The sequence below is a fragment of the Hemitrygon akajei genome, chromosome 13, assembly GCF_048418815.1.
Source record: "Hemitrygon akajei chromosome 13, sHemAka1.3, whole genome shotgun sequence".
Classification (NCBI taxonomy): domain Eukaryota; kingdom Metazoa; phylum Chordata; class Chondrichthyes; order Myliobatiformes; family Dasyatidae; genus Hemitrygon; species Hemitrygon akajei.
The window spans coordinates 74,542,226-74,830,583 of NC_133136.1; the positions used below are offsets into that span (position 1 = coordinate 74,542,226).

Here is a 288,358-nt window from a genome sequence, read left to right on the forward strand (position 1 = left end):
GCTGCAGAGAATCCTTCAGGATTAGCAGATATAACAGTCAATGCCGGTCTTGAAAAAAACCCGTGTTTCTGACATCGACGACCTCTGTCTTCAGGTATGATCAAATCAGTGGTACAAAAATGTTGAATACATGACTAGCTGCGTGTGGTGGTAACAGCTGCTGTTTTTGTAGACTTGTCAGCAGCTTACAATACAGTGAACCATAGACATCTCCTCTGCAAGATCCTAGAGATGACAAAAGATATTCACTTAACAGAGCTGTTAGAAAGCCTGCTTCAGAATCGCCGGTTCTATGTTGAACTAGGTGGGAAGCACAGCAGGTGGCGTTTTCAGAAGAATGGTCTTCCTCAGGGAAGTGTGCTTGTACCGCTGCTGTACAACATCTACACGGATGACCAACCTATAGATGATGTCACATGCCATTTTATATATGCTGATGACTTATGCATCATTGCCCAAAGCACTGATTTTAACACCGTGGAGAAAACACTTTCTGAGGCCTTGGAGGGACTAACATACTACTTGGAAGAAAACCACCTCCGCGTAAACCCATCAAAGGCGCAAGTTTGTGCATTCCACCTCAGGAACCGTGAAGCCAAACGACAGCTTAAAGTGACCTGGTGTGGAGCCACACTGACGCATTGCGAGCACCCTGTCTACTTAGGAGCCACCCTTGACGGATGCCTCACTTTCAAGAACCACATCAGTAAGACAAAGGCAAAAGTGAGCACACGAAACAACGTCCTGAATAAGCTCACTAACACAAAATGGGGAGCAAGCTGGAAAACATTGCGAGCCAGTGCACTTGCTCCTTGCTATTCCACTGCCGAATATGCCTGCCCTGCATGGGAAAGATCTACTCATGCTAAGAAGATGGATGCCGTTCTGAATGCAAGCTGCCGACTTATCACAGGTTGTTTAAAACTAACAAACACCAACAGCCTATATATCCTGGTGCGTATCGCTCCCCCGATATAAGAATGGTAGCTGGCGAGAAAGAACGACTCCGTCAAACATCAGATGAGAGGTACCCTCTACATGGTCATACACCCACACCCAGCCGCCTAAAGTCAAGGAAGAGCTTCATGAACAGTGTTGTTCCATTCCAACTAACCCCATCTGAAGCCCACATCGCCTTGTGGAAAGACCGGCTTGCCAGTCTCAAACAACCCCCAACGATGGAAATTCCACTGGATGAAAGCCTTTCTCCAGGAGCTAATTGCAACTGGGCAACCAGGAAGTGCCTTAACAGACTTAGGACTGGTGTAGGTCATTCAAAAGTGTCACTAAGCAAATGGGGATATGCAACCAGCCTGACAACTTGTAAATGTGGAACTGAGCCACAAACTATGCAACATCTCCTGCAATGCCCATTGCTAGAGGAACCCTGTACTGTTGCAGATCTTGCTGAATTCAACAACGAGGCCCAAAAATGTGTTCAGCTCTGGCTGGGCCATGTATAGACGGCCCATGGACACCCATAAGAAGATGACCTTGACCTCAATACCTCCTAGAGCAATTGGATTCTTGATTTCCTTACTTGCAGACCCCAGTCAGTTCGGATTGGCAGTAACATCTCCTCTACAATCTCCATCAGCACAGGTGCACCACAAATCTGTGTGCTTGGCCCCCTGCTCCACTCACTTTATACTTACGACTGTGTGGCTAAACATAGCTCCAATGGCATATTTAAGTCAGCTAATGAATTCACTGTCAAAGATCATGTGAAAGGTGGTGAAGAATCAGCATATTAGGAGGGAGACTGAAAATCTGGCTGAGTGATGCCACAACACCAACCTCGCACTCAATGTCAGCAAGACCAAGGAGCTAATTATTGAATTCAAGAGGAGGACACCAGGGATCCATGAGCTAGTCCTCATCAGAAGCGATGAGGGTCAGCAACTTTAAATTCCTCTGTGTTATCATTTTAGACGACCTCTCCTGGGCCCAGTATGTAAGTGCAATTACAAAGGAAGCTCAGCAGGGCAACAAAATTCTTGGAGTTTGTGAAGATGTGACGTTTAAAACTTTGACAAAGTTCTATAGATGTGTAGTAGAGAGTATATTGACTGGCTGCATCATAGCCTGGCATGGAAACACCAATGCTGTTGTTCAGAAATTCCTACAAAATGTAGTAGATTTGACCCTCCCACTCTATGTAGAGTGTTGTCATAGGAAAGCAGCATCCATCATCAGGGACCTTCACTTCCCAGGTCATGCCCTTTTCTCACTGTTGCCATCAGGAAGGTGGTACAGGAACCCCAGGACTCTCACCACCAGGATCAGAAATAGTTATTACCCCTTAATCATCAGGCTCTTGAACCAGAGATGATAACTTCACTCACCCATCACTGAGCTGTTCCCACAACCTATTGGACTCATCATCTCATGTTCTCGATACTTACTGTTTTTTAAAATTATTATTTATTTTTGTATTTCTTTTGCATCCTAAGCGTCCGTTGGTGTGGCCCTTCATTGATTCTATTATGGTTATTATCCTATAATGGATTCATTGAATATGTCTAATAGAAAATGAATCTCAAGGTAGTATATAGTGACATACATGCTCAAGGTTCAAAGTACATTTATTATCAAAGTAAATATTACATTATACAACCTTGAGATTCATATACTTTGATTATAAATTTACTTTGAACTTTATGGCACAAAGAATGAATTAAATTTTTAGTCCACCAAATACATCTGAGCTGGCAATCCCTAAAATGTATAATTCCAGTGTTCCAAAGGCAAGAATAATTTTTTTTAATTCACATCATGCTGTTTCTAAGAACATAACTGTCTACAAGTGCCTACATAATCAAAGCACCCTCCAACCTTGGTCACTCTTTCTTCTTCTCCCTCTGATTTGGCCAAGTATACAAAGGCTTGAGAACATATTCCACCAGGCTCCTGCTATAATCAGACCCTTGAATAGACATCTTACATGCTAAAGATGAACTTCTGGTCTCTCAATCTACCTCATAAAAGCCTTTGTACTTTATTTGTCTACCTGCACTGCATTTCCTCTGTGACGGTAACATGATTTTCCTTTCTGTACTTCTAGAATTGAATGATCTGTCTGAATGACATGCAACAAGTGTTTTTCACTGTATCACAGTACATGTGATAATAAACTAATTACCAACGTCAATGAAAATGTAATTAAGCAATAATGTATTAATTTCATTGCAAAGAATTGTAGTCAGATGAGCAAAACTATTCTTTATTTAATATTTTTTCCACAGTTTACAGTGATTAGGCCAAAGTAAAATACATTAATTAGTAGTATGCTATCTTAGTGAATGACACTGGTTATCCTTGCTAGTTTAAGATTTATTATCTTATAAACAACTTGAGAGTTTTCCTCCAGTGAAATAGGTACACACTTTGTAAATTTACTGCACAATTATTGCTCTATAACATTCAAATCCTATTATAATAGTCACATAATTTATTTCAGACCAAGGTAAGCAAGTATTTAAACAAATCTCTATATCAACTCTTGAGTTGTTGCTTCTAAGATATTGGCACGAGTCATTTATATAACCAAACAAAAATTTATATATCTTGTGACTATCCCTAAAATATATTGAATAATTTCAAAGTCTCATTACATGAAATTTGTGCCTTTATTGGGGTTAATGACAGCTCATTACTTGGGTTTATATCTATTTTTAAGCAATCCTATATTTCCAGTAAACTATAATTAGTTTATAAACATCATATAACTTAACAAATCTGTGAACTTGGATGTTAGTCTTTTATTTTTTTTCTTTAATTGGGTCTTTTGGGTTTCTTGCATTGTGACTACATGTGAGTAAACAAATCTCAAAACTGTATAATTTATACATTCTTTGATAATAAATGTACTTTGAAACTTGAATTACAAACTGCAGACAACAGATTCTAGCCAACAAATGACTGTGCAATCTGCAATGTGATATAGGGAACATAGCAGACAAAATGTGCACAATAAATTTCCTTTGATACCTGCCATAAAACCTGCATAATTAATTTTACTGACATTGACTGAAGGTTCAATTACAGCTTGGAAATTAAAGATTTTCTCATCCACTCGCCACCACCCCCCCCCCCCCCCACCATGCTCGTTATCAAAGTCCTGTTGTGAGATACCTCCATCTATTAGAGATGTATCTAGTATATCTCTCTATATATCTCTCTCTCTCTCTTTCTCTCTATATATGGAGAAAGTTTAAATGTAAAAATCCACTTCAATATAAATCCTGCCATTACCTAATGAATAGATTAACATTATAGTAATCATTATAGTATTTCCTCATAACAATGTCAAGGTACTAAAGGGCCATTGAAGCATTTCTTCATTGTAACTTAACAGTTTGATCACTTTCGATTGAAGGGGTCAGTCCAGACTTTCATTCCTTAAAGAGAGATTAAAATTTAGTTGACATAGGATTTGTGACAAGAAGATTATATTTCAGAGATTGCCACATTTAAAATATAAAGCTGAACAGTGAAAAAATTAAGTTACACACCTGCTGTCATATGATATTCAATTTCAATGACAAAACTAGGTTATACAGTAACTGATTGTTCTACCAGCCCCACAAAACACAATGCCATCATTAAACATACAATATCAATCATATTACAAATATGTATATTATAAAGTACGAATAAAATCAATTATACATTGCATTTTATGATGGAGCTTCCCCTCCTTTTGATACAGTGTCTGTTGTGTCAGACTGCCCAATTGGTGGGAGTATCAAAGTAATAAATGTTGTATCTTACTAAAAAAATAATACAATTTGCTATTCCTCTGTGATTAACAAACTATTTGTAAACACAAACAACTACAATCCAGAAATGAAAGTAGATTAGTGTACAAACTAATAGATCAAGTAGGATTCACAACAAGATCAAGATGAAAGTGGGCTGAAAACTTGGCCATAGACAAGGCAGTAAGCTCCTTGCAATTGGGAGACATCATCAGCAACCCATGCCTGGGATGGCAAGGCCTCTGCTCTGCACACTTCCAAGGATGGGGGAGTGCGAAGGCAAGGGATAGATGTGACATGGTCCAGACAGAGGTACAGAAGCACAAGAACAGTTATCAAAGGCAGTGGAGATGGGTCACAGGGTGTCTAGACAAAATGGGATCTTCCTAAGTGCAAGATCATTCGAGCAGAGTTTTGGAGGCTGGAGCTCTTCTGCATTTCTTTCCTTCTCAGGTCTGTGTATGACACTCTCCCTACACCATGACAGCTGCATACATGGGGTCTGAGAGAGGACCCTAACTGCAAGCTTTGTGATCAGCGGGGTTCACCGGCACACATACTATCAGGATGCAAAACAGCTTTAATACAAGAATAGTATAGGTGGCACCACGACAAGGTCCTGCTGTCTCTTGCTGACACATTGGAGCAGGAGAGGTGTAAAAAGAGACCAGCTGGCAGAGGGGCGAACAGGGCAGTCAGTTCCCTCGAGGAGAAGGCCACGCCAGTCATGTCAGAGGCCTAAATCCAATCTGCTGCAAACTACTAAATCATGGGAGATGTGGGCAGGAGGCTGCGGTTCCCGGAGGTGGTGCAAATCACACTTCGACTACACATCGTACTATGGTCCAACAAAGACAAGAAAATCATGAGAGGACACTCACGAGAGGAAAGGCCCAACATACCAGTCCATAGTGTAGGAGTGCAGGGACAAAAGATGACAGGTGTGGCTATTCCCCGTGGAGATTGGCTGTACAGGGTTCCTAACAGGGTCAGCGTGGAGGTTGCTGTCTGCACTAGGCTTTGATGAAAAGAGCAAGAACCAAGCAACTTGCAGTACGGATGGGGGGGGGGGGGGGGGGGTGGGGGCAGGAGCAGAAAGAGCCTCTTGCTGGATATGGAGCAGATAAAAGGAGTTGAGATGTAAGTCAGGAGCAGATGGGCAGTGACTTGGCCACTACTGCTGACCCGCCAACTGGAGAGTGCAGTGGTTAAAAGTTGAAACACTCTATGCAGGTTGGGCACCACCTGACAACATCTGCCTCTGGCCAAAGGCTACGGTTACCTCATCAGGTCACTGAAGAGAGCACCCTGGTGTATGATGGAGGGAAGGATATTGCTGCCCCACAACAAAACTGTAGCCAAATGTGATCAAGAATGAACCAAATACATGTGATTTACCGAATACTTAAAGTTTTTGCACTTTTACTTTTGCTTATAACTTTTACAGGGGATTGTATCCAAAGCAGAGTAAATGTAAGAAATATAATGTTCCAACAAAACAAACAAAAAATTAAACTCTAAGAACAGATACTATTAATTTAGGGATATAACGTAAAACAAATTTGTAGTTATTTTCAGATTTTTGCAATTTTACTTGACACAATAAATGATAATTTAAAATATAATGTTAAAAATAGTTTCTGCAGTCCATGGCGAAGCGCCTAAAAGCTCACCTCCAGGCTGAATTTCCTCCTGACTTATTCCAGTTCGATTCACCTTTTGTTCCTGCTCTGTTTAAAAGGAGTTGTGCAATTAACAACCCAGTCAATACTGTGCTGTTGAAATATTCAGAATAGTTAGGTAAAACAATTTGATTAAGTAAGATAAACAGTAACTCCACAAAATAGCTTAAACAGCACAGTCCCAATTTTAACTTGGAATAAAAATGTCTGGTTTTGTTTGAGAGCAGAAAATACAGGAGAGGTCCAATGATTCATTATAAGGTTTCGAAAAGAGGTAAATGGAGGAAATAGCACACAATGGAAATAAGATCAACAATGAGATGAAACAGTCAAACTCTGGACTTAAAAGCATGGATAAGGGCTGGGGTTGAAAATACTGAGTTAACAGGAAAATAACCTTCTTACAAGCTCATCTCACATTCCTTTCAGAGACCTCGAAGTATTTTTTCTTACTTGGTAACAGGAACCAGGCAACACAAGCAAAGCTAGAGTTTATTGTCTAGTCCAAATTGCCCATAAGAAGTTGGCTATAGGCCATCTTGAATTGCTGCAGTCCTTCTGGTAAAGAAAGAGACATATGCAGGTGTTCCTGGTGGAAATAGTCTGTTTGTCTTCTTTGATGGTAGAGGACACATATCTGAAGTGCACTTATTTGAATGCTGCACTTGAATTCTGTTTGTACTGTTGCTCGACAATGCATTCCTGGGCCTAACCAAACTGCATAGGTTGATCCTCCTGTCATTTCTATACCTTTTGCTAATCAGCTTCATTCTTCATCTCTTACTTCTCGATCTACAAAGAGAAATTTCCCTCCATTTACCATAGCCTCAACCATTGCAATTCTAAATACCACTATTAAATCACAGTATAAACTCCTCAAGGAAAACAACACTGCCTTTTCATCCTTGGCATCATTTTGATAAACCTCCTCTGAACCCTCACTATAACTTTCAGATCTTCCTATCTATTGCCTATTATTTTCTAAAGTTCTCTATATTCTGGAATTATTCTTGTGGATCAGAGGGTTGCAAATCTGACTTCTTTATTAAGGAAAAAGAAAATAAGCCTTAACCTTCTTAATGTCCTTAATATCCTGATAACAATACAGAAAATGCAAGAAATTATTATGAAGTAATAACTGAACACCTAGAAGAGTACAAAGATTGTCGCAACGTGAAAGGAAAATCTCAATTCATTTTCTGCTGAAACTCTTTGAGGATGTAACTAGCAAAACAAAAGGGAACCAATGGATGTGACGTATTGGAATTTTCAGAAGTTTGATAAACAGCAAAGGAATAGGTCAGTGAGATTAGGGAACATAGAATTGGGGTAAGTATGCCCCCCAATTCCATGTTCTGAGGGGGCATGGCTAGAAAGGGCTAGACATTAAAATATGTGTAGAAACATTTTCTTTCAGAGCTACGAATATCTGGAATGTTCTGCCCCAGAGGATGGTGGAAGTTAGAACATCACAGAATTCCAGGATCATTAAGGAATTCAGAGGACTAAAGACTACAAGTCTACCCTGCACACCAGTGACCAGGATGCCTCACTCCCTGAGAGGTTGAATGCCTTCTGTGCCTGATTTGAAGTGCAGAACAAAGCACTGGTGAGGAAGCAACCCCTCCCCCAGGGAAGCAGACACTCTGTCTGGCTAAAGCTGAGGTGAAGACTCTGACCAGAGTCAACCCACACAAGGCCCAATAATATGCCAGGTCAGGTTCTGAAAAACTATGCAGCTTAGCTAATGGAGGCGCTGATGGATATATTCAACATCTCGCTGGAAGTCCATTGACCCCCTCAGTTTCCAAGGTGGCAACCATCATTCCAATGCACAAGGCAACAGTAACCTGCCTAATGACTATCGTCTGGTTGTATTAACTTCAATCATTTTGAAATACTTTGAACGGCTGGTCATAGAGTACATTAAAGCCTCACTCCCAGCTACACTGGACACTTCCCAGTTCGCTTAACGCTCAAATTGATCCACTGACGACATAATAGCCTCTGACCTCCACTCTGTCCTATCCCACCTGGAAAATGGGGTCTTATTTGCCAGAATGCTGCTTATAGACTTCAATTCATCATCATACCCTAAAATGGGTGGGGAAACTGTCCTCACTGGGTCTCACCATCTCCGTCTGCAACTGGATACTGGACTTCTTAACAGAAGGACCTGTCAGTCTATGTGGGCAGCAGTCTCTAGTCCCATTATGCTGAGCACTGACGCTCCACAAGGCTGTGTGCTTAGCTTGTTCCTTTTCACACTGCTGACGCACGACTGTATCGCAGGGTTTGGCTCAAACCATGTCATCAGGTTTGCAGATGACACAACAGTGGCTGGCCTTATCAACATAGAATAGAGAGAGGAAGTGGAACGGCTGGTGGATTGGTGTGAGAAGAACAACCTAAGCCTGAATATGGAGAAGACCAAGAAATCATTGCGAACTTGAGGATGGTGCAGATGAACCACCTCCCCCCATGCCAGAAAATATACCACTTCTCCATAGAGAGTTAAGTGCACCAAGTTCTTGAGAGATCACAGCACTGATTACCTCACCTGGTCCCTTAATATCACCTCCCTGGACATGAAGGCACAGCAGCACCTCCACTTCCTAATAAGATTGAGGCAAGCCAGGTTCCCCACCTTCATCTTAACTGTGTTTTACAGGAGCACCATTGAGAGCATCTTGACAAGTTGCATCTCCATCGGGTATGGGAGCAGCCGAGCATCAGACTGTAAGTCCCTACAAAGGACTGAGAGTGAGAATGGATTAACTGGGCAAAAAGCAGAGTGTGAATAAAAGGGATAGTTCTTATGATGGCAGGCTGTGACTCATGGGGTACTGTAGGGACTGGGACTTAGGAACCAGCTTTTCAAAATATCCATCTACAATTATGCTCAGGAGAACAATTAAGTTTCAGTTTGCTGAATAAACTAAGCTAGGTGGGATTATAAGTACAGAGAATGATGTAAAGAGGCTTGAAGGGGATATCAATGAGTGAGTAAGTGACAGAACATAAAGTGGAAAATATGAGATCATCCATTGGCGCACTTAATAGAAAAGCAGGGTATTAGGTAATGGTGAAATTTCCAAAAAAAAAAACTGGATGTGCTCTTCTACAAATCCTGAAGATCAACATGCAGGTACATTAGGTTAAGAGCATGCTAGCCTTCATTAGAGGAATATAAGTCTTTTGGCAATTGTATAGGGCCTTGTCGCGACCAGAACTAGAGTACTGTGTAGTTTTGGCCTCCTTACCCAAGAAATTATTATTCCTGTCAAAGGTGGAATGTAATAAAGATTAAAGTTCAAGATACAGCAGATCAGCCATACAAGATGAGTGAGGGACTACAGCTTGATCTTCTGGAGTTTTGAAAAATAAAAGATCTCATTAAAAGGGTGCCATGGTAGCATAGCAGTAAGCATGATGCTATTACAGCTCATGGTGTTGGAGTTCGGAGATCAGTTCCAACATCATCTGAACGCCTGGATTGTTTCGGGTGCACTGGTTTCCTCCCACAGTCCAAAGGTGCACTGGTCAGTACATTAACAGGTCATTGTAAATTGTCCTGTGATTAAGCTAAGGTTAGTTGGAGTTTGCTGAGTGGCATGGCTCAAAGGGCCAGAAGGGCCTATTCCACACTGTATCTCAATAAATAATAAGAACTTGTATAATATAAAAAGCACGACAGGCTAGATGCAAGGATCTTTTTTCCTAGCTGAAGAATCCAGGACTAGGGAACAAGATTTCAGAATAAGTAGCCTACTTAGAACTAACATCAGGGAATTTCTTCACTCAGAAGGTACTGAACCTCTGGAATCCTTTACTCCACTGGGCTGAAGGCATTGCATTGTTCATTTAAAGCAGAGACTGATGTATTTCTGGACATTAAGGATATCAAAGGATATGATCAGAGCTGGAAATTGGCACTGAAATAGATCATCATAGTAATAATGATCTCAAAGGGTCCGATAGCCTGCTCCTGCTCATCATTTAAAACCATCAAGACCCCAACTGCAGCTAAGGCAGTATATATGAAGGGTTCAATGGAACTACTTTGCTCTTGTATTCCATGCCTCTATTTCTCAACCTGCCCAGGAATTTATATGAACACTATTTTTCCTCTACACTTCTATCCGTTATAGGGATCCGTAGTATGGAAACCAATGGAGAGGATTCTTAAAGATAGTATTTATGAACATTTGAAGTACATCTACTTAGGGACAGTTAGCATGACTTTGAGGGCAGGTTATGTCTGACTAATCTGTTTTGAGTTTTCCAGGAGGTGACAAAGGGGAAGGATGAAGGTAGAGCAGTGGATGTTATTTATGTGGATTTTACCAAGGCATTTGACAAGGTCCTGAATGATAAGCTATTCCAGAAAATTAAGGTACATAGGATCCATATTTACTTTTCTGACTGTATCTAAAATTAGCTTGCTCGTAAAAGACAGAGGTCAGTGATGAATGGGCCTCATTTTGGATGCAGGTGTGTGACTAGAGTTCTGCAAGGATCTGTACTCAGACTTCTATTGTTAATACTGGATGAATTGTGGTGGTATTGTGGTAGAGTGGGTAAGTTGCAAACAACACAGATTGGTAACATTGTAGATTGCATAGAAAATTGCCAAAAGATATAGCAGGATCAGTTACAGACATTGGTGGAGAAGTGACAGACGGAGTTTAATCCATACAAGTGTTAGGTGCTACACTTTGGGAGATCTAAAATAAAGGGTCAGCACACAGTTAATGGCTGAATCCTTAACAGCACTGACAAACAGAGGGATCCTGGTGTCCAGGTACATGGAAGTGGCAAGGGTTGTTAGAGGGGAAATAAAGGTTCACAGCATGTTTACCTTCATTAGTCGAGATATTAAATTCAAGAGACAGGAAGCAATGTTAGAGCTTCTTAAAACTCTGGCTTGGTCACACGTATTGTGTTCAATTCTCCTTACAGGAAGGCTTTGGAGAAGGTGCAGAGTGTACCACGATGCTGCTTGGTTTGGAGAGTGAAGACATTGCACAAGTTGGGGTTGTTTTCTCTAGATGAGCAGAGACTGAATAAAGATTTGATAGTTTATAAAATTATACTAGTCAGCCACAATCTTTTTGTCAGGATGCCTAGAGGCTGTGTATTATTGATGAGGGAGGAAAGTAGAAAGGAGATACAGAAGGCAAGTTTTTTTTAAAAACAGATGGTTGGGGCCCTGGAATGCATTGTCAAAGGTGGTGGTGGAAGAGGTAGTGCATTCCAGACTTTAGTATTTAAGCAACTCTTAGGATAGGCACATAAATATGCAGGGAAGGGTGAATAATTAATGAGTTATTAGTTTAATCTGTTTGGCACAACATAATGGCGTAAAGGGCTTGTCCTGTGCTGCACTGTTCTACTGGAGAAAGGCTGTGGGGAGTTGTAGACTTAGCCAGTCTCATCACAGGCACAACCCACCCCTGCCATCGAGGACACCTGTAAGAGGTGGTGCCTCAAGAAGGTGATATCCATCATGAAAAGACCCTCACTATCTGAGACATGCTGTCTTCTCATTGCTGTACTATCATTAGGGAGGAGGTACAGGAGCCTGAAGACCCACACTCAACATTTCAGGTACAGCTTCTTCACTTCTGCCATAAGATTTTTGAATGGTCCATGGACACTACTATTCTATTCCTCTTTTGTACTATTTACTGTAATCTTTGTCTTGCACTATTCCACTGCTGCAAAACAACACATTTCACAACATACGACAACGATAATAAATCTGACTCTGCCTTTTCTCGTCCTCTGTACTCAACTGTGTGACTCTTCACCTTCCTCATCATTCGCTCGTTTCACGGCTCCACTCCACCCACCCATCTTTAGTAGTCCAGAGGTGCCAGGGGTGTGACACTACGACATCTCGGGACAGGTTACTGTCGATGCAATGCTCCTCAGACAGGATGAAGAGGTCAATACTCCCCAATGCCATTAGGCTTTACAATTCAACTGCCAGGACTTAAGAACTTTTTTAAAGCTATTATTAATGCTTTTTGAGTTAGTGATTTAGATGCATATCATATTATTACTGAGTTAAGTATTGTATGTAATGAGTTTTTGCTACAACAAGTGTATGGGACATTGGAAAAAAAATGTTGAATTTCCCCATGGGGATGAATAAAGTATCTATCTATCTATCATTCCCACATTTTTGTAAGGAGTCTGTATGTCTTCCTAGTGGAATGCGGTTGGTTTCTACCTGGTTATGAGAGTGTGGAATGAGTTGCCAATAGTACGTGGTGCATGCGAGGTTGATTTTAACGTTTAAGAAGTTTGCATAGGCACATAGGAGGGTATGAAGGACCAGGATCCCGGTGCAGGTCGATGGGAGTAGGCAGTTTAAATGGTTCGCATGGACTAGATGGGCTTAAGGGGGTGTTTCTGTACTGTGCTTTTCCATGAATAAAATATATAAACAAGGCCAATCATCTCAGATTTGAAGCTGCCGCGGTGGACCGACGGCAGAACGACGACCGGCCAAGTGGCGCCACCCCGGCCGGCGCTCAAATTTCAAACCCAACCGCCACCGGCTCCCCGGACGCTGACGTCAGAGATGCCGACCCTTCACCCCGTATTAATAGGACCTTGCTCGGGCATCAGGGGGGCGGATGGGGGCACAGCGACTCACGGTATTCCTTAGTGTAAAACAGCGGCCGGAAGTAGATGGGATAAAACGCAGCTCCGACTGCAGCTGCAAAACCGCCGAACAGCAGCACCACGCGCAAATTCTTGGCCATGACGGACGAGACTCGGGATTGAACCGGCAGACCACGGAACCTCACTCTTCCTCTTCACTGAGCGTGCGCTGTCACGGCGGAGCGGTGATCGGGGTCAAATCCCTTTGCAAAGCGCGTGCGCTGTCACGGCGGAGCGGTGATCGGGGTCAGATCCCTTTGGCAAAGCGCGTGCGCTGTCACGTCACGGCGGAGCGGTGATCGGGGTCAGATCCCGTTGGCCAATGCGCGTGCGCTGTCACGTCACGGCGGAGCGGTGATCGGGGTCAGATCCCGTTGGCCAATGCGCGTGCGTTTACCTTTTTTTCCTTGTCAAAATACATAAGCACTTTTGTGTTTCGTAACTTTTTACCTCAGGGAATGTATGTCTCAGTTAATGAAAATTAATAGATCAGACCCTTCCGAGACTTATATATAGTAGAGATGGGGCCCTGCACAGTCATTCCCATCCACAGAAAGTAGGGAGAGACCTGAACTTCTTGGGCTACCCCTCGGGATCAGAAATGACTTGATACCACTCGGATTCTGTTGGTCTGAGGTGACCTTGACGTTAAAGCGGTCAATGCAGTCAATAGCACAGACGACAGGAGGTGCTTGACGGGATGGGCAGGCGTATAGTCTGTGAGGTAGTGTATTTCCTTTGTCATTCACAATAGCCTTCTGTGTGCGCCCAAAACACGGAATTCAAGGTTGTTTATGCTCCTCTAATTTGAACATTCATGAGCACAAGTTAACATAAGTGTGTGGTACCTTGGGAACATTATTGATTCTTTCCGTCTGTTCTCCTGGTAGTCCCACTCTGTGAGTCCATTTGGCTTTGGATACAACCAGTAAAACCATCTAAGTTAATTAAGAGCTTGATGCTGGCCTGGTCAAGGGTGCAGACATTTTTCTTTGCCATATTTGTGCAGTGGATTTGGAGGGATTCAAAGAGACAACATCTCTGAATAACATTGTCTCCCATGCATTGAGGTACTTGTACAGTTTATCTGAGTTTCAAGAGCTTATAGGAGGGCAGAATTCATTACTGCTCCTTAGCCAATGGGTTTTAAGCCACGTTTGAAGTCTTGAACTCCAAACAACTTTTTCTTCATTTATTCAAAGGCAGTGTTAGTGCATTGAATAGAGTGGTGAATTCTTAGCTCTCAAGATATAAGAAACAACATGTGTTTTCAGGGCATTCTGTGAACCTCTATTGTAAAAGTATGGTGACAGTTTTGTATGTGTTGAACGTGAGGCCTGCTTTCTTTTATGTTTCAGTGAGTTGATTTGGAGTTTAGCCTCAAACACACACAAACAAGTATTTATAATTTGCAGCTCAACTGCTTAGGTTGAAGTGACTTGGTTCTGGAGAGAAGGCATTGTGGGTTGTCTGGTTTCCTAAATCCTATAGATTTATTTAAACACCAACAGAGAAGTTATTGGTTGTAAAGTACAACATTGCAATATAAAAATTATACCATCCTGCACTGAGATTGGCAGAGTGTGGACTCATTGGTTAGGATCATAGTTTATGTGTCACCATGAAGCAAAGCTAAGAACCAAATGCTACCTGGCCTCATCCCCCGGGTGCTAAGAATGGAGGTTAACTCACCATCACTAAAGCCAAAATGGCAATGTATACCAAGTGACAAAGACACTTCAAAGGCCTGGAGACACAAGAGACTGCAGATGATGGAATCTGGAACAACAAACAATCTACTGCAGAAACTGAGTGGGTTGAGAAGTGTCTGTGGGAGGAGAGAACTGTTACTGTTTCGGGCTGAAACCACACATTACGACCCAGGTTTTGACTCAAACCATCAACAATTGTTTTCCACCCACAGGTGCTGCTCAGTCTGCTCATTTCTCCTCCAGCAGATTCTTTGTTGCTTTGAAGGCCTCTCACCTGTGAAGCTGTCCCTCATACAAGCTCACTGCAGTCTGTTAGGTTCAGTCTTGCCACTGCTGCTAATCAGCAAGTGAAAAGACCATGGGCAAGGAAAGAGTTAAATTTGATTCCTCTTTGGCGTATGCTAAAATGTGACACAAAATGGAAGTTTGTGAGACAGAATACTGTTGGTCTGGAATGTGAGAGTGTTTTGAGAGAGTACAAGGGAACAAATCCACAGCAGTATTTTGAGAACTTACCAGTCTTCAGCCTTAAGAGCAGATAATGGTGATAAGCTTGTTTGTCTGGAAAGGTACTGGCGTAAAAGTTATGTTAGATTTTTAAAGGGATCTTGAAGGGTATAAAGATGGGCAATTTCTTTGTGCAATGTGTAATCTACTCTTAAGCTGTGTTGTGACTAGTACTCAGAGTTGGTGATAGAGACAAGCAGATCGAGAAATGGAGAGAGTGAGGGATACTGGTAAATCTGTTGGACATCTGCAGTTATTTCTGGCAGTATAATGTGGCTGGTTGATAAATAATATAATAATAATGTGGTCTTATAATTTTTTCTTTCTGTATTCTTTGTATAACTTAATTTCTTACATGTGTACAGTGCCTCTTTTGTTTGTGGATATCTCTCTGCTGATTTGGAAAAGAACAAGGAAAAAATGTTAAAATATTTTCATTACACCATATAAGAAGCAACGTGGCTTGGGGGAATTGATGGTATCCATGCTGAAGTTCTAATATTCAATGGTGAGGAACTTAAGTCACATATCCACAGCCTCACCTAGTCCTGATACAGTATCTTGACCCAAAATGTTGACTATTCCTTTCTCTTCACAGATGCTGCCTGACCCACTGAGTTCCTCCAGGAGTTTGTTTCTCTTTCTCCAGATTCCAGATCCTCACAACCTCCACAACATCACTGGTCACCTGGGAAGATAAGTGCATGCTCGGAGACCTCAGTCACCATAACCATAATGATCTTCAAAAAAGTCTTTTTTTAATTTGATAATTTAATATTTTTTGATTTAACAGATTTGAGTCATTAATTGTAGAAAGGCTTTCTTGCAGAGGTGGGGGGAAAAGGGTCTTTGTCAATCACATTCTTCTACTGAAGAGCTGCTGCCCAAATCACAGACTAGATCCATCTAAGATTACCAGTAGAGAGGCACTAGGCTCTCACAAGGTCAACACTGTCAATAAGCTATACAAAGTTTTACCTGCTATAATAACACAATGGACAGTTGTATAAACAAAACATTGATTTCCCTTTAGTTATTAGCATATTTGAGATTTGTTGCAAGAAAGAAATTGAAGTTTATTCAAAATAAAAGACTATAATAATCCAGAGACAAGTATATTATATTCTGTGACAAAGTCACCAAGAATTCTATGGAAGGATGTAAATACATAAACCTCGTCATGTGATGTTAGCGTGTACTGGAATGGAATTTGTTTAGTGAGTTTGTATATTTCTAAATCTTCTCCCCATTACAGTTTACACAAACCAAACTTGCAATCACACCAGTCACAATAACAGCGTGTAGTCTTTTAAACATCAAATTACTCCATCTTGCTTTGGAGATTTCAGTCCTCAATTTCATGTAATACGAGCATTCTGCTCTTTCTCTGCAAAGCACTGAGGCTGTACTTAATGTGATAATGAAAACACATAATGTATTTTTATGTGTATTCATCAATAGATGCGTGATGGAAAGTGTGCTGACTGGCTGCATTATGGCCTGGTACAGGAACACCAATGCCTTTGAGCAGAAAATCCTACGAAAGGTAGTGGATTCAGCTCAGTACATCACAAGTAAAATCCTCCCAACCATTGAGCACATCTACGTGGAACATTGCTGTAGAAGGGCAGCATCCATCATCAAAGATCATCACCACCTAGGTCATTCTCTTTTTATTTTGCTGCTGCCATCAGGTAGAAAGTACAAGTGCCTTAGGACTTGCAGCACCAGGTTCAAAAACGGTTACTAACCTTCAACCATCAGGCTCCTGAACTAAAGAGGATAACTATACTCATTCTACTTCTCATGTTCCCACAACCAAAGGTCTCACTTTAAGCACTCATTAATTCATGCTCAGTATTTATTGTTATTTATTTACATTTGCATTTGCACAGTTTGTTGTTCATTGATCCTGTTTACAGTTTCTGTTCTATAGATTTGCTAAGTATGCCTGCAGGAAAAAGGATCTCGGGGTTGTATGTGGTGACGTGTATGTACTCTGATAATAAATTTTACTTTGAACTTTGATTATGGTGTATTATATAATACACATCAAACCACCAAATTAGTACTGTGACTCTTAATCTTAAACATTGAACTAAGTGTACTGTTTTGTTCCTGTGACTTATTAGATTTAGATTTATTTATTAATCACACATACATGGAAACATACAGTGAAATGCATTGTTTGAGTTAAACAGAATCTGAGAATATCAGAACAGGTTTATTATCACCGGCACACATCATGAAATTTGTTAACTTAGCAGCAATAGTTCAGTGCAATACATTATAAAATAAAAAGAAAAATAAATAAATAGTTGTAAATATATATGTGTATATTGAATGGATTAAAATAGTGCAAAACAGAAATAATATATTTTTTAAAAAGTGAGGTAGTGTTCATGATGGGGGAAGAAGTTGTTTCTGAATCGCTGAGTGTGTGCGTCTTCAGGCTTCTGTACCTCCTTCCTGACAGTAACAATGAGAAGAGGGCATGCCGTGGGTGATGGGGGTCCTTAATAATGGATGTCACCTTTCTGAGGCAACCCTCCTTGAAGATGTCTTGGATACTACAGAGCTAGTACCCAAGACGGAGCTGACTAATTTTACGACTTTCTGTTGCTCCTTTCAGTCCTGTACAGTAGCCCACCCCCATACCAGACATTGATGTAGCCTGTCAGAATGCTCTCCATGGTACATCTATAGAAGTTTTCAAGTGTTTTACTTGATAAACCAAATCTTGTCAAACTCCCAATGAAATACAGCCACTGTCTTGTCTTCTTTATAGCTGCATCAATATGTTGGAACCAGGTTAGGTCATCAGAGATCTTGACACCCAGAAACTTGAAATTGCTTACACCCTTCACTTCTGAGATTCAGATTCAGATTCAGTTTATTGTCATTTAGAAACCACAAATGCAATGTAGTTAAAAAATGAGACAACGTTCCTCCAGAATGATATCACAAAAGCATATGACAAAACAGACTACACTAGAAAATCCACATAACGTTTGGCAATCCCCAATCCAGAGTCCGGAGAGGCTGCTGCATATTAATATCGCGCTACCGTCTTAGCGCGTTCCCCGGAAAGGAGCTCCAAATCCACCAGACAAACAAGACCAAAAACTAAAGCTACAAGACCTGCACAAAACCACATAGTTACAACATGTAGTTACAACTGCGCAAACAATAGCATAATTGATAAAAAAAAACATATGGGCACAGTAAAAATAGTCCAAAGATGTTAAAGGACTATAAGTTCAAAAGAAATCACCACACAGTTTCCACAAGTCCCCAGGGTCCTGACAGACTCACCATCCCATGCCAGCGGCTGAAGGGAATACCCCCGCTATGGACTTCCACGGCGTCGCCCGACTCAGCCTTGCAGACGCAGCACACAACGAAAGCTCCATCGAATCCAGCCTCGCAGATGCAGCACACACCGAAAGCGACCTGACTGCAGTGGACTCCGAGTCCATCGAACCTCCGAGCCAATGACCATCCCCTCCGGCACAGCTTCTCCGAGCACCATCCTTTGCCAAGCGTATTAAGACGGTCCCGCCAACGGCCATCGGCAACACGACCTCAAGGACTGGGGGCCTGTTCTTCCCAGCAGAGTCCCGGACCTCACAGCAGCAGCAGCAATGAAGAAGGTCTTCCTGGAGATTTCCCGATGTTCCTCCGTGCTCCCACGTCCGTTTTCAATCGGTTATGATTGCGCACGGCACCCTGCTTCACAAATAACAGATAATCAGCTCCAGAGTGGCCGCTGCAAGCTGCGTCGCACCACCATCTTGGTATTCTGGTCCCTCTATAAGGATTGGTTGATGTTCCCTCATCTTTACCCTTCCTGAAGTCCACTGGCATTGAGTGCAAGGTTGTTGTTGCAATACTACAGAACTAGCTGGTATATCTCACTCCTGTTCGCCCTCTCATCTCTTTCTGAGATTCTACCAACAATGGTTGTATCATCAGCAAATTTATAGATGGCATTTGAGCTATACCTAGCCACACAGTCATGGGTATACAGAGAGTGGAACAGTGGGCACACACCCTGAAGTGTGCCAGTGTTGATTGTTGGCAAGGAAGAGATATTATTAACAATCCACACAGATTGTGGTCTTCCAGTTGGGAAGTCGATCCAGTTGCAGAGGGAGGTACAGAGCCTCTGGTTCTGTAACTTATCAATCAGGATTGTGGAAATGATAGTGCAAAATACTGAGCTATAGTCAATGAACAGGATCCTGATAAAGATGCTTGTATTGTCTAGGTGATCTAAGGCTATGTGAAGACCCATTGAGATTGCATCTATCGTAGACCTACTGTGGCAATAGGCAAATTGCAATGGGACCAGGTCCTTACTGAGGCAGGAGTTCATTCTAGCCATGACTAAACTCTCAAAGCATTTCATCGCCATACATGAGAGTGCTACTGGGCGATAGTCATTAAGGCAGCTCACACTACTCTTTTTAACCATTGGTATAATTGTTGCCTTTTTGAAGCAGGTGGGAACTTTTGAACATAGCGCTGAGAGGTTGAAAATGTTCTTGAATACTCCCGCCAGTTGTTGGCATGAGCTTTCAGAGTCTTACCAGGTACTCCATCGGGGCCTGCCAACTTGCAAAGGTTCACCCTTCTTAAAGACAACCTAACATTGACCTCCGAGACAGAGATCACAGGGTCACTGGGTGCAGAAGGGATCTTCAGATCTTCACATCTATAGTTATAGACTCCCTTTCAAAGTGAGCATAGAAGGCATTGAGTTCATCTGGTAGTGAAGCATTGCTGCCATTCATGCTATTGGGTTTCGATTTGTAGGAAATAACGTCTTGCAAACCCTCCCAAAGTTGTCGTGCATTGGAGGTCACCTCCAACTTCGCTCGAAATTGTCTCTTCGCCTTTGAAGTAGCCCTCCACAAGTTATGCCAGGTTTTCTTGTATAGACTTGGGTTACCAGACTTAAATGCCACAGATCTTGCCCTCAACAGATGACGTACTTCCTGGTTCATCCACGGCTTTTGGTTTGGGAATGTACAGCAAGTTTTCGTAGGCCCATACTTATCCATACAGGTTTTAATGAAGTCAGTAACAACTGTGGCATACTCATTCAGATTCGAAGATGAGTCCCTGAATACAGTCCAGTCCACTGATTCAAAGCAGTCCTATAAATACCTATGTGCTTCTCTTGTCCATACCTTCTTGGACCACACTATTGTTGCTGCAGTCTTCAGTCTCTGTCTATGCTCAGGGACTAGAAGTACAGCCAGGTGATCAGACTTTCCAAGGAGTTGGGAGCTGCCCACAAGTGCCGCCACACATTGCTGCACCAAAATAGCATGCCCACAATGTTCGGCTTCAACCTCTGGAATGACCAACCTCAGGGCTTCAACCTCCAGATTCATTGATCACTAGCTTTTGACATCAGGACCTGCCAACTGATCTTGGGCCTCTAATCTCAGGAATTGCTTACATTGGACCGCTGATCCCAAGACTCAATGACCTAGGGGATCATTGGCCCTCATTTCTTTGAGTCCACAGACCTCAGACCTCGAACCTTGGACTTTAGACCTCCGTCTTTGGAGATTGCTATCTTCCAACTTTGGAACACTCTGACTCCAATAGTAGTCCTATTGCTTCATAGTTAATAGGGACAACCTACAAAGCTAAAAGTTCACACTTATGAGACACTTTTCATTTCGTGTAAAGTAATAACAGTTTTGATAGCAGTCCCACCTTTGCAATTTGGTTCTGGAGATGAAAGTAATGATGTCATGTGTCTAAAGTTCCACACTTTCACGAATAACAAAAATTCTACAGATTGAAAATGTCCATTGTCAGTAACTAGCATATCTAGTATTCGACATTCAGTCAAATTTCCAGTTTTGGAAATACTTTCAAACTAATGTTTGTCGAGGTTGAAGTAAGTTCAGTTCAGAAATTACATACAATATGCAGTCTTTGTGGATGTCATAAAATCAGATCTGACATTCTTCCACAGTGCAGCAACAGAATTATGTTCATGTTTCCTTAGTTGACAGATTTTGAGGTGCCAAATAAGTATCACACAGTATTTGAACTCAAAACACAAACTTGGCCATTGGCGACAATCTAAGGCACCACATCCAACCCGGTACTGTTAATGAAACTTGAATTTCTTGTCTGACCAGATATTTACAACTACAGGGGACATGCTGTACAGGATCTACTGTTTCATCAAGCTTAATCTAGTTCTCTTCCTTAAAAGTTGTCTATACTTAACATTAAACACTCAAGAATATTTTTGCATCAAACACTCCTTGGTTATTGGCATTTACTCTTTTAATTCTTGTATGATGAATCAGTGGATGGTATTTTATTAGGAAAATCATTATTATTATGCTTTATAATATACATGCTCAAACATGCCATTCTGCCCAGAATTATGTTTTCATAATTTCTTCTTCTTCTTCTTCTTCTTCTTCTTCTTCTTCTTCTTCTTCTTCTTCTTCTTCTTCTTCTTCTTCTTCACTTACACCTGTATATGCCATAAACAAAATTTTTACTGTCCTCTAATAGGAAAGCTCCACCATGATCACATATCTGTGATTTTGCATTCGCAAATTAAAAAATTTTGATTGTTTTCTTATATTAGAATAAAATTGGGGTTTGTGTCTATTTTGAATGTCAATTTCTTGATTTTATTTTACATGTATCTCCCTCAAGATTATCAAAACCAAAAGTATTGTTCTTATTGACAACAAAATTTTTCCAAATAATTCCTCATCAATTATTCTGGCTGGTTGATCATGTGCAGGCATTTCCTTTCTCAGGGATTTCTTTGAAAAGTAATTGATCATTCTACTTTACCAAAAACAGGACAAAATTCACTCTTTGGAACTCATGGTTTTTTCCAATTCCAAAACGTTTGTGGTTTCTTTAATTTTAGTTTGCAAGTCTTATTCATCACCACTGATCTCACCACCCATGTTCCCCATTGCTTGGGATTTCCTTGCATTTATGTTGCACATTCACATTCTGTCTTGCTCACTCCATGTCAAATTTCCATGTTTTCTGCTACATACAAATCTAATTTACCCAATATCGAACTGATTTCTTAAGGCAGCTTTTGTCACACCCTTGGGGCTGCAATTCCAAACATATCACTGAGTATTCTTTCTAGTTTACCTGCAGGAATCCACAAACAGGGTCTTTTAAGAGACTCTTCGATAGGTACATGGAGCTTAGAAAAATAGAGGGCTATGCAGTAGGGAAATTCTAGGCAACTTCTAGAGTAGGTTGCATGGTCGGCACAACATTGTGGGCTGAAGGGCCTGTGATGTGCTGTAGATTTCTATGTTTCTAATTGATATTTGCATTGCTACTGTATTAATTAGTTAATTCTAACAACATGCCTTCTAGTAAACTTATATCTCAAGGGAATTTATTTTTGATTGTTGTCAGCACTGAGGAAGCATCCTCAATAAAGGTACTGCCTTGTATTTATGTTCTTCTTTGATGCACTCTGGCCAAGGAGAAATAAGCATGCACCTCAACCCCAAAGATTATAAAGAATGTTTATTCTTTTGCTCCAGCTTCATTGCTGTAGCATTATTCTGCCAAGTTAATTCAAGTATCCTCCACTTTCCTGTAACAGTTCCAAAATGCACTTGAAGAGCTTGTGGTGGTGACAGAGGATTTCTCAAAGACACCCAAGAACTCATTGGATAAAACATAAATAAACAGATCTGTTCATGTGACTTCACTGACCACTGCAATAGTTTCTAATTAGTTCACCTATAAACAGGAATAATATCAGAATCAGGTTTAATATCGCTAACATGCCATGAAATTTGTTGTTTTGCAGCAGCGGCACAGTGCAATACATAACAAATCGATAAATTACAATAAGAAATATATATAAAATATTAAGTTAAATAAGTAGTGCAAAAATTGAACAAAATTACAAGATAGTGTTCGTGCGTTGGTTCATTGTCCGTTTAGAAATCTGATAGCGAGGAGAAGCTGTTCCTAAAACGCTGAGTACAATTGACTATACTCTCTTGATCACTGAAAGCTAAAGTCTTAAATATACTGATGAAGTGGGTGCCATCTCCAATGATACTAAGGTGTGGAGATGATCAGAGGGATGCAGCAAGCCAGAGTGACTTCCCAAGGATATCATCCTATGCATAAATGGGGCAACCTAGTTTGAGCACCACTGGGGATCCAAAGGCTCTCTATCCCCTTTCGATACTCTGACTTGTCGTTATTTGAGGTGAGGCACACTACGATGGTGTCATATGCAAACTTGCAGGTGGAGTTACAGTAAAATCTGGCCACACAACCATGAGTGTACGCATATGGATTATAGTAGACGGCTGAGGACACAGCCTTGTAGGGCACCAGTGTTGAGGATGGTCATGGTGGAGATTTTGCTGCTTATCTTTACTGATTGCAGTCTGTTGATCAGGAGGTCAATGATCCAGTTGTAAACAGGGGTGTTGAGCCCCAGGTCTAGGAGTTTGGATATGGGTTTGTTTGGAATTATAGTATTGAAGACACAGCTGTAGTTAATAAATAATAGTCTGATGTAAATGCTTTTGATATCTAGATGCTCCAGAGATGAGTGTAGGGTCAAGGAGATAGAGTCCACCTTAGACCTGTTTTAGCAATGGCAAATTGCAGTGGGTCAAGGTTGACTGGGAGGCTGGAGCTGATGTGTGCCATGACTAGCCTCTCAAAGCACTTCATTTCACTTCGTAGTTATTAGAGCCATGGGATGATAGTCATTAAGGCACGTTACCTTATTTTTATTTAGCACAGGTGTGCTTCTGATCTTAAAGCAAGAGGAACATTAATCCCATTTTTATTCTCCCCATAATTCTCATCGAATTCTCATCAGATTCTACCACTCACCAACACAGTAGAGGCAATGTACAGAGGAAAATTCACCTACTAACCCATACAACTTTGGGATGTGGGGGTAAACCAGAGCAGCAGAAAGAAACTCATGTGGTCTCAGGAGAAACGTACCAAACTCCACACAGACAACACACAAGGTCAGCACTGACCTCCAGTGTCTGCAGTTTGAGGGAATGCTGAAGTTCAAGTTTATTGCCATTTGTCTGTACACATGTATTTAACAAAATGAAACAACGTTTCACTAGGACCAAGGTGCAAAACCCAGTACAAATATCACATACAGCACCTAAAGTACAAACCCCATTTCCAGAAAAGTTGGGATATTTTCCAAAATGCAATAAAAACAATAATCTGTGATATGTTAATTCACGTGAACCTTTATTTAACTGACAAAAGTACAAAGAAAAGATTTTTAATAGTTTTACTGACAAACTTAATTGTATTTTGTAAATATACACAAATTTAGAATTTGATGGCTGCAACACACTCAACAGAAGTTGGGACAGAGTTAAAATAAGATTGAAAAGTGCACAGAATATTCAAGTAACACTGGTTTGGAAGACTCCACATTAAGCAGGCTAATTGGTAGCAGGTGAGGTATCATGACTGGGTATAAAAGTAGCGTCCATCAAAGGGTCAGTCTTTGCAAGCAAGGATGGGTCGTGGCTCACCCCTTTGTGCCAAAATTCGTGAGAGAATTGTTAGTCAGTTGAAAAGGAACATTTCCCAATGCAAGATTGCAGAGAATTTAGGTCTTTCAACATCTACAGTACATAATAGTGTGAAAAGATTCAGAGAATTCAGAGACATCTCAGTGCATAAAGGGCAAGGTCAGAAACCACTGTTGAATGCGCGTGATCTTCGAGCTCTCTGGCGGCACTGCCTAAGAAACCGTCATGCTATTGTGGCAATTATAGCCACCTGGGCTTGGGAGTACTTTGGAAAACCATTGTCCCTTAACACAGTCCGTCGCTGCATCCAGAAATGCAACTTGAAACTGTATTAAGCAAGGAGGAAGCCATTCATCAACTCTATGCAGAAACGCCGACGGGTTCTCTGGGCCCAAGCTCATCTCAGGTGGACCGAAAGACTGTGGAACCGTGTGCTGTGGTCGGATGAGTCCACATTTCAGATAGTTTTCGGAAAAAATGGGTGTCGAGTTCTCCGTGCCAAAGATGAAAATGACCATCCTGATTGTTATCAGCAAAAGGTGCAAAAGTCAGCATCTGTGATGGTATGGGGGTGCATCAGTGCCCACGGCATGGGTGAGTTACATGCATGTGAAGTTACCATTGACTCTGCGGCATATATTAGGATTTTAGAGAGACATATGTTGCCATCAAGGCGACGTCTCTTCCTGGGACGTTCATGCTTATTTCAGCAGGACAATGCCAGACCACATTCTGCACGGGCTACAACAGCGTGGCTTTGTAGACACAGAGTGTGTGTGCTTGACTGGCCTGCTGCCAGTCCAGATCTATCTCCTATTGAAAATGTATGGCGCATCATGAAGAGGAGAATCAGACAATGGAGACCACAGACTGTTGAGCAGCTGAAGTCTTACATCAAGCACGAATGGACAAAATTTCCAATTGCAAATCTACTACAATTAGTATCCTCAGTTCCAAAACGATTAAGAAGTATTATTAAAAGGAAAGGTGATGTAACACAATGGTAAACATGCCTCTGTCCCAACTTTTGTTGAGTGTGTTGCGGCCATCAAATTCTAAATTGGTGTATATTTACAAAATACAATTAAGTTGGTCAGTAAAACTATTGAAAATCTTTTCTTTGTACTTTTGTCAATTAGATAAAGGTTCACATGAATTAACATATCACAGATTTTTGTTTTTATTGCATTTTGGAAAATATCCCAACTTTTCTGGAAATGGGTTGTAATATTAACACAATAATATTAACAGGAAATAATCGAAAAACATTCAGTACACGTACAAATTGAATGTCTCTATGAGCTACGTTGTACCATGTCAAAGGGAGCAAACATTCGGAGTGGCAAAAGTGGTAATATTCCAAAAGGTCCCGATTTCAGCTTTGTAAAGGGTGAAACTACATAGGGAAATCAGGTAATAAGTTATTCAGAATGGAAAACCCAACACTTTGTGTGGCTGGTTGGGTTATATTTTTATGTGGCCGGTTTAGTGATATTTTTGGAATTTGATGACATTGAGATGTTACTGGATTTTGGAAACAATGATATCAGAAAGTTTGAGGAGGGACGTTTAGATCAGGGGTTCCCAACCTCTTTTAGGCCATGGATCAATATCATTAAGCAAGGGGTCTGTGGACCCCAGGTTGGGACCACCTTGTTTAGACATTGCATATGAGACAGTCATTGTTTGGTACTTGTGAGGTGGCAATGTTTCTTGATAATTATCAGCCCACAAGATCTTACCACAGGCAAGTATTTCCAAATAGTGCTGACCAATATCTTTTTAACAATTTCCCCTGCATCAAATGTCTTAAACAGATGACTATTGATGAGACAGCTGAAGAAGGCTGGTCCAAGAAAGACCATAAGGAAAGAGGGGATAAGAGTAGATCATTTGCTCACTTAAATTTGCTATAGGACCTAAAAATTCTCTCTTTCAATATGTTTATTAATGTATACAAGAATATATAACAAATACAGAGTATATATATAAAAAAATTACTAACAGAATACAAACAATAGAAAATTTGAACTGTATAGGACTGAGTAACATACATGTATATAGTACTCCGGTAATGATTATTAATACTACAAATTTATAAAGAGTATACATTAGGAATTTTATATATATATAAAAAATCTAGTCCCTACCAAGAAAGCCAATGGGTAAGAACAAGGAAAAAAATATTTTTTAAAAAGTGTTGCTAATTTGTTAACAAAGAATAACATAATTAATAACATCTACGTAGAAAAAAAACCTTTCACAAGTTAGAGTAGTAGTTCATAAAAGGACCCCATGTCGTATAAAAGTACCGTACTGAATTAGAAATAGAACACCGAATCTTCTCCAAACTAAGATGAGTCATAATGTCTTCTAACCACTGCACGAGTAGGAGAGACTGCTTCTTTCCATTTAAGCAAAATCTGTCTTCTCCCCATAAGTGAGATAAAAACTAGAACATACAAGTCTGAGGGAGTTAAAGTTATATCTTGAGTTCCGAGAATACCAAAGAGAGCAGTAAGAGGATTAGGTTCAAAGTCAGTGTTAAAAAGTTGAGAAAAGTAGAAAATACATCTTTCTAAAATTTTTCTAAGCTGGGACATAACCAAAACATATGAATTAACGAAGCATTGGCTGAATTACATTTGTCACAAGTTGGAGAAATATCAGAATAAAAATGGGATAATTTCTCTTTAGATAAATAGGCTCTATGTACCACTTAAAATTGTACCAAAGAATGGCGAGTGCAAAAGGATGACTTATTCACTAATTTCAAAATGGCATTCCAATCTTCATCAGAGATTTGCATATTCAGATCATGCTCCCAAGCTTGCCTAATATTATGTAAAGAAAGCTGCTTAAACATAAGCAGTTTATTATATATATCAGAGACTGATCCATCAAAAAAAGGTTTCAAATTTAAAATATCATCTAAGAGATTCTTATCTGAACTTGAAGGAAAGGTAGCCAATTGAGAACGCAGGAAATCTCTAATTTGAAGGTAACCATAAAAATGAGTTTGGGGTAAACTAAATTTGATGGACAGCTGCTCAAATGATGCTAAGTTCCCATCAACAAATAAATCCAAAAATTGTCGAATACCCAATCTATTCCATTTTATAAAAACCTTATCAGTAGTAGAGGGTAGAAAAAAAAATTACAAAGAATGGGACTAGAAAGGGAAAAATGAGACAAACCAAAAAACTTCCTAAATTGCGACCAGATTCTCAAAGTATGTTTAAGAACTGGGTTATCAGTAATTTTACTGAAGGGTAAAGGAAGAGAAGATCCAAGAAGAGAAATAATTGAGGCATTTTTAACCGATTGAGCTTCTAGTAAAGACCATGGTGGGCAGTCATCCCTATTGATATAATATGACCAGAATGTGATATTCGTTATATTAGTTGCCCAGTAATAGAATCTGAAATTAGGTAAAGCTAGACCACCATCTTTATTTTTCCTTTGAAGAAAGACTTTGTTCAGCCGGGGTTGTTTATTACTCCATATGTAAAAAGAGAGAATTGAGTCCAAAGAGTCGAAAAAAAAAACTCTTCAGAATAAAAATAGGCAATGCTTGGAAAAGATATAAGAATTTAGGTAACACATTCATTTTATTAGAATTAGTATGGCCTAACAAGGATAAATAGCCTTTTAAGGTAACTCAGTAGTGGAATAGAATTAGCTTTATACAAATGTTTAAAATTTTTGGTAATAGTTATTCCAAGATAAGTAAACTGATTAGTCATAATTTTAAACAGAAGATTGGTGTTTATTGGTATCAGGTTGTTTAAAGGAAATAATTCGCTTTTATATAAATTCAACTTATAACCTGAGAATCGACTAAATTGAGAGAATAAAGAAAGAGTGGAAGCTAAGGAGTCATTCACATTAGAAATAAAAAGTAAAATATCATCTGCATATAAAGAAATTTTATGAATAGTATTACCTCGGGTGATACCTGTAATATCCTTGGAATTACGGAGTGCTATGGCCAGAGGTTCTAGAGCCAAAGCAAACAACAGAGGACTAAGAGGGCAGCCTTGTCTAGTACCTCGATATAGGTTAAATGGTTTAGAGAGTTGAGAATTAGTAAGAACCTGAGCTGTAGGTGAGAGATATAATAGTTTAACCCAATGAATAAAATTAGGTCCAAATTTAAATTTTTCTAAAGTCTTGAATAGATAATTCCATTCCATTCTATTGAAGGCTTTCTCTGTGTCTGAAGATAATATACATTCTGAAACCTTGTTAGAGGGGGAATACATCACATTTAATAAACGCCGAATGTTAAAATATGAACAGCAGTTTTTAATAAATCCAGTCTGATCCTCTCGTATAATGAACGGTAAAATATTTTCAAGCCTGTGGGCTAAAATTTTAGACAGAATTTTAGTATCTACATTAAGTAAGGAGATTGGTCTGTAGGAGGAACATTCAGCAGGATTTTTATCTTTCTTCAAAATAAGCGAAATAGTTGCTTGATAAAAGGATTGCGGAAGTTTACCTAATTTAAAAGATTCAGAAAAAACAGCGGATAATTGAGGTATAAGTAGTTTAGAAAAGATTTTATAAAATCCACAAGGAAAACTGTCTGGTCCTGGAGTTTTACCAGAGTGAAGAGCCGCAATAGCTTTGGCAATTTTGGCACATGAAATGGGTTGATCAAGTTGGGACAAGGTAGGATCAGAAAGTACTGGAATATCAATTTTACTAAAGAAGCTGTGCATTTCTGTGTCATCCGAAAAGGAATCAGAACTATAAAGCTTTGAATAAAATTCTCTAAAAGTATCATTAATTTCAGAGAGATCGGAAGTCTTGAAGCCGTCAATCTTAACAATCTCTGTAATTTGTCTGCTAACTATTGAAGACTTTAATTGATTGGCTAACAATTTACCTGATCTGTCTCCATGTATATAAAATTGGTAAATTCTGTACCTCCTACACAATAGTAGTGAGAAGAGGTGGTAGGGAGAGGGGTGGTATTTGATAATGGATTCTGCTTTCTTGTGGCAGCACTCTATGTTAATGGTGGGGAGGGCTTTGCCTGTGATGGACTGGGATGAATTCATGCCTGCACGGGAGGAAATCAAGGATCCGGTTGGACAGGGAGGTATTGAGGACCAGGTCTTGGAACTTAGTAATGAGTTTAGAGGGGGTGATAGTATTGAATGTTGAACTGTAATCAATGAAGTTGCAGAAGGAAAACTCTGATTTTAAATTTCCGCTGCCTTGCAGGCATACCCACCCATGGGAAAGGCTTCAGGAGTAAACCCCGAGGAAGAAATCCAGAGCCGGGGTCCCTAAGGCAGTTTGATGTTGCTTATAACTTCATCTGACAGCCTCTGCGACAACACTAGTGCCAAGCTGTATTGGCACTTGCCTTTCCCTTGGACTACATTAGTGATGTGGAGAGAGGGAACCCACTGCATGGGCAACAGCCAGTTCTTCAAATCTTCCTGCAGTCCAGTCCCCCCAGAGGCGTTAACACATGATCCCCTGGGATTGAAGGCTGCCTACCAATCAATGAAGAGCATCCTGATGTGTGCATTGTCCTTGTTCAAGTGTTCCAGAGCTGAGTGAAAAGCCAGTGAAATGGCGTCTGCTGTTGACCATTTGACAACAAATTGGAGTGGATCCAGGCCACTCCTCAGGTGGGAGTTGAATGTCTCATGATCAAAATCTTGAAGCAATTCCTCACAATAGATGTAAGTACTGCTGGATGATAGTCCTAATATTCACATTAATTTTACTTTCTTGGAGAATCGCATTAGACATTAACATCCACAGTAACCAGTTCTTGAATTTGCTGAATAACATACTGTTCGAGGTAGCTACCTTAAATGCACTCTGTGAATCAATTCTTATATTACCATTTCCAATGTGAATAACCCAGTCTTCATGAAGATTAAAATCACCTATGATTAGTAGACAATTCTTTTCACTCCCCTTCCTTATTACTTCTTGAAGTACAGGTGTACTATTTCCAACAATGTGGCTATTGCTGGGGTCCCTCAGAGTGTCTTTAACAAGCTCTTTTGCTCAACCGCTCCATGCTGACCAAGAAGCTGGTTCCATTTACCTACATTTGACCCATATCCTTCTAAACGTTTACTATCATGTACCTGTTCAACAGTCTTTTAAAAGTTATTATACCTGCCTTAACTACCTCCTTGTTTTTAATTTCAAAAATAGACTTTATTCATAATAAAATATATATACAAAGGAATTAACAGAGCAAAAGAGTTTTGCATTCATGATCGTTACATTCAGTAGTATAAACATGTAAAGAAACACAAACATATTGCTACTCATTTACTGTAGCTCCCTGAGGTGATATTCCCTTTATTATTCGAGGGGCTTCCCCACAGAATTTCACCTCTCCATGTGTTGTAGTGGAAGGAGCTGTTGTGCCATTCTGCAGCATTGCCTTACAGACATCTCTGTGCTGGAAGACCAACATCTTCCCGGCAGATCCAAGGGCATCCTTCACCGAGCTGATGATCTTCCAGCAGCACTTGATGTCCGTCTTGGTGTGTATCCTCGGGAACAGTTGTAGATCAGAGTTACACAGCTGCTGGGGGTGAACAAGGACATGAACCTTTGTCGCATCTATCGCCCCACCTTCTCAGCAAGCCTGCAGTCTGCAAAGAAGTGTGTGACTATTTCTTCCCCGCCGTAGCCACCTCGAGGGCAGCATATATTGAGAGTGACATGTTGCCTGATATAGGAAGACTTTGACAGTGAGAGCCAACCTCACTATTGGTGAAGTGAGGTCTTGAGCTTGTTTGTGAGATCTGACAAGGAGATTTTCTGCACAGTAGTTTGGACAGTTTGCACAGGAAACCGCCCAGTGTCCCTGTCTCACGGTATCTGTTGGATGCTCCATACTGACCACTGGACAATGAACTTCTGGTCAAGTATTATTCCACAAAGATCAGGTAGTATGGCAAAGTCTGGCTAACTGGGACATCATGAGATAACAGGGCCAGGCCTGCCTTTGCAACACCAGGAACTGTTAGAACTTTTGGATATAGTGACACTTGGTGCCCACATACTTTGAATCCACACACTGCCTGATACAACCATACATGAAGATGATCATCGGAATGAGTGCAATATTGCGTATACTTTTGCCCCCCATTCTCTGGGAATTTGTGCAGCATGACCTGTCGGCCATGTTCCATCTTGTACCTCCAGATAAACTGGAAGGTGTTCCAGGTAATCACTGAGGCAGAGGAATGGGGAACAGGCCACGCCTGTGACAAGTACAGCCGTCCTGAGAGCACATTGTACCTGATAACCAAGTTCTTCCCAATTATTGCCTGAGGCTGTTCCCACATCCCAACTTTTGACTTGCATTCCCAGTCCGCTCCAGCCAACTCAATCACTTCTGCTGGCAACTCATTCTATATACATACGGTCCTCTGTGCAGAATGTTGCCCCTCAAGTTCCCACTTAATCATTCTCCTCTCACTTTAAACTATGCCCCCCGGTTCTTAATTCCCTCAACATGATGAATAGACTGGGTGCAATCACCTTATCTATGCCCCTCATGATTTTATACATCTCTTTTTAATTTTTATTTTTGCACTACTTATTTAATTTAACTTTTATGTATATAAATATTTACTGTAATTCACATTTTTCTATGATTATGTATTGAATTGTACTGCTACTGCAAAGACAACAAATTTCACAACACATGCCAATAATATTAAACCTGATTCTGATCCTGATATGAAAGATCATCTCTTGGTCTCCTACCCTCCAACGCAACACTGCACTGACTGCAACTTCTTTTCCTTGCAATTTGTATCTCCACCTGAATGGATTCTCCTTTACGCCTAAGTTGTATCTCACAATTGTACTTAGTTCATTTGTAATGAGCGGAACTATTCTACCATTTTTTATGTCGAGTGTGAAATATTCTTGAAAATTGACCACCAAGCTCTGATCTTGTTATGACTCTATCTAGTAATGCTTATTAGATTGTTCCTGGTTATCTTTATCTGTGCTGTTATTTCATGGATTTTCTTTTGGATGCGAGCTGATGTATGGAACTTCAGGATTTGTTCTGGGGCTGGCAATAATCAGGCCTAACAACAAGTGCAATTTGCTTTATGCTGATGTGACCTTGTCTTTTTCTGTGATTGATTCAACACACAAATTAACTTAATGTTGGTTTCCTAGATTATTTGTTCTTTTCTTAGGACCCATGTGCACTGAAGTGTTGTCCTCTTAGTGACCAAATTGGTAACTTCATCATTAGTTTTAAACTTTTGGCAATTAGTCAATACTTTATTTCAAACATGTAGTAATTCTAAAGAGAAGTCAAAACACAACCTGTTGGCCAGTATAACCTCTTTTGCTTTATTCAGTTTTTGAGGAATGAACCCATTTACTGCATATTTAGGTGGTTTAATAATTTAAAAATAAGGCATCTAAACACTTACGTCGGAAAAAACAGCCAGAAAGCCTACTTTGGTTAAAATATTTTGCAATTGACATTGTGATCCATCAGTTTAATATTTTGAACTATAATAGTCTATTAGAAAAACTCTGCTGATTAATGGATTTGAAGACAGCAAATGCCATGTCTCTGTTTAAAGATGGATGTAGGCAAAAGGCAGGTAACTATAGCTTAATGTCTGTATTAGGTAAATGTCTGAGGCTATCATTAAGGAAGGAAGAGCGAGACATCTAGACAGTAATTCCATCAGGCAGACACAGAATGGATTCATGAAAGGCAGGTCCTGTTTGTCAAACTTACTGGAGTTGTTTGAGGATATAATGAGCACAGTGGATAGAGGGGAACAGGTGGATGTTGTATACTTGGATTTCCAGAAGGTACCCTATAACGTGTCGCATAAAAGACTTAACCATAAGGTAAAGGTGCATGGAATTGGGGTTAATGTATTAGCATGGATAGAGAATAGTTAACAAATAAAATGCAGAGAATCAGGATAAAGGTGTGTTGGTAGTGGTGAGCAGAGAGTTGAAAAGGTCAGTGCTGGGCTTGCAACTGTTCCTGATAACCATTAACAGTCTGGGAGAGAGGACCAAGTACATTGTTTCTCAGTTCACTACACTAAATCGAGTGGAAAAGTAAATTGTGCAGAGGATGCAGAGAGTCTGCAGAGAGATATATTAAGTGAATAGGCAACGATCTGGAAGATGTAGTACAATGCTGGTAAATGCTATAGTATCCACTTTGGAAAGATAAGTAAATTTAAATGGTGAAAGACTGCACCACGCTGTTATGCAGAGGGACTAAGGAGAGCTTATGCATGGGGTTGGTTTGCAGGTGCAACAGGTTATGACGAAGGCAAATGGAATGTTGACCTTCATTGCTAGAGGGATTGAGTTTAAGAGCAGAGAGGTTATGCTGCAAGTGTACAGGGTACTGGGGAGCCACACCGGGACTACTCTGTGCGGTCTGTTCCCCTTACTTGGGGAAAGAAAGGGTGGCTTTGGAGGCAGTGCAGAGGATGCTCACAGACTGATTTGGGAGATGAGGAATTAACCTATGAGGAGAGATTGAGATGCCTGGTACTATACCTACTGGAACTCATTAAAATGAGAGGGAATCACATAGATATATATATATATAAAATTGTGAAAGGAATCAGTAAGATCAGGATCAGAATCAGGTTTGATATCACTTGCATATGTCATTAAATCTTTTGTCTTTGTGGTAGCAGTACAATGCAATACATAATAATAGAGAAAAACATGAATTACAGTAAGTATATATATATAGTTAAATTAAATAAGTACAAAAATAAAAGTAAAATAGAAGTAGTGAGGTAGTATTCATGAGTTCAATGTCCATTCAGAAATCGGATGGCAGAGGGGATGAAGTTATTTCTGAATTATTGAGTGCATGCCTTCAGTCCCCTGTACCTCCTTCCTGATGGTAGCAATGGGAAGAGGGCATGTGATGGTGGTCTTTAATGATAGATGTCACCTTTCTGAGGCATCACTCCTTGAAGGTGTCCTAGATACTACGGTGGCTCTTGCCCATGATGGAGCTGACTAAGTTTACAAGTCTCTGCAGCTTTCTTCGATCCTGTGCAGTAGCCTTCTCCCCCATATCAGATGTTGATACAGCCTGTTAGAATGGTTCTGCTGTAGAAATCTGTGAGCGTCTTTGGAGACATACCAAATCTCCTCAAACTCCGAATGAAATATTGCGGCACTTGTAGCTGCAGTTGGACCCAGGATTGATCCTCAGATATATCAACTCCCAGGAACTTGAAATTGCTCACTCGTTCTACTTCTGATCCCTCTGTGAGGATTGGTGTGTGTTCCCTTGTCTTACCCTTTCTGAAGTCCACAATCAGTTGCTTTTTCTTACTGACAATGAGTGCAATGTTGTTGCTGTGACACCACTCAACTAGCTTATATATCTCACTCCTGTACATCCTCGCGTCACCATCTTAAATTCTGCCAACAGTAGTTGTGTTATCAACAAATTTATACATGGCATTTGAGCTGTGCCTATCCACACAGTCATGGGTATAGAGAGAGCAGAGCCGTGGGCTAAGCACACACCCAAGGTGCACTTGTGTTGATTGTCAAAGAGGTGGAGATGTTGCTTCCCATCCACACAGATTTGGTCTTCGAAGATGAGGATCCAATTGCAGAGATAGAAGCAGGGAAGTGCTTCCACTGGTAAGTTAGACATAGCCCCAAGTTTCAAGGGAATAGGTTTCAGAAGGAGATAAGGAGAAACTGTTTTTTCCAGAGCACAGTCAATCTGTGGAACTCTCTGCCAAGGGAAGCAGTAGAAACTACCTCTAATATATCTGAGACACAATCAGATGTATTTTTGCATAGCAGAGGAATCAGATGTTCAGGGAAAAGGCAGCTAGGTGGAGCTGACGATTTTATTGAATGGGCGAGCGGGCTCGAAGGGCCGGATGAATGAATCATGCTCCTATTTAACTAATCAACACATACAAAATGCTGGAGAAACTCAGTATTTCCTGCTGAAGGGTTTTGGACTGTACTCTTTTCCATAGATGCTGCTTGTCCTGCTGAGATCCTCCAGCATTTTGCGTGTGTTGCTTGGATTGCCAGCATCTGCAGATTTTCTCTTGTTTGTGATTGGACTCCTGGTTCTATTTATTGTGTTCTTTTGTGGAATTCATTTGGTATAAGTTTCCCGACTAGTGGGCAGGGATAGGGAAAACATGTGGCACAGGTTTCATTCTGGCACAGAATAAAAACCGCATTTGGAGAAAATGACTAGAGATTTTGGCGATTACTATTTGCTTATACCCATCCCTATACTGTACGAACAAATCTACCCGGTTTAAAAAAAATGAAAGGGGGACCTTATCTCAATGAAGAATTCACGGGAACACCCGCACATACTGTAAAAGCTCAGAGCTGGGTATCAGACGGTTTAGTCCCTTCTGTTTCTTTTGCGGGTCACTTGCGCGGTCGGGAGTCGTTCGGATGAATCTTCCTGGATTGCGCCGTGGCGGGCACTCTTATTGGCCGCGCAGCTCCCGGAAGTACCTGCTGCTCTTCCACGTCTGTCAGATCGACCCAGGCTGAGTCAATAGTGGCCGCCAGGTGAGACTGTACCCACCTGTTGGCTAGGTTTCCCCCTTCTTCTAAATGTGGGACCACAAGTAAGTAAGAACGGCTACCAGACTGGCAAAAAAAAATAAAAAAATTGAAGTGTCTTTCCTAGAACTTCTGAAATGATTTGTACATAGTTTAAACACTTAAATCGCCAGGCTATTTTTAAAATAATGACCAATTGGAAGAAGTGAAAAAAATACAAATGGAAAATGCAAAGTAATGGAAGTTGGGATGGTGACCAGATTTTGTGCTATGGCCACTTGCAAGGAAATGAGAATGTCTCACTGGCTGTACTGCCTCGGATGGTTAATCGTGCTGGTAAGTGATATTCAACGTGTACTGTATGTATATAGGGTACGCTGACGCCAAGATCATTATTTGCATAAGTGCTTCGTAGATAAACTGTATCCTGTTCTTTTGCTCTGCTCTTTTGGTGACAATGATATATTTTAAATCATCGTGCTGGAAAAAGTATCTAAGTTTAATTCACCTTTACCAACCCCCCCCCCCCCCTTTTTCTCACTTCTTTCAAAAGTTATTTCCAGAAGTTGTTTTGGAAAGTTATTTTGGGTTCATAGTCCGGTACAGTTTAGGTAGGCCATTCTATCTCATGATAAACTGTTAGAGTAAAAGTAATCTCCCCATTCTCTCATGCTATTATGCTGATTTTGACACTGAGTTAGAAACTCAAACACCATTTTCCATTCATTCACCTGATTGTGAAACATCAGTCTGATCTCCCTTTGGTCTTTTTGTTGTGGAAGAGATTGTAGTTGTGTTGCTTTCTCATTTTCCTGATATGGTTTTTATGAATAGGCAATAGATACATGAATGTGCAAGGTTGGTTAAGTACAGACAGAGGAGATTTAGTTTAAATTAGTACTGTGTCAGGCACACACATTATGGTCTGAAGGGCCTGTTCCTGTGCTTATATGTTCTGAATTCTGTACATGGCTTTCACATTCATTTTGAAGCAAAATGACAGATAAAAATGTTTCTACGCTCCAGAACTCATTGGAAAGTACAGGCAATGTATTTCATTGAGAATTACTTAATGAGAAAAAGGCAATCATGGATTTGTGAATGCCACCCACAATCTGCAGCATAATTTAGAACAGAATAACTTTAATCTCACAAATGTCGGTTTAACTCCCTGTGAGGTAACAAGAATCTTTTTAATTTTCTGTATAAAATTCATAAATCATTGCCATACAGAAAATCAAGGCTTGTATTTGATGTTTGAAAAATATGGTTAATGGCCATGGAATGAAGTCCAGAATGGTTACATTTATTTACCTTTTAGCTCTCTTGGGGTAAGTACCATGATGACTGAGTTCCTGAGATGTGGGAGCAAGCACATTGCAGACTACTAGAGGAGAGGATGGACTTTTAAGTAAATTCCACGTCTGCCAAATTTTGATTCCTTGATTTTACCTTGTTGGAAATGTTTAAGAATAGCAACAGCAAAGGAAGCTATTTAACCTGTTTATGGTCTATATAAGCAAATAATCCTGTCAGAAATTATGAAGAACTGGAATCTAATAAGAATAAAGAACTTAACAATAAATAATAGTAATACTGAAAGACACTGTTGAGCTTAAAGATGATAAATGCCGTAAACCTTGTGGCTTACACCCTAAGCTTTGTTAATGACATAGCTATAGAATGTATGTATAATTTTTATCTACTAAGGTCGCCCAGATTCTAAAACACTTTATAATTTGGAAGGTATTGATCATAATACCATTTTCAATAAAATAGGGTTAAAGAAAATGGAGACCAAAGGTCAGTTAACATGATATTAGAGGGTGGGAGAATCCTAGTAATGTTTTATTAACAACTTGAAAACAGTATAATTGCTTAGGCAGAGCCAACATGGGTTTTTGGAGGTAGAGTAATGGTTAATAATTCAGGGAGTTTCTCAAAGATATAACCAGTAGGGTGAAGGAGAATCAATGATTGAATCTTTAAAAATAGCAAGTCTCAGAAATGGCATCGTGAAACTATCAGGACATCCTAAAATCCATCTTGGTTCCCAAATATCATTGTTAGGAAAATCCACTATCCTGTATTTGATTTCAGACATATGGCAATGTAATTGGTTCTTATCTGCCCTCCAAAATGAAATAGAAAACCCAATTAATTATTATCACAACTGTTACATTGAAACATAATGAAAATATAACCAAATGGATCACCTGACATTGACTAAACATTTAGCCTAGTCAAACTTGCGTAGTCATCTGGGGACCAGTATCTAAATTGGGAGAGCTGACACATTTATACTTATAATGCCCTGGACATTTGGAACCAATCTTGAGTACATTTTATCCTGGTGGTAGAATAGGCCTTCAGAGGCAGTGACAGAATAGAATACTTGCAGGAGGGACTCTTTAACATCAACAATGACTCCAGACCCCGTTATAGTGTCATGGCATCTGCTCAAAAACAAACAAGGAAACCTTCTGGTGCTTATCACTCTCTCAGCCGATACCTAATCTTCTCCACTTTGGAACACACTTGGAAGAAGCCTGAGAGTAGCAAGGTGGCAAGAAGTAGTTTAGGTAGTGAACTTCAATGGCCATCACAAAGAATGTTGTGGTAACAATAACGCTAGCCAATTGACCTAAGGTCTGAAGAACATAGCATCCAAATTGGGTTGACAGAAAATGATGAATGGATTAACACATGTAAACCTGTTTGACCTTGCTTCTCGGGCTGCAGATCTCTTATATTAATAGGCAGGAATGACTACTGTGGAGGAAAAGTCCCAACTTTGAAAACACACTTTATGATGTGGCACGATCATCATGTCAAATGCGATAGTTGCAGAACATATTAGGGAGCTTCATGTTCTGAATATCCCTCATTCTGTCATTATTGTACACTAGTGGATCAATCCTTGTTCAGTGAAGAGTGTACAGGGACTTGCCAGCAGTAGCTTAGGAGTACTTGCATGTTAAACAGCAAAAGTAGTATGCAGCAGACAGAGGTAAGTGATTTTACAGATAATGGATCAGATCTAAATTCTCTAGTTCTGTCATAATCAATTGTGAGTGGGAGCAGCGCAATTAAACAGCTAATGAGAGAAAGAGGCTGCAAGAATATTTACATTCTCACCTTTGGTAGAAGCTAACATGGGAGTGCCACAGAAAAGGCAATGGAAATCAGTTGTGGAAATTTGGCCAAAAATGCCTATCCATAAACAAGCATGGCCAATTCACCTCGGCAAATTACTATCTTACTAATCATATGCAGAGTGAAGGAAGATTTTATCAGCAGTGATAACAAATGACACTTAATCACCTGATGCGAGGTTTGAGCCAAGATGACTCACTCCAGATCTCTTTGTAGCCCTATTCCAAAACTGGATTGAGTAGCATGGAGTACTGACTGTATCAAATAAACAGTTCAGGGTTTTGGTGACTGGGAGAGTTCAGTGAAACAGGGGAAAGGAGTAACATTTCTTTAATATTCACAAGAAGTAGTTCAAAAGAGAGAGAGAGCTAAGATAGCTTAGCTTGATAGCTGAGAGAGGGACTGAAGTAGTTAGATTAAAAAAACATAAGAAACAGAAGGAGGAATTCAAAAGCTGTAATCGAAGGAAGGCAAGGAGATGGCTGATTCAGGTCAGCATAACAGATGGAACTGATTTGTTGGCTCTTGATGATTTTAAGCTCTATTAATATATGATGCACTGAATACAACAGAAATTATGGGATCAGACAGTATCCAAAGACCTGCATTCTGGAACTAGTTCTGCCTCTAGACAAGCTGCTCGAATACAACACTGGCATCTACCCAGAAATGTAGAAAATTGGCAAGTATGTTCACCATGTTCACCCCCTGCAGTTTGCGTACCATCCCAACCGTCCAACAGACGATGCCATTGCCATCACCCTCCACCTGGCCCTAACCCACCTGGACGAAAAAGACACGTACGTTCGAATGCTGTTCATAGACTTCAGTTCAGCATTCAACACAATCATTCCTCAGAAACTGATTGGAAAGCTGAGCCTACTGGGCCTGAACACCTCCCTCTGCAACTGGATCCTAGACTTCCTGACTGGGAGACCTCAGTCAGTCCAGATCGGAAGCAGCATCTCCAACAGCATGACACTGAGCACGGGGGCCCCCAAGGGCTGTGTGCTCAGTCCACTGCTGTTCACTCTGCTGTCCCATGACTGTGCTGCAACACACAGCTCGAACCACGTCATCAAGTTCGCCAATGACACGACCGTGGTGGGTCTCATCAGCAAGAACAATGAGACAGCATACAGAGAGGAGGTGCAGTGGCTAACAGACTGGTGCAGAGTCAACACCTGCCTCTGAATGTGAACAAAACAAAAGAGATGGTTGTTGACTTCAGGAGGGCACGGAGTGACTACTCTCTGCTGAACATCGACGGCTCCTCGGTAGAGATCGTTAAGAGCACCAAATTTCTCGGTGTTCACCTGGCGGAGAATCTCACCTGGTCCCTCAACACCAGTTCCATAGTAAAGAAAGCCCAGCAGTGTCGCTACTTTCTGCGAAGGCTGAAGAAAGTCCATCTCCCACTCCCCATCCTCATCACATTCTACAGGGGTTGTATTGAGAGTATCCTGAGCAGCTGCATCACTGCCTGGTTCGGAAATTGCACATCTCAGATCGCAAGACCCTGCAGCGGATAGTGAGGTCAGCTGAGAAGATCATCGGGGTCTCTCTTCCTGCCATTACAGACATTTACACTACACGCTGCATCCGCAAAGCAAACGGCATTATAAAGGACCCCACACACCCCTCATACAAACTCTTCACCCTTCTGCCGTCTGGGAAAAGGCACCGAAGCATTCAGGCTCTCACAACCAGACTATGTAACAGTTTTTTCTCCCAAGCCATCAGACTCCTCAATACCCAGAGCCTGGACTGACACCAACTTACTGCCCTCTACTGTGCCTATTGTCTTGCTTATTATTTATTGCAATGCCTGCACTGTTTAGTGCACTTTATGCAGTCCTGGGTAGGTCTGTAGTCTAATGTAGTTTTTTTTTTGTCTGTGTTGTTTTTACATAGTTCAGTGTAGTTTTTGTACTGTTTCATGTAGCACCATGGTCCTGAAAAATGTTGTCTCGTTTTTACTGTGTACTGTACCAGCAGTTATGGTCGAAATGACAATAAAAAGTGACTTGACTTGACATGATGAAAAACAGGATAAATTTAAAGCAGCTACTTGCCTCCCAGTCACTAATAATCTACTCACCTGTAGTCAGTTTGGATTTCACAGGACTGCTTATCTCCAAACTTCATCTCAGTATTAGTCCAAACAGGGGCAAAAGAACAGAATTCCAGATATGAGGTAACAATGGCATTAGAGGAGAAAGTTACCACTGGCTGGACTCATAGTTGGCATTCAGATGGTTGTGTTATATGAAGATCAAGAACCTCATAATTGGGGTTCTTTAAACAGTGGCCTCACCCAAAACATCTTTAACGGCTTCATGGCTTCATCAATGGTCTTCCTCCCATCATAATGTCACAGTGTCTGTTCATGATAGTACAATTAGTTCCACTCACAATAAAGCAGAAAAACTAGTCTACATTCAGGTAGGGGCTGATAATTGGCAAGTAACAAACTTGAGAAAATGACTTTGTCCAGCATCTACCATTACTTTCAATGGAGTCCATCAAAATCTGAGTGTGTGTGTTGAGTATTTAATATTTCAGTAATGCTTGCGTAAAATTGTAAATATATTGTTTGATTAAGCATTCCTTGTTGTTCACATAATTCATTACGGGTTATATGTACGAAGTACGTGAATGGCATCCATCGTTACCCCCTGCCAATGGCATAAGAGTGCACCTTAGTAAGGTATATATGGGACTAAGAATTCCCAGCTCCATGTTTTTCTTCCGATTAATTCAATGCTTTGGAGTTACAAAACATAATAGTGGCAACCCGAGACAACTATTTATTGAAGCACCGCGAGATGTTTGAGTTTGAAAAAAAGTGCAGGGAGATATTTGAGATTTTTAAGAAGTGTAGCACACATTTCTTCAGGAAGGGAGAGTGACAATCGAGTTTTTTTTTAAAGGCAGAAACAGACAAAATTCATGGGTACATAAATAGTGAGTACTGTGTGATAATAGTCATTAATTTTTTAAAAAGCAGAAATGCTTGGCTACATCAGAAAGATAGATATATTCAATTACACAAGAGTTAACTGGATATTGTATACTGAGCAAATTGAGCAATATTTTGAAGCAAATAAAATAGCTATTGAAAAGCAAGTATCAGTTTTGCTGAGTGTATTGGATGGAAAGGCAACAGTTTGCTTAGAAGTTTAACAGCTCCAACCAAACCAGTAGAAATGACCCTTGCTGATATCATGAGAGTGATGCAGGAACATTTAGAACTGAAACCATTGTTGACTGCAGAATGCTTTAGGTTTCATAAGTGGGATCAAAAGAATGGGAGGTCCATTTCAGCGTACATGGCTGAATTGAAGAGATTGTCTGAGCAATGTCAATTTGGTAATGGGCTTAATGATGCACTAGGAGATTGTCTAGCATCTTACAAGAAAGCTAAAATTGGATCCGAAATTAAGCACAACTCACATTTAAAAGAGCAATTGAAATCTCCGTATCAAAGGAAACAGCAGCCAGAGACATAATTGAATTGCAGTCAGGAATGAAAGTGAGCATGAAAAAAATTTGAAATGTCCAAACAGAAACCAGCCTGGCTGAATAACTTGTGTTACGGTTGTGGCAGGGGCTCACGTACACCAGACCAATGCAGGTTTAAGTGTGAAACATGCAGAAAGCCTTGAAATCAAATTGGGAGAGAGAGAGAAGACAAGTCATAGGTCCCTAAGTGAGATTTAAAAAGGATCATTTGTGGGCTCTTGGCATTTTCTGGTGGCACCAGATTTATTAACAAGGGCAAATAAAAATAAGGCAGGGACAAGCAGAGTAGCCAATCTGTGAGTGGGCTAGTGTTAGAATGGGGTGGCTTTGGTGAGAGCAGGCTTGGGTGAGGTAAGTATCTGAAAAGTTTCTCCTTCTTAGTTCTTCATTCCATATCTGTTAGTACATAGATAGAGCAGTGACAGCAAACACAAGGAAATCTGCAGGTGCTGGAAATTCAAACAACAACACACAAAATGCTGGTGGAACACAGCAGGCCAGGCAGCATCTATAAGGAGAAGCACTGTCAATGTTTCGGGCTGATAACCTTCGTCAGGACTTCATGTCCCATCGGCAATTAGCAATAAAGAGATCCAGAGCGGGGTGTCCATGAAGAGGAGGAGGGTTGAAGATGGGACAAGGGGTCATCAGTGGGGGTAGGAGAGTCCTTGTCAAAGAAGTAAGCTCAGAGATGGAGCCGGCGGAAGAAGAGTTCAGCGTCATGGCGTACGCAGAACTCACTGAGGTGTGGGCGAAGGGGGACAAAGCTGAGGCCCTTACTGAGGACAGAGCACTCTGCCTCAGAGAGTTGAAGGTCGGAGGGAATGGTAAAGATCTGGCACGGATAAGAGATGGGATCAGAGGGGGGAGGGAGGCTGGTAGTGTCAGTGGAGAGGGAAGCATTGGGGTGAGATGAAGATGGAGCCTCTGAGGGCCCAGGAGCTGACGATGGGATCTGAGGGAGAGGGGATTGCAGAGTGGTGGTGTGGGAAGGTGAGACGGGAGACACAATCGCAGCATGTGAAGAGCCGGCCTGGAGTTCAAGGCTGGAGTTGCAGTCGGTGGTTATGCAATCACTTTGAAGCTGTCCGTGGTCGTTGGAACCCGCGGTGATGGTCCTGGAGTCCGAGTGGAGTCCTGATGAAGGGTCTCAGCCTGAAACGTCGACAGTGCTTCTCCTTATAGATGCTGCCTGGCCTGCTGTGTTCCAGCAGCATTTTGTGTGTGTTGTTAGAGCAGTGAGAATGGCTCCAGCAGCTGTGTTGTATTCTTTGTGTGAGATGTGGGTATTCTGGGAGACCTCCAGCCTCCCAGATAACCACACCTGCATTAAGTGCACTGAGCTGGAGCTGCTCAGAGACCATGTTAAGGAACTGGGGGTGTAGCTCAATGATCTTCAGCTCTTACAGGAAACTGAGGAAGTGATAGACAGGAGCTACAGGGAAATAGTCACCTCTAAGTTGCAGGAGGCATGCACCTGGGTGACTGTCAGCAGAGAGGAAGGGAATGGGTGGCCAGTACAGAGTATTCCTGTGGCCAAATAAGTATACCATTTTGGATACTAATGGTCAGGGGGAATGACCAACCCAGGGGGAGCTCCAATGAATGTGTCTCTGGCACTGAGTCTGGTGCTGTGGCTCAGAAAGGAAGGGGGAAAAGAGGACTGTGGTAGTGATAATGGATTTCATAGTTAGAGCAGTAGACATGAGATTCTGTGGTCATGATAGAGACACCTAGAAGGTATGTTGCCTCCCAGCTGCTAGGGTCAGGATCGGGTCCGTGGCATTCTGAAGGGAGAGGGTGAGCAGCCAGAAGTCTTTGTACATATTAACACCAGTGACATAGGTAGGAAAAGCGAGGAGATCCTGAAGAGAGAATTTAGGGAGCTATGTAAAAAGCCAAAAAGTAGGACCTCCAGGGCAGTAATCTTTGGATTTCTGCCTATGCCATGTGCAAGTGAGGGTTAAAATAAAATAAATTGGCAGATGAATGCATGGCTGAGGGCCAGGGTTTCATATTCCTGGATCATTGGGATCTTTTCTTGGGAAGGTATAACCTGTTCAAAAGGGTCAGGTTACACTTGAACCCAAGGGTGACTAATATTCTTGTGAGAAGGTTCGCTAGAACTGTGGGGAAGGGTTTAAACTAATTTGGCTGGGAAACAGGGGGATGGGGCTGAGGATGTGGCAGTTGGGATAAAAGCAGAGGCAGTATGTAGTGAGACAGGCAGATGATAGGGCAAAATTGCAGTCAATGGATGAGTTACAGTGTAATGGGGGAACTGAATATAGGACTGAATGTGTTATATTTGAATGCACACCATATATGAAATAAGGTAGATGATTCTGAGCCCAGTTAGAGATTGGCAATTATGACATTGTGGGCATCACTGTCATTGCTGAAAGAATATTATAGTTGGGAGCTTAATATTTAAGGGTACGCATTGTATAGAAAGGTCAGGCAGGTAGGCAGAGCAAGTGCTCTGTTGGTAAAAATTGAAATCAAATCCTTATAAAGTGGTGACATAGTGGAAGTGGAAGGTGTAGGATCGTTCTGGGTAGAGTTAAGGGACTGCAAGGTTAAAACAACCCTGATGAGAGTTATACACAGGCCTCCAGTAGCGAGGAAGTGGTCTATAAATTACAACGGGAGATAGAAAATGCATGTCAAAGGGGCAAAATTATGAACGTCACGTGGGATTTCAATGTGCAGGTAGATTGGGGAAATCAGGTGCAGCTGAGTTTAGATCCCAAGAGAGAATTTGTAGAATGCCTGCGAGATGGCATTTTAGAGTGACTTGTGGTTGAGCCCACTAGAGGATCAGCTCTTCAGTATTGAGTGTTGTGTAATGAACAGGATTTGATTGAGGAGCTTAAGGTAAAGGAACACTTCGGAGGTGATGATTGTAGTGTGGCAGAAATCACCCTGAAATTTGAGAGGGAGATGCTCAAGTCAGATGTATCACTATTACAGTAGAGTGAAGGGAATTAAAGAGGCATGAAAGAAGAGCTGGCAAAAATTGATTGGAAGGGGACAGTAGCAGGAATGACAGCACAGCAGCAATGACTGGAGTTTCTGGCAGTATTTTGGAAGGCAGAGGATAGAAACACCCCAAAGAAGAACAATTATTCTAAAGGCAGGATGAAGCAACCGTAGATGACAAGGGAAGTCAAAGCCAACATAAAAGCCAAAGAGAGGGCATGTGTTAGGGCAAAACTATTTGGAAGCTAGTGAATTTGGAAACTCTTAAACCCCGAAGGAAGGCAATTAAAAAGCAATAAGGTGGTAATACATGAAATATGAAGGTAAGCTAGCCAATAATATCAGAGAGGATACCAAAAGATATTTTTCAGATATACAAAGAGTGAAAAAGAGGCAAGAGTAGATATTGAACCGCTGGGAAATGATGTTGGAGAGGTAGTAATGGGGGACAATGAAATGGCAGACAAACTTAACAAGTATTTTGCATCAGTCTTCACTGTGGAAGACACTAGCAGTATGCGGGAAGTTCAAGAGTGTCAGGGGGCAGAAATGAGTGCAGTTGCTAGGGAGAAGATACTTGGGAAGCTGAAAGGTTTTCCAGTGTTTTGAAAGAGGTAGCTGAAGAGACTGTGGAGGCATTAGTAATGATCTTTCAAGAATCATTAGATTCTGGCATGGTGCCAGAGGACTGGAAAATTGCAAATGTCACTCTACTCATCAAGAAGGGAGAGAGGCAGAAGAAAGGAAATCATAGCCAGTTAGTCTGACCTCAGTGGTTGGGAAGATGTTGGAGTCAATTATTAAGAATGAGATTTTAGGGTACTTGGAGGCACATGATAAAACAGGCTAACATCAGCATGGTTTCTTAAATGGACTATCTTGCCTGACAAATCTGTTGGAAATCTTTGAGAAAGTAACAAGCAGGTTAGACAAAACAAAATTAGTGCATTGTAGCGGTGTGCTACACACAGCGCTGGAATAACAACACGCAGACGGTGAGTTGCAGTTGCATAAAAGCTTTATTCAAACTTCGTGGCCTCGCTTTTAAGCCTTTCTGTTTCCGCCCTTCCCGAGCGGGAATGCTGTAGTGGGCGCATATTCACAGTCCCTTCCCGTGCGCGGGCTTTTCCCCTTGCTGGTGAAGAAGGCTTGGCGCCCTTTTTGTGCCATTTTGTGAGCCGGTTCAAGTGCGCTGGAAAGTGGGTCACCACATAACCACCCCTCCCCCAGAACCGGCGACACACCCCCCAATGTCCACAGTCTGAGTCGGCCTCTGTTTGGGAGGTCTGCCTCTGCGCCGCGGTGCCTGAGCTCCGATCGGCTGCGCCAAGTCCACATGGGCCAGTTTGAGTTGGTCCACTGTAAAAACCTCCTCTTTCCTCCCAATGTCCAGCATGAACGTGGACTCGTTGTTCCTGATCACCTTAAACGACCCCTCATAGGGCCGCTGTAGTGGTGCCCAGTGTCCGCACCGTTGTACAAAAACAAACTTAGAGTTCTGCAGGTCTTTGGGTACGCAGGTCGGGCTCTGTCCATGCTGTGAAGTGGGTATGGGAGCCAGGTTACCGTGCCTCTCGCGTAGTCTGTCCAAGACTGCAGCGGGTTCTTCCTCTTGCCCCTTTGGGGCTGGTATGAACTCTCTTGGGACGACCGGGGGTGCGCTGTACACCAACTCGGCCGACGAAGTATGCAGATCCTCTTTGGGTGCTGTGCGGATTCCGAGCAGGACTCAGGGCAGTTCATCCGCCCAGTTAGACCCTTTCAGGCGGGCCGTGAGAGCCAACTTCAGGTGACGGTGGAAACGCTCCACTAGTCCGTTCGATTGTGGGTGGTAGGCAGTTGTGTGGTGCAGCTGTGTTCCCAAAAGGCTGGCCATCGCTGACCACAGGCTGGAGGTGAACTGGGCGCCTCTGTCGGAGGTAATGTGGGCCGGTACACCAAAGCGAGATACCCAGGTTGCAATCAGTGCCCGGGCGCAAGATTCGGAGGTGGTGTCGGTGAGCGGGACCGCCTCTGGCCATCTTGTGAACCGGTCCACGATAGTCAGGAGGTGCCACGCTCCTCGCGACACTGGCAGGGGGCCCACGATATCCACATGAATGTGGTCGAAACGCCGGCAGGTGGGGTGGAACTGCTGCGGCAGAGCTTTGGTGTGCCGCTGCGCCTTGGCCGTCTGGCAGTGCATGCATGTTTTGGCCCGTTCACTGACCTGCTTGCGGAGTCCGTGCCAAACGAACCTGCTGGAGACCATCCAGACAGTTGTCCTGATGGAGGGGTGCACTAAGTTGTGAATGGAGTTGAAAACTCGCTGCCGCCAGGCTGCCGGAACGATGCGGCGAGGTGGGCCGGTAGCTACATCTCACAGTAGGGTCCTCTCACCTGGGCCTACGAGGAAGTCTTGGAGCCGCAAACCGGAGGCTGCAGTTCTGTAACTAGGGATCTCATCGTCTGCCTGCTGCGCCTCCGCCAGTGCTGCATAGTCCACCCCCTGGGACAGGGCCTGGATAGCTGGTCTGGCTAGTGCGTACGCCATGACATTGTCCTTTCCCGAGACATGCCGGATGTCCGTCGTGTATTCGGAGATGTAGGACAGATGTCACTGCTGGCATCCCGGATCAGGAATCGCCCACCAGGGATCGGACACCTTCGTGAACGTAAAGGTAAGCGGTTTGTGGTCCGTGAACGTGGTGAAGGGCCTACCTTCTAAGAAGTACCTGAAATGCCGGATTGCCAGGTATAGCACCAACAGTTCCCGGTCGAAAGCACTGTATTTGGGTTCGGGTGGTCGTAGGTGTTTGCTGAAGAACGCCAGGGGTTGCCAGCGACCCTCGATGAGTTGTTCCAGCACTCCACTGACTGCTGTATTAGATGTGTCCAACAGGCGGTAGGGACGTCTGTTCTGGGGTGCACTAGCATCGCGCCGTTTGCCAAGGCTTCTTTGGTTTTAATGAAAGCGGCTGCAGCCCCTTCGTTCCAGGTAATGTCCTTGCCCTTACCCGACATCAGGGTGAACAGGGGGCGCATGATTCAGGCTGCTGAGGGGAGGAAGCGGTGGTAGAAATTCACCATACCCACGAATTCCTGAAGGCTTTTGAGTGTGTTGGGTCGGGGGAAGTGGCAGACCGTGTCTACCTTGGCGGGCATAGGGGTTGCCCCGTCTTTAGTAATCCTGTGGCCCAAGAAGTCGATGGTGTCGAGTCCGATCTGGCATTTGGCCGGGTTGATTGTAGGCCGTATTCACTCAGTCGGGCGTAGAGTTGACGGAGGTGGGACAGATGCTCCTGACGACTACTGCTGGCTATGAGGATGTCATCCAAATAGATGAATGCAAAGTCCAGGTCACGTCCCACCGCGTCCATGAGCCGCTGGAATGTCTGTGTGGCATTCTTTGGGCCGAACGGCATTCAGAGGAATTCGAAAAGGCCGAACGGAGAGATGAGTGCTGTTTTGGTGATGTCGTCTGGATGCATCGGGATTTGATGGTATCCCTGGACAAGGTCTACCTTGGAGAAGATCCGTGTGCCGTGCAGGTTTGCTGCAAAGTCCTGAATGTGTGGCACAGGGTAGTGGTCCGGTGTGGTAGCCTCGTTCAGCCTGCGGTAGTCGCCGCATGGTCTCCAGCCCCCTGTTGCTTTGGGCACCATGTGCAGGGGGGAGGCCCATGGGCTGTTGGACCGCCGTATGATCCCCAATTCCTCCATCCTCTTGAACTCCTCCTTCACCAGTCGGAGCTTGTCCGGGGGAAGCCTTCGAGCACGGGCGTGGAGGGGTGGTCCCTGGGTCGGGATGTGGTGCTGTACGCCATGTCTGGGCATGGCTGGCATGAACTGCGGTGCCAGAACCGATGGGAAATCCGCCAGGACTCTGGTGAAGTCGTTGCCGGACAGCGTGATGGAGCCGAGGTGTGGGGCTGGCAACTGGGCTTCACCCAGGGAGAACGTTTGAAAAGTCTTGGCATGGACTAGTCTCTTCCCCTGCAGGTCGACCAGCAGGCTGTGAGCTCGCAAAAAATCCGCCCCCAGGAGTGGTTGGGCCACGGCGGCCAGTGTGAAGTCCCACGTGAACCGGCTGGAGCCGAACTGTAGCTGCACCGTACGGGTGCCGTAGGTCTGTATTGTGCTGCCATTTGCGGCCCTCAGGGTGGGTCTCGGTTCTCTGTTGTGGGTGTCGCAACTCGTCGGAGGTAAGACGCTGATCTCAGCTCCGGTGTTGACCAAAAAGTGGCGTCCCGACTGTTTGTCCCAGACATACAGGAGGCTATCCTGATGGCCAGCCGCCGTAACCATCAGCAGCGGCTGGCCCTGGCGTTTCCCGGGAATTTGCAGGGCGGGCTACAGCGGCGGGCTTCTGTGCCCCACTGCTGGTGGTAGAAGCACCATTGTTCGTTGGCCTCCTCACTCCTGCCTCTGGATTTTGTGGGCTCTGCTGTCGGGCCTGGTCTGGTCTGCTGTTGGGCGCGTGGCTTGGTGATCTGTGTGATGGATGCCCCTCTCTCCTTCTTGGCTTTCCACAGCACATCTGCCTGGGCTGCCACCTTCCGGGGGTCGCTGAAATCCGCGTCGGACAGCAGCAGGCGTATGTCATCGGGCAACTGCTCTAGGAACGCCTGCTCAAACATGAGGCAGGGCTTGTGTCCTTCAGCCAGGGGCAGCATCTCGTTCATTAAAGGCGACGGCGGTCTGTCACCCAAACCATCCAGGTGCAGTAAGCGGGCAGCTCGCTCGCGCCGTGAGAGTCCAAAAGTCCTTATGAGCAGGGCTTTGAATTCTGTGTATTTGCTGTCCTCCGGGGGCAACTGTATGAACTCCTCAACCTGGTCGGCTGTCTCCTGGTTGAGGGAGCTCACCACGTAGTAGTAACGTGTGGAATCCGAGGTTATCTGCCGAATGTGGAATTGGGCTTCTGCTTGTTGGAACCATAGGTGAGGTCACAGCATCCAGAAGCTTGGCAGTTTTAACGAAACTACATGAACAGATGCGGTGTCATTTATCTTCGATCCAAATATCGTTTGGGCCATCGGGGTCACCAATTGTAGCGGTGTGCTACACACAGCGCTGGAATAACGACACGCAGACGGTGAGTTGCAGTTGTGAAAAAGATTTATTCAAACTTCGTGGCCTCGCTTTTAAGCCTTCCCGCGCGCGGGCTTTTCCCCTTGCTGGTGAAGAAGGCCTGGCGCACTTTTTGGGGCCGGCCTCTCTGCCGGCGTGCGCCATTTTGTGAGCCGGTTCGAGTGCGCTGGAAAGTGGGTTAGCACAGCACGTTATATACTTGGATTTTCAGAAGGCTTTTGACAAGGTGCTGTACATGAGGCTGGTGAGCAAGATAAGAGCCCATGGTATTACAGGAATGATACTAGCATAAATCGAGCATTGGCTGGTTGGCAAGAGGCAAAGAATGGAAAGAAAGGGAGTCTTTTCTGATTAGCTGCCCGTGACTAGTGGTGTTATGCATGGATCAGTGTTTGATCACTTTGTTTTATGTCAATGATTTGGACGACGGAATTTATGACTTTGATGACAAGTTTGCTGTGTGGAAATTAACAAGAGACGAGCAGTATGACTTACACCAGAAGTGAACGGCAAATTAATTAAAATGGATTTGGGCACTGGCTCAACTGTTTCAGTTATACCACAAAATTAATTTGAATGACATTTCAAAGATACTGAACTGAAACCAGGAGATATCCAACTAAGGACTTATATTGGAGAAAAGATAACTCCCATGGGAGTGGCATTCAAAACAGTGACATACAACAACCAACAAGCTGCGTTGGGCTTGTATTTGGTAAACACAGGAGGACCAGCATTGTGGGGGTGGTGATTGGCTAAGACAACTGCACTTTCACTGGAGTCCCAGCCACCATTTGTATGCCACATCCCCTGCAATAGAATCAACTGAAAGCAAATTAGAGAAGGTACAGGATGATGTCACAGCAGTGTTCAAGGATTGGAAAACTCAGACATGCCAAGGGTGAAATAGTGTGAAATGAAAATACCACACCAAAGTTTTACAAAATCCGTCCAGTTCCTTATACCATCTGTGATAAAGTAGCCAGTGAGCTAGATTGCGTAGAGGCTGAAGGAATTCTTTCTAAGGTTGAGAGGAGCCTATGGGCAATACTAATCGTCCCAGTTGCCAAGAAGAATGGGTCTGCCGTGATCTTAATGTCACCATCAACCAGTACTAAAACTAGATATATGCCCTATGCCCAGGATGGAGGATATATTTGGAAACACTTCAGCAAAATGGACATAGCCGAGGCCTACCTACAGATGGAGATGGAAGAAGAGTCTAAAGAGTTTCCTAACATAAACACAAAGGGCTTTATCGCCATAACAGTCTTATTTTTGAAGTAGCATCTGCACTCTGGCAGAAAGCTATGGATCAAGTACTGCAAAGCTGCTTAGTTACCAATAAGGATGTCGAGGATCATTTCCAAATTCTCAAGACAGTGATAAAAAGATTAGAAGATTATTGGTTCAGAGCACAATGTGACAAGTGTGAACCTAACATCACTTACTGTGGATACACCATTGGTGCACAAGTTTTACACAAGTCTGTTGAGCAAATTCAAGCAGTGGTTGAGTGCCCCAAGGCCAAAGGGTGTGTCACAGTTGCAGTCCTTTCTAGGATTTGTCAATTACAGTAACATATTCCTGCCCAACCTGGCTCCCGTGTTCCACCCCTTGAATTCATTACTATAGATCAGGAAGAAATGGCAATGGACAAAGCAGTGTGAGGTGGCTTTTCAAAATGCAAAGTAAATGGTCAGACACTGTACTCACACATTATGATCCACATCATCCAGTGAAGCTTGTCTGTGACATCTCGCCTTATGATATAGGTGCAGTCAGGTCACATGTTATGAGCAATGAAAGTGAACACCCACAGCCTTTGCATCACATTCCCTTACTGCTGCAGAGCAAAATTATGCACAGATAGGCCTTGAGTAGTTTGGCATGCAGTACTTGAATGGGAGAGAGTTTACTCTCATTACTGGTCATCAACCACTGGTGTCCATTCTCAATGCACAGAAGGGTGCTCAACTAACAGCAGCAGCACAAATGCTCTGTTTCTTGGAGGATACAATTACAAGGTCGAATTCAAGAGGACAACTAAACATGGAAATGCTGATGGATTGTTCCATTTACCCTTGGAAAAGGAAATACTTGAAATATTTACAAAAGAGGACACTCCTTTTGATGTATTCTCCTTAATGCCAATCGAAAGCCCCCCTATTATGGTAGAGATAATCCAAAGGGAAACCAGAACCCCCCCCCCCCCACCCACCACACACACAGTCTCAGGCCTACATGGACACCCATAATGGCTGGATTTTGCAAAAGAAGCTCCAGTTCCCCATTTATACCAGCACTTGGATGAACTTGCCTTGAAGGGGGTTGCTTTATGTGGGGATTGAAAGATGTTTTACTTCCAAGCTGAGAGCTAAAGTATTGGAGGAGCATTTAGGTGTGATCAAAATGAAAACATTGGCTCGAAGCTTTGTCTGGTGACCTGTGATAGATCAGCAGATCGAGCGGTTTTCCATGCACTGTTGAGGATACCACCACAGTTGTTGCTGAATGGTTTCAGTAATTCATTAAAAGTAATGGATTAAAAGTAATGGATTAAGTCATATTACATATGCACTGTACCATTCATCCTCAAATGGCTTGGTGGAAGGGGTGTCCAGAATCTAAAGCATGTATTTTAGCAACGTCAGCAGAACACACTACACCGACGCTGAATCAGAAGCTGAACAATGTCCTCATTGATAACGCAATGTAGCACACTCAACAAACAACAGCTCCCCAGCTATGCTGTTCCTGGGTCGTCCCTTGTGTTCACACTTGGATCTCCTCAAACAAATCTCAGGAGTTTACAGGACTAACAGCCGTAACAAATAGAGGGCTCCTCAAATAAGGAGGTTTGATTTCCCCCTCCTGGACAAGCAGTCCTGTTGAGGGACTAGAAAGATGATCAAAAGTGGGTACTTGGGTGTCCAGAGTCGTCAGAGCCACTTGCTGTAGTCCCAGAGTCAATTCCTATAACCACCGCAATGGAGGACACAAAACCTGAAATAGTTTTATATTCTCACCTGCCAGGTAAAGTGAACCCCCTTGTTTAGAAGGATGTTATCCCACAAGAGTAAGAAATCTTCCACAGCAATTAAGTCTTTAGTCCTGAATGGGACAATTTAAAATTTACTATGCTGTAAATGTCTATAGTTACACGCGTGTGTGCACACACATGCATACTCAATAAATGAATGAATATAAATTGAACATAAATGGATTTGAATTTTAAGAAGTCATTCAAGTTATTCCACTAGGGTTGTTGTTACACAAGATTGGGTGGGGGGGAGGGGTCATGAGATTGGTGGTGATACATTACCATTGCTAGGGAATTGGTTATCAGTTAGGAAACAGAGAATGTGAATAAAAATGTCTTTTTCAGTTTGACTGAGTTTACCTATTGGAGTACAACAAGAATTGCTCCTTGAGCTGGTTATAATGTACATCACTGACTGATTGTCTTGCACTGATGATACAAAATTAATTGGATGCAAACTGATTACATTGACATACAAACTGGTTAGGTGACTAGATGTGCATTGTTCAGTGAAATATGCAAATAGCTACCATGTAAAGAAAATATGAAATGAATATGGTGTAGCAGAATACTTATGGAAGCTGTGAGATTGATAAATGTTGGTACTTGGAGGATACAGACCTGATGCACAGGAATCAGAGGAAGTAAATGTACCTTTGTTAGACTTTGCTGAGGATATACTTACAGTATTGTGAGCTATTTGACGTAAAGAAGTTCATATTTGTCTTAGTTGGTATGTGAATTTGTTGGACTGAATTCTGAAGAACGATGAAGAGAAATGTCCTGTATTCCCCGGGGATTAGAAAAATGGAATACTGTACATATTTCTTTTAGTGGACTTGAAAAGTATATGTGAAAGAATTTCTTCTCTGGCTGAAAAATTCAGAACCAGGAATCATAGTCTCATGAAATCACATATTCTAGCAGAAGTCTCCAGTTTTGACCCAGAATATTTTGTATTTTGGGAAAATTCTGGTGACCTGGAGATGTTTGAACTATTGTATATCTAGGTTAATGTAGAGTACATGAAAAGACTACACACCCAGAGTCACATGTGAATGTGACATTTCATCTAACTGTCCCCTTAACCTGTGGCCTATAGTCTGAAATGTCTGATATTATCAATACACTGTTCTCAGATATGATAAGGAAAATGACCATTTCTGAAATGAGGAAATAGAAAAACTGTGTTATTTATCAGAAGATGTTTTGTCCTGTTTATCAGCCCCATAGTTCTGCTGAGACAATTCATAACTACCACAAGTGAATTTCTTGGAACCTTTTAACTTCAACAGTTCAGTTGAACTTGTGGTCTGCTGCCTGCTCAATCATAATCCACTGAACATATCTTAAGCTATTAAAATGACAAAGAGAATGAACAATTACAATTATTGCATGCATAAACAATTTCTATTTCAGTCTAAGAGTGTGATTATTAAAGTTATATTCTCTGTTTTTATTAATAATATGTGAATTACTCTAATAATTTGAAAGGACAATTTTGGTAATGTTTTATGACGTGCTTAAAAGATCTTAAACTATTAACATTAAAATATTAAATATCATTACAATGATGATGATGATCTAATAGAAATTTGATTTTTGTATATTTCTATAGATACCAGCACCTTCATACTGTGCAGAAACAACATACACTACGTCTATTTTGACATTCTCAGCAGATAAAATGGTCAAAGACTTCATTCGATTCATTAATGCAACTGACATGGTGGTGGCCAATTATAAACTTTCGATTGAATATTTATGTTCTGAACCTAGTACTGTCGGTGTTGAGGTCATTGTTTCAACAGATGTCAAAATTGGAGTCAACATTTACAAGAAAAAATGGAAATGTGAGAAACATCTTGATGCTCCCAGCAATCGGACTCTGTGGGTGAAATTTCCAAGCATCATGTTATACAGACCGGATTATTTCATTAGACAATCTATTGCTGTTAGCAGTGTGTTACTAAGAGCCTGGATTGTAAATAACAATTTGGGTGCTCATGGGAATCATAAGGCAAATTTTTATGAACAAGCTCTGGCTCGAACCTACAAATTGCTGAAGACATTCAGTCCTTTTGAGAGGCCATACAAAGATCATAAACACTGCCTTCAGTGGGACACAGAGAAGATACTAGCAATAAGAGAAAAACATATTCTCCAGTGCTTGCTTGAAAATGGTATGAATACTTTACTTCACTTACTTAACTGAAGGATAGATTTCAACAAAGAAGTAAACCATTTGGTTTATTTGTGACTGTGGTGTTGGTTGCAAATAAAAACTGACCATATTTCTTTTCTCTTATTTTCTTTTACCTATACCTTTTAAAATGATACCCCTCAAGTGTTTGGAGAAATCTTTCTAAAAATATTTCCACATGAAAATTCACTTCTGTTAGAAGTGCTGAATTAACAATAAAACAGTGATTTTAATGACTAGATTAACACAATCAAAATATTACATGATCTTAATATTTCAAAATTCTCAATATTTCATTCTGCCAGATTAATTTCTGAAAAAGCAGAGCTGTAAAAAATCTGTTTTACTCTTACAAATAATTATGCTTACAATTTCCTTTATGGTATTGATATTTTTATTAAAACAATTATTTTGCACCCATAAAATATTGGGGTATTCCATTAGAGGTATCCCAAGGTTTACATTTTCATTGCTTTTAGTGTGGTGAATAAATATTAGTCAATATCTCCCTGCACAATTGTCCTATAAATGTAACGCCTTGCATGCTATGACCATAAGATCATAGGACCATAAGATATAGGAGCAGTCTGAACTGCCATTCCATTAAGGAGCTCCTTCTCTCTAGTAAAAACAACCACAATCACTTCTGCCTCCTAACACTTCAGAAGTTCTGGTAGAGTCCTGGTCTTTTTCGCAGTGAAGACTTATTCAAGATAGTTATTGATTTCATCTGCTATTTACTTGTATCCCATTAATACCTTTCCAGCAGTCTGATAGTTATTCTTGCCTTTCTTATACTCTTTGTATCTCTGAAAAAAATGTATGGTATTCTTTTTTCAATTATTGGCTAGTCTACCTTCATATTTCATATTTTCTCTCTTTGTTGTTTTTGTTAGTTGCCCTCTGTTGGTTCTTAAAAACTTCCCAATCCTCTAGCTTCCCACTAATTTTTGCTGTATTATAAGCCCTCTTTTTTGCTTTTATGCTGTCTCTGACTTTCCTTGCTACTCACAGTTGCTTCATCCTCTCTTTTGAATACTTCTTCTTTGGGAAGAATCTATCCTATGCTTTCTGAACTGCTCACAGAAACTCTAGCCATGTTGTTCTGCCATCATCCCTGCTAGTGACCCCTTCCAATCAGCTTTGGCCAGCTTCTCTCTCATGCCACTGTAGTTCCCTTTACTCCACTGTAACATTGATACATCTGATTTTAGATTCTCCCTCTCAAACTACAGGGTGAATTCTATCATACTATGGTCACACTTCCCTGAGGGTTCCTTTACCTTAAGCTCCCTAATCAAATTTGATTCTCTATATAACGCCCAATCCAGAATTGCTTTTTCCCTAATGGCCTCAGATACAAGCTGCTCTAGAAATCCATCTCATAGGCATTATACAAATTTTCTCTCTTTGGATCCAGTACCAACCTGATTTTCCCAATCCTGCGCATTGAAAGCCTCCATGACTATCATAACATTGTCCATTTACATGCCTTATCTATCCGCCATTGTAATTTGTAGCCCTCATTCTGGCTACTGTTCAGAGGCCTGTATATAACTCCCAACAGGGTCTTTTAAACTTTGAAATTTCTTAACCTTTCCCACAAGGGTTCTACATCTTCCAGTCCTACGTCACCTCTTTCTAAAGATTTATTTCAGTTTTTATCAATGAAGCTACTCCATCTCTCTCCGGATCTGTCTGTCCTTTTAAAACAATGTGTGTCCTTGCATGTTAAGCTACAACTATGATTCTCTTTCAGCCATGACATGGAGTAAAAGGAGCTATAGAATGCCCACAATATCATACCTGCTAGTTTTTAACTGCACCACAGGATCAGCTCCTTATTCTGTATATGGTGTGCATTCAAATATAATGCCTCCAGGCCTGTATTCATCACCCTTTTCAATATTGCCCCTGTATTACCATAAGTTAAAGTCTTATCCCACTATTTAGTTTAAAAACACACTTTAACTCATTCCACTGACTGCAATTTTGCCCTATCATTTGCTGATCCTCCCTCACAGTCTCACTACGTACGGCTTCTACTTGTATACCAGTTGTCCCATGCTCTGCCCAATCACTCTGGTTCCCATCCCCCTGCCAAATTAGTATAAACCCTTCCCAACAGCTCTAGCAAATCTGCCCGCAAGGATATTGGTTGCCCCTCAAGTTCAGATGTAGCCCACCTTATACGGATCATACCTTCCCCAGAAGAGTTCCCAATGATCCAGAAATCTGAAACCCTGCATTCATTGCCAAGTCATCCTAATCTTACCCTCAATGGAGCATGACTCAGGCAGCAATCCAGAGATTACTACACTTGATCTCCTTCTTTTCAGCTTTCTACCTAGCTTCCTATATTCTCTCTTCAGGACCTCTTCCCTTTTCCTACCTATGTGGTTGCCAACTTCTGGCTGTTCAGCATACCCCCTTAGAATACTGTGGACCCGAACTGAGACATCCCTGAGCCTGGCTCCTGACAGGCAATGTACCATCCAGGTGTCTCTTTCACATCTACAAAACCTGTCTGTTCCCCTAACTATTCAATCCCCTATCACTGCTGCACTCTCCTTCTCCCACCTTCCCTTCTGAACACAGTCAGACTCAGTGCCAAGAAAGTCACTGCAGTCTCCCCAGTAGGTCCCTGCCCACCCTGGTAAAAGTATCCAAAGTGGTATACTTATTGAGGGGAATGGCCATAGGGTTATTCCGTACTACTTGCCTTTTCCCTTTCCCTCTCCTGACAGTCACCCAGCTCCCTGTCTCCCTGTGGCTCCTATCTATCACCTTCTCATTCTCCCGTATGAGTAGAAGGTCATCCAGCTGCAGCTCCAGTTCCTTAACACCATCTCAAATGCACTGCAGTTGGATGCACCTCGTGCAGATGCAGTTATGTTTGCCTTACAAATATCTGCTACATATAATTTGATAACCTGTATGGCTGAAAGTTGCACTTTAGCATAGAAATCAAAGCTAACATCTCAATGTAGTTCTGAGTAAATGGGGCAAAGTCAGAGGTACCACATTTTGGATGAGATGATGAATTGGCGGCCCAATCACCTGCTTATCTGGGTCCAATATGGAAGAAGAGGTGGGGATTTGAACACTGCCCTCCACTCTCTCTGCACCAATCCCAACCTTACCATCAAACCCACAGGCAAAAGGGGTGCTGTTGTAGTGTGCTGGACTGAACTCTACTTTGCTGAGGCCAGGTGGCAACTCTCAGACACCTCCTCGTACTTAACCCCTTGAAGAGGACCCCATTCCAGACCATCATAAAACTGTCTCCAACACCATCACTGACCTCATCAACTCTGGAGATCTCCATCCACTGCAACCAAACTCATAATTCCTTTATCCCACACTGCTTGCTTCTACCTCCTACCCAAAATCCAGAAACCTGACTCGCCGGGTCAAGTCCATTGCCTCTACATGCTCCTGCCCCAGTGAACTTGCGTACTCATACCCTAACTCCATACATTCTCCCTTGGTTCAGTCTCTTCTCACCTACATCCACAACACTTCTCATGCTCTCAATCTCCTCACTAACTTTCAACTCTCTGGCTCAGACCGCTTCACTTTCACCATGGATGTCCTGTCTCTGTACACCTCTATCCCCTAACTCTCTGCTTTCCACAGGGATTTCTCCCTTTATTCCCAGCATCTGCAGATGTTCTCGTATTTATACTTTATTCGCCTGATACATCGCAGCCACACCAGATACCTATCATCTGCAAAATAATTTTATGAATATTTATTAGGCATTATTATATTGATATTCATGTGAATCTGCTGTATACAAATTGTTTGTTGCTTCCTAACTTTGCATTTAACATCAAAAAGCACTTCATTGACAGTTAATGTCTTTGGGATGACCTGAGAATGTGAAGTAAGTTAAGGAAATGTGAGTCTTATTTTGAGATAATTGTTCTCTAATGCTGTTTTTATTTTCTTTTTCTTCCATCGTTTGTTCCATCAGATGCTAAAGTTCCTTTGGCCTATCCATCTCTTCACCTCTCCATTTACCTTTAAAATGCTTCTTAGTATGATCTCATTCCCACAATCCCGTAATGTGGCTCACAGGAAAATTCTGTTAGACGATGGGTTCTTCAAAGCCATCTTTTGACTTTCACTACATAAGAGATATATGTTTATTTTTGTTTTTGTTTTAAATGCTACAAATTTAGACATGAGTTTATTTGGTACAGTGATTGATGGTAATGATTGGTTGTCCATTGAGTCTGTCAATGACATTTGTGTAGTTGACTGCACAAAGAAACTTGTGTGAGAGTTTTTACATTGGAAAAGCCGTTGCTCTAGGGCAGTTCCACTCTCTCGACCTTGGAAGTCTGGGCCCAGTGGTACGAGTAGTCATCACAACTGGGGTCTTCCTTGGTTGCAGAGGAAGACCATGGCTTCTTCTGTGCCTTGTCATACCATTTGCTCTCCATGAAGCATTGTAGAACCACCTTCCTGTCCATCAGATCTCACCATTGCTTTCAACTGCCCAGTCCTCTGGAGCTGACTTTGCATGCGAAGACAGGTATATCCCTGTTTCACCGGGATATGAGGCCCACTGGCCAACCTTACCTGGCTGTTTAGCCTGCCTGTTAAAGCGATGTTCTGTGGTGTGGGAGCGGTTGCACGCAGATTCTTGGAGGGCTGAGTGTTTGGTGGGGGCCAAAGGTGAGTGAACTGCCCTGGAATAGACATAATGAATGGACCCCTTCACCAGAACTGCTTTTCCTCTTTGGACACCCGACATCCCATACACCTTAATGGAGGTTGAAGGCCGGAGTCTGTGGTGCAGTGGTTGTTTAGACATTTGAGACAAAAGTACAAATTTCACCATAGCAGGAGGGAATTTTAACTTTTGATTAAAAATGTAGTGTTACAAAGCTATTTATGCAACTAGAAGTCTATTATTAAAGACGACCAGAGAATAAATTATGCTGTGTGAATCCAATCAAACCTGCTAGTTAATTGTGAGGTAATTAACCCATCCTATACTCTGAAAATTTGATGGAGGGGTGGAGATACGTCTCTACCAAAGGAGGTGTAAGGTGCTCCATCCCTCTGCTAGCCTGCAGGTCACCCTTGGGCAAGGTGTAGCACCTGCTTAGCCCCCCTCCCCAATTAGGGCAACAGGAAGCCATGGGAGCAGGTGGTGAATGGTCGTATGAGTAGATGATGCATATCACAAGTCCTGGTTATGCGACCACTGATGCCATACGGACAGTCTCTGAAGAGAATTGATGGTGGCTTGGGCTACCCGTCTTGTAAGGACACTGCCCAGTAGAAGGCAATGGCAAACCACTTCTGTAGAAAAATTTCCCAAGAACAATCACGGTCACAAGACTATGATCACTCATGTCATAGGGCACAATAAATATTGGATGGTGATGATACTCTGAGAAAGCCAGTTAGTTGTAATAAAATGCAGCTACAAAGTAGGATAAGTGCAAAATAGGGGATAAGAGCACCAATAATCTCGTTGAATGGATTTGACTGGCTAACTCCTGTTACCCTTGGTATGATTAACATCTGTGGTTGACATAGACCCTGCATGTGACACAAACAAAGACACATTCAGCGTTGTTAACCCTACAAATTACCATGTGCCTTTTGTGTCTTTGTGAAATCCCTTGGCCTCAGAACTTCGCAAACCTACTGCTGATTACCACTGATTCTTTACCTGGCTGCTGAATCAGTACTTCTCTGTTAAAAATCACAGAAGAGCAAAACAGATGTCCACAAGGAACAGAATGCACCCTGGGTAGAGATCTTAATGTCTTTCATATAGATACCACTACTACTGACCAAACAGACCAAATACCAAAGCATAAACTCAAGAGTTTCTGCAGATGCTGGAAATCCAGAACAAAATGCACAAGATGCTGGAGGAACTCAGCAGGTCAGGCTGCATCTAAGGACGGCTATAAAGAGCCAATGTTTCAAACCGATTGTTGACGAAGGGTCCCGGCCTGAAACATCAGCTCTTTATTTCTGTCTATAGATGCTGCCTGACCTGCTGAGTTCCTCCAGCATTTTATGTGTGCTACTCCAAACACCAAAGGATGCAGCTGTTTTATCAGACTCATAGCAGGCAGCAGCGGAACTAATACGAGAGAAAAATGTACTTGATTTTCCTTAGCTGTACTGGTGGGATTAATGCTTAACATTTTGTGATGACGCTCCATACCTGTTGTGGCGTTATCATAGTGCCCAATGTGGTAGACTCAAATCAATTCAAGTAATTCAAATCTGTGTATTCATGAGGCATTAGGCCATATCAGCAGCAGAATTATACCTCATAAAAATCAAGAGCTCATTCTGCAATGAAGGGAGGTGGAAGATGTCAGTGGCAACAAGAGGTCTATTTAATAATGAATTGCCTGACATGTGAGCTACAGCACAGAATTATAGGTGCTTAAAACTATGGAAGTAACATGTTATAGACCCAAATAAGCAATACCCCAGTAGATCATGTCAAAACTCTGGAGCGATGCTTCAGCCAGTTAGAAAAGTCAATGGACAGTAAAACTACTAAGCAGAAGTAGAGTTTCCTCTCCAGTATGACAGAAGTCAACAAGAAGGGTTGAGGGAATGATCTAGATCATTTTAATTCCAGGGGCATCACCTTCACTGAATCAGTCTTCCACAGATCTGATTTGTTCCAGAATACATAGACCAAGAAGTAATTTGTTTCAAAGAATATCATTATAATTCTTGCTGTTTAGCTATGAGGTGAACAACAATTAAGAACAAAAAACCTTGTCAGCAGCCATCTCTATTGCAAAGCAAGCTCTAATGCAAATACTTTATTTTCTGCAAAGTACCACCAAATCATCACCAGATGCAGTTATAGATTAGTTTTTTTTTATTTCCCTCAGAGTTACTTTCAATAAAATTCCATTAAATCATTGATAATGGGGCCTCAAATAACTCTGCATGGATTTAGTAACTTTTTTTTTCCCTTTTCCTTAGATGTTGTGGAGCTACTTGATTTTCCATTTGCATCAACAGGATCAGGTTATGGAATAATAAAAAGGCTAAAAAAGTTTAATAACCCAGAAATGGAACTGACTGGTAAACAACTTATCAACAATCCAAGGTATGACCAACAACCTCACCTATTCCAATTTACATGGGCAGGCAAATTGACATTGTTGGGAGGAGTTTATAATTGATACCGCAAATATCATGACTGCCTACAGAAGAATCAAATCATTCTAATTCACCCTTTCTAATTTACATTTTGGCAAGGCAGAAAGAGCACACAACAATGAATGCCTTTAAATAAAAAGGTCACATGCCAAACATATGAAAATATACATAGTATGTTGCTTGTGGTGTTATTTTGTAGATTAGGCTATTGTTTACTGTTACTTATAGTATTTACATGTTATATAATCAGATTTTTTTTGCAAAAATGCCCAATAGGTTTACTGTATCAATATGGATTTACGTACTCCATCCTTGCAAACAGCATCTCTGTGGCATCTTCCATCAGATCAATGAAAAGCAGAAGTATGGCACCCCACTGCTGTTCCTTACAACTAATGGTAAGCTTCTGTGAGATTTTGAAGTTGCCAAGTGTATTTAAACATATACTTCGAGACAAGGTATGAGGATATAAGCTTTCCCATCGCTTTCTCATCTTGTCAATGGAGATAAAGGGGATTTGAAGTTTGAGATCACAGACCTGTCACAAGGTTCATGGTCTACAGAACAGCAGTGGCCTCTGCTCTCGTTATGCTTCTAAGACGTGGATTGCCTACTTGCAGGCATCTCAAAGCACAAGGAAAATACCATCAATGACATCTTTACAAATTCCTCATACTTCACTGCTTAGACCTATGAATCACCAGCAGTGTTCTTCCCCTGGTCAACAGACGCAATATTACATCACATAGTTAGCATTCCCAATGTGTGACTCCTGAAACAGACACTCTGATCTGAGCTCTGTTATAGGAAGAGGTTGCCATTTGGACACGGGAGATGTTTTAAGTAGGTGCTCAAACCAGTTTTGACGACCCCCACCAACTTATGGTGATCTCTGGTTCCATTCAAAGTGGGGATGGGAGCATTTGGGCCAGTATTGGGAGCCTTGAGGTCATGCATCACGATTGCATAGAGGTCTTATGGAAGTAGCAGAAGGCGCGCACCTTCTCATCAAATACCACTGCCCATTGTGCCAGTCTCTATCTTGCCCAGACTAAGGACGAGACTAGAGCTCCAACATTGGACTCACTAGCCATTTCAGAACCCCACAAAACTGACGTGGAATGAAGTTACACCGGATCCTAAGGGATTGTCCCAAGAACAAGCTATCACGCTATTTGGTTTGAATAGATAGAAATGGGAAAAATAAAAAGATGTTTTGGTAAAGGTTACAGAGTTGGTGGTCAGTTTTATAAAGAATAGGGAAATTGGATATTTTTTTCTTAACTTAAGTAAATATTTTTTACTACTAATGAAACAGAAAGCCAGGTAGGCAGGGAGCTGGGTGGCAGTGAGGCACTTGTGGGCAGTGTAGGAAAATAAGATCAATGATAGAGTTATTTGAGGGGACGTATGGGTTGCTAATAGTTTTTTTAATATGAATTGTGGTGGTGGTAACAGGTCTCACACATGGAAAGGCAAACCATGAAGAAAGTGAAAGAGTGATGATTTTGTTGAGGAGTACAATGAAGATAGATAATGAATTCAGGAAATGAAACGAGATATTATGGAATAATACACCATAGAAGGAACTCTTTCAGCTTATCATGAATATCTGCTGTTATAGGAGCAGTTCAGTTGTTCCCCTATCCTTGCACTTTCTCCAAAGCCTTCCGAATCTTACCCTTCAAACCTTACTCTTCGTGTATTTATTAAATTCAGTTTTGAAAAATATTGGTGAATTTCTCTCTACTAAGCTTTGAGGCATTCTGTTTCAGATCGTCATAAGTCATTGTTATTGTCAATTTTCATTGCTGTTTCTAGTTTTTTTGGTTACCACAATCTGTGTTGCCTCATTACCAAACTTCTGCAATAGCTGAAACCTTTTGTTCCCTCAAATGATCCCATCATCTATGTCTCCTTCCTACATTACCTACAAGTACTACCAGACTCTGCCTCCAACTTCCTTCCCATGTTGCTCAGTGTTCATCTCTTAAGGTTTGTCACAATAAGCACGGATTAAACAGAAAATACCAGAAACAGAAACAGATTTAACCTTTTGGGGCAAATACTTTACAAACAAGAGAAAATCTACAGATGGTGGAAATCCAAGCAACAGACACAAAATTCTGGAGGAACTCAGCAGGCCAGACAGCATCTATGGAAAAAAGTTCAGTCAACATTTCAGGCCAAAATACTTTTCCTTTATCAGGTAATTTCACTCACAATGAGTAGACTCCTGATCTGAGTAAGTTAGGTGATGTCATAAGACCAGAGAAGGTCAGTACACCACAATCTACATAATGTTTAAGCTCAACCTAAACATGTAGGCTGCAGAAGGATTTAGACAGATTAGGAGAATAGGCAAGACAGTGGCAAATGAAATATAATGTTGGAAAATGCATGATCGTGCACTTTGGTAGTAGAAAAAATATGCAAACTATTTTCTAAATGGGGAGAAAGTCCAAAAATTTGAGATAAGAAGGGACTTGTGAGTCCTTGTGCAGAACATGCTAAAGGTTAACTTACAGGTAGAGTCAGTGGTAAGGAAGGCAAATGTGATGTTAGCATTCATTTCAAGAGGTCTAGAATACAGGAGCAGCAATGTGATGCTGAGGCTTTATAAGGCACTGGTGAAGCCTCATCTTGAGTATTGTGAACAGTTTTGGTCTCCTCATCTAAGAAAAGATGTACTGGCATTGAAGAGGGTTCAGAGGAGGTTTACAAGGATGATTCTGGGAATGAAAGGATCATCATACGAGGAATGTTTGATCGCTCTGGGTCTGTATTCACTGGAATTTAGAAGTATGGAGGGGGATCCCATTGAAACCTTTTGAATGTTGAAAGGCCTAGACAGAGTAGATGTGGAAAGGATGTTTCCCTTGGTGGGGGAGTCTAGGACAAGCGGGCACAGCCTCAGGATAGAGGGGCATCCATTTAAAACAGAGGTGCGGAGAAATTTCTTTAGCCAAAGGGTGGTGAACTTGTGGAATTTGTTACCACAAGCAGCTGTGGAGGTCTGGTCGTTGGGTATATTTAAGGCAAAGCTTGATAGGTTCTTGATTGGACATGCCATCAAAAGTTACAGGGAGTGGGGCTGAGGAGAGGAAAAAAGGATCAGCCATGATTGAATGGTGAAGCAGACTCAATGGACCAAATGGCCTAATTCTGCTCCTATGTCTTAAGACCCTTATGGTCTTAATTGTTAATAACTGTGCTTTTATAATTTTCTCTAGGTAATATTCACTTTCAGGTGATATTGTCCTCTGGAAAATACATTGCAGGACTATCAAACTTCAGATTAGCTTTGAGGCGATGGTGTCGATTGGATTTCACCATACAAGGCAAACATGTAATTAATTTTTTTTTTAATTAAATGATTCCTGCTGTTCTTTAAACATAGTTTTTATCCTTCAGATGAAAAATATCTTTGCTATTTTTTCAACTACAGCAAATAACATTTCATCTGAATAAAACAGCTGATAATACTATTGTAATCAATTACCAACTTAGCAACCCACAACTTTGTAATTGGACTTCTGCTTGTTCAACATCTTTTGTAGATGACTTTGACAGCCAGCTATGGAGCAAAACTACAAGCCAAAAAAGAGGCATTTTATGTGTAAGTTAATTTAAATATATAACTTAATTTAATGTAATTTAAACATATTTATTGTAATATTTAATTACCTAATAATATTTAATTTCCTAATCAAAGTCAAAGTTGGAGTCAAAGTAAAATTCATTATCAAAGTACATATGCTACCTTGAGATTCATTTTGAGAATTGTTATCTTATGATATTTATTTATCATAATAGGTGCTTCATTTTGGTAGGTCAAATATGATGGCAGAATATAGCATTAATGGTAGGACACTTGGCAGTGCGGAGGATCAGAGGGATCTTAGGGTCTGAGTCCATAGGACACTCAAAGCTGCTACGTAGGTTGACTCTGTGGTTAAGAAGGCATACGGTGCATTGGCCTTCATCAATCGTGGGATTTAGTTTAAGAGCTGAGAGGTAATGTTGCAGCTATATAGGACCCTGGTCAGACCCCACTTAGAGTACTAACAGTTCTGGTCACCTCACTACAGGAAGGATGTGGAATCCATAGAAAGGGTGCAGAGGAGATTTACAAGGATGTTGCCTGGATTGGGGAGAATGCCTTATGAAAATAGGTTGAGTGAACTCAGCCTTTTCTCCTTGGAGAACTGGAGGATGAGAGGTGACCTGATAGAGGTATATAAGATTATGAGAGCCATTGATCATGTGGATAGTCAGAGGCTTTTTCCCAGGGCTGAAATGGCTAGCATGAGAGGGCATACTTTTAAGGTGCTTGGAAGTAGGTACAGAGGAGATGTCAGGGGTAAATTTTTTACTCAGAGAGTGCTGAGTGCATGGAATGGGCTGCCAGCAGTGGTGGAGGCGGAAACGATAGGGTCTTTTAAGAGACTCGTGGATGGTTACATGGAGCTTAGAAAAATAGAGGGCTATGGGTAAAGCCTCGGTAGTTCTAAGCTTTGTGGGCCAAAGGCCCTGTATTGTGCTGTATTGTTTCTATGTTTCTATATGATAACATAAGCAATGCAAAGATGTGTATCAACATGTTGTGTACCTGGAACCTATATATTATCAGTTCTTTGGTAATTACCTCATTTTGAATCGGAACTTTGAGAGTTTCCATACAGACACGTAATTTGCTGTTTACATTGCTGCAGTCCTTCTACTGGTGACATTACCACAGTAGTGTTTGATGGGGTTTCAGTGATATTTGACCTTGTGACAACGAACCTGTCCAAATCAGAGTGGTGTAGGATTTGAAGCAAAACCTGGCCATGCAACTTCCATTCATGGTCATCTTATTGTTAGAAGCTAGAAGTATTGAAAATGTTGAAATGGCATCAAAAAGCTGTTTTCAAGTTATTGAGCAGCTTGTTAAAATACATACGCATTACATTGCCAATATTCATGAGCAATTGCTAATGAAGTCAGGGTTCAATAGTTCTGAACATGATGAGGCGAGTGTATGAAGATGGTGATTGTGGACTTATGGTCCCAGTACTTCCCTTGCCTCATGCTTGCCAATGTACTTCTCACCTCATTAATTGTTTAATTAATGTGGTTGATTATTTTAATTAGTTGCATGACTGAGATAAACCAACTGAGTCCTTTTCTTTAACTTATAAATTCTATGACAAAGGAGAGAAAACATGATTAGCAATTCATCTCCATTGTAAATACATGTAAATAGTAATTAACTAAGTGTGTTTAATAGTTTCTATGTATGTAACAGAGTGTCAATTTCAGGAATATTTTAATTCCTTTGTATATGGAATGACGCAAGCGTCATTAGCCTTTAAATGTTATCCTTTCCCAGCTTTCCTGGAGATGTTCATTACAACGTTTCAGCTGGATACTTTATACTTGGAGGCAGCAACAATGTACGGAGTTTTCAGGGATTTCTTGGTCCTGTGAAATTTTACCGGGTCGTAAGTCGAAAAGGAAGAGAGGTAAAGGACGGGTTCTGTGTACATGCAGAGGCTGACAAGAATTGTGTTCTTTTAATTATCTTCACTGTAAAATAACTCTTTCACTATCACTTAATTCTGGGATGAATCGTTAGATGTTGGACAGACTTACAACTAAACTCACTGAAGTTATCAAACAATTTCAGTTGCATTGTTCAAATGCTCTGAAACTGGCCTTCATTTTGATAGTATACCTGTCCAAATTTAACAGTTAATATACTTTATGTATGGATAAATGCATTGAGATATAGGCTCCTGAATCTAAAATCCAAATGCAATTAAGTACATATATATTTCAATGTTTGCACATGTCAGTCTGCCCGCCACTGTTGTAACACGTGGTTATTTGAGTTACTGTTGCCTTTCTGAAAGTTTGAACTAATCTGACCCTTCTCCTCTGACCTCTCTCATTAACAAGTCATTTTCGCTCATAAAACTGCTACTCACTGATTTTTTTTGTAGTTTGTTTTTCAAATCATTCTCTGTAAACTCTAGAGACTGTTATGTGTGGAAAATTACAGGAATAGTGGACACCTAGATGAAGGGAAAATGTCTCATTGTATTAAGGAGTGGGGAGATTAAACTGATGGAATAAATATCCGGAAGGCATTAGGATATTGAAACAACTAAGGCCAAAGGTGTTCAGACAAGGTACTTTACCTGATTGAGGACATGACTAAATTCAGAAGGAACACTTTTATAATTTCAACAAAGTCTTGATATTCTTACAAAGTGTATCAGGAAGAAATTTTCCCTCATTCTTCGATCCCTCCACCTTTACCACTTAACAAAATTATACTATCTTTTCAAGAAACCATATTTGCATGGAATCACTTAGACAAAGCAATTTTGCACCATAGCATACCTAACAATTTCTGTCTCATAATTGCAGATTTCAAATCCTCTTGAAATTGCTCACGATCTCGACAAACATATTGATCAGTACTATCAAAAATGCAAGCATTTCAATGCATTCATCATCAACTATTTCAAGTCATTTGGATTACACAAGAAAATTGAGCAGAAGAGTAAGTAAACTAAAATGGATGAAACGTGCAAGCAAGTGAAATAAGACTGCTTGATATGTGCACACAACAGAAGTACTGTACTGTATGTCATTATTGTAGTTATTGAATCTGAATGCAGAAAAATGATGAGCAAATTAAAAGCTGAGGTGAAAAGGTAATGGTTTAATCACTTACATATTGGTTTGCAAAGTACCAATTATCACTGCATATCATACACAGAAAATACATAAAAAATGATGATGGTATCCATGAAGGTCCTAACTCAAACAAAGATTTTAAGCCCAATATAGATACCTAGCTACAGGTACCCTCACTAAGGGAATGTTGTATAGTAGTCACCTACTCTTCTCTGTTTATCCTCCATGGGAAGTTTAGCTGTCAATACTCACTATTTCTCCCTAACAAAGAGGAGACACTTCCAGCTAGTGAAGCAGCTTAAACGCAGTTCATTTATTTTTACTGATACACATTTAAGTTTAGTCTGTGCTCAAAAGGCAATGCTGTTTGCAAAGCCGTCCCTTTAACTTCAGACTAATTATTGCTTGTAACTTGCATTAAGAACTGAAGAATTGCTCCCCTTTACAACAAGAAGCTGAACAAAGAATATTGGTTGGAAATTTAACTTACTCAAAAACATCTTTTTCACCTCCATAAGTGTCAGCTGCTGTGTTAGAAAGCTGAGCTTGGCAAACCATCGACCCCCCCACCCCCACCCCCGGGCCCTGGAGAGTTAATATCCATCATAAAATGTAATGTTCTTAATCTTCTGATTTGTGGTATTTTTAAGACAATGCCATCCAGATATTTCCCAAGTAGAAACTTATAAAGGTAAGGAGGTAAGGTATTCAAATTTTTCTGAACCAGATGCAAATAGCAAATACTTTCAAAATAATCCTTTCTTGGGGGTGCTGCTTTAGTGGTGGTGCTTTTGTTACTGTCAAAAGAGAAATAGGCATCAATGATTCTAAGAATTCCCCAACTGGACCTGGTAAATGAAAAACTTCCACGTTCTTGACTCGGGAAAACAAGCTTGCTAGAAAAGTGGAAAGCTTACGCTGCAGGTGCACCACAATTACTGTTCACAAATTAAACTGAACATTTTTTGTTTGCATTATAACATAAAATTTAGTTTAATGATTTTAAATAGGGAGTTAATTAAGCAGAGTGGTGTGGCATGTAGTGTAGAGAGACCAGGAACTACAGACGCTGGAGCTACACAGCTGATGAAAGCCTTGACCTGAAACATTGACTGTCACAGTTCAGATGAAGGGACTCAAGCCAAAATGCTGATGATCTCAATCCAGATGAACGGTCTCAACCTGACATGTTCAACTGTTCATTTCCTTCCGCTGATGCTGGTTCCTGCAGCAGCTCAATTTGGCACATAGTGATGCTTCCCCGCAGCTCCAGAGACCTGGGTTTGACCCTGACCATAGGCGCAGTCCGTGTGGAATTTGCATGTTCCGCCTTTTACTGTGCGTGTTTCCCCTTGGTCTCTGGATTTCTCAAGTGGAGGAATGAGATTTCCCTGAGTGTCAGCATAGACTCAGTACATCAAATATTCCCTCTATTGTAAAGTTATATAATGCATAATTATCTGAGGTAAAATATTAATTTAGCAACTAAACAATGAACACTATATTAAGTTGATGTTGCATTTTGGATTTCCATAGATATCTCCAATGGTATCCAAAATTGTCCTGTTTAGGGAATCCACAGCTTTAACAGTCTTGTCAAATGGATTTGAACACATGTGGCCTGGATTTCCTGTCAGCAACAAAACAACTGAAGCCACTACTGACCATGAGGAAAAAATCCCACAAAGATATGCTGAATTTGTGGGATGCATGTCCTGTCTTCTGATTTTCGTTGTTTTCTGACATAATTTCAAAGGGAACCCTAGAGTCTAATAAGTACAATGTCATTAGACTAGCTGAGCAATGCATGCATTAAATAATTGTCACTTGCAGCAAATCAGCAACAAAAAGTACAACTTTTATATTACTTTATCCTCAAGCCAGAAGACACACACTCTCAACATTTTCGGAACAGCTTCTTCCACTCCGACATCAGATTTCTGAACGTACAATAAACCCATGTACATTATTTTGCTCTCTTTTTGCACTACTTAATTAAAAAAAATATATACAATATTCCTTCATGGAAATTATAGTATATTTTATGCATTGCGCTATACTGCTGCCACAAAACAACAAGTTTTACAACATATGGTATTTCAGTGATAATAGGCATGATTCTGATTCTGATATTAATAGAACTCAAAAAGATTAAGGTGAAAACTAAAAGCTGTATAAGCATTTTAAATATTAAAAATTATTATTTTTTTGAAATGCATACTTAAGGAAGTTACAGAGCATATGTATAAAATTATACTTTTTTAGGAACTAAGAGTTTGCGAAATGATAGTTAAGGTTTAGGGGAAGACACTTGATAAAATACTGCATTATAGGCTTATCATTAAGACGTAAGCTTCATGTTGAAGTTTAAGATTTAAAACTGAAGAATAAGGTGGTGTGATTTGGCCCTGAACTTAGCTGCTCTTTTTCAGGAGTTTGCACTTTCATTCCAGGACTAAGCATCTTTCCTCCAGGTACTCTTGTTTCCTCTCACATCCCAAAGATATGCTGGTTGCTCCTATCATAGGTGAATACTGGGAGAATCAGTGGACCTGATGGTCCTATGGGATGAAATAGATAACTGGGAAAAGGAGGGAGAAATGGGACTGTGGGGTTTGTTCTGAGTAGTTGCATGGACTTGATTGGATAACTGGTCTCCTTGGATATTGTGAGAAATGGGTGGAAAACCAGCTATACAACAGAGAATGGTGAGGAGACGTGTTCCTCAGACTGAAGGGGTGAGTAGAGTAGTGTTTCGCAGGGAATGATATGGGCACCCTTAGTTTTCAGAATATGCATTAACTACTTGGACTTGGCTTGGAAATGAGTGTGCAAGACACATTTTGAAAAATTGCAGAGAGTATAATTTGTACATTAATGCACTGGGAAGAGGTTAATAACATATCCAGGAAGATATAGAGAGGCTGGTCAAGTGGGCAAACGCCTGGCAAATGAAATTTATCCCAGAGAAACATAAAATGTTACATTCCTGAAAGAAGAACTGAAGAAAGTAATTTAAACTGGAGGACAAACTTGTAAATTGGGTTTAAGGACAGAGATGTCTTTATGTTTATATACACAAAGCATTGAAAGTGACAGGGCAGATTGAAAAAGTAGTTAAATGTCGTACAGGATCCTTGGTTTTATAAGCAGAGGAGTACAGTGTCAGAACTTGGAAGTGACAATGAACATCTATCAAATGCTGGTTCACCCACATCTGGAGTACACTGTCCAATTCTAGGTGCCGTATTTGGAAAAAATGTGAAGACTCTGGAGAGGGTGCAGAGAAAATTTACTTAAATTATTCTAGGGATGAGGGGTATTTAGTTATGGGGGTAGCATTGAGAAGCCAGAAGAGAAAATGTTAAAAGGGGATCTTATGAAGTAATGAAATCCGTGATGTATTTAGATTGAGAGAAACTATTGTCTTTGGTAGAAGAATTGGGGAGAAAAGCTTGACTGGAAAAACAAATCACTGAGCTCTGAGAAAGGGGTGGGATTTTGTTAAACCATGCACATATGGAAGGAAGATATGATAGAGTTGTAGAGGAATACAGGTTAGAAGTAGGCCCTTCAACCGCGTGTCCTGTTGACCATCAAGCAAAACACAGCAGTCTGTTAACCTATCAACTCTCATGTCTTTAGGAGGTGAGAGGAAACTGGAGTAGCTGGAGAAGACCAAAGTGGTCATGGAAGAACATGCTCCACTCAAAAAGCTCCTGAAGTCAGGATTGAACCCAGGTTGCCAGTCAGCAATTCTACCACTAATCTTGAAGTTTCTGTCAATTTAATGGACTAACATTATCAAACAGTATTAGTTTCCATTTTTAATTTTGACTGCCAAGCTTTGGGTGATTAATTGTTGGTTGCACTGATATGCTAACAGAGGAGAGTTTTAATAGATGTTTGATAAATTCCTTGGGGGACATAACACATCCAACTTTTTGTTTAGTTCTGTTTTGTTTTGTATACTTCGATCCTGCCTCCAATATGATAAAATCAGAGTTTTTTAATACATAGTTATGTCTAGAATTTGTGAAGGCTGAGAAAGTGCTCAGACAAGGCAAACTGAAAGCAATTGTGCTTCGAAAGACCAGGCAGCATTCACACTGCCTCAGTCAAAGGATGCATGACCTTGTGCTACTCCCTGTAAAGAATGCACAACAGTCATGCTGACAAGTCCACAGAGCTCACTTGGCTCAGTTTGGGGGACACAGAAATTAAACTGGAGGATACAGTTTTAAAAAGGAGCTCATTGCTGATTTCAGATGAAACATGGAGCTGACACAGATGAGGTTGCTGAACTCAGCAGATCGCTCACTAGGTGTTCTACACTTATCAACTAGGCACATGTGTTCTGGACACGCAGTAGCATTAGCACTGTGCCTTCTCTGCACTCACTATTGTGAGTACTGCCTATTCTCTACACAGTACTGTGATATTATGTGTTGTCTACGTGGTAGTGTTAACACTGTATACACTTGGTAGTATGAACAGTGTACGTTGTATGCCCTTGGCAGCGTGAAAGCTGTGAGTTCTCTATATTCACAGTACATACTAGGAAGTGTGAGCTCTGAATGTTTTATACATTTTCAGTGTGTATAAATTGTGTTCTCTGTACTTAATAGTGTGATTCCCTTCCATTCTCTATAAACTCACTGTGCATCCTTTATACTCAGTGGTGTGAGCATCATGTGTTGCAATCAGTTAAAGGGCCTGGGGTTGCCCCAGGAATACCCACAAGGATATTGATATCCTTCTGGTTGAAAATTATTAGCTAGTTCCCAGTAATAGTTATCCTCTTGGTTAAAACTTATAGCTACAGTAGTTTTAACTGTAGATTAAATTTCTACAGTTTTAATCTGTAGTCTTACACACTGGGAATGTAAGATCTTACATTCAATAGATTCTTACAGCTGGGATCCAGACAAACAGCTCTCCTAACTTTCACCAAAGCTGACATGATGTTAAATTCAGAACAGAAGTTCTTGAACGTGGGAATACTGCAGTCTAAGACTGTGTCTTTTCTGAACGGTAGAGGATCTTTCCAAATAGAGGCCTGGCAGTGAGATACAGAAGTCAGGGGTGATGGATCAATCCATTGCTGCTGATTGTTTGTCCAGTCTGATCTATAAGAATTACATTTGTTTGGATTGTGTGCCACCTTAGTTTAATAACTGTATTATGCACTTTCATGATAATGAAACAAACTGCTTGTAAAAGATTCCCTAATCTACTTATATTCGCAACCAGTTTAAAAATGTAACAGTGTCATTACATAGGACTGGTTACACTGTTTATGCACAGAGGGTCCAAAGACAATATCGCAGCATTTGAAATTTGTACATTGAGTACAACATACAATTTTCCAATAATAGTATAATATTTGATAGAATTTCTAAGTCAGACATTTATCAGAAACAGCCATAATGCAAATTAGAGCAACACACACAAAATGCTGGTGGAATGCAGCAGGCCAGGCAGCATCTACAGGAAGTACAGTTGACGTTTCGGGCCGAGACCCTGATGAGACACAGAAAAAAATCTATTTTTGGAAACTACTGTAGCTAATAAGTTTTAACCAAGAGGGTATCTATTGCTGGGAACTAGCTAATAATTTTCAACCAGAAGGATATCAATATCCTTGTGGGTATTCCTGGGGCAACCCCAGGCCCTTTAACTAATTGCAACACATGATGCTCACATCACTGAGTATAAAGAATGCACAGTGAGTTTATCGAGAATGGAAGGGAATCACACTATTAAGTACAGAGAACACAATTTATACACACTAAAAATGTATAACACAGTCAGAGCTCACACTTTCTAGTATGTACTGTGAATATAGAGAACTCACAGCTTTCACACTGCCAAGGGCATACAACGTACACTGTTCATACTACCAAGTGTATGCAATGTTCACACTACCATGTAGACAACACATAATCACACTACTGTGTAGAGAACAGGCAGTACTAGATGCTGCCTGGCCTGCTGCGTTCCACCAGCATTTTTTGTGTGTGTTGCTTGAATTTCCAGCATCTGCAGATTTCCTCATGTTTGCGTATGTAAATTAGAGTATATTTTTTGTACCTTAGCAACAATGGTCAATAATTATAATCCTCTTTTTTTACAGGAGGAAACAGTAATTACTACTTATGGTTACTGAATCAATATGGGCCAATAAATAATGATGACAATAAGTGCCCAGTGTGGCCTTGGGGGCAAAGGATGGATAAACACAATGCAGCATTATTTGATCTACTTCAAACAATGGATTCAGAGTCATTTCAAGGTAACCTCAAATACTTTGAATAGCACAAAATATAAAATATATCCGATCATTTTAACTGGTGTTGCTACTTTTGTTTTACTTTATGTTCTGTTGTCCTCCTTGTCCACTTCTGCTCCTACCCCTACCACACCCATCTGCTTCAGCTTTGATTCAAGTGCACAGGAGTTGCCAGGAGTTGGGTCACTGTTGTTCTATAGCTCACAAGTGTGATAAGACGTTTGTGAACCGAGCCAACTTCTGCCTTCCTTGTGTGGAAAAATATAGTGACCACATAACATCTTGTCTTTATGAGACAACATCTGGAACACATCATTTATTCAGCGACTCAACTTCCACTGAGTATATTGATGCTATCTGTGGTGATGTTGAATGATTACCCTCCCTCTCTTATATCCTCTGAAAGTATGTCTGTTCCTTAGCCTTGACCTACAAATAGAAGTGGCTGAATTAATGGCATGCAGTTATGTTACAAATTGTGGGCAGAAGGCTGCCACATTCCAGTGTTCACTTTGCTGATAGGTCACATTTATCAATTAAGTGTTATCAAAAAGATGCTGGATTTGGGATCATCAACTGACTACAAAATGAATCACTGGCAGATTTCAGTGGACATTCTCTTTCAAGTTAAAATAGAATGTTACAATTCAGAGATTATTTTAAAAGGAAGAGCTGAGGCTTTATAAAGCATTGGTCAGACCACACTTGGAAAGTGTATTGAGCAGTTTTGGGCCTCTTTCTTAAAAAAAGGGTTCAGAGGAGGTTCATGAGAATCATCCTGGGAATGAATAATGCTGGTTTTAGATGGCAGGTCAAGCAATGTCTGTGGTGAGAGAAAGGATTAACATTTCAAAATGATATTCTATTGGCAGAGCTATAAAATAAGTCATTTAAGGATTTCTGATTAGTTTACGGGTAAGCAAGGTAAGAGGTACATTATTGCAGAAAGTGTATTTCATTTTATTTGCTTTTATCTAACAGTTTAATAATTATTATTGTGTTTTTATGCCTAGATTTCACTCATTTACCAAATTTACATTCCATGCTGCTTAAAGTTGGCGAGAAACTTTTTTGGAATACAATGAAGAAACTTGTTGGTGCAATTGGTTTCAAGCACGTTGGCGACCTGATCCCTTCATTAACCGTAGCCAGCTGCTGTGGTTATTATAAAGCAGCCTACTTGCTGGGAGTCATTTTTGAGACAGGTCTGGGTGTGGAAGTACAACTGTCAAAGGTAACACAATTTGGCAGGTTATTGAGGTGAACAGACCTTTCATATACTTCGATTTTATATCCATGATAGGCTTATTTTCCTTCAGTTCTACATTTACTATAACTAGGCAACTATGAGAGCATAGTTTTGAGCAAGTTTTAGACATCTTCAACAAAGGATCAAGATTATCTAAGAAATATTTGATGGCAATGGACAGAACAAATGTTCCTTGATGTTTGTAAAGTTAAGGTGGGATTGATTTGATTTAATCAGGTCTGTACTCCAGCAAAGAAAAGAGATTGGTGGATGAAACAAAGACTGAAGTCCATCTGATTCTTCTTCTACCATCCAATGATAGAACATGAATCAAATGGGTTTTAGTCTTTGATAGAAAGATGATGAAGTTGCTGACTAACCATTACAATCAATTGCTTGCCTTTAGTCTACAAAACACACAGACCTGAATGAGGAAAACTTCAATGGTTGAAAGTCATCTGTTCTTCTCGAGCATATATCATTTATCATGCTCAAGTTACTAATACCACAGTATATCCCAAAATAACTCTTCTAACTTGCATTTAGAAGAATTGATACAATTTGACTTTACTTTTTGCCAGCTGCCTGTTCCATGAATTAGGTATTGATTCGCCAATAACCCTGACGTTGATTTGGCATGGGAAGGAAGTGGTAACAGTTATGAATCTCATGTGGGGAAATAGAACCGTGGGATTTCTGGATGTTAGAGTCATCGAAGACTACAGCACAGAAACAGGCCCTTCTGCCCGTTTGTCTGTGTTGAACCATTAGTATGTCTAGTCCCAACAACCTGCACCCAGACCATACCCTTTAAACTAACCCCCCGTCCATGTGCCTATCTGAATTTATCTTAAATGTCGAAACCAAACCCGCAACCATTGCTTGTGTTGACACCTCGTACCACACTCTCATTACTCTCTGAGTAAAGTTCCCCCTCATGTTCTACTTTTCATCCTTAACCTATGACCTCTAGTTGAGGTCTCACCCAACCTCAGTGGAAAAAACTTGCTTGCATTTACCCTATCTATACTCCTCATAATTTTGTATACCTCTATCAAACCTCCTCTCAATCTTCTACGTTCTAGGGAATAGAGTTCTAACCGATACAATTTATCCAAGTCCCGGCAACATCCTTGTAATTTTTCTCTGCACCCTTTCAAACTTATTCACATTTTTCCTGTAGGTAGGTGACCTAACCTGGACAGAGTGCTCTAAATCAGGCCTCACTAACATCTAATACAACTTCAACATAACAACTCCTGTACTCAATACATTAATTTTTGAAGGCCAGTGTGCCAAAATGCTTTCTTTATGACCCAATATACCTTCACAATGAAGACATAATTTCAATAAATTATGGACCTGTATTCCCAGATCCCTCTGTCCAACCACACTCCTCAGTGCCCTACTGCTTACCATGCAAGACTTACCCTGGTTGGTCCTCCCAAAGTGCAACATCTCATACTTGTCTGAATTAAATTCCATCTGCCATTTTTCCAGCTGGTCCAGGTAGTCTTCCTCACTGTCCACTGCAATCTTGGTGTCATCTGCAAATTTGCTGATCCAGTTCTCCACATTATCGTCCAGATTGTTGGTAACAATGGACCCAGCACTGATTCCTGTAGCGCACCAATAGTCATAGGCCTCCAGTCAGAGTAGCAACCATCTACTACCACTCCCTGGCTTCTCTGACAAAGTCAATCTCTAATCCAACTTACTCCCTCATCTTGAATGCTAAGCGACTGAACCTTCTTCACCAACTTCCCATGCAGGACCTTGTCAAGGGCCTTGCTAACGTCCATGCAGAAAGTATCCACTACCTTGCCTGGTAGCTTCTTCTAAAAACACTATAAGATTGGTTAGACATGACCTGCCATTCACAAGCCACATTGACTGTCCCTAATCAGTCCCTGTCTATTCGAATACTTTATATTCAGTCCCTTACAATACCTTTCAATAACATTTCCACTACTTAGAGTCTTTCTTAAACAACAGAATTGCATTAGCTATCCTCCAATCCTCTGCCACCTCACCTGTGACTGAGATGTTTTATTAAATATCTATGCCAGGGCCCCAGAAATTTCTGCACTGCCCTCCCACAGAGTCCAGGGAACACTTTGTCAGACCCTGGAGATCTTAGGCAGCAAACACCTCCTCTTCTGTAATCTGTATAGGGTCCATGACCTTGCTGCTGCTTTGCCTCATTTCAAAAGACCATTTCCCAAGTAAATACAGATACAAAATATCCATTTCAGATCTTCCCCAGCTCTTTTGGATCCACAAGTAGATTATCTCTCTGATCTTTCTGAGACCAATTTGGTCCCTGCTATCTTTTCACTCTTAATATATCTGTAGAACTCCTTGGGGTTCTCCCTCACCTTGTCTGCTACAGCAACCTCATGTCTTATTTTAGCCCTCCTGATTTTCTTTTTAAGTGTCCTCTTGCATTTCATATGCTCCTCAGGTACCTCATTTGTTCCTACCTGCTATACACCCTCTTCTTTTCTTAACCAGGGCCTTAATATCTCTCAAAAACCAAAGTTCCCTAAACCTGTTCTCCTTGTCTTTTATTCTAACAGGAACATATAAAATTCTGTACTCTCAAAATCGAATTTAGCAAGTACATCTTTGCCAGAAAACAACCTATCCCAATCCACATTTGCCAGATCCTTTCTGATGCCATCAAATTCGGGCCTTTATCCAATTTAGAATCTCAGCCCAAGGACCAGACGTATCCTTTTCCATAATTACCTTGAAACTAATGGTATAATAATCGCTAGATGAAAAGTGTTCCCAACACAAACTTCTGTCACCTGCCCTACCTCATTCCCTAATATGAGATCTAGTATCACACTTTCTCTAGTTGGGAATTCTATGCACTGATGAAGGAAACTTTCTTGAAGACATTTGAGGAACTCTTTCCCATCCAGCCCTTTTACAGTGTGGGAGTCCCACTCAGTATGTGAAAAGTTAAAATCAACTACAAATTGTGTTTCTGGAACAGTCTACAATCTCTACAAATTTGCTCTTCTAAATCATGGAATATTGGGTGGTCTATGATATAGCTCCACTAATGTGGTCATACCCTTCTTATTTCTCAGTTCTACCCATAAAGCATCTCTAGACGAGCTGTCCAGTCTGTCCTGACTAAGCACTGCTGTGATACTTTCCCTGACCAGTAACTCCTCCTCCTTTAATCCCTCCCTCTCTATCACATCTAAAACAATGGAACCCCAGAACACTGAGCTCCTAGTCCTGCCCCTCCTGCAACCAAGTCTCATTAATGGCTACAATGCCAAAATTCCACACACTGATCCATGTCCTAAGCTCATCTGTCTTTCCTACAACACTCCTTACATTGAAATATATGCTGTTCAGAACATTAGTTCTCCCATGATCAACCTTTCATTCCTGACTTGGTATGCAGGCCTGACAACATCTTTCTTTACAACCACTCCACCATTTGTTCTGGTGCTCAGGTTTCCATGCCCTGCAACTCCTGTTTAAACCACCTCTCCCCCAACATATAGCACCAACAAACCTTCCCACTAGAATATTAGTCGCCCTCCAGTTCAGGTGCAAACTGTCCCCTCTGTACGAGTCCCATCTTCCCTGGAAGGAGTGTAGTGATCCAAAAATCTGACGCTCTCCCTCTTGTACCACCTCCTCAGCCACGTGTTAAGCTGTATAACTGTGGCATGGGTAGCAAACCTGACATCACAATCCTGGAGGTCCTGTCCTTTAACTTAGCATCTAACTTCCTGAACTCACTTTGTAGGACCTTGTCACTCCTCCTACCATGACATGAGTAACAACATGGACCATGACCTCTGGCTGCTCACCTCTCCCACTAAAAATCATATAACCATAAAACAATTACAGCATGGAAACAGGCCATCTCGGCCCTTCTAGTCCATGCCGAACGCTTACTCTCACCTAGTCCCACTGACCCGCACTCAGCCCATAACCCTCTATTCCATTCCTGTCCATATACCTATCCAATTTTACTATAAATGACAATACCGAACCTGCTTCTACCACTTCTACTGGAAGTTCGTTCCACACAGCTACCACTCTCTGAGTAAAGAAATTGCCCCTCGTGTTACCCTTAAACTTTTGCCCCCTAGCTCTCAACTCATGTCCTCTTGTTTGAATCTCCCCTACTCTCAATGGAAAAAGCCTATCCACGTCAACTCTATCTATCCCCCTCATAATTTTAAATACCTATGTCAAGTCCCCCCTCAACCTTCTACGCTCCAAAGAATAAAGACCTAACTTGTTCAATCTTTCCCTGTAACTTAGGTGCTGAAACCCAGGTAACATTCTAGTAAATCTTCTCTGTACTCTCTCTCTATTTTGTTGACATCTTTCCTATAATTCGGTGAACAGAACTGTACACAATACTCCAAATTCGGCCTTACCAATGCCTTGTACAATTTTAACATTACATCCCAACTCCTATACTCAATGCTCTGATTTATAAAGGCCAACATACCAAAAGCTTTCTTCACCACCCTATCCACATGAGATTCCACCTTCAGGGAACTATGCACCATTATTCCTAGATCACTCTGTTCTACTGCATTTTTCAATGCCCTACCATTTACCATGTATGTCCTATTTGGATTATTCCTACCAAAATGTAGCACCTCACACTTATCAGCATTAAACTCCATCTGCCATCATTCAGCCCACTCTTCTAACTGGCCTAAATCTCTCTGCAAGCTTTGAAAACCTACTTCATTATCCACAATGCCCCCTACCTTAGTATCATGTGCGTACTTACTAATCCAATTTACCACCCCATCATCCAAATCATTAATGTATATGACAAACAACATTGGACCCAGTACAGATCCCTGAGGCACACCACTAGTCACTGGCCTCCAACCTGACAAGCAGTTATCCACCACTACTCTCTGGCATCTCCCATCCAGCCACTGTTGAATCCATTTTACTACTTTAATATTAATACCTAATGATTGAACTTTCCTAACTAACCTGCAGAACCTTGTCAAAGGCCTTACTGAAGTCCATATAAGGAACATCCACTGCTTTGCCCTCATCAACTTTCCTCGTAACCTCTTCAAAAAATTCAATAAGATTTGTCAAACATGACCTTCCACGTACAAATCCATATTGACTGTTCCTAATCAGACCCTGTCTATCCAGATAATTATATTTACCATCTCTAAGAATACTTCCCACTAATTTACCCACCACTGACGTCAAACTTATAGGCCTATAATTGCTAGGTTTACTCTTAGAATCCTTTTTAAAAAATGGAACCACATGAGCAATATGCCAATCCTCCGGCACCATCCCCGTTTCAAATGACATTTGAAATATTTCTGTCAGAGACCCTGCTATTTCTACACTAACCTCCCTCAAGATCCTAGGGAATATCCTGTCAGGACCCGGAGATTTATCCACTTTTATATTCCTTAAAAGCGCCAGTACTCCCTCCTCTTTAATTGTCAATGTTTCCATAACATCCCTACTTGTTTCCCTTACCTTACACAATTCAATATCCTTCTCCTTAGTGAATACCGAAGAAAATAAATTGTTCAAAATCTCCCCCACCTCTTTTGGCTCCACACATAGTTGTCCACTCTGATTCTCTAAGGAACCAATTTTATCCCTCACTATCCTTTTGCTATTAATATAACTGTAGTAACCCTTTGGATTTATTTTCACCTTACTTGCCAAAGCAACCTCATATCTTCTTTTAGCTTTTCTAATTTCTTTCTTAAGATTCTTCTTACATTCTTTATATTCCTCGAGCACCTCATTTACTCCATGCTGCCTATATTTTATTGTAGATATCTCTCTTTTTCCTAACCAAGTTTCCAATATCCCTTGAAAACCATGGCTTTCTCAAACTTTTAACCTTTCCTTTCAACCTAACAGGAACATAATGATTCTGTACCCTCAAAATTTCACCTTTAAATGACCGCCATTTCTCTATTACATCCTTCCCATAAAACAAATTGTCCCAATCCACTCCTTCTAAATCCTTTCGCATTTCCTCAATGTTAGCCTTTCTCCAATCAAAAATCTCAACCCTGGGTCCAGTCCTATTCTTCTCCATAATTATATTGAAACTAATGGCATTGTGATCACTGGACCCGAAGTGCTCCCCAACACATACCTCCGTCACCTGACCTATTTCATTCCCTAACAGAAGATCCAACACTGCCCCTTCTCTAGTTGGTGCCTCTATGTATTGCTGCAAAAAACTATCCTGCACACAATTCACAAACACCAAACCATCCATCCCTTTTACAATGTGGGCTTCCCAGTCTATGTGTGGAAAATTAAAATCTCCCACAATCACAACCTTGTGGTTACTACAAATATCTACTATCTCCTTGCAAATTTGCTCCTCCAGTTCTTGCTCCCCACTAGGTGGTCTATAATACACCCCTATATGTTTTACTACACCTTTCCCATTCCTCAATTCCACCCAAATAGTCTCCCTAGACGAACCCTCTAATCTATCCTGCCAGAGCACCACTGTAATATTTTCTCTGACAAGCAATGTAACACCTCCCCCTCTTGTCCCTCCGATTCTATCACACCTGAAGCAACGAAATCCAGGAATATTTAGTTGCCAATCACACCCCTCCTGTAACCATGTTTCACTAATAGCTACAACATCATATTTCCAGATATCAATCCATGCTCTAAGCTCATCCACCTTTCTTACAATGCTCCTAGCCTTAAAATAAATGCATTTAAGAAATTCTCCACCTCTTCCTCTCTGTTTATCTCTAACAGTACAAAGAACTTTACCGAGCAAACACAAGGAAATCTGCAGATGCTAGAAATTCAAACCCTCCTGATGAAGGGTCTTGGCCCGAAACGTCGACAGTGTTTCTCCTTATAGATGCTGCCTGGCCTGCTGTGTTCCACCAGCATTTTGTGTGTGTAGTGTAAAGAACTTTACTGTCTTCTTTTTCTTCCTTCTCCCATACATCTGTTCCTACACTCTGGTTCCCCTTCCCCCTTGTATCTAGATTAAATCCATTGCAGCCTCTCTAGCAAACCTACCTGCAAGAATATTTGTCCTCCTCCAGTTCAGATGTAAACCGTCCCACCGGAACAGGCCCCACCTTCCCCGGAAAACTGCCCAATTATCTATAAATCTGAAGCCCTCCCTCCTGTACCATGTCTTCAGTGACGTGTTGATCTGCACTATCTTACTATTTCTAAACCCACCAGCACATGGCATTGGAAGCAATCCTGAGATTGCTATCCTGGAGGTCCTGCCCTTTAACTTGACACCTAGCTCCCTAAACTCACCCTTCAGGACCTCCTCACTCTTCCTACCCATGTCATTGGTCCCTACATGGACCGCAACATCCGGCTGTTCACCCTCCCTCTTGAGAATACTGAGAGGTCGATCCGAGATATCGCGGACCCTGGCACCAGGGAGGCGACAGACCATCCGGGATTCTCGATCTCTTCCACGGAACCTCCTATCTGTCCCCCTAACTATCGAATCCCCTATCACTACTGCTCTCCTCTTTTCCCTCCTTCCCTTCTGAGCTGAGGGTCCAGTCTCGGTGCCAGAGATGCAACCACTGCAACTTGTCCCTGGTAGGTCGTCCCCACCAACAGTATCCAAAACAGTATACTTATTATTGATGGGAACGGCCACAGGGGTGCTCTGCTCTTCCTGTCTATTCCCCTTCCCTCTCCTGACAGTCACCCAACTACCTGTCTCCTGACTCCCAGGGGTGACCATCTCCCTGAAACTCCTGTTTATTTCTGCCTCTGCCTCCTGAATGATCCGAAGTTCATCCAGCTCCAGCTCCAGTTCCCTAACACCGTTTGTCAGGAGCTGCAGCTGGATGCACCTGTAGTCATCAGGGACAGCTGTGCTCACCCTGACTTCCCACATACTGCAAACGGAGCACTCAACTGCCCTAACTGCTGCCTCCATTACCTACTCCTAAGCTAATTAGATTAATTAAAGAAACTTACCCGGCCTTACCTCACCTGGAGTGAAGCTCGTACTCAGCCTCTGCTCGCTATTTAAATTCTCCCGCTGCCTCACGGGCCAACTTTCACGCGCTTGTGCAATTGTGCCCCGTTTAAACCTCGCCTCTGCCTGTTCTCACCGAAGCCTGATTGAGCCAAAGCCGACCCACTCTGCCTCAGTCCTGTCCGTCGATGGTCGCTACGATGATGGCTGCTATGACGGGACTCAATTTGAGATTTCCTGACCCTAGCATGCAGAAAGCATTTGAGAATCTTGTTCTTGTCCACAGAACGTCCTTTCTGCTCCCTTGACCAACAAATCCCCTATCACTATAGCTCGCCTCTTCCCTTCTGAGCCACAGAGCTAGACTGTGCAGAGACCTGACTGCTGTGACTTTCCTCTGCTAGGTCATCCCACCCCACCCCACCAGTGGTCTGTGGAATTGAAGTCCGATATGTCTGTCCATGGCCTCCTCTACCATCACTTCAATTCCACAGACCACTCCCACTCCGATATGTCTGTCCATGGCCTCTTCTACCGTCAAGATGAAGCCACACGCAGGTCGATGAAGCAATACCTTTTCTCCCGCCTAGGTAGCCTCCTACCTGCCGGCATGAACATTCAACTCACAGACCTCTGTTGATACCCCTGCCCCCCCACCCCATCCCTATCTATAATTTTAGTCTGGTTCTCTTTCTCTCTCTTTTCCCCCCCTCACTATAATCTCCCCCCAGCCCTACCTTTCTTTCTCTTTTATTTCCCATAATTCTCCACCTTCCCCCTAGCCCATTTCCTTCCAGCCTATCACTTCCCAGCTCTCTACTTCATCCCTCCCCCCACTTCTTATCCCCCCTTGACCATCCCATGTTACTTCACTCCTGATGAAGGGTTTCGGCCCGAAACGTCGTCACTACCTCCTCCCATAGATGCTGTCTGGCCTGCTGAGTTCTGCCAGCATTTTGTGTTTTTATTTATTTCCAGCATCTGCAGATTCACTCGTGTTGCCTCTGATGGTTTGTAGATGAATTTTGACTGGCAAACATTAGTGAAAGGTTCACTCATTCTTTTCTTCCTCGATAAATACACTGGGCTTTCATTGATAAAGAGTACAATTGTGACAGATAATTGTTGCATGTGGTAATTAAAGTAACAACCCATTGATATTCCATCAGGGCATGCTGTATAGTCTGGTAGCTGCACAAGGAAATGACAGACTTGCATTAATGCACCTTGGATACAAGCATAATCAGGGGATTGATGGTTACTCCTGGGATTATGATGCATCATATGGTTACTACTTAAACATTGCCCAACGTACTGTTAAAGATCGCCATGTATTTGATGGCGAACAGGTGAGTGTTATTTTATGGCATTTTCTAAATAATGAGAATATCTGTTACTGTTTCTGGGTTTTGTTACGAACCCCGTAACTGGGTAACTTACCAGCAAAGATAGAGACGTCCATTGAAGTCTGATGATACTATTTTTAACAGTATTTATTAGTAAAAATACACAAAAATAATATCAATGCAAATATACAGATAATATACGTCGTCAATACTAAACCTAAAAGTGCGGGTATAGTAATGATCAATAAGAAATAAGCTCTATCGTTGTCTAGGGGATAATGTATTGTCCGATGGAAATATAAAGTTCACTGCAGTTCACACAAGCTGCCATCTTTTGGTTGTTGCTGTGTTGCACTTTGTTGGAGAGAGAGAGAGAGAGAAAATGGGAACATTTACCGCTACGGGTTTTTCCAACCTTCCTTTATGATTTCGATCCGTCAGGTGTCTCGTTGTTATGGCCGTTCAATTGTGGCCTCTCCTTTAGCTAAACCGTTCTTCCATGGTGAGCCCGCCACCCAGGCAAGGGAGGATGCACATAAGCCCCCACCGGCTTTCGCTATAAAACGCTGTAACGGGATCTCTAGCGTTTCTCCTGGTGCGTCTAAAGGGGTGTTCCCCCAGACCCCTCTTTTATCCTTACTCAGATGTCAGTCAGGTTGGGATGATGCAATCCCTCAACCAGCCCACTCTGGTTGTCCCCTGAGGGTTTTCAATGAATAGTACAGTACTCAATACACAATTCCGTCTCCAAGAGACAATGGCAGTTATCAGTGGTTCCGTTCCGCTGATGTCAGGACACATTCCAAACCTTGTGTATTCTGGGTGTCTCTCTCTCATTTCCTGGGTCTCAGACCCGAAATAATAGTGATCTTGCGATTCTCAAAAAGGAGGGGGCGACTTTGTACCCTTCGGCCCCTCAGAGTTGTTTCACCTTCGTAACAGTATATTAGTGTATATATTTGCTGGGACCTTTATTCTCTTTTATTTTTTTGGTTCATTAAGGTTGTTATAGCCTGGAGTAGTAGTGGCGACAAGCTCCCACTACCTAGTAAATGCTCCCAATGGCACGCATCTCAAATAGCCTCTGACCACCAAGTTCAGCACCTGGCCTTCACATGTGGTTTAGCTTCTAAGCCTGGCGGAACCATTTCTACTGACTGGAGAAGGGGCAAATGCGCGTTACTGGCACTTTAAAACCAGTTGCTTCAGGCAGATGGGGGTTTTCAGCCATGGTTGGCAGCTCATCTAGCAGAGGAAAATTCTTATCTCAAACCTCCGCTGCCTTGCAGCTTTACCCACTCATGGGGAGGGCTTCGGGAGTAAAGTCCGAGGAAAAATCCGGAGATGGAATCCCTAAGGCAGTTCTCCGTTGAGTTCAATGTTGACTGGCACCTTCTGCAACACTGCTGGTACCAAACTCTATCGGTCTCTGCCGTTCCATCAGCTGTGTGGCATGGGCAACATATCATAGTGCCATGGCTTGCGTATCACATCAACACCTGGGGCGCAACATCCTTGGTCGACCCCGATTAACAGAGGGCCTCAACTTTTTCTTTCTTGCATTATATGGATTGTGCTGTAGGTTTTCTATGCTTCTATCTCATCCCTGCCATTGCGTCTCCCTTCATTTCATCCCTCAAAAACAGTTGGATCCATTGGGCGGGTCATGTCATATACAATCTTTCCTCTGAAAATCTTTCTGACACCTGTCTGTCCTCTCCATATAAAGACTGAGAGCCAGAGGTGAATGGATCTCCTTGTACGTTTCATCTCACTGGTGATTGCAACCTGTGTTATTGAAGTTCTATCATCCATGCATATCTCCAATAAATCATGGAAAGTCTCTCTTCATTTAAATTCCAAACCTAATGGTTCATGGGACATTATTTGCCTTCCAACTGAAAGGCTTTTTCACAGGCAGTTACGAGTCACCACGTTTCTGTGTGAAGCAACATATTGCCCCAAGTGAACTACATTTGGTTTTGCAACAACCTGAAAGTTTCATGGTCACCCATCAGTAATGCTAACTTTATATTTCGATCTCAACTGTCATAATTGATTTTGAGTTCATGGTCCAGACCTCTGGGTTGCTAGTTAGGAACCTAACCGCTATGCTACACTACCCTATTAATTAATTTCAAATAATGAGCCTGAACCACTGGGAGAGTTTTAGCCACAGACGATGTTATCAGCACTTGCAATGACCGCCACCCTTTCACACCCCTCTTCCCCTGAGATCAGGATCATTCTTCCCATATGGTTCAGCTGGTGTGCAAAATTATCCCCCATTGCTCTATATATACTTAGTACTAGGATTATTCATCGATTAGTTGGAGTCACTATGCAATTTTCTTTTAGAATTTCCATATTGTAGTTTTCAACCTGCAATTGGTGCTGTGTTTTTCTGCTTCTCTCAATGATTCTGCTTGTGTCTGGTTGATAGCCACCTTTTCTCTCTGGAACCATGGGCCAGCACATGTATTCCTGTCTTAAGTCTTAACAGTAAGTGTTAACGCTAGGTTTTAATATGCTTTATGACCTGCAGCCCAAGATGCAAGTGAGATCTCATTTAGGACCAACCAACCTGCCTTTCGGAACATGAACAGAAATAGTAAATTTCTGACTTTTCCAGACGTTTCTCAGTGGTAAAAGCAACATGATTTCCTTTCTCAGATAGTGTCCAAAAGGAATGTTATGCAGCGAAAGGTTTCAAACCATGTGCAACTGTCCCAGAAGTCAAGTTTAATGACATGATAATGGTAACACTGTTCAATCTGGGAATGACCAGAGTAGTATTCGCCTCTGGGAACAAGGGCTTTTAGATCTTGAAAGATATTGAAATACATCTTCAATACATGACTGTATTTTTAGGCCTGTATCTTTACAATATCTTTAACATGATTATTTCAAATAATTTTGCAATAATGTTTTGACTTTTCAGGCTTTTGTTGAATCTATAAGGTTAATGGATGATTCAGTTTTGCAGCGTCAAACTAAAGAAAACCATGACCTCTTTATATGGCTCAAATACCAGGCAGAGCGTGGAGATGCATTTGCTCAGGTATATGTTGCACATGTTGGTGAGACTTTAATTAATCTGGTTGCTGTTGAAAGGATGGGCCTTGGGTGGGGAGGAAGAGGAGGAAGTATAAAGGAGTTCTACTTTAGATAAACCCAGCCGATAGCAAATGATGCCTTGTCCCGCAAAAATAATCAGACAATTGGTTAAAGGAATGGTTGTGAGGATTTACTAAAACTATTGTGGTAAGACCTTCATAAAACATAGGAATCCTATTTATATTCATTAAGAATTTATGAATGCAGACTGCAGAGTATTGGCAGCCAGGCGTTTGCTGAACATTTTGAGATTATTTCCTATTAACTGTACTTATAATATAGGTTACTTAGAAAATAGTTTTGGATCTACTAATTGGTAATGTGAGATAACTTATTAATAACTGATATTAATATTTCTCATTATTAAGTCATTAGATCTGGAGCCATGAGTAAATAATAGAATGGAAGTATTTCTCCTTAGCTAACCACAATTTACCAAGTATTCATTTGTGTTCACTAATCTGGACCCAAATTCATTTCTTTTATTTTTTTTTTATCATTTGACTCTTCACACCGTTTCCTTTATACTGCCTATCAGATAATTTACCTCCCCCTTCCCAATCTCTCCCAAAACACTACTCCACAGGCCTTCTTGTGGTCTCAGCATCTTGCAAGCTCATTGTTATAACATTTAATTTACTTGTTGTTCCCAGTTTACAAGTAAATATCTCAACTGTCCATTTCCTCTCCTCTGAATTAACAGTTCCATGCATTGGTAGGGGATACGCTTACCAATATTTGCCCCCTACCACTAATTCCATCTGTTAGAACTGTGAATCCAAAAATCAGTACCTCATTTTGTATTTCCCCGAGTCATTGGGAAACAACACTCGGTCCAGAATCTTATTGTAGTTCATTATATTGAGATTACATTAAACAGTAGCCATGGCAACATAACATATAAGACCAAATCTCTCTGACGTGTAACTAATATCATAAATGGCTGCATTATATGACCAAGTTCTCTTCAGCCAATGACGTGGTGATCACGTCCTCCTTCTGTATTTCTCCCTTATTCAATAGCTGATGGTAATTCATCTTTCTAGTAAGCAAATCTTTCACTTCTATATAATTATCTATGGAACTTCCTCCTTAAAACCTAGTTCATGTCTTTAGAAACCCAACTTTGTCTGAGATTTCGTACATTTCTTAGTAAATCACCACCAAAACTATCGTTTTTTTTTGTATTCTAAAGTCACTGTATAAAGATATTGATGATGAAGATGAGGGAGGAGGAATTATCAGTAATAGTGGAATATTTTCCAAAGTATTGCAAATAACTATATTCAATCCGAATTAAATATTAAAACCATATTAAGTATAGGAATTAAATCTGAGTTTTAAAGATGCCCAACAACAATAATAACATCTTTTTAATCATTGAAAAGAATTGGTGAAATATTAACTATAACTTAATAAACATTGGAAAGTAATTGAATATACAATCTAACTTAGTCAATCAACACAAATAAAATGTTCTTTTACAGCAAAAACTTGCAAGAATGCTTTACTGGGGTCAACAGGGTATAACACGTGATGTGCAAGCTGCGTTAAAGTGGTATTCCAGAAATGCAATGGAGTCAAAAAATCCATTATCATTGTATGAGTATGGACTTTTTCTTATTAAGGTAAGTGGTACGTACTTCTGAATATAATTATTCAGGTACGTTGGATTCAGTTGCTCTTTTATTTACATCAGAGTTAAGCATCATAGACCTCCGCCTGATTAGATAGGCTAATGTATTGGTGTAAATATAGTCCCTATTTGACACTTGATTTTCATATCAGTTCACAAGAAGTATAAACAAGCCAACAACAATGTTCTCTCTTGGGCAAATATCCCCTGTATTGAAGCCCAGTTTGTACTCCGTTGTACTCAGTTTGTTCACTGGGCAGGCCATGCCATTGACATGCCCAATACCAGACTCCCAAAACAGGCACTCTTTTTCCAAGTCTTGTCGAGAGAAGAGATTTTCGGATGGACTAAAGAAAATATTCAAGGATGTAATCAAATCTTCCTCTAAAAACCCTTCATTCTCAGAATCACTGGCACGTGACTACTCAAAGTGGAGAGGGAGCACTCGTCCATACAGGTCACCTTTTCAGAAACCACCCATACACCCCTCCCTCTCTGCCTCAGCTGTGCGAAAGTGGATGGTTCCCACATTGGTCTCATTGGTCAGCTCTGAACTCAGCAAGTCCCCTCAATCCTGAGAGGATGCTTATAAGGATAGTCTCATTCAAAAATATTCCCCAAAGGATTGGGGAAAAGTTGTCAGATATAAATAATTAATATGTGTGCCTTTGCAGCAGAGTGATCACAAAAACATGAATATTTGGACTCTGCTAATTCTATCTTTGCAATTTTTATCCATATGTAATAATGTAATAAGCAGAAAATGCCAGGGATAACCATAAATGATCCCCGGAGTGTTAAATAAACAACTTTTCATTGTATTCCACAATTCTGTTTCAGATCTTAGTCTTGCAGAATTTTAGCCATTTTTTGGAAGAACTGCTCATTTTAATTGCAATAATTCACTACCATCTCAATTTTTGTATCATGCCAATTATGTTTTATCATTATTTTCAGATAAACGTGGTTATAAATTACTAAAAATGATTGATGTTTCAAAATAAACCATTCATAATTACCACTTCTTGATGGAGAGGGGAGAGCAGAAATAGAATTGTGGTTCCTTGTTTACTCATAGATAATCTTCAGTAACTGGAATTGATTTGAAAATGTTCCTCTTTATATAACTGTACCTTTGAAACACTTCACTGGAAAGAGGTGGGATGACAGTGCAATAATTTATATCAAAGAATGGGTGATGGTGTGCAGGGAGTGTGGAATAATGGATTAATCCTGAAGTACATATCTTTACATTAATTCTGCAATGTTTTAACACTCTTTTTAGGGCCAAGGTGTGAAAAAGAATACAAGGTTGGGTTTAAGATTTATGAAAGAAGCAGCCTCCAAGGTAAATATTCATATAAAGTAACTGTGCAAGTGGTTAGTTTTCATTTCTGTTTATTCATGTGAGTTTAATATTGAAAGTGTTGAGAACTAAGCAGTAGTCAAGCCCTGCCAGTGTTCATCCTGCAGATCTTGTACCATAAGCATTGAAAACCATTCTCTGGTATATGACACGAGGCAGCGTAAAAAGCACAGAGAAGTCCACCTGGTCTCTGCCGACATTTACATGTCGTACAAGTTTCTCCAGCCTATTCCTGTATTCCAATTCATTTTTCTTTCATAAATACATCATCTTCCTCCATATGTGGTTGTTTTATCCACATCTACCAACACAATAGCATATCTGCATGGATTATACATTTCCTGAGAAACATACCCATGTGCACCATACTGAGGCGCATTACTCCTCACCCAACACAGGTCTGCTGCGAGTCTGCCCCACTGCACCTCACCTGTATGCATGCACCCTTACGCGCTGACCATTCTTCTTTCCAGCACACCTGGTCCTCCTAACCTTATCCCATTTCTCTTGGGTGTTATACAGTATTTATGTCTCCTTGTTATTTCTTTGCAACTGGTCCTTTTTATGTTCTTGGAGATTCTTATCAAACCTTCCCTTAGACTTCTCTTTTCCAGCTACGTGCTGTTTACTGATTTTATACTGCCTGTTTCCATGATCTGTTAAAGTAAGCAAACCAATTATATCTTTCTCGTGTTTATATCTTTAATTCTGATAAATTGCCCCGGGACTAGCTAATTTAGTTTAATTTCATTTTCTTCGTGGGCATGGAAAAGCAAGGACTTTCATCTAAGCTGTTGAAGCTGTGCTTTGATCAGTAACGGAATGCGTTCCAAACCCATTCGTATGGAAACTATCAGAAAATACAGCTTTTATAACTTCAAGTATTAAGTTAATTTATTTTTAAAACAGGGATCCCATGAAGCACTTAATGGTTTGGGATGGTATTACGAAACCTTTGAAAAGGATTTTGTGAAAGCTGCAGCTTATTGGGAAGAAGCAAAAGAAATGGGCAATCTCGATTCAATTCATAATCTTGGAGTACTTTATGAAACTGGAAAATATCCCGGCAAACCCATCAAAAATGTGGTAAATATATACAGAATTCTGAACACTGATCCTTTATTTATCATCAGAAATTATATTAGGTTTCGTTTTTGTAAACTTGCATTCTTTATTAACTTTTCATCGAAATAGAATTAACATCTTGATCTCTCTTGCATATACCTCACATTTCTGTACAAAGTGAAGCAAGCTATTCACTGCAGGAAACTCAGTGTGTATTAGCAGAACATTTTTTAACTTTGCCAGTCATGCTCTGCTGTTCTATGATTCCTGTTTTTAAGTCGATTTTCAATCCACTTTGCAATTTTGTCTTGATATTAAATTTTGTGCTCAACAGCACCTCTACTGGCCACTCAGTGTAATGAACCCTCACACCTAATCCTAATTTTGTGCGGACTGTGTCTCCTCCGTCAGTGAGGGGTATTGGGAATGATCAGATATACCCGAACAAATCCAAAAAAAAAAATACAAGTAAGGAGTAGGAATAGTCTAGTTGGTCCCTGAAGCTTGCTCTGCTTTTCAATAAAATTATGACTGGTCTGATTGTAACCTTAACTTCTCATACCTGTCTATCCACAGGTAAGCCTTCACCAATTTCACCCCTTAGTTATCAAAAACCCACAGTATATTCCTTTATTTAAGAATAATGAAAGACTCTTTGGGGAAGAGAGCTCCAGAGAATTTCAACTCAGACAGAAAACATTTTGCCTCAATGTTAGTAGTAATATACAACAGATTACTAACAGATCCTCAAAGGCCCATATTCTAGGGAATAATTTCTTCTATGCCTTGATGTACTCGCTCAGACATAGAAGAAATGTTCATGTTAGGCTAAAAATCCAGCATGTCAGGACCCTGCTGAACTTATTGCCGTTCCATTGTCATCAATGGAAATCTGATGAATTGCATTGATTTTCAGCTGGTTTACAGTCATAATAAATATCACACTGAAACAGACCCTTCTGCTCACCAAGTCAATGGTTACACCAATCCTACGTTAATCCCATTTTTTATTTTCCCTCTATTTTCAGTGCAGGGGGATGGGAACCAGAGTGCCAGGGCAGTTAGTGACGTGGTTGTGGGAGAAGATGAGAACGACAGGGAACGAAAGCTGAGCATGATGGGAATACTGTTGTGAGTTGCAACTGTCTCAGTACAAGGAGTATTGTGGATGAGCTTAGAGCACGGATCTGCACGTGGAATTACCACATTAATGAGACTTGGTGCAGGAGGAACAGGGCTGGCAGCTCAAAGTTCCAGGTTTCAGTTGTTTTAGACATGATTGGGGGATTATTAAAGGGGTGAGGTGGTGTTTCTAATCAGAGAAAATGTCACAGCAGTGCTCAGACATGACTGACTGGAGACGAGATGAGTGGAATCGAGGAATAACAAAGGGATGACCATGTTACTGGAATTATCTCCAATAGTCAGAGGGATTTAGAGGAGAAAGGTAGCAGAGAGATAGCAGACAGTTGCAAGAAAAATTATGTTATAATAGTAGGTGATTTTAACTTTCACATATGACTCCCATACTTTAAAAAAGACTAGATGTGATAGTGTTTGTCAAATGTGTTCAAGAAAGTTTCCTTAATCAATATATAGAGGTCCAACTGGAGAAAGTGTGATACTCAATCTCCTATTAGGAAACAAGCACAGAGCAGGCAACAGAAGTACGTGCTGAGGAACATTCTGGATCTAGTGATCATAATCCCATTAGTTTCACGATAATTATGGAGAAGGATAAATCTGGGCCTTGGATTCAGATCTTAAATTAAGGAAGAACAATTCTGATGGCATGAGAAAATATCTGTCATGTGTGGATTGGGATAGGTTGTCTGACAAAGGGATGATTTGTAAATGGCAAGACTGCGAAGGTGAAATTTTGAGAGTACAGAGTTTGTATGTTCCTGTTGGAATAAAAGGAGAAGCTGTTTGGTTCAGGGAGCCTTGGTTTTCAAGAAATATTAAGGACCTGACTAAGAAGAAGAAGAAGGAGGAGGTGTATAGTAGGTATAGGCATCAAAGAACAATGAGGTGCTTATAGAATATAAGAAATGCAGGAGAACAATTAAAAAAGAAATCAAGAAGGCTAAAAGAAGATGAAAGAGAATCATAAGGGCTTAAGAACAAAGAGATAACAAGGGGAAAAATTGGTTGACTTGAGAATCAGCGTGGTCATATATGTGTGGAGTCGAAAGAGATAAGGGAGATCTAAAATGGATTTTTTGAATCTGTATTCACTAGGAAGATGGACACAGAATCTATGTAGAACTGAGGCAAAACAGAAGTGAGGTCATAAAGTATATACAGATTACAGAAGAGAAGGTTCTTAACATCTTGAGGCAAATTAGGGTCAATAAATCCCCAGGATCTGACAAGGTGTCCCCTTGGATTGTATGGGAGACTAGTTCAGAAATAGCAGGAGCCCTGGCAGAAGTATATTTAAAACGTGCTTAGCCACAAGTGAGGTGCCAGAGGACCGGAGGATAGCCGATGTCAAACACATGAGATTCTGTAGATGATGGAAATCCAGAGCAACACACACAAAAAGCTGAAGGGACTCAGCAGGATAGGAAGCATCTATAGAAATGAATAAACAGTCTATATTTCAGGCCAAGGCCCTTCATCAGGACTGGCAAGGAAGGAAGAAGAAGTCAGCTGGGAAAACGGACTGAAAAGTGAAAAGAATTTAGTGCAGACAAATGTGAGATGCTGCTCTTTGGGAGAACAAACCAGTGAATGGTAGATCACCGAGGAATATGGTAGAAGAGAGGGATCTGGCAATATCTTGAAAATGATGTCACAGGTAGATAAGGGTCATAAAGAAAGCATTTAGCCATTGTTCTTCATAAATCAAAGTATTGAGTACAGGAGTTAGGATATTATATTGAAGTTGTATAAGGGAGGCCTAATTTAGAGTATTGTGTGCAGCTATGGTCACCTACCTACAGGAAAGATATCAATAAGATTGAAAAAAAATTTACAAGGATATTGCTGGGACTTGAGGACTCGAGTTATAGGGAAAGGTTTAATAGGACTTTATTCCCTGGATCATAGGAGGGTGGGGGGAGGGCTGATAGAGGTATACAAAGTTATCGGGGTATAGATAGGGTAAATGCAAACAGATTTTTTTCCACTGAGGTTCGGCGAAACTAGAACTGGAGGTCAAGGGTTAGGGGTGAAAGGTGAAATATTTAAGGGAAACCTGAGGAGAAACCTGTTCGTTCAGAGGGTGGTGCAAGTATGGAACAATTGGCTAGCAGAAGTGGTGGATGCAGTTTGGCTTTCAACATTTAAGAGAATTTTGGATAAGTACATGGAATGGAGGGGTATGCATGGATATGGTCCAGGTGCAGGTTATTGGGACGAGGCAGAAGGCAAATTTGCCACAGACTAGACAGGACAAAGGGTCTGTTTCTGTGTTGTAGGGCTCTATGACTCTACCAACTCTCACCTAGATTCCACCATTCACCTACGCGGCAGGAGCAATTTACAAAGACCAATTCACCTGCAAAACTGTGTGACCTGGGGACCTGGCAGGAGACTAGGGCACCCAGATGAAATCCACGTGGTCCAACAGAGACTGCAAATCCCACACTGACAGCAGCTGAGGTTAGGATCGAACCTGGATTTCTGGCATCGTGAGGCAGCAGCTTTCCTTGCTGTTCCACCCAAACTTTAGCAGCAATGATGGCACTATCTATAGTATGTTACGTACCCCGTAACTGGGTTAACAGACCGGCAGAAATGGAATGATATTTTGGAGTCTGGTGGTACTGAAACTAAAGGTGTTTATTAGTAAACTAAACAATACAGTATCAAAAATGCCAATATACATATAAAACAGATTAGCAATAATAAAAACAGAAGTGTAGGAATAATAATCAATAGTAAAAAACAAGCTCTATCAAAGTCTAGGGGTAAAGTAATTGTCATAAGAGAATATAGAGTTCAGTTCAGTTCGTGCTGAGGTAGCTGTTGTGTTGCAAGGTTGGGGAGAGAGAGAGAGAGCGAGCGAGATGTGAGCAGCTGCAGCAGGCAAACCTTCCATTGTCTTCTTGTTCCGTTGTACTGATGTGGTCATTCAGTTATGACCCCCTCCGTTCTCGGCTAGACCGTTCTTCTATGGTGGGCTCGTCACTCTGGCATGAGTGGACACACACAAGTCCCCACCAGCCCTGCCGTAACACTGTGAGCTTTATTGACCGATCCTCCAGGCCCCCACCTTCCTGTGGGTGCACAACACTCTTTCAGTGTCCACCTGTGTGTCTGAGGGTGTCTCCCCAGAGCCGTCTTTTATCCCCATTGACGGAGTATCAGCTATGCATTAACTCACTATGTCCATCAAACGAGTCCACTCCCTGCTGTCTCAGCAAGAATGTTAACGAGTAAAGAAGCATCCTTGTAGCAAAAGGTAAACAATCAGTGAAGAAGCCATAATACATAAATCAGTCGTCTCTCTCTCTCTTTCTTATCTGTAGCAGATGCCTTTACCTCTGTTCTTCATCTATCTCTCTCATTAGCAGCATAGTTCCCGGGGGGGGGGGGGGGGGGGTGGGTGGTAGCTCTGGACCCCATTTCCATCTGTTTTGTTCAGCACACATAACAAGTAGAATATGGTAGGATTTGAATCCTAATCCAGAACTATTATGAATGCTTGTCCAATATGTAGTGCTAGATAAGGGAAAATTTCTTCCAACTAAATACGTTGGATTCCAGTTAATTTAATTGGGGCAGCCACTTATTTAGGACACCTCTTAAAGAACAAGAACTAATTAAGAAAATAGCCAGGATTCCTTTTGTTTATTTGGGACACTCTCTCACTTAATTGGGACAGGGGACTGTTGCCGAACAGTTTCTAACTAGTGTCAGTCATGTGGCTATTTGACACTACACGGTACTCAGAGCAAACAGTTTTTAAATAGCACCAGTTGCGTGTATTTATGTTCAAAAAGAGGTGATTTTTTTCACTGATAGTTGGCGAGAAAGAACCTAAAGACCATTCAGAACTGTTTTGCTCACAGCTGTTTCAAGCATTCAAGCTTGGAGATATCAGAAACAGCTGGGAGTGAAACTAAAATGATTTCACTTCTTCAGCACGTTAGGAGCTATGAAGAATTTGAAGGTATCGACAATCATCTTGAATGTTACAATGAAAATGAAGATTTGCAGGATGCATTGTATGAAGGCAATGCAATGAAGGCAGGTGCAGTTTTGGTCACTTAATTACAGGAAGGATATTAGTAAGGTTGAAAGAGTGCAGGGAAGGTTTACAAGGATGTTGCCAGGACTTGAGAAACTGAGTTACAGAGAAAGGTTGAATAGGTTAGTACTTTATTCCCTGGAGAGTAGGAGAATGTGGGGTGATTTGATAAAGGTGTATAAAATTATGATGGGTACAGATAGAGTGAATGCAAGCAGGCTTTTTCCACTGAGGCTAGGGGAGAAAAAAACCAGAGGTCATGGGTTAAGGGTGAAGGGGGAAATGTTTAAAGGGAACATAAGGGGGGGCTTCTTCACACAGAGAGTGGTGGGAGTGTGGAATGAGCTGCCAGATGAAGTGTTAAATGCGGGCTCACTTTTAACACTTAAGAAAAACTTGGACAGGTACATGGATGAGAGGTGTATGGAGGGATATGGTCCAGGTGCAGGTCAGTGGGAGTAGGCAGAAAAATGGTTCAGCACAGCCAAGAAGGGCCAAAAGGCCTGTTTCTGTGCTGTAATGTTCTATGGTTTCTAAGACAGTCTGTTATCTACACTAGGTGCCTGTGCTGATTTTGTTCATTTACAGCCAGTCAAAAGAACACGGCAGCATGTTGTCAATAACTGTTAGGAACTGATACACAGTTTTATAGTATTGTACTGGTATTTGTAGTGTTATAATTTCTTCTGAATTTCATTTAAATACATGATTTGTTGCTCAGTTAAAATTAGTTTGTCTTTTTTATACCTTTTTAACTATTTCCATGAAATTTCGGCTAATTGAGGTAGCCACTATATTGGGCCAAAATGTTTTGATCTCGATGTGTCCTAGTTAACTGGAATCCACTGTACTGAGAATATCAAAACTATTCTTCTGTACAAAACTGTTTCCTAGCCACTGACTCATTCCTATTATGCCAACTGTTTGAGACTGTTTGCAACTTTGATGTTATATTTGAATCTGAAATGAATTTGCAAACATAAACCAACTTTCATATCAAAGTCTTCTATTTCCAATGCTCTCTTTCACCTTCCTCCCGACATAAATCAGAACTACTTTAAAAAAGTGCTGCTGCCCACATTCTAACTTGTAATCACCTCACTGTTTGCCTACTTTCTGGGGTGGCAGTGTCTCTGTTTTTGCATCTTTTTTTTACAAAAGCCTCTATGGGTTTGCCATTTTAACTTCCTGTTACCCATCAACCCTCTGAGATCTCCCAGTCATCCAATGTGCATTCCTGAATTTAATACCTTCACTGTTGTTATCCAAGTGGCTCTCTAAGTCCTTAGATCTGAAATTCCCTCCCTCAGCTGCTTTCCTGCTCTGTGCCCCTTATAATTCTCCATAAAGCCCATCTCTTTTACCAAAGAGTTGGTCAACTATCTCAGTAGTTTGTTGTCAAATCTTGCTTGCTAGCGACCGTAGGATATTTCAGTTCATTTGAAAGTATTGTGCAAATATATATTTTTATGGTAAGTATTCTAGAATATATGAGTTACCTTGATATGTTTAATGTGTATCAATATAATTAGAGTTCTGAAGACTTATTTGGCTTTGGTGTGGTAATAATATGAGAACATCTCCAATGGCAAAATTTAGCCAGAAGTGTGGGGAAACCCCTGTCTATGAGTGAGTTTAGGGTTTCCATTAAAGATTCCAAACATATTACCTGTCGTCATCTCATCAAGTTGTTCCATGTGGATAAGGTTGAACTCAATTATACTTAATTGATGTTCTATTCTTTTATTAGACTGAAGCATTTCGATACTATTATGAAGCTGGATCTGGTGGACATTTTGAAAGTCTAATTCGCTGCTCTTTCTTCTGGAGTACAGGAAATTTTGAATCTATTCCACACAATCCCAGACAGGCGGTCCTGTAAGTTATCTACTTCACTCTCTCTCTTAGGAACTCTTACATTATAAACAAACATTCAGCCTTTCTCTTTTCCCCTTGACAGTTGGGCCAGGTTTGTCGCTGAGCGAAATGGCTATTTGGGTTTCCAAATGAGAAAAGCTCTGGATGCTTATCTTCAGAGATCCTGGTAAGATCAACAACCATGCCCTTAAATTTGAGAAGGAAAGTTCTCCAGTATTCTCAGTTCCAAATATTATTGTATTCTTCTGCTGCTTCTCAGAAGCATCAGAATATATAGCTTTCATTGCTACCACCAGATCAGCTGTATTAGTATTGTTCATGGTTAATTAGAAAACATGATATTTTGTGACAGGTATTTATGTATGAAATGAGCAAAGACACATTGGTGGCATCTGTGTTTATTTATGGGATGAGCACAACCCTGGCAAGGCAAACATTGTCATTTCCAATACCCTTGAGAGGTAGCGGCAACCTACCTTTTTGAGCCTTTGTAACCCATGAGTTGAAATTCAGAAGGATGAGAGGGGATCTCATTGAAACCTTTCAAGATGCCTAGACAGAGTAGATGTGGAAGGGATGTTTCCCATGGTGGAGAATCTAGGACAAGAGGGCACAGCCTCAGGCCGGAGGGGTGCCCTTTCAAAATAGAGATGCAGAGAAATTCCTTTAGCCAAATAGTGGTGAATTTGTGGAATTTGTTGCCACATGCAGCTGTGGAGACCAGGTCATTGGGTGTATTTGAGGCAAAGATTGATAGGTTCTTGATTGGACATGACATCAACGGTTATGGGGAGAAGGCTGGGAACCAGGGTTGAGGAGGAGATAGAAAAAGAGGATCAGCCATGATTGAACGGCAGAGCAGACTCGATGGGTCAAATAGCCTAATTCTGCTCCTATGTCTTAATGGTCTTTTGGTCTTATGGTATGGCACGATGCTGTTGAATAGTGAGTTTCAGGATTTCAACAACGAAGGAGCTACATCCAAGAAAACTTCATTGAGACCTTGCATCTGATGGTGTCTGTCTAAGTGGTAAAGGTTGTAGGAAGTGATGGTGAAACCACCCTTACAGATAGCTATGGAATGAGGAGGGGTGTTGCTTTATATGTAAATCACAGGTGGACAGGGCCTTAGTAAAGTTTAAGACTAAAACTATTGTATCTCCCATTTACAGTTTGCTGGTACAACACAGAAATTGAGAACTAGAAATTAGAAGTCTTAATTGTATTTAAGAGTCTTTGATGATCAGAGATGTATAAAATAATTTACGTTAAAAATAAAAGCCATTGAAAAATTAAGTTTGTAGCACATTTACTAAAGAAACTGCTAGAAATTAACTTAAAGCACAAAATAAAGTAAAATGCATTAAAATATGCAAACTTGCACATACATTTAGTCAGTGAATATGTTCAAATGAATGGGGCTTGTCTGCTGCTAATGGCTAACTAAGGGGCCAGTCTTTGCACTGAGCCCAGTGGTGTAGGGAGGGAGATCGCTCGTCACTTCAACGGCTTCCATGTCATGAGATGCAGGAGCAGATAGCAGAGACCAGCAGACAACGTAGCCAGCAGTTCATTATATCTGCGGCCAGGGGCAAGCCAGTAAGCCAGATCCGCCTGGAGGATGGGGTGGGTTACCAATGGTATAATGTTTGAATTGTTTTGGAATGGGAAGACCATTTTTCGTGATTTATGCTTTTACACTCACACTTTTTAATACCAGCATCAGTGCTTTTGCTGGATTTAGAACCAGAAAAAGTTGTGTCAACATTTTCCAAAAATTATGTTATATGATTCTATTTGGATGGTAGTGCTGTCTCTGTGATTCTGTTGGTAGAAATTCTGGTGGTGTAATGTTCACATTAAATATATCATGAATTTCTGTATTTCGCATCTTAATTCAAGTACTTTAAATTAAAGCACTTTTTGTGTTCCCTTCTACCCCAGGAAAGAAGCCCTGCTGTATTTCCTCATCACGGCGGAAACAGGAATTGAGTCATCTCAGACAAACATAGCCTACCTCTGTGAAGAGAAAGCAGTGAGTTCCTGATGAGAGGTTGCTTCTCTTTAACATTAGTGTCTCATCCTTGATTTCATTAGGCAGTTTAATAATCCGCCCTCATATTTCTTCTTGTCACTAGCTCATAAAGAGATGTGCTGATTTTGCCTGGAGGTATTATAATTTATCAGCTTTCCAGCATACCACACAGCCTTTTGGTACGTATATTGTGGATTTGTTTGACCTAAAGTAGCACTTCCAGCTTGCAGCAATGCACTAACTCATTTCTTGATTATGTGTGAATTCCAGTTCTAGTGAAAATGGGCGATTTCTACTATTATGGCTATGATAGCCATAAAAAGGATATTGAGCAATCAATTAACATGTATGCCTCTGCTGCTTTATGGAATTATTCTCAAGTAAGTCCAAAAACTGTTTTTGAATGTCATTAGGTACATGTCATTTTACCTAATATACCAGTTTCTTGCTTAGTCCTCTGTATGTATCTTTGCAAACCAGGTTGTGAATGGAATCACCATTAAAAGATACTGTATTAGCATTTTATGTGTTACGGGACAGCATTGCTGAGCAGGGAGCCTAGCGTGAACTGCTGCCCTCTGTTGGTCTGTTGGTGCACTTGCAGCTTTATCCAATGGCCATCGATGAGCTAGTCACCACAGGGTGGAGCTGTACAGGCAGACTAAGAGGAGGCGGCGCACGGCAGCTTCACCCCATCCAAGAGAAGGTGATGACAGAGACAGGTGAGATCCATCAAGGCATGCAGGAGGTGCTGCTTCGCACAGTAATATTGGCACTCACTGTGCCAGCCCCACAACAGCCCTCACAGTCAGGTTCTCCACACCCAGCAGGAGTCAATTTTTGCTGAATGAACAGCAGTGGAGGACAAGGGCTTCCAGAAGGTTCCCAGCACAAGAGTGAGCTGTGCAAACAGTCGGGCTTCACATCACGCCTCTGGCGCCTCAGTGTACAAGCTGAGTGGATGTCTTTTTGAAAAGTAGTAGAGGGAGTATGACCCTGAGGGGATTGAGGGTAACAGTGTATATCACTTACTTTCACCGATAACATTGCTCATTTGCCTCCCTATAGGCATTTTATAACTTGGGCTCACTGGCAGAGGAGGGCCTTCACATACCAGAGAGCGTTTTAGATCTCCTAAACCTGAACGCGAGGAAACAATCCAATGATATCACACTTCAGCAGGAGCTATATGAGAGGTAACAGCAAAATACTAAGGGAAACCAGACTCCGATTAGTTTATTGCCAATAACGTACACCAGGATGGAATGAAATTTCTTATTTGTGTGAAGCCCACATAGAAGACAATATACATTGTATTAATAAGCAGAGTGACAAACAGAGAACTCTGGAATGGTGCATAGTAGTGCAAACCGAGGTAAAGCAAAAAGAAATACTAATGTGACAATAGAATGAGTGGTTTGAGAGTATGGCAGTGACATTGGGAAGGGGATGTAAAAAGAATGATTGGTCGGAGATCTGACAGCAGTGGGGAAGGCGTTGTTCCTGAGTCTGATCATCCAGGCTTTCAAGCTGCTGGAAGGTAGCTGTCAAATCTGCCGATATCCTATTTACCAGTCAATTTGCTGAGTACTGCAATACTAAGTTTAATTACGCAAAAGAAAAACAATTTAAGATTCACCTTTATGTCTTAGGCACTCAATACCTTTGCATGACCAAATGGTGGCATGCGTTGTCGACCAGGTGAAAGAAAATTGTTGGAATAGAAGAGAGTATCATGAGTCCAAAATTTATGATGAAAATAGGAAACTTGAATAGGTAAATCTGTCCACTCTTAGGAACTGATGGGTGCCAAGTGCAGACCCTTTCATATTGATATTGGAAAACAAGAAAATACTTTTATGTAATTGACAATGAAAAACTGAACACCACGATGTCAGGGATGCGGACATGCTGGCTACTGTACAAAAAGGTGGTGGGGGGGGGGGGAGGTGACAGTGAAATTAATTGGGTTAACAGCCTAAAAGAGAAGTTTTCACATTGCTGAAAAGAATGCAACAAGATTATAAACAAAAGTCATATCAAAAGGGTCTAAAAAGACAGAAATTGATCATAACTGTAGCAGAAATGAAGATAATGTGGGGGACGGCACTATACAGAGCAACAAATCTTGTTTGGATATAGGATTTTCTGTTTCTAATTAAAGAAAAAATATTAGGTGTCTTTGATGAAAAAAAAATTATGAATATATTAACCTTATATGCATGTAGCATTCTGATAAATGGGTAAAAGCCAGCTATGTCTCTGAGTACAATACAAATTAATCAAGTAGCAAATGATTATGGGACTAGTGACTGAAAACTTTGCATAATCTGAGCAGGAAAGTTGAGAGTATTTACAGAACAACAACTCAGTAATTCAATTCCAAAATGGAACTGATTTCATTATTTCTCTCTATTTTACTAGGTGTATAAGTGTTAATATTGAAGAGGCCTTCATCCCATGCTCGATAGCTTTGCTTCGCGTTCGCCTGAAATCAATATGGATGAGTAACTACTCTGCACCTCTGGTAGGTATTTTAACAAACCTCTTTGTTTGATTGCTCTCTATACACTGATTCTACATTTTTAATACACATATGATTGAACATATGAAATATTCTCCTAATCGTGTATTGAAAATGAGTTTTAATTTTGATTTGTATCATCTTCATGAAATTATTTAGATGCTTTATGATTATTTGTATCTGTTGAGCTCTGCAACAATACAGTCGGCCCTCTTTATCCGCGAGGGATTGGTTCCGGGACCCCCCGCGGATACCAAACAACGTGGATGCTCAAGTCCTTATATAAGATGGCTTGGTATTTGCATATAATCTACGCACATTCTCCTGTACACTTTAAATCATCTCTAGATTACTTATAATACCTAATACAATGTAAATGCTATGTAAATAGTTGTTACACTGTATTGTTTAGAGAATAATGACAAGAACAAAAGTCTGTACATGTTCAGTACAGCCGCAACCATCGTAGATCTTCTGGGAACGCTGTTGCTGCCTCAGCATCAGCTGATCCTGATTCTCCTGTGATCTTTAAGTTCTTGAGGCTGTAGCGCTTTACATAGCTAACCAGCCATCCCTTACTAGCCTTAAACTCCTTCCTCTCACTCACAACACAAGTAGCGAATGAACGAGATGCGAGGCGAACAATGCTCAACTTCCGGGTTTTCCCAATCTGAAGTTGGTTGAATCCGCGCATGCGGAACCCGCGGATAAGGAGGGCCGACTGTATAACTCACATCAAAGCATCATCTGTTAGCAAACAAAACATGCTTGCCATGTAAATTATCGTGCATATAGCACTTTCATATTAACAACATTTCACTGATGCCTGTAATTCAAACTTTCCGTGTGTGTTCTGTATAATGATGTGCCCAGCTATTGCTTAGCTTCCAAGAGATGAAGTCCAAGACTGGTCATGTGATTGAGGCTTAATCAAACGAAATATTAGATAACTGTATTTCAAAGTAAAGCAAGTTGCACTGTTCTCACATAAGAATTAAATATCTGTCTTTTGTCCTAGAATATTTACTCACTGTTCTCGTCCACAAAATTTAGTGGACTCTCAAACAATTATATTTATTGAAGCTTTAAGAGATTATCTAGTAAATCATACATGATTTTCTTTTCAGTTGTACACTGCAATCTCGATGTGCCTTTCAACATTGATTTGTTTTGCTATGAAGCACTACTGGAATTCCACAGGTAACCAATTGTGATAAGTTTGTGTGTAGACTATCCACTGATATTTACTTTAAACCCATCGGCTTCCAACGTAATTGGTTAGAATATTGTTATTTACAACATAGAACATAGAAATTTACAGCATATTACAGGCCCTTTGGCCCACAATGTTGTGCTGACCATGAAACCTACTCTAAAGACTGTCTAGAATTTCCCTAGTGCATAGCCCCCTATTTTTCTAAGCTCCATGTACCTATCTAGAGATTCTTAAAAGACCCTGTTGTATCTGTTTCCACCACTGCCGCTGTCGGTGCATCCACGCACCCACCTCTCTCTGTGTGAAAAACTTACCCCTGACGTCCCTTCAGTACCTATTTCTAAGCACCTTAAAACTATGCCCCCTCATTTTAGCCATTTCAGCCCTGGGAAAAAGTCTCTGGCAATCTACACGATCAATGCCCCTCATCATCTTATACACCTCTATCAGGTCACCTCTCATCCTCCGTCACTCCAAGGAAAAAAGGCTGTGTTCTCTCAACCTATTCTTATAAGGCATGCCCTCCAATCCAGGCAACATCCTTGTAAATCTCCTCTGCACTCTCTCTACAGTATCCACATCCTTCCTGTAGTGAGGTGACCAGAACTGAACACAGTACTCCAAGTGGGGTCTGACCAAGGTCTTATATAGCCGTAACATTACCTCACAACTCCTGAACTCTTGATTTAGGCAATGTTTTCCCTGCAATGAGACATGAACACACCTTACCTTTACTTCCCGAGTCCAGAAGTAAATGAGGCATTTCAGGGGAACATTATGCATCAATTTTATTCCCATTTTTTTTGGTGTTGCAAGGAGTACACAAGAGATTATAAGTGTTGCTGCAGCCTTAGAAAGGGTAAGCAATGACTTTGCTGATGCCTTGGGGTAAGTATTAATGGTTGTCATGCATCAGATGTTTCTTCAAAATTATACAGCATTTGTTCTTCTCTTAGCAATTGGTGGTGGTGGGGGGGAGAACATGTGTTGATATAGGTAAGGAGTATTGTACTCATATATTTGAATAAGTGCTATCTCACTCGTTAACTCTTATCTACATATTTGAATGGAATTTTCCTTATCTCTGTAGTATAAAACAAGGCAATCATGAATAAGAGAAAATCTGCAGATGCTGGAAATCCAAGCAACACACACAAAATTTTGTGCCATCTTTCTTTTGTCTGTCCCTTCACTTGGTAAACCTCTATCACTGTCATTTCAATTTTCCTTTTTTTGTATCAACACTTAATAAAACAATCATGAAGCAACAAGTTTTGTGCCTCTTTCCTGACATCTGAAACAGCCTTGGATTAAAACATCAGAATCCTACACAAGGCTACTTGGACTATACCTCTCCCCATCCTGTCTCTTGTAAGGACGCCATAACTTTCTCCCAGTTCTTCTGCCTCCATAACGTCTGCTCTCAGGATGAGTCTTTTCGTTGCAGGACATCTGAAATGCCCTCTTTTTTGGTAAATGTGGCTTCCCTTCTGCTGTGGTTGACGGAGCCTCGTTTGCATTTTTGCTCTGAATCTCTAAATAAAATAAAATAAACCCATGTAATAATAGCAAACTTATTTACCAATACAATGTACCAATCCCAGGTCAGCCTCTTCCTAAGTCATTCCTAGAATGTACCAATTCCCTTCATTGCATTTATCTTACAGATATCAGTAAAGTAGGGGAATCTTGGCTTCCGTGCTGTAACCTCCACATTCCTCATTGCACCTAAGGTGTCTGCGTCCTGTGGAGAAGCCATTTTCAAACTGGTGCAAAGTCTCAAGAGCTGTATTTGAATGTGGTCCTGTTGGGGACCACATGTTCTGAATTAGTGTATGTTTCTGGGCTGTTATCCTAATTTTCTGATTATTATATGTGGCAGCTGGATGGGTGGTGGTGCTAAATAAACACAATGCCTTAGCAAATCGTAAGTGCATGCCATCCAATTTCTAGGCAATCATTTGTACATTTGATGCCATGTAATACAAAGCTTTCATCTTTATCAACTTCAAGGTTGTTCACTTTCAACTTTCTCTACTTTCAACACCAAATGTAGAGTTATTTATCCTTTCACCTACATTTTGCTTTCTTTCCTCAAATCAATTCTAACTTAAAATATTTTTCAAGTATAAAGCTCGGCATTAAAAAAACTTGGATAAGCTTGGTAACCTTTCGGGGAAACCTGCAAACATTTTTGATTACAGTAGAAAGCAGTGGAAATATTCATAAGGTCAGGCTGTAGCTCCAGAGAGAGCAATGCAGTGAGTTCAATTGTCATGAAAGATTATTAACCTAATGCACTAACTCTATTGTTTGATAACAATTCCAAGCATGCCTCAGGATTCTTGTGGTTAGCATATTACAAAAAATGCTGAAAGAACTCAATAGGTCAGGCGGCATCAATGGACAGGAATGAGCAATCGACGTTTCAGGCTGAGACCCCTCCCACTCCATTAGGAAAGGAAAGGGGAAGAAGCCAGAATGTAAAAGTTGGGGAGGTGAGGAGAAGGAGTACAAAAGCTGGCAGAGGATAGTTGATGCCAGGTGAGGATGTAGGTGGGTGGGTGGGGGAGGCAGATGAAGTGAGAAGCTGGGAGCTGATAGGTGGAAAAGATAAAGGGCTGAAGAAGAAGGAATCTGATAGGAGAGGAGAGTGGGCCGTGAGAGAAAGGGAAGGAGAAGGGGCATCAGAGGGAGGTGATAGGCAGGTGTGTAGAAGAGAAAGGATCAGAGAGGATCAGAATGGGGAATAACAAAGGAGAGAATCGTCATTGTCGTCTGAACCCTTAGTGCCTAGGTGGCACATGGGGCCTCAAAGGAGAGAAGGGGGAGGGGAAAATTACCAGAAGTTAGAGAATTCGAGATTCATGCCAGTAGTTTGGAGGCTACCCAGATGGAATATGAGGTGTTGCTCCTTCAACCTGAAAGTGGGTTTATTGTGGCAGTAGGTGAGGCCATAGACCTACCCGGTGGGATGGAGAGTGGAATTAAAATGGGTGGCCACCGGGCAATCTTCCCTGTTGCAGATGAGTAGAGGAGCCCGACAAAGCAACTCTATGTTGGCTCTCACTGATGTAGAGAAGGCTGCACCAGGAGTACCAAATACAATAGATGACCCCAAAAGACTCGGAGATAAAGTGTAGCTTCACATGGAAGGACCGTTTGCGGCCCTGAATGGTGGCGAGGGAGGAAGTTGAGGGGTAAGTGTAGCTTTTGTCATGCTTGTAGGAATAAATGGCTGGAGGGAGATCAGTAGAGAGAGGTGAATGGGCAAGGATGTCACACAGAGAGTGATCCCTGTGAAAAGTGGAGAGGTGTGGGGGGGGGGAGAGGAGAATATATATTTAGTGGTAGGATCCTATTGAAGCTGGTGTAGATTACAGAGAATGAGGCAATGGAGTGGCAGGGAAGGACAAAGGAGCTTGTGGGATGGTAGGTACAGCTAATGTTTTAATTGTAACAGCTTCAACATTACTTGAGAAAATCTCTTTCAATGCCATTACACGTAATTTGATAAATGCAACCACTAGAGGGCAATATTGCTCCTTTGCATGGTTAAGGTAAAGGAATGATTTGAGGCAGCAATCATCATATAATAGAATTCACCCTGCAGTTTGAGAAGGAGAAGCTAAAATCAGATGTATCAGTACTACAGTGGAATAAAGGAAATTCCAGAGGCATGATAGAGGAGCTGGACAAAGTTGACTGGAAGGAGACAGTAGCAGGATGATGGCAGAATAGGAATAGCAGGACTTTCTGGGAAAATTTGGAAGGTCAGGATAGATACATCTCAAAGATGAAGAACTATTCTAAAGGGAGAATGAGGCAACTGTAGCAGACAAGGGAAGTCAAAGACAGAACAAAAGCATATTATAGGACAAAAATGGTGGTAGTAGAGGGTTGCCTCTCTGACTGGAGGCCTGTGACTAGGTGTGCTGCAGGGATCAGTGCTGGGTCCTTTGTTGTTTGTCATTTATATCAATGATCTGGATGATAAATGTGGTTAACTGGATCAGCAAATTTGCGATGACACCAAGATTGGGGGTACAATGGACAGCGAGGAAGGCTATCATGGCTTGCAGAGGGATCTGCATCAATGGGAAAAATGGCAGATGGAATTTAATGCAGACAAGTGTGGGATTTTGCACTTCAGTTGGACTAGCCAGGGTAGGTCTTACACAGTGACTAGAAGGGCAGTTAGGGGTGTGGTTCAAAAAGGGTCAGGGAATACAGGTCTGTAATTCATTAAAAGTAGCGACACCTGTAGATCAGGGTCGTAAAGAAACTTCTAGCACATTGGCCTTCAAAAATAAATGTATTGAGTACAGGAGATGGGATGCTATGTTGAAGTTGTATAAGACTTTGCTGAGGCCTAATTAAGAGTATTGTGTGCAGTTTTGGTCACCTACTACAGGAAAGAAGGTTGAAAAGACAAAATTCACAAGGATGTTGCCGGGTGTGGAAGACCTGGAGGATTGAATAGGTTGGGACTGTATTCTTTAGAATGTAGAAGATTAAAAGGAGGTTTGATAGAGGTATACAAAATTATGAGGGGCATGGACAAGCTTTTTCCACTGAGGTTGGGTGGGAGAACAACCAGAGGTCATGGGTTAAAAGTGAAAGGTGAGAAGCTTAAAGGGAACATGAGAGGAATGAGAGTGTGGAATGAGCTGCCAGCACAAATGGTGCATGTGAGCTCAATTACAACGTTTAGGGAACGTTTGGATAGGTACATGGATGGGTAGAGACATAGAGGGCTCTGGTCTTGGTGTGTCGATGGAAGTAGGCACTTTAAATGGTTTCAGCACGTACTAGATGGGCCAAATGGCCTGTTTCTATGCTGTACTTCTCAATGATTCTATGACTCTAAATATTAGTGGGAAGATAGAGAGTTGGGCTGCTTTTTAAAAAGAAACTTAAGGCAACTAAAAAAGCCATAAAGAGAAAAGATAAATAATATAAAAGAGGAGACAAAAGATACACAAGGAGTGAAAAAGAGATGAGAGTGGATATTGAACTGCTTGAAAATGACACTGGAGAGGTAGTAAATGGGGGACAAAGAAATGGCAGAGGCTCTTAATAAGTATTTTGCATCAGTTCTTACTTCGAAAGACACAAGCAGAAAGCTAGAAATGCAAGAGTCTCAGGGGGCAGAAGTGAGTGTCATTGCTATTACCAAGGAAAAGGTGCTTGGGAAATTGAAGGTCTGAAGATAAATGAGTCATCTGGACCAAATAGTGTACACACCAGAATTCTGAAAGAGTTGGCTGAAGAGATTGTGAAGGCATTAGTAATGACCTTTCAAGAGTCACTAGATTCTGGAATAATTCCTGAGGACTGGAAAATTGCAAATGTTGCTCCACTCTTTAAGAAAGAAGGCAGGGAGAAGAAAGGAAATTATAGGCCAGTTATCCTGACGTGAGTAGCTGGAAAAATGTTGGAGTCCTTTATTAAGGATGAGTTTTTGGGGTACTTAGAGGCATATGATAAAATAGACTAAAGACAGCATGGATTTCTAAAGAGGAAATCTTGCCTGACAAATCTGCTGAGGAAATAACAGTCGGGATAGACAAAGGAGAGTGGGTGGTTGTTGTTTATTTGGATTTTCAAAAGGCCTTTAACAAGATGCCACACAAAGCTGCTGAATAAGATAAGAGCCCATGGTATCACAGGAAATGTATTAGAATGGATAGAAGATTGGCAGGAGGTAAAGAGTGGGATTAAAGGGGGCCCTTCTGGTTGGCTGCCGGTGACTAGTAGTGTGCTGCAGGGGTCAGTGTTGGGACCACTTCTTTTCATGTTGTATGTCAGTGATTTGGATAAAGGAATTGACGGCTTTGTGACCAAGTTTGCAGACGAAACGAAGATTAGTAAAAGGACAGGTAGTGTTGAGGAAGCAGGGAGTCTGCAGAAGAACTTAGACAGACTGGGGGAATGGGCAACGAAGTGACAGATGGAATATAGTGTAAGCAAGTGCATGGTCATGCACTTTGGCAGAAGGAATAAAGGTGTGGACTACTTTGTAAATGGGGAGAAAATTTAAAAATCAGAGGTGCAGAGGGACTTGGGAGTCTTCCTGCACGATTCCCTAAAGGTTAACTTGCAGGTTGAGCTGGTGGTAAGTGAGGCAAATGTGTTGTTAACATTCATTTCGAGAGGACTAGAATACAAAAGCATGGATGTACTGCTGAAGCTTTATAAAGCATTGATCAGACCACACGGAATATTGTTAACAGTTTTGGGCCTCTTGTATCAGAAAGGATGTTGGAGAGGGTCCAGAGGAGGTTCATGAGAATGATCCCAGGAATGAAAGAGTTCACATGTGAAGAACATTTGATGGCTCTGTATTCGCTGGAGTTTCGAAGAAGTGGGTTGGGGCGGGGTGGGGAATCTCAGTGAAAATAGTTTGAATGTTGAAAGGTCTGGACAGAGTGGATGTGAGGAGGATGTTTCTTATAGTGGGGAGTTCAGAACAGAGGGTACAGCCTCAGGATTGAGGGACATCCGTTTAGAATAGAGGTGAGAAAAAAATTCTCCAGCAAATGGGTAGTGAATCTGTGGAATTCTTTGCCACAAATGGCTGTGCAGGCCAAATCAGTAGGTATATTTAAGGTGGAGGTTGATAGGTTCTTGATTAATCAGGGAATCAAATGTTACGGGAAGAAGGCAGGAGAATGGGGCAGAGAGGGATAATAAATCAACTATGATGGAATGATGGGGCAGCCTCAATGGGCCGAATGGCCTAATCCTTCTCATTGGTATGGTCTTTGCACTCTCCACCATCTTTAACAATTAAGAATTAGTTTTCCCTATGCTTTTACTTTAATGAATGATAAATGCATTAACCCAGCAGGGGATTCTAATCATTATAGATATTTCAGGTAATAATGCTGAAATTTCAATGAAGTACTAAATTAATGTAGTATATTAATCTACCTAATTAACAATTGTACTGCAAGTGCCCTCCCTACATTCCTCTCTCTCCCTCCAGCTCCAATTACTACAACAAAGAAACACATTCATTCTGCATTGTTGGCAGATTGCTAAATACAAAGCAATACATGCATTGGTGAGAACTGCCTGGGATCTTATTACTGCCAGAACACACCTTAAATTGAATTCCAATCTGAATGAAGAGAAATCTCAAAATAAGAGGAGAGGGTATGATTGAAAGTGTGGAATGAAAAGTGAGAGAGATACTTGTACTTATTCAATAAAAACTATATTAACTATATAACTTTTGTGTGGATGCAGTTGTCCCGGTTAGAACTGTTCGCTGCTATCCCAATAATAAGCCCTGGATCACTAGTCACATCAAAGGCCTCCTAAACCAGAAGAAGAGGGCCTTTAAAGATGGTGATCGGTTGGAGCTTAAAAGAGTTCAGAAGGAACTCAGAATACAGATAAGGAGGGCAAAGGAGCAGTATAGGAGGAAGCTAGAACAAAAGCTGCAGAAAAAAAGCATGAAGGAGGTGTGGGATGGGATGAAGATCATCACCGGATGCGGTACAAAGCGGGGTGCGAACATAAGTGGAGATGTGGAGAAAGCGAACCAGCTGAACAACTTATTCAACAGGTTCGACAGCTCAATCTCATCCTCACCGCAGGAATCCACACCAGGCTTACTTCCCTCACAGGAAAATAGCCACTCACAGGAGACCTTGCCCACGCCCAGGATTACGGCTGCACAGGTGGAAGGTCAACTGAGGAAGATCTGTACCAGCAAGGCGGCTGGACCGGATGGAGTTTCCCCACGATTACTGAGGGCCAGTGCGACTGAGCTGGGAGAACCACTACAGCGCATCTTCAACATGAGCCTGGAGCAGAGAAGAGTACCCAGACAGTGGAAAACATCCTGTATTGTCCCAGTACCGAAGAAACCACAACCAAAGGAGTTGAATGACTTCAGACCTGTTGCCTTGACGTCGCACGTGATGAAGACCATGGAGCGGCTGATAATACAGAATCTGAGGCCACAAACCAGGCACGCCCAGGATCCTCTTCAGTTTGCGTATAAGGAGAAGGTGGGAGTGGAGGATGCTATCACGTATTTGCTGCACAAATCACTCTCTCACCGAGAGGGGGTCAGTTGTGCTGTGAGGATTACATTCCTTGACTTCTCTAGTGCCTTTAACACCATCCAGCCCAAGATCTTAAGGCACAAACTAACGGAGATGGGAGTAGACTCTCACATGGTGGATTGGATAGTGGACTACTTGACAGATAGACCTCAGTATGTGCGGTTGGGAGACTGTAGGTCTGACACGGTGGTCAGCAGCACGGGCGCCGCAGGGAACCGTACTCTCTCTGGTCCTGTTCACCCTGTACACATCAGACTTCCAATATAACTCGGAGTCCTGCCATGTGCAGAAGTTCGCTGATGACACGGCCATAGTGGGGTGTGTCAGGAATGGACAGGAGGAGGAGTATAGGAAACTGATACAGGACTTTGTGATATGGTGCAACTCAAACTACCTGCGTCTCAATATCACCAAGACCAAGGAGATGGTGGTGGACTTTAGGAGATCTAGGCCTCATATGGAGCCAGTGATCATTAATGGAGAATGTGTGGAGCAGGTTAAGACCTACAAGTATCTGGGAGTACAGTTAGACGAGAAGCTAGACTGGACTGCCAACACAGATGCCTTGTGCAGGAAGGCACAGAGGCGACTGTACTTCCTAAGAAGGTTGGCGTCATTCAATGTCCGTGGTGAGATGCTGAAGATGTTCTATAGGTCAGTTGTGGAGAGCGCCCTCTTCTTTGTGGTGGCGTGTTGGGGAGGAAGCATTAAGAAGAGGGACGCCTCACGTCTTAATAAGCTGGTAAGGAAGGCGGGCTCTGTCGTGGGCAAAGTACTGGAGAGTTTAACATCGGTAGCTGAGCGAAGGGCGCTGAGTAGGCTACGGTCAATTATGGATAACTCTGAACATCCTCTACATAGCACCATCCAGAGACAGAGAAGCAGTTTCAGCGACAGGTTACTATCGATGCAATGCTCCTCAGACAGGATGAAGAGGTCAATACTCCCCAATGCCATTAGGCTTTACAATTCTACCGCCAGGACTTAAGAACTTTTTAAAAGCTATTATTAATGCTTTTGAGATAGTGATTTAGATGCATATCATTTTTTTTTTACTGAGTTAAGTATTGTATGTAATTAGTTTTGCTACAAGTGTATGGGACATTGGAAAAAAAGTTGGAATTTCCCCATGGGGATGAATAAAGTATCTATCTATCTATCTATCTATCTAAAAATAGTTAGTAATTATTTAGGAGCAAGAGACAGGAAGATGGCGATTGCTTAGTCGCTTCAAACCTTTGCTCCGTTATTCTTCCTACCTTTGCACTATGTGTCTCCCTTCTTAAACCTTAGTTAGGTATTTTATTAGTTCTCTTCTACCTGCCTGCGAACACATCTATCTTATAATGGCTACCAAAAGTACTAAAACCGGGAAAAGGAAACTTCCACGGCTTTGCCGGCTGACATTCTCGCTGTTCTGGAACAACATCGACAAGATACTTTAATGGATTTTAGAACTGAATTTAGAACTTCTTTCAACCAGCTGAATGCCAAACTGGATCAGATTAACGCTAGAATGGATGATCATGATGAACATTTATCTCGCATTGATGTAACTTCTGAAGATTTAAAATGCCGTGTTCAATATCTTGAAACTCTCTGCTCCAACCTAGAGGAGAAGAATAGTAAACTTTTTTCCAAAATGGTGGATCTTGAAAATCGGAGCAGACGTTGCAATCTACGAATTCTTGGTTTGCCAGAGGCCACCGAAAAGGGCTCTCCCATTGAATTTCTTTCCAAGTTTCTCTGTGAGATTTTCGGGAAAGAATTTTTTCCGACTCCACCTGAGCTTGAAAGGGCACACAGGATCTATGTTCCTCGAGCAATTCTGGGTTCCCGTCCACGGCCGATTATTTTATGCTTTCATCAATACCAGGTGAAAAACCGTTTGATGATGGAGGCACGCCACAGAGGTACTTTTGCCTTTCAAAATACGGTCATTCGTTTTGTGGAGGATTTTGCCCCCCAGGTTCTGAAGATGCGCGCTGAGTTTAAAGGTGTAATGAAAGTGCTTTTTGATCACGGATTCAGACCCTTTCTTCGAAACCCAGCCCATCTCCGAATTACGCTTACTAATGGAGATTATAAGTGGTTTAAATCAGTGAAGGAGGCTGAGGCGTTTGTTGGAAGTCTCCCAGCCACCTCGTCTTCTTCGGAACCGGCCTGACCTTCTAAAATGGTTGATAAGTACTTCTCGAAGTAAAACTACCTTTTCAGTCATTATCTATTGAAACTCTAAGGGCTGTAGTCAATCTCTCCCTGGACTTGGTGCATTTTTTCTAAATAGATAATTTAAGTTTAATGTTTCCCTGCGAACTTTTAGATTTTACCTGTGTAATCTATTTTATTTTTGTATAACCTTATCTATAGAGAACTACAATTGTCTTTAACTTGTTTTGGAGGTTTGGAGTTTTTATTGAAGGCCTCCCTGTTGGTTGATTCATAGTTTAAGTTTTGCTTTTTTTTTCTGCAAATGGTTGATAAGGTCTCTCTTTGAATTTTATAATTTCCCCCTTTTCTCCCTCCTTTTTTTTTCTTTTAATCTTTTATAATTTTTCGCGGGTAGGTTAGTTTTAGTTTTCTTCTGATTTTCTTTGTATTAAGTTTTATACTTCTGTTGAAGTTGTTCCTATTTATAACTCTGTTTTCTAGTGCATAAATTAGTTACTATTTGCTATATTATTTATACGGAACTTTTGTTAACCACACAGAACTGGAAGTCATACTTGGGTTAATTTTTTTGGTAGAGCTAGCTGCTTTTTTAGGTAGCTGTCTAATTTGGGTTGCGAAGGGGGGTGGATTCTCCAGTTCCAACACTACTCACTGTTTCTTTTGTTTTCCTTTGTTATTCAGGACACGTCTCTGTTTTGATTCTACGGATCTATGTTTACATTTTTGCTCCCAGACTGTTATTGTACTGCTTGATTTTTTATATGCCTGCTACCTTCTATGCACTAACAATTGATAATGGTTAATTCACTTAAATTTGTGAGCTGGAATGTAAAGGGACTGAATCATCCTGTTAAAAGAAGGAAGGTCTTCTCCCATATTAAACAACTCAAAGCTGACATTGCTTTCCTTCAAGAAACTCATATTCGTAGTTTTGATAATTCTCGGCTTCTGTCAAAGTGGGCGGGTCAGCATTTTCATTCATCCTTTGCTGCCAAAGCTAGGGGGGTCTCCATCCTTATTAATTCAAATATTCCTTTTGAACTTCATATTAAGATATCTGATACAAATGGCCGTTTTATTATTGTTTCTGGTAAATTATACAATACTGAAGTTGTACTAGCAAACCTGTATGCTCCCAATTTTGATGATGTTAATTTTTTTGAACGTTTTTTCTCCTCGCTACCAGATTTAAACTCATACTCTCTTATATTGGGTGGCGATTTCAATTGTTGGTTAGATCCTAATTTGGATCGATCGTCCTCTGTTACTAGACTACTTACTAAATCTGCCTTAGATATTCACTCTTTTTTCTCTAATTATGGTATCACTGATATATGGTGTTTCCTTCATCCCACTGAGAGAGACTTTTTTTTCACATGCTCACCATACCTTTACTAGAATTGACTACTTTTTACTCGATAATCAACTTATTCCATCTGTCTATTCTTGTGACTATCAGAGTATACTGATCTCTGACCATGCCCCAATTACTTTGTCCTTAAATTTTCCTGGTCTCCCTCAGAGGAATAAACACTGGCGTTTTGACTCGACTTTATTATCGGATGATGATTTTCTAAAATATATTAAGGATCAGATAACCTTTTATTTTAACACCAATACATCATCTGAAATGTCATCCCAGATTGTCTGGGATGCCATGAAAGCATATTTGAGGGGTCAAATAATCTCCTATACAGCAAATCTTAATAGAAAGTCCTGTGCAGATTGATTAGACCTCATTAATCAGATTAAAGAATTGGATCAACTATATGCTCAAACTAAGAATCCTGAATTATACAAGAAGCGTGTAGAACTTCAAACTAAATTTAATCTTCTGTCTACTCAACCTGTCGAACGCCAACTTCTTGAAAGTAAGAGTCGCTTCTATATTCATGGTGACAAATCTGGTAAATTTCTAGCCAATCAGCTGAGACGTTCCAAAGCCAAACAACATATTACAAAGATCCGGAAGGAGAATGGAGACTTTACATCGGATCACTTAGAAATCAATGACGCATTTAAAAATTTCTATTCTCGACTTTATTCCTCTGAATCTTTGAATGACAATATCTCTGTTGATCACTTTTTAAATAATCTGAATATTCCTTCACTTTCGTCTGATTTTAAAGCCAAACTTAATGCGCCTATTTCATCAGAAGAAATATCTTTTGCAATTTCTGCATTGTCTTCAGGGAAATCTCCTGGACCTGATGGGTTCCCCGTAGAATTTTATAAATCATTCTCTTCACTTCTTTCCCCTCAGTTATTCTCAGTATTATCTGACTCGTTTAATTACGGTAAATTGCCACTCTCTTTTAATGAGGCATCTATTATTCTTTTATTAAAAAAGGGTAAAGACCCAACAGAGTGTTCCTCGTATAGGCCGATTTCTTTGCTCAATGTTGATGTTAAAATCTTGGCCAAAGTTTTGGCTTATAGATTAGAAACTGTTATCCCCTCTATTATTTCTGATGATCAAACTGGTTTTATTAAAAATCGTCTTCCTTTTTTCAACATTCGGCTTTTATTTAACATTTTATATTCACCTTCAACTGGGATTCCTGAATGTGTTGTTTCCCTCGATGTGGAGAAAGCATTTGATCGTATAGAGTGGAACTACCTTTTTGCAGTTTTAGAAAAATTTGACCTCGGTCAAAGTTTTATCTCTTGGATCAAATTGCTGTATTTGTGTCCTACTGCCTCTGTTTTGACTAATTTTCAGAAATCCCAGTTATTTAACCTCAAACGTGGCACCCGCCAGGGATGCCCTTTAAGTCCCTTTCTCTTTGATTTGGCTATAGAACCTTTGGCGATAGCATTTCGAAATTGTCCTGAATTGACCGGGATTTGGAGAGGGGGTGTTGAGCATAGAGTTTCTCTTTATGCTGATGACTTATAACTTTTTCTTTCAAATCCGTCTACATCCTTACCTCCAATGTTTTCACTTCTTGATCAGTTTAGCCAGTTCTCTGGCTATAAACTTAATTTACATAAGAGTGAACTTTTCCCAATTAATAAAGAAGCACAAGAATTAACATTTCGTGATCTCTCTTTTAAATTAGTTCATAATCAATTTACTTATCTTGGGATTACAGTAATTATTTAGGAGCACCGAATGATTTTTATTCCCTGGTGAAACTTACGGTAATTCTTTGGAATGTGTAATGTATAATGATAAAGATGACTTAATATCTGTAAGTTTCTGATTTCCTGCGGTCCTGTGAGTTAAAATGTTTGTTTGATGTTAAAAGAAGAAAGATTTCACAGCCTGGACTGATAAAGCCTCTTTTAAAATTTCTGACTTAATTCAACTAAGATACCGAAAATGAAAAAGAAACCTGCATTATACATGCTACATACACAGCTCAAGGTGTTCCAGAGAGCTTTATGACTAGTGAAGTACTTTTGAGATAAGGTCACTGTTATGTGAAAGGTTGGATTCAATGTCCTATGAATTGCGGAATGTGGTTAAATAATTGTTTACATTGATGTTAGTTGAGAAGGTCACAACAATGAGGGGATTTTCATCTCTGAGAGGACAGGTGGGTTCTTGATTTAATTTAACATCTGAAAGAGGCAATTCAAAAATACTAAATTAGAATATCAGTCTCATGTTTAAATGCCTGGAACAGGACATTAATGAATTGTAAGTAAAGAACCATTGTCAATGATCCATTAAAAAGTTATTATTTAATAGTGATTATGGTCAAATTCAGGTTTTAGTTTGGGGGGTGGAACTTAAAACAATATATTCTAGTTTTGTTTGGGTTGAAATAGTACTAATGACAGCAATTTGGTCAAAAATGTTACAGATAAACAAGATGCTTTAAAACTAATTTAGCTCAATACAAAATCTGTGCATACTCTTCAGAGTTCTAGTTAGTAAATAAACCAAGTTTAGTGAAAAAGATAAGTGGTAATGTAAAACTAAATTATAAATAATAGGGAATCAGGAAAATACAAGTACAGTAACAGCAAAGAGGGATAAAAAAACAGATGTGGAAATGAAAGGAAAGGGAAACATACATAAATTATAAATATTAACACAAAAATGTTTGTAATCATAATATTCAAAAGAAAAATGGTAGTTAAGGATTATTAAAATAGAAGCAAATATGGTAAGAAAATACAGATGTTGTATATTTATATTGTGTTTGCCCAGTCAAGGAGGAAATTGGTATACACAATGATTTAAGAAAATGAAAAGTGAGTCTAGCAATGGAGCTTCTAACATTTACATAGACAAGAAAACTGTATTAGGGGCAATACTGGCCCTGAAATCAGAGACCATCACTTCCTCCCCTCTGTTCAAATCTCCACCCCTTATTTTTTCACATGTGAATCCATCAGTGTCCTCTGCGATATCCAGTGCTGCTTCCTCTAAATTGCTGAGAGCCGACACAGATTTGGGGATCACCTTTGCTCCGTCCACCACAATGGCCAGGATTCCCCTGACCCCAGCCATTTTAATTCCACTTTCCATTCCCACGCTGTCATGTCAGCCCGTGGCCTCCTCCACTGCCACTTCAAGGCTAGGTGCAGATTGGAGGCAACATCTCATATTTTGTCCTGATAGTCTCAAACCTTAAGGCATCAGCAATGATTTCTCTGACTTCGGAAACTGCTCCCATCCTTCCCCATCACCTCCTTTGTATTCCCTTCTTCTCTTTCCTCTCTCCCACCCTAACAACTGGCCTGTCACCTTTACCCCCTTTCCCTTTATTCCCTGGTCTACTGTGCTCTCCTATCAGATTCCTCCTTCAGCCTCTTGCCTCTTCTGCCTATCACCTCCCACGTTTCCTTTTTCTACCCACTCCCCACCTCCTGCCTCCTACCTGTCACCAATCACCAACCCGTTCCCCCTCCCCTACCCTACCCTTTTATTCTGGCGTTTGCCCTCTTTCTTTCTAGTCCTGAAGATGGGTTCCAGCCCAAAACATTGACTGTTTATTTTCTTCTATAAATGCTACCTGACCTGTTGAGTTTCTCTAATATTCTGTGTGTGTTACTCTAGATTTCTAGCATCTGCAGAGTCTTGTATCTCCTTGGTGGGTTTTACTGTCAATTGGGAAATGGCAGATGCTTTTGGCATAATCTGAATGCCCTTGATTTATTACCTTACATAGAAACTTGCAAATATTATGTCATTATTTATGAAATATAAGAGGATGAATCCAATAAATTGTGCAGCTATTAGCCTTTATGTCTGTTGTGGAGAAGTTATGGAATGTGTAATTAAGAACAAAATTACTATTCATTCTATTTACTCAATCTTTATTTGGTCTCACCAGTGTCTGGGAGACTACCTTGTTCACAATGAATACAGTAAACTTAAATACTTAAATGAGACACAAAAGCAAATTACTATGTTGCCTGGAGGGGGACTTTAGAAAACTAGACATTGTGAAAATAGGTAGTTAAGGAACAGGTGTGCGTAGAAGCGTAATGTACAATAAATGCTTCCTATTTTAACCGATTAAAAAGGTAAATGGTCATATCTGTGACAGTTTATACAGACTGTGTTGTTTTCCTGTATTTTTAGCAGCAACCTCCACTACAAGAGCAAATGAACATCCTCCAGATTTGAACTCTCCTATAGAAAATATTCAGACAGGTGAGGCAATGACTGAAGAAACATCATGACAGTAAATTGTGATGGTGTCTCCAGAACTGAATAAGGCAAGGCCTGTGTAGAAATTGCATCACAAGCTGTTTGATCACTAAGTGGAAGTTAATTTCAGCTGATTAGAGAAAGCCAACATGGATATATCATAGATAGAACACGAGTAGCAAATCTTGTGCTTTAAACAGGTAAATAAAGTAGTAACCCGGAAATTCTGTGGGTTTCGTTTGTGCAGACTTTCAAAGCTATGTAATCATGTTTCGTTACATTAGCTTTTGACTGAAAGTACAGCTTGTGGAATTGAAGGCACATTACCGACTTAGTTAGGAGGTAAAAGGGTTGTAATAATAGACATGTAATCACTTCTGGTAGATCTCATTTACTGTATTACATGGCATACATAATCCAATATGTTTTACATTTAAGTATGGCAGTAGCGTAGCGGTTAGTGCATCACTTTACAGTGCCAGCTATAAGGTCAGGGTTTGATTCCCATCACAGTCTGTAAAGTTAGTACATTTCTTCCATGACTGGGTTGGTTTCCTCCCCCACGTTCCAAAGATGTACAGGTTAAGGTTAGTGAGTTGTGGGCATGCTATGTTGGTGCTGGAAGCATGGTGACACTTGTGGGCTGCCCAGCACAATCCTCCCTGATTTGATTTGAAACAAATGACACATTTTACTGTATGAGAAGCAAAGTTAATTTAAATCTTCAGAGCAATATAGGGAAGGGTTGACATTTACAGAAAAAAAGATTAAATGTGGAAAACCTGAGACAGGTAAAGTGTCTGGTCACCTATTTTGAATTAAAAATTGAAAATCTAACCTTTATTTAAATAGTTTTAAGTTTTTTTTGCTCTATTTCTGTTGCTTTTCACCCATCACTTTATTCATTATTGTAATTAAATGAGCAGGGTGTTGTTTCTTTGCACCATACTGTTGTTTGGTGTTTGTTGCTGTATTTATTGTTGCGTTTATTATTGCTGTGTACACTGTTTACTCTGTGAGTCTCACATGAACAAAAAATTTCATTGCACCCTGTTGTATATGACAAAAACTAATCTGAAACTGGACAACAAAATCAAAAGGACTAATAACGTTTTAGCTTTTATATCTGCAGAATTAGGATCTAGTAAGGGGAATTGCATTGCAATTGCTTTACAAAATCGTGGTTAGAATACTTCTGCTGTGCTGTGTACAGTTCTGGGATTACACCTCAGAAGAGAATTATACTTAGAAGAAGATTTCAGAGTCACCAGGCTTCCTAGGGTTAGACTATACAGAGAGCAATCTCAAAATCAGGTGGAGGCCACAGACGGGAGAACAGAGAGAGTAGGAGAGATGTAAAATTTTCATCTACTGTACATCCTTGGACTCCTTTGATGGTAGCCATGAGAAGAGGGCATGTCCTGGATGGTGAGGGTCCTAAATGATGGATGCTGCCTTCTTGGGGCACCTTCATTTGAAGATTTTCTCAATAATTCTATTTACTCAATTTGCATTTGGTCTCACCAGTGTCTGAGAGACTACCTTGTGAGCAATGAATGCAGTAAATTTAAACAAGAGGCAAAAGCAAATTTCTATTTTACTTGGAAGGGGAATTTAGAATTCTAGACAGTGTAAAAAGAAGTAGTTAAAGAGTAGTGTGCATAGAAGAGAAGTTGCAATGATAATGTGCAATAAATCCTTACTAGTTTGTTATTTAAAAGGTAAACGGCCATATATGGCAGCTTATATAAACTGTATTGTTTTCCTGTGTTTTTAGCAGTGGCCTCCACCACAAGTGTACATGAACATCCTCCAGATTTGAACACTTCTAGTGAAAATATTCAGACAAGTGAGGCAATGGCTGAAGAAGCATCATGACAGTAAATTGCAACAGGGTCTCCAGAACTGAATGAGACAAGGCCTGTGTAGCAATTGCACCACGGGCAGTTTGATCACGAAGAGGAGGTTAATTGAATGCATCACATTTGGGAGTAATTCTACTCATTGCAGTCACACAGAAGCAACTTCTTCATCCTGGTTTATCTCCATCAGTAGTTATGTTCCACATGAACCACTTCCAAATTTACTCCATTGAATTTTATTGACGCATTAATCTATTCCATTATTCCTCATGTAGTTAATCAGCTTTTCCATAAATGTTTTTATTAATTGCCCCAAATACTGAATATTGCATCAGGCTTCATGTTCTTACCTTTCCCTGAGTAAACAGGTTTCCACTGAATTCCACATTACATTTATTAGCAACTATCTGATGTTTATAACCTGAAAGTTTTGTACTGTCACACCGGTGATGTATCTTCACTAAATTTATCCTATTAAAACTCTTCATAATTATAGTAATCTCACTATCAGGATGTCCTCAGCCTTAAGAGCCCCAGTCCATTCTATCTTTCCTGATACATACCAGCTTCTGAGTTTGCTATCCCTGTAACTCTTTTTATAGGTATTAAGATCAGAGTTTAACAAATATCCTAACCCTAGTCTAGCACATATAACACTACTTCATTACTTTTTATTTCCTCTGAAGTTTCCCTGGTGCTTTGTTCATATATTCAGATTTATCCACTAGTATTTAAATGTTATACAATTCTGTATTCCCTCATCCATTTGTTCTTCTCTATCATTTATACATGTTTATGAATATAGGGAATTAATTAATGTATTTTTAAAAATTGTGTGAAGTATCTTTTGCTAGATATCACTGATATAGTTTGTATAATGTATGTCAGCCAATGATTAATTTTATGTGCATTTTCAATTGAGCTGAATTATTTAGTCACAATGGTAAATAAGAGTTAAATATGAATATAATCTAAATATTGAAACTTTGCTTTGGTTAATGACTTTGAGGTAGTCATTGCCAAAAACAATATGTTGCTGATTAAAGTCAATTAATTTTCTTTCAATAAGGATAGAAATCTTGCTAATTATAAGTCAAAGAATCTCTGTCCCTCATTTCAAAGATATTGACATTTTTCAGCTTTGCAGCATTATCAGTTTTTATGTCAAATTTTCCAGCACCTACAGAATTTTCTGTTTGTACTGTTGATTAAACTGCTAGCTCTCATAAATTCAGCAAATTAATGCTTACATGTGGCTGAATTAGCATTGTATCTGATTTGAACTTTTATCAGTTTTATTTTGCTAATTTCTTTTTGGTGTGAGGTATTACTTAGTTATGGAAATATCGAATCCTCCTGATTGGGCATTACAGAATTTGTCCAGGCTTCCCAAATGAGACGTTCTGTTATAGCCTAACCATACTGCATGCTTTGTTGATGTATTGTGCTTTTGATCTCACATTGACACACTATCGTGCAAAATACATTGGAAGAGAAACTACTGACATTGAATTTTGGACATGATTACAAGGCTATCTGCGCGTTAACATTGGTATCATAGTATTCATTGTGAAGCACACTTTGTGCCAAAGAATTAGATAAGGCATCAACCTTGGAAGGGTACAGCTCGGGTTCTTGCTTGGATTGTACACCATGCTGATTTGGGAATGTATCATCATCCCTTCATTATTACTGTGAATAAATCCTGGAACTCCCTACCCAAAAGTGTCATGTAAACACCTTCACTACACGGGCAGCAGCTATTCACCAAGGTGGCTGACCACCATCCAATCAGGGACAATTAGGTGTTCAAAGTAAATTATGGCCTTGCAAATGATGCCTATATGATGAAAAGAAATAAATACATTTTGGAAAGCACTACCCCTCCCTCAGCACAGAAATATTATTGGCGGAGGGGGATTGACTTCTGGAATCACCAGTCCTTCCTCATTTCACTTCTGGGTTTCACAGTCTGTGGAAGAAGCTGCACATTCCTTCTTAAATAAAAATTAAACTCTGAAGTGAATGTGGGAGACATTTAAATATGTTAATTAAGTGTCCCGACTCTCCACCAAAGTGAGAAGATTGATGTCCTCCATTGGAAAAATACTCACTGGGGACATTACAACATGTAAGGGGCACATTTCTTCCATTTAACTTCAACTGCATCCATCATCTGTCATGGGGAATAGGTTTTTAAAGCCCTTGAGCTCAAACAGGAGCATCATTGAGTTTCTTTCGTCCCCATGTGTAAGATGCACAGGCAAATTGCTGAGATCTGAAAACTAGACATGGATCAAAAAGTGACTGTGGGATTATCCTGGTTTCAGTTGCTTTTGGGATTGTACTAGACTAGTTCAGTTACACACCAGTTTCTACATTTACCTGATAATCTACTGGACTACATTCACTGGAAGCTAAACAACTTTGTCTGCCAGTCAAAGGTCTCCCACTTGCAAAAGATTTTCGTAACTACTGAGCGGCTGAACTTCCATCAGTGAGATTCAGAATTGTTTGCAGGCTTTCAGACACAAAGAAACTGTACATCCTATTAGTGTTAGTGTACTTGAGTTAGAAGTCATTTTTAAATTCTGTATTTGAGAGTGATATGCAAAACATGATCTATTACAATATGCTTTATTTTATTATTGTTGTATATTTACACCACTTTTAGTACATATTATTTCCATTCGGGTGCACAAACCTTTTCTTCAAAAGCTCTGATGATCATTACACTGAAAAGTTTCTTTTGAGGTGTCCATGATGAAATGGGTGTATAACTAACCATACACTGTATTTACTAATTCTGACTGTCAGGCAGGTGGTTGATTAAAATCACTCTTTGATATTACTCTCCTAAATTCACACATTCTCCTTACCGGTTCAGTCAGTGATTGTTTTCAAACATACAGTACTTTAAGATCTTGTATTAAAAATAGCATTACATTTCACCAGGTAGTCCTATAGTTATGAAAGATGCTTTATATATCCAAGCTCTGGATATTCTTAAAACATCCCATTACACTCGTTTCTGATATTATTAACTCTCACGATGATCATCTTTGGCTCTTCATCTATCCCATTACATGGTTCATCCATGTGTTTTACCCAACTCACAACTCTAATTCTAGGTGATAGCTCATTGTCGGGCAGGCATTATCAATTCAACATTCACTGTTCTCATGAATTAATTCCATTGGGCTGCATAATCTTTTGCTTCACTTCTTCACTGGCTTTTTGCTAATTTCTTTCCCCCTATATTAGCAATGAGAATATTAGTTACAGTAATCAACCCAGTTTCTATTCTGTACTTCAATCCTCTTTTGAACCTGTTCCATGCAGTTTCTCAGCTTCCTTACAGCCCCCAAATTGTAGGCTCTGTTATTTACTGGTTAAGTGACCTATGCAGTTCAGTCCTGATCTGCTGGTCTTTCCTTGCTTAGATTCAATTGACGTCATGGGCAGGGTGCAGAAATTCTATTTTGGATACAATTGCTGCTCTGTCAAAATTGCCCTTAATTTGGAAAGTTATTTTCTTCCTGAGTTTCTGCTGTAACTAATTTGCATCTCCTGGTCCTGATTAAGTGCATCCCAAGGTAAGGAAAGAAATGGTGGAAGTTATAGTAGAAGTGTTTCTGATAATTTACCAAAATTCTTTGGATTCTGGGGAGGTCTTGAAAAATTGGGAGATGGTGAATGCCATGCCACAGTTTACAAAACAATAAATACAAAAGAAAGATCACTATAAAACAGTTGGCTTAATGTCTATAGTTGGGAAAGTGCTTGAAACTTAATTAAGGAAGAAATATTGAGACACCTGGATAGAAGTGGTTCCATCAGGCAGACACAGAATGGATTTGGAAAGGGCAAGTCCTATTTGACAATCTTATGGGAGTTCTTTAAGAATATAATGAGCACAGTGGATGGAGGGGAACAGAATAATGTTGTATACTTGGATTTTCAGAAGGTATTTAATAAAGTGCCATGTAAAATACTTTTCCATAAGATTGCAGTGCATGGAAAGAGGATTGCTTAGCTAGCAGATGGCACAGAGAGTTGGGATAAACAAGTGCTCTCTGGTAGGAAATCAGTGGTGAGTGGAGTGCCACAGGGTTTGTTGATGAGCCTGCACTATTTGCATTAATGATATGGAATAGGAAACCAAGTATGGCATATCCAAGTTTACTGATGGTGCTAAATAAAGTGGAAAAGCAAATTGTGCAGAGGATGCAGAAAGTCTGCAGAGTGATATACATAGGTTAATTGAGTATGCAAGAATCTGGCAGATAGAACACAATGTTGCTAAATGAGAGGTCATCCGCTTTGGAAGGAAAAATAGAAGATCAAATTATTAACAAAATGGTGAATGATTGCACGATGGTGTTGTACAGAGGGCCAACACATGCTTATGGGAGTGCTTGTGCATGAATCACTGAAGTTGGTTTGCCGGTACAACAGGATGTCGAGAAGGCAAAAGGAATGTTGCCCTTCATTGCTAGGGAGATTAAATTTAAGAGCAGGGAGGTTATGCTGCAGCAGTATAGGTACTGGTGAGGCCACACCTAGGGTATTGCATGCAGTTTTGTTCTCCTTACTTGAGAAAATATATATAGACTTTCAAAGTGGTGCAGAGAAGTTTCACTGGGTTGTGATCATTAGCCTATGAGGAAAGATTGATTTGCACTGTACTTGCTGGAATTCAGAAGAATGAGAGGGAATCTTATAGAAACATATGAAATTATGAAAGATATCTTTAAGATAGAAGCAGGAAATTTGTTTCCAATGGTAGTTTAGACCAGAACTAGGGAACATAGCTTCAAGATTTTGGGGGGGTAGATTTAAAATAAAGATGAGGAGGGACTTCTTTTCCCAGACAGTAGCAAATCTGTGGAATTCTCTGTCCAGGGAAGCAATAGGAACTTGGTGATTAATACATCCAAAATAGTTTTATTGCAATAAATATCAATTTAATGTCACAGTGTCAATTTATCATTTGTGATTTTACTCAATTCTAAATTGCTTTTAAATAAAAATGTTTAATATATCTGGTTGAATTACAACCAAGTAATACTAAATACAGCAGTAATTCCCATACATCGTCTGCTGTCTGTGCCATTACCTAAATTTAAACTGAATGGCCACCATACATCAGGGTTCTATGTACCAAAGATGATGACAAATGTAAGTAGCTTTTCACAACATTCAGATTATGCTTTTCAATTGACAAGTAACACTGACAAAGCTTGGGAATCAATGCAGTTAGATAGATAGATAGATAGATAGATACTTTATTCATCCCCATGGGGAAATTCAACTTTTTTTCCAATGTCCCATACACTTGTTGTAGCAAAACTAATTACATACAATACTTAACTCAGTAAAGAATATGATATGCATCTAAATCACTATCTCAAAAAGCATTAATAATAGCTTTTAAAAAGTTCTTAAGTCCAGGCGGTAGAATTGTAAAGCCTAATGGCATTGGGGAGTATTGACCTCTTCATCCTGTCTGAGGAGCATTGCATCGATAGTAACCTGTCGCTGAAACTGCTTCTCTGTCTCTGGATGGTGCTATGTAGAGGATGTTCAGAGTTATCCATAATTGACCGTAGCCTACTCAGCGCCCTTCGCTCAGCTACCGATGTTAAACTCTCCAGTACTTTGCCCACGACAGAGCCCGCCTTCCTTACCAGCTTATTAAGACGTGAGGCGTCCCTCTTCTTAATGCTTCCTCCCCAACACGCCACCACAAAGAAGAGGGCGCTCTCCACAACTGACCTATAGAACATCTTCAGCATCTCACTACAGACATTGAATGACGCCAACCTTCTTAGGATACCAGTTGGTCATTATGATACTGCAACCACATTTAATGATAGAAAAATAGGGATAAAGTTTGGTTTGAAACCCACGTAACAAATGGCAAATGTCATTAAAACAAAAAATGCAGTAACTTGTCATACAGATCAATTCCTTATGACAAGCAATGCGGTTGTGAAAAAGCAGAGACATATCATGAAAAGCGGTATCAGATTCCTAGTGAAAGAGATCGCTACATCTTGCTTTAAGAAAGGACTTGCCCCTCCACCACAGACACCCATCTGAATCTACAGATCCACCAAGCAAATGGTTTGCAGGGAGGAACCTAATTCTGAGCTGTGTTTCCTGTGCTTACTGGTCTTCTGTAATGATCCGCCATGAATGAGTATGCGATACCTTCAGTAACTGAGCTCCGAAAGACTATCGATTCCTTGCAGGTAAGAAAGCACCTGGAAAGAGCTTAGAAATTGTCATCTGTATTCTTAACTAAATAGCCCGTCCCTCTCACAAATATCCTGTTGTATTAGAACATGTGTGAGCATAGAGACTGCTACAGCTACCAAGGTATCACACTCCTTAGAGACACTGGAAAGATCCAAGTCAGAATCACTTTAAAGAATGCTTCTGAAGAACTAACCAAGTGCATATGGAATCAAAACAAGACTTTAGAATGCAGAGATTCATAGTAGGCAGCATCTTCTCCCTTCACCAAATCTGAGAAGAGTTTAGAGAAAACAAAATACCACTCATCTTGCTTTTTTTGGATCTCACTACAGCATTTCTGATCATGAGAAGAAAGGTTTCCACCATATGTTGGAGAAAACTGGCTACACCATCACCCCAATGTTCACCCACCCACTTCCTCAAAGCTCCTCACTTATCTATTCCTTTCATGCTTAGCATCGTACAGGTTAATGACTTAATTTATGACAGAATAAGCTTACTTAGTCATCAATGGGTTCAAAGCTTCACTGTTGCATATCCAAAGATCATGCAGACTTTAAGATGTCAATCAGTCATAATCAGTCACTGAGGTATTTGTGTAGACTAATAAATACATTGAGAAAAAAATTCATTGGAATTCTAAAAACTTTTTAAAATGCACCTTTTTGCATCCTGGACCTATGAGAACCTGGTTAAAGATTCGAACCTCTGAGTGATCAGAGGATTGGGTCAGCACGATAGCATAGTGGTTAGATTTACACTAATGACCTGGGTTCAGTTCCATCACTATCTGTAAGGAGTTTGTACAATCTCCCTGTGACTGTGTGGGTTTCCTCCGGATGCTCCAGTTTCCTCCCACGTTCCAAAGATGTATGAGTTAGATCAGTTATTTGGTCACGTGGTTGTAATTGGGTGGTGCCTTCTCATTGTGTTACAAAAGCCTATTACCATGCTGTATCTCTTAATAAAAAATAAGTAATTCCTGCAAATATGTAGTTTGTTACTGTGATGCACCTGTAGCCACCACTTGAAAGTGGTGCAACTGGATCAAACGGCTGAGCTTAAAAAAAATCCCTGCCCACAAATTTCCTCAGCAAAGCCTTCACCCCTGTAGCTCCTCCAGAAGGCTCTCAGCTTTAATCTGCATCTTTGGGTGCAAGAATATAGGGGTATTTTGGTAAGTTTCTTCCCCATAGCCCTACACTCCTCATTGAAATCCTCGGCAATGAAGGGTCCAAAGACAGATTGCTAAGTGTAAATGCTGGGGAATCTGAGGACATCCGGTAACAAAGTACAGCCAGCGTAGCACAGTCAGTAAATCCATGTGGAGGACTGAAAATATACTGGTGCTTACACAGAGAAATGGTGGCATTTCCACAAGTGAAAGCAAGTTGGTAAAAAAAAAATCACAAGAACAATTTATTTTGGTAATGTACTTAATGTATATTTTAAATCACACATTAGATGCTGTTTAAAATCTACAATACAATAGAAAAATAAGTAACAAAATATACACAAATGTCCATTATTCAAACTAACATGTTAGTGCACGTTTATGAAACTACTCATTCAATACATAAATTAGATATCTTTTTAATAAAAAACAATAAAAGAATATTTATAAGCCTCTTTAATGTCTCCTGACAAATTTACAGTTTAGGGGAGTCCATTTTTTAAACATTATTTCACTTTCCTTAGCCTTCTCACTGCCAGTTTTGCTACCACCACACTTTCCTTGGCTGTCAGATAGGAATGATCCTGCCAGTCACTGCTTGGCCCAGAGATGGATTATTCCACAGACCTGCATTTATCTCTGTTGAAGAAATCCTGAAGTTCAGTTGGTAGCAATATTTCCTGGCCAAGGTTGGAAATACAACTGTGAAATCCAGCTGGGAATGTTGCATTCTGCCAAAAGGTTCATGCTGCCTTGTTTGAATGCCCCTTACTCATCACCACTTCAAAATATCTAGGAAGTGGCATATTAGTTATATTTTGATTCAACTTTGTAGCTTCCGGTACCATATTGAATCCCCAAAAGTGAAATCACTAGTTGGACATGTGATGGAAGAGTTTCAAACTGGTAACTATTTTTTCATTGCCTTGATCTAATTCAACTTGTCAAAACTTGGAAGTGAATAAAACAATTCATTGAGAACTCCACAAGCAAGAATGATTATTATAGCACCATCCAACAGAATTGATGTACCATAAATAATTTGAACTTGACCTTCAGTAATTTATATCTGGAACCCCAGTCTTGAGACTGGATGAATCTGTGGGCAGAAATCCACCTGTGTTACTAGTGTGTCTGCCTCTCGTTCTACTCAACCACTACACATTCGCTTCCACTGAAGCGAACAAAACCAAATGTGCCAAAATTGGGCAGAACCGGTGACATTTACAATGAGAGATATAAGTACAGTTTTACCTCAGTAGCATTTGAACACTGACATGAGTGCTCACTGTTCGTTAACAACTATTTCTTTCAATCAGTTGAGAAATATTGAAGGTTCTGCATCCCTCCCCCCCCCCCCCCCCCCCCCCATCCCTTACCTTTTGGAACTTGTATTTAATCCAGATAAGTGTATTTTGAAATTATTTTCCACAAATGGGAGAGAATTCTTTGGCACCATGAAATTACAAATCTCCTGCTAAATACAAGTCAACAAGGAAACACAGAAAAACTGTCAACATTTCTGTCATTGCTTTTCAAGTAGCACCTGGGGTAAAGAAGTTGTACCTTTTTAAAGCTACACATTGAATTTAGAACACCAATTTACACATTTGTTCATATATGCTATAATGAAGGTTTGCTCTTAGGGCAATGATTGAATAGAAGACAATATGAATTGGTGAAAGAATCACTTCAACCAGAAATATTGTTAATAGCACTAACTATTCAGAATATCCGAAGTGACAGGAACTCATACTGGATAAACCTTTTAAAAAATGCACCACTTTGCAAAGGCGCATTTAAGTGATCCAGTGGTCCAGTTGCTACATAACTGTTGAATTAACTTTTGTTTCATTTTCTACAGGTAGGGATGTCTTAATATCTTGTTTCTCATTCTCTAAATTTACTGAATTTTCGTAAACTTCAAAAGATTTGGTTTGCTTTTCGATTCTGTCAAGGCTTTCCTCATCATTCTTACAGCATCCACACTTACCACAACACCGAGTAGAACAATGTCTCATAACACGCTGTATAATTCTGTCCCATGGTGTCAAGGAATGCAGCCAGATTGGTAGAAAGTCCCACGTTTGTAACACCTTTGGCAGGTATCTTGGGCATTTAGTTTGCATAATATTGATAATAATTACAATGATTGTAAACACCACAACAGGAACACCTACTCCAGTCAGAACCTGCCAACCAGCAACTGACAGTCCAAATATAATCAGAGGGAGCAGCAGGAAGCACAGAATCAAATAGACAACTGCAAACCACCTGAATCTGGAGGTATATACTCCCAGTGCTTTGGCTAGACGGATGGGCAGGCGCATGAATGGTATAGGATACCAAATGATGATTCCAGAGATATTAAAAAAGAAATGACACAAAGCAATCTATAAAGATAAAAAAGATTTAAAATACAGTTAAAATCTATTTTTCAACATTAAAAAAACTATAATTGAATATTTGGTATATACTTTTATTAATGTTAGAGCTGTTAATGATTAGGTGCATTTGAATAAACACAAGAGATTAAGTAGATGCTGGAAATCCACAGCAGCTCACACAAAATGCTAGGGGAACTCAGCAGGTCAGGCTACATCTATGGAAATTTAATTTAAAAGCAACAAGGATGGCTTCCTTGAAGAAGCTATTTTATCAATCCCACTTCTACCTTCTTGGTCTTATCACAAAGTTGCAAATTTAAATTTCTCCTGCTCGAGTAATTTGTAAGTCTTTAACGAGTCAGCTTCCACCACCATTTCAAAAAGTCCCAATCACAACAACCAGCTACATGAGACAAAAATAATCATTTTTCCTAAGTACTTTGGAAACAAATCTCAAATGTGGTTATCAACTCTCCTGACAAACCGTTATCCTCTAAATTTCAATCAATTCCATTGATAATTTAGCTAATTTTGGATAAGTGGCCTCTGAGTCTGCTGCAGTTAACTTTGGCAACTCAGGGATGGGGAAATTACACACAACTGTTGTGATAGGTCACTCTTCAACGAATCAATCTGAGTAAAACAAGAAGTTAACATAAAATTTATAAAATTAAGAGAGGCAACATTCCATGGTCAAAATATCCAATATGAGACAACATGCACTTATGGTGAGGAGAGAGTTCAAAAGTTCAAAGGAGATGTGCAGAGCAAATTTTAAAAATATGAGAGAAATTGGTGGGTACCTGGAATGTGCTGCTGGGGTTGGTGGTCGACATAGGTATGATAAGGGCAATTAAGAGGCTCATATATCGGCATATGGATATGCAGAAAGGACAGAGACTATGTGAGGCAAAAGGGATTAATTTAATTAGGCATCATTAACTTAATCAGTTTGGTACAACTTCATGGACTGAAGCACCTGTTCCTGTGTTGTCCTGTTCCAATGTTGTATGTTAAATTCTGGGCAAGCGAAGGATTGACAATCCTTGACAAAAACTCACAGATCTCAGAGTCATAACAACTGGCTACATGAAACAAAAGCAAACTCCCCCCCCCCCAAGTACTTTTTGCAGCATTGATAAACTATATTCATTTATTAAAAAATAAACACTTGAACAAAAGATTGGATTTAATCTAGAATTGTTGATTGTTGTTAGTTGCCATATTTGGAAAAGATGTTTAAGTGAAGTTTGTGTTCTCTGATTATTAATTCAGTCCCATGGAATGCCATCCTAAAGACTAAGAGACAGCACAGTATGCAAAATAACACGTACTAAAATTGGCTGGTCTGTCCGTAGCTCACCTGTAAAGAGTTAGCTAATGTTTCTCCCGGACTGGCAAGAGCTGCTATAATAGCAGTTGTAGTGGTACCAATATTGGAACCCAGTGTAAGAGGATAGAATCGCTCAATACTAATCACACCAATTCCTGTCAGGAGGATAAAAACAAAAATTATAGTCAAAACACAATAAGTTCAAATATTTTAATTACTACTTCTCTATTTTACCAAAAATTACATTTTCCTCCTAAACTTACCAACTAATGGAGTAAGAGCAGAGGTAAAAATAGAACTGCTTTGAACAACAAAGGTCATTCCTGCACCGACAGCAATGGCTATATATCCCATTACCCAGCCAAATGGATATCTGAAATCTGCAAAAAAGATTAGAGTTTAAATGAATGTGTTCTTTTTGCCTATATAAACCCACATATAAACTACTGAAAAGTAACTAGCATATCATTCTTTGAGAATATTGCATGCATTTTGGATATTGACATGTACATTGAATTTTACTAAGAATATTCAAATAACTAAATGTAAGATTTGCAAGATAACGATTAAATTACATCAGCGTAAAATAGGGGTAACCTTCCACTACATTGAAATTGTCCTTGCTCTTAATGTGTACAGTTTTGTAAAAAATCATTTATTAATATTAAAATTATATTTTTATAAGTCATGCATTGGGCTGAACTCTCCTATTTATTACATAATTTCTTAGAACAGGTTTAAAAAAATATATTTGTATTTTATAAAAATGAATGAACATATCCAAAATTTGTATGGAAATATTATAATACCCAAGCATCTCTGGTTAACTTGTACTGCATCAAAATAAAATCACCAGAACAATTAAGATAGCTTTCAAACAATTTGCTTTAACAGTAATTTAAAGTTATTTTTTGTCCTGTAAAAATATGCAAAGATTTCACTCCTTTAATCGGATTGATTTCACTAACTAAAGCCACCCATAATCTTTAACTTGCAGGAACTCACTCCAGCATGCTGTTCCCAAACTGGAAGGTTGAAAATTGCCATAAAATCAAATGGAATTTTATATAAATTTGTATTTTGAAATATATTTTGATATTCAGAAAAATAACAATGCCATTGTTTACAAATACCCAGAATACCCAGTAATGTTTAATGTTGAACATTGCCTAAAAACCAGTAAAATAAAACAATTATTTGTAAAATATAACCAATTATTAATAATTTCAGCCATGCTAGAACTAGAAAACCACTAAGTGAAGGAGGCAAAATGTAATCCTAAACTACACAGCATGGAAGTGAAGAAAGGTAGAAAAATATCAATTTATCTCATGTTCCAACTTTTTGTTCCATTTACCTGTATTAATAACTTTTTTGATAACTGTAGCAACCTGTCCTTTTAACATGGAATTGAGAAGCTTAACAATAAGTATTAAGCAGCTGCACAGGATTAAGAGAGAGCCTGCAAGAAGAATCAGACCAACTCCTAAATCCGAAATGGTTGTATTCACAAATAGATGGTGGCCTAAAATTTAAAAAGTAAACCAGAAACAATGTATTAATTAATTGTCATATTAATATTCTGAAATGCTTCTAAATGTCTCTATGTTAAGGATTAATACTTTATAACAGAGTACACTTTGAAACCACGTTTGTATTTTCTAAATAAGGCATGTGAATGGATAGAATTTTTCATTTACAGTGAATGAAATAAAAAAAGCTACAAGATGATTAATTGCTTAAGAATTGACAAGCTGGAAATCTACCCAGAGCTAAAGGAGAAGATATAAGCTAAACAGTTTTTAAAGAGTGTCTTGAAGTAGTTTAATCTATTCATATCTAATCCAGTATCCTATACTCTACCAAATGTTTATTTACACAGACTTTATTGAAGCCTCTTCATTTTGAAACTGCCAATGTGCATTAGGTTTATTAAATTATACTTACATTTTTCAATATTTATTGTTTCTGATATATTTTTCAAAGTCCAGATTTTATTGCCATCACTCCAGCAAAATTCAGATGATGTGCAATTGAGATAACTGGGGACAGTCACATTTTTTTCAACCTATGAGCAAGAGACATTCAGTAATCATTTCAGTAATAAGTAACCTCTTTCTCCAAGCTAATGCTGTCAGCAGCTCAACTCAACTACATCAGCAGTGCCTAATTCTGCTTAACTATCAAGTTTTGCAAGATATTTTGTTCTGTATCCTATCATAAACCTGATACTTATTGCCAATTTTCCACAAGAACAATCTTTTATTTTCTTTGTCCTTTATCATTCCTTTATAGACAACAATAGTTTTTTGTTTCTTTCTTAAGTGTTTTGCTCAGATTTTCACTGTGGGTATATCAGTTCCTTATGTACCTTCCTGCTCACAGCTTATAACCTGTACTTTTTTCCATCAGCTGCTTTCTTTTGACACTTTTGACCATTCTTAATCATCACAACTTCAGAACTTTTGTTAGTTACATTATATTTTTAATACTGGAAGGATGTTTCTCCTTGTGGGAGAGTCTAGGGTGTGAGGTCATCTCCTCAGGATCCATTTAAGACTGAAATAAGGATGAATTTCTTCTGTTGAAGGTTAATGAGCTTTTGAGTAAGCACACTGTGGAGGATAAATCCTTAAATTTATTCAAAACTGGGATAGATTGGGAATCAACAGCTTTAGAGTCAAAGGCAAGAAAGTGAACCTGAAATAAGTTGGATCAGTTATGATCATATTGAAGGTTGGAGCAGACCCCAGGAGCATATCAATATACTCCTGGTCCTATTTTTATAACCTTAACAGTCTACACTAACTTATATCTTTAGCTGCTTTTATTGTGTTCCAAACATTAGCTTGAACTTATATAAAAAATCAAAAAGAGCTATCTCCATCCTATGGCATAAGACCATTTTCCTGGAAGAATATTTTACCCCAAAAAAAAAATTGGAGAAAGAGGCTTGACTCAAAATTCCTCTCCTGGACCAATCAAATGTGACAGTGGAAAAATGTAAGTGGAACCAGAGGAGATAGGAGAGGTACTGAATGAATCCTTTGCTTCAGTATTCACTACAGGAAAGGATCTTGGCAACTGTAGGGATGACTTACAGTAGATTGAAAAGCTTGAGCATGTAGATGTTAAGAAAGAGGATGTGTTGGAGCTTTTGGAAAGCATCAAGTTGGTAAGTCTCCAGTACCGGACAGGATGTACCCCAGGCTACTGTGGGAGGCGAGGAAGGAGATTGCTGAGCCTCTGGCAATGATCTTTGCATCATCAATGGGGATGGGACAGGTTCTGGAGGATTGTAGGGTTGCAGATATTGTTCCCTTATTCAAGAGTAGAGATAGCCCAGGAAATTATAGACCAGTGAGTCTTACTTCAGTGGTTGGGAAGCTGATGGAGAAGATCCTGACAGGCAGGATTTATGAACATTTGGAGAGGCATAATATGATTAGGAACAGTCAGCATGGCTTTGTCAAAGGTAGGACGTGCCTTGCGAGCCTGATTGAATTCTTTGTGGATGTGACTAAACATGTTGATGAAGGTAGAGCAGTAGATGTAGTGTATATGGATTTCAGCAAGGCATTTGATAAGGTACCCCATGCAAGGCTTATTGAGAAAGAAAGAAGGCATGGGATCCATGGGACCTTGCTTTGTGGATCCAGAACTGGCTTGCTCACAGAAAGCGAAGTGTGGTTGTAGACGGGTCATTCTCTGCATGGAGGTCAGTGACCAGTTGTGTGCCTCAGGGATCTGTTCTGGGACCCCTTCTCTTCATGATTTTTATAAGTGACCTGGATGAGGAAGTGGAGGGATGGGTTAGTAAATTTGCTGATGACACAAAGGTTGGGGGTATTGTGGATAATGTTTAGGGCTGTCAGAGGTTACAGTGGGACATTGATAGTATGCAAAACTGGGCTGAGAAATGGCAGATGAAGTTCAACCCAGATAAGTATGAGTTGGTTCATTTTGGTATGTCAAATATGATGGCAGAATATAGTATTAATTGTAAGACTCTTGGCATTTTGGAGGATCAGAGGGATCTTGGGGTCTGAGTCCATGGGACAGTCAAAGTTGCTGTGCAGGTTGAGTCTATGGTTAAAAAGACATACGGTTAAAAAGACATTGGCCTTCACCAACCGTGAGATTTTAGCTTAAGAGCCGAGAGGCAATGTTACAACTATATAGGACCCTGGACAGTCCCTATTTGGAGCACTGTGCTCAGTTCTGGTCACTTCAGTACAGGAAGGATGTGGAAACCATAGAAAGGGTACAGAGGAGATTTACAAGGATGTTGCCTGGATTAGGGACCATGCCTTATGAGAATAGGTTGAGTGAACTTGGCCTTTTCTCCTTAGAGCGGTGGAGGATGAGAAGTGACCTGATAGAGGTGTATAAGATGATGAGAGATCATGTGTGTAGTCAGAGGCTTTTTCCCAGGGCTGAAATGGCTAACACAAGAAGGCACAGTTTTAAGGTGCTTGTAAATAGGTACAGAGAAGATGTCAGGGTTAAGTCTTTTTTACGCAGAGAGTGGTGAGTGCATGGAATAGGCTGCCATGGAGGCTGATACAGTAGGGTCTTTTAAGAGACTCCTGGCTAGGTACATGGAGGTTAGAAAAATAGAGGGTGAGGGGTAACCCTAAGCAATTTCTAAAGTAAGTATATGTTCGACATAGCACTGTGGGCCGAAGGGACTGTATTGTGCTGTAGGTTTGCTATGTTTCTATGTTTTACACAGAGATTCCACTAATTCTGGGCCAAGTTAACAAAAATGAAAACTTTTAAGCAACGCACACAGAAAGGACTGACAAAGGGTCTCGGCCCGAAACGTCGACTGTACTTCTTCCTATAGATGCTGCCTGGCCTGCTGTGTTCCACCAGCTTTTTGTGTGTGTTGCTTGAATTTCCAGCATCTGCAGATTTCCTCATGTTTGAGTTTGAAAACTTTTAAACTTATAATTTGTACCTCTTCGCTATTACTCAATAATGTTGTACTAATTTTTGCAAAAATGCTTATACAAGCTGTCACTGTACCAGACGGATAATACTTGTAAATCACAGTTGGTTACTCATTGTATTATGCACGAGATTAACTATATTTCGTGTTCACTTGCCAGCTTAGTTGTGGTCTTGCACCATTCTTTGATGAGACTTTTGTTTGCCGCTTCTGGATTTCCCGTTGCTATATCATTTATTACAGATTTGTCCAGCTGAAATGACATAATGACTTTATAACTTAGAGGAATCAAAAAGAACCCAGACATTGATTTTTGTTTGCCATTGAATATGGAATTAATGACTTTAAAGAAAAAAATATACTTGAGGAACAGGGCTATGGGCAAGGATATTACTTGCTGCTCATCTGCAGATTTCCTTGCGTATTCTTGCAGTTTTTTTTAATACAGGTGGAACGCTTGTGAAGGTAGTTAAGAGTTATTTTTATTGGTCTGGGACAGGAGTCAGATAGGTTAGGGATATGAAGTTTGGTCCCATTAATCACTATTAAAGTGATTGAGCTTTGACTGAGATCCGACAGGTTTGTGCTGACTTTTACCAATATCAGCATTTGTTTCCAGTTCCTATTTTTTAAAACTGAATTTAAAATACCACGAGCAATTTGACCTTCTGTTCCCAAAATCACCACCTGTTTCTTTTGGGTGTAAAGATGATTCAGATTGAGGTTAGAGATGGAATTGGTTGCACATCAGCTCTGGTAGGGTTTGCAGGCCATTACTTTACAAAGTGACACCTAACATCATGAAGTATTGTAATGCTTCACACCCAAATGAGCTCAATGCCTTTTATGCACACATAAAAAGGAGAATAAAATTACACCTGTGCGTATCCCTGTAGCATCTCGTGACCCTGTGATCACTGTTTTGCAGACTGACATCAGAGCATTTTTCAAGAGGATGAACCCTCGTAAGGCATGAGGCCCTGATGGGGTACTTAGTGCAGCTCTGAAATCGCGCACTAACCAACTAGCAGAAGTGTTGAAGGACATCTTAAACCTCTCACTGCCATAGTCGAAGGTTCTCACCTGGGTCAAAAGGGCGACAATCATACCAGTGCCCAAGAAGAGCAGGGTAAGCTGTCCCAGTTGCACTCAAATCTACTGTGACGTAATGCTTTGAGAGGTTGGTCATGACTAGAATCAACTCATTGCCTGAATAAGGGCCTGAATCTGCTGCTATCTGCCTATTGCCCCAATAAGTTTACAGTGGATACAAACTCACTGGTTCTTCACTTGACTTGGATCACCAAAACTACAGCAATATCTACGTCAGGCCGCTGTTTACTGATTACAGTTCAATGTTCCACACACTTGTACACTCAGTTCTCATCAACAAGCTCCAAAACCTGGGTTTCTGTACCTCCCTCTGCGACTGGATCCTTGATATCATCACTGGGAGACCACGTTCTGTGCAGATCAGAAATAACATCTTGCTGACTATCAACTCTGGCGTAGCTCAAGGGTATGTGCTTAGCCCATTGCTCTACTCTCTCTACACCTACAATTGTGTGGCTGAGCACAACTCAAATGCCATCTATAAATTTGGTGACAACACAATTATAGTTAGCAGAAATTAGGATGTTGAAGAGGAGGCATACAGAAGTGATTTAGAACAACTGGTTGAATGTTGTCACAGCAACAACCTTGCACTCAACATCAGTAAGACCAAGGAATTGATTGTGGACTTCAGGAAGGGAACACACATCAGTCCTCAATGAGAAATCCCAAGTGGAAAGGGTGAGCAGTTTCAAGTTCCTGGGTGTCAGCATCTCTGAGGATCTATCCTGGGCCCAACATATTTTGCAATTGCAAAGAAGGCGTGACAGGAACTATATTTCATTAAGAGTTTGGCGAGAATTGGTATGTCACCAAAGAACTCGCCAACTCTTACAAATGCACTGTGGAAAAGATTCTAACTGGTAACATCACCATCCAGTGTGGAGAAGCCACTGCATAGGAGCAGAAGAAATCTCTGCCAGCTCCATCATGGGCATTATCCTCCACAGCATCCAGTACACCTTCAGAAGGTGATGCCTCAAAAAAAGCAGCATCCATCATTAAGGACTCCCATCACCCAGGACATGTCCCCCTCTCATTACCACCATCAAGGAGGAGATACCGGAGCCTGAGGACATGCAGTCAATATTTCAGGAACAGCTTCTTCCCCTCCACCATCAGATTTCTGAATGAACAATGAACTCACAAACACTACCTTTGTATTTGTTCCTCTCATTTTGCACTACTTATTTAATTTTCTTTTTTATATATACCTTTTATTGTAATTTATAGTTTTTATTACTATATTTTGCTATATTCTGCTGCCGCAAAACAACAAATTTCATGACAGATGCCAGTGATATTAAACCTGATTCTGATTCTGGAGAAGTGAAAAAAGAAACAGCAATTTCCTCATTAATCATTAACACAGGTGTAGCTCAGGGCTGCTTGCCTAGATCCTGCTCTTCTCTCCCTATATCTATGACAGTAAATCTAAGTATAGCTCCAATGCCATCTACAAATTCACTGATGACACCACTGTTGATGGCAGAATCATAGATAGTGACAAGGAGGCTTACAATAGTGATATAGGTCAGCTGATTGAGCGGTGTTGTTACAACAACCTTGCATTCAACATCAACTAAACCAAGGAACTGCTTGTGGACTTTAGGAAGGGGAAGTCAGGTGAATGCCCCTCCTTGAGAGGTCTTTGATAGAAAGAATGAGCAGCTTCAAATTCCTGGCTGTCAACATCTTGGAGGACCTATCCTGGACGCAGCATATAGATGCAACCAAGAATAAGGCATGCATTAGTCTCTATTTTCTCAGTGATTTGTCATACCATCAAAAACTCTAACAAACCTCTACAGCTATACAATGGAAACCATTCTGAGAGGTTACATCAAAGCCTGGCATGGAAACACCAAAGCACAGGGACAAATGGGTACAAAGTAGTGGACTCTGCCAGTTCCATCATGGTTACGCCTCCTCCCTCCAAGATGAAGAGGTGATGTCTCAGGAAGGCAACATCCATCATTAAGTGTCACTATCATGTGGACCATGCCCTTTTCTCAATACTGCCAAAGGGCAGGTGGTACAGGAGCCTGAAGACCTAAACATAAGATTCAACAACAGCTTCTTCCTCATTGCCGTCAGGATCTTTTACTGACCTGGCTGGAACACTGTAACACTACCTCTTCTTTTTATATTTCTTTACTTTCTCTCAACTTACATTAATGTTGTTAAGTTTATTTTGTTTATTTCATTGTGTAAACTATGTATAATTTATATTAGTTTAAGTTGATATTATAAAGTACTTGTGTTTATAAAGTAATGTGCTGCTACTGTGGAAAGCTAATTTCCATGGCATTTATACCACAGGTAGGTATACCCATTACTATAAACAACAGGACCTTTGGCAAGCAATATTCAACATGGAGGTACATGAAAAAATACAAGGTGAGATAGCCCAAGGTTTAGCATTGGTTTTGAGGTATGTCTAATGGGAGAAGTGTACATTATGAAAAGAGAAGCTTTGGGACTGTTTAAAAAATAACTATTACAACTACTATATCAAACTCTTCACCATAAACTCCACAGAATTCTTTCAAAATGCAGACAAGTGATAAAGAAGAAAAACTATTTTTTAAAAATAAGACAGCACTCCACAGTTCACAGTGAAGGTTAACACTACCAGCTTTCTGCCTGCTGTATGGACAATTGTAATAGCAGCAGTGAATTGATTGTGATTGGAAACATACCAACAATGCTGAAAAATGCATGCTACTTAAAAGATATAATGAAATCCTGGAAGAACAAAGCCCAAATGTGCAACAAATGGTGTTTTATTTCTTCCAGGGTGCAACACGGAAGGAAACTATTTGCCCTATCATGTCCGTGCCAAAAGAATGATTCCATCAGTCCCATTATCTAAACCCCTCCTTCTTTCCTTCAGACCGGCAACTTATCCTTTCTCATATGCTCACCCATTTCCCTTCGATTCTTTTTGCCATTTTCCTACAGTAAGGGGTAAAATACAGTATGTTTTTGGGATATGGGAAGAAACCCATCTCGTAACTGAAAGGATGTGCAAACTCTGTGTAATAGTAGCCAGGATCAGGATCGTACCCAGCTCAGTGGAGCTGTGGGACAGCACTAACTGCTTGCATTCAAACTGCTGGTTCGCAACTCCAGGGAGCTGGCACCAACCTTGCCTTTCCTGTGTTTGCTGCATTGTATGTTACTATGTGAATTTTCTGCTGTTTATTTCCTACATCCCAAAGATGTGGTGATAATTGGCTTCTGTGAATTATTCCTTAGTGTAAATAAGGGAACAAAGAGGAATCGATGAAGATGCAAGAGAGAGAAAGTTGTAGGGCTACAGGGAATGAAGGAGGTGAGGTATTGGGACTGATGTTATTTTTTGTCTCAGAGTTGACATGGACCAGTCAGTTAAATGGCTCCTTTCTGTGTAAAGGTAATAACTCCTGGCTTTCTTCCATAGTTTGTAAGATGTGTAACTATCCTGACTATTTGAAATAGAATTCAGAGTTAGTAGCTCAGAAAGGAGGCTGGAAATATGTTTACTAAGATCACAAATGCAGAAATATTCTTCATTTACCTCCAAAATATATAGTACACATTTTCTTTCACTGGGTTAAATACACAGCCACTTCTATTCCTCCTTAAATAAATAAGGCACTTCTCATAGAGCTACCTTTTGATATGTGTACTTTTACCACGTTCTCACTGTTCTTTTGGGCCACCAACTTAATGAGCACAGTGCTATGTGGGAGATCAAAAAGTGTCCCTTCTGTTTTTACTGATTACACATCTTTCAAATGGAAAGTACTGTATGTCACCAATCCAGCTCTGTAAATTAACCATATAGACGTATTAATAAAAGATCAGTTTAAAGTCTTATCCAAAAATGGTATTAACATCTACAAAAGCCCCTCTCAGTAATGCACTGCAAAGTCAGCCCAATAAAATGCCCAACGCCCTACAACAGAACTGGAAACTATGGACTTTAAAGTTGCATGCTACCACTGACCCTTGGAGTGATTTTAATTACCTTAACGGTAGAAGGAATTATAATTCAAGCCTGATATCTTACTACAAGTTATTGTTGGCTCTCATTAATATGCCTGATTAGATTCACTTAACAATAACTATCTTACAGCTGCTGAGTGAACTTTGGTTGGAGCACACATACATGTAGAAGTAGCAATAATAAGGTTTTAGATGAGCCAATATTTATGAGGTATCCACCCATTAACAACAATAGATTGTTACAATAAGATGATAAAGGTAGATTTGTACTGGGATCCTGGAGTTTGGTGAGGTTCAGGGGGAAGGGGAGAGCAGGTCTGGATGCAGTCTGCAGAGAAGTTGGAAGTCAACTAAATGATGTGTAAACTTTTCTCAACCAAAGCTTTGGTTCAAGCTGTCTCGAATATCAGCAGCATCCACGCTATCTCTCGACATTTGTGGACAGGACAACAGCTACAGAATTGGTATCAAGCATTTCATTCTTTGTTCCACCACAAAGTGCTGAAAAGTTCAATCAGGCTAAGAGATAGTCAACACTTTGTCCACATTATACCTGCTAGGCATGCTGCACGGGAGGTGGGAAAGGACAGCCCTGTCATATTGATTAGTGCTTCAATACTAATAGCCTACCTGTACAATAAGCTTTGTGAGAATATCAGTAATAACTTTTAACAGATCTGGGGCATCTTCACCATTCTTGATATCAAATGACTTGATGATAACACCAGTGAGATGGTATAGATAGCCAGAAGCTGCTTCGATTGGCAGCAGGATTAGCACTGAGAGCCAATTAAAGAAATCATGTACAGTTGCACCTGCAAAGGCCCTGGGAAGAAAGTTAACATAGTTAGCACATCTATAATCTTAATTGTGCACACGAGTTTCATGATCATACTATGATCTATCAGCCACATCCTTTTAGTAAGCCCTGACAAAAGCAGCTTACAAATTTAGATAAATTTGCATAAGATGCAATTGAAATTCTCATGTCAGCTCTAATCCATCACCTCACTGTCCTTTTCCAAAAACCTATACGAAAATAAACATAAATCTGCTTCCATTAGATTTTCAGGCAGTATTCTCTGGATCATAGCATCATGCAATTTTCCCACAAGTTACTTGTAGTCTTCTTGTCAAGTATCTTAAACGCTGTCCCCCAGTTACCAATCCTACCAAGGGAAACAGTTCCTCACTATTTTATTCATTGAAACCATTTATGGTTTGAACCACCACCATCATGTCTTTGCTGAAAGGAGAACTCCAACTTCTTCGCCTAAGTTATTTCATCCTTGGTTTCATCCTGGTAATTCTCCACTGCACTACAGATCAGTATTTAGCAACCTTTTCAGCTTGTCCAGCCACAGTCCAAAGCTCATGTATACCTCAAGCCTCCTCTACAAATAAGCCATTTAGTTTCTACTTTTTCTTCTCCTTTTTTCAAAATAATCACTTCACATTTCTCTATGTAAATTTCATCTCCTCATTTTTACTGGTCTGTTCATGCACTTAAAAATCACCGTAACTTTCCTTTCTGCCCCGGCATAAAACAAAATAAACATAACACCCATAGTCAACTGCCTGAGGTAACAGAACTTATATTTTTCTCCTAATAACTTTTGCTCAGTCAATGTTGGCCTGGATTTAAAAGGAGGAATTCAAGTGAGGATCAGCTACCTTCTGAATTCATTTCGATCACCAGACTGCATTAAGGCCACAATGGTGTTGGTCACTGAAGTACCGATGTTGGTTCCCATTATCACTGGGATGGCTGATTGCACTCCTAACACTGAAATTTAAAAAAAGTAAATAGGGTAAGTGAGAGAAAGGAGTCACTGCCGTACCTCCTAGAACTCCAGACTGATATGGTGGATTTAGAACATTCTGTACTTACAGCCTGAGGACACCATGCTGACTACTATAGAAGAGGAGGTACTCGAGCTTTGAACTAGGACCGTGACCAAGATACCAATCACCAGGCCGGCGACAGGGTTGGCCAGGACCACATTATCTTTGAAAATATCTCCAGCGGCTTTACCTGGGGAACAGCGAACAATAAGGGACTTTAAGCAAAAAAGAATGCAGCATGTTCTCCAAACATTGGCCTCCCTTCACACACCTTCCCAAATGCATTAGAGAAAATTAACCCTTCAGCATCATTTGAACAAGTCACCAATGCCCCGTTTGCACGGAGATCGCAAAATCGGGGTGGCGGACAGTTTCCTTCCTATCCTGCAAAGCAAACGACGTTGCTCCCCGCCTTTAACAAGCCATTTTCACCCTCCCTCAAGGCTCCATTGATGGCCAAACATGTACAGAGCCCCTAAGAATCTCAAATAATCTGCTAGAGGCGCTCACGCGTGATGCCGGAGGAATCCGTCGGATTCGGGACTATCCACGGAGGGAAATGGTTAGTCAATGTTACGAGTCCAGCCTCTTCATCAGGACGGTGGACCCAAAATTTCGACTGTCCATTTAGCCCCACAGATGCTGCCTGACCCACCGAATTTCTCACAGGGGTTCCCAACCTTTCTTTAGACCAAGGACCAATACCATTAAGCAAAGGGTCTGTGGACCGCTGGTTGGGAACCCCTGCATCCAGCACCTTGCATGTTGCCCCAGCTTCCAACAACTGCAACCTTTTCTGTATCCTGCTGGAGTCCATTGTTCCAAATTCCAGCATCTGCCAGCCTTTGTGACCCCATAACTCTCACCTCCAACTAGCTGGAAAGCCGAGCTGAGGACGTCCAACGAACAGACGAAGAGGTAGAGAAATCCAATAAGTGACAGGATTTTCAACACCACGATCAGTACTCGAAACACCTTCCTCTTGGTGCTGAGTTCTGCCAACAAGAATTATTATTTAAAGGGGTTGACCACTCAGGGAAGAAGGGCGCGAAGCTGGAGGTGTCTGCGCATTGAAGTAAAGGGGAAGGTACCTGACCACTTGGTGCCGGTATCTTCGAGTTTAGGGAGTGCCCAGAGATCCTCGGGCTCATTCTCCACCAGGGCGATGGTGGAATAACTAGGAAGCAACACCGGTCCGTTGGTGATGGTCCCTGAAAGAACAATTGTTGAAGAGAGTGAAATCAACCAGGAGCGGTGTCAGCCAGAAGGCTGGAGCGCGGGCATTGCTGACGGAGACACGACTCACCGTTCGTTCTCGGCTTGGAGTCATCGCCGTGGTCGGAGGTTCCTGAACTGCTCTGCGAGCCCTCCACTTCAGTCCGTGGGGCCATAGTCGCCTGCAAGGAGCAGTATTCAAAGGTTTAGTTTGTTTCAGGACAGACCAACTGGAAGTTGGCGTGAGCCAGATTTTCCCTTCCGTTCCTGCATTTTTTTTATCAGCTAAATATCCCGACCAGAGCTGGCGTGGAGGTCCATAGTTTTCGTGAACATTGAATACATTGTTTGGAAATACCACACTTATTAAAAAAAACAAGAACAGTGAACGACAAAAACGGAAGAAAATTAAACACACTTTAATATGTTAAATAACAAAACAAACTTTTAAAAACAACTTTAAACAATAAAATTTATTTACAATCAATCAATAAATAATAGATGATTCACTGCCGTGTGCTGTTTAAATCGTCTGCTCACCTATTCCAGCAGGTGACAATTTAAAGAAAATCTGTCAATGTTGATTACGAGAGATTTACTTCGCATTTCCAGCACCGTTTATATACAAAATACGAGGGAGCGAACTGAATGACGAAGAATCACGTGATGTACTCCCTTCCCGATCCTTTATAATATTTAACCTAACCCCTGCAAACTATGAAGTATAGCAACTATATTGCTTTACAGATAGCGCTAGATCAGCTAACGCTTAAATTCCTCAAGCTCTTCATGATAACTATAACTTATTAATAAAAATATTGATTTATTCTCAGTTTCACAACCAGATAAATGATTTGCCCACCTGTTGGACGTCAATCCAAAGTTAAAACTTCCATAGGTTATCAGTGCTTTAACTGACGAACGGCAGAGAGTTATGGAACAAAGGTGATTTGTTCACGTTCTGTCCACGACTGCCTAAAAGAGATAACCTCACTTTCCATCCCTCATGATCCCTGTCAATTATCATACAGCAAGTTCTCATCCAAGTTCTTTTCAAGTGCTCCAGTTTTCTGCCTCCAGCAACCTTTCTTGCAGTGAGTTCCAGACCCACAACATTCTCCAGATGAAAAAAATTTAAAGGACCTGCTCTCCGATCCTTGTTTCAATTAATCTATCATCCTTACTTATTGAGCTGTCTACTAATATATACTGTGGGTGTCAGATCAGATCAGTCTTCCAGACAATGAATCCATTGAAGGAACCTGCCACAGGTGGTGGCCCTGACTGTGTTCTTAGACCTGCACAGTTCAGCTGGTGGGGGTATTTGTATACCTTTTTAGCCTCTGCCAGATTCAATCCCACTGGATTTAAGAAGACCACTATCATCTCTGTACCTAAGAAAAACAAAATAATGTGCCTTAATAACTACCATCCAGTGGCTCTGACATCCATCATTATGAAGTGCCTCGAGAGGCTGGTAATAGCACACATCAGCTCCAGCCTCACTGCCCAACTCAAACACTGCCATTTGCCTACCTCTGAAAGAGGTCCACAGAGTACGTCATCTCACTGGCCCTACCCTCATCTCTGGAGCATCTAAACAGTAAAGTCACCTTGGTTAGACGATTGATTATTTACTACAGCTCCAGCTACAATAATATAATTTCAAACAAACTCATCTCCAAACCCCTGGACTTGGGACTGAACAATATAACTGGATCCTTGACTTCCAGACCAACAACCTGCAACCAGTAAGGACAGGCAGCAACTCCTTCTCCACAATTATCCTCGACACTGGTGCCCCACAAAGCTGCATCCTCACCCCCTACTCTACTTCCTGTACACTCATGAATGTGTGGCTGGATTCTGCTCTACCACCATCTACAAATTTGCTTGTGACACCAATGTATTGACCTAAATCTCAAATAATGTTAAGTTGGAGTACAGGAAGGAGATAGAGAGCCTAGTGGCATGATGTCATGACAACGTTTCCCCCAATTTCAACAAAACAAAAAAGCTGGTCATTGACTTCAGGGTGGTGGTGCACACATTCCTATTTATATCAAAGGTGTAGAGGTCAAGAGTGATTAAAGTTACGAGTTCCTAGTTCATCACCAATATCCTGTCCTGGTCCACCAACATAGATGCCATGACCAAGAAAGCTCACCAGTGCCTCTACTACTGCAGGAGGTTAAAGGTATTGGTGTGTCCCCTTTGGCCCTCACCAATTTTTATTTATGCATCATAGAAAGCATCTTGTCAGGATACATCTCAGCTTTGTAAGGAAAATGCTCGACCTATGACCATAATAAACTGTAGAGAATCGTGGACACAGCTCAGCACATCACGGAAACCAGCCTTTTCTCCATGGACTCTACATTTCTTGTAGCCTCAGTAAGACTCCACCCACCTTGTTTGTTCTCTCTTCTTTCCCTTCCCATTTTGCAGAAGATCAAAGCACAAATGTATCACCAGGCTCAAGAACAGCTTTGATGTTAACTCTGTGAACAAGCTGCCAGAAGAAGCGTTTGAGGAAGGTACAATTATAACTTTTAAAGGACAGTTAGACAGGTATGTGGATTGGAAAGGTTTAGAAGGCCAAATGATGACAAATGGGACTGGATGAGATATCTAGGACCACACAGGCCAGTTGGGCTGAAGGGCTGTATCACTCTATGTACTGCACGTTCATCCTAACTTGGTTTCTTACAATGTTAAAACATTGATTTAAGTCACTCTTTAGAAGGCTTTGTTCCAAAGTACCAATCCCATCCCAACTAATCTCAGTCCAGCCCTAATAATATGATTGTAAATCTCATCAGTGGACTCTCCCATGTTATTATATCCTTCCTGTAATCTGATAGCCACAATTTTAAGAAGTGCTGTAGTGTTAGCTACACTGATAATTTGTACAGTTCCAGTATGACTTCCTTAATAATTTTGCTAGCCTTGCCAATAAAATAAATATCCTTTGTGCTTTCTTAATCACTTGAAGCCCTGCCACCTTCAAGTACATGGAGTTCAAGCTTGTTCTGGTCTTCTTCATTTCTGTTCCCTATGATTTGTTATGTCTTTTCTCAAGTGCATTACTTCACGCTTGTTGGAAGGAATTGCACTTGCTGCTAGGCTTCTCCAATGACACCATTCTGCAGTCTACAGCATTCTTGTCCATGGTAAACTATAGAGTAATTTATTTTTGTCTGAACTGCAACATTCTTAAACATGGCTCCTACCAATTATGTCCAAATCATTTTCATACACAAAATGCAAGGAGCATTCCAGTCACAAAAACACCTTTTGACCATTACTCCTTGTCCCAACCTCTAAGCTAATTGTGATCTAAATTGAGACTTTTTCCTTGAATCATATGGGCATGAGCTTTTCTGATCAATTTGCTCTGTGGGAGTTTTACAACAGCCTTGCTGAAGTTCATGTAGACTCCTGGCATGACCCAGTTAATCCAGTTAGTCAGACATAAACTTCCCTTGATTAATCTGTGAGACCTCCGTTGGTCGGGGTTGACCATGAATGTTGTGAATGAGCTATCTAGATAGTCGATATGAAAGCTAGTATGGAAGCCATGGCAGTATGATATGGGGTGCATGCTGTTGCCCATGTTGCAGGCTCCTTGTCTCCATGCCGAATCCAAAGGAATGGAAGACTGATACAATTTGGCACCAGCAACATCACAGGAGTTGCCAGTCAACTTTGAACTCAGTGTAGGGCTTCCTTAGAGTCTCCAGCTCCAGACTTTTCTTTGGGGTTTAATCCTGAATCAGTGTGGATGTTGCACTTCTTCAAGGAAACTTGAGCACATTATAGATTTTTTTTTCTATTCACCTGGTAATTACTTCCTATGACAGAACTCATACTAGCGTGTCTGGTTTAGGAGTTGGGTGCAAGGCATGCAAATGACATGCCCAGCTCAAAGTAGCTGCCTGGGAGTAGTTAGGGCCTCATTGCTGAGGATGTCACCCTGGCAGAGAATGCTTACTAGAGAAGGTTTACTTGTCCTTCCTTCCACTGGAGGATTTTGCAGTAGCAGCATTGGTGGTATTGTTCTGATGCCCTGTAAGTTCTGCTGTGGGTGGTCTAGGTCCCAGAAGCAATAAATGCTATATATTTATATATTTTCTTTACTGTAATTTTGTAATTCACAGTTTTTGATATATATAAAATAGCTAAATTAAATAAGAAGTGCAAAAATAGAAATAAAAAAAAGTAGAGCTAGTGTTCATAGGTTCAATGTCCATTCAGAAATCAGATGGCGGAGGGGAAGAAGCTGTTCCTGAATCATTGAGTGTGTGCCTATATGCTTCTGAGAACAAGTCATAACCTGGGTGATGGGGGACCTTAATGATGGATGCCGCCTTTTTGAGGCATTGCTCCTTGAAGTCCTGGATACTACAAAGGCCAATGCTCATGATGGATCTGACTAAATTTACAAATCTCTGCAGCTTACTTGAATCCTGTACAGTAGCCCCCCAGCTCCTATACCAGATGATGATGCAGCCAATTACAATGGTCTCCATAGTACATCAGTAGAAATTTGCGACTGTTTTGGTGACATTAACAAATCTCCTCAAGCTCCTAACGAAATATAGCCGCTGTCATGCTTTCTTTTAGTTGTGATATGTTGAGTCCAGGTTAGCTCCTCAGAGATATTGATACCCAGGAACCCAAAATTGCTCACTCTTTCCACTTCTGATCCCTAAATGAGGACTGGTGTGTGTTCCCTTGTCTTACCCTTTCTGAAGTCCACAATCAGTTCTTTGGTCCTACTGATACTGAATGCAAGGTGACACACTGTTACACTCAGGTGGGAGGCACTATGGAACACTCTCCTAAAATTCAAAAGTCCACAGAAATTTGCCTCCATTTAATGTCTGCTTCACATTGGCATGCAACCCGGTGCTAATCATGGAACACATTTCACTGAAGATAAGTATCAAACAAAGCTAGGTCATTGCCTAACTCTTTTCTCAATCTTTCCTACTGCAGTGTCAGACCTTACTTTCAACAAAATTCCATAAGACCTTAAGACATAAGAGCAGAATTTGCACATTTGGCTCAACGTGTCTGCTCCGGCATTGCATCATGGTTGATTTACCATCCCTCTCTACCCCCATTCTCCTGCCTTCTCCCTGTAACTCTTGACACCCATTTACATTTTAGTCTTCTTGAAATGAATGCTGACAGTGCATTTGCCTTCCATACCACCAACTCAACCTGCATCCTGCACAAGCATTTCCAAGTCCCTTTGCACCTCTGATTTCTGTTTTCTCCGTTTATTAAATAGTCTATACCTTATTTTTTCTCACAAAGTGCATGACCAAACACTTTCCGACACTGTATTCCATCTGCTACTTCTTTATCCATTCTCCTAATCCGCTTAAGTCCTTCTCCAGACTGCCTGCTTCTTCAACACCACCTGTCCCTCCATATAGCTTTGTATCATCCCTCTGCAAACTTGGCCACAAAGCCAGCAATTTCATCATGCAGATCATTGACATTCTTCTTATCATGTCCACGGACAGTCCATACATGGCCCAGCCAGAACTGGACACATTTTTGCGCCTTGTTGTTGAATTTGGCAAGATCTGCAACAGTACAGGGTTCCTCTAGCGATGGGCATTGCAGGAGATGTTGCATAGTTTGTGGCTCAGTTCCACATTCACAAGTTGTCAGGCTGGTTGCATATCCCCATTTGCTTAGTGACACTTTTGAACAACCTACACCAGTCCTGAGTCTGTTAAGGCACTTCCTGGTTGCCCAGTTGCAATTAGCTCCTGGAGAAAGGCTTTCATCCAGTGGAATTTCCATCGTTGGGGGTTGTTTAAGACTGGCAAGCTGGTCTTTCCACAAGGCAATGCAGGCTTCAGATGGGGTTGGTTGTAATGGAACAACACTGTTCATGAAGCTCTTCCTTGCCTTTAGGCGGCTGGGTGTGGGTGTATGACCATGTAGAGGGTGCCTCTCATCTGATGTTTGACGGAGTCATTCTTTCTCGCCGGCTACCATTCTTATATCGGGGGAGCGATACGCACCAGGATATATAGGCTGTTGGTGTTTGTTGGTTTTAAACAACCTGTGATAAGTCGGCAGCTTGCATTCAGAACGGCATCCATCTTCTTAGCATGAGTAGATCTTTCCCATGCAGGGCAGGCATATTTGGCAGTGGAATAGCAAGGAGCAAGTGCACTGGTTTGCAATGTTTTCAAGCTTTCTCCCCATTTTGTGTTAGTGAGCTTATTCAGGATGTTGTTTCGTGTGCTCACTTTTGCCTTTGTCTTACTGATGTGGTTCTTGAAAGTGAGGCATCCGTCAAGGGTGGCTCCTAAGTAGACAGGGTGCTCGCAATGCGTCAGTGTGGCTCCACACCAGGTCACTTTAAGCTGTCGTTTGGCTTCACGGTTCCTGAGGTGGAATGCACAAACTTGCGTCTTTGATGGGTTTACGCGGAGGTGGTTTTCTTCCAAGTAGGATGTTAGTCCCTCCAAGGCCTCAGAAAGTGTTTTCTCCACGGTGTTAAAATCAGTGCTTTGGGCAGTGATGCATAAGTCATCAGCATATATAAAATGGCATGTGACATCATCTATAGGTTGGTCATCCATGTAGATGTTGTACAGCAGCGGTACAAGCACACTTCCCTGAGGAAGACCATTCTTCTGAAAACGCCACCTGCTGTGCTTCCCACCTAGTTCAACATAGAACCAGCGATTCTGAAGCAGGCTTTCTAACAGCTCTGTTAAGTGAATATCTTTTGTCATCTCTAGGATCTTGCAGAGGAGATGTCTAGGTTCACTGTATCGTAAGCTGCTGATAAGTCTACAAAAACAGCAGCTGTTACCATCCCTTATTCAAAACCATCTTCGATATATTGTGTGAGGTTGAGCAGTTGTCTTGTTGTTGATTTGCCGGGGCGGAAACCTGCTTGCTCTGGAATGATCTTCTTATCTACAGTTGGTGCTATCCTATTGACTATCAGGAGTTCGAACAGCTTATTAATGTGGCAAAGCAGTGAGATTGGCTGAAAACTCTTAGGATCTGAGGGATCTTTTCCAGGCTTTAATAGTGCTATTACATGTGACTTCTGCTAAATATTAGGTAGCTTGTGTGTTGCCAGACAGTGGTTGAACAATTGTAGGAGCCATTTCTTTGCTTGCTGTCCAAAATGCTTTATCTGCTCCAATGCTATGTTGTCAAGACCAATTGCTTTCTCGTGTTTTAGACTAGATATACCAATTTCCAGCTCTTCCATGGTGAATGGTCCAGTGAAGCCAGGGTCATTGCTGTACTTCCTATCAAGTTGTGCTCTTGGTTGTTTCTTGTTGGTCTTTCCATTTAGGAGCAACTGGTGTGCAACTTGGTTAGCAGACACATTGGGATGTTGGGCAGTTATCTTGGGATCACCTCCAAGTTTGCACATGAGAGACTGGGCCTTCTTGCTGTTTACATCATTGACATATAACGTATTAAGAAATGGTTCCAAAACTGCCTTCTGTGGAACACCATTAGTCACCGGCAGCCAACCAGAAAGTGCCCTCTTTATTCTCAATCTTTGCCTCCTGCCAGTTATCCAATTTTCTATCCATGCTGATTTCTTTCCTGTAATACCATGGGCTCTTATCTTGTTTAGTAGCTCAGGTGCACCAGCTTGTCAAAGGCCTTTTGGAAGTCCAAGTAAACATCTTCCACTGATTCTCTTGTGAGTTGAGCTATTCCTTAGAACAAATGGGAAACTGTTTAATCTATTGGGACCACAGTACATTTCTTAACCTAAGTCAATTCTTCTCCCTAGGTGCTCTGGCATCCTCAATACCAAAAGTTGTTGGGCTACTACAGAGCAAGTGACTGTTTAATATAGGTTAACAACAAAAAGAAACAAAATAAAAGGGGGAAGTTGGTGGGCACGCATAAATGAAGGAGCACAAGGAAACAAAGACAGCAGGATTGTTCTCTTGGGTACTTGCGTGGACCTAACAACTTTTTTCTGCGTAATTTTTAAGATTAAACTATGACCCCAAGTTGTCCACTCTTCTTTTTTCCCAGTTCAAAATATTCCATCATTACTGCAATCCTTGTGCTGGCTATGAAGGAGGTAAACACATGACCTCTACAGTTGTAGAAATATCCGATTACCTTTAATAATATTGATTCTTATTCTGTCATGACTTGCCTGCGCTTCCTTCATGTTGGCACTGGAAGTGTAGCAACATTTGTGGGCTGCCCAACTCATTTCTCGCTAACTTGATTTGGCATAAACAACACATTTCACAATACGTTTTGATGCTTCAATTGTATATGTGCCAAATAGAGCCTTATCATTTCTCATATCTAGAGCCACCAACACTATCATGGAATTGGCACTGACACCATTCATTAGATACACTTAACACTATTTAGAGATAGTACCACTTTCAGAGAAAGTTGCTGTTAGAATTCTCCTGCCTTCTCTATTCCTCCTGCCAATCTAATGCCTCCCCATCTACACATCAATAAGTTGTGATGTAACCACCTTCTAAAGAAGTCTATTCACGTCGTTCTCAGCCTTGTGAATGTGGGACAGTGATGCCAACTGTTGTTTAAACTCCGAAGTGCTGAGCTCCCCCAGCTGAGGCATCCAGAAGCACAGAAGGATGCAACACTAAAGGAGACCACTTGGTGCACTGTGTCCACACCGACCAATCCTATTTCCCAGCTGTTGTTTACAGCCTTGCAGGTTATGGCACTTCAATGGCTCATCCAAAGTTTTTTTTAAAGTGGTTAATGTGTAAGCCTTCAACACCCTTTCAGACTGTAAGGTCCAGACCCAACAATCTTCTCTAAGTAAAAACATTTATTCTCAATCCTCTTCTAATCTCTCTACTGATCAACTGTGCTGTACCCCACCCAGTTGCTGACCTCTCTATTGATAGAAGACGGTCTCACATTTATATGTCTATCTTCTCCTAATTTTTATAAATATCAATTAAATGTCCCTTTTTTCTCTCAGTCCGAGAAAACAACCACAGCCTAGGCAGTCTCTCCTCAGAATTTTTAAAGATTAGCTTTACTATTGTTGTCTAGATCAGATATCATCTCCTCTCCACCCTCTCTTTTGTTAATGGTTACCAGCACAGTCCTCCAGTCAGGTCCAACTTATGTTTTATACATTTCCAACATAGCCTTTCTGCTCTTGTACTCTGTGTCTGTGATGGGCAGCATAGTAGTGTAGTAGATAGTGCAATGCTTTACAATACCACCAATTAGGGTTCAATTCCTATCGCTGTCTGTAAGGAGTTTGTACATTCTCCCCGTGATTTCCACTGGGTGCACTGGTTTAGAGTCATAGAATACTGCAGCACAGAAACAGGCCATTTGGCCAATTTAGTCCATGCTGAACCATTAACCTGCCTGATCCCATCAACCTGCACCGGGACCACAGCCCTCCACAGTCCTCCCATCCATGTACCCATACAAATTTCTCTTAAGTGTTGAAATTGAATCTGCATCTTCCACTTACACTCTCACCACCTTCTGAGTAAAGAAGTTCCCCATCATGTTCCCCTTAAACATGTCACCTTCTACCTTTCACCCTTGAACTCGAGTTGTAGTCTCACCCAACCTCAGTGGAAAAAGCCTACTTGTATTTACCCTGTCTATACTCCTCATAATTTTGTATACCTCTATCAAATCTCCCTTCAATCTTCTACATTCTAGGGAGTGAAGTCCTAATCTATTCAACCTTTCCCTACAACTCAAATCCTCAAGTCCCGGCAACATCCTTGTAAATTTTCTCTGCAGTCTTTCAATCTTATTCACATCTTTCCCGTAGGTACTGTAGGTGACCAAAACTGGACGTAATACTCCAAACATACCTCACCAATGTGTTATACAATTTCAACATAACATTCCAACTCATGTCCTCAATACATTGTTTTGTGAAGGTCAATGTGCCAAATGCTCTTTACGACTCCATCTACCTATGACACCACTTTCAAGGAATTATGGATCAGCACTCCTCAGTGCCCGACTGCTCACCTGAAGAGGGCTCTCAGCCTGAATCATCAACTATTTACTCTTTTCCATAGATGCTACTTGACCTACTAAGTTCCTCCAGCATTTTAGTTTGTTGCAATGTAAGACCTAGCTTGGTTGATCCTCCCAAAAGACAACACCTCACACCTGTCTGCATTAAATTCCATCTGCCATCTTTCAGTCGATTTTTCCAGCTGGTCTAGATTATGCTGCAAGCTGTGATATTCTTTCTTCACTTTCACTACACCTCCAATATTGCTGTCATCCACAATTTTGCTGATCCAATTTCCCACATCATCATCCAGATCCAGCACGGATCCCAGCGGCACACCACTAGTCACAGGCCTCCAATCCAAGATGCAACCATCTACTACCACTCTCTGGTTTCTCCTGTGAAGACAATGTCTAATCCGATTTACTGCCTCATCTTAAATGCCAAGCCATTGTACCTTCTTGACCAACCTCCCCATGTGAGACATTGTCAAAGGCCTTGCTAAAGTCCATGCCTTTGTCATCTTTCCTGGTAACATCCTTGAAAAACTCCATAAGATTGGTTAGACATGACTTACCAAGCATAAAGCCATGTTGACTATCCCGAATCAGTCCCTGTCAATCCAAATAATTATGTATCCAGTCCTTTAGGCTACATTCCAATAACTTACCCACTACTGAAGTCAGGCTCACCATCCTATAATTTCCCATCGTATTCTTGGTGCCTTTCTTAAACAACAGAGCAGCATTACCTATCCTCTAATCCTCCGGCACCTCACCTGTGGCTAAGGATGTTTTAAATATCTCTGCTAGGGCCCCTGCAATTTCTACACTAATTTGCAGAATCCACCCTAATTTGTCCCAAGACAGGAAACACCTCCTCTTTTGTAATCTGTAAAGGTCCATGACCTTGCTGCTGCTTTGCCTCACACCAATAGACTCTGTGTCCATCTCCTGAGAAAATACAGATGTAAAAAAATTGATTTAAGATCTCCCCATCTCTTTCAGCTCCACACATGGATTACCAATCTGATCTTCCAGAGGACCAATATTGTCCCTTGGACTAATTTTATACCTACCTATACTTGTTATGAAGCTCTTTCTTTTTCTTAACCAGGGCATCAATATCTCTTGTAAACCAAGGCTCTCTATATCTGTTATGCTTGTCTTTTATTCTGTCGTGCACATACAAACTCTGTACTCTCAAAACTTTTGAAGACCTCGCACTTACTAAGTACACTTTTGCCAGAAAACAACCTGTCCAATTCCACACTTGCCAGATCCTTTCTGATACCATCCAAATTGTCCTTTCTCCAATTTAGAATCTCAACCCAAGAACCAGACCTATCTTTTCTCATAATTACTTTAAAACTAATGGTATTATGCCACCTGCCCCCTTTAGTCCCTTCCCTTCTGTGGTATTTCAAACAATAGAACTCCAGAACACTGAGCTGTCAGTCCTACCCCTCCTGTAACCAGGTCTCACTAACAGCTGCAATGTCATAACTCCACATGCTGATCCAAGCCCTAAATTCATCTGCCTTTCCTACAGAATTCCTTGCATTGAAATACACACAGCTCAGAATGTTACTCCCATCGTGTTTGACCTTTTGATTCCTGACTTTCTCTATAGGCTTAACAACATCTTGCTCCACAACCACTGTACTAACTGTCTTGACGCTCCCATTCCCATCCCCCTTTAACTCTAGTTTAACCCCTCCCCCCGTGAAACACTAGCAAACCTTCCTGCTAGGATATTAGTCCCCCTTCAGTTCAAGCGCAAACTGTGCCTTCTTCACAGGTCCCATCTTTCCTGGAAGAGTGCCCAATGATGCAAAGATCTGAAGCCCTCCCTCCTGCACCACCTCCTTTGCCACGTGAAACTATATGATCTTCCTATTTCTGGCCTCAATAGCATGTGGCTCAGATAGCAATCCTGAGATGACTACCCAGAAGGTTTTATCCTTTAACCTAGCATCTAACACCCTGAATTCACTTTGCAGGACCTTGTCACCTCTCCTACCCATGTCAGTGGTATCGACATGGATCACAACCTTTGGCTAATCACTCTCCTACTTAAGAATACTATGGACTTGATCCAAGATGTCCCTGACCCTGGCAACAAGGAAGCAACACAGCATCCGAGAATCTCATTCTTGTCCACAGAACGTCCTTTCTGTTCCCCTCACCAACGAATCATCTTTCACTACAGCTAACCTCTTCTCTCCCCCACTTCCATTCTGAGCCACAGAGCCAAACTCAGTGCCAGAGAGCTGACTACTATGGCTTTCCTCTGCTAGGTCATTGCCACCCCCCTCCCAACAGTATCCAAAGTGGTATACATGTTGCTGAGGGGAATGGCCACAGTGGTACTCTGCATGGCTGCCTATCCACTTTCCCCTTCCTGACGGTCATCCACTTACCTGTGTCTTCAACCTTGGGTGTAACTACCACCCTGTATGTTTCCTCCCACATTCCAAAGTCAATATTGATGTGATAAATAAAGCTGATCTTTATCATCTTTAATCTCTATCAACAAAGATAAATTTTATTTAATCACCTCATTCCCCTGCCTTGCTAGCTTCAGTAGTTTGTGGACATGCACTCCAACATCATGCTACACTTAGATTTATTGTGCAACCTTACAAAGATTAATGGCCTCTGTCAAATAAATCATCGACACATCCCCACAATCAGTGTATCTACAGGAGGTATTATCTCAGGATCCATCATCAAAGATTGCCACCATCCGGGCTAGTCCATCTTCTCCCTGCTACCATTGGGCAGGAGACACAGAAGCCTGAAATCTCACACCACCAGGTTCAAGAAGAACCACTTTCTCTCAACCACATGGTTCTTGAACTAACTGCTACAATCCTAATCACTACAAAATAGCAATACAAAGATCACTTTCTTCACTCTGCACGAAAATGGACTTTGCTTTTTGTTGCTCTATCTTCCTAGCACGTAAGAAAAATCAGGTAACATGCCTGGTGGCTCTGACCATCCACCATCATGAAGTGCTTTGAGATGTCATGGCATGCCTCCCAAACAATCTCAACACATTGCAATTTGCCTGGAACAGAAACAGCTCCATGGTGGATGCCATCTCTCTGGCTCTACGTTCATATTTGGAGTATCTGAATAGTGAGGACACCTAAGTAAGACTAGCATTTAATGACTCCAGCCCTGCCTTCAGTGTTATAATTCCAAACAAAAGCATCTCCAAATTCTGAGACTGGGTCTCAACACCTTCCTTCACAATGGGATCATTGATTTCATGACCAATAAGGATTGGCAGCAGCACCACTGCCACAACTATCCACAATGCTGGTACCCTATGAGGCTGCATCCTCAATTCCCTACAGTCTCATGACTACCTAGCCAGAGTCTGTTCTAACTCCAGCTACATGTTTGCAGATGACACCACCATAGTGGCTAAATCTGAAATAATGATGAGTCATGGTACAGGAAGAAGATAGAGAATCCGGTGGTATAGTGTCTTGACCACAACCTTTTACTTAATGTCAGCAAAAGAAAAGAGTTTCAGGAAGGGGATGCCATGCACACATTTCACTTTACATCAACAGTGCCGAGGTCGAGAAGACTGAAAGCTTCAGGTTCCAAGGAGTGAACACCAGCAGTAGCCTGTCCTGGTCCAAATATGTACATGTCATGGCCAAGAAAGCACATTGGCATCTCTACTTCCTCAGGAGGCCAAAGAAATTTGCCATGTTCTCATCAATCCTCACCAGTTTTTAATCAATGCTCCACAGAAAGCATCCTATCTGGATGTATCACAGCTTGGTATGGCAACTGCTCTGCCCATGATCACAAGAAACTGCAGATAGCTGCAGGCATTGCTCACATCACAGAAACTTCCTCTTTCACTGTACCTTGGTACGTGTGACAATAATAAACCAATTTACCAATTGTATAACTTGCTTAAAATTGTGTATGATTTATGAGTAATTTATATTTTCTTGTGAATGCTGCTTATCTGATGCTCTGTTCATATGATGCTGAAGCAAGTAAGTTTTACATTGAAACTGTGCATACATATACATGTGGATATGACAATAAACTTGACATTAATAAACACAATTAATGATGTTCTTCAGAATTTTTGTCCAGTATTGACATCTGGATAGTTGTCCTAAGTCTACTGCTTTGTTCCTTTTCAGACAACAGCACCACATCGCAACCTTCAGATTCTCTGCCCTGTTAAAACTGAAGTCACTTGGCACTCCAATAACTGTATAAAGGAAGGTAGTTGTGATCAGTGAAGATAAGGGTTTGCAGGAGTTATCCAGGCCCATATGTCTTCATCAGCTTGTATTCTTCTTCACTCATTCAGAGGTTGGGATGGTCAGGAATGACTGCACTCTGTTCAACTCCATTCACAGCTCTTTAAGAGATAATGGCATTATAACTACCATCTTTCCCAATATTAACATTATGGAAATCACTATTAACCAGAAACCCAACTGGAACAGACACATAAATACCAAGGTTACAGAAGCAGATTGGAGGCTGGGTTTCCTATGATAAATCACTCACTTCGTACTATCACAATTCCTGTCACTAACTATAAGGTCCAAGTCTGGAGTGTGATCTAACACCTTCCATTTCCCTGAACGAATATAGTGCTAATAACTCTAAAGAAACTTAACATTACCCAAAGCAACATGTTTGATTGGCCTACCTTCAATTGCCCTAAATATTCATTCTCTCTACCACCACTACACAGTGTGCCACCTACAGAATTCATTGTAATTATTTGTCTAGGCTACACTCCCCTACCAAACTCTGTGGCTCTACTAGTAAAGACAAGAGCAGTAGGAGCGAGAATCACTACCACCTGCATTTTTTTTCTACATGTGGTGTACAATCCTAAATTGGTAGATGGCTGGTCCTTCAGCATTGTTGCATTGAAATACTCAAGCCCCTTGCCCAATGGCTCTTGGAAGTACCTTCACCAGGACTTGAGTGGTTCAAGAAGGTGGCTCATCTCCACCTTCTCAAGGCAATTGGAAATGGGCAACACACACAGATATTGTTGGTAACATTCAGATAAGCATTAGCTAAGATGGTGGCGCGATGCAGTTTGCAGCAGCCTTTCCGGAGTTGATATCTGTTATTTGTCAAGCGGGGTGTCATGCACAACCCTAATCTGATGAAAAACAGACGTGGGAGCATGGAGGAACATCTGGAAATCTCCAGGAAGGCCTTCTTCATTGCTGCTGCTGTTGTGAGGTCCAGGTATCTGCTGGGAAGTGTTACACAGGGGTGACAGAGGAGAACCCAAGTGCGGGACACTGGCACATTGACTCAGTTGGGGAGGCTACGAGACCTGAACGTAGAGCAGGAAACCACAGGAATCTTGACAAGGAGACGGGATTCACAGGGACTCTCTAGAAACTAGAGCAGAACTTAGAACTACCGGCTCTAATCGGAACAGGGAACGAAGTAGCACACAAGAATTGACCAATGAACTGGCAACCTGTGATAAGAGTCGCCATTGTATTTATTTCCCAGTCTCTGATGAAAGCCAGATGTACGGTAATTGGGTAACTAGCAGCAATTGTCTGAAATTGGGGCATGATCAGGGAGAAAGAAGTGTTAAAGGGGAACAGCCAACTGGAACCATGACAGTACTCCCCCCTCAATGGGAGCCTCCCGGCGTTCCTCCAGGCCTCTCTGGCTGGTCCCGATGGAAGTCCTGGATGAGGGAAGGGTCTAGGATAAAGGAGCGGGGGACCCAGCAATGTTCTTCAGGACAGTACCCCTCCCAGTCCACCAGGTATTGGAGGCCCCTACCCCGAAAGCACACATCTAGCAGTCATCGGACAGTGTATGCCGGATGGTTGTTGATGAGCCAGGCAGGAGGAGGAGTCACAGCTGGGGGACACAAATGGCGGACTGAGACTGGTTTCAACTGAGACACATGGAAGGTTGGTTGAATACGCATGGACTTTGGCAGTGTGAGGCGGACCGCTGTGGGATTGATAATCCTATCGACCTCGAATGGTCCCAGGAAGTGGGGGGCAAGTTTCCTAGGTTCACATTTGAGCGGGATGTCCCTGGAGGAAAGCCACACCATCTGCCCCAGTTGGTACTCCTGCGCTGGAGTCCGGTGTCAGTCGGCCGTTTTCTTATTTCGATCTGTTGATTCAAGTAGGGCCGTGCGAATCTCCTCCCAAATCTTCCGGCACTGATCAACATGGTCCCAAACCGATGGTACTGCGATCTCCTCTTCCTGTGCGGGGAACAGCGGGGGTTAGTACCCACGGGAACACTCGAACGGGGACCTCCCAATGGCAGAGCTCACCAGGGAGTTGTGGGCGTACTCAACCCACGGGAGATGGTCGCTCCAGGTTGACGGGTGGTTTACCGTTACGCAATGTAACGTCACCTCCAGGTCTTGGTTGACCCGTTCTGACTGCCCACTTGTCTGGGGGTGGAAGCCGGACGACAGGCTGACCATTGCACCTAAGGCTTGACAGAAGGCCTTCCGTACCTGTGAGACAAACTGGGGACCTCAATCGGAGATGACGTCCGCGGGGATTCCGTGGAGGTGGAAGATGTGGTGGATGAGAAGATCTGCAGTCTCCTGCGCGGAAGGTAGTTTAGGGAGGGCCACAAAATGCACTGACTTGGAGAAACGATCCACCACAGTGAGTACGACAGTGTTTCCATGTGAAGAGTGTAGACCGGTGATGAAATCTAAAGTGATGTAGGACCAGGGACGCCCAGGTACAGGTAGGGGACGGAGTAATCCCACAGGTGGACGATGAGAGGCTTTTCCACAGGCGCAGATGGAACATGCTGGGTGTTAGCATCCAGGGAGGGCCACCAGAAGTGCCTCTTCAGGAGGGTCAGGGGTCCGATCGACTCCGGGATGGCAGGCGAAGCGAGAAGTGTGCCCCACTGTAGGACCTGTGATCGAACAGCATCGGGTACAAAGAGGCGATTGGGAGGTCCGGTGCCTGGGTCGGGTTGCGTCCTTTGGGCCTCTTTGACTTTGGACTCGATCTCCCAGGTGAGGGCAGCCACTACACAGGATGGTGGAAGAATGGTCTCGGGGTTGGGAAGATGCTCCTCAGAAACGTATTGGCAGGAGAGGGCAGCGGGCTTCCTGTTCTTGGACCCCGGATGATAGGTGAGGGAGAACCTGAACCGGCCAAAAAATAATGCCCAATGGGCCTGGTGGGAATTCAGGCGTTTGGCGGTCTGGATATATTCAAGGTTCTTGTGGTCTGTCCAGATGATGAATGGGTGTTCCGCCCACTCCAACCAATGCCTCCACTCTTCCAACGCCAGTTTGACCACTAGTAGCTCCCGGTTCCCCACGTCGTAGTTTCGTTCAGCAGGAGACAGTCGGCGAGAGAAGAAGGCACAGGGATGTAGTTTCTGATCCGGGCCCGAACGTTGGGACACTATCGCTCCCACCCCGGAGTCAGAGGCATCAACCTCCACAATGAACTGACAGGAGGGGTCTGGTTGAATCAGAACGGGGGCAAACGTGAAATGCCTCTTCAGTTCGGCGAATGCTGAGTCCGCCTCGGAGTTCCAAAGGAAAGGTGTGACAGGTGAGGTAAGTCGGGTAAGGGGAGCCGCCACCTGACAGCAGTTTCTGATGAACCAGCGATAGAAGTTCACAAACCCCAGGACCCGTTGGAGTTGCTTGCGGTCCGTGGGTTTGGGCCACTCCGCCACAGCCTGGATCTTCTCAGGATCAGCTCTCACCTGTCCCCTCTCGATGATATAACCTAGGAAGCTGACCGAGGGGACGTGGAATTCGCAATTCTCTACCTTTACAAATAATTTATTCTCCCCCAGCCTCTGCAGGACTTGACGGATATGGTACACGTGTTGCTGGGGACTGCTGGAAAAGATCAGGATGTCATCCAGGTAGACAAACACAAAGCGGTTAATGAAGTCTCTTAGTACATCGTTAATCAAGGCTTGAAAAACTGCAGGGGCATTGGTGAGGCCGAAAGGCATGACTAAGTTCTCAAAGTGGCCTAACAGGGTATTGAAAGCCGCCTTCCACTCATCTCCCTCCCTTACCCGGAGGAAATGGTAGGCGTTTCAGAGGTCCAGCTTCAAGAAGATGGTGGCTCCATGAAGTGGTTAAAATGCAGAACTTATAAGAGGCAGTGGGTACTTGTTTTGATGGTGATATGATTTAGGCCTCGGTAATCGATGCAGGGATGGAGAGAGCCATCCTTCTTCCCCACAAAGAAGAATCCAGCACCCACTGGGGAGGATGAGGGTCGAATAATGTCCGCCGTGAGAGATTCACTAATATATTTCTCCCTGGCTTCTTTCTCAGGCCAGGACAAGTTATACAGACGACTGGTAGGTAACGAGGCCCCTGGGAGAAGGTCGATAGCGCAGTCATACGGGCGGTGTGGAGGCAGGGAAAGAGCACATTGCTTGCTGAATACCTGTCCCAGGTCGTGGTATTCTGTGGGAACTCTGGACAAGTTGAGGGTTTTAAAGACAGGCGAATTTGCTGTATCCTCCCTAGGATCAGGTGGTGTGGCAAAACAGGCTCCAGCTGGCTATCCTCCTGGTAGACCAATCAATACAAGGATTATGGCGGCATAACCAGGGATATCCAAGTACTATCGGGGCTTGAGGAGAGGAGATTAGGTTAAATTGCATCTGCTCCCGATGATTCCCAGAGAGGATCAAAGACAGTGGTGGAGTACGGTAAGTGATTCGAGCCAGAAGACTTTCGTCCAGTGCCCGGGCTTCCAGAGGGGTAGACAGCAGCTCCCATGGAATTTCGGCCTGGGCAGCTATGTCTTCATCCAACAGATTCCCCTCAGCACCGGAGTCTATCAAAGTAGACAAGGAGAGGGACTGTTGGTTGTAGGTTACAGTAGCTTGGATCTGCATCCGGGTTTGGGGAACTGAAGGGAGTGTCGTCTGATTCACCAGAACAGTTGGAGCGGGAGCTACACTAGGAGCGGACGGGGAAGAGAGGCTGGCCGAAGATGGTAAGGTGGGCCGTAGGATGATCCGAGGAGCAGGGTGACCGGTCTTTTCTCTCAGACGTTCTCAAAGTCGATTATCTACCCTGGTGGCTAGAGAGACCAAACAGTCCAGGCTGTTCGCGTCATCCCTGGCCGCTAATTCATCTTTTATCTTGTCAGAGAGACCCCGTCGAAACACTTCCTGTAGTGCTTCGTCATTCCACCCAGAGTCAGCTGCTAATGTTTGGAATTCTACAGAGTATTTCGCTACGCTTCACGAGCCCTGACAGAGAGTCAGAAGGCGCCTAGCGGCATCCTTCCTGTGAATGGGCTGTTCAAAAACCTTCCTCATTTCGGAGACGAAGGTGGAGAAGGAGGAACAGACCTCTGGCCGGTTGTCCCAGATCGCGGTGGCCCATGATAAGGCATCCCCTCGTAACAGCCCCATCATGTATGCAATTTTTGATCTGTCTGAGCTGTACGTACGTGGCTGTTGCTCAAAAGCCAGAGAGCACTGCAGTAAGAAAGCCCAGCACTTCCCTAGGTCCCCAGCGTAGGGTTCTGGTTCGGGTACGTAAGGCTCTCAAGGTGATTGTGTTGCCGAGCCCAGGGGCGTAGCCATCCCAGGCTGTGCGGTTTGGTCAGACTGGGTTCTTGGAAGGGACGGAGTAAGGGGAGTGGATACCCGGTCAACCTGCTCACTGACCTTCTTTACATCCTCAGATAAGGCACAAAGATCTTCCATGACTTCTCTGAGTAGTTGCTCATGTATGCCCAGTAGGGAGCCCTGGCTAACGAGGGCCTGTTGCACCGGGTCCATGTCCGCTGGGTTCATTCTGGCCAATTTGTTCTGTTACACGGGGGCGACGGAGGAGAACCCAAGTGCAGGACACTGGCACGTTGACTCAGCTGGGGAGGCTGGCGTAGACCTGAACGTAGAGCAGGAAACCAGAGGAATCTTGACAAGGAGATGGGATTCACAGGGACTCTCTAGAAACTAGAGAGGAACTTAGAACTACCGGTTCTAATCGGAACAGGGAACAAAGTACCACACGAGAATTGACCAACGAACTGACAACCTGTGATAGAGTCACCATCGTATTTATTTCCCAGTCTCTGATGAGAGCCAGATATACGGTAATTGGGTAACTAGCAGCAATTGACTGAAATTGGGGCATGATCAGGGAGAAAGAAGTGTTAAAGAGGAACGGCCAACTGGAACCATGACAGGAAGAACATGCCCCCAGTCCTCGGGGTCGCGTTGCCGATGGCAGGGGTGTCATAGTGTGCTTGGCAGAGGATGGTGCTCGGAGAGGCTGTGCCGGAGGGGAAGGTCAGAGGCTCAGAGGTTGGATGGACTCGGAGTCTGCTGCGGTCAGGGCGCTTTCATTGTGTGCTGTGTCTGTGAGGCTGAGTCCGGCAGCGCCGTGTAAGTCCATAGCGGGGGTATTCCCTTCTGCCGCCTGTATGGGATGACGAGTCTATCGGGACCCTGAGGACTTGTGAAAACTGTGTGGTGGTTTCTTTCAAACTTATAGTCTTTTAATATCCTTGGGCTATTTTTACCGTACCCATGGTCTGTTTTTTTATCAATTGTTTGCACTGTTGTAGCTATATGTTATAACTATGTGGGCTTGTGTAGGTCTTGTAGCTTTAGTTTTTGGTTTGTTGGGTGATAGAGATGGTCTCCTGACTTGATGTGACTGGGTAGTCTTGTTCTGTCTGGTGGTTTTGGAGCTCCTTTCCGGGGAACGTGCTAAGATGGTAGCACGATATTAATACGCAGCAGCCTCTCTTGACTCTGGATTGGGGATTGCCAAACGTTATGTGGATTTTCTGGTGTAGTCTGTTTTGTCATGTGCTTTTGTGTTATCATTCTGGAGGAACATTGTTTCATTTTTTAACTGCATTGCAGTTGTGGTTTCTAAATGACAATAAACCGAAATTCAATCCAATTATTTTGGTCACCTAGGCTTCGCCTTCTGGAACTCCCCATTTAAATCTGTCCACCCCTTTCAGTTCCTGCAGTAATGAGAGTGTTATAAACAAACCTTTTTATTTGGAAGGGAGTTGCCCGTACACAGTACTCATAATGAGCAAGAGTGTTAATTGGAAAGATAAGTAAAGCATAAGGTCTTGATTAATGAGGTCGATGATGCCTTGAAGTATATAGATGTAAGCCACTAAGCGATTGAGAAAACTTGTTTTCTTTATCAAAGATGAGCAAAACTAACTTAGTAACAAAGTAAAGTCCTGACTGATAATATTTTTGGAAACAAGGGAGACTAGCTCAGTGGAAACATAAAAACCTCCCTAAATATCTAAATTTAAGAAATATTTAATTTTAGAATTCTAGTTGACTGGTATGCGTAGATTAGAAAAGAAGTGCAGGCTTTCTTGATTATATAAAGAATAAGTAATAAAGAAAGAATAAGTAAATTTAGAAAGGACAACAAAATTCAAGGGGCGTATAGCCCGATGGGAGTTCGGGGAACTGGGTTAAGCACAATAGGCAGCGATTTAAACAGAGAGAGGAGAATTGGGCTAAAAATTCTATATCTGAATGCACGAAGTGTCAGAAATAAGGCGGATGAGCTTGAAGCTCAGGTCCGAATGGGTAACTATGATGTTGTTGGGATAACGGAGACATGGCTGCAGGGAGATCAGACCTGGGAAATGAATGTACAAGGGTATACGTGCTATCGTAGGGACAGAAATGTGGGCAGAGGGGGTGGGATGGCCCTGTTGGTGAGGAATGAGATTCAGTCCTTTGCAAGGGGGGACATAGGGTCAGGAGAAGTAGAGTCTGTGTGGATAGAACTGAGGAACAGTAAGGGCAAAAAGACCCTAATGGGTGTTGTCTACAGGCCACCAAACAGTAGCATGGATATTGGGTGCAAGTTGAATAGGGAGTTAACATTGGCATGTGGCAAAGGTAATGTCGCAGTAGTTATGGGGGATTTCAACATGCAGGTGAATTGGGAGAATCAGGTTGGTGCTGGACCCCAGGATAGAGAGTCTGTAGAGCGCCTATGGGATGCATTCTTGGAACAGCTTGTACGAGAGCCGACCAGGGACAAGGCTATTCTGGATTTAGTCTTGTGTAATGAACAGGACTTGATAAGTGATCTTGAAGTAAAGGAGCCATTAGGAGGTAGTGACCATAATATGGTAAGTTTTTATCTGCAATTTGAGAAGGATAAGGGCAGATCGGAGGTGTCAGTGTTACAGTTGAACAGGGGAGACCATGGAGCCATGAGGGAGGAGCTGGCCAAAGTTAAATGGACGGATATCCTAGCAGAAAAGACAGTGGAACAGCAATGGCAGGTATTCTTGGGAATAATGCACAAGGTGCAAAATCAGTTCATTCCCTGGAGAAGGAAGGATTCAAAGGGGGGAAAGGGGCCACAGTGGTTGACAAAGGAAGTCAGAGATTGCATAGCATTAAAAAAAAGGAAGTATGACAGAGCTAAGGTGAGTGGGAGGACAGATGATTGGGAAATTTTTAAGGAACAACAGAACTTAACTAAAAAGGCAATACGGGGAGAAAAAAATGAGGTACAAATGCAAGCTAGCCAGAAATATAAAGGAGGATAGCAAAAGCTTTTTTAGGTATGTGAAGAGAAAGAAGATAGTTAAGAACAATGTTGGGCCCTTGAAGAATGAATTGGGTGAAATTGTTATGGGAAACAGAGAAATGGCAGAAGAATTTAATAAGTACTTTAGATCTGTCTTCGCTAGGGAAGACACAAGCAATCTCCCAGATGTATGGATGGGCCAAGGACGTAGGGTAACAGAGGAAATGAAACAGATTGACATTAGGAAGGAAACGGTGATGAGTAGACTGATGGGACTGAAGGCTGACAAATCCCCAGGTCCAGATGGTCTGCATCCTAGGGTACTAAAGGAGGTGGCCCTGGAAATTGCGGATGCATTGGTAATCATTTTCCAAAGTTCCTTAGATTCAGGATCAGTTCCTGAGGATTGGAGAATGGCTAATGTTATCCCACTTTTTAAGAAAGGAGGGAGGGAGAAAACAGAGAACTATCGTCCTCTCAGCCTAACATCAGTAGTGGGGAAGATGCTAGAGTCCATTATTAAAGATGAAATAGTGGCATATCTAGATAGCAGTGATAGGATTGGGCCAAGCCAGCATGGATTTACCAAGGGCAAATCATGCTTGACTAATCTATTGGAGTTTTTTGAGGATGTAACCAGGAAGTTAGACAAAGGAGATCCAGTGGATGTAGCGTACCTCGATTTTCAGAAGGCATTTGATAAGGTCCCACATAGGAGATTGGTGGGTAAAATCAGAGCTCATGGCATTGGGGGGAAGATATTGACATGGATAGAAAACTGGTTGGCAGATAGAAAGCAAAGGGAAACGGTGAATGGGTGTTTCTCGGAATGGCAGGTGGTGACTAGTGGGGTGACACAAGGCTCGGTATTGGGACCACAGCTGTTTTCGATTTACATCAACGATTTAGATGAAGGCATTGAGAATAACATCCGCAAGTTTGCTGATGATACTAAGCTGGGTGGCAGTGTGACATGTGATGAGGATGTTAGGAGAATTCAGGGTGACTTGGATAGGCTGAGTGAGTGGGCAGATACTTGGCAGATGATGTTTAATGTGAATAAGTGTGAGGTTATCCACTTTGGGAGTAAGAACAGGAAGGCAGATTATTATCTGAATGGTGTAGAGTTAGGTAATGGAGAAATACAAAGAGATCTAGGAGTACTTGTTCATCAGTCACTGAAGGTGAATGAGCAAATGCAGCAGGCAGTGAAGAAGGCTAATTGAATGTTGGCCTTTATTACAAAGGGAATTGAGTACAAGAGCAAGGAAATCCTCTTGCATTTGTACAGGGCCCTGGTGAGACCACACCTGGAGTATTGTGTACAGTTTTGGTCTCCAGGGTTAAGGAAGGACATCCTGGCTGTAGAGGAAGTGCAGCGTAGATTCACGAGGTTAATTCCTGCGATGTCCGGACTGTCTTACGCAGAGAGGTTAGAGAGACTGGGCTTGTACATGCTGGAATTAAGGAGATTGAGAGGGGATCTGATTGCAATTTATAAGATTATTAAGGGATTGGACAAGATAGAGGCAGGAAATATGTTCCAGATGCTGGGAGAATCCAGTACCAGAGGGCATGGTTTGAGAATAAGGGGTAGGTCATTTAGGACAGAGTTAAGGAAAAGCTTCTTCTCCCAGAGAGTTGTGGGGGTCTGGAATGCACTGCCTCGGAAGGCAGTGGAAGCCAATTCTCTGGATGCTTTCAAGAAGGAGCTAGATAGGTATCTTATGGATAGGGGAATCAAGGGATATGGGGACAAGGCAGGAACCGGGTATTGATAGTAGATGATCAGCCATGATCTCAGAATGGCGGTGCAGGCTCGAAGGGCCGAATGGTCTACTTCTGCACCTATTGTCTATTGTCTATTGTCTATAACTGTAAACAAGCTCATCAGACTTCTGTCCTCGGATTGGAATTGCAATCAGTGCCAAGGACATCTTAGATTCTTCAGGCCAGTCATTGTAAATCGGAGTCCTCGATGAGCAGAAGAGCACAAGACTTGCTGCTGTATTGAATATTCTGTACTGTGTTTTAGAATTATTGTTTTATTAATCCTTTGCAACACTTAGTAGAAGGGTATGGGACTTGAGTTGAAATGAACTAAATTGACTTTATTTCTTACATTCTTCACATTAATGAGTAGTAAAAATCTTTAAGTTACATCTCTGAATGTGCAATGTGCAATTTATAGCAATTTGTAATAAACAGTATGTACAACAGGACAGTCAAATTAGCATAGAAATGCAATTGTATCAGCGTGAATTAATCAGTCTCACGGCCTGGTGGAAGAAGCTGTCCTGGAACCTGTTGGTGCTGGCTTTAATGCTGCGATACCGTTTCCCAGATTAAAGCAGCTGGTACAGTTTATGGTTGGGGTGACTCGGGTCTCCAATGATCCTTTGGACCCTTGTTACGCACCTGTCTCTGGAAATGTACTGAATAGTGGAAAGTTCACCTCTACAGATGCACTGGGCTGTCCGCACCACTCTCTGTAGAGTCCTGCGATTAAGGGAGGTACAGCTCCCATACCAGGCAGTGATGCAGTCAGTCAGTATGCTCTCAACTGTGTCCCTGTATAAAGTTCTTGGGATTTGGGGATTATACCAAACATCTTCAATTGTTTGAGGTGTACAAAGCATTGTTGTCCTTTTTTTCATCACACAGCCAGTTATGTACAGACCACGTGAGATACTCAGTGATGTGTATGCCAAGGAACTTAAAGTTGTTCACACTCTCAACCCCAGATCCATTGAAGTGTTGCTCTTTTATCACTTATTTCACACATTGTTTTAGACTTAGTGTTTATCTCTTTGTTTCTTTTTCCTTATCAATTACTATATTCTAATAAAATACCCTGCAACAACTTTAGAGTGTTCCTTCTCCCTCATTGATCAAAACATGGTTAAGTCCCTTACATCTACCATGAGTGTCATCACATTCCATCCACATACCTAAACTTTGTTCATTCTTGATAATAATTTTCTCGCTTCTGTTGTTCACTTTCCTTATTTACATCTTTGGATTACACATTCTGACAGTTCCAGTAACACTGCTAAATACATGCCAGTTGTTGCTTTAACTGAGCCTTACCCGAGTATCAGTAGAAATGCCTCTCCAGATGGCTACGTTATAAGGATCATTAAATACTAAGTGCATTGTGAAATGAACATTGTTACATTGCAATGATACCTTAATAGTTTTAAATATAATACTTTATCCATTAATATTAACAAAACAGATCGAGATTCATGCATTTAATTGAATTATGAATACAACAGATGTTAATGACCATTTAATAAACTCACCATAGACATAAGTTTAATGTTCTATAAATTCTTTGATGTACATTTACACCATTAAATCATTGATATTTATTTGTTCAGCACTGTACTGCAATCTACTTTGAAGCAGACTGTCACAAGCAATATGATGAAAAACTGGCCATAATCATTGCACAAGCACCATTTACTGAAGAATGTCCAACTGTTATTGTAGTCACTGGATATTTCAAAACATGGAGTGACAGGTGGAACATAATTGTTTCGAGCTACCTTTCACAGTTGAAGTAATTAATCTATTCAGCATTCTTCAAGATTGCTACTGCTGAATAATGCCTCTTATGAACTTTCATACACTTTGTCACTGCCAGCAGTTCACGAATGGTATCAGCCTAACATTTCGTCCTGTGCTTAGATACAAGTTAGATTAAAGTTTAGTCAGGCAATGGAGGAGAATGCAGAAAGGGTGAGAAGATAGAGAAAGAACAGCATCAAAGTAAGATGAAACAAAAATGAATCATCAATTTACCTTTTTTTATTTATGTACCCTGCAAGGATGTTGCCAGTACCTGAGGGTCTGAGTTATAGGGGGAAGTTGGACAGGCTAGGAGAATGAAAGGTGATCTTATGGAGGTGTATAAAAATTGTTTCAATACATTTCACATATAAAATTAGCATTTTGTAGTGCTCAATAATTGTGCTATATTGTTACGCACACGTTATAGATGTGTGCTTATTGTTGTGTGACACATTAATAAACATGAGTTGCACTTCTGTTATGCTTGGTATAATTGTAAAGTGATGTCATTTTTACTAATATGCTTGCTGAAAATATTTTATTTAATCTATAATAATTGTGTGCCAAACTTGCCAGGTTGCTTGTTGCTTGTCATATCTATGTATTTCATTGAAATGCTTACAGGCAAAAGTTTGTCACAATTTCTTGTTAAATTGTCATACATTGTATCATATTTTGAGGATAGAAAACAGATCAAAGCTAAGAAAGTGAAGAATTCAGCTTTAATGAATAGGAAAACTTGTAGCTATTTAAATTGATTGCTGCTATTCCGAATAATCATTAGACAAGGGTAGTAGTTTCAATAGACTAGAATTCACAAAAAATTGTATTTTGATTTGAACTAGTAACTTCAATCAAAATTAAACAATGGGTATGAAAAAATGCTTGAAAACACAAACCTATGTCATTTGTCTGAACAGCAAATGTGTAAAAGCTTCAATGATAACAGACAATATCGCAGTATTCTTGATTGTTTAATGCTGTTTTCACAATTCCAATCTAATATCTGGAAATGGAAATGCATATTACACCCAGTTCTGTGGACAAACCAATAATCCTTAATGGTTGCAGGTTCAATCAATCATAAGAAATCTTTTATAGAACTAAATGAGGTTGATTTCAGCAATTGTACTAACTAACGATGAAGTACAGTGGCATGCAAAAGTGTGAGCACCCCTGGTCAAAATTTCTGTTACTGTGAATAACTAAGTGAGTAAAAGATGAACTGGTTTCCAAAAGGCATAAAGTTAAAGATGACACATTTCTTTATTATTTTAAGCAAGATTACTTTTTTTATTTCCATCTTTTACAGTTTCAAAATAACAAAAAAGGAAAAGGACCCAAAGCAAAAGTTTGAGCACCCTGTGTGGTCTGTACTTAGTAACACCCCCTTTGGCAAGTATCACAGCTTGTAAACATTTTCTGTAGCCAGCCAAGAGTCTTTCAATTCTTGTTTGGGGGATTTTCGCCAATTCTTCCTTGCAAAAGGCTTCTAGTTTTGTGAGATTTTTGTGCCGTCTTGCATGAACTACTCTTTTGAGGTCAATCCACAGATTTGCGATGATGTTTAGGTCGGGGGACTGTGAGGGCCATGGCTTACACCTCGAGGTAGTCCATTGTGGATTTTGAGCTGTGTTTAGGATCATTATCCTGTTGTAGGAGCCATCCTCTTTCCATCTTCAGCTTTTTTACAGTTGGTGTGATGTTTGCTTCCAGAATTTGCTGGTATTTAACTGAATTCATTCTGCCCTCTACCAGTGAAATGTTCCCCATGCCACTGGCTGCAACACAAGCCCAAAGCATGATCAATCCACCCCCGTGCTTAACAGTTGGAGAGGTGTTGGAAACATAGAAACATAGAAAACCTACAGCACAATACAGGCCCTTCGGCCCACAAAGTTGTACCAAACATGTCCCTACCTTAGAAATTACTAGACTTACCTATAGCCCTCTATTTTTCTAAGCTCCATGTATCTATCCAAAAGCCTCTTCAAAGATCTATCATATCCACCTCCACCACTGTTGTTGGCAGCCCATTCCATGCAATCACCACTCTCTGAGTAAAAAACTTACCCCTGACATTTCATCTGTACCTACTCCCCAGCACCTTAAAACTGTGTCCTCTTGTGGTAACTATTTCAGCCCTGGGAAAAAGCCTCTGACTATTCACACAATCAATGCCTCTCATCATCTTATACACCTCAATCAGGTCACCTCTCATCCTCCGTCGCTTCAAGGAGAAAAGGCCGAGTTCACTCAATCTATTCTCATAAGGCATGCTCCCTAACCCAGGCAACATCCTTGTAAATCTCCTCTGCACCCTTTCTATGGCTTTCATATCCTTCCTGTAGTGAGGCAACCCAGAACTGAGCACAGTACTCCAAGTGGGGTCTGAGCAGGGTCCTATATGGCTGCAACATTACCTCTTGGCTCCTAAATTCAATTCCATGATTGAGAAGGCCAATATACTGTACACCTTCTTAACCACAGAGTCAACCTACGCAGCTGCTTTGAGCGTACTATGGACTCGGACCCCAAGATCCCTCTGATCCTCCACACTGCCAAAAGTCTTACCATTAATACTATATTTTGCCATCATATTTGACCGACTAAAATGAACCACTTCACACCTATCTGGGTTGAACTCCATCTGCCACTTCTCAGCCCAGTTTTGCATCCTATCAATGTCCTGCTGTAACCTCTGACAACCCTCCACACTATCCACAACACCTCCAACCTTTGTGTAATCAGCAAATTTACTAACCCATCCCTCCACTTCCTCATCCAGATCATTTATAAAAATCATGAAGAGTAAGGGTCCCAGAACAGATCCCTGAGGCACTCCACTAGTGACTGACCTCCATGCAGAATATGACCCATCAACAACCACTCTTTGCCTTCTGTGGGCAAGCCAGTTCTGGATCCACAAAGCAATGTCCCCTTGGATTCCATGCCTCCTTACTTTCTCAATAAGCTTTGCATGGTGTACCTAATCAAATACCTTGCTGAAATCCATGTACACTACATCTACTGCTCTTCCTTCATCACTGTGTTTAGTCACATCCTCAAAAAATTCAGTTAGGCTGATAAGGCATGACCTGCCCTTGACAAAGCCATGCTGACTATTCCTAATCATATTAAACCTCTCCAAATGTTCATAAATCCTGCCTCTCAGGATCTTTTCCATGAACTTACCAACCACTGAGGTAAGACTCACTGGTCTATAGTTTCCTGGGCTATCTCTACTCCCTTTCTTGAATAAAGGAACAACATCTGCAACCCTCCAATCCTTCAGAACCTCTCCCGTCCACATTGATGATACAAAGATCATTGCCAGAGTCTCAGCAATCTCCTGCCTCGCCATCCACAGTAGCCTGGGATACTTCTCATTCGGTCATGGCGACTCATCCAACTTGATGCTTTCCGAAAGCTCCAGCACATCCTCTTTCTTAATATCTACATGCTCAAGCTTTTCAGTCTGCTGCAAGCCATCACTACAATCACCAAGATCCTTTTCCATAGTGAATACTTTAAGTAAAGTATTCATTAAGTACCTCTGCTATCTCCTCCGGTTCCATACACACTTTCCCACTGTCACACTTGATAGGTCTTATTCTTTCATGTTTTATCTTCTTGCTCTTCACATAATTGTAGAATGCCTTGGGGGTTTTCCTTAATCCTGCCCGCCAAAGCCTTCTCATGGCCCCTTCTGGCTCTTCTAATTTCCTTCTTAAGCTCCTTCCTAGTAGCCATATAATCTTCTAGATCTCTAACATTACCTAGCTCTCTGAACCTTTTGTAAGATTTTCTTTTCTTCTTGACTAGATTTATTACAGCCTTTGTACACCACGGTTCCTGTACCTTACCATAACTTCCCTGTCTCATTGGAACGTACCTGTGCAGAACTCCACACAAATATCCCCTGAACATTTGCCACATTTCTTCCATACTTTTCCCTGAGAACATCTGTTTCCAATTTAAGCTTCCAATTTCCTGCCTGATAGCCTCATAATTCTCCTTACTCCAATTAAACACTTCTCTAACTTGTCTGTTCCTGTCTCTCTCCAATGCTACTGTAAAGGAGACAGAATTATGATCACTATCTCCAAAATGCTCTCCCACTGAGAGATCCGACACCTGACCAGGTTCATTTCCCAATACCAAATCAAGTACAGCCTCTCCTCTTGTAGGCTTATCTACATATTGTGTCAAGAAACCTTCCTGAACACACCTAACAAACTCCACCCCATCTAAACCCCTCGCTCTAGGGAGATGCCAATCGATATTTGGGAAATTAAAATCTCCCGTCATGACAACTCTGTTATTATTACACCTTTCCAGAATCTGTTTCACTATCTGCTCCTCGATATCCCTGTTATTATTGGGCAGCCTATAAAAAACACCCAGTAAAGTTATTGACCCCTTCCTGTTCCTAACGTCCACCCACAGAGACTCTGTAGACAATTGTTCCATGGGGTCCACCTTTTCTGCAGCTGTGACACTGTCTCTGATCAACAGTTTTCATTGGCCTTTTTAGCAATCCTCTGAGCAGTTCTCTCAGAAAGTTTTCCTGGTCTTCTAGACCTCAACTTGACCTCCACCGTTCCTGTTCACTGCCATTTTTTAATTACATTACGAACTGAGGAAATGGCAACCTGAAAACACTTTGCTATCTTCTTATAGCCTTCTCCTGCTTTGTGGGCATCATTTATTTTAATTTTCAGAGTGCTAGGCAGCTGCTTAGAGGAACCCATGACTGCTGATTGTTGGGACAAAGTTTGAGGAGTCAGAGTATTTATAAAGCTTTGAAATTTGCCTTTCCTAACGATGACTGTGAACAAGCCATAGCCCTAACAAGCTAATTAAGGTCTGAGACTTTGGTAAAAGTTACCTGACAGCTCAAATTTCTTGGGGTGCCCTAACTTTTGCATAGTGCTCCTTTCCTTTTTTTCACTCTAAAATTGTACAAAACAAAAATAATGCACTCATCTTGCTTAAAATGTTGAAAAGAATGTTTCATCTTTAACTTTATGACTTTTGGAGATCAGTTCATCTTCTACTTACTTAACTATTTACAGTAACAGAAATTTTGACCAGGGGTGCCCAAACTTTTGCATACCACTGTATGTGCATGGGAAGATTTGATGAGACCTTAACAATGGAAGTACTGAATTTCATTCAGCTCAGAGCAATTGGGTGTCGTTAATGTAGTGCTATGCTTTCCTGCACAAGCAATCATTTATGTTGAATGTTCTTATTCGAGTCATTGTATAGGTGGGGGAGGAGGAGGGAGAGGTAAGGGGTGAATAGGTGTTGGGATTACTGGTGGAGAGAGAGGGAATCTCCGAGGGAATTTACAGCGTTGGGCATGTATCCACTTTCACCCTGTAACACAGGGGTATATAGAATTATGAGGGACATAGATAGAGTGCATCATCTTTCTTGCCGGGAAAGGAAATCAAACAGTAGAGGACATAGGTTTAAGGTGAGGGGGAAAGATTTAAAATGGACCCTAGGGATAACTTCTTCATGCACAGGGTGGTGTGTATATGGAATGAGCTGCTGGAGGAGGTGGTTGAAGCAGGTATGATAATAACATATAAAAGACAATTGAGCAGGGACACAGATAGGAAAGGTTTAGGGTTATGGGCCAAACACGGGTACATGGGACTAGCTTAGATGGGCAATTTTGTAGGCTGGATGAATTGGATTGTTGCAGTTACACAAGATGTTGATGAGGCTACATTTAGAATACTGTGTTCTGTTTTAGACAGTCTGTCTTAAGCATACAAAGAGTACAGAGAATACTTACAAGGATTTTGCCAGTACCCGTGAAACTGAGTTATAAGGGGAGGATGGACATGCTCGGAATTTTTTTCCTTTGTGAGTAGAAGAACGAGGGGTGATCTTACAGAGGTGTATAAAATCTTGAGCAGAATCAACAAGGTGAATGTGCTCAGTAACGAGAAAATCTGCAGATGTTGAAAATCCGAGAAACACACACAAAATGCTGGAGGAACTCAGCACGACAGGCAGCATCTATGGAATAAAGTACAGTCGACATTTTGGGCCAAAACCCTTTGGCAGGACTGGAGAAAAAAAGCTAAGGAGTAGATTTTAAAGGTGTGGGGAGGGGAGAGAGAAACGCTGGGCGATAAGTGAAACAGAGGGGGAGGGATGAAGCTAAGAGCTAGGAAGTTGATTGGTGAAAAAGACATAAGCCCAAGGAAGAAAGAAGAAAGGGGGGGGGGAGAGGATCACCAGAGGGAGGCAATGGGTGGACAAGGGGATAACATGAGAGAGGAACATGGGGATGGGAAATGGTGAAGGAGGGGTGGAAGCATTACTGGAAGTTTGAGAAAACGATGTTCATGCCATCAGGTTGGAGGCTACCCAAATGCAATATAAGGTGTTGTTCCTCCAACCTAAGTGTGGTGTTATCCCAACGGTGGAGGAGGCCATAGATAGACATATCAGAATGAAAACGGGAAATGGAATTTAAATGGGTGGCAACTGGGAGATCCCGCTTGTCCTGGCGAACGGAGCGTAGATGCTTGGCGAAGCGGTCTCCCAATCTACGTCGGGTCTCACTGATATACAAGAGGTTACACTGGGACCACCGAACGCAGTATATGACCCCAACAGACTCACAGGTGAAGTGTCGCCTCACCTGGAAGGATTGTTTGGAGCTCTGAATGGTAGTGAGGGAGGAGGTGTAGGGGCAGGTGAACCACTTGTTCCTCTTGCGAGGGTAAGTGCCAGGAGGGAGATCGGTGGGAAGGGATACATGGACAAGGGAGTCTTATAGCGGGTGACCCCTGTGGAAAGCAGAAGTGGGGTGGAGGAAGACTTGTTTGGTAGTGGGATCCAGTTGGAGGTGGCGGGCGTTTCGGAGAATTACATGCTGGATGCAGAAGCTGGTGTGGTGGTAGGTGAGGACAAGAGGAATCCTATCCCTGGTAGGGTGGCAGGTGGATGGGGTAAGAGCAGATGTGCATGAAATGGAAGAGATGCAGTTGAGGGCAGCATTGATGGTGGACGAAGGGAAGCCCCTTTCTTTGAAAAAGGAGGACATCTCCTTTGTTCTAGAATGAAAAGCCTCATCATGAGAGCAGATGCAGTGGAGACGGAGGAATTGAGAGAAGAGGATGTTTTTTTTACCAGTAGCAGGGTGGGGCGAGGTATAGTCCAGGTAGCTCTGAGAGTCCATTGGTTTTTAATAGACATTAGTGGATAAGCTGTCCCCAGAGATAGAGACAGTGAGATTGAGAAAGGGAAGGGAAGTGTCGGAAGTGGACCAGGTGAATTTGAGCGCACAGTGAAAGTTGGAGGCAAAGTGGATGAAATCAACGAGTTCAGCACAGGTGCAGGAAGCAGCATCAATGCAGTCATTCATGTAGCATAGGAAAAGTGCAGGGCGGTCACCTTTGTAGGCTTGGAACGTAGACTGTTCCATGTAGCTGACAAACAGGCAGGCATAGCTGGGACCCATGCGAGTATCCATGGCTATCCCTTTTGTTTGAAGGAAGTGGGAGGATTCAAAAGAGAAATTATTTAGAGTGAGGACAAGTTCTGCTAGGCAGAGGAGAGTGATAGTGGAGGGGAACTGGTTGGGTCTGATGTCCAGAAAGAAATAGAGAGCTTTGAGACCTTACTGTTGGGGGATGGAGGTGTATAGGTGCTTCACCTGCCTCTACACCTCCTCCCTCACTACCACAACAGTCCTTACAGGTGAGGCGACACTTCACCTGTGAGTCTATTGGGGTCATATACTGTGTTCAGTGCTCTTGGTGTGACCTCTTGTATATCAGTGAGACTCAACGTAGTTTGGGAGACCACTTTGCCAAGCTTCTATGCTCCAACCGTCAGAATAAGTGGGATCTCCCAGTTGCTACCCATTTAAATTCCACTTCCCATTCCGATATGTCCATCCACAGCCTCCTCCACTGTTCTTCTTTCTTCCATGCTCTTCTGTCTCTTTCACCAATCAACCTCCTAGCTCTTTGCTTCATCCCTCCCCCTCCAAGTTTCACCTATCACCTGGCATTTCTCTCTCCTCTCCCTCCCCCACTTTGCAAATCTACTCCACAGCTTTTTTTCTCCAGTCCTATCGAAGGGTTTCGGCCCGAAACATCGACTGTACTTTTTTCCATAGATGCTGCCTGGCCTGCTGAGTTCCTCCAGCATTTTGAATGTGCTCAGTCTTTTTCTCACAGTAGGAGAATCAAGAACTATGGGGCATAGGTTTAATTGGGTGAAGGAAGATTTAGTAGGATCTTGAAGAGCAGCTAAGTATCTGAAATAAGCTGCCAAAGGAAGTGGTTTAAACGGTTACAATAACAAGATTTAAAAGACATTTGGACATTTATCGGGATAGGAAAGGGTTAAATGGATTTGCACCAAGCACAAGCAAATGGGACCGGCATAGGTGGGCATCCTGGTTGCATGAACAAGCTGCACCAAAGGGCCTGTTTCCATGCTACATAACTCTATGACTCCATTTGACAAGGCTAGAATTCTCAGTATGATGGATGATACTGTCCCTACCTCCTTCCTAACACATGCCTGTGAGTGTCAGAGATGCCTTCTGGACACCATAGCTGCTTATTATATATCTGCTGAGGTTATAATGGTAGAATTGCAAAAGGTCACTCACTATGAATGTCTGAGTATTGCTCCTGAAACATGAGTTATATGCAGTTCATGAAATATGGAGAATGATTAGTCCATTGAATTCAAACCCAAGCCAATCCTATCCTTTCAATACTATTGCTTCTACCTTTGATTTGCAAAATAACTACATTGCGATTTTGGACAGCAATCTTTAATGTACACTCAGACTTTGAACAAGAGTGATCAGTAATACAAGTGATATAATTTGGACTGCTGTACCCTGCATATACTTGGTTTCTAGAAATTGGTTAATGTGTACCTGTCATTGAACCACCCCATTTTAATTGTTCTCAGTCCCACCAAATCTATGTTGTAATTTCTCTAGCAGTGATTATAGTAGCAAATGGTGGTTTTGGTTTTTATTGCACTAGTATCTCGTCTGACACGTAAGGATGGTTATTTTTGTACAGCTTTTGAAAGCATTCAAAGGGACCAGGCTTGTTATTGAAAGAAAAGTGACTAACTGGTAAGCGTGCTCAAATACATCTTCAACCTCTCAGTACTGTGGTCTAAGGTTTCTAGCTTCTTCAAAGGGGGAGCAATCATACTGCTGCCTAAGAAGAGCAGGGTGAGCTGCCTCAATGACAGTCGACTGGTAACTATAATGAAATGCACTGCGATGTTGGTTATGGCTAGAATTAAAACCTGCCTGAGCAAGTATGTGGGCCTATACAATCCACACACCACCGGAATGGTATACAGTGAGCATAATTTCACTGGTTCTACACTGTGGCAGAGCAACTACACAACAGCAAAACATAATTTAGGCTGCAGATTATTGATTACAGTATTCAGCATTCAATACCATCATCCCCTCACTATTATTCACCAAGCTTCTAGGCCTGGCCCTCTGGATCCTCAATTGCATCATTGGAGCCAAGAGTATCGCTGACAATCACAAGGGTGAACCTCAAGGATGCATGCTTAGCCCATTGCTCTACTCTCTCTACATTCATAACCGCAACGCTAAGCACAGCTCAAACATCATCTATAAGTTTGTAGATGACACCACTGCTGTTGGCAAAATCTCAGATGGTGATGCAGAGGCAAACAGGAGTGAGATAGATCACCTGGTTGAGTGATGTTACAATAACAACCTTGCACTCAATGTCAGCGAGACTAAGGAAATTATTCTGGACTTCAGGAAGGGGAAATCGGGAGGACATACACTAGTCCTCATTTAGGAGATTAAGTTTCTGGGTGTCAACAATTTAGAGGACTTATGCTGAGCCCAATATATTGATGCAATCACAAAGAAGGCACGCCTGTGACTATACTTCATTTGAAGTTTGAGGAGATTTGGTACGCAAACAAAGACTTCAGCAAATTTCTATAGATATACAGTGGAAAGCTTTCTGACTAGCTGCATCACAGGTTGGTACGGAATCTCAACTCATCATCAGCACAACTCTCCGCTGCTTTGAGAACATCTTCAAGAAGCTATGCCTCCTAAAGGTGGCCCTCATCAGTAATAATACTCCCCATCTGGGACATGCCCTCTTCTCATTACTACCACCAGGAAGAAGGTTCAGGAGACTGAGGACACACAGTCAATGGTTTGAGCAGCTTCTCCCTTCCCCATCAGATTTCTGAATAGACCCTGAACCTATGAACATTATCTCTATCCATCTCCATCTGTTCTCCATCTCCCTCTGGTGCTCCCCCCACCTCCAATCTTTCTCCTGAGGCCTCCCGTCCCATGATCCTTTCCCTTCTCCAGCTCTGTATCACTTTCGCCAATCACCTTTCCATTTCTTAGCTTCATCCCACCCCCTCCGGTCTTCTCCTATCATTTCGCATTTCCCCCTCCCCCCACTACTTTCAAATCTCTTTCTATCTTTCCTTTCGGTTAGTCCTGACGAAGGGTCTCGGCCCGAAACGTCGACAGCGCTTCTCCCTATCAATGCTGCCTGGCCTGTTGTGTTCTACCAGCATTTTGTGTGTGTTGTTTGAATTTCCAGCATTTGCAGATTTCCTCATGTTTGAACATTATCTCTATATTCCTTTTTTTTTATAACCTATACCAATTTTAATTCTTTGTGTTGTACAGCAGCTGTAAAACAACACATTTCACATTATATCAGAGAATGTTAATAAGCCCTAGTCTAATTCTGACTGCTCAAGATGATAAATACAAAGTTAGAAGGACTAATGGTCATGTGGCCTCTTAAAACAATGTACTTTTGTGCAGTGCATACCTTAGCATGCACTCCTACACCTTGGAATATGCCAAGAGGCAACACTCACGGACATCCTGTTGGACTGGGAGGCCAATATATTTCAGGCAGAGCAAAGTGTATTTTGCAATGAGTTGATGATTTTCCAACAGCACTTGATGAATGTCTCTGTACACACATCCCATAGATCAGAGAGCCAGGCAGAATTGAGGTGGTGGGGCCTATGCCCGAGAGCGTATTGAAGCAGCAGGGCAGGATCTGAGAGCAAGGGATAAACCAAAGTTGGACAATTTAAGAGCCAGGCCAAATTGGTAAGGTCAGGTTGTTGGGGCCAGAGGCAAAGGATGGGCCGGTTCAGATCGCTGCTCCATGAGGTTTACTTGTCTCTGCACTGAACTGAGGCTGTGGCCTGCAACTAATGGACTACTGGATCGGCTACAGTGATGATTGGCTTCACGGCCGCAGACACACTTTCATGAATTTCAGTTGTTTGCATGATTTGTTTATTCTTCTGCACTTTGGGTGTTTGATGGTCTTTTTTCTCATGGGCTCTATTGGGACTCTTTGTTTCGTAGCTGCTCAAGCAACCTCAAGGTTGTATATAGTACTTTGATAATAAATGTACCTTGAACTTTGAGTCCTCTGTTCTGCAGCTGCTTAGGACAAGCTTCAGCAAGAACCTTTGCACCCTTTTCTAGACATTGTTAGAAAATACACAGTACACAAAAGTTTGGCAATTGTCCTTCTTGGTTTTCATTTCAGTTTTCCAGGATTTGCTTTCTTATTGATTTTCAGCACCATTGAATCTCCTCTGGGCTGTCTCCAGTATAATCATGTCCTTGTCATAATGTGGCAATCGGAACTGCACACTAGACCCCAGCAGTGGCCTAATGTTTTATTAAGTTGTATCTAATCTCCATGCACTTTTGTTCGATGCCCTAGCTATTGAAGGCAAATATGCTACTACCTTAAAAGGATACTTAGACTTGGACTTCAAGGATCCCTGTTTCTCAACACCTCCTCGAGACCTACCATTTATTATGTAAGTCCTCCCGTACTGGTCTCTTCAGATGCATTACCACACACTTACCAGGACTAAATTCCATCTGCTTTACCCATCTTGTTAATTCATCAATGTTGTCCCATAGTCTAAGCTATCAACTATCATCAACTACTGTCAACAATGCCACTATTCTTTTGTGCCAGGACTGTATTTGTTTCCTGATCAGGCTTCTTATAACATTCAAATCATTCATGTATAGGACAAAACGAGAGAGGGTCCCAACAATGATCTGTGGTAAACATTGGTCCTAAGTGTCCAATCACAAAAACAAACCTTCACCATCACCATCTCCTTTTTTATTACCAAATCAACTTTGGATTCAAGCTGCTAACATACCCTAGATTCAATGAGCTTTTACCCAAGGGTTAAATTGACTCTAGGTTCTCTTAAAATTCAAATTCAGATTCAGATTTTTTCATGACTTCTAAGTGGAAACATACAATGGAGTGGATCATTTCCATTAGCAACTAATACGCCCAAGGAAGTGCTGGGACAACTCACAAGTGTCACCACACCTTCTGGCACCAAAATTGCATGCCCACACTGTTCAACACAACAACAAAAGCACAGCTCTACATACAATACAGAGGCAGAGGGAACAACATCAGAACAAAACAAGACAGCAGCTCAATGAGCCCCTCTCCACCCTTCCACCCCACTTATACACACTGACGTCCAACTCCAGAACAGGCCATTTCTGGACCTCATGTCTTTGGACCCAGACTTGGAAACTTGTTGTCATCAGGCCTCCAACCTCTAGTGTCTGTCCTGGCCTGGATTTACTTCTGGAATAAACCTATTGTTCCAATGATCTTGGGCACCTTCAGACTATGAATTCTGCAGTGACCAGCTCTAGTCCTTACCTTGGTCACTCCCACCTCTAGGCCAGAACCTTTCTCACTGCTGCTGGGCCACTGGCTCCTCTTACCCCAACTCTGGGTCTCTCAGGCTCCCCAATCCCATTCTGGATCCTCTGCTCCTTCTTCTTCCCATCCCACCTTGCATGAACACTCCAGCTCTCTATTGATCTCACTCTAATTACAGCCTTATCTTCACCATTACCTCTGACCTTACCATCTCTGAGGCGGGATGTTTTGTCCTCTTCAAGGACCTTACCTTTTCCCCCTTCACCCACACTTCAGTGAGTTTCATACCTGCCACAACACTAAGCTCTTCTTCTGTTGCATCCATCTCCAAACCCAAGTCTTTGGAAAGGATTTATCACTCCATGCTGATGACCCTTTCTCCAATCTCCAACCCCCTTCCTCTTCTTGGACATCCCCTCTGGTTCTCTGCCTGATCTGGATCTTTTCATCTCAAATTGCCAACAAGACATCACTGGCTTGACTTCAGCACTCCTCCATCTTCTTCGCACCTTACCCCATAGAACCATAGAACACTACAGCACAGTACAGGCCCTTCAGCCCTCCATGTTGTGCTGACCCATATAATCCTTAAAAAAAAGTACTAGACCCACACTACCCCATAACCCTCCATTTTTCTTTCATCCATATGCCTGTCCAAGAGGCTCTTAAATACCCCTAATGTTTTAGCCTCCACCACCATCCCTGGCAAGTCATTCCAGGCACTCACAACCCTCTGTGTAAAAAACTTACCCCTGATGTCTCCCCTAAACTTCCTTCCCTTAATTTTGTACATATGCCCTCTGATGTTTGCTATTGGTGCCCTGGGAAACAGGTACTGACTATCCACCCTATCCATGCCTCTCATAATCTTGTAGACCTCTATCAAGTCCCCTCTCATTCTTCTACGCTCCAAAGAGAAAAGTCCCAGCTCTGCTAACCTTGCTTCATATGACTTGTTCTCCAAACCAGGCAACATCCAGGTAAATCTCCTCTGCACCCTCTCCATAGTTTCCACATCCTTCCTATAATGAGGTGACCAGAATTGAACACAATATTCTAAGTGCGGTCTCACCCCCTTTGAACACACTGCCCTATGCACCAATCCCAACCATATGATCAAACCCACAGACGAAAGGGGTGCTGTTGTAGAGTGGTGGACTTTGCTGAGGTTAGGTGGCAAATCTCAGTCAGCTCTCTTATTTTAGCCCTTGAAAAGGACTCCACTTCGGACCATCAGGGTACTGTCTCCTGCACCATCACCAATGTCATCAGCTCCAGGGATCTCCCACCTACTGAAACCAACCCCATAGTTCCCTTAGCCCACAGTGCTAGTTTCTACCTCCTACCCAGAACCCACAAACCTGTCTGTCCATGTAGGCCCATTGTTTCACTGAAGTCATATCCACATATCTTGACTCTATTCTATCCACCTTTGGTCAGCCCCTTCCCAACTATATCTGTGAAACTTGACATGCTCTTGATCTCCTTAACAACTTTCAATTCCCTGCCCTGATTGCTTCATTGTCCAGTCCTATCCCCATCAAGAAGGGCTTAAAGCTTTATGCTTCTTTCCCGACAACAGGCCCAACCAGTTTTCCTCCACTAACCATCTTCCTCCGTCTGGTGGAACTGATCCTCCCCCTCAACGATTTTTCTTTCAGCTCCTGCCATTTTCTCCAAGTAGAAATTGTAGCCATGGCCCCCATATAGTCTTGCTTTTTTGTTGGCTCTGTGGAAAAGTTCACGTTCCAAGCCTTCCCTGGTAATGCTCCCCAACGCTTTCTGCAGTACACTGATGACTGTATTGGTGCTCTTCATGCATTCATGCTGAGAACAGCTTTGCCGTTCACTTCCAGCCTGCCCTTAAATTCACTAGGTCCATTTCTGACAGCACTCTCCCCCTTCTTCATCTTTCTGTCTCCATCTTTGGGAACAAGCTGCCTAAAGCTATATTGACTATACCTCTTCCCATGCTGTCTCCTGCAAAAATGCTATTCCCTTTTCTCAGTTCCTTTGTCTCTGTCGCATCTGTTTCCAGGATGAGGATTTCCATTCCAGAATATCACTGATGTTCTCCTTCATCAAAAAACGGGGTTTCCCTGACTACACCATTGATGCTGCCCTTACCCATAATGCCTCCATTTCCTGGGCATCCACACTCACCCCACCTTTCCACAGCCTTAACCGGGATAGAGTTCCTCTTGTCCTCACCTACCACCCCACTGGCCTCCGCATCCAACACATCATTCTCATCTTCAATGGAATTCCCATCTTCAATGGAATTCTATAACCAAACTTATCTTTATCTCCCCCACCCTCACTTTCTGCTTTCCACAGGGATTGCTCCTTCTGTCCATTCATCCCTCTCCACTAATCTCCATCCTGGCACATATCCCTGCAAGTGACAGAATGCTACTCCTGCCCATTCACCTCCTCCATCACCTCCATTCAGGGCCCAAACACTCCTTTCAGGTGAGGAAACACTTCACCAGTGAATCTTTTGGGGTTGACTACCGTATCTGGTGCTCCCAATGCAGCCTCCTCTACATTGGTGAGACCCAATGCGAATAGGGATACTGCTTTGTTAAACATCTCTGCTTCATTCACAAGAAGTAGAATTGCCTTTGGCCAACCATTTTAATTTCTATCCCCATTTCCATTCCAATATGTCGGTCCATGGTCTCTTTTTCTGCCACAATGTGGCCACTCTCAGGTTAGAAGAGCAACACCTCATATTGTGTGTAGGTAGCCTCTAAGCTGATGGCATGAACATCCATTTCTCCAACTTTTGGTAATTTTAACTCTTCCTTTCCCTTTTCTTTTACACTCCACTCTGGCCTCGTACCTTTTCTCCTCACCTGTCTATCACAACCCCCTGATCCCCTCTCCTTTACTATCAGATTCCTTCTTCTTCAGTCCTTTGCCTTTTCTACCTATCACCTCCCAGCTTCTTACTTCAACCCTCCCCCCACCCACCTGGCTTCACATATCACCTTCTAGCTTGTCTTCCTTCCCCTCCCCCCCCCCCCACACCTTCTTGTCGCAGGACCTTCCCTCTTCCTTTCCTGTCTTGATTCAGAGCCCAGGCCTGAAATGTCGACTGTTCATTTTCATAGAAGCTGCCTGACCTGTTAAGTTCCTCCAGAACTTTAACCAAAACCAAGGTGAGGAAATGTATGACTCCCATACAACTACTCTGGATTGGCTTCCTGTATTGTTTAAAAATGATTTTAAATTTTTCTTTAAAAGTTCTAAAGCTCTTAGTAGTCTCAGACTGGAGTATATCACAGAATAATTTTTGTTTTACAATCCTGTTTGAGCTCTCAGGTCTTCTTCCACCAGTCTCTTAAATTTAAACAATCTCCCTCAAAAGATAATTGGCAGATCACCATTTTTGAACAAAGCTCCTAACTGTGAAATTATACCTAAACATGGACTTAAACCCAGAGTTCCCACTTAAGATTCCTCCACCGTGCCACCTCAATCCTCTTGTAAATATTTTGGCATTATAATTTTATCCAAACTTTTGGTCAACTCCTAATACCCCCAGAAACAGTGTCAAATCTTTGATAATGCTTCTGTAAAATTCTTCAAGATGGTATTATTACATGAATGAAAAATTTTACTACTAAGTGTAGCACTCCAAGGTCATTCAAGTGCTCAGTCAGAGAAAAATCAGAAATTTTAAATGATAGTATATACAGTATTTATGGCTAGATTTTGGCAAAATATTAGAAATATATGGTCTATGGTTCATTGAAATAAAGCACTCCAAAAGCAGGTGCTCTAAAAATTATTTTCTACAATTGACATGTCTAAGGATAGCAAAACTCTTCACAGCCCACTCAATGACGTCTTGGCTTCTTGTCTCTCTTCCAGTGCTCAAGCACTTTAAACAATCAATGTAAATGCTTTTCCTTTTTAAATGTACAATCACTGCCAATAGGAGACCAATTTTTTTACAATGCAACAAACTCTTTAATCTTACTCATGCCAAATACATAATTGTCATAGGATATATACATCCCAAAGTATTCTAAGGCAAGATGACATAACTGTGGCTGACAAGGGAAGTCAAAGCCAACATAAAAGCCAAAGACATATAATAAAGCAAAAATCAGTGGGAAGTAAGAGGATTGGGAAGCTTTTAAAAACCAACAGAAATCAACCAAAAATTCATTAAGAAGGTAAAGATGGAATATGAATGTAAGCTAGCCAATAATATTACAGAGGATACCAAAAGTATGTGAAGTTACCATTACTAGAGCTAAGGTTCTTGGGAAACTGAAAGATCTGAAAGTCACCTGGACCAGATGGTGTATACCTCAGTGCTCTGAAAGAGGTGGCTGAAGAGATTATGGAGGCCTTATTTATGATCTTTCAAAAATCACTAGATTCTGGAATGGTTCCGGTAGACTGCAAAATTACAATTGTCAGTTAACTTTTCAAGAAAGAAGAGAGGCAGAAGAAAAGGAACTATAAACCAGTTTGTCTGACCTCAGTGTTTGGGAAAATGTTGGAGTTGATCATTAAGGATGGGGTCTCAGGATACTTGGAGGCACATGATAAGATAGGCCGTAGTCAGCATGGCATCCTCAAGGGAAAATCTTGGCTGACAAATCTGTTGGAATTCTCTGAAGAAATAACAAGCAGGTTAGACAAAGGAGAATCAGTCGACTTTGTGTACTTGGATTTTCAGAAGGCCTTTGACAAGGTGCCACACATACAGCTGCTTAATAAGCTTCCAGCCCATGGTATTGCAGGAAAGATTCTAGCGTGGATAAAGCAGTGGCTGATTGACAGGAGGGAAAGAGCGGGAATAAAGGGGGTCTTTTCTGGTTGGCCACTGGTGACTAGTGGTGTTCCACAGGGGTCTGTGTTGGGACCAAATCTTTTTATGTTATATGTCAATGATTTGAATTGATGGTTTTGTTGCAATGTTTGCAGATGATATGAAGATAGGTGGAGGGGCAGTTAGCTTTGAGGAGGTAGACAGGCTACAGAAGTACTTAGGCAGATTATGAGAATGGGCAAAGAAGTGGCAGATGGAATACAGTGTCCAAAAGTGTATGATCATGCACTTTGGTAGAAGAAATGAAAGGGTTGACTATTTTCTAAATGGAGAGAAAATACCGTAGATGTCGGATTATAAGCCGCTACTTTTTTCCCATGCTTTGAACAGCATTGAACACAGCGGCTTATAATAAGGTGCGGCTAATAGAAGGTTTTTTCCCATGCCGCCAAAACATTTTGCCTCGTAACAGTAGACCAATAAAATTGATGAGTAGTTCACAGAGGTCCAATGAAATTGTACGATAAATCAAGCGCACTTCACAAATTATTGTAAATCAGCCATTTGTACTCACCCTCATCAACATGGAAAACACTCGAAGAAAAGCATATGATGCAGCTTTTAAGTTAAAGGCAATCATTCTGGCGTTGAAGAAGGAAATCGAGCTGCTGCGCGTAATCTTGGCATACATGAATCGATGGTGAGACGGTGGAGACGCCAGCACCAAGAACTGAATCAATGCAAAAAGACGACAAAAGCTTTCAGAGGTAATCACAGCAGATGGCCCGAACTTGAAAACTTTCTTGAAGACTGGGTTAACACACAGAGAGCAGGCGGCCGCGGTGTTTCCACCGTGCAGATCAGACTGAAGGCTAAAGCAATCGCCACCAAAATGAAAATCGAAGATTTTAGAGGTGGGCCATCGTGGTGTTTTAGATTTATGAGACGAAAAGGCCTGTCCATCAGGGTACGCACGACTCTCTGTCAGCAGCTCCCTCCCGACCATGAGGAAAAACTTGCTAACTTCCGCACATTCACTCAAACAAAGATAGCGGAGAATTCCATCGGGCCAGATGAAATCATAAATATGGATGAAGTACCTTTGACGTTTGACCTGCCTCTCACTCGGACTGTTAATAAAAAAGGTGACTCGTCCATCATACTGAAAACAAGTGGCCATGAGAGAAGGCATTTTACTTGTGTTCTGAGCTGCACAGCATCCGGACTAAAGCTTCCACCGATGGTGATTTTTAAGCGGCTGACAATGCCAAAGGAAAAATTCCCAAAAGAAATCATGGTGAAAGTCAATAAGAAAGGTTGGATGATGGAGAGTCTAATGAAGGATTGGCTCAGAAAGTGCTACGCCAAGCGACCGGGGGGATTTTTTCACATAAAAAAAGCGTTGCTCGTTATGGACAGCATGAGGGCTCATATAACAGATTCAGTGAAAGCTGCCATCAAGAGTACAAACTCAATTCCAGCTGTGATTCCTGGGGGCACCACGAAGTATTTGCAGCCACTGGACATCAGCGTGAACCGGGCATTTAAAGTGGCACTACGCATTGAGTGGGAGACTTGGATGACGAGCGGCGAGAAATCCTTTACCAAAACAGGCCACATGCGAAGAGCATCTTTAACTCAAGTCTGCCAGTGGATCCTAAATGCTTGGAGCCATGTCACAACATCCACCATCACCAACGGGTTTCGAAAGGCTGGACTGCTGCGTGATGAAGAGGATCGCGTGCGCTCAAGTGAGAGCGACAACGAAGAGATTGAAGTGAGTGATGAGATCCTGAGGTTGTTCAATTCGGACACTGAAGAAGAGGACTTTGATGGTTTTAGTGCGCAGGAGGAAGATGAAGAAGGCGATCAATAACTTTTCCTGGTAGGCTGCAGAATATATATATTTTTTAACCAGTCGTTAGGAGATGTTGGAATGTTGTTCATGCACTGTTCAGTAAAAAAGTATACCCAACGTAATTTGTGTGTTACCGATAGGTATGTATTTTAAAAGTAGCCGTGTTACAGGCACGGTTCGAAAAAAAGCATTTGCAATATGTATTTGTTTATGTTACCATACGGATTTAATTAAAAGTTTAAAAAATCCTCACGTGTGTTAGGATTTAATTTGGGACTGCCGCTTCAGGTCAGGAATGGCTCACGTGATATTAGACAGCAGTACAAGGGAGGGAGGGAGCGAAACTGAGGATTCCGCTGCACCGAAACTGCTAGCGATTCAGTAAACAAAAAAACAGTAAAACTCGTGTGTGAATGGTATCGGGCCAATAAGGACACAAGTGTCCGATGTTACCAAATACCGGTAGGTATAACAAAGTTTAGCCTTACCAAATATGTGTAGCGAGGGTTTGGTTTGGGGGAAAAAGGAGTATAAATAAGAGCAGAATGTAAGGGGAAGGCAAAACGCGTTCTGCAATAAAGCCACGCTGCACTGTAATCCGGTGTTGGTTGTCTCTCTTCCAAAACGAACACAGGGCAGAATTTGAAGCCCAACACGTGTAATATCTTTCTGTGTAAATATCTCATATTACAAGCGGCCGAAAATCCGGTGCGCCGAAAATCCGGTCCGCCGGAAATCCAGTGCGCCGAAAATCCGGTCCGCCGGAAATTCGGTGCGGCCTAAAATCCGGTGCGGCCTGTACAATTAAAAAATTGATTTTATTTCTAAAATTAGAGCCAGCGGCTTTTAATCAGGTGCGCTCTGTAGTCCGGAATCTACGGTACTAAAAAACTGAGGTGTAAAATGACTTGAGGGTCTTTGTGCAGGAATCTGTAAAGTTTAATTAGCAGGTTGAGTCTGTGGTGGGGAAGGCAAACATGATGTTAACATTCATTTTAAGAGCACTAGAATATAAAAACACGGATGTAATGTTGAGACTTTATAAAGTGAGGTCTCACTTAGAGGATTGTGAGCAGCTTTGGGTCGCTTGTCTTAGAAAGGATGTACTGAAACTGGAGAGGGTACAAAGGAAGCTCATGAAAATGATTCCGTGATTGGACGGCTTGTCATATGAAGAGTGATGACTTTGGGGCCTGTAATCACTAGACCTCAGAAGAATCAGGGGTGACCTAATTGAAACCTGTCAAATGGTGAAATGCCTCAATAGAGTGGATGAGGAGTGGCTGTTTACTCTGGTGGGAGAGTCTAAGACCAGAAACAGAATCAGAATCAAGTTTATTATCACAGGCATATGACGTGAAATTTGTTGACTTAACAGCAGTAGTTCAATGCGATACATAATCTAGCAGAGAAAATAAAATAAAACATAATAATAATAAATAAACAAGTAAATCTGTTACGTATATTGAATAGATTTTTGAAAATGTGCAAAAACAGAAATACTGTATATTTAAAAAGTGAGGTAGTGTCCAAAGCTTCAATGTCCATTTAGGAATTGGATGGCAGAGGGGAAGAAGCTGTTCCTGAATCACTGAGTGTGTGCCTTCAGGGTTTTGTACCTCCTACCTGATGGTAACAGTGAGAAAAGGGCAAGCCCTGGATGCTGGAGGTCCTTAATATTGGACGCTGCCTTTCTGAGACATCGCTCCCTAAGGACGTCGTAGGTACTTTATAGGCTAGAGCACAAGTTGGAGCTGACTAGATTTACAACCTTACAAGTTTCTTTCAGTCCTGTGCAGTAGCTCCTCCATACAGACAGTGATGCAGCCTGTCAGAATGCTCTCCATGGTACAGAAGTTTTTGAGCGTATTTGTTGACATGCCAAATCTCTTCAAACTCCTAATAAAGTATAGCTGCTGTCTTGTCTTCTTTATAACTACATCAATATGTTGGGACCAGATTAGATCCTCAGAGATCTTAACAGCCAGGAACTTAAAACTGCTCACTCTCTCCACTTCTGATCCCTCTATGAGGATTGGTATGTGTTCCTTCATCTTACCCTTCCTGAAGTCCAAAATCAGCTCTTTCACCTTACTGATGTTGAGTGCCAGGTTGTTGCTGCGGCACCATTCCACTAGTTGGCATATCTCACTCCTGTACGCCCTCTCGTCACCACCTGAGATTCTACCAACAATGGTTGTATCATCAGCAAATATATAGATGGTATTTGAGCTATGCCTAGCCACATAGTCATGTGTATATGGAGAGCAGAGCAGTGGGCTAAGCACACACCCCTGATGTACACCAGTGTTGATCGTCAGCGAGGAGGAAATGTTATCACCGATCCGCACAGACTGCGATCTTCCGGTTTGGAAGTCGAGGGTCCAATTGCAGATGGAGGTACAGAGGCCCAAGTTCTGCAACTTCTAATCAGGACTGTGGGAATGATGGTATTAAATGTTGAACTAGTCAATGAACAGCATCCTGACGTAGGTGTTTGTGTTGTCCAGGTGGTCTAAAGCCATGTGGAGAGCCACTGAGATTATGTCTACCATTGACCTATTGTGGTGATAGGCAAATTGGAATGGATCCAGGTCCTTGCTGAGGCAGGAGTTCAGACTAGTCATGACCAACCTCTCAAAGCATTTCATCACTGTCGATGTGAGTGCTACCGGGTGATAGTCATTAAGGCAGCCCACATTGTTCTTCTTAGGCACAGGTATAATTGTTGCCTTTTTGAAGCAAGTGGGAACTTCCGCCCGTAGCAGTGAGAGGTTGAAAATATCCTTGAATACTTCCGCCAGTTGGTTGGCACAGGTTTTCAGAGCCTTACCAGGTATTCAATCGGGACCTTCTGCCTTACGAGGGTTCATTCTCTTTAAGGACAGTCTAACATTGGCCTCTGAGATGGAGATCACAGGGTCATCAGGTGCAGCAGGGATCTTCACTTGCATTCTCCCTTTCAAATACGCCTATTCAAATAGTATGCCATTCATACTATTGGGCTTCGCTTTGTAGGAAGTAATGTCTTGCAGATCCTGCCAGAGTTGCCGTGCATCTGATGTCGCCTCCAACCTCATTCAAAATTGTCACTGGAGGACACAGCCTCAAAACAGAGGGGCATCTTTTCAGAAAGGAGAAGATGAGGAATTTCTTGAGCCAGGCAGCAGTGGAGGCCAAGTCTTTACGTATATTTAAGGCAAAGGTTGATAGATTCTTGACTAGTCAGGTATGAAGGGATATGGAGAGAAGGCAGGAGACTGGGGCTGAGAGGAAAATTGGATCAGCCATGATGAAATGGTGGAGCAGACTCAATGGGCCAAATGGCCCAATTCTGCTCCTATATCTTATGGTCTAAAATTTGGCAAAGTGTGTTGCAGGTACTAGTTGAAAACAAGGATATCCTACTGACCCAGTTGCCTTGAAATTTTATTAGCACATAATCTGGTCTGCAACAACCATGTCCAATGAAAATTGATCAAAGATCTGATCATGAAATGGGGGTTTTAATCTACAACCATATTTATGTGGGATATGGAAAGCTGAGTTATTTATTGAATGAATAGGACTTTAGTAACTCATCAAATTGCATTTGTGAGTACATGCAGCCAGTGAATAACATTGCAAATCATTATCTGGACTCATAATTAAGGGACTCAATTAATCCATTTATTTGGGTGGGGATTCAACATACAAACTTGCACACACTTTTCCATAATATGCCCAAAAGATACAAAAAGTCTTATTGCAAGAGTGCATTTAGTTCTCTGTGACAATTGTGTAACTGTTTTACAGTACTGTAATTGTAATCCAATTTATAATATTAGTTTTCTTTGCCAAGTTTTTTTTGACAATTGTTCAAGCTCATAAAACACATAGAAAATTACACCATTGCACTAAATGTAAGTTCCACCAATTTAAAATGAATGGCACTTACACTACCTCATAATCACAAAACTGTAGGCCATTACTCAGTTAGTTTTTATTAATCTTTAAAAGAATCCTCTGTAAATCCCACTAAGTATATTCAATGAAAAGTCAAACTTTGCAAATCAAAAAACTCCCTGGTTTGTTTGTACTAATATTGAGTAAGCACAGTTTGTGAAATTGCAACTTGGGATAGGAAGACCAGTTGGTATTTCTTTCACAGAAAAAGTGACATTTGTTGAATAGACTAAGTTCAAATATTGGGAAAAAACAATTAGGATACAAAGTCCGAAGAAAATTTATTATTAAAGTACATATACAGTATATCACCGTATACCACCTTGAGATTGATTTTCTTATAGGCATTCACAGTAGATACAAAGAAATAGAATGGAATTACTGAAAAGCCACACAGCAAGACTGACAAACAATGTGCAAAACAAGACAAACTGTGCAAATACAAAAAAAAATGTAAATAAAAAGAACATGAGTTGTACAGTCCTTGAAAGTGAGTCCATAAGTTGTGGAATCAGTTCAGAGTTGAGGTGAGTGAGGTAATCCATGCTGGTTCAGGAGCCTGAGGATTGAAGGGTAATGACTGTTCCTGAACCTGGTGATGTGGGACCTAAGGCTTCTACGCCTCCTCCCCAATGGCAGCGAGAGAATGGTTTGGATGGTGGGGTTCCTTGATGATGGATGCTGTTCTCTTGTGGCAGCGCTCCTTGTAAATGTGTCATTGGCAGGGAAAGCTTTGCCTGTGATGGACTGGGCTATATCCATCACTTTTTGTAGGCTTTTCTGCTCTTGGGCATTGTGTTTCCACACTGGTGCAACCAGTCAGGATACTCTCCGATATGCAACTATAGAGGTTTATCATAGTTTCAGATGACATGCTGAATATGTGCAAACTTCTAAGAAACGGAAGGCGTTGTTGTGCCTTCATTGTAATGGCACTTACGTGCTGGTTCCAAGACAGGTCTTCTGATATGGTAACACCAAGGAATTTAAAGGTACTGACCATTTCCAGCTCCAATCACCCAATGAGGACTGGCTCATGAATCTCCAGTTTCTTCCTCTTCTGGTTTTGCTGCCACTGTGTGAGTTTGTTGTTGTGGCACCATTCAAACAGTATTGCAGATGACCCACAACTATACCAAAAAGTAGGAATAAAGAAGACAACTCAATTAGCTTGCTCTGCTGTTCAACAGGATTATGACTGACTGTGTGTCCCTTTTATCTTTTTACTTGATCTTCTTGTATCCCAACTCTCAATCTCAGTCTCAAAAGTCATCAGTAACTGAGTTTCCACAGCTTCTTGAGGTCACTTGACTGTAAGGTACTGCATTTAATGGGATTAGGTATAATATGTAAGGATCAGGTCTTGCACACCATTTGATTTTTCTTTAATTAGATTAAGAAACAATCGCTAGTTCCATAGCAGAAAATTGATAAGAAAAATTACTTTTCCCAACTAGAAAAAGTGCTGGTTTGCAGACTTGACAATAAAATATAAATATCCAACTTGTAAAAAATATCTCTGGTATGAGGCCAAATATTAATTCAGACATTTATAAGATTTAGTTCTTAAGTGTGTTTTTTAATTAGCATTAAAGGGAGCACTAAGAAAATAGAAATGAACATCAACTTTTCCAAATGATATTGCAGATCTTCAACGCTTTCTGCACTTATTACAGTAAGCTGATTTGCACAACTGTCTGTATTTAATATGACTACTAGCACCAAAAGCTACTGACAGGAGGATTTTAGAGATCTATTTTTGCTCCAATTTTCATGGGTGGCAATAAAAACAGTAAAATTTATATCCAAAATAAAGGGTCATATTAAATATTAAATGACTGTGAATTAGTGCGTGGTTTCAATTTAGCAGTTTACATTTTGAGAAAAAGCAGTATTTCTAAACCCGGCATTCGAATGGCACTACGTATACTATTACCTTGTGAATTGTATAACGCACTTCCCATTGTGCTTAATTTGATTTATAGCGCAAGAACCCTGAACTTGAGAACACATACTAACCTGTCCCAGTTCAAAAGAGGTAAAAGGCAATTGCCTTTGTCATTAATTGTTATAAACTTGTTAATCCGCCAGATAAGTTATTTGCTGATGTGATGGTAATGTTAGCATGACAACCACAAAACATGATACATCTACGTTATAAAAGCATGATTGTTTTATGGTTTAATATTGCTTCTGTTATTTCTTTTACCTGGGTGTATATCTTAAAGCTAACCAGGAGACACACAATTCGTTTACAGTGGCTGTCAGTGCTTGATTTCACAGCAGTGTAAAATGATCAATCATTTTCTACTGTTAACATAGAAATCCAGAAGATGCTGTGACATACCTGAGGACTCTTACAACTGTGCCAGTGGCCACAACTTGCATCTTTCTTTGTCAGTTCGGTTGCATCTCACTGGCTCCACTACAATATTATGTGCCATAATAACTGGAAAAACAAGGAATTGTCTGGAGGAACACAGTTGGCTGAGCAATATCTGCTTCGGATAGAAACCCTGCATAAGGATGAGGCATCCAACCCCAGAACTTGTGTACTCAAAAACAGATGCCCCTGAATTTCTGGTCTCATATTTTGATGGCAATATGTACTAAGATATTTTGACCTTTTGGATCTGCATGCTTTATATCAAAGTGACTTACATAGCATCTGGAGTTACAAATCTAAACCATGAGAATCCCCAATAAAAGCCTAACTCCTACATTGTTACATAGTATTTGGCCATTAACATCTAAGGGATCATAATTAACCAAAAGTCTTCACTGCCAGAAGCACTGGTCCGGTATTTCTTTGTGCATTCAGAACAGTATTAATGACATGATGAGAATTTCAACTAGCAATGTATGATTTTCTCTTAAAAACCATTAAAAATGCCCAGACCTTCATTTTTCGTTCTTTTATGGGATGGGGGCAAGTTCAATTGTAAAGTTTGTATTTGTTCCCTCTCCATAAATTTGCTTCAGAAAATGCTGAACACCTAGCTTCTTGAACCATTGGAGCATATGTGGTGATGGCGGTTCCTCAGTGCAAATAAGTAGAGACATTACTGACCTCCATCTCAGGTTTTGACTGATCTTGCTAAAGTCCGATGTGTCAGTATTACAGTGGAGTAAAGGGAATTACAGAGGCATGAGAGAGGATTTGGCCAGAATTAATTGGAAAAGAATGCTGGCAGGGATGACGACAGAGCAGCAATGGCTAAGATTTCTTGAAGCAATTCAGAAGGCACAGGATATATACAGCCCAAAGAGGAAGAAGTATTCTAAAGGAAAGATGACACAACTGTGACGAGCAAGAGAAGTCAAAGCCAACATAAAAACCAAAGAGAGGGCATATAATAAAGTAAAAATTAGTGGGAAGTTAGAAGAATGGAAAGCTTTTAAAAACCAACAGAAGGCAACTAAAAAAAGTAATTAAGAAGGTAGAGATGAAAAACAAAAGTAAGCTAGCCAGTAATATTAAAGAGGATAGCAAACATTTCTTCAGCTACATAAAGTGGTGAGCGTGGATATCGGACTGCTGAAAAACAATGCTGGAGAGGTAGTAATGGGGGACAATGAAATGGCAGACAAACTGAATAAGTATTTTGCGTCAGTCTTCACTGTGGAAGACACTAGCAGTATGGTGGGAGTTCAAGATGTCAGGGGTCATGAAGTGTGTGAAGTTACCATTACTAGAGAGAAGGCTCTTGGGAAACTGAAAGATCTGAAGGGTGGTAAATTATCTGTTCCAAATGGTGTACACCCCAGGGTTCTGAAGGAGGTGGCTGAAGAGATCATAGAGGCATTAATAATGATATTTCAAGAACCTCTAGATTCTGGAATGGTTCCAGAAGGCTGGAAAATTGCAAATGCCACTCCCCTCTTCGAGAAGGGAGAGAGGCAGAAGAAAGGGAACTACAGTCCAGTTAGTCTGGCCTCAGTGGTTGGAAAGATGTTGGAGTCGATTATTAAGGATGACGTCACAGGGTATTTGGAGGCACTCAATAAAATAGGCCATAGCATGGTTTCCTCAAGGAAAAATCTTGCCTGACAAATCTGTTGGAATTGTTTGAGAAAATAACAAGCGCAATAGACAAAAGAGAATGGGTTAATGTTGTATATTTGGATTTTCAGAAGGCTTTTGACAAGTAGCTACACGTGAGACTGCTTAACAAGCAACAAGCCCATGGTATTACAGGAAAGATTCTAGTATGGATAAAGCAGTGGCTGACTGGCAGGAAGCAAAGAGAGGGAATTAGGGGAGCATTTTTTGGTTGGCTGCCAGAGACCAGTGGTGTTCCACAGGGATATGTTGGGATCTATTCTTTTTATGTTATATGTCCATGATTTAGATGATGGAATTGATGACTTTGTTGCAAAGTTCGCAGACGATATGAAGATAGATGGAGGAGCAGTTAGTATTGAGGAAGTAGAGTGACTATAGAAGGGCTTAAATGGATTAGGAGATTAGCCAAAGAAGTGGCAGATGGAATAGTTTCAGGAAATGTATGGTCATGCACTTTGTTTTTTTTTATTCAAAAAGGCATTTATTTGTAATAATTTACAACTTCATGGCATGTTATTGCCCTTGCATTCATGGTTGTCAGTCTAACAAGAACTCAGTATATTCATTTCCATTTAGTAGGTTAACATATAAGCTGTCTAGTTTTTGCTCTGTCTAGGTAAGAAAGGGCTGCAGGGAAGGGCCTAGTCATTTTTGAATTCAACAATTCATCCATTACATCTGAAATTGTCTGTTGACATGATATTATCAGGTCAGGATCTCCCGACATTTGTTTTTTTTAAATTAACTTTTTAATGAGTTTCTACAACTACAAAAAAACCTTCAACAAAATAGAGATTTATACAGTGCAAAACAAATGTGTCTAATGTATAATTTATAACAATAAGGAAAAAGCACCCAAAATAAAATCATATAAAGTTAGTGTCCTCCCCATCCTCCCACTACAAAACTCCAGGCCAACCATTTCAATGTGTAAAAGAAAAATTAATTGGAGCGTTCGACCCCACAGAGCTGTAAAATAATATAAAAAAAGAAAATATAATGCCTACTACCAAAACTATAATGTAGTTCACATAAAAAAACGTATAACCTACAGAAAAAAAGCTGAAAGTAAGGGATTATAGTACAAAAAAAGAATAAACAATCTAAAAAGGAGTTATGAAAGTATTCAAGAAAAGGTCCCCACACCTTATGAAACTTTGTGTCCGAATTGAGAAGTGAATAATGAATTGTTTCAAGGTCTAAACAGGACATAACATCACTAAGCCATTAAGCATGAGTGGGTGGGGCAACATCTCTCCACCTGAGAAGAACTATGCACTTTGGTAGAAGCAATGAAAGGGTTAACTGTTTTCTAAATGGAGCAAAAATACAAAAACAAAACTGAGGTGCAAAGTGACTTGGGGGTCCTTGTGCAGGATTCCATGAAAGTTAATTTACAGATTGAGTCTGTGGTGGGGAAAGCAAATGTGATGTTAGCATTCATTTCAAGAGGACTAGAATATAAAAGCATTGATGTAATGTTGAGACTTTATAAACCACAGGCAAGGCCTCACTTAGAGGATTGTGAGCAAACTGGTTCAAAGGAGGTTCACGAAAATTATTCCAGGATTGAATGGCTTGTCATATGAAGAACATTTGATGCTTTGGGCCTGTATTCACTCAAATTTAGAAGAATGAAGGGTAACCTAATTGAAACCTATTGAATGGTGAAAGGCCTTGATTGATGGATGTGGAGAGGATGCTTCCTGTGGTGGGAGAATCTAAAACCAGAGGCACAGCCTCAGAATAGAGGGGAGTCCTTTTAGAATGGAGATGAGAAGGAATTTCTTTAGCCACAGGCAGGGTGGTGAATCTATGGAATTCTTTGCCACAGGCAACTGTGGAGGCCAAGTCTTTATGTATACTTAAGGCAGAGGTTGATAGATTCTTGACTGATCAGGGCATGAAGGGATACAGAGAGAAAGCAGTAAATTGGGGCTGAGAGGAAAATTGGATCAGCCATGATGAAATGGTGGAGCAGACTCGATGGGCCAAATGGCCTAATTCTGCTTCTATATATCTTAGGTTTGTAACAATTGCCCTTAACTTTCTAAATAGCAGAGGTTATGGGTTTGGAAGGCACTGTTAAATAAGCATTGGCAAATTGACCCAGGTTACAGTATTTGCTAAATTTAGAAGGATGCAACAGGAAAAATTGCATTAGTGACATTGGCTCGGCAATATACAGAACTGTACTGCAAGGTATCTCGACAAGGCAGAACTTTATCTATATTGCTGCAAATGGCAGCATAACCCTTGCTATATGAATAACTTCGTCCTTCATGCTGACATTGGGCTGGTGTGAGGATACGTGCATTTAGTGAATTCACCTGTTAGTCTGATGCAGTTGCTCATAAGTGATGGATAGAACAGATGGCTGCCCCCTGGGTACCAGGCATCTACCATTGTAATATTCCATGCAATTTTTCTGAACAGCTGGATAAGGAGGAAGTAATATGCCTTGAGGTTCTTTCACAGCTCCAGATTTCAGCATGGCATTTTCAACGTGATGTGGGTGCAGTCAGTGGGTCCCTGTACCATTGGGAAGTCCAATAATCTACTAAATCCATGCACTCACACTATTGGCAGGTCCATCCAGAAGAAGTTGATGAACATGGCTCTCTCTCTCTGATCACAGAACCTCCATCACCTTCTCAAATTCTCCACTCCAGAAGGCTGAAGAAGCAAGTTCACAGTCACTGTGGGCCAGAGGAAGTAGGATCTCCCAGTGGCCACACATTTTAATTCCATGTCCCATTCCCATTCTGATATGTCTATCCATGGCCTCCTCTACTGTCAAGATGAAGCCACACTCAGGTTGGAGAAACAACACCTTATATTCCATCTGGGTAGCCTCCAATCTGATGGCATGAACATTGATTTCTCTAACTTCTGTTAATGCCCCTACTCCCCTTCTTATTCCATCTCTTATTTATTTATTTATCCCCCCTTTTTTCTCTCTCTCTGCCCCTCTCACAATCACTCCTTCCCTGTTCTCCATCTCCCTCTGGTGCTCCCCTCCCCCTTTCTTTCTCCCTAGGCCTCCCGTCCCATGATCCTTTCCCTTCTCTAGCTCTGTATCCCTTTGCCAATCACCTTTCCAGGTCTTAGCTTCATCCCACCCCCTCCTGTCTTCTCCTATCATTTTGCATTTTCCCCTCCCCCTCCTACTTTCAAATCTCTTACTATCTTTTCTTTCAGTTAGTCCTGACGAAGGGTCTCGGCCCGAAACGTCGACTATACTTCTTCTAAATGCTGCCTGGTCTGCTGCATTCCAGCAGCACTTTGTTTGTGTTGCTTGAATTTCCAGCATCTGCAGATTTCCTTGTGTTTGCGTTTCTATAGTCACTGTTTATTCAGAAAAAAAGCTTTTGGGGAATTAAAGCAAACAAGCAATATGAGTATGGTGCAGGCAAAGGGCGTGGTGATAGAAGAACAGCCATAATGATGAATTACAGAGCAGGTTTGAAGGATCAAACTGTCCTCATCATGCTCCTATGTTTTATTTCCATATAGTTCTTCTTATAATGTCTTGAGCATCCTTCTAGAAAGAGACAGAAATGCATCGCAACAATGGCCTTCATCAGCAAAAATAGTCTGACAATGCCAATATTTGCAGCATATGGAAGTTCCCTGACAAAGTCACTGTGCAAGTAGTCTCCTCAAGCATTGTTTCTCTGCCAGGGGATGTAGAACTGTTCATGGAAATCTTTGAGGATACAGTATCTAGTTGAAAATATTTCCTTCTGTTCTTCTGGTAAGTAGCACTGTCCTAGGACACATTTTCAGCCCCATCTGAAAGCTTAGACCACCAAAGCTGTGATGCCTGGCAGTGACCGACTCAGCTGACACTCGACTCCCAACCTGAACATCAAATTCAGCAAAGCATAGTATTAGCGTGACACCTTTACAACTTGGGGTGATGGAGTTCAGAATTCAATTCTAATGCCATCTGTAAGGAGCCTGTACATTCTCCTCGTGAATGTGTGCATGGCTTTCCTCCAGGTACTCCCAGTTTTCTCCCACATTCCAAAGATGTTCTGGTTAGAAGATTAATTGGTCATTGTAAATTGTCCTGCGATTAGGCTAGGGTTAGATAGCTGGGTTGTTGGATGATGTGGTTTGTTGGACCAGAAGGTCCTGTCACGCATTGCACCTTTAAATAATAAATAAATAAAATCTGCACAACTAACAACTGCTTCCAATTAATCAACAGCAAACTTGCAAGTAATTCACAATGCCTTTGAAAAGACCAATGGGGATGTTACTCATGTTATGTAGTCCTGTGTCTGTGTATGTGCTTCCATGACCATTTTGTAAGCACCAACATTTATTCAATGCTGCTTGAGGGTTGAAGTCTTGATTTTCTATCTCTGATTATAACTGTGCATTGACTGCCCCCTGTGGACTATGATGGAGGTGCAAGTCATTGCACAAGTGTGAGGCTCCGGAAATTTTAAATAAATTAGCATCCAAAGCACCCACCAATGGGTGACATGTTATGGACACTGTGTTTTCAAACAGAGCCCTTTGGCCCTGCTCTGTTTCCATTTAAGTATCGTTTCCTCATCGAAGGAAGTCACTGAGTGTTCAGCATTAGATAGAAATTTCCTGTGAGAAAAGTTACTGCAAAGAGGGAGGATTAATCTAATGGGTGTTGTACAATACACAACTTTCACAGTACATACTGTAAAACTTTAATTTTACAATGCGCAATCCGGGCAGGGTTAAGCAAAGAAAAGAATAATGTGCAGTGAAGGTACTGTGGCCCAACAGTATATCAATCCATGCTAAAATCGAAAGGAAAGGAATGTTTAATGTTTCAGAGAGGCTGCCCTGATAAATGATGGGAAACAGTAGCATACTTTATGACTTTTGATGAAATCACTGAACTTTAACCTACGCAGTATTCACACCTAATGAGTAGCACAATTTAACTCATAAACTACAAACTTCCTGACTTCTGTTTTGGCTTTTCTCCTTCTTTACCCTGCTCTACTTGCTTTACACTTATGACTGTGAGGCTAAGCACAGCTCCAATGCCATAACTAAGTTTGTTGATGACACCATTGTCGTAGGTGACAGATCAGAATATTGGAGGGAGATTGAAAATCAGGCTGAGTGGTGCCACAACAACATCCTCTCACTCAATGACAGCAAGACCAAGGAGCTGATTATGGACTTCAGGAGGAGGAAACCAGAGGTCAGTGAGCCAGTACTTATCAAAGGATCAGAGGCAGACTTTAAATTCCTCAGTGTTATTATTTCAGAGGACTTGTCCTGGGCCTAACACATAGGTGCATTTACAAACAAAGCATGGCAGTGCCTTAGGAGTTTCCAAAGATTAGACATAATATTTAACTTTGACTAACTTCTACAGATGTGTAGCAGAGAGTACAGTGACTGGCTGCATCACAGCCTGGTATGGAAACATCACTGCCCTTGAATGCATAATCTCACAAAAATTAGTGGAAACAACCCAGTACATCACCAGTAAAGCACTCCCCACCATTGAGCATATCTACACGAAGCATTGTTGCAGGAAAGCATCATCCATTATCAGGGACCCCCACCACCCAGGTCATGCTCTCTTCTCACTGCTGTCATTAGACTCAAGACTCAAACCACTTAGGAACAATTATTACCCCACAACCATCAGGATCTTGAACCAACGGGGAGAACTTCAGTCAACTTCACTTGCCCAGCATTGAAATGTTTCCACAACCCATCTGCTCACTTTCAAAGTCTCTTAGAACCATAGAACACTACAGCACAGTACGGGCCCTTCAGCCCTCCATGTTGTGCTGACCCATATAATCCTTAAAAAAGTACTAAACCCACACTACCCCATAACCCTCCATTTTTCTTCCATCCATGTGTCTGTCCAAGAGGCTCTTAAATACCCCTAATGTTTTAGCCTCCACCACCATCCCTGGCAAGTCATTCCAGGCACTCACAACCCTCTGTGTAAAAAACTTACCCCTGATGTCTCCCCTAAACTTCCCTCCCTTAATTTTGTACATATGCCTTCATATGTACATATGCTCTTCATCTCATTCTCAATACTTATTGCTTATTTATTTATTATTGCTATTTCTTTCTTTTTGTATTTGCACAGTTTGTTGTCTTTTGCACACTGAACGCCCAAGTTGGAACAGTCGTTCATTGAATCTATTATAGCTATTATTCGATTTTGAATTTATTGAGTCTGCTCACAAGAAAATAAATCTCAGGGTTGTACATGGTGATATTTATGTACTTTGATAATAGTACATATTTACTTTGAACTTTCAGCATAGTTTAGCTCATAAACTACAAGCTTTCTGACTATTGTTTTGGAACTTCTTCAATGCTTCTCCATTTTGCCACAGTGCCTATTAGAGAAAATTAATGTTTTCATCATTTAAAGCTCACTATCCTGCTTTTTCCACCTGGTCCTTTGGTATACTTATGATTGCTTTGCAACTTCAGTTCTTTCTTAATCAATGAAAGAAATTTTTATTTCACAATACACCAAAGATCATCCAGAAGAAATAACTTCCGTTAATGCCCCTCCTTCCCTTCTTACCCCATCCCTGATATATTTAGTTTTTTTCCCCCCTCTTTTCCCTCTCTTTCTGCCCACCACTCTGCCTGTTATCCATCTCCCTCTGGTGCTCCCCTCCCCCTTTCTTTCTCCCTAGGCCTCCCGTCCCATGATCCTTTCCCTTCTCTAGCTCTGTATCCCTTTTGCCAATCACCTTTCCGGCTCTCAGCTCCACCCCACCCCCTCCTGTCTTCTCCTATCATTTTGCATTTTCCCCTCCCCCTCCTACTTTCAAATCTCTTACTATCTTTCCTTTTAGTTAGTCCTGATGAAGGGTCTCGGCCCGAAACGTTGACAGTTATTCTCCTTATAGATGCTGCCTGGCCTGCTGTGTTCCACCAGCATTTTGTGTGTGTTGCTTGAATTTCCAGCATCTGCAGATTTCCTTGTGTTTGTCAGAAGAAATAAAGTGATTTTAGTGATGTGCTATTGATAAACAAAGTGAGATGGATTGAGTAACTCCATTTTCAATCATTTTTCCTGTCGGTGACAAAGATTGACTTCATGTACATAACTTATATAAAACTATACCCTCCATTCACTGTTCTGTTTTTGTGGGAATTATTTTGGATTTAATGGCAGGAGTTGTAGTTTCTGTTTGTTTTATAAAAAAAGATAAAAATGAAATGCAATAAGTATCTTTATTCATTTTTGGGCACACTGAATTTATTTTGATACATACAGTAGATAATGAACATTCCCTTGTGACAAAGGGAAGCAACTAACTTATTTGATGTGTTATGAAATAAACCTATTAAGAAAGAACAAGAGCTGCAAAGCAATATACTTGTGGAGTTGGTAAGCTCAAACATTTGCATGGCTTAGTGGAAAATCAAAAATAGATCATTCATGGTTTGCTGCTGGTCTTTAATACAAACAATAGCTTGACTCATCAAGAGAATTCTGGAAGTTCAAGAAAAAAAACGGCAATCAGTTAACTTCAGTGTTTCACAGAGCTCTCCAACATGAAATATTAACACACAGATTAAGTCTGGCCTGCTAAGTATTTCCAGTATTTTCATTTGTATTTTTCAGATTTCCAACATATGCAGGGTTTTTTTAATGATTGCCAATGATCAGCTGATTGTAATGATGCAGTGGCAGATTGCAAACATCTGCAGATACCTTAACTTGGAAGTTGGAAATAGGAGGCCAATTAATTAAAATAGAAATAAATGACTGCCAGGAGAGGGTTGGTTATGTATAAGGTAACTTATTACTTGTTAGTTAATGAGCTAATTTGAATGTATATTAGAGTTGTATTTTAAGTGTTTGCTTTAATTTTAAAAGATGTCATTAAAAATTTTTAATATTTACGTTATCTATTTTTATAGATCTTGGCTGTTAGTGAAATAAATGACAAAACAATTCCACTGGCAGAGGTTTCCATTTATATTTGGAACACATTTGCTCTGGTTTGGGCCTTGCCAATTACCTCAGAGCTAGTTTATCCATAGAATTTTAGGTAACAATCTGTAAAGGGAGGAGGAAGTACATTGGATACCCAGTCTGAGGAGATTCAAGCTACATTTCTTTTGAATTAATTCTTTTCCTTTTGTCACTGTTTGTAGAAAGTGTCTATTGGACTACCTTTTTTCAGAGATATATTATTAAATATCTTTGTGTGATGTATGACAAGCAAGTTAAAATTAGTAACTTTTTATGTTTAAAGATCAATCAAAGAAACCAAAGTTTGAATGAAACTTCCTTTCAGACACAATCAAGCTATTACAAATGTTTGGTACATTGAGATGGGATGCAATGGAAGTAGGCAGACAAATACTAACTGCAATAGTGTTTGAATTACCGTGTATAATCACAGTTACAGTTGGACCATATGATTTGGAAATCCCAAAAAATAAGTTCTTGCCATCTGGCTGACAATTGCTGAAGGAATTAATATGGAATTTATCTTCAATCCATGCCATAACTGACGTGCTGAAGTTATCCTTATTAAACCAATCTGGACAATAGAAACTTGAAAATAGCCTAAACAAAGGCGGTTCAGAATAGTTTTACTTGTGGTTGAACAAAGGTTAAAAACGTAACACTTTTGGAATGCTTACTTTGGAATGCTATAAACACAAGAGATACAGTGGTTGCTGGAAATCGAAAGTAACACACCCAAAATGTTTGAGGAACTCATCAGGTCAGAGTAAACAATTTCTTGTACATGTTCCTGTATGTCAAAAGTTTTACCGCACATGATATCAGGTCTTGATAAAATAAAATGGTGAGAATAAACTGTAATTTAAAGCTTACAAGGTTAATTGGATGTGAGGAAAATCATATCTCTGTACTTGTGGTTTAAGGGCTCACTTGAAACCTTAATGTGATTGTGGCTTGCAGTGATTCCCGAGCAATTTACAATGGAATCTTTAACAGAAAAAAGATGAATCTTTTATAATTTAGAAATAAAAATATAATGATATTTTTTAAATTATCAATAGATGTTACTGGGTACTCTATAAGTGCACTTTTTCGAATTAGATGTGGGTTTTTATCTGTATAACATGTCCACACATAAAGGACTTGGGTCATGCATGATGGTAAATAATCTGAAACACAAAGCATTACCATGCAGACAGGGCATTCAAATGACAAAGCCTTAACCAAGTGGTTGAGAACAGTTTTTATATCATTTAGAGATGACAAGATTTACTAACCTGCTGTTGGGGAGTCTATCCACTTCAAAGTATGTTCTTCTTCAGATAACAACACACACAAAATGCTGGTGGAACACAGCAGGCCAGGCAGCATCTATAGGGAGAAGCGCTGTCGACGTTTCGGGCCGAGAACCTTTGTCAGGACGAACCGAAAGGAAAGATAGTAAGAGATTTGAAAGTAGTGGGGGAAGGGGGAAATGCAAAATGATAGGAGAAGACCGGAGGGGGTGGGATGAAGCTAAGAGCTGGAAAGGTGATTGGCAAAAGGGATACAGAGCTGGAGAAGGAAAAGGATCATGGGACGGGAGGCCTCAAGAGAAAGAAAGGGGGAGGAGGGGGAAGCACCAGAGGCAACTGAGGGCCTATGTAATTTGCTCCATTGTAAATATGTTCAGGGAAGCTTGCAATTAGTTTGTCTCAGAAAAGGTATTTGAAATGTCAGAGGTGTCTCCCACTGTAGATATGTAATTCAAAGGAAGCATTGTCAACCCAAAGTCATTGTACTATTGAAGTATTGTTGAATTACCTACTGATACCATTGATATTAAGGGTATAAAAACGTGATGTACTTTCGAACTTATGAGACCATCTTCAGTATCTCTCCAGTGACTTTGATCACAGTCACAATATTTGTGGTCATCCAGGGTGTGTGTGTGTGTGTGTGTGTGTGTGTGTGTGTGTGTGTGTGTGTGTGTGTGTGTGTGTGTGTGTGTGTGTGTGTGTGTGTGTGTGTGTGTGTGTGTGTGTGTGTGTGTGTGTGTGGAACCTGCTATCAGACACTTCTGGGTAGCTTGATGAGACAGGGCACAGAAGTGGTAAATTGAAGAGTTCAGACTCTGTGGTTTTAAGTATTTACTACTAAATTTTTATCCATCCCTTAAGATTTGCTTAATATGGAAACTGGTGTGGAAATATTTGAGGGAGAGGTTATACCCGGGTATATCTATTGGAATGCCACCTATAGAAGTCAGAAAACAGTGAGCCAAGAATCCTGATGACCCTAGCCAGCCCTTGATTCTGATTTCCAACATTCATAAGCTCTTCACCCTCAGGGAGAAACAGACCATGTGCCTGAGCTGCTCTCATGTATAATCACTTGTGAGAATTTAAAGAAATGACTGAAATTCATCAGGTGCACCCCAAAGATACACTGTACCCTTGTTGGTAAAAGTGAAATGCTCAAGGAATATATGGGACAGTACGGCCCTGTTGGTACAGACTGGTACATGGTCAACTACTGGGAATGCCAGTAATAAGGAGAGATATTGCTGCTTTAAGGGGGAAATTAAATCCAAACAATGAGGGCGGTGTGTCTTTCCTGGGAATCAGACACACTAATATACAGCAGGTGCTATCATAGGTTCAGAAAAGGGAGAAATAACATGGACAAAACACAGAGAGTGAGCATGTATGATGTGCAGAGCAGACAACATGACCCACAGAAAGACAGCAGACCCAAGCAGGGGCAGGAGACAGCACAATGTGTATGAAACTTGTCAGGAAGTCCCAAAAGTAGGGGCCAAACACTGTGCACTGTTAGGAGTGCAGCTGCTTGCAGAGGCAGCAGTAGTTAAAGTCACACCGGAAAGCAGAGTGCAGAAAGGGAAAGAGCGCGCAGATCATAGGGCAAAGAGAGAAAAGGAACACAAGTCAACAGAAATTGGAAGTGTACAGGAAGAAACTACTGGAGCCAATTAAGTATGATTATATGTGATGCACCATCAATAACTCACTCTGAGACGTAAGAAGCAACGTATCGGCTTTTATTGACTGGAAGAATGAACAACACTACATCCTGGGGAATGAGGCTGGGCAACAGGCCTCAGTCGCCTTTATACAGGGGTCTGTGGGAGGAGCCACAGGAGCAGTCCAGACAGGTATATGTAGTTCACCACATTATGGAGATGTGAAGAACCATTGTAACCATGTTAATGCATTGAGGGACTGAGCAAAACAGCAGCAACATATTACCGATCAGAGAGAGCCTGCAGTAAAGAAGATAGTCCTCTCACAGCTGAGTGACTACGTCATGGTAAGGGACCTGTCCGACAAGGCAGCGTTCACTCCAGGTGGATAGGACCACAGGTAGCGCTATTGAGAAATGACATGTGTTCTTCTATGCAGATCCGATGAGGCAGCCAGTGGAAGTGTGGAAGATGCAGTAAGGCAAGGGTTAAAGACAATGCCCAGGTATAATTAGCCCAGTGCAGTTGTAGTCAAGTGAGACCATTGGAGATATCCTTGCTTACAACAGACAAGATACTCTGGTTTGACTGCGGCAGTGTGTACTGTACTTAAACCAGACAACTGAGGCCTCTGTAGTGAGACTTTCCCAGAAAGGTCTTCCTAAAACAAACACAAGGAAATCTGCAGATGCTGGAAATTCAAGCAACACACACACACAAAATCCTGGTGAAACACAGCAGGCCAGGCAGCATCTATAGGGAGAAGTACTGTCGACGTTTTGGGCCGAGACCCTTCGTCAGAACTTCCTTTGGGCCCTTTTTACAAACCTTTCTTTGTAAATATTCTGTGAACTTCCCACTATTCAGGACATTTACAAAGACAAGTGTGTAAAAAGGGCCCAAAGGATCATTGGGGACCCGAGTCACCCCAACCGCAAACTGTTCCAGCTGCTACCATTCGGGAAATGGAACCGTAGCATGAAAGCCAAGACTAATAGGCTCCGGGACAGCTTCTTCCACCAGGCCATCAGACTGATTAATTCATGCCACTACAATTGCATTTCTCTTGTACATACTATTTGCTTACAAATTACTATAAATTGCACATTGCACATTTAGACGGAGACGTAACATAAAGATTTTTACTCATGTATGTGAAGGATGTAAGAAATAAAGTCCATTCAATTCGTGGATGAAGAATTGAGTCATTTGCTGCAGAGTACCAAGATTCTGACCTAATTACTACTTTCATGTGGCTTATCTAATTATGTTTACAGCCAAAATGAGACAAGAAAATTGATATTGAATGATAAGGTAATGAAAATTTTATTACATTCTACTTTAATCAACATTTGTAACCTCCTGATCATACCATCAAATTCAACTAGCCCTAATTTGGAACTTAAACCTGTGGAACAATTCTGTCTCTTTCTAATTGAAAACTAGTTGAAAACTAATAGAACAACGGTCACCAGTCCAAAAGTGGTTCCCCACTGTCACCTCAGTCACCTACCCCACTCTGTTACCCAAGAGGAGGTTAATCTTTGACTCTCCCTATTATCACCCTCATTATATTGCTAAAGGAAAATTTCATGAATGCATTTAGCAACCCTCATCTAAGCCCAAAATAGCATAGCAGTTCCAGTCCATGTTAGGAAAGTTAAAATCCTCTACTATGACATCATATTTTTCTTGCAACTCTCCACAATCTCCTACATATTCGTATTTCTAATTTTTGTTAGGTATTTGTGGGGCCTATAGTACAATCCCAACAATGTGATCAACCCCTCATTTCATAGGATGATCCCTCAGTAATATTATAGGGTAATGTAATGGGTGGAAACACACATAATTCACAATCACGGACATTGAGTTAGGGTTCACTTTAAAAGGCTGGTCAGACATGAGAATGTATTACATGAAGTTCTGTTACTGCGCTTTTATGTTTGGAGTACAATAAATGAGTTGATATGGTATTTCTTAAGCATAAAACACCTCATGTCATTTTTTTTGCAAAACATACATTGGTGATCCTGGCGCTCTAGGACGATTCCAGTTATTAAACAGGTTGGCCAACGCAGTCGCTTTGAAACTGTTGGAAGGTTTGGGAGCAAAATGTCGTTGCTTGGTTTGTATAAGACAAAGCCCAATTTGCACAGTGAGTAATCTCCAACTACAACACAAAATATATTTCTATGTAGTAGCGTTGCTCAGCAACTCCATGGTTGCTGGTGTGGTGGTCTACCAGAACACCCACCTGAACATGATAAATATTGATGGCTGAAAACTCACCTTTTACAGACTTTTGGACTATTGGAGTCTAAGCATGCCAAATAGTTGCTCTCCTTCCCTGGTCTCGGCAATGCTAAGCCTGTAGAGTTAATAGACCACGTGCTGCCTCACCTAGGAAATTACCATCCTTGTTTTATTTTTAAGTAACTCATCATGCAGTAAATGCCTCATCAAGTTCACATAGCCCTTTGTTAATGTACCCATGAAAGGAGTTAGCTAAAATAGCTGATAGTCTATATTCAGTCAGGCAATAGTGCATAATTCCTCCTCTTTTCCCTGCCTCAATAAGCCTGGTCAGGAAGGCATCCAACATAATCACACAAAACGGAAACAGACTACGCCGAGTCTGTGTTTTTAGCACGCTCACTTTGCTATGAATGCGAGGAAGTGCTGACCCATCTTGCAGCTTCAGCATTGCATCGGAACATCAGAGATCTGTGAACACTGTGTGTTCCAGCTGCCAAGGACCTCTACTGTTCATTATGGACACTCTTTTAGGGCGACACTTCCTGGGTGCTCAAGTGAGTGTGCTGCCAGCATCGCTTATTAGTGAGAAGGCAAAGAGTGTTGAAACCTCACTGGAGGGACGCAACGGCAACAGGATCCAGACTTATAGGGCACGACAGGTGACTTGTGTGACGTTGCACATGGGATTTTGTACTGGCTAAAGTGGCTAGACCCTTGCTTGTTGCAGATTTCCTGCGTGCCTGAAGACTGTTGGTTGATCATAAAAACTGTCAGCCGGTGATAATAAACCTGATTCTGATTCTGAAAGAATGGGAAGGCGTAGGAGCACCAGAGGGTGGAGTGGTAGGAAAGGAGATAAGATCAACCATGGAATTGAGTTTAGGAGCTGAGGGGAAACGTTGCAGCTATATAGGACCCTAGTCAGACCCCACTTGGAGTACTGTGCTCAGTTCTGGTCGCCTCACTACAGGATGTGGAAACTATAGAAAGGGTGCAGAGGAGATTTACAAGGATGTTGCCTGGATTGGGGAGCATGCCTTATGAGAATAGGTTGAGTGAACTCGGCCTTTTCTCCTTGGAACGACGGAGGATGAGAGGTGACCTGATAGAGGTATACATGATAATGAGAGGCCTTAATCACGTGGATAGTCAGAGGCTTTTTCCCAGGGCTGAAATAGCTAGCATGAGAGGGCATAGTTTTAAGGTGCTTGAAAGTAGCCACAGAGGAGATGTCAGGGGTAAGTTTTTTATGCAGAGAGTGGTGAGTGCGTGGAATGGGCTGCCAGTGGCGGTGATGGTGGAGCCAAAAATGATAGGGTCTTTTACAAGACTCCTGGATAGGTACATGGAGCTTAGAAAAATAGAGGGCTATGGGTAAGCCTAGGTAGTTCTAAGGTAAGGACATGTTTGGCACACTTTTGTGGGCCGAAGGGCCTGTATTGTGCTGAGGGTTTTCTATGATTCTAATGACTCTATCAAGTGAATACACCACCGCATGTGAGTTTATTCGACTGCTGGGCAAACTCCCAAACCTCACCTAGCCCACATTCTCCACAACAGTCACAAAACATGGGGTCGAGCACCACATTTTCACAACTGGCTCACCAGTCCATGATCACGAGGGTAGACTGGACACAGAAAAATTGGCAACTGCGAAGGTTGAGTTACAACATGGAAAGACTTGGTGTAATACGTTGGTCGATTAGCCCCTGGGCTTCACCCCTCCGTATGGTTCCTAAGTCCAATGGTGGTTTCTGGCAATGTGGTGATTACTGATGATTTAATGAGGTCATCACCCCTGATTATCACCCGGTCCCACATATCCAAGATCTCTTGACTCGTTTAGGCTGGAAGCTGATTTAGTTAGGGGCTACCATCAGGTGCCTGTGTGCTCAGAGGGCATTCCCAAATCAGCTGTGATAAACCCATGTGGCCTTTTTGAGTTTCTGCACATACCGATTAGGCTGAAAAATGCAGCAGAGACTTCCCAACGGTTGATGGATTCTGTATCAAGAGACTTCTAGATTTTCTTTTCGTTGACCTGGATGACATACTTGTCACCAGTGCATCCAAATCTGAACATGTATTTGATCTCTGCACACTTTTCGAGCACCTTAGCCAACATGAGTTGATTATTAACCCTGCTAAGTGCCATTTTGGGTTCTGAACCATTGACTTTCTTGACAATCACAGCTGTGCAGAAGGTGCAAAACCCCTCCCTTCAAAAGTCACCGTTATTATGGATTTCCCACTTCCTTGCACTACTAACAAACTACAGGAGCTTTTAAGGATAGTGAATTCCAAATGAGCTCTTTCCAATGCAATCCTACTGGTACACCTGCTCCCCTAGGCAGCCAAACCCATTACTACTAACACATCAGTCTACACTGTGCACAAACAGATGATTGGAGGCGTGTGGCAGCAGCTCATCTTCTTCAGCCAGCAGCTCCGTCCCCCCGAAAGGCAGTACAGCATGTTTGACTGTGAGCTTCTCGGTGTCTATCTGGCTGTCTGCCATTTTTGTTTTCTTCTAGAGGGTCGGCATTTCACAGCATTCATTGACCACAAACCCCTTGTGCATGCAATTGCCAAAATATCAGATCCTTGGACTGCACGGGAGCAACACCACCTGACCTTCATATCTGGAGTTCACAACTGATATACAACATATCAAGGGGAAAAATAATGCCATTGAAGCCATACACATAGAGACTGACTATGCCTCCATGGCAGCTGACCAAGCTAATGACCCAGAGGTCCAAGGCTACCGAACAACAGTCATGGGCCTGCGGTTGGCTGACATTAAGTTCAGGGAGGCTGGGGTTTCTCTCCAGTGCAATGTCTCAACCAATTGCCCTCACCCCATTGTGCCTGCAAACTGGAGGCAGACTGTTTTTAACTCCATGCATGACCTTTCACATCCAGGCAGGAAAGCGCCACAGAAACTGGTTGCACTAAAGTTTGTGTGGCACGCCTTTAGAAAGGATCTGATGATTGGACTGCACCCTGTGTGGACTGCCAGCGAACAAAAACTAACCGTGATGTGCAGGCTCCATTTGCACCTTTTGAAGTCCCTGAGTGACAGTTCCCTCCTCCCCCCTTCCATGGTTTCACATACCCCCTTACCATGGTAGACTGTACCAGCAGGTGGCCAGAAGTCATTCCCCCAGCATCAACGACGGCTGCAGACGTGGCTCGGGCATTCATCAGCACTAAGGTTGCTCCGTTTATCATCCCATTTGATATTTCCTTTGACCACAGTCCCCAATTTTTATCAGACCTCTGAGCTGCGATGGCCCAGAAGCTCAGCATTAGACTACATCACACCATGGCATATCACCCACAGTCCAATGGCCTATGCAAGTGGTTTCACCTCTCCTTAAAGGCTGCTCTGGAGGCTTCCCTGACAAACAACTGTTGGCATGATCATCTCCCATGGGTCCTGCTGGCGCTCAGATTAGCTCCAGAAGAGGACCTGATGCCCTCCACAGCTGAGTTGGTATACAAGCAGCCGTTACCAGGTGATTTTATTCCTGCCACCATGACTGCTTGGTTGGTCTCCCAACAGTGTTCCACCCTCCTCCAGAAATTCAATTGCTTTAAACCTATTCCTATCTCCCATCATGGTGTACAGACAGCACTCTTGGATTCTTGTTGACTTATATTCTGTCTCGTTTGTTTTCATCCACCTTGATGCACACCAGCATCCCCTTAGACCTCCTTACGATGGCCCGTTCCATGTTTTGGAACAGAGAGAAAGGACTTTTATTGTAGCTAAGATGGGTAAGACTGAATGTGTTTTGGTAGATCACCTTAAACCGGTCCACCACAATTTGGAGGATTCTGTTACCATGAATGTGTCAATGCACCTTTGGATGAGTCTAGGGTATCTGCTGTTCCTTCACCCATGGAAGATAGGACTTGAGCCCGGAGGCTTGTCTGAGCTCTGGACAGGCTCACAGTGCCGGTTTTAGTGAATTCTGGGGGGTGAGGTGGAGGGGGACTCTGTAGGGTAATGTAATTGGTGGAAAAGTACATAATTCACAACCACCAACATTGACTTGGGGTTCACTTTAAGAGGCTGGTCGGATGGCATGACGTATTACATGAAGATCTGTTACCGTGCTTTTTGTGTTCAGTGGAGTACAATAAGTGAGTTGTTACGGTTTTTCTTAAAAATTAAACACCTCACCTCAACCTACATTATATAATCTCTGACTAGAGCTGTGACATTTCCCTTAATCAAAAATGTAACTCCTCCTCCTCTCTTTCATTCGCCTCTTTCCCATCTAAAGCACCTGTATCCTGGAATATTAAGCTGCCAGTCCTGTTCTTTCCTTAGCCACATTTCCATAATAGCAATTATGAACCATTTCCACAGAGCTATCCAAGCCCTAAGTTCATCTGTCTTACTTTGTCAGACCTCTGGCATTGAAATAAACTAAGTTAATCCAATAGGTTTTACTCACAAGCTATTCAACTGCCTGTCACGTCTATTCAACATACTGTCACTGATGCCTGCATCACTCTCTAGCCTCTCATTCACTTCCCTGCTGCACAGAATCCCATCTCCACCCCCTACTTCCCCACCCCACCAAACTAGTTTAAACCCACCCTCGTACCACTAACAAACTTGTCCGCTACAATATTGGTTGCCCTCCATTTCAGATGCAAAACTTCCCTCTTTTAAAAGTCAACTCTTCCCCAGATCAGAAATCAATGGTCCACAAATCTGAATCTCTGCCCCCACACCAACTTTTCAGTCACACATTCATTTGCCATGTCCTCCTATTCTTACTCCAACTATCATGTGGCACTGAAAGTAATCCAGAGATTACTACCCCTCACTCCCTACATTCACTCTGCAGGACCTCACTATTTTCTCTGTCTATAGCATTTGTGCAAATGTGCATAATGATTCTTAACTGCTCATCCTCTCTCTTGAAAATGTTCTGCAGCTGCTCTGAGACACCCTGGACCCTGGTACTGGTGAGGCAACGCACCATTCTGGAGAACCTTTAGTGGCCACAGAATCTACTGTTTGCACCCACCCCCAATAAACCGATTCCCCCATCATATAATCCTGTCTGCTTTCACCCTTCCCAATTGAGCTTCAGAGCCAGTCCTAATGCCAAAGACCTAGGTACTGCTTCCTTCTTCAGAATGGTTATTCCTCCAACCGTTCCAAAATGATATACAGTACTTGTTCTTGAGGGAAGTGACCACAAGGGAATCCTACACTGTCTTCCTGCTGTCTTTTCCTTTCCTGGTGGTCATCCAGCTACTTTCTGTTTACACTTTAAGTGTGACCACATTGTTAAAGCTCTTATTTATGACTCTCCTAGCATGTCAAATAATCCCATGTGTGTCTTGCTCCAACTTTAGCTCCTTCATATGGTCTGCAAGCAGCTGTAGCTGGAGACATAGCTGGAGACACTTCCCTCAGATGAAATTGTCAGATACACTGGAAGTCACCTTGATCTCCCATATCCTGTAGAAGGAACATGCCACTACCTGACTGATGTAAGAGTGACAAGGAAAAGTTAAAGAACCTTACCTGCATCTGCATTCAGTTTCCTTTTCAAAGTTCAAAGTAAATTTATTATCTTAGTACATATACAGTATGTCATGATATACTACCCTGAGATTCATTTTCTTGCAGGCAACCACAATAGAACAAAGAAATGTAATCGAATCAATGAAAAACTACAAAGACTAACTAAAACCCAATATGCAAAAGACAAACTGTGCAAATACAGTTAAATAAGTAATAATAAATAAGTAACTAGATAATACTGAAAACATGAGACGTGGAGTCCTTGAAGGTGAGTCTACAGGTTGTGGAACCAGTTAATTGTTAAGGTGAGTGAAGATATCCATGCTGGTTCAGGAACCTGATGGTTGAAGGGCAATGACTGTTCCTGAACCTGGTGACAGAGGACCAAAGGCTCCCGTACCTCCTTCCCACCAGCAGCAGCAAGGAAAGAGCATGGCCTGGATGGTGGTGATCCCTGATGATAGATGCTGCTTTCTTGTGGCAGCATTCCTTGTAAATAAGACTATAATACATAGGAGCAGAATTAGGCCATTTGGCCCATTGAGTCTGCTCTGCCATTCCATCATGGCTGATTTATTATTCCTTTCAATCCCATTCTCCTGCCTTCTCCCTGTAACTTTTGATGCCCCCATTAATCAAGACCTGTCAACCTCCACTTTAAATGTACTCAATGACTTGGTCTCCACAGCTGTCGATGACAATGAATTCCACAGATTCACTACCTTCTGGCTAAAGAAATACCTTCTCATCTCTGTTCTAAATGGACTTCCCTCATTCTGAGTTGTACACTGTAGTTCTAAACTCACCCATTATAGGAAACATCTTCTCCACATCCACTCTGCCTAGACCTTTCAATATTCGACAGGTTTCAGTGAGTTCACCCACAACCCCACCTAATTTTTCTAAACTCTAGCAAGCACAGGACCAGAGCCATCAAAAGTTCCTGATACGTTAACCCTTTCATTCCTGGAATCATTTTCGTAAACCTGCTCTGGACCCTCTCCAATGCCAGAACATTTCTTCTTAGATAATGGGCCAAAGACTGCTCACAATACTCCAAGTGCAATCTGACTAGTGCTTTATAAAGCCTCACCATTACATCCTTGCTTTTATATCCTAGTTCTCTCAAAATGAATGCTAACATTGCACTTGAGTTTCTTACCACTGATCTAACTTGCAAGTTACAGTAATCATTAGTGAATCTTGTACAAGGACTCCCAAGTCCCTTTGTACTTCTGTTTTTTTAATGCTTTCCTGTTTAAAAAATAGTCTATGCCTTTATTCCTTCATAATGACACTTATGTGCTGGTCCCAGGACAGATCCTCTGAAATGATAATGCCAAGGAATTTAAAGTTACTGACCCTCTCCACCTCTGTTTCCCTAATGAGGACCGACTTAGCTTTCATCCCGTTTTTTTCCTCCTACAGTCAATAGCTCTCTGGTTTTTCTGACATCGAGTAGAGGCTGTTGTTGTGCTGCAATTCAACCAGAATTTTAATCTCTCTCCTATATGCCAATTTGTCACTACCTTTTATTTGGACTGGAGTTTTAAGAGCCAAAGCCTCTTTACTTCCCATTCCTACGCTGGCCCACTTTAATAATGGCTACTCTGATGTGGCCTGGTGTTGCAACAACAACCTTGCACTCAGTGTCAGTAAGACCAAGGAATTGATTGTGAACTTCAGGAAAGGGAAGTTGAGGGAACTCACACCAGACTCATCAAGGGATCAGTAATGGAAAGGGTGAGCAGTTTCAAGTTCCTGGGTGTCAACATCTCTGAAGATCTATCCTGGGCCCGACATATTGATGCAATTACAAAGAAGGCACAACAGCAGCTACATTTCATTAGGAGTTTAATGAAACTTGGCATGTCCAGCAAATTTCTACAGCTGTACCATGGTGAGCAGTCTAACAGGTTGCATCACCACGTGGTATGGAGGGTGGCATCACCACGTGGAGCACAGGATCAGAAAAAGCTGCACAAAGTTTCAAACTCAGCCAGCTCCATCATGGGCATTAGCCTCCCCACTACTGAGGATATTTTCAAAAGGTGACACCTCAGAAAGGTGGCAACCACCATGCAGGAGTCCCATCACCAAGATCATGCCCTCTTCTCAATGTTTTATGAACAGTTTCTTCCCTTCCGCCATCGGATTTCTGAACAGACAATGAACCCTGTGTACACTACCTCACTTATGATTTTCGCTCTCTTTATTTCATTTAAATTTTACCCTCATATTAATACCACCCTATAGCCCACAACTATCTTTCTCACAATCAACACCTCCAATTTTCATTTCATCTACATATGTACTGTTCACACTTCCTAATTCACTTCCAAATTATTAATGTATGAAAATGTGGCTCAGCAAAAAACTCTGTGACATACCACTGAACTGTCTTTTAGTAAACAAAAGCCTATTAACAAACCAAGCCTGGATCCAAGTATTCAACTTACCTCTGAAGCCCATGCCAAGGACGTTAATGAAGTTCTGTATATGTACACAGGGTAGTGTACAGCAATCACACTGCCCTCATCAACCTGTAATATTAGCTCAGTTTTCTCTCTCTATGAATGATGCCTGTTGAATATTCCCAGCACTATTTCAGATTTCTTTTGTACCACAGCTTTGATATACTTTTTAAAAATTCTCTTCCCTGTACTTATTAATTCTTGCATTTGATTTCTGACAGCATGATTACTGCAATTAACAAACCTCAACATTCTCTTGGACAGCTGAGTCATTCAGTCTCTCTTGGTCTCTGGGATAGTACAAAAACCCCTTTGTTCTTCCTGTCCCTCCCAATTCTCTGCAATTTAAAACATGCTTATTTCATGACTTTTTGTAGTTTTACTGAAAGGTCATACACTTTTTTCTCTATCTATAGATGCTTTCTCAGAACTTGCAGCATTTCTGTATGAAGCAACATCATTACTACCCTGCCTGAATTGTTCTGCTGCTTGGTATTCCAGAAACATTTAACTCTTGTGCAAGACCATTTTAAAATCACCTTCTCTGTGTACTTGTGTACTTATCTTGTGGTTTCATGTTTCATCTTATGTGCTTTGTGGAATATTCTGAGGTGTACAGTTCAAAGAGCAAGCAGTCACAACTGTCTAGCTCATCAGTTAAGTTTTAGTTATTTCTGTCAGATTTTAGGCTACTATAAAGATAAACCGTCCAAAGATTAAGTTTGCTTTCACATTGAAAGCTGGCGCCTTCTATCTGAAAATGACATTACACATTTATGAATTGGGGTCAAATCATAAATGTGTAATGTACGGGGTGGGTTCAACAGCTTGGACAAGTATGGATGAAATACAAGGGAAGGAGAATACTGGAGAGCTTACTGAAGTCTCCAGAATAGAGAATAAGAGAGGAAGTTTAGAAAGGGGTAAGGATTTAACTTCATGGAGACAAAATGGGGAAAAAGAGTGATGAATACAGGACTGAAGGTGTTATATTTCAATGCAAACAGCGTACAAATAAAGTAAATAGCTTACAGCACAGCTAGAAATTACCAGGTATAACATTGTGGGCATCACAGAGCTGTGATTGAAAGATGACAGCTGGGAGCTAAACATCCAATGATACACATACTAACAAAAAGACAGTCAATTGGGTAAAAGAGTTGGGATGGCTCTTCATTAAAAATGAAATAATATCCTTGGAAAGAAGTGACATGATCAGAAGATGTAGAATCTTTGTGGCTGGAGTTAAGAAACTGCAAGGGTAAAACGACCCTGATGGGAGTTATATACAAGCCTTTGAACAGTAGCCAGAATATGGGCATAAATCACAATGGGAGATAAAAAAAAGGTATGTATAAAAGGGCAACATTACAATGGTCAAGGGGGTTTTCAATATGCAGGTAGATTGGGAAAATCAGGCTGGTACTGAATTTCAAGAGAAGTACAGTCGGCCCTCCTTATCCACAAGTTCCGCATGTGCGAATTCAACCAACCGCGAATCGAGAAAACCCGGAAGTGCTCTTCCAGCACTTGTTATTCGAGCATGTATAGACTGTTTTTTTGTCATTATTCCATAAACAATGCAGTATAACAACTATTTACATAGCATTTACATTGTATTAGGTATTATAAGTAATCTAGAGATGATTTAAAGTATACGGGGGGATGTGTATAGGTTATTATGGATCAGGATTGTAAAAAACAGTAAGTTCTCTTACTAAGTAAGTCAGAACAGGTTCATCCGGTATTATTTAGCGTCAGTTAGTCAAATGTATGTATTTCAAAAATTAAACCACTGGGTTGCTTAGTAATAATTGTAGCTTTCATCGGGGAAGGGCCTTTCTCACTTTATCCTTTAAAATTATTCCGATCACTGACCGACTGTAGCCTAATGCTTTTCCAATGACCGATGGCGTTTCACCTCCTTCCAATCGCTTTATTATTTCCACTTTATTTTCGCGATCGTGATTATTTTCGAGAACAGAAACACTGCGAATTCAGAGCTCTGTCGGGTCCTAAAATCCACCGCACTGAGACAGGTTAAATAAGGGACTTGCGCATTCACGTTTTTTGGTATCCATGAGGGGTCCCGGAACCAATCCCTCACAGATAAGGAGGGCCGACTGTATTTAATGATAATGGTGCTGAATTTAATAATGATGAATTCAGAGGTAAAGCAGAGAACTTTAACATTGAAACAAAGACAACAGCGCCATATAGTCCTCAGAGTAGTGGATTTTTGGAGTGACACAATCAAATGCTTACTGATATAAAGCTGAAAGTAAGAAAAACAATGGTTGTGATTGTAACACAGCACTGGACTGGGCTCTTATGGTGAAGAATACCATGTACAATGTACACGGCTATAGCCTGTATCAATTGCTGTTGGCCAGAATCCAAACCTTCCCTCTGTACTGGTTGATAGACCACCTGCTCTAGAGGGCGCTGTAAGGAGAGAATGGGTTGGGAAACATTTAAGCACTGCATGCATCAAGGAAGGCTTTCACTGAAGCAAAGCGTTCAGAGGGTATTTAAAGAGCTTTGAGGGCACAGGCCCATCATACAAATGCCACTGGGGACAAAATATATTACAAAAGAGTAGACTGTACTGAATGGAGAGGTCCTGGAGTTGTCACTGGTCAGGATGGAGTTGTGGTATTCATGCGACATGGAGGTACATGTGTGAGAGTGCATCATTCCAGACTACATAAAGCACAAGCGGAAGACCATCAGAACTCCATGTCACAAAAATGAAAACACCTACCTGGCATACTGTCACATAGCACAGACAGGGATGAGGAGATTGCAGCTAAAGACCCGACACACTCGCTCAACAATGGCACAGACAGAGCTGAAGAGTGTGCAGTTGAGGACTCAATAGACTTGCCTGAACAGAAATTGTCATAAGTGCAAAGATAACATGGAAGTTTCAGTCTTAAAACAGGACAATGTGAAATTTGAAGATCAAGATACTGGTATCTCATACAAAGCTGAAGTCTTAGGATGAGCAGGCAAAGCCACTGGGAGAAACTAAAGTTGGTCCAACTTGAATTACCCAGAACCAGTCACGGTCGCTGGCACTGCAGGGCCAATCAACCTGTCATATGCAGATAGACTTCATATTGAAAGACTAAGAAGTAAGATGATAAATATCTGGAATAAAAAATAAATTTACAGAGAAAATACTGAGAAATGTGACTGAATGACTTGCACTTACATGGAGATAGGTTAAACAATGCCGGCTTTAAATACACAGATTAAATCAAATAGCTCAGTAGCTCATAGTATGCAAGTGACGCTACAAAATTATTAACTAGACTTAGAAATGTCTTCCCCAAGGGTCGTGGAAGCAGATCCTTTGTAAGGCAGATATTCCACACAGCCCGAGGACAATTTAAACCTATGCATGTTCAATTAAGAGCACCATTCAGTAAATTATTCTAAGATTTAAACTTATTACAATTTTTCAAAGCATGATAACCACAATTATATTCCCCCTGATGTTATGAGATAATGATAAGTAATGACTGTAATCTATTGCAAATCACTAATCAATAATAATTGATAACATAACATTATGATTTCAAAAGGTCAAAGCTGCTGAAATGATTCATGCATTCATAAATACAATATATAACTGCAGTTAAATGATGCAATAGATTAATAAATCTGAACCACTTTAAAATGATAATGAAAACAGTAACAACTGCCAGATTAGACCTGAGAGTTCAGAAGCATACTTTCTCATGATTAGAAATGGAAAATCCTTTTTTATTTAGGGCTGCATACCTGAAAACTTGTATTACCTTCGTGAAAAGGTTTGAAGTTGAGCCAATTCTGACACCTCCCTCTGTTAAATAAAGCTTTCAAGACATTAGTTGGGCCCATATTTATTTGCTACCCAACATTTGTCAATGTTTTGGGAACATTTAAATAGATTCATCTGAGCAAGAAGGCACCTTGATGGAGAGTGAGGTAGTTTTGCTGTATCTTGAGCAGAAGGATGCAGGTTATGAAATACACCATATTAATTTTCCACATTTTGTAAAGCCCATACACTATATAAATGGAGCTGAAATAACAATAATCAACATTTAACAGAAGTCCTCTTAGAGGCAGCCCATATAAGGTGTGTAGCCTGTGAATTAACTCATTGGTGTCCTGTCTTATTTTAACATAACTTGTAGGAACCCCTCCTCAATGCATTGTGCTCTAATTTAAGTATACAGGCATGCAAAATATAGAATTCAACACACATCAGAAATGATGGGAGAAGTAAGAATGTGTGTGGAATGAGGAGAGAAAGCATACAGGAGACAAGACTTGAGTTTTAAAATGGGTTACTTCTCAGTCGGTGCATTGAGTGCATTTTCGTCCTATGTGCCACTCATTTCCCATTCCTATCAACCCCATTCTGCCTAAACTCCTCGGACTTGTAGTCAAGTGACATTAATATGAATCCCATGGAAAAACTCCATGTCTTCTGCACGATACTATGGAAATGTAATTTGCAGAACACTTTTAGTTACAAATCCAGGAAGAAAAATATATTGTTTCAACAGACATTGATGTTTCAACAAAGTTTGTAGTCTGCATTGACTGGTCAAAGGTCAAAGTTCAAAATACATTTATTATCAAAGTATGTATGCACTACATAACTTTGAGATTCATCTCCTTACATGCAGCCAGAAAACTAAGAAACCCAAACGAACTCATAAAGAAAGATCGACAACACTCAGTGTGCAGAGTGAAAAAAAAACAAATTTGGAAACAATGAGAGTAGGCAAATAGCATTTAGAACAAATGTTAGTCCTCAGATACGAAGCCCGGCACAGTTGGAGCAGGCTACAGCCTCAGTTCACTGTGTAGTGGAGTAAACATTGCGGAACCCACAGACATGACGCCCAGAGGTGCTGGAGCAGGCCATAGCCTCAGCCTCTGTGCAACGAAGAGTGGAGTAAACATCATGGACAACAACCAGAGTCAGCCCAACACTCAACTCTGGTCCTGACACCCTGCCTTTTCAATCCATCTGGCCCAATCCAAACATCAGGTCGTTCCTCGCTCTATGACCTGGGCTCTGTTGCATCAATACGCTCTGGGCCTAGACTCTGCCACCAAGTTTTAGCCAATACCCGACCTTTCCAAATCAGCCCAGCACTTAGATCAATCAAACCTTCCACTCGGTTTAGGCGGACAAGCCTCGAATCTACCTCTCCTCCAATCCGACTTTGCTCTGCTCCGCTTGCCCCGACTTTATCTCGAACATGCCTCAACCTCGCCCCCACATATTCATGTTCAAAGAAACTCATCAGAAAGTCTTAATACGCCTGGATTAAATGCTACATGCTTTGTTTAATAGCAAGTTATCTCAACTCAAAAGAACCTTAATTTCTTACTTGAAGTCCTTAAAGTTTTAATGCCTGTGGTGGCAGCACTGGAGATTATGATGTCCCGTACTATTTCCAACCATGCAAAAAGTCAACCTTTTAAGCTTTTATTCTCTAACCTTTGTCATGACGGTTGATACCACAGTACTGTTTTACAACATTAAACTTAAATATTAAGTGTGTAATAAATTCCATTGAAGGCCTTTGAAAATTTCCATCTTTATTGAAGTGAATACTTTTCAAAGGGTGGCTGTTTGCCATGCGAGTCGAGACCTTTAATCACATAATTCAGATTAAAATAATCTGATTTTTATTAGGTCTCCATTGTTAATACGTCATTAGCTTGAGGAAGTGATCACTAGTTCATTGCAACCTATTTGCAAAAGAGCACAGATGCATGTACTTAAAGGTTATAATAGAAGTTTCATAAAAATTGCATGCACGATGTTTGGTTTAATATCCAGATTACCATTTTTTTGAGATTATGTACAACACCTTGGTTAGTTGAAGCGCTTTTACATCCTCTCCCTTGGATTATAGAAAGGATATAAAATCAAATGAAGTGAACCTACATTGTATAACAAGCAAATTCCAGGAATGTATAATTATAATTGCAGAGAACTCTCTGAGACACAAGGAGGTTTAAATTATTATCTTTTAACTGGTGTTTACTAAAAATTAATACAGACTTATATTAAAAACTGATTGCTCTTTGAGGGAAAGAATTGATGGATATGGACCATGACATGCCATTTCATCCTTGAGGGTAGGAAGTGGAGCATTTATATTTGATTGGGATGTCTAACAGTGCATGTTCAAGAATCCTGTAGTTTAGTCTTGCTTTGATTTCTTATGTACCATACACTCATTATATTTTTCTTTCCAAACTTGTCAGATATGTCAAAAATCATGCTACGAGACTTTGCTCTCCATTTATCCACTGAACCTCTTAATTCCTCGATGTTGTAAATGAAGTTATCCCACATAGCAAAATAAAGTCAATGTTCAGAATTCAAATAATAAAGTGCCGAGAGCCTCACCTCACATTTAGAAAGATTATGATTGACCTTCTACCTCAAGACCCACAGGATGCCTGTCATGAGAGCACGTTTGTGATCAGCAAGTTACTTTTTTGATTCTGGATTTATGTTCTTTTTTTATAGCTACAAAAAAAAACAGTTTTAAATACCATATGGCAGACGAATATGTGCAGGTTCTGCCATGTTTGGGAGTGATGGATTGTGTGTTAAACAGTTCAGAAATACTTTCCTCCCCTTTCTTGATCTTTCTGTCTCCATCTCTGGAGACGGTTTATCTACTGATATCTACTATAAGCCTACAGACTTTCACAGCTACCTGGACTATTCTTCTTCCCACCCTGTCTCTTGCAAAAATGCTATCCCCTTCTCACAATTCCTCCGTCTCCGCCACATCTGCTCTCAGGATGAGGCTTTTCATTCCAGGACCAAGGAGATGTCTTCCTTTTTTAAACAAAGGGGCTTCCCTTCTTCCACCATCAACTCTGCTCTCAAACGCATCTCTCCCATTTCCCGCACATCTGCCCTCACCCCATCCGCCCGCCACCCTGCTCGGGATAGGGTTCCCCTTGTCCTCACCTACCACCCCACCAGCCTCCAGGTCCAACGTATAATTCTCCGTAACTTCCGCCACCTCCAACGGGATCCCACTACCAAGCACATCTTTTCCTCCCCCTCTCTTTCTGCTTTCCGCAGGGATCGCTCTCTAAGCGACTCCCTTGTCCACTCGTCCCCCCCATCCCATCCCACTGATCTCCCTCCTGGCACTTATCCTTGTAAGCGGAACAAGTGCTACACCTGCCCTTACACTTCCTCCCTCGCCACCATTCAGGGCCCCAGACAGTCCTTCCAGGTGAGGCGACACTTCACCTGTGGGTCGGCTGGTGTGGTATACTGCGTCGGGTGCTCCCGGTGTGGCCTTTTATATATTGGTGAGACCTGACGCAGACCGGGAGACCGTTTCGCTGAACACCTACACTCTGTCCGCCCAGAGAGAGCAGGATCTCCCAGTGGCCGCACATTTTAATTCCACGTCCCATTCCCATTCTGATATGTCTATCCATGGCCTCCTCTACTGTCAAAATGAATCCAAACTCAGGTTGGAGGAACAACACCTTATATACCGGCTGAGTAGCCTCCAACCTGATGGCATGAACATTGACTTCTCTAACTTCTGTTAATGCCCCTCCTCCCCTTCTTACCCCATCCCTGATATATTTAGTTGTTTGTTTTTTTTCTCTCTCTCTGCCCATCACTCTGCCTGTTCTCCATCTCCCTCTGGTGCTCCCCCCCCCCCCACTTTCTTTCTCCCGAGGCCTCCCGTCCCATGATCCTTTCCCTTCTCCAGCTCTGTATCACTTTCGCCAATCACCTTTCCAGCTCTTAACTTCATCCCACCCCCTCCGGTCTTCTCCTATCATTTCACATTTCCCCCTCCCCCCACTACTTTCAAATCTCTTACTATCTTTCCTTTCAGTTAGTCCTGACGAAGGGTCTCGGCCTGAAACGTTGACAGTGCCTGCATTCCACCAGCATTTTGTGTGTGTTGTCAGAAATACTTCAGTGGCTTATCACTTAAACTTCAGTGACGTGGCTTTCTTTCCAGCTACAAAAAGCATTCACTGGAAATCACTTTCTTACTATAGAGATAAGAGCTTATTTGTCATACAATGACAGATCAGCAAAACTATGTGAGATCTTGACATGGTATGAAAGTACATCTAAACGGGTTGATTAAACAACTTTTGGTGCTGTGGAATCTTGGGCCAATTAAAGTTACATACTGCTTTTGAGCAAATGAATTGTGATAATTTTATTCTTCCTTCCTCTGTATATCATGCATGTGTTGTAATTTGACGACCAATACCTGCCAGATTCACTCTTCTCGGTGCCTAAATAAATTAAGCAAGCTAATCTTGACAGATTTTGAGGTCTTGAGGTCTACTTGACAGATAGACCTCAGTATGTGCGGTTGGGAGACTGTAGGTCTGACACGGTGGTCAGCAGCACAGGAGCGCCGCAGGGAACCGTACTCTCTCCGGTCCTGTTCACCCTATACACATCAGACTTCCAATATAACTCGGAGTCCTGCCATGTGCAGAAGTTCGCTGATGACACGGCCATAGTGGGGTGTGTCAGGAATGGACAGGAGGAGGAGTATAGGAAACTGATACAGGACTTTGTGATATGGTGCAACTCAAACTACTTGCGTCTCAATATCACCAAGACCAAGGAGATGGTGGTGGACTTTGGGAGATCTAGGCCTCATATGGAGCCAGTGATCATTAATGGAGAATGTGTGGAGCAGGTTAAGACCTACAAGTATCTGGGAGTACAGTTAGACGAGAAGCTAGACTGGACTGCCAACACAGATGCCTTGTGCAGGAAGGCACAGAGTTGACTGTACTTCCTTAGAAGGTTGGCGTCATTCAATGTCTGTAGTGAGATGCTGAAGATGTTCTATAGGTCAGTTGTGGAGAGCGCCCTCTTCTTTGTGGTGGCGTGTTGGGGAGGAAGCATTAAGAAGAGGGACGCCTCACGTCTTAATAAGCTGGTAAGGAAGGCGGGCTCTGTCGTGGGCAAAGTACTGGAGAGTTTAACATCGGTAGCTGAGCAAAGGGCGCTGAGTAGGCTACGGTCAATTATGGAAAACTCTGAACATCCTCTACATAGCACCATCCAGAGACAGAGAAGCAGTTTCAGCGACAGGTTACTATCGATGCAATGCTCCTCAGACAGGATGAAGAGGTCAATACTCCCCAATGCCATTAGGCTTTACAATTCAACCGCCAGGACTTAAGAACTTTTTTAAAGCTATTATTAATGCTTTTTGAGATAGTGATTTAGATGCATATCATATTTTTTACTGAGTTAAGTATTGTATGTAATTAGTTTTGCTACAACAAGTGTATGGGACATTGGAAAAAAGTTGAATTTCCCCATGGGGATGAATAAAGTATCTATCTATCTATCTATCTATCTCTCCTCAGAGCACTTGTAAAGCTTCCATGAAGAGAACGTAACATGGTAATTTTTTATATACTTTTACTGCATATACTCTATTTTTATATTCAAAGGGAAAGTAATTTAGTTTGCAATATGTAAGAGCCACTGTAACAATGCTGCATTGACCCAAAGCCAGAAGAAGACCAAGACTAAAAATCATTACTTTGCAAGTGATTGCTCATTAAATTCAGGTGCACTATATGACACATCTGTCCAATCAGAACCACAATGTGGACACACAGATAGTCAAGTACCTGCATATGAACACAATACTCTGATCACTATTTTGTTAAAAAATACAACAATAAGAAACATTTTTCTATATATCCATTTCATGAATAATGTTTATAAATTTTGCCTTGTAATGATTTTCAGAGTCTTCCTTTTCTTCTCAAGGTTTCGGTTTTGAGTTAGCTCTCAGTCTATTTGGTTTTGGATTTGAACTTCAATTTGAAGCTGAAAATCTGTTCCTTTTTCAGACTGAGTCTTACTGAATTCTGTGCTGCATTCAATTCAGACATTTCTTAACTGAATGCTTCACCATTCAGAGTTGGTACATCTCCAGCTCATTCAATCTGCATTAAAACTGAATTTTGGCACTAATTTTACACAAATAGTTCTTGATTTGGTAAATCTCCACTACAGTCCTTAACTCTAAACTCTGCATGTGAACTTGCCATGGGATTAATGAACTCACTTTGCTTGAAATTAGATTCTTTCCCAAAGCTATGTGGTGACTTAGAATTAGGAACTAGAGTAGCCACTTGGCATTTCAAGTTTGTTCCAAAATTCATTTCCAACCACAGCTATATTTTCCTCATACCCAATGATACCTTTAATACCACAAATCTATAATCTATCACTCTTTTTTGAATAAACTCAGTGACTGAAGCTCCACATCCTACTGGGGTAAAGAATTCCAAATATTCTCCACCTCCTCCCTTGCAAAATCACTAATTCTATATCACAAACAACAAACACAAAATGCTGGTGGAACACAGCAGGCCAGGCAGCACCTATAAGGAGAAGCACTGTCGACGTTTCGGGCTGAGACCCTTCATCATTTTGTGTGTGTTGTTTGAATTTCTAGCATCTGCAGATGTTCTCGTGTTTGCTCTTTAAATTCTATATCACATCTTTTTTTAAATGTACTGATGTCCAACTAGTGAATTCACTAACCTGATTTTTTTTAAACAAAAAGCAACTTAGAGATAAACATAACTTATCAATTCACAATTGAGCAACAATTATTAATCTTGTTGCATAATGATTTTAAGAGTCTTACAGATGTCCTGTGTGTCAGTTTGCAGCACCAAAGATGAGTTGTTTTTGTTGTTTTCCTGCAACAACTCGGAATCTTGTTTACCCCTTTGCTATCTGAGTAAAGGAAACTTGATAAAGACCACAGGGGCCTTAATTAAAATGGTCAATCAGTGGGTTTAGTCCCCAGTGCAGATGAGGGGAAAAAATGCAATTTTGATTCATGCAATTTTGTTCTTTAAAACGATGGTAATTTTTTAAATGCTGATGAGTGTATTAACTTTCATTTGCATAAATGATTAATTGAAAGCCCGACCTTCAAGCAACTTGTGTGATCTCCAGCCTTCCTCATTATCATACTTCCTGTACATTTTCTGTGTTAAGTTAGTTAACAGCTATCAGTCTCAAGTTTAATATTAACTTGTTGATTGACTAGGATCTGGAAATCATATCCTAGAAGGGTATGAAGAGCAATGGTGAAAAAGCAAGGGAATGGGATTTATGAATTGATCTTTTGGAAGCCACATGGGTTTCAAGAGCTGATTGGTCTCATTCTGCACTCTAAAAATTATCTGCTTCTACTCACATTCACAAAGTCCAATGTGCCTGTTTACAATGATAGTACATATCATAACTCAGAGCCGTGTCATTAACATTATAATCTTAACATTAACTCTAAGTTAATAAGCTAACAAATTTATTCACCAAATTAAATATTGTCCCTAAGTAACTGCATCACTGACACCATTTTTAGATAAAGACCCATTTTCATTACAAGCTTCCTGAATTAATTAGGAACAAAGTGAAATATTAACAAAATATATTTGCTGTTGTTTCTATGTGTTGCATATCCTAAATTGCGATATATTATGTTAGTTCAATTTCATCCCACTTTTTAAAATATTTTCTTTCAAAATTTTAATTGAATATTCAAGCACAAATTTATGTTAATAGCAAACCAAAACACTATGAAGTTCAAGTTCCAATGACCTTGGGGTGCCCTTGTATTTGAAAAATGTTGTATGACCCATGATGGAAATAGTGTCACCCAAAAGGGAGGAAAGTTTCCTCTTTTGCAGGGAAATTATTTTCTCCTTGTTAGAAGCAAATACCAAACCAAAGTCAATAACCTTAAGATCAAAAAGCTACAAATGCTGGAAATCCTCAACAAAAATTAATAATGCCAGAAGCACACAGCAGATCAAACAGCAGCACTGGGGGCAGAAATAAAGATGATATTTTGGGTCAAGGATCTTTTGTCAGACTTGAAGAGTGAGAAGACGAGCATGTTTAAGTTGCACCAAGAGGGAGGTGAAACTGACAAAGGGAAAGTCTGTGATAGGTGTAGGCCAAAGTGGTCATTTTAAGAATATGCAAATACAAGAAAATGATATCAAAACAAGTTCAAATAAATTGAAGATTAAATGTACAAGCTCAAGGATGTTTACCTAAAAGTATTAAATGAAATTTTAAAATTTGGAGGGCTAAAATGTGCCTAATCAACAGATGGAGTGCTCTTAAATATTAAACATTGCGTGATCAACAGAGGAGGCCACAGACAGTGTGGCACAGTGATAAGTGTGGCACAGTGATAACTGTGGACACCTGAGGTAATTCTGACAGATATTGGCCAAATTGCTCGATGACTGAAAATAAAATATTTGTGCCATTTTCTTTGTGGTTCTGCAGGCAGTATGACCAAGTTATGACAGGAAAACTGGAAGCAACACAGCAGAATTTTGAGACCTGATGTGCCGAGGGTACACAGTAGGTCACCTTTACTCTTACACCAGCAGGGTACAGTAGATTAACCCTTATTATACACTTTGACTACTTTCTATCCAGTGGGTTCAATGGTACTGAAAATTAGTCAAGCCTTGCAGCAGGCTACAGGTTAGCAGTTCTCCATTTTATCATGAACGTTGCAGGTGAAAATCTGCTCTGTTATTGATAAAAGACGTTTAGCAGAATTTAATGATAATACATTTTTTGTCAAAGAAGAGTACTTTCTATCCACAGCAGGCTCATAACCCAGTGGTGTCCCAAACATTCAATGAAACTTGCTTTAAACTATTGTACTGTTGAAAATGTAGCAGCCATTTTGCACTTAGGAAGATCCCACAAAGAATGCAATGAGGGCCAAATAATTTATTTCCCAGTGAAATTGGCTGAAAGGTGAATGTTGGCTTCTTCAGAATAATACCTATCTTGTTCCTGTTCACAAAAACGTGATATCCAAATGAATTACCAGAAATATACAATGTCCATTCAGTAGTCAGAAGCAGAGATCTTGAAGGCTTTTAAACCTGCCAGAGATTGCAAAATACAAGAAGAACTGAAATTGTGGAAGGTTTGCACAGAAGGTGACAGTCCTGCACAGGTGGATACATTCCAGTCTCCACCCAGCTAACAAGAGTCCGTTCTCTCTTGGTTTGTAGCCCTTCATAGCTTGTTATTTTGCAGTTCATTAGTAAAATATTGTTTACTACTCAATCATCTCTGCTGCTTTCCTTTTGGGTTAAGTCTCCTTCACATTTCCTGACAGGATGGGTGAACCAATGATTGGCCAAACAGAGTTGCTTGCCTAAAGGAAGTCATCCATCGACGGGAGCACCTGATCCTAAAAACAGCAAGAAACCGTTGACCATCTGCTCACCACTCACAATCAACTCTCTGGCTAAATACAGCAACACCAGTCAACCTCCTCCCTCAAAGCTCTGGATTCCGGTGCTCGAACACTTCGACGGACCCCAACCCGATGCTGCAACTTCCTATCACAGTGTGTCTTACACTTCGAGCTCCAGCCTTCTTGATATTCTATGGACCAAGCCAAGATTGCCTTCATCATCTCTCTCCTGGCCCACCGTTAGCTGGGACTCCAATGGGCGCACTCCTCACCCCTTTCCAGCCATCCAGGCACACAATGGACTCTGGATTTTCTGCTACACCGGTTCTGGTAATTCACCATGATCAGAGATGTATGTTAGTTCATCTTTGCCTGCCCTCAATGTGCCCCTAGCAGTCCCCCAACGCCCGTGGTCCCACATCGCTATGGATTTCATCACAGGTTTGCCATCTTCCGATGGGGCCATGGTGATCATGACAGTGGCGGATCAGTTTTCCAAAGCAGCCCAAACTTTCATCAGCTGCTGAAATACTGGACTTGATTCTCCAACTTGTAGTTTGCCTCCACGGTTTTCCTGAGGACATTGTGTCAGACTGAACCCATAATTCATCTCCTGCTTCTGGCAAGCCTTCTGCTCCCCCCTCCACATCACAGTAAGTTTGTCTTCTGGCTGTCATCCCCAGATCAAAGGTCAATCAGAAAGAGCCAATCAACAAGTAGAGAAGTTTCTGTGAAGTTACTGCCTCTAACCCTTTTACATGGAAGAAATATCAGCTCTAGACTGAACTGTCCTACAATCTACCTACGTCCTCTGCCACAGGTATGTCACCCTTTGAAGTATTTCATTAAGTGTTTCTGTTGTTCCCTGCAGGGGATACAATGGTGGTGGTCCTGTCCACCAGAGCCCTGGTTTGCCATTGCCAGAATACTTAGAAAAGGGCACAGAGTACCATCCTTGTTGCTAATTGTGCCTACTGCTGCCAGGATAAATGCTGTCAGTGCCCACCCAGACAACTCCAGCCTGGGGACGGTGCCTGGTTGTGCACCAACTCCTGCAAGCTCTCCTCTGGTTCACTGGTCCCTTTACGATTACCCATCTCATCAACCCAGTCATTTACTGTCTCCGGCTGCCACTGTCTCTTGGGATCACACCTATCTTCCACATATCCTGCTTCAAGCCCACTGTCATAGTCCACTTAACCCACCTGAGCCTGCATCTCAGGAACCAAGGATGGTGGAAGGACCCCAGTGAATATGGTTCTCCAGTTGATTAATTCATGTTATTGTGGATTGGATGTGCAATGCCTGGTAAACTAGGATGAGTACAGCCCAGAGGAGAGGTCCTGGGTGCAGTCCAGTTTCATCTCAGAGGAATTTCATCAGGCCGCATCTGTACCATCAGATGCCAGCTGAAGGAGGGGTGTCCTATCCACCCGGTTAATAGGAGTCATCTGCTAGTTGTTTCCAACTATTATCTGCAGCCTATTTAAACCCAACTCACAGCTACAGTCCTTGTCCACCCATCGAACCAGACAGCCTCAACAAATTGCTCTTAACCTTCAGTTACCTTGTTGCCTTGTTGTGTTATGTATCTATTCTCTCTTGTTCTGTGTCCCCTTGTGGCTTATTATTTTGCAGTTTATTAGTAAAATATTGTTTACTACTAAATCATCTCCACTATTCTGCTTTTGGGTCAAACCACCTCTACATTTCTTGACAGAAGGAAGGGATATTCAAAGTTCTGAAATTGTAGATTTGCCATACAAAGAGCTGGTATATTGTAGGTAGGAAGCAGAGGATGATGGATGAACAGAATTTAGTCTTGGGTTAAAAACTGTGCAACAAATTTTTTTGATTGAAAACATAAGTTTATGCAGGACAAAGATTGGGAGGTTGGCTACAGAACAATGCAATAGTTCCTAAAGAGCTAACAACAGCACAGTGAATGTTTCAGCTGGAGATGAACTGGGTCAAGACTGTAATTTAATAATGTTATGGAAACAGGTTATGACCAACCTTATGGATAGGCTGCATATGTGATTGAATGCTTATTTCAGTGTTAAGCACAGCACTGAGATTACAAATAGTCCAACTCAGCTTCATTCATTTGACCAGAAGAGAGATAGAAATTATGCAAGAAGAGGAATTTATGACAAAGAATGAAGATCTCAACTTCAGTCTTCCTAATATTTACTCAGAGAAAATCTCTGTTCAAATGTGGGACCAAAACGAGATAGTGGAGTGTCTGACAAAAGTGGTGGCAATACAGAATATAGAGCATTCAAGCAAATCACAGTGTATGGATGAGATCTTGAGGGATTCTAGAGGTAATAATTTGGAAGTGGGAAGAGAAGACTCAGCAGATTATTAATCAGATTGGTGAGATTAGACCTGTTAAAGGTAGTCCTACTCATTGGATTAATGGTGAAGTGGCTCTGGTAGTGGCTGCTGACAGGTCAAGAAGAAATTGTTTACTCTGGTCTCAGTCACATAAACTGTTGTTGAGTACTTAGATAAGGGTAATTTCAGTCATATGATAAAGACAAAACCTTGATTAAAGCCAAATACATGAGGAATTAGGGGAGATAAGTGCAAGTGTTTTTGAGATAACAATATCTGGAAGAACCTTGAAGGAAAAGGAATGTTGGAAATAGGTCCACAATAGCAGAAAGATTAAAGGTGGCTATTTTCTGAAGGAAGTGCTGATGCGAAAGGTAGGGGGATCAAGGCCAGAGAGAGGGTATCTTTTCAGAATAAACCAATAAGGGAAGTTAGTTGGCTAGTATTAATTGAATTGAGGGAGCAGGAGTTGAGTCTCATGAACATTGATTTCAAAGTAGCTGCAATGGAAGACTAGAAGAAATCTAAAGTAGGATGCAAGATGAAAGCTAGGACAGGAAAAAATAGAAAAAGAAAGTTTGGCCTTGGAAGGACAGGAGGCAAAGGGCAAAGGCAGATGAAAAGTTGGTCTCAATCATTTGTAAAATGGAGTACAGATGTTCCATAGCAAGCATTTTTTTCAGAAGAGCAGATAGAATGTCAAAAGAGTAAAGATAAGGTTGAGACATTTCTGGTTATAATTATTACAGATCTTACATTAACATTAGCCTTGGATCAATTAATTGTAGCTGTGAACGTACCTAGTGTGTCTTTACATTTCTGAGAAACACCCATTCAGCTTCATAGGTCTGCACAGTAGGCTGAAATGATTATTTCCCTTCACATCAGCAAAAATGCTGCACCCATTTTTAATCTTTAGGCATTATGCCAGTGTTCTCAGTAAAACTCTACTAGTAAAGTTTCAACTTTCACAGAGAATATTAACTAGTTTGCTTCATCATTATGCTGAAGGTTCATGAACCCACAAAGGTAATTCCCTTGTTTTCAATGATCTGACAAACCCTGTCATGAAAGAAAAATATATTCCTTTTGATTTGCTTTTACAAAGTGAAATGATTATAAAGTTGTTCAGATTGAATCTTACAAAACAAATTTGAATTTTATTTGTTATGTTTTAATTATGTATTTATGTGGTAGTGTTGTTTCTGACTTCACTAATTACTGTTGTGCCTGATTTATACTTTTGGCCAGTACGTCAGTTTGTCTAAAATATTAGAATGCTTTTTTTTTTCAAAATAAAGTTAATTATGAGATGCATAAATTGTAAAAAGAAGCTTTAGTCAGGTTGTTACAATACAGTCAGATTGGTACAGTCGGAGGTAATCAAAAATCTGAACTGAAAACAAGACAATGTAAATTACTTTTGAACTCACTCCCAGTAATCCTTTTGAGAAATGGGGAAGAGATGCATGTCATAAACACAAGAGATTCTGCAGATGCTGAAAATCTGGAGCAACACACACAAAATGCTGGCAGAACTTAGCGGGTCAGGCAGCATCTATGGAAATGAATAAACAGTCAACATTTCTAGTTGAGGAAGGGGAAGATGCCAGAATAAAAAGGGTTCGGTGGGGGGGAGAAGGAGGACAAGCTGGAAGGTTATAGGTGAAGCCTGGTGTGTGGGTTTGGAGAAAAACAAATCTGATAGGAGAGGAGAGTGGACCATGGGAGAAAGGAAAGGAGGGACATCAGTGGGAGGTGATTGGCAGGTGAAGAAAAGAGGCAAGAGGCCAGAGTGGGGAATAGAAGAAAGGGAAGGGGAAGGGGAAAATAAAAAAAATACCGGAAGGAGAAATCTATGTTCATGCCATCAGGTTTGAGGCTACCTAGATGAAATATGAGGTGTTGCTGCTCCACCCTGAGAGTGGCCTCATTGTAGCAGAAAAGGGGGCCATGGACCAACATGTCAGAATGGGAATGGGGATAGAAATTAAAATGGTTAGTCACTGGGAAGTTCTTCTTTTGTGGTCCTGAATGGAGGTAAGGGAGGAAGTTAATGGGCAGGTGTATCAATTCTGTCGTTTCCAGGAATATGTGTCAAGAGGGAGATTAGTTGGGACAGCATGAAAATTGATTTCTCCTTCTGGCTTCTCAATGGATCTCCACATGGCCTTAGACCACCTGGACAACACAAACACCTACGTCAGAATGCTGTTCATCGACTATAGCTCATTTTGATTCTGATTCTGAACGTCTGTGAAATTTAATGAAATGTTGAGTGTAACTGAAAAGCTCATGTTTTACCAATTCTCCTCCATTTCCACCTTCTACACTTCCCTACCTCTCTATTCGCTGTTACCACACCTGATGACACAATTCTACAAAATTTCCATGATTAACCAAATCCAAAATTAAAATCAGAAAGTTCAGGGGATACTCTGCAAAATTAACAAGAAATCACTAAAGTGAAACATTAACTCTGTTGCTCTATCCATGGATCCTGCCCGATCTGCTGAGCATTTTATAATATTCCTGTTTATGTTCTGTATTTCCAGTATCTGCAGATTTATTTTTTTTTTCATTCCTTACTCCCAGCTGCAAAAATTTAATAATACTTTCAAAATTAATGACACAAGAAAGTCTGCAGATGCTCAAGTCCAGAGCAACACACACAAAATGCTGGAGGGGCTAACCTGCTGAGTTCCACCTCCAGCATTTTGTGTGTGTTGCTTGGAATTCCACTTTGTTAGGAAATTAAGTTTCACAATTGTATCTCAATGTACATTGGAACACTGTATCCTCTTATTAAAAATGTTGGCTTGAAGTTACATAAATATTGACAGACCTAAATACAATCAATAGGACAAAAAAATTTTACAAGCAGAGGGGTAAAAAAATATACTATCAAATTTACTCATAATTTCCAAGAAATAACTTAATTTAAACATACACTTTAGGTACTTCTGGAAATGATGCCACCCACCATATTTAGTTTTTATGGTCCTCTTTCTTTTAGATTTTTCCCACTTGTCTGCAAATGTGGCATTGCACGAGTGATAACCTTTCAAAATATATCATGGGAATGTCACTGGCATAATTTACTGGAGATGAAAATATCCCAAGCAAAATTCAGGAAGTTGTTTAATCTGTTAATAGCAGGAGCAAACTGGAACTGGGTAGTCCTGTGAGTAACCAGCTGGAAACTTTACAAGAAATGATGCAAATGCTATAATGACCATTTTGCAGAGCTGTGTTTCATGCTATATTTATTTTGTTGAAATATTATTTCAATTCATTGAGGCTCAGTTTACTGGACTGTAATCTGTGAAAAACTATGTCAAAGTTTATTCGCTGAGCATTCGATGGCAAGAACATCCCCTTCCCAGAAAAAAACACATTACTGGAGGATACAACAACAATGAACTTACCGGTTGTTATTGCATGTCCTTGTTAGCAACTGAACTCCAATGGAAGATATAACTCATTGAAAGTCCATTTCATGAAGTACAAAAATTAAGGCTTATCTGCCTTAAACAGAAAATTATAGGGTCATAGATATCCAACTTAGTCCTATCTTCCAATGAATTGTCCATAAAACTGTAAGTCACAGCTCTTCAGATACCCATCCAAGTACTTCTTAAAAGGTAATGAGAATTTCTGCCTCCATCAGTCTTTCAGACAATGAGTTCCAGAGACACACCACCCTCTGGATGAAAATAATATTCACTTCCCCTTTACTTCTTCTTGTTAATATTTTGTATTTTTGACTGATTGTTTTGATGTCTCTGCTACAGGAAATGCATCCTTCCCATGCATTTTACCTATCATAGTTTAAACATCACAATTAACTTTGTTATCCATTTTGTTCCAAAAATAAAATCCCAGTATACCCAAGTAGTTGAGCCTGAAGCTGACTACTTCAATCCTAGATGAAGTTTGGATGGATACTGGATGGTTGACTTGCTCAGTGGTGCAAAATGCCCAACCATGTCTTGAATGGCTGAAATCTGATCTGCAAATTTTCCTGGTCAAACCTTGGGAATTTGAGTAGGTTAAATTCCAACAGATCTTTGAGATATAATTAAGTATTTAGTGATATTTTTTCCATTAACCTTAGAACATTTAATAAAACAAGTACAGATTGACCTTCACTAATCTGGCACCATTGGGACCTGCGGAGTGCCGAATTACAGGAGGATCACATTAAGCAATAGCTAACCGCCTCATCATAGCTTTAAAATATCATGTAAATCAGTACAAGTTAGATAATAATGAAACAGAAATATTAAATGAGTAGCAAGTGAAATTTTAATAAGGTAGTATACTGTCCAGGCACAGATAAAATAAAGGGTACAGGTAAATGTACAGGAATTAACTGATACAGAACAGTTGAGCGCTTCTGCTTCTAAAGTGAGATGTTTAATAAACCTTCAGGCAAAGTTACATGTCTGCAAGTGTGGGGTTGTCAGGATCATCAACATCTTCATCATGAAAAATGAGTGAAGCATCAGGAGCTGGTGCTGAACTGGCACAACAGTTTCTTCAAAAACTATTGATGATGGTGGCAGCACATCTGGGTGAGCAGAAGCTGACGTCGGAGGAAGGAGGTTTTCTATATGCCACATTTCACGCGACTGCCAGGCAGCCGGGGATTCGGCGCTGGGCTCTTCCCTCTTCACTCACAGATACTGAGGGAATCCTTGTTAGTTTCTTTTCCTCCGCTTAGTAATATGCTTAAATTCAGCAGGTCACCACATCTGATCCGAGGTCATAGGCAGAAGAGAACGGAGCGCCGGCCGGGTGACGCTGGAGGGCAATGCGCGACTGCCAGCAGGCGGGAGAGAAAATGGACCAACCCAGCACACGCCAGTTCCCCTGCTGCTGGCGGGTGAGACGGGCGGGTGCCAGGCGGCCATGCCTCACGCAAATGATATTAATAAATGCAGGAAAACAAGCAGGAATCGCCTGTCTGTGCTTACAAGAGCGCGACAACACGTGAACAGATCTAGCGCAACCAAAACAATGCGCAGCAGATTAGTACGGTGGCCCAGGAAATTTGAAATTAAAGTTGCACGGAAAATTTGAAATCAGTGCTGAAATCGAAGGATAGTCGGATTAGTGAAGGTCGACTGTAACATCATCTGGTGTAGATACGTACAAAATCTACTCGAGAAATCTTGAATACACAAAAGTCATAAAATTTCTCCTTGAATGACTTCTGCCATTTATGAACCTGTTCTTTTACGTTATCTGATTCAACATGCCATCAGTTGCCAAATACATCAATATGTTTAAATAGTCAGCATAAAGCCCCGGGGATTCCTGTACACTACCAGGTCTTGATTTGATCACTTTCTGCTGATGAAATTGCAACACTCTCCCGATCTTTTCTGCTATCGATCCAATTAACATATTATTAGTTTGTAGAACTTTGTGAAAAGACATCTGAAAATGAAAATAGTTGATACTCACTATTACTTCATCCATTGTTGCTATAAAATAATTAAATAAGACTGATTATCATTGTTCTCTGGATTGCAGCTTACCATAGTACTCTCTGAACCATTTAGTCCCCATTCCTGAATGAAAATGGTCCTGAATTTGGGTAGCTCAACTGCTGACTGCTTTGGGTAGGCATCTGATTATTATTAGCAAATTGAGGTCTTATAAACAACACAATTGGCTGCCAAATAAGAGTGGGGTTGATTTTATAATCTCTCCCTGTCATCTGCACTGAATTCACTAACCCTTGTTCATCCAACAAGTCTACCCTGTGAAGCACAACATTCTTTGATCATTTGGAATTCAGAAATGTTATTCCTTTCCAAAAATCAACGTAAAGCATTTCATGAGAGTTTTGATTGCTTTAACAACATGGATAGGAAATACTGAAATTTTACGTTGTGAACTCTGAACTACTGTCATTTATCATTTTGAAGGCTTTATCTCTTCTCCCAATCAGATAACCAAAATGCAACACAATACTGCCTTCTTTGATGAAGGGTCTTCAGCCTGAAATGTCAACTGGTCAACATTCCACTGACATTACCTAACTAGCTGAGTTCTTAAAGTATTTCTCTTTACATTTTAGATTCCAGCATCTGCAACTTTGTTTGATTTCTACAACTCCTCCTCAATTCGAATAACAGGCTAAAATGATCAGCACCATGAATCTGCAAACAGCATCTTAGTAATCTATTAAGAGGCCATGCAATAACACTCCAAATGTCTGGATTTTCACCATTTATGTATTTGGCCTTCTTGGCCAAATATAAACAGATTCATCACCATAGCACCAGAGCAGGGGTCACCAAAAGATGACAGCAAGGATTACAATAACTTGGAAAGGGGAAAAGAACAGTTACTTCCTAACCATATGGGGGACTACATAATTGCATAATATTGATCAGTAAGATATGCAGAAATGAATAGACAGGGGCAAGTAGCAGAAACTTATGTTCAGTAATGTACATTTCCTTTTACTAATCACATTCAAAGGAAAGTTCTTTCAGTTCAGTTTACCTGTGGATGCAAATTAATATACAGCAACAAATAGTGAAAGTATTTCCACCCCCAGTCACCAAACACTCACCCACAGTATCCAACTCCACACTTCTTTCTTCACGCTCTCCCATTCCATCAATATGACAAGAACTTCAATAAGGAAGTACAGATAGGAACTGAACTATAACAGAAAAATCAAGCAAATTAGGCATAAAAAGGAAATAATATAACTATAGATCAATACCTTTCTTTTGAAGTATTAAAAAAAACATTATCTACAAGTATGTGACGAGAGCTAACGGAATGTACACTCAATTGCCACTTTTTTAGGTACACAATACATCTGCTTGTTAATGCAAATATCCAGATTCAATCGTGTTGCAGCAACTCAATGCATAAAAGCATTCAGACATGATCAAGAAGTACAGTTGTTGTTTAGACCAAACATCAGAATGAGGAAGAAATGTAATCAAAGTGACTTCGACCATGGAATAATTGTTGCTACCAGACAGGGTGATTTGACTACCTCTGAAACTGCCGATCTCCTGGGATTTTCACACACAACAGTATAGAGAATGATGCAAGAAAAAAAAACAAAAAAAATCCAGTGATCAGAAATTTTTTGGGTGAAAATGCATTGTTAATGACAGAGGTCAGAATGGCCAAACTGGTTGAAGCCGACAGGAAGGTCAACAGCAGTGTGTGGAAGAGTACTTCTGAAACCCTGAAATGGATGGGCTACATGTCAATATTTTGCTCAGCTTGATTCACCCCCTATCCTTTCTCAGTGGAAATTGTAAACACGATTCTGTATTTGTTTCTCTCTCAAGCTTGTCATGCTTCTGCTTAAATATATCTGTATGTGACTACTGTGCTATGGAGGTCTGTGTTCTTAGAAAACCACCTTATCATGATTTTTTGTAATGTGAATGCTTACTTCCTATTGAATTCCATGATACGTGGAGATGCCTTCCTCTGGGACTTTTTTTCTCTCAACGATAATTCTGACCACCTGATTCATGGCAAGACACCACTTGAGAGATTTGCTTTGGAAACTGTCATGCCAATCTTTTAAGTGACCAGTAATTGAATAAAGAGACGCAGTGATTGCAAATGTTTTCCACCTTCCATCAGTAAAAGGTGAGCAAGTTAAAACATCACCAAGAAATGCATCACAAGTTTTCATGCATTTATTTTTCTGCATCAGAATTATGTCAAATCAAGCATCATTTTTAAATTGAGTATTGGCAACTGAAATACATGTCTAAAAATAGTACAATCTTGAGGCATTTGGCCTTCTTAATAATATCACATGCGGCTCTGAGGAACCAAGGAGCTTTTTATATGAATTTCTAAAACAGGCTATGAGTTGAAAGAAGTGAGCTGTAAACTGTCACTGTCAAAACATATATTTAAAATGAGTAGCAAGATATTTGTCCAGTATCTTTTCTAAGGACTTTGGATATGTTAATGCTGAAATCATTACAGAAATGCAACTGTTTATTAGTTTTAGGAAATGTGAACAACCCAGAACTCATACTATCCAACCAGCTTAGTGTGACAATGTACAAAACAACAAACATGATGATTATCCCATCAATTGGTGGACCAATCAATCTGAAGAGTGAACGAGCTTTGCACAGGTCGGGGAGAAGTGCACAGATGCAGTAATTTGTCATCACACAAGGACACTGAGAAAGCTTCGAAATAAAAGAGAGACACTGTCTAGCGGAGCAGTCGTCGGGGAGCAGTCATCGGAGTAAAGTAAGTCAGAGTAGTAGGGCTTTGGCTCATCAGGGCTTCAGCGAGGACGGGCCTAGGTGAGGTAGGTTACTGTTTTTGCCCCTTTAACAAGAATAGTGGGTATGACTGCAAGGCCAGTTTTCTGTTCTGGGTGTCAGGTGTGGGATGTCCAGGAAACTTCCAGCCTCCCAGATGGCCACATCTGTGTCAGGTGCATCAAGCTGCAGCTCCTTAGAGACTGAGTTAGGGAACTGGAGCTGCAGCTCGATGACATTTGGTTTGTTAGGGAGAGTGAGGAGGTGAAAGACAGGAACTACAGGCAGGTAATGACCCCAGGGCCACAGGAGACAGATAAGTGGTTAACTGTCAGGAGAGGTAAGGGAGGGTGTCAGGTAGTGGAAAGCATCCCTGTGGCTGCCCCCTTAACAGTAAATGCCGTTTTGGGTGCTGTTTGGGGGGTTGGGGGAAACGACCTACCTGAGGGAAGCAACAGCGGCCGTCCCTCTGGCACTGAGTCTGGCCCTGTGGCTCAGAAGGGTAGGGAACGGAAGAGGATGGCAGCAGTGATAGGAGACTCGATAATTAGGGGGACAGATAGGCGATTTTGTGGACACGAAGAAGACACATGGATGGTAGTTTTCCTCCCACGTGCCAAGGTTTGTGATGTTTCCAAGCGTGTCCACAATATCCTGAAATGGGAGGGTGAGCAGCCAGAGGTTGTGGTACATATTGACACCAATGACATAGTTAGAAAAAGGGTGGAGGTCCTGAAAGCAGAATACAGGGAGTTAGGAAGGAAGCTGAGAAGCAGGACCTCAAAGATAGTCATCTCAGGATTGCTGCCTGTGCCACGCGACAGTGAGTATAGGAATAGAATGAGGTGGAGGATAAACGCTTGGCTGAAGGATTGGAGCAGGGGGCAGGGATTCAGATTTTTGGATCATTGGGACCTCTCCTAGGGCTGGTGTGACCTGTACAAAAAGGGCAGGTTGCACTTGAATCTGAGAAGGACCAATATCCTGGTGGGGATGTTTGCTAATGCTATTGGGGAGGGTTTAAACTAGATTTGCAGGGGGTGAGAACCGAAGCGAAGATGCAGAGGATGGGGAGCATAAGTAGAGACAGCTTGTATGGAGTTTGTGAGGAAGGATAGGCAGTTGTTAGTGCAAAGATGCACTCAGCCTGATGGTTTAAGATGTGTCTATTTTAATACAAGGAGTATCATAAACAAGGCAGATGAACTTAGAGCATGGATCAATATGTGGAACTGTGACATTGTGACCATTACATTGACTTGGATATCTCAGGAACAGGAGTAGCTGATGAGTATGCCAGGCTTTAGATGTTTAAAAAAGTACAGAGAGGGAGGCAAAAGAGGTGGTGGTGTGGCGTTGTTAATTAGGGATAGTGTCGTGGCTGCAGAAAAGGAGGAAGTCATGCAGAGATTGTCTACTGAGTCAGTGTGGGTGGATGTCAGAAATAGAAAAGGGGCAATAACTCTGCTGGGTGTTTTTATAGACCCCCTCAATAGTTACAGGGATATTGAGGAGCGGATAGGGGGCAGATTCTGGTACGGAACAATAATAATAGGGTTGTTGTGATGGGAGATTTTAACTTCCCTAATATTGATTGGCACCTCCTTAGCACAAGGGGTTTAGATGGGGTGGAGTTTGTTAGGTACATTCAGGAAGGTTTCCTGACATAATATGTTGATAATCCAACTAGAGGAGAGGTTGTATTTGATTTGGTATTGGGAAATGAACCTGGTCAGGTGTCAGATCTCACGGTGTGAGAGCATTTTGGAGGTAGTGATCACAACTCTAGCTCCTTCACCATAGCATTGGAGAGGGATAGGAGCAGAAAATTTGGAAAAACATTTAAATGGGGCAGAGGGAAATATGCTGCAATTAGGCAGGAGTTTGGGAGCATAAATTGGGAGCAGATGTTCTCAGGGAAATGCACGGCAGAAATGTGGCAAATGTTCAGCGAACATTTCCATGGATTTCTGCATAGGTATGTTCCATTGAAGCGGGGAAAGGATGGTAGGGTTAAAGAACCATGGTGCAGAAAGGATGTAGAAAATCTAGTTAAGAAAAAAAGCCAATGAGCACAAGAAATTAGGTACTGTTATAGCTCTAGAAAATTACAAGGTTGCTAGGAAGGAACTTAGGAAGAGCCAGAAGGGTCCATGAGAAGGCCTTGGTGAGCAGGATTAAGGAAAACCCTGAGGCATTCTACAAGTATGTGAAGAGCAAGAGGATGAGCCAAGTGAGAATAGAACTGATGAGGTGCGATAGTGGAAACAGGAGTCGGAGAGGGTGGTGGAGGTACTTAATGAATACTTTGCTTCAGTATTCATCAAAAAAAGACTTTGGCAATTGTGGGGTTGACTTACAGTGGACTGAAATGCTTCAGCATATAGACATTAAGGAAGATAATGTGTTGGAGCTTTTGAAAAGCTTTAAGTTAGATAAGTCACCAGGACTGGAAGAGATATACCCCAGGCTGCTGTGGGAAGCAAAGGAGGAGATTGCTGTGCTTCTTGCAATAACCTTTGCATCATCAATAGGGACGGGAGAAGTACCGGAGGATTGGAGGGTTGCAAGTGTTGTTCCCTTGTTCAAGAAAGGGAGTAACAATAACTCAGGAAATTATCAGACATAATCTGATTAGGGATAGTCATCATGGCTTTGTCAAGGGTAGGTCGTGCCTTACAAGCCTGATGGAATTCTTTGAGGATGTAATAAAACACATTGATGAAGGTAGAGCAGTGGCTGTTGTGTATGTGGATTTCAGTAAGGCAGTTGATAAGGTTCCCTAAGGAGGCATGGGATCCAAGGAGCCCTTGCTTTGTGGATCCAGAATTGGCTTGCCCACAGAAGGCAAAGGGTGGTTGTGAATGGTTCTTATTCTGCATGGAGGTTGGTGACCAGTGGTGTGCCTCAGGGATCTGTTCTGGGACCCCTCCTCTTAGTGAATTTTATAAATATACTGGATGAAGAAATAGAAGGATGCATTAGTAAGTTTGCTGATGACACAAAGGTTGAGGGTGTTGTGGATAGTCTGGAGGGTTGTCAGAGGTTCAGCAGGACATCGATAGGATACAGAACTGGGCTGAGAAGTGGCAGTTAAATTTTTTAACTTTGAAGGTACAACTAAGTTTGCTGATAGTTCATTAAAGTTGCCAACAATTGGCATAGCAGTAATGATCTTCTCAGCCAAATCAACAGGGACATACAATAATACAAGCAGCATTCTGGTGGAAAGCAGTGCCTGAAGGAGGTATAAGGGGGCCAAGGACTCTCTCTGGAGTTGGAACCAGGCATCAAGGAGGAGTTTGCCATTGATATATCTATAAGAACAAGAAAAATCTCAAGCAATTTCAGAAGCCTGAAGCCTGCAATGCCGGCAAATGCTGGTGCCCACTCTGCCCACGTTTATGAGCCAAAGACAAAGCATATGAAGTTTTTTTTCCTCTCTGAATATGGACCTTGGGCGACTTCCTTAATTTGGTATCAATCAGTTGCATCGACTGGGAATGATCTTGAGGCAAGAAAGCTGAAAGCAGCTGTGATCCTGGACTTCATGGCAAAGCTGCTAACACACGTGAAAGCACAGGATCTTGAGTAGGACAAAGGATGCAGCCACAGTACTGTCATTTTAAATAGGTTGGTTTCAGGGAAACCTGATGCTAGCACATAGAGACTCAATTTTTTTGAGAAGTGAATTTGAAAATCTCATTTGAAATTTGAAAGTGCATTTTGTATACTGCATGTTGTACAGTTGATGTAAGAGAAGCAGGCTTTGCTTATACCACTGCCTAAGAAGAACAGGGTAATCTGCCTCAACGACTATCATTCAATAGTACTTACATCCATTGTGATGAAGTGTTTTGAGAGGTTGGTGATGAAACATATTAACTCCAGCCTGAGAAGCGATTTAGACCTGCCCCTGGTGCAATTCACTGGTTCTTCACTAAACCCTGGGACATCCGCACAGCAAAGCTGCATACATCAGGATTCTCCTTGTTGACGACAGAACTAGAGATCCATGAACCAATCCTCATCGGAGGATCAGAGCTAGAGAGGGTCAGCAACGTAGGCGTTATCATTTCCCACAGCCTGTCTTGGGCACAGTACATAAGTGCAACTACGAAGAAAGCACGGCAGCATCTCTACTTCCGTAGGAGTTTGTGAAGGTTTGGCACGACATCTAAGACATTGACAAACTTCTATAGATGTGTGGTGGAAAGTAGATTGACTGGCTGCATCACAGCCTGGTATGGAAACACCAATGCCCTTAAATGGAAAATCCTGCAAAAAGTTGTGGATTCTGCCCAGTCCATCACAAGTAAAGTCCTCCTCACCATTGAGCACACCTACACAGAGCATTGGTGAGGAAAGCAGCATCTATCAGGGGCTCCCACCACCCAGGTTATGCTCTCTTCTCACTGCTGCCATCAGGAAAAACATACAGGAGCCTCAGGACTCACACCACCAGGTTCAGGAATAGTTACTACCTTTCAGCCATCAGGCTCTTGGATCAAATGGGATAATTTCACTTGTCCTACCACTGAAATGTTCCCACAAATTATGAACTTATTTTCAAGGACTCATTATCTCAGGTTCTCAATATTTATTATTATTATTATTATTTATTTTAGTATTTCCACAGTTTGTTGTCTTTTGCAGACTGGCTGACATCTAGTTGATGTGGTCTTCCATTGATTCTATTATGGTTATTATTCTATCATGGTTTTGAGTACGAATCTCAGGTTTGTATATGGTCACACTTATATATTTTAATAGTAAATTTACATTGAATTTTGATATAATTTTACCTTGATTTAAAACTACAAAAATAGATCTAGGAAGAAGGAAAATCCTACCGATAAATGAGAATTTGGACAGATACCAAAGATACACTCCAGAACCGTGTAGATAGATAGATAGATAGATAGATAGATAGATACTTTATTCATCCCCATGGGGAAATTCAACATTTTTTCCAATGTCCCATACACTTTTTGTAGCAAAACTAGCCAAGCTTAGCTCAATGCCACCTTCAAATTTGCTGATGACACCACTATTGTTGGATGAATCACAGGTGGCAATGAGTCAGCTTACTGGAGCAAGATAGGATACTTGGTTGAACGCTGCTGCAACAACCTCTCGCTCAATGTCAGCTGATTGTTGACTTCAGTAAGGGGAAGGAGGGCAATCATGCCTGAGACTACATTGGGAAATTACCAGTGGAGGGAGTCAGCAGCTTTAAATTACTGGGTGTTAACATATCAGATGACCTGCCCTGGGTTCAACACGTAGATACAATAATAATTCTTTACTCCCTTAGGAGGCTAAGGAGGTTCGGCTTATCACCAAACTTCCACAGGTGTACTGTTAAAGGTATCCTGTTTGTGTCATGATCTAGTATGGCAATTCAAATGCCCAGAAAAACTCCTTTGCATTGCCATACTAGGCAAACTGCACATAGTAGTGGACTCTGCCGGATACATCACAGGCACATCCCTCCCCACCATTGGCAGAAGATGCTGCCTCAAGAAGGCAATATTCATCATCAAAGATCCCCACCATAGGTTACTGGCTTAGCATTTTGTGATTTCACCTATCTTCTGCTACCTTGTATTTCTCCCTCCCCTCCCCTCACATTCTTACTCTGGCTTCCCATCTTTTTTCTCCAGTCCTGATGAAGCGTCTCAGCCCAAAACGTCAACTCTTTTCCATAGATGCTGCCTGGCCTGCTGAATTCCTCCAGCATTTTCTGGATCTTCCACCCACTGGCACCAACCTCAACTCCCTCATCCCGTACCTCCAATTTCTACCTCCCAACCAAGATCCATAAGCCTGCCTGTCCAAATAAACCGATTGTTTCTGCTTGTTCCTGCCCCACTGAACTTGTATCTGCATACCTCAAATCCCCCCCCCCCGTTCAGTCCCTTCCCACCTATGTCCATGACACTTCACATGCTCTTGACCTTTTTACTGATTTCAAGTTCCCTGACCCTGATCATCTTCTTTTCACTATAGATGTCCAGTCCCTATACACCTCCATCCCCCACCAGGAAGGCCTCAAATCTCCCCATTCCTTTCTGGACACCAAACCTGAACAGTTCCCCTCCACCCGCCGCCACTCTCCTCTGTCTGGCTGAACTGATCCTCACTATCAATTATTTCTGCTTTGGCTCCTCTCACTTCCTACAAAGAAAAGGTGTAGCCATGGGCACTCGCATGGGTCCCAGCTATGCCTGCTTTTTTGTTGGTTACATGGAAGTCAACGTTCCAAGCCCTCACTGGTATTACTTCCCTACTTTTCCTACGCTACATCAACGATTGCATTGATGCTGCTTCCTGCACCCAGGTGAAGCTCACGGACTTCATCAACTTTGCCTCCAACTTCCACCCTGCCCTCAAATTTACCTAGTCCATTTCTGACACCTCCTTCCCCTTTCTCAATCTCTCTGCCTCTTTCTGCAGACAGTTACTGACAGCTTTTAGGAACCCGCTGGCTCTCACAGCTACCTGGACTATACCTCTTCCCATTTTACTTGTAAAATTGTCACCCGCTTCTCTCAATTCCTCCATTTCCGCTGCATCTGCTCTCAGGATGAGGCTTTTCATTCCAGAACTGAGGGGATGTTTTCCTTCTTCAAAGAAAGGGGTTTCCCTTTCTCCACCATCAACACTGTCCTCAACCACATCTGTTCTATTTCATGCACATCTGCCTTCACCCCATCCTCCCGCCACTCCACCAGGGATAAGATTCCTCTTGTCCTCATCTACCACCACACCAGCCTCTGTGCCCAGCACATAATTCTCCATAATGTTCGCAATCCTCCACGGGATCCCACCACCAAGCACATCTTTTCCTCCACCCACCACTATCACTTCCTGCTTTCCACAGGGATCGCTCCCAACGTGATTCCCTTGTCCATTCATCCTTTCCTACTGATCTCCCTCCTGGCACTAATCCTTGCAAGTGAAACAAGTGCAACAGCTGCCCAGACCCATCCTCCCTCACTACCATTAAGAGCTTAAAACAGTCCTTCTAGGTGAGGCGACACTTCACCTGTGAAGCTGCTGGGGTCATCTGTTGTATCCCAGAGTGGCCTCCTGTACGTCGGTGAGACCCGACGTAGACTGAGAGACCACTTTGCAGAACACCTACGCTCCATCCACCTGAAAAAGCAGGATCTCCCAGTGGCCACCCATTTTAATTCATTTCCCATTCCCATATGCCAATCCATGGACTCCTTTACTATCATGATGAGACCACATTCAGATTGGAGGAACTGAACATTGATTTCTTGAATTTCCAGTAACGCCCCTCCCTTCACCATTCCCCATTCCAATTTCTCTCTCACTTTATCTCCTTACCTGCTCATCATTTTCCTATTGTGCTACTCCCCTTTCCCTTTCTTCAATGGCCTTCTGTCCTCTTATCAGATTCCCTTTTCTCCAACCCTTTATCTCTTTCACCATTTGACTTCCCAGCTCTTTACTTCACTCCTCCCTGGTTTCACCTATCACTTGCTACCTTGTATTTCTTCCTCCACTCCTGCCTCCCCACTCCCCCCCCCCCCCCCAACCTTCTTACTCTGGCTTCTCAGCTTTTTTCTCCAGTCTTGATGAAGGGTCTCGGCCCGAAACATTAATTGTTTACTCTTTTCCACAGATGCTGCCTGGTCTGCTGAGTTCCTCCAGCATTTTGCGTGTGGTACCATAGGTCATGCAATCTTTTGGCAGCAAACATTGGACATGAGGTCCAGAAGCCTGAAGTCCCATGCCACCAGTTTCAGTTACAGCTATTTCCCTTCAATCATGTTGAACCAACCAGCAAAACCCTAATCACCACTTGCTGGTCATTTTGCATTAAAATGGACTTCATTTTTGTTCTAATTGTGGTTTTGTTGAAAATGTGTATAATTTAAGTTCAGCTTAAATTTTTCTTGCATATGATGCATATATGTCACATGCCTGTGATTTCATTACAACTGTGCATGACAATAACCATGACTTTGACTTTGAAACTTGCATTACCATGCTTTGCTCTGGTTCAAATCATTTTCTACAATGCATGATCATTGTTTTCTAACATTTTCATTCCTTAGTAGTGAGCTACATATTATTTTTATGAACAGCACTGCTTAGAAATCTAAACTCTTGCCGTAACCTCACGATCAAGTCTTGTGGTTTACTGTTATAAACCAGAAGATTGTGTAATGGTTTTGTATTCCAATATACAGGGGGTAGATTATTATTCTTTTCCCAAGTCAATAAGCATTCTTTCGTTAGTATGAATTTGAACTGTGAAATGATCCTCAAAATTTTCCATTCAGGGGGGTAAACAGGGCCGAACTTTTGAGAATAAATCTGGGTTAAAGCGGATGAAGCAAATACGAGTTCCGCAGTTGTTTCATTTCAGAAAAAAATCTTGTTCATTTGTCAAAACAGAGCTGCAGGAAGGAAGTGAGGAGGGAGGAAAGATTAATGTGCAGGTCACCTTGGGCACAAACTCCAGAAAAATCGACGGGAAGGTTCTTCGAAGGTGAAACGGTAGCCATGTTTCTCCCTCCACAAATGCTGCTCGACCCACTGGAAATCAGCAGCAACACACCCGCAGTTCCGCGAAGGGCGCCGTTTGTTCGCCGGGAGTGCGCAGGTGCGATTTCCACCCAGTCTCAAACTCTCGCGATGCCACCGTGCTCCGCGCGCATGCGTGTGCACGCAAGCCTCCGATTTTGAAGCGCCCGGTGTTGAGCGCTGCTCTGGAGGGAAACCGGAGCTTAAAGGTAACTGGGGGTGGGGACAACAGCGGCAGACTCCTGTAGGCTCCACGCAGTTCCACGGTAGCTACCTGCGGGTAGAGGTCGTGACTCGACCTCAACCACTGTGACCCTGGTCCATCGCCAGGCCACAGCTATTTCATCTGATCCAGCACTGGAAACCCATGGGGTCCACGCAGGAGAGAAACTATGACTATCCGTGGAATTAGAAATCGATTGACTGTTACTGATCCTGTTAGAAATCCACATTCGTGTTATAGGTAATATCACCGAAGAATCCTATCATTGCTACAAATTCTATCATTGGTCTGCACTGGGAAATTCAGCTAACACCTCAATGCTGATTTCGTGAAAATATATTGCAACTCATCCTTGACCTGTTTATTAATCTCAAATTTAATTGCTCTGTTGTGTGACCACACAAATTTGGAGTAGGAATAGGCCATTTGCCCCACAAAACTGTTCTGCAATATAATAAAATAATGGTCAATGTGACTGTAACTCTAAATTCCCCTTGTAATCTTCTGCTCCCACTTTTCTAATCTATTTCTGTCTTTAAAATATTCAAGCAGCACACACAAAACGGCCAGAAACGTGGACTGTACTTTTTTCCATAGATGCTGCCTGTCCTGCTGAGTTCTGCCAGCATTTTGTGTGTGTGTGTGTGGCTTGGATTTCCAGCATCTGCAGATTTTCTCTTGTTTTTAAAAATATTCAAGACTGCTTTCACCTTCCTTTGAGGAAGAACTGAAATTAAGGCCCACTGAGAGGAAAAAGACATTGCCTTAAATGGGCAACTGCTTATTTTTAAATAGCTTCTTGTAACTGAGATTGTCCAGCAACAGGAAACAGTCATTCTGTATCCAACCTGTCAAGATCCTTAAGGATTCTGTATGTTTCAATCATTCCAAAATTTCTAATCTCTAGTATATTCAATTTTAGCAGTTAATAAAACCCAACATTAAAAGCCAAAGAGAGGGCATATACTAGAGCAAAAATTAGTGGGATTGGGAAACTTTTAAAAGCCAACAGAAGGCAATAAAAATGTAATTAAGCATTAAGGAGGTAAAGATGGAATATGAAAGTAAGCTAGCCAATAATATTAAAGAGGATACCAAAAGTATTTTCAGATACATAAAGTGGCAAGAGTGGATATCACACTGCTGGAAAACAATGCAGGAGAGGTAGTAATGAGGGAACAATGAAATAGCAGATGAACTGAATAAGTATTTTGTGTCCGTCTTCACGGTGGAAGTTCCAGCTGTCGGGTCATGAAGCATGTGAAGTTACCATAATCAGAGATAGGGAAAGGTGTGAAGGTAGGTAAGTCAGCATTGTTTCCTTGAGAAAATCTTGCCTGACAAATCTGCTTGAAGAAATAACAAGCAGGATAGACAAAGGAGAATCAGTTGATGTTGTGTTCTTGGATTTTTAGAAGGTCTTTGACAAGATACCACATGTGGCTGATCGGCAGAAAGAAGTAGAAGAAATGAAAGGGGAAAAAATAACTAAAAACAGGTACAAAGTGAATTGGGGGTCCTTGTGCAGGAATCATAAAGGTGAATTTGCAGGTTGAGTCTGGTGAGGAAGGCAAATGCAATGTTAGCATTCATTTCAAGAGGACTAGAATATAAAAGCAAGAATGTAATGTTGAGATTTTATAAAGCAATGGTGAGGCTTCACTTGGACTGTTGTGAGCAGTCTTGGGCCCATTATCTTAGAAAGGATGTGCTGAAACTGGAGGGAGTTCAAAGGAGGTTCATGAATTGAATGGCTTGTCATATGAAGAGCATTTGATGGCTTTGGGCCTGTATTTGCTGGAATTCAGAAAAATGAGGGGTGACCTCATTGAAACCTATTGAGTAGTGAAAGGCCTTGATAGTGCAGATATAGAGAGAATGTTTCCTACAGTGGGAGAGTCCAAGACGAAGACACAGCCTCAAAATAGAGGGGCGTCCTTTTAGAATGGAGATGAGGAGGAATTTCTTTAGTCAGAGAGTGGTGAATCTGTGAAATTCTTTGCCTCGGACGGCTGTGGAGGCCAAGTCTGCATGTATATTTAAGGCAGAGGTTGATAGATTCTTAATTGGTCAGGGCATGAAGGGTTACGGGGAGAAAGCAGGAGCTTGGGGCTGAGGGGAAAAAAGAATCAGCTTTGATGAAATGGCAGAGTAGACTTGATGGGCCAAATGGCCTAATTCTGCTACTATGTCTTATGGTCTTGATATGTCACCCATTTCAGGGGTTTGCTCTTGTAAATTCTGAACTTCTTTGAATGTGTAGAGGGGCACTTGATTGGTAAGGTTTGACCACGGATGTTGTGTCCTAGTTCTGCATTCAGTTGATACACAAGCCTGGGCGGTATGATATGGAGAGCAAACTTGCCTGTGCAGCAGGTTCCCCCTCTCCAACCCGGCTTATGAATCCAAGAGAACAGCAAAAACCAGTACAATTTGGCACCACCAGTATCACAGGAGTTGACAGTCAGCATTGAATTCAATGTAGAAATCTACATGAAGGGTTTAGTCTTGAAGACCCCAGCTGTGGACTTTTCCTCATGGGTCACTCCTGAAGCCTTCCCCGTGAGTGAGTACAGCAGAAGTCTGAGATCAGCATTTTCTTTCTAGCTGAGCTGACAAGCTCCATCTGCCTGAAGTGATTAGTTTTAAGGCACCAGTAACCCACCTTTTTCCTTTATACTGTCAGTAGAAATAGTTCCACCGGTGTTAGTAGTTAAGTTATAAGTGGAGGCTAGGAGCTGGATTTGGTTGTCAGAAGCTATTTGAGATGCACACTATTGGGAACATTTAATAGATAGTGGGAGCTTATCTCCACTATACTCCCCTCCCAGCTATAGTAAGGAACCATTGAATGTGTAAAATAGTTCCATAAATGTGGATAGTCATGCTGTACATGATATTCCAAATATGTTTGTACCAGTGTCTTTTATAACTGAAGTATCTCTCTATGATTACATTCACACAATAAGCAATGGCATTCTGATTACTTTCATTCTTAGCATAAAGACCTTGAATATCGTTGCATATCAGAGGTCTGTAATCTTCAGCATTTTAATAATATACTTTTTATTTCTCTTCCAAATATGGACAATCTGTTTTTCCACACTTTATATTCCAACAATATAATTGCCAAATAAGTTGCCCACTCATTTTATCCACATCTCCCTGTTGCCGTTGGCAGTAGCCACTTCTTTTCGGCAGGATACTCTCTGGAATCCATCCTGAACCTTTTCTTCTATCTATAGAAGCTATTAAAAGCTATTATTAATGCTTTTTGAGATAGTGATTTAGATGCATATCATATTTTTTTACTGAGTTAAGTATTGTATGTAATTAGTTTTGCTACAACAAGTGTATGGGACATTGGAAAAAAGTTGAATTTCCCCATGGGGATGAATAAAGTATCTATCTATCTATCTATCTATCTATCTAGAAAACAATCAAGACTTCCTTCTTTGATGAAGCATTTATTCATCTATCCTAAACTTTGCTAACTGTGACTCAGCGAGTGATATTCACCTTGAATCAGAAATGTGGAGGTTCAAATCCTACCCTAGAAAGGATTGTAAAAATACAGGCTGACATTCTAGAGCAGGACTGAGGAATTACTCCACTTCTTGTGCTGCTACCTCAGATAAGAAATGTTCAATAGAGTTCCAGCATGTTCTTTCATAGATAAAAGATCCTATGCGCTACTGATGAAAAGCAGGAGAGTTTCTTCCCCCTGGTAATCGTTCATTAGAAAGCAGATTACCCAGTTTATTGCACTGCTGGTCTTTTTGGGAGAACATTTACCAGGTTACCTGACTTGTAGCAGAGACCACACTCTGACTGTTTCCAGACATGATGTCAGATTTTGTTTGCCAGTGCTTCTGTGAAGTGTCTTCGGGCACCTTACTTGAAAGGCTTCCCATAAATACAGTTTGCTGGTGGTATTAAAATGAATTATTTCCCATTTCATTATGTCACATTCTACACGTCAAGTGTCTGGCTGTTTCACCAAATTGTTGGCATATTATTGAAGTGTCTTGCTAATCCCTTTGCTGTGAAATATGAGTTTTGTGACATTTGCACTCTAGATGTGATATACCCAAGTCCAGCTCATTAAAGTGTTTCAGAGAGGTCCCAAGGACAGTCTGAAAAAGAAAATATTCACCACTGGCCCTCTATCTATATTGTAACCATGCAGCTACTGTTCCTTGGTCCCCATATACTCAGATTGCAGTGCTGTGTATGGTGTCTTCAATTATATTCCACCTCAGTTATCACTCTTTGAAATATCACCACTGATTGTTGAATAGACTTGCAGAACTGTTGGTTCTTATCTGTAACAGCTACTGAGACATTCACCTGTTAACTATTGTGAGAAGAAGTTTAACCATTACTTTGACTAATGTGGTATAATATGAGGCACTTTGAATCATTATACTTGCCTTTGTCCTAATTGTCAAGATCTTTGCATTCCATGTATCCTGTAGTAGAGATCCCCTCTTTCATAGACAGGTGTTGTAGTATTGCTGGGTGCCTGTGCTTTGAGGAGTTTGATCAGAATGGCATTGTCACCTGGGAGCTATGCCCAACAATAAGAATTGATTGTTTTATTCAGTTCCTTCATGGCAGGTTTGGTATCTAGCTGTCCCATGAAAGATGCATGCTGCATTTTATCTACTCCTCCTTGCTATTGATATTTTCCATGGAGCACAATTTAAAGTAGTCTTTCACCTATCACTCCATCCAATTAGTATGATTGATGAGAACCTCCCCTGCCTTCGTTTCAATGGGACATCTGGCATTCTTTGTGTCAGAAGGCAACTAGTTGCTCTGATGGAGTTGTAACCATTAGTCAATGGTACACTGTTTAGTTGTCTGTTGTACTATGAATAGCCCTTAAGGCATTCAATGTCTTTTCGTTTAAGCCTCTCATGTAATTGAGAAAGGCACGCTGATTAATTTTAGTTAGAATTCATGACACTGATGTGGTCAATATTTTTTGTTATTTGTTTCTCACATATTGAGAACATTTTGCCATAAATGGAATCTTGAAATAAGAGGATTTGTTTATGCTGCTGAAGAGAATTTGGCTACCTAACAAAGCTCATCTGCACGATTTATTCTTTTCAAGATGGTAAGCTATGATAGTGTTAGCCTCCTTCAGCATCTGCAGTGTTGTCAGTGGGATGCATTCTGCCTGTTTTTCTCTCTACTGGTACTATATGCCTTCTGTTCGTCTGCAGGTGGTAGATTATTGTCTGACTTTGATTTGGTACTTTGAGTTGTTTTGCAATGAACAGATGTACACAAACATTTTTAATCTCCTTTAGATAATCTTAATTGTAGCACTTACTATAAACTGGAGACTAATACAGTAGTTTCCAGTTAATTGGACCATCGATCAATTAGGGTAGCTGTTTATTGGGTACAACTCTTAAAGAACAAAAATCAAACAAAACAATTGCTGGGATTCCCTTCATTTATTTGGTACACTATTCCACTTAATTGGGCCAGGAAACTGTTGCCAAAGTTTCTAAGTAGCATTAGTCGTACTCAAAAATCAGATTAACAATTCATCCAGGGTACGAATATCCAGTTACCAGTAACCCCATGGAGGTGCACCACTGCTCTACCCTAGCAGCATCCATACTAGCACAGATTTAAGCACACAACCCACTGGTTCAACACTCAGGGCAATCACGTAGCATCCCACTGAATCAATCCCGGATGAGCCCCCACAATTGTAACCCTCAGACTCAAGGGGAAAATAACTTCTGGCCCCACCAAACTGAGAAATCTTGTTTGTGTGGATGCTGCATGATGTGTTGCCTGGTTACAAATCGGTACTGCAAGGTATCAGACAGTACCATATGCAATTAAATGATTGAACTTTATAAATCTTAATCTGGATAGAGGGTTAGTAAAGAAAATAAAAAGTAAAAGGGCCTATTTTAAGGAAAAAGTCTATTGCGCATCGTTGGAGCTCACTATTCGTTCATTTGTTCCAAGCGTAGCCGGCCCTCGGACCCCTGTTCTTCAGTCCACTCCATCCGGTGGTCTTCCGACTCTCTCCATTCACGTCCTCTCTTTCCATTGCTCCCTGATGAAAGACTGAAAATCTCTCTTCCAGACTCACCAGAAAGAACAACATTTCTCCCATTGGATAACATACATTTCAAAGTCCCGTTATCTCTAGTCATAACCCAACCCTTGCTGCTACAGAGAAACCATTACCTTAGCAGTGAGATCTTACAGTGTGTTACACATATTTTTGACATTTATAATCTTGACCAGTGTCTAATCTCTTGAATGTTGACTTGCTTTTTTGTTATTGACAGGAACGTCATTATGCCGGCATTCCGACAAGTTGGAGAAAAGCAGCTTCCCAATGAAATTCTTTACATGGTGTGGTCCCCTAAACGGGACCTCATTGCACTTGCTAACAAAACTGGAGAGGTATCTGATCTGTTGCGGTATTATTTTACCAAAAAAAATTTCATAATTATGGTATGAGCTTAACTATTGTCAATTTAAATTAACCGAAGTCAAAACTTAAAATCATAAAAGAGGTAATCATTATTGTTGATGTTCACCATTTGTAATTTTGTGAAGCAACAATTGTAACTTATAATTGCCAATGCCACTCTCTCAGGTAAGTAGCATGATCTGTTGCTTTTTAACAATGGGACTGTTGTACTGCCTATTTTATGCACTCAGTGGCACTGTACTGAAATGAAAATCTTTTGGTTGATGCTAAGTAAACACATACTCTTTTCAAGGAACTTAACAAATTAGAAGCCCGAAATCAATGACTGATTGTTTCAATTTGTCAGTAGTATTTGATGATCATGTTAAAGATGCCAACACGTGAAGACTTAACACATACTGTAGATATGAAGACCAATGTATGAGAAACCACATATTTACTTCAATAAAATTTTTATTGATATTGGTTTATCATTGTCTTATGCAGTGAAAAGCTGTTATTTGCAAACCATCTCAACAGATCATGCTATATATAAGTACATGGAGGTAGAAAAAGAAACAAAATCAATGCAGACTGTTGTGTTGTAATGGCAGAGAAAGTGCATTGCAAGTAGGAAAAAAAGTGCAAAGGCCATGACAAAGTTCAGAGCTGAAGAGGTCAAATTTTAGCTTGTGAGAGGTCCCTTCAAGAGTCTGATATCAGCAGGATAGAAGCTGTTCTTGACTCTGGTGATACATGCTCTGGCTTTTATCGGCAGGCAGCAACCAGCATGAGAGGTCATTTGTGGTGATGCTGCACAATGTTCAAAAAAAGCTCAGGTGCTTTTGGCTTTTATCTCAGTGGAGCGCAATCAGCAGGAGTGGTCGTTCATTTCTGACACAATGCGAGGTGTAAAAAGAGCTCGGGTGCTATAGTTTTCATTCCTCGGCGAGCAGAAGTCCGCATGGGGCCATTTAAAAGAAGGAAGATGTAAACGTAGCTGCCATTGTTGGATTGGGGCATTGTTAGAGTGGTCTGGCTTTGGCTTAACAAGCTTAGGCGAGACAGTAAGAGGCTCTAAGTAAGTAAGATTTTAGTGAGTATTTTTTCTGTTAGTGCATAGCTAGTGCACTGTAATGGATCTGGAGGTAGTGGTATGTTTCTTGTCTAAGATGTGGGAAATTTGAGAGACCTCCACTCTCCCTGATAACTGCATCTGCATGAAGTGCATTGAGCTGCAGCTCCTTAAATACTGTGATGATCTTCAGCTCATCAGAAGAACGAGGAGGTGATGGATAGGAGTTACCGGTCGTAGGAGGCTGGTCCCTGGGTGACCGTCAGGAGAGGGAAGGCGAATAGGCAACCAGTGCAGAGTACCCCATAGCCATTCTCCTCAATAACAAGTATACCACTTTGGATACAGTTGGGGGTGATGACCTAGCAGGGAGAAACTGCAGCAACCAGATCCGTGGCACTGAGTCTGGCTGTGCGGCTCAGAAGCGAAAGGGGGGGAGAAGAGGAGTACAGTAGTGATAGGGGGGTCCATAATTAGAGGAGCAGAAAGCAGATTCTGTGGGTGTGAAAGAGATATGCTGATGGTATGTTGTCTCCCAAGTGCAAAGGTCAGGGATATCTCGGAATGGATGCACAGCATTCTAAAGGGAGAGGGTGAATAGCCGGTAGTCCTGATACATTTTGGTTCTAATGACATAGCTGCAAAAATGAAGGAGAGAGAGAAAATCAGATTAGAGGAGGGTTAGCATAAAGCTGAAAAGCAGGACCTTCAGTGTAGTAACCTCTGGATTGCTGCCTGTACCATATGCCTTTGAGGGTAAGAGTAGGATGATTTGGCAGATGAATGCTTGGCTGAAGAGTTGGTGCAGGAGGCAAGCTTCTATGATTGACTCCATTGCTTCCCTCCAGTTGAGGCGTCGAGCAAGATTGAAGTCGACAAGGACAAGAGTGGAAGACAGGTGGATGTTTGACGATGTCTACCTGCAAGTGACTGGTCTTCCTTCCCTTCTAGCTAGCTGCTGTTGGAAGAAAGTGCAGGAGTCTTAGGATCCACATTGCTAGGATTGATAGGCGAGGCTGTGGACTCGTTTTTTGGGACTCTGAAGTTCATGTTACGTGTGTTCCTGGATTCTGATTACTCTTTGCTGTTTTTGAGCAGTTTGATCAATGCGTACTGGGGTGCTTCAGCCGAGAATGACCCTCTAGCCTGCATTGGCTAGTGGTGCAGCACTGAACTAAACTGAATACTACTGATTTGATGTTCGATATTCTATATGTTGTTTGCTTGCTTTTTGCCATTTGCACAATTTATTCTTTTTCTTTCCATGTTTGATGCTTCCTTGGTGTTTTTGTTTTGTGGCTGCCTGTGGGAGGAGGAATCTTGAGTTGTCTTCTGGATATATATTTTTATAATAACTGTACTTTGAATCTTTGAATAGCTTCTTTAGACAAAGAAGAGAAAGCAGCTGGGACCACCCAGGATAGAAAGAAGGGAGAAAACTTCAGGGAAGTACTAGAGACAGCAAAGGGCAAGGAAGCATTAAGATTGAGTCAAAGGCACTCCTAGGTTAGCTCCTGGATATTCCATAATTACAACTATCCTTTTTAGCTGATAACCAAGTTATTAACACAAGCTAAGCTTCCTTTTCTTTGCATTAATATTATTATTCTCTGAGGTATTATTAAAGCAGCTGCTACCTAATCTGTAAATAAGAGAATACCAAATAATTTTTGTTTAATTTCCAGGTTTTGCTTCACCGTTTAGCACACTTTCAACGGGTGTGGAGCTTGTCACCCAATGAAAACACAGGAAAAGAAGTAACATCATTAGCATGGAGGCCAGATGGAAAAGGTAACAATAACAAATACAGTAAATTCTGGGTATTTGGGGCAGCTCTTAAAGACTAAACACTAATTGAAAAAATTACCAGGATTCCCTTCATTTATTTGGGACACGATGCTGCTTAATTGGGGCAGAAGTCTTGCCAAACAGTTTCTAACTAGTATCAGTTGTGTACACTTGTATGGCTGATAGACCGTTCTTTGAGCGAATAGTTTTTAAATAGTGCCAATTGTGTGTGGTTGTGTTCAAAAAGCAGTGATTTTTGTCACTGATACTTAGCAAGAAATGAGCAGTAAGGCAGTTCCAAACTCTTTTGCTTACTGCGATTTCAAGCCTTCAGGCTTGCAAACGCCAGAAACTGCTGGGAGTGAAAATAAAACAATTTCACTACTTCAGCAAGTTAGGAACTACAAAGAATTTAAAGGTATCTAAAGTCATCTTGAATGTTACAATGAAAACAAAGATTGGGAGGATGTAATTGTTGATAGCATTGTATGAAGGTAGTTCATTATCTACACTAGGTGTCTGCACTGACTTTGTTCATTGCGTACACTGGATGAATTCCTCCGCCACTATTGGGAACTAAGACATCAGTTTTACAGTACTTAATGATTTTGGAAGTGTTCTAATGTATTCTGTATTTCATTTAAATACATAATCTGTTACTCATTTTGTCTTTTTTATACCTTTTTAACTATTTCCATATACCTTGGCTAGTTAATTGGGTCATAATGTACTGGTCACAATGTGTTCTAATTAACCAGAATCCACTATACTATGACTTTCAAGATACTTTGTTTTTAAAATGTGCACGTTGGTGATAAATTTGTTTTTTTTTATTTCTAGTTTTAGCCTTTAGTCTTGCAGATACTCAACGAGTTGTTCTGTGTGATGTGGAAAAAGCAGAGATCTTACATTTTTTCAACCTGGAAAATGCGGTTACCTGCATGTACTGGGCTGAGGTGATGGATCAAAAAAGGTAATTTAGAACTTAAACAACTTGCATTGCAGTTATAGAAATGACATAATTGAAGGCGGCCACTAAGCCTGTTGTTTCAACAATGACTCATCTAATCTCACTTTCCCGTTTTCCAATACTCGTTCTGCAGTCTAATGGATAATGCCACTTTCAGTGCAAATCCAGGTACCTAAGTTTGATGAGTGTTTCATTAGTAATGAAACTAATTATATGAGGTGTTTCACTAGGGTGTTGATTCTTCATCTTTGTACAATTAAATCCAGTTGCATTAGTTTTGTGCCATCCAAAAGTAAAATATAGGAGTAATATTGGTTCCATTTTGTTAGAAGTGACATCTGCTGTTAGACGAGAATTTTATCCACGGCATTTGAAATTAGATGATAAAACCATAAGACATAAGAGCATAATTAGGCCATTTAGCTCATCAAGTCCACTATTCCATCATGGCTGGGTTTTTTTTATCCCTCTCAACCCCATTCTCTTACCTTCTCCCCATAACCTTTGACACCCTTACTAATCAAGAACCTGTCAACCTCTGCTTTAAATATACTGAATGACTTGCCCTGTGCAGCTGTCTGCGGCAATGAATTCCATAGATTCACCACATTCTGGTGAAAGAAATTCCTCCTTATCTCTTTTCTAAAGGGACATTCTATTATTCTGAAGCTCTGCCCTAGGCTCCCCCTCTATAGAAAACATCCTCTCCACATCCACTCTATCTAGGCCTTTTCAATATTCAATATGTTTCAATGAGGTTCCCCTGTCATTCTTCTAAACACTAATGAGCAAATGCCAGACCACTAAATGCTCCTCGTACGTTAACCCTTTTATTCCTGGGATAATTCTCACAAACTTCCTCTGGGTCTTCTCCAATGCCAGGACATTCTTTCTTTGATAAGGGATCCAAACTGCTCTCAATACTCCAAGTGCAGTCTGAACCATGCCTTATAAAGCCTCAGTATTACATCAAATCAGAAAATCTGCAGGTGCTGGAAATCAAAGCAAGACGCAGAAAGTACTGGAGGATCTCAGTAGGCCAGGCCACATCTATGGAAAAGAGTAAACAGTTGACATTTTGAGCTGAGACCCTTCATCAGGACTGGAAAAACTGATGAGAAGGTGGGGGGAGGGAGGAAGTACGAGGTGTTAGGTGATAGATGAAACAGAGAGGGGGAGGGATGAAATAAAAAGCTGGAAAGAGATAGAGGGCTGGAGAAGGGGGAACCTGACAGGAGAGGCTAGATAATCATGAAAGGGAAAGGAGAGAAGCATCAGACGGAGGTGATGGGCAGGTTGGGAGATGAGGGAAGGAAACAGGAATAGGATTAGTGAAGGGCAAAGGGAAATTACCAGATGTACGAGAAATCAATGTTCATGCCATCAGGTTGGAGGTTACCCAGACAGAATATAAGGCGTTGCTCCTCCAACCTGAGTGTGGCCTCATTACGGCAGTAGAGGAGGCCATGGACTGATATGTTGGAATGGGAAGTAGAATTGAAGTGGCTGGCCACCGGGAGACCCCGTTTTTTTTCTGGTAGGCAAAGCATAGGTGCTTAGCAAAGTGGTCTCCTATGATCCTAACAGACTCTCAGGTGAAGTGTTGCCTCAACTCAATAGACTGTTTGGGGCCCTGAATGGTAGTGTGGGAGAAGGTGTTGGGGCAGGTATGGCACTTGGTCCAATCTGATGGCATGAACATCAATTTCTCAAACTTCTGGTAATCGCCCCCTCCCCTTTCACCATTTCCATTCCCATTTACCCCTCTCACCTCATCTCCTTACCTGCCCATCACCTTCCTCTATGCTCCTCCCCTTCTCTCTTCCATGGTCATGTCCTATCAGATTCCCCTTCTCCCGCCTTTTATCCCTTTTGCCTATCAGCTTCCCAGCTCTTTACTTCACTCCTCCCTCTCTTCCAATTCCACCTATCATCTACCACCTTGTACTTCTTGCTCTAATTTCTCATCTTTTTTTCCACATTGACTGCTTACTCTTTTCCATAGATGCTGCCTAATCTGCTGAATTCGTCCAGTATTTGTGGGTATTGTTCAGTATCACAAACTTGCTTTTATATTCTAGCCTTTTCAAAATGAATGTTAATATTGCATTTGCCTTCTTTGCCACTGACTCAGCCTGCAAGTTTACTGTTAGGGAATTCTGCACGAGGACACCCAAGTCTATGCCTTTATTCCTTCTACCAAAGTGCATGACCGTAGATTTCCCTGCAGTATATTCTGTCTGCCACTTGTTTTCCCAATCAGTCTTCTTCTGAAGACTTCCTCCTTCCTCAACACAACCTGTCTATCTTTCTACTGTAAGCTTGGTCACGAAGCCATTCCAATCATTGGCATATAATGTGAAAAGAAGCGGCCCTAAAACCAATGCTTGCAGAACACCACTAGTCACTAGCAGCAAACCAGAAAAGGCTGCTTTTGTTCCCACTCTTTGCCTCCTGCCTGTCAGCCAATCTTCAATCCATGCTAGTATACTTCCTGTAATACCATTAACTCTTATCTTGATTTGTAGCTTCATGTGCTTTCTGAAAGTCCACATAAATGATAATCCACTAACTCTCCTTTGTCTATCCTGCCTGTTACTTCCTCAAGGAGTTCCGACAGGTTTGTCAAGCAAGATTTCTCTTGAAGGAAACCTGGCCGAATTTGGCCTGTTTTATTATGTGCCTTTAAGTACCTCGAAACCTCATCCTTAATAATGGATTCCAACATCTTCCCATCCTCTGAAGTTAGGCTAAATGGCAGATAATTTCTTTTCTTCTGCCTTTCTCCCTTTTTAAAGAGTGGAGTGACATATATAATTTTTCAGTCCTCCTGAAACATTCCAGAATCTAGTGATTTTTGAGGTATCACAATTAATGCCTCCATAATCTCTTTATTTACTTCTTTAAGAACCTTGGGATGTAGTCCATCTGGTCCAGGTGGCTTATCTACCTTCAGATCTTTCAGCTTCCCAGGCATCTTCTCCTTAATAATAACAAATACACTCACTTCTGCCCCCTGACACTCAAATTTCTGGCATACTGCTGGTATCTTCCACAGTGAAGACAGATACAAATTATTTCTTCAGTTCATACACCATTTATTTGTCCCCCTTTACAATTTCTTCAATGTCATTTACCGGCATCCAATGTGCACTCTCACCTCTGTTTTACTCTTTAAATATCTGAAAAAACTTGTGATATCATCTTCTATATTATTGGTTAGCTTACCTTCTTCTTTCATCTTTCTGTCCTTATTGCATTTTTTTAGTTTCCTTCTGTTGGTTTCTAAAAGTTTCCCAATCCCCTAATTTACAACAGATTTTTACTAAATTTTGTCTTTGGCATCCCTTGTCAGGCAGTTGCCTCACCCTCCCTTTTAGAATATTCCTTCATCTGTGAGATGTACAGTTGACCTTCACTAGTCCAATTACCTGTAATCCGGTTCCTTCGATAATCCGGCACTGATTATGCTTAATGTGATCCTTCTCTAATTCGGTATTTTCACTAATCCGGCACTCCTCAGGCCCCAATGATGCCGGATTATAGAAGGTCGACCTGTATCAATCCTAAATATTCTGAATTGATCCAAGAAATTCCAGCCTTTCCTGCTCTGCCAACATCCCTGATAGTGTCTCTTTCCATTTAACTTTGGCAAGCTCTTCTCTCGTGCTTCTGTAATTCCCTTAACTGCACTGGGATACTGATACTTTTGATTTTAGCTTGTCATTTCACTTTGGTGAACTACTTGCAGTGTGTCTTTAAATAAATTACCAATTTAAAAGTAAATGAAGGAACGAGAAATAGACAGGAATGAATGACAGAGAAGGGGGAATTAACTAAAGTCAAATCAGGATCAGGAAAAGCAAATTAATTGGGGAAAAGAGGTGAGGATTTTTTTTAACATATCGACATTTTAACATTTTGAAAGTTGACAAATTTATCTTGTACGTGAACTACTCTGACTGAGTAGTTTAAGTCATTTCTTTTCTGGTTATATAGTTTTTTTGTTTATAGCTATCACATTGCCAAAATCAAGTTCCTAATTAACAGTCCATATTCTCTATGTGAGAATAATGGATAAATTCTTAGACATAATAAGGTAAATGCGAGAGAATTGCCACTCACACAAAAATGGAACATTATTAACTGGCCAGTAGATTCTTGCAATCTGTACTTCATATTTCTTGACTCACAAGCTGTTTGAATTTTCTTGATTAATTAGTGTTTCATGGCACATCATTATTATTCCAGCAGGATTTGCCTTTCCTTTCCCAAAAAGTATTTTTATACTCTCAGAAATCTTTTTAAATGTGCATCACTGTTTGATTATGGATAACACCATATCCTGAAAGTATTCACTTAATCGTTTTGTTGAATTTATATTTCTGTTATTAGATGTGCTAAAATAAATATCAGAATAAAGAAAATGCCATTTAGTTTATTGATATTTGCCCTTGCATTTCACTGACTTTCTTTACTTCAAATTCCCATTACTTTAAATTATCTCAGAGTTCTATAATGCAGAAGAAGAAAGTAAGTAGGGCTGTGTTGGGAGCAATTTTCTGTGCATTGTATACTATGATGTTAGACTTATATTTTTGTATGAATGAGTTTCTACATAAAATATTTAGAAAACTGCTGCTCAGTGGTGACATGCTTGACCATTAATTACCAAGATATGTGGTGATGGTGTATGTACCCTTTTATGTTTTCAGTGCAGCAATATTCCATGTGTCAAAAGTTTTTGGTCCTTTGGGCAGATATGCAGTGTGAAGTAAAATAAAACATTGGTAAAACAAAAATAAGACCTAAAATCCCCAGTGATAAGTTGATGAATTTGTTGAGCATGCAACTATTTCTGGTTATCAGTTAAAATTTACTAATTATAACCCTCCTTTCTAGTGCCACTTCTTCAATCAGTTTAGTAGATGAAGAGGGAAGCCTATTCCTGCCCAAGTTACCTGCACTACCAAAGAGGTGAATTTAATGACAAATGTTTAAACCACAGTTAAGTCAATGAGATGGCATCACCTTGCTAATGCATGAACAGTTAGGCAAAGTTGTGTGCTGGGGTAGGTCTGCTATTTCATTATTATTTAGTTGAGTAACAACTGATAAAATTGAAATGCTTTAACAGGTTTCATGTAAAACATAAGTAAATTCACAATTAAATCATGTTTATCTCATGAAGAAAACCTTTATAGTATGTTCTTAGTGGAATTCCAATATGTTTCACTCAGTTACTACAGTTCTAGATTTTAAATATTCAATTATGCGCCTATTATAAGTTATGACTTTCAGCCAAGTGAAAAACAGCTTTTACTGATTTGAGTATACAAGAAAATTTCCGTTTATATGTAATTAAAATTAGGTCTAAAATAATAAATGCAGGCAAGAGATATAAGACCAGATTTGTTCACTTGCTGAGGTACCACAAGGATCCATTCTGTTGAAGGCATCCACTTTGCAACCCCAGCATATTTTACCAGTCGTCTACTTATTTTCATATGTTTTTATATTTATCATAATGTGTAAACTTTGAAAGAGAAAATGGGTCAGAATAGCACCACTGGGGAACTCTCATATATATTTCCCAACATTGAGAAGAAAAATCACCTGTCTGCATTCTGCTGCTTAACAAATTTTCTGTGTGTTTCCCCTGCCTTCTTTTTTGTCCTGGGGTATTAATTTTGCTTGCAAACCAGAACCATCAAATGAGACTTTTTGAAAACTCAGATACGCAATGTGAACAATACTTTCAGCCACTGTCGAACAGAGTTTATCATATATGATTTGTCTTTCTTCAAGGTTACTAAATGATAATACTACGAAGGTATGAAAGTTCTTTTCAGATTGGAAGTATAAAACTTTTTTTAAAGTTGAAATCCAATAATAAAATATGGAACTTGGATTGGGAAATGGTAGTTTCCTAATCTACAATTGGATAGAATTTAAATGAACACTTTATTTAAATACTGGCATACACGTTTATTATTTAAAGATTGTAGTTGTAAAATTATTTTAAGAGTTGGCAATGCTGCATTTAATGTACTTCTTTTCTAATGCCCATGTACTTTTTATCTTAACAAGTTACAGTACCTCAGCAAAGATATTCAGGTATGTCCCAATGTATGAAATCTATAGTTTTGAAAGCTAGCTTAAGTTGTTTTTCTGAGTACTAAGAAACATTTTCTCTCTCTGTTTAGTGAAGAAAAATCAGAGGAAGTAACAAAGCTTTTGGGTGACAAAAGGTATTTCCCCCCCACTCTTTTTATTAGATTTTATTGATTAATATGTGGAGGTTGACAGGTAAAAAGAATATGATCATATGCAAAAGTATTTCATTGTTGAGCACATATCAACAAAATGTAGTTCTCAGAAATTATGTATTCTTAAGATGCAAATTTCCTTAATTTTATTCGTTAGAACCACTCTTCTCAGTAGTTCATACTGGCTGATCTGCCCCTCCCTCTTTCTCCTCATCCAGATGATGGGGACCAAAGATAGGTGAAGAGTCTGAGGCTTGGTGTTTTCTTTGGCTCAGTGTTGATGCTGTAACTTGGAAGTAGTTAATGAAATGGAAACCTATAATTTTAGCTGGAACACTGTACAGTACATCCAATATTCTTAGCTATTGGTATCCCAGCCAAAACTGGTCATTTGCAGAGAAGCAAGTGGTGTGTGGAAAAGTTGCTTGTATAGCTACTGCAGATCGCATGCATTTGTAATGATGTCTTTGTCGGAGCAAAGTGTCAATATTTGCATTAATCATCAAAACTGCCAGTAACATGGGAACTCATTAAAAGCTTGCACACTGACGGCAACCATGAATAGTGCAGATGAAACCTTATGAAAATTTTTTTAAACTGAAGAATTAAAAATCCAAACAAAAAAACGAAGTGGTAGAAATGGCCAGGGAGACTGGCAGCAATTGTGGAAAGAGATATGGAATTAATGCTTTAGACCAACAATGCTACATCAAACTGAAAGATCTGTCAAGAGCCTCATGCTCAAGGTTTTGCTGGTTTGATGAAGATGCTGTAATTCAGAAGCAGTTACCTCTATTGCAATAAATGAGAGCATTGGGTATTTTGTCAGGTGTCCCAAGAAAAAGGATATGACAAAAATCTTCAACCTGAAATGTTACACGATATTAACTGTTTCTCTTTCTTCAGATGCTGCCTGTCATGTTTTGCTTTTTAATTTCACTTAGAGACTACTTTTTGGGCATTAATCTCTTAGGAAAATATCCTCCAGCTCTAGAAGATTATCACCAGACATCAGAGGGTAAATTATGAATGGGGTTGGGTTATAAATGTTGCAGTTTTACTCAAAGGGAGAAATGGAAGCGATTCCACTTCCCATTAACTGCTGCCTCCTTTCTCCTTCATCCACTCTATCACACTATTACATGCTTTCCAGTCTTTCAATCGACAAGTCAAACCCTGAAGCTACAGATGAAGCAGCCTTTGCCATAGTCTTCAAGGGTTGCAAAGCCGACATGTTGGCCAGTAGTATCACAGAATCACTTGAGGACGTTCTGATCCTGTTGTTCCTGCTGCATCAATCCTCACTATTGTGCAATGTTTTTAAGTAACCAGCTCACCATAACCACTCTGGAGATCCTGGTCAATGCATTTTGATGGGCACTCACAGAACTTTGCAGGTGTCTAAAGTTCATTTCAGCACATCAGTAATTTGTTCAGTAACTCATCTAATGGCAACAAGGTGATCATAAGTTCCATGCCATACTCTTTGGGGTTCTGTGAGTGTCACAAAACATGCTTTAGACAAATTAATTATTTGTTTCTAAGGAGCCATCCAATAACTGCTTCTTTATATTTGAAGATAATTTACAACTTGGCCAATTGTATAATGGAAGAATTATGATATCTCTGGAATCAGTGGCATCCGACCTACATGTTTCTAGAGTGGAAGACCAAGAAGTTGCTGAACCTTCCTGGGCAATGATGAGTGTTTTCATTCTCAGTGATGGTGCCTAAAACCTGTGGCTATTTGGTTAGAATTGCATATCTAAGCATCTGCTTTCTCTTATGGGCTTCATTGAGAGCAAATTTGATGTAAGACCTGATTCAATGCACATCAATACTTACATCCTTCTGCAGATGAGCAGTAGAGAGCATCCTAGCATGCTGCATCACTGCATGGCATAGAAACTGCACTGTGGTGGATAAAAAGGCTCTACAATGTGTAGTCAAAACTGCCCAAGAAATCACTGACATCAGCTAACCCGCTATCAAGGACACGTGTATAGAATGGTGCTGGAAAAAGGCCAGCAACATCATGAAGAATCCCACCTACTTTGCTCATGGACTATTTGCCCCACTCCCAGGGAGGAGGCTATAACATCCAAGCCAGGACCACAAGACTCAAAAACAGTTATTTTCCCCAAGCAGTAAGGCTAATCAACACCTCCAACCACTAACCCACCCCTCTACACCCTCTACTTTATCATTTCCTGTCTGAGTCACCTTATGTACAGACACTGCTGTACAATCAATCTATGTATACAAGCTACCTTATGTGTTTAGATTTATGGTGAGCCTTTTTATTATTTTGCCTTCTTTATTGTGTGCTTTTGTGCTGCATCGGATCTGGAGTAACAGATATTTCATTCTCCTTTACACTTGTGTACTGGAATTGACATTAAACAATCTTGAATTGTGAAGTCACAAGTACAAGAAAATCTGCAGATGCTGGAACAGTTGACTTTTCAGGCCGAGGTCTTTCATCAGGACTGGAAATAAAAACAATGAGGTCAGAGTAAGAAGGTGGGGGAAGGGGAGGAAGAAGTACAAGGTGGTAGGTGATGCATGAAACTGGCAGAGTGGGAGGGGTGAAGTAAAGAGCCAGGAAATTGATTGGTGAAAGAGATAAAAGGCTAAAGGAAGGGGAATCTGATAGGAGAGGGTAGAAGACCTAGGAAGAAAGAGAAGGAGGAGGAGCACCAAAAGGAAGTGATGGGCAGATAAGGAGGTAAGGTGAAAGAGGGTAATGGGAGTGGTGAAAGAGGCGGGGCAATTGCCGGAAGTTCGTGAAATCGATGTTCGTGCCATCAGGCTGGAGGCCACGTAAATGGAATATAAGGTGATGCTCCTCCAACTTGACTGTGGCCTCATCGCGGCAGTAGAGCAGGCCATGGACTGACGTGTTGGAATGGGAATAGGAAGTAAAATTGAATAAGTGGCTACCTGGAGATCCCGATTTTTCTGGCAGATGGAGTGTAGTTGCTCATTGAAGTGGTCTCCCAATCTACGTCGGGGCACACCTGGAGCACTTGATACAATAGATAACTCCAACAGACTCACAGGTGAAGTGTCGCCTCACGTAGTGAGGGAGGAGATAGAGGGACAGGTATGACACTTTTTCCTCTTGCAAGGATAAGTACCAAGAGGGATATCAGTGGAGATGGATGAGTGGACAAGGGAGTTGTGTAAGGAGCGACCCCTGCGGAAAATGGAAAGTTGTCGGTGCGGTGGGGGGGACGGGGGAGTTGAAGAGATGTGCTTGGTGATGGGATCCTGTTGGAGATGGTGGAAGTTAAAGACAATTATGTGCATCCCTCTGCTTCTGCCTTTTCATATGTACAGCTGTAGAACTGTGAATATAAGGATTACCTACTCCTAGTAGTCATGTTTCTCATCTAAGATGCCAAGTAATACCTTGTTGGTGGTACCCATGCTGAAAGTAATAAATCAGAGTTTCAAGATGCAGATCAAAGCAGTGAACACGCAATGTGTGCAAGATTTCATCACATGCAATGTGAATTAACCTTTTCAAATAGGCAACTTGGAAAATGACAGAGAGTGCTGGTTATCTAAACAGCCAAGGGCCTTCGTAAATTAGCAGAATTGATCTTCAGGGACTCTCACATTTCATTAAAAAATTGAAAATAGTTTGATTCCTCTGCAAGTGTGGAAGATCACACTTGATTATGAAATATGAAATTTATGCTTTGTCTAAATATGATTTTTAAATATTTAAGTTTGTTTTTTTTCTCTCATCAGGTTAAGTACCCTTGTTCTAGGGGGAGATTCTGGTTTCATTGAATTATATGCATATGGAATGTACAAGATTGCAACTGTAACACAAGTATGACAGTTTTTATACTTAAATAATTATATAAAAATAGAACTAAATTCTGATTCTGAATACTTCCTGGTGGTCAGGTGCAAACCACAACACCAGAACAGATTAGAGTGTTGTTATTATTTTAGAATATGTTGCATTTGAATTATGAAAATTCTTCAAATACATTAGGCATAACACTCTATTAAGAAGCTTCTGATGGAGTCCTTTCAGTGGCTATAAAACATCCAGCTTTAATCACTGTCCTACACATTTTGCACAGGAAAGAAATGACTTGAAAATTGGAAATCAGAAAATAACTACAGATGCTGGAAATCACAAACAAAAAGGAAAATTCACAGAAACACTGAATAGGTCAGCTCAGGAAAGAGAAACAGAGTTGATATTTCAGGTTGAAGATTCTTTTTCAGAATTTCTGGTGAAGGGTTTTGAACCTGAAATATCAACAGTGTTTCTGTAATGCTGCACAAATTGTCTATTATCTTCTCTATCTTTTAAAATATAGTTTTGTAATTTTGTAATTGCTTCTCAAAATCTGTACCCCTTCTCAAATCAAGAAAAAATGAGGTGAGAAGGCAAATGAAGGCGCTCACTGTGTATAATTAAGCACAGACAATCTGCCATGTTAATGAACCGTGGCTTCTTCCAACCGTGTTTTTTGCCCAGAAGTTTAAGCAGTTCCTAGGCATGAACGACAAAAAAGAGCCACGTGGCATCTTAGTTTTTATTAGGTGATGATGATAAAAATAATATGACTTTTAGCAAATTTCAATATTAATTTAGCACCTTTTTTTGCAATAATTGCTGAATATCCTGATTTTCTTTTTTTTTTACCACCATCACTACTGGCAACTTTTAAGTTCTTCCCTTCATCTGTGCTTTAACAAGATGTAATTTCACATTGCTGTACCCCAATTTTGCATCTAATGTATCTACTAGGTATCTAACTGATCCCTCAGTTACCCTGACTATTCTAATGCACTGCTGGCTTATCTTTCTCCTTTGCAAAACTCAGTCTATCTGCTGTCTGTATCCTAGCTCGTGCTATGTTCTGTTTAGCCATCACTTGTACCTGCTGATATGCACCTGTATTAGTTAAGGATTTAAAATTCTCATTCTTGTTTTTAAATCTTCACATGGCCCACCCTTCTATCAACCCCTTTAGCATGAAGTTCTCCAAAGTATTTGTGCTCATTTAATTCTAGGTTTTGTTTATTACTGAATTAAATCATTCCATCCTAAGTAGCTGAGCCTTCAGCTGCTGTAACCCTACACTTTGTAGTGTCTATCTGTTACTTGCTTTAAGATGCTCTTTAAAATCTACTTCACTCAGAAAGCTTTTGGTCACTCATCCTCATGTATCATTGAGAAGCATGTCATCAAATTTTTCTTTCAGTATTCAGACATAAAAACCAATTGGCTTCTAGATGACAAAGGGTATTTCCAAAATATAACTTTATTCTAATTCAAATAGCTATAAGTACTGTATGGCAGTACAATGAGACGCAAACAGCCATAGATTATTTTCTGAAGCATCATAAAGCAGCACTTGTCAGATTTGCTTCAGTAGGATTTTGTAAAGATGTTTGACAGCTACATCAATGTGCAGTGAGACCAAAGCGACCAGGATCAGAAGGATAGACAGGGCATCAAACCACAAGGAGAAAATCAGTGCTATGTACAGGAAACTCATCCATTTTACCTACTGATTTATTTTAAATGCTTTTGATCTTATTTCGTTTGAATTGAGTATACCAAGACCACTCTTAGTGGAATGTATCAGAATCAGGATTAATATCATTGCCATATGTCATGAAATTTGTTGTTTTGCTGCAGCAGTACATTGCAATTCATAATAATAAATACAATAAATTATAGTGAGTATATATAAAAAATTAAGTAAGTAGTGCAAAATGAGAGGGAAAAAACACTGAAGAAGTGTTCATGGGTTCTTTGTCCATTCAGAAATCTGATGTTGGAGGGGAAGAAGCTCTTCCTGAAATGTTGAGTATTTGCCTTCATACTCCTGTATCTCCTCCTTGATGGTAGCGCTGAGAATTCGGCATGTCCTGGGTGATGGTGTTCACAATGATAGATGCTACCTTTTTGAGGCATTGCCTTTTGAAGTGTCCTAGATGCTGGAGAGGCCAGTACCCATGACTGAGTTTACAACTTTCTGCCACTTTTTCGAATCCTGTGCAGTGCCCCTCTGTAACAGATGATGGTGCAACCACTTAGAATGCTCTCCACAGTACACTGTGGAAATTTGCGAGTCTTTGGTGACATACTAATTCTCCTCAAGCTCCTGCTGTTGTGCCTTCTTTGTATCAGCATGTTGAGCCCAGGATAGATCTGCTGAGATGTTGACACGCAGGATCATGTCCCTGTGTTTGAGATAAGAAGTTTCATGGGCAAGAAATTATGGAGTCTGGTGAGCATGCAGCTAATGAGATTTGAATTAGTTAAAAATGGCCTTAATATTTTTCATGATTTTGGAGAGAAGGCTTTGCATCTTTAGTTATGAATAGTGAAATGTAATAGTGTTACACTTAAACATGGTTTTGATTTTCTCCTACAGATTGCAGGCCGATGTTTGGGACTTTGCTTATCCAGTGATTTAAAATCATTGTCTGTAATAACAGAGGTTCAGCTATCCAAAGAACCAGAGCCAATTATCAGCTATTTTCAGGTAGGATTTCCTGAACTTGGGTCAAAAAATGTATTTTCTTGTATAATCTTGGTTTAGTGTTGTATGGTTAATGTAACAAATGTTGCAAGTAAGTCCTGCTGAAGGGTTTTGGCCAGAAATATCAACTGTGCTTTTTTCCATAGATGTTGCCTGGCCTGCTAAGTTCCTCCAGTATTTTGTGTGTGTTGCTTGGATTTCCAGCATCTGCAGATTTTCTGTTTGCAAATAAGTCCTAATGGTTTGACAAATGAGTTTTAAATAATGCCCCTTGACCTTGTTGTTTTGAGTATAAATTCACTAATCTGTTTGAGCTTGCAATAAGTTGGAATTTTTTTGCCAACACCATAGTAGGAGTAGTAATATTGAAACAAAATGTTAGCTTTATAATAAAAGGTCTTATCTTTTGTTTATACAGTTAGATACCACCTTACTGTCAGATTGCTTGCCTGAGGTTACTCGGATGGCCCGGAAGTTCACTCATATTTCAACACTTCTCCAGGTACAGTCCAAAGTTCCACACTTGAATTATAACAGATCAACAAATAAGATGAATTATTTCATTATATTTGATTGTCTTTGTGTTCAGATTTTTCTCGTTTTATGCCTGAACTTGTTTTTTTAATTGCCGCTGATCTTTCACTGATATATGACGTTGGCTAGTTCACTGAGTTCATCTGCCAGATAATGGGGAGCCAAAAAAAATTCTACTAATTTTCAATACTAAGACTTCTAACCAAGGACAATGAAAAGCATCAGAGAAAAAAACAAGTAAATTGTAATCATTTACAAGTCTAACCCATAAGACCAAAGAGAAGTATTGTTTTTTTTCTTAATAGTTCAGTAGTTCCATTTAAGTGCAGAGAAATATATGCAATATACATCCTGCAGTTCTTGTTCTTCACAGACATCCACAAAAACAGAAGAATACTCCAAAGAGTGAGTGACTCTCACTCATCAGTATCCTCCACCCACTTCCGTAAAAAAGCACTAGTATCCTCCACCCACTTCCGTAAAAAAGCACCAGTACCCTCCACCCACTTCCGTAAAAAAGCTCCAGTACCCTCCACCCACTTCCGTAAAAAAGCACCAGTACCCTCCACCCACTTCCGTAAAAAAGCACCAGTACCCTCCACCCACTTCCGTAAAAAAGCACCAGTACCCTCCACCCACTTCCGTAAAAAAGCACCAGTACCCTCCACCCACTTCCGTAAAAAAGCACCAGTACCCTCCACCCACTTGTTTAAAAAAGCACCAGTACCCTCCACCCACTTCCGTAAAAAAGCACCAGTACCCTCCACCCACTTGTTTAAAAAAGCACCAGTACCCTCCACCCACTTCCGTAAAAAAGTACCAGTACCCTCCACCCACTTCCGTAAAAAAAGCATCAGTATCCTCCACCCACTTCCGTAAAAAAAGCATCAGTATCCTCCACCCACGTCCGTAAAAAAGCACCAGTATCCTCCACCCACGTCCGTAAAAAAAGCTCCAGAACCCTCCACCCACTTTCGTAAAAAAGCACCAGTATCCTCCACCCACGTCCGTAAAAAAGCATCAGTATCCTCCACCCACTTCCGTAAAAAAGCATCAGTATCCTCCACCCACTTCCGTAAAAAAACTCCAGTATCCTCCACCCACTTCCGTAAAAAAGCATCAGTATCCTCCACCCACTTCCGTAAAAAAGCATCAGTATCCTCCACCCACTTCCGTAAAAAAGCATCAGTATCCTCCACCCACTTCCGTAAAAAAGCATCAGTTCCCTCCACCCACTTCCGTAAAAAAAGCTCCAGTACCCTCCACCCACTTCCGTAAAAAAACTCCAGTGCCCTCCACCCACTTCCGTAAAAAAGCACCAGTACCCTCCACCCACTTCCGTAAAAAAGCATCAGTATCCTCCACCCACTTCCGTAAAAAAGCATCAGTACCCTCCAACCACTTCCGTAAAAAAACTCCAGTGCCCTCCACCCACTTCCGTAAAAAAAACTCCAGTACCCTCCACCCACTTCCGTAAAAAAGCACCAGTACCCTCCACCCACTTCCGTAAAAAAGCACCAGTACCCTCCACCCACTTCCGTAAAAAAGCACCAGTACCCTCCACCCACTTCCGTAAAAAAAGCTCCAGTACCCTCCACCCACTTCCGTAAAAAAGCTCCAGTACCCTCCACCCACTTCCGTAAAAAAGCACCAGTACCCTCCACCCACTTCCGTAAAAAAGCATCAGTATCCTCCACCTACTTCCGTAAAAAAGCATCAGTACCCTCCACCCACTTCCGTAAAAAAGCATCAGTACCCTCCACCCACTTCCGTAAAAAAGCATCAGTACCCTCCACCCACTTCCGTAAAAAAGCATCAGTACCCTCCACCCACTTCCGTAAAAAAGCATCAGTACCCTCCACCCACTTCCGTAAAAAAGCATCAGTACCCTCCACCCACTTCCGTAAAAAACTCCAGTGCCCTCCAACCACTTCCGTAAAAAAAACTCCAGTGCCCTCCACCCACTTCCGTAAAAAAACTCCAGTACCCTCCATCCACTTCCGTAAAAAAGCACCAGTACCCTCCACCCACTTCCGTAAAAAAGCTCCAGTACCCTCCACCCACTTCCGTAAAAAAAGCTCCAGTACCCTCCACCCACTTCCGTAAAAAAGCTCCAGTACCCTCCACCCACTTCCGTAAAAAAGCTCCAGTACCCTCCACCCACTTCCGTAAAAAAGCTCCAGTACCCTCCACCCACTTCCGTAAAAAAGCTCCAGTACCCTCCACCCACTTCCGTAAAAAAGCTCCAGTACCCTCCACCCACTTCCGTAAAAAAAGCTCCAGTACCCTCCACCCACTTCCGTAAAAAAAGCTCCAGTACCCTCCACCCACTTCCGTAAAAAAGCTCCAGTACCCTCCACCCACTTCCGTAAAAAAGCTCCAGTACCCTCCACCCACTTCCGTAAAAAAGCACCAGTACCCTCCACCCACTTCCGTAAAAAAGCATCAGTATCCTCCACCCACTTCCGTAAAAAAGCATCAGTACCCTCCACCCATTTCCGTAAAAAAGCATCAGTACCCTCCACCCACTTCCGTAAAAAAGCATCAGTACCCTCCACCCACTTCCGTAAAAAAGCATCAGTACCCTCCACCCACTTCCGTAAAAAAAGCACCAGTACCCTCCACCCACTTCCGTAAAAAAGCACTAGTATCCTCCACCCACTTCCGTAAAAAAGCATCAGTATCCTCCACCCACTTCCGTAAAAAAGCACTAGTATCCTCCACCCACTTCCGTAAAAAAGCATCAGTATCCTCCACCCACTTCCGTAAAAAAGCATCAGTATCCTCCACCCACTTCCGTAAAAAAGCACTAGTATCCTCCACCCACTTCCGTAAAAAAGCATCAGTATCCTCCACCCACTTCCGTAAAAAAGCATCAGTACCCTCCACCCACTTCCGTAAAAAACTCCAGTGCCCTCCACCCACTTCCGTAAAAAAAACTCCAGTACCCTCCACCCACGTCCGTAAAAAAAGCTCCAGTACCCTCCACCCACTTCCGTAAAAAAAGCACCAGTACCCTCCACCCACTTCCGTAAAAAAGCACCAGTACCCTCCACCCACTTCCGTAAAAAAGCTCCAGTACCCTCCACCCACTTCCGTAAAAAAGCTCCAGTACCCTCCACCCACTTCTGTAAAAAAAGCTCCAGTACCCTCCACCCACTTCCGTAAAAAAGCTCCAGTACCCTCCACCCACTTCCGTAAAAAAGCTCCAGTACCCTCCACCCACTTCCGTAAAAAAAGCACCAGTACCCTCCACCCACTTCCGTAAAAAAGCACTAGTATCCTCCACCCACTTCCGCAAAAAAGCATCAGTATCCTCCACCCACTTCCGTAAAAAAGCACTAGTATCCTCCACCCACTTCCGTAAAAAAGCATCAGTATCCTCCACCCACTTCCGTAAAAAAGCATCAGTACCCTCCACCCATTTCCGTAAAAAACTCCAGTGCCCTCCACCCACTTCCGTAAAAAAAACTCCAGTACCCTCCACCCACGTCCGTAAAAAAAGCTCCAGTACCCTCCACCCACTTCCGTAAAAAAAGCACCAGTACCCTCCACCCACTTCCGTAAAAAAGCACCAGTACCCTCCACCCACTTCCGTAAAAAAGCATCAGTACCCTCCACCCACTTCCGTAAAAAAGCATCAGTACCCTCCACCCACTTCCGTAAAAAAAGCACCAGTACCCTCCACCCACTTCCGTAAAAAAGCACTAGTATCCTCCACCCACTTCCGTAAAAAAGCATCAGTATCCTCCACCCACTTCCGTAAAAAAGCATCAGTATCCTCCACCCACTTCCGTAAAAAAAACTCCAGTACCCTCCACCCACGTCCGTAAAAAAAGCTCCAGTACCCTCCACCCACGTCCGTAAAAAAAGCTCCAGTACCCTCCACCCACTTCCGTAAAAAAAGCACCAGTACCCTCCACCCACTTCCGTAAAAAAGCACCAGTACCCTCCACCCACTTCCGTAAAAAAGCTCCAGTACCCTCCACCCACTTCCGTAAAAAAGCTCCAGTACCCTCCACCCACTTCTGTAAAAAAAGCTCCAGTACCCTCCACCCACTTCCGTAAAAAAGCTCCAGTACCCTCCACCCACTTCCGTAAAAAAGCTCCAGTACCCTCCACCCACTTCCGTAAAAAAAGCACCAGTACCCTCCACCCACTTCCGTAAAAAAGCACTAGTATCCTCCACCCACTTCCGCAAAAAAGCATCAGTATCCTCCACCCACTTCCGTAAAAAAGCACTAGTATCCTCCACCCACTTCCGTAAAAAAGCATCAGTATCCTCCACCCACTTCCGTAAAAAAGCATCAGTACCCTCCACCCACTTCCGTAAAAAACTCCAGTGCCCTCCACCCACTTCCGTAAAAAAAACTCCAGTACCCTCCACCCACGTCCGTAAAAAAAGCTCCAGTACCCTCCACCCACTTCTGTAAAAAAAGCACCAGTACCCTCCACCCACTTCCGTAAAAAAGCACCAGTACCCTCCACCCACTTCCATAAAAAAGCATCAGTATCCTCCACCCACTTCCGTAAAAAAACTCCAGTATCCTCCGCCCACTTCTGTAAAAAAGCATCAGTATCCTCCACCCACTTCCGTAAAAAAGCACCAGTACCCTCCACCCACTTCCGTAAAAAAGCACCAGTACCCTCCACCCACTTCCATAAAAAAGCATCAGTATCCTCCACCCACTTCCGTAAAAAAACTCCAGTATCCTCCGCCCACTTCTGTAAAAAAGCATCAGTTCCCTCCACCCACTTACGTAAAAAAAGCATCAGTACCCTCCACCCACTTCCGTAAAAAAAGCATCAGTATCCTCCACCCACTTCCGTTAAAAAGCATCAGTACCCTCCACCCACTTCCGTAAAAAAGCATCAGTACCCTCCACCCACTTCCGTAAAAAAACATCAGTACCCTCCACCCACTTCCGTAAAAAAGCACCAGTACCCTCCAGCCACTGAGCATGCAATAACAAATTCCCAGTAAAGACCATGATCTGCAGTACAACAAAAACTAATCATCCACTAATTACTAGTTATTCACAAAAACTATTTCGACATGCTGTAGGCTCCTCTCTCTCTAGTAGAGGGTGAAAGTGGTGTCCCCTTCCCAGTCAAAGGGAAGACATAACAAAACAACCCACTGATTTATAGTGTTAAAAGTTAATTTCGTTTGTTAACTAAGTCACTGACATCAGCATTCTTGAAGCCTTTGGTTTGTTGAAGTTCTTGAAGTTTCCTTCATATTAATCACATGTATGTGATCTTTCAAAACAGATAGTGATGAAATAGAGTGTTTTATTTGCCAGAATAAACCACCCTATTACTACCAGAAATGTGAAGAAGATCCTGAATTGTTTCATTATAATGAGTTAACTCAAGCTAGCAATGTAACCTGCAAATGCAATCTGCTTGATAAATTAGCTCAAGCAGAGCTTGCTGCCATGTGCATTGTCAGCAATAATCACTGAAAGCATGGAGACTTGTGGCTGCACTTGAAGAATTAAAAGACTTCTCTTCATCAATATATTAGCTTAAATATTCTGGGTCCAAGTTGAAACTTTTTTGCCAGTCTGGATATTTATGTAGCAGTAGATCACAACTTCAATTTTCTCATTTGATCTATTGAGGTAGTTAAAGTTGCAAGGAGAGAAAAATAATCCATTACCAAACACCACAATATTATGGAAAGTACTGCTATAAAGTTAATAGTGCTAAACCTGGAAAGAAACAAAAAATAAAAAGGAACACAATATTTCAGAAATATTAAGTTTATTAAACTGGAAAACTTTTAATAGAGCAGTAGATAAATAACTTATTTTTTGTATTGAATCTTATAAAACAGAAAACTCTACCTTCAGTTCCTATTAAAAAAAAATCACTGCTGTTGGTTTCATTGCACCCTTCCAAAGAGGATAAGGAAACCACAAGCCAAGGTTAATGCAAAATCAAAGTGCTGCCAGTATTGGAACTTTGAAATCAATCAAAAAAATTCCTAGAAATATTCAACAGGTCAAACAACATCTGTGAAAGTAGAAACCTAATTAATGTTTTGGGTCAATGAGCCTTCATCAAATTACACCAGGATTACTGCTCTCAGTGAATAATCATTTGAAGCTTTGTGAAAGCTATAATGGATTTAAGCTCTCATATGATAGTTTCCAATTGCTAAAATGTGTGGTTAAGTATATTGTTAGAATTAACATTTAAGGAATGATTGTAGATTTTTACATTGCAGTTACAGGTCCTATGTTTCTATGCCCTCGTTCTGCCCTTTGCCATCAGCTCCCTTGTCTTATGGTCTTTGGCCCACCTTATCCTTGCCAACCATCAATTTCCCATTTAGCAACACTTGCCCTGTAGTCTTCTGTGGCTTGGCAATTCAAGCATTCATCTAGATACTTTTCACATGCTGAGAGTTCCTTCTACCACACATTCAGGAAGTCCATTTCAGATTCCAACCACCTGTGTGAAACCATTCTTCAGATTCCTTCTAATGTTTCTCCTCTTTACCCTAAATCTATTTCCCCTAGCTTTTGATACCTCAGTTATGGAAAATATTTCATGCCCTCTCTGTACTCCTCATTTTGTATACCTCAATCAGTTCCCTCTGCGTGAAGGAAAACAAACATGGCATATTCAGAAACTCCTCATCTGTGAGATGTACCATAATTCTACTTTTGTATGTTGTAGTTATTAAGGTTATTGTTCTATTTTCCTGCTTATGAAGGTGCTCTTGCAACCTTCAGGGATCCGTGGATTTGTACCCCAAGACTCCTCTTTATGGTCCAATCATTCATGGTGTATGCATGTATTAACGCGCACACGCACACACTCATATGTACATACACGCAGTGTTTTCTTCCATGGTGTCCTTCTAGGAACACCTTGCTTGTTTAGTGTTGTTCATATAGTGGACAAGTAACAGAGACTTTAGCAAGTTCTAGAGATTTCTGCAGGTGTTTTGCAAACTTTTGGATTCTTTTCCACCTTCTTCAGCATTGCATGTTGTGCTTTTGGTGTGATCTTTGCAGGTTGCCCACTCCTAGTGAGAGTAGCAACAGTACTGAGTTTCCTCCATTTGTAGATGATTTTTTTTGTGGACTGATGAATACTCAGGTCTTTAGAAATTATTTTGTAACCTTTTCCAGCTTCGTTCGTCTCTACAATTCTTCTTCTAATGTCCTCTGGAAGTTGTTTCGATCAAGGCATAGTGCACGTAAACAGATCTTTTTTGAGAAGAGCAGGGTTTGTCAGTAACCTGACTTTGTGTGTCTTTTTTATAGGGCAGGACACCACCACAACACACACCTCCAATCTCATCTGATTGATTGGAACACCTGACTCCAAATACCTTTTGTAGAAGGCATTACCCCAGAGGTTCACATACTTTTTTGAACCTAAACTGGTGTTTAAATGGAGCACTCAGTATTGACCATGGTTTGTGTGTTATTAGTTTAGGAAGATTGTGTTTGTCTATTATTGCAGCTTAGATGAAGATCAGACCACAGTTTGAGTAATTAATGCAGAAAACCAGGTATAGAAACATAGAACCACCTTCGCTGGCTGTGCCGTCCATGCACCCACCACTCTCTGTGTGAAAAACATACCTCTGACATCCCCCTGTACCTATTTCCAAGCACCTTAAAACTATGCCCCATCATTTCAGCCCTGGGAAAAAGCCTCTGGCTATCCACATGATCAATGCCTCTCATCATCTTACACATCTCTATCCAGTTACCTCTCATCCTCTGTCGCTCCAAGAAGAAAAGGCCAAGTTCACTCAACCTATTCTCATAAGGCATGTTCTCCAATCCGGCCAACATCCTTGTAAATCTCCTATGCACTCTGTCTATAGAATCTATATCCTTCCTATAATGAGGTGACCAGAACTGAACACATGGGGTCTACCTAAGGTCTTATATAGCTGTAACATTACGTCACAGCTGTTG

At 41.2% G+C, this 288,358-nt stretch overlaps 4 protein-coding genes across 9 annotated transcripts in view; 2 read left to right on the plus strand and 2 right to left on the minus strand.

Moving 5' to 3' along the window:
* Positions 1 to 3,202: 3,202 nt before the first annotated feature.
* On the minus strand, positions 3,203 to 13,394 carry smim20 (small integral membrane protein 20). 2 transcript variants are annotated; one of them, XM_073064883.1, is made up of 3 exons: positions 13,110 to 13,394; positions 6,434 to 6,530; positions 3,203 to 4,400 (listed from the first exon to the last, which is right to left on the minus strand). In XM_073064883.1, the coding sequence occupies exons 1-3, from the start codon at positions 13,216 to 13,218 to the stop codon at positions 4,382 to 4,384; spliced, it is 225 nt and encodes a 74-aa protein (XP_072920984.1). In that variant the 5' UTR covers positions 13,219 to 13,394; the 3' UTR covers positions 3,203 to 4,381. The 2 variants fall into 2 exon arrangements, with proteins under 2 accessions (XP_072920984.1, XP_072920985.1); XM_073064884.1 differs by having other exon boundaries at positions 6,434 to 6,490; positions 13,110 to 13,364.
* Positions 13,395 to 13,468: 74 nt separating this feature from the next.
* LOC140737973 (protein sel-1 homolog 3-like) lies at positions 13,469 to 126,947 on the plus strand. Of its 5 annotated transcripts, none has more exons than XM_073064881.1 (25): positions 13,469 to 13,841; positions 55,882 to 56,446; positions 63,454 to 63,580; positions 63,910 to 64,031; positions 66,867 to 66,982; positions 67,194 to 67,252; positions 69,008 to 69,140; positions 70,051 to 70,186; positions 76,460 to 76,618; positions 77,629 to 77,849; positions 87,024 to 87,203; positions 90,142 to 90,261; positions 91,805 to 91,945; positions 93,239 to 93,301; positions 94,229 to 94,405; positions 101,335 to 101,462; positions 101,545 to 101,628; positions 103,407 to 103,497; positions 103,601 to 103,676; positions 103,768 to 103,877; positions 104,566 to 104,693; positions 105,922 to 106,024; positions 107,149 to 107,221; positions 123,033 to 123,104; positions 124,879 to 126,946. In XM_073064881.1, the coding sequence occupies exons 1-25, from the start codon at positions 13,818 to 13,820 to the stop codon at positions 124,977 to 124,979; spliced, it is 3,309 nt and encodes a 1,102-aa protein (XP_072920982.1). In that variant the 5' UTR covers positions 13,469 to 13,817; the 3' UTR covers positions 124,980 to 126,946. The 5 variants fall into 5 exon arrangements, with proteins under 5 accessions (XP_072920982.1, XP_072920981.1, XP_072920979.1 ...); XM_073064880.1 differs by lacking the exon at positions 13,469 to 13,841 and adding an exon at positions 29,936 to 30,613; XM_073064878.1 differs by lacking the exon at positions 13,469 to 13,841 and adding an exon at positions 36,463 to 36,821 and having other exon boundaries at positions 124,882 to 126,947.
* Positions 126,948 to 133,775: 6,828 nt separating this feature from the next.
* Positions 133,776 to 150,085, minus strand: LOC140737976 (sodium-dependent phosphate transport protein 2B-like). Its single transcript, XM_073064885.1, has 13 exons — positions 149,782 to 150,085; positions 149,333 to 149,423; positions 149,118 to 149,237; positions 148,893 to 149,021; positions 148,073 to 148,216; positions 147,856 to 147,967; positions 146,812 to 147,007; positions 141,233 to 141,328; positions 138,069 to 138,189; positions 137,479 to 137,646; positions 136,385 to 136,501; positions 136,152 to 136,276; positions 133,776 to 134,794 (listed from the first exon to the last, which is right to left on the minus strand). The coding sequence occupies exons 2-13, from the start codon at positions 149,415 to 149,417 to the stop codon at positions 134,225 to 134,227; spliced, it is 1,983 nt and encodes a 660-aa protein (XP_072920986.1). The 5' UTR covers positions 149,418 to 149,423; positions 149,782 to 150,085; the 3' UTR covers positions 133,776 to 134,224.
* Positions 150,086 to 256,689: 106,604 nt separating this feature from the next.
* Positions 256,690 to 288,358, plus strand: part of anapc4 (anaphase promoting complex subunit 4) — an 89,917-nt gene continuing 58,248 nt past the window's right edge. The window contains exons 1-10 of the mRNA XM_073064886.1: positions 256,690 to 256,775; positions 263,119 to 263,236; positions 266,007 to 266,112; positions 266,950 to 267,082; positions 271,982 to 272,056; positions 273,170 to 273,196; positions 273,286 to 273,330; positions 277,108 to 277,192; positions 279,768 to 279,878; positions 280,294 to 280,377. Of these exons, the coding sequence (XP_072920987.1) occupies positions 263,129 to 263,236; positions 266,007 to 266,112; positions 266,950 to 267,082; positions 271,982 to 272,056; positions 273,170 to 273,196; positions 273,286 to 273,330; positions 277,108 to 277,192; positions 279,768 to 279,878; positions 280,294 to 280,377 (774 nt within the window). The 5' untranslated portion in view covers positions 256,690 to 256,775; positions 263,119 to 263,128. The remainder of the gene's footprint in view (positions 256,776 to 263,118; positions 263,237 to 266,006; positions 266,113 to 266,949; positions 267,083 to 271,981; positions 272,057 to 273,169; positions 273,197 to 273,285; positions 273,331 to 277,107; positions 277,193 to 279,767; positions 279,879 to 280,293; positions 280,378 to 288,358) is intronic.

What these genes read in the sequence shown, in the direction of transcription:
- LOC140737973 (XM_073064877.1), top strand. Translation starts at nt 36,723, where the DNA reads ATGGAAGTTGGGATGGTGACCAGATTTTGTGCTATGGCCACTTGCAAG. An exon ending in GCAAACCCATCAAAAATGTG is followed by an intron (nt 94,406 to 101,334) that starts GTAAATATATAC and finishes TTCTTTTATTAG; the next exon opens with ACTGAAGCATTTCGATACTA. An exon ending in GCATACCACACAGCCTTTTG is followed by an intron (nt 103,677 to 103,767) that starts GTACGTATATTG and finishes TGTGAATTCCAG; the next exon opens with TTCTAGTGAAAATGGGCGAT.
- LOC140737976 (XM_073064885.1), bottom strand. Translation starts at nt 149,417, where the DNA reads ATGGCCCCACGGACTGAAGTGGAGGGCTCGCAGAGCAGTTCAGGAACC. An exon ending in TACCGGCACCAAGTGGTCAG is followed by an intron (nt 149,022 to 149,117) that starts GTACCTTCCCCT and finishes TCTTGTTGGCAG; the next exon opens with AACTCAGCACCAAGAGGAAG. An exon ending in CAGCATGGTGTCCTCAGGCT is followed by an intron (nt 147,968 to 148,072) that starts GTAAGTACAGAA and finishes TTTAAATTTCAG; the next exon opens with TGTTAGGAGTGCAATCAGCC.
- smim20 (XM_073064883.1), bottom strand. Translation starts at nt 13,218, where the DNA reads ATGGCCAAGAATTTGCGCGTGGTGCTGCTGTTCGGCGGTTTTGCAGCT. An exon ending in GTTTTACACTAAGGAATACC is followed by an intron (nt 6,531 to 13,109) that starts GTGAGTCGCTGT and finishes TCAACAGCACAG; the next exon opens with TATTGACTGGGTTGTTAATT.